This window comes from Lissotriton vulgaris, chromosome 2_1 (genome assembly GCF_964263255.1).
Source record: "Lissotriton vulgaris chromosome 2_1, aLisVul1.2, whole genome shotgun sequence".
NCBI classification, from domain to species: domain Eukaryota; kingdom Metazoa; phylum Chordata; class Amphibia; order Caudata; family Salamandridae; genus Lissotriton; species Lissotriton vulgaris.
The window spans coordinates 414777934-415066291 of NC_141687.1; the positions used below are offsets into that span (position 1 = coordinate 414777934).

Here is a 288358-nt window from a genome sequence, read left to right on the forward strand (position 1 = left end):
TCCTAAAAAGAAGTGGTAAAACACTAAACAGACACTTCCTAAAGAGAAGTGCAGAGGAAGGTCTCCTCAACAGGAGCCCTCTGAAAAGAGGTATAACCTCAGAAATAGGGATAATTTGGGAAAACCTGATAGATATCAAGATACTGATACACGTTCCTCTCGTACCTTTCAGACTTCCTTGCAGAAATCAGAAAGAAGAGGACGGTCAGAACAAAAGGAAAAACGCGTGAAGTTGCAAAGACGATCAGCACGTTCCAAACAATAAGAAAACTCAATTCACCAAGAAGAAGGTAGCAAGTGTAAAGATCAGAGATGCCGAGGATCTTGAGGACACACCTCAAGAACAGGGAGTGGGCCCAGACAATGCTAGACAGCGCAGCAGAAGTCACCATAGCTCACAAGATCCTGAAGGATCATCTGGAGACAGTGGACTTGAATGAATGCATTCAAGTTGAAACTGCCGACACCAGGGTTAGTGTACCACAGAAGTTATATGGAGTAACACTCCGGTTGGAGGGGGACATACCAAGAAAAATAAAAGTGCTCTTTTGGGAGAAGCTTTCTAAGGGTTATGACATTATTTTAGCTGAAAAAGACTGGCCACCTGAATTTGTCAGGAAGTGCCCACATGGCGAAGAAATCATTATTTCAGGCTTCTCTAATCATATTACAATTCATAAAAAATACACATATGCCAGAAATTGGGCTGTGGCCCAGGCTCCAGCATTATATAAAAATCATGTGGGATAGGATGAGGACTCTCCTCACCATAAAATCCAGTTAAAAAATCAACCAAAAATGCAAAGGCAATATCTTGGTAAACAGGAAGCTAAAAAAGAGGTCAGGGAGATCTTAGATCAACTTGAATACCAAGGGGTGATTGAAACATGCACCTCGTCTATGAACAATCCATTGTTTCCTGTCTCCAAACCGGACAATACATATCGTCTAGTTTTGGACTACAGACATCTAAACTCTTGTTGCAAAACTTTTGCAGAACAGAATGCACACAGTGCCGCACTAATGAATAACATTGTACGCAAAAAGTATAAAACCACATTAGATATTTCTAACAGTTTCTTCTGTCAAAACATTGCACCATAAAGCAGGTATTTGACCGCTTTCTCAATCATGGGGACACAGTGACAATTTTGCTGTCTCCCTCAGGGATTCAAGAATAGTCCAGGGTTATTTTCAGCCAGAGTAACAGAATTACTACAAATATATGATGATGAGGCAGTATCTTATGTCGATGACATCTATCTTACAGACGATGACTTGGACAGGCACTTGAAAAGAGTGCACACCATTATACTTGTATTCGCCTCTGAAGGGTACAAATTCAATTTTAAGAAATCACAAATTGCCCACCTCAATGTCCTATTCTTAGGATACAAACTTTCAAGTGAAGGGAAAAGCCTGGCAGCAAACTTTCTAGAGAAATGTGCGCTGCTCCGAACTCCAAAGACGCTGAAAAACTTACAGTCAATTCTAGGTTTCCTGAATTTTGGAAGAACTTACTCAGAAAGGGTTAAACCTTTCTACGAACTAATAAAACCTGATTTCAAAATAAACAAATTGGACTAAAAAACACACAGAAATTTTGCGTTCAGTGCAGACAGACATGTTAGCAAAAACACAGTTACAGACAGGCAACAACGTGTGCAATATTGTAATCTGAATCATCCCAGGGAGATGCGGATTCACGTACCTAACATTTGATGAAGGTGAAAAGGTACCAATAGCTTAGAAATCACACTTGTACACACAAGCTGAAATAAAATTCACTTCAACAAAAAAAATTCTGACAGCGGTTTAAACTGCAGAAGCAAAGGAGAAAGCCCTCGCGCAGGGTAAACGCATAATGATCGTTACACCTGTACCTGCCTTAGAGGCAGTAACAAAAGCAAGCATTCCAAATGCTAAAGCTTTACATCGGAGATGGATACAATAGGTTAACTCTCTTGCTGCAAAAGACGTAGAATACGTTTTTGACCCATACTTGAAAACACAAGAATTTCTACAATACGGACAAGAATGTCCTCTGCCCATTGAGATTCTGCCTCTTGAACATTACGGATGTATAATCTATACAGACGGATCAGCGCAACCCGCAATTGGGGGTAAACAAGCCTATAGTGCTGCGTGCGGGATAGTTAAAGGTCGCTGGCACGAAGGTAAATTTTGACTTATGGTCACTAAAACTCAATCACTAGGAGACTGTACAACTCAGTGAGCTGAACTACAGGCTTTCAAGATGGCGCTTGAAAATACCGATCGCGAGTTCCCCACACTCATAGTGTGCGATTCGTATTACTGAGTCGAGTCTTACAATGAATATTTGTAGAACTGGGTTCAAAATGGTTTCAAAGACGCAAAAGGTGGCATAATTAAGCATAAAATGCTTTTGGAACAAGTAGTTCTATTACAGAAAGAACTACAAAAGATTCACTTGATCCATACACTGAGTCATCAACGTGATGGCGTTCACATTGCAGGGAATTCATTGGCTGATGAAGCCGCAAAGGCAGCTGTGCAAACGGCTTCCGTAGCAGCAATCACTCGGTCAAAAACAAAGATAGACAGCTGTCAGGAGTCTGCATCTCCTTCAGGAACAATTCCTGTTATCACGAACTACATGTCCCAGAAACCCTGTGATCAAGGGAGGAGTATATAAGGGCGGAACCTAGGAGGAAGGCGTTGGATATTTTCGTACCTGACCCGGTGTTGGAGTAGGAGGTTCGTGTTCGTGGAGTTCCTGTTCCTTGTGTTGCCTTGTTCTGGTTCTCGCCGATACCTCCTGCCGCTTTTGTGTGATTCCCCGTTGGCTGAGCCTTATTGCACTGGCTCAGGCGGGGAACATTTCTTTCGTTTCCTTCCACGCCAAACTTCGGCGTGTTTCCCAGTCCTGGTAGGTGTTCTCCGTTGGCTGAGCCTTCTTTCTTCGGCTCGTGCGGAGAACGCCCGGTGTTGTTGTCTGTTTGCTATTACACGTCCCCGTTGGCTGAGCCTTCTTTCTTCGGCTCGTGCGGGGGAAGCGTAGAGTTTCCTGTTTTTGGTGCTCTCCGTTGGCTGAGCCTTCTTTCACCGGCTCTTGCGGAGTAGCACTGTTGACGGTTCTCACGTCTTGTGGAAACCTTCCTTCGGACCCAGACCTGTTGGCTCATCGATCAGGTACTGTACTTATATCTTTAAGGGGTGACGTAACCCCAACCTTTTGTTATGGTTTGGTTCGAATGCATAACTTGGTCCTTGCTATGATATGGTGAAACGTGATCTCGGCCATTCATCTGTTCTGTCATGGTATGTACTATCGAATAGTATTTCATTGGTAAAAAGGGAAAAGGTCTACCCTAGCTAAAGTCACGGCTGATTGTGTATTTCAGGTGGAAAACCTACACGCTTCATACACATATCCAGTACCAGTTAGTATGGGAAGAGAATTATCTTCAGGGCCTCTCTTATTTTTGTTACAGGTATAGGGAACACCTATATTGAGTATTTTCATGTGTCCGTCCTTTAACTTAAAGAGAGGTACGATCATTATTGTTCTTTTGTCGTTCTAGATCTCCCTCCCTGCCGTCCCCTTCCTTTCCTTCCTGTTTCCTTCCCCTCTGCCCTCACTTGATCCTTCCTCGACCCAGGCTATCATAGCTTTCTGGGTCCGGTTAGATCAGGAGGTGGCTTTAATTTCATCATCCCGCTGATCCCGAGGACTTGGAGGATAACAGAATATCCGACCCACGAATTACCGTCCTCTTGATCAGTGGGCTGCGGAAATGGCCACTTTGGATGATGTTTTAGCTGCCCTAGTGTTAGTACAAAACGAATTACATGCTTCCAAACAGGAGAGAGCAGATTTACGCACACGTTTGGATACTATTCAAAGAAATCCTTTCAGGGCAGGGCCATCAGGGACGTCTTCTCCCAGTCCAGTGGTGGTAGAAATGCCGACAATTATCCCGTTGGCTAACCCGGAACGTTTCAAGGGGGATGCTGGCTCCATTCAGGTATTCCTTACGCAAGTTACCTTACACTTTTCATGTAAGCCGAGATCCTTCCCTACTAATCAGGCCAAGGTGTCTTTTCTAGTATCGTATTTGGCAGGGGATGCTGCACAGTGGGCAGTCCCCTTAATTCAAAGAGATGATCCCATCATACATGATTGGGAGGCATTTAGGGATGAATTCATAAAGGTCTTTGACAGACGGGCAGACACTTATACGGCTGATAGAGAGTTGTTGAAACTGAGACAGGGGAATCAAGACCTGTTAACCTATCTGAACTCATTTAGAAGGCTGGTCACTGAAACTGAGTGGCCAGAAGCTAAGCAGGCTTCCTTGTTTCATCAAGGACTGAATGAAGATTTGAAGGATGTCATTGCCCAAATAGATCCTCAACCTGCGACTTGTGAGGATTTAATTAATTTAGTCATGCGTTTGGATCATAGGTTGAGGGCACGCAAGGGAGATCATAAAGACAAAAGCAGAACGATACCTTCTTTTGTTCCATCCAAGCCCGCCGATAACGCTACCTCTTCTGAGGTGGAGCCTATGGAGATAGGGGCAGTAAGAGCATCGTTAACCACGTCAGAAAAAGAGCAGAGAAGAAAGAATGGGCTCTGTCTATACTGTGGCAAGAAAGAGCACTTTGTTCGAGAGTGTCCTGTCAAGCCCAAGGTGTCCAGATTTTGCTTTAATAAAGGGGCATCTGCTGTGATGGAAAAGTCGACGGAAAACTAGAGGGCTCTGAGGTGAACGAAGGGGTTCCTTGGAGTCAGTCAGTCATCCCTTCATTGCTTAAGGATATTGTGGGAGCGCAGCATTTGTTTATAAAGATTTTGTTATTCACACAAACGGAATGGATCACGGTGCATGCCATGGTGGACTCAGGGGCCACAGGGATGTTTATGGATTTAACTGAGGCTAGAAGAATAGGGATTCCGCTCCAAACCAGGGCCTTTCAGGAAGAGGTGTATGCAGTTGATGGGAGAAGGTTAGACATTGGCCCCATCAGTTATCAGACTGGAGAGACAGAAATGGCTTTTGGTGATCATAGAGAGAGGGTCACGTTTAGTATCATTAAGGCACCTCATTATGGCATAATCTTGGGGATTCCATGGTTGAAGCTACATAACCCTGATGTTAACTCCCCATTTTGTAAGAGCCATTGTTATGAAGACGTTGAGAGTCCCTCACTCTCGTTAGCTAGCAGCGTACATGTGGCCACCGCAGCAGAAAAGGACGTGTTGTTGCCAGAAGTATACAAAGAATTTTCGGGGGTTTTCGATGCAGTTCAGGCTGAAGTACTCCCTCCCCATCGGCAGTACGACTGTCAAATTGATCTCGTCCCTGGAGCAGTCGTACCTAGTGGTCGGTGGTATGCCTTGACCGAACCCGAAAACATACATTTGAGGTCTTATCTGGACAAATTGGTTGACTTAGGGTTCATCAGGCCTTCTAAGTCTCCTGCTGCGTCCCCTCTTTTCTTTATACCCAAGGCCAATGGAGAACTGAGGGCTTGTGTCGACTTTCGGGCCTTGAATGCTGTCACCATAAAAAAACGCTACCCCCTTCCTCTCATCCAAGTGCTATTGGAACAGGTGAAGAAGGCCACCATCTATACCAAGCTTGACCTAAAGGGGGCCTCTCACCTTGTAAGAATGAGGAAGGGGGATGAGTGGAAAACAGCCTTTAAGACCAGATATGGGCTGTACAAGTACTTGGTTATGCCCTTTGGGCTCTGCAATGCCCCGGCGGCGTTCCAATACTTCCTGAAAGATGTGCTGCGGGGTATATTGGACAGATACGTCGTCGTCTATATAGATGACATTCTGATATACTCCGATTCTGTGGTTTCCCACGTGCAGCATGTCAAGGAGGTATTGAACAGATTACAAAGACATAGCCTCTTCTGCAAATTGAGCAAATGCGATTTTCATGTTACCACAGTCGAATTTTTGGGTGTAATCCTCAGTCCACAGGGGCAAGAGATGGCAGAAAGAAAGATCCGAGCAGTCAAGGAGGGGCCTGTTTCCCAAAACATAAGGGATATTCAGTGCTTTATTGGCTTCGCCAATTTCTACAGGCGTTTTATCAAACAATTCTCCCAGGTGGTGGCTCCCATTACGCATCTCCTAAGAAAGGCTCAACCTTTTCTATGGACTCAGGAGGCGGGTGAAGCTTTCAAGACGTTGAAAGCCGCATTTGTGTCGGCCCCGGTGCTGGCACACCCAGATCCTGAAAGACCCTTCATCGTAGAGGCGGATTCCTCCGATGTTGCTGTTGGGGCCATTCTATCACAAAGACACGAGTCTACAGGGCAGATGCATCCTGTCTCATACATGTCCAGAAAGCTGAATGGGGCTGAATCTAATTATTGTATCGCCGAAAAAGAACTGTTAGCGATAAAGGTGGCATTTACGGAATGGAGGCATTTCCTGATGGGAGCAAGACATATGGTCACTGTATATACTGACCACAGGAACCTACAGTACATGACGGCTGCTAGACATCTCACGCCTCGGCAACTCAGATGGATGTTGTTCTTTTCGGGGTTCCATTTCACCATCACCTTCCGCCCAGGAGTAGAGAATAGAAAGGCTGATGCCTTAACCCGTCAGTCCTCTCTCAGGGTTCAGGAGAACAGGGTGGAAACGGCCATTATAGATCCGGCGAAGGTGGTATGTGTCATGCAGCCAGACGCGTTCCTGCAGGGAATCCTCAAGGGAATCAATACCTTCTACTGGAGGGATTGGATACGCATGCATCCTGAATGGCAGATCAAGGATGGTTATCCAGTGAACAATGGGCGGTTGCTGATTCCCACGGAACCTCTCCGTAAACAGGTTTACAAAAGGTGCCACGAGTCTCCTAGTGCGGGTCACATGGGGTGGACAAAACAATCGATCAAATCCTTCGGAATTGTTGGTGGCCATCCTTGAGACTAGACGTCAAGGGATGGATTTCCCAGTGTGAGGTGTGTGCAACGAGAAAGGCAGATCATAGACGCCCGGCAGGGCTTCTACAACCGCTGCCCACTCCTTCTGTCCCCTGGGAACGCATTTCTTTGGATTTTGTAGTGGGTCTGCCTAAGGACCAGGGATGCACGGCCGTACTGGTGGTCATAGACTATCTGACCAAGATGGGCCATTTCATTGCATGCCCCCAAGTACCATCAGCCGGTCATCTAGCAGAATTGCTAATGATACATGTGCTACGGTTACATGGCCTACCTGCTGTTATTGTCTCTGATAGGGGTTCCCAATTCACTGCACGTTTCTGGAAATCGTGGTGTTCATCGTTGCACATTGAGACTGCTCTATCAACCAGCTTTCACCCCCAAACTGATGGGCAGACGGAGCGTCTCAATCAAACTTTGAAACAGTTTCTGAGGAGTTATGTGGATCAGGGAAAGGACAACTGGGTGAACTATTTGTGGCTTGCGGAGGTAGCGTATAACAATGCCACTCATAGTGCCACTCGGGTCTCTCCAGTCTATTGCACTTATGGACGCCATCCACGCTTCATTCCTTTTCTCCATCCCATTGGTGTGAATTCAGTGGCTGAGGCGGCCAAGAGGGGTTCTCACATCAAGGACACGCTGGTGAAGGCCCAAGTTCAGCTAGAGGCGTCCAAGGAGGCTTATAAAAGTACGGCGGATAAACACAGAAGACCGGGTCCGCTGTATCAGGTGGGGGATCGAGTGTGGTTGTCAACACGGAATATCAAGTTCCGGAAGTACAGTGTGTTCAATCCGAAGTACATTGGCCCTTTTCCCATCCTACGGCGTATCAATCCTGTGGCTATGAAACTCAATTGCCACATCACTTGAGATTGCATCCGGTGTTTCATGTGTCACTTTTGAAACCCTCCTTATCACCGGTGCGCATGATACCCCTACCTGTTGTTGTCCAGGATGTGCACGGGTATGAGGTGGATGGCATTCTTGATTCACGATGGAGAGGTAGAGGCCTGCGGTATCTGGTTTCCTGGAAAGGGTATGGACCGGAAGAGAACTCATGGGAACCGGCGTCTGGGGTTCATGCACCGTGCCTGGTGGCGGCTTATCATAGGAGATTCCCTTTGCATCCTGGCCCGTGGAGGCGCGCTTCATGAGGGGGGATATACTGTCAGGAGTCGGAATCTCCTTCAGGAACAATTCCTGTTATCACGAACTACATGTCCCAGAAACCCTTTGATCAAGGGAGGAGTATATAAGGGCGGAACCTACGGAGGAAGGCGTTGGATATTTTCGTACCTGACCCGGTGTTGGAGTAGGAGGTTCGTCTTCATGGAGTTCCTGTTCCTTGTGTTGCCTTGTTCTGGTTCTCGCTGATACCTCCTGCCGCTTTTGTGTGATTCCCCATCGGCTGAGCCTTATTGCACCGGCTCGTGCGGGGAACATTTCTTTCGTTTCCTTCCACGCCAAACTTTGGCGTGTTTCCCAGTCCTGGTCGGTGTTCTCCGTTGGCTGAGCCTTCTTTCTTCGGCTCGTGCGGAGAACGCCCGGTGTTGTTGTCTGTTTGCTATTACACGTCCCCGTTGGCTGAGCCTTCTTTCTTCGGCTCGTGCGGGGGACGCGTAGTTTCCTGTTTTTGGTGCTCTCCGTTGGCTGAGCCTTCTTTCACCGGCTCTTGCTGAGTAGCACTGTTGACGGTTCTCACGTCTTGTGGAAACCTTCCTTCGGACCCAGACCTGTTGGCTCATCGATCAGGTACTGTACTTATATCTTTAAGGGGTGACGTAACCCCAACCTTTTGTTATGGTTTGGTTTGAATGCATAACTTGGTCCTTGCTATGATATGGTGAAACGTGATCTCGGCCATTCATCTGTTCTGTCATGGTATGTACTATCGAATAGTATTTCATTGGTAAAAAGGGAAAAGTTCTACCCTCGCTAAAGTCACGGCTGATTGTGTATTTCAGGTGGAGAACCTACACGCTTCATACACATATCCAGGACCAGTTAGTAGGGGAAGAGAATTATCTTCAGGGCCTCTCTTATTTTTGTTACAGGTATAGGGAACAGCTATATTGAGTATTTTCATGTGTCCGTCCTTTAACTTAAAGAGAGGTACGATCATTATTGTTCTTTTGTCGTTCCAGATCTCCCTCCCTGCTGTCCCCTTCCTTTCCTTCCTGTTTCCTTCCCCTCTGCCCTCACTTTATCCTTCCTCGACCCAGGCTATCATAGCTTTCTGGGTCCGGTTAGATCAGGAGGTGGCTTTAATTTCATCATCCCGCTGATCCCGAGGACTTGGAGGATAACAACAGCGAAATAATGCAAGCTGTCACTGCTTCAGTAAAAGACAATGGTAAAACACTCCCAAAAGGCTTTCCAGTAAAGTACTCATATAAAATGGATGCAAATAATGTTCCGTTTGCTAGAATCCCTGGAGTGGGGGATAGGGCAATTCCAAACATGGAACATAGGTTAGGACTAATCTTAGCAGCACATGAAGGGCTTGCCTCCGCACACGCAGGAGTTTCCGCCACAGTATCATTATTAAAACAGAGATATTGGTGGCCGTGCATGAAGATACAAACTAGAAACTATGTTCTAGAATGTGAAATCTGCCAAAAAATGAAGTTTCAACTGTGAAACGACCTGCACATACGCCCCTTCTAATCTCCGATAAACTGTTAGCGTGTGTTTACCTGGACCACTGGGGTCCCTTACAGAGGGATGGCAACTATAAATATATCATGGTCGCAGTTGATTCCTGCTCAAGATTCATTTGGATGTGGCCTCAGCGCTCGGCTGACGCCCGAACTGTTATAAAAGATTTGCTAGTCTTTATCGGTGCATACAGATTCGGCACGCTACAGTCTGACCAGGGTCCTGCGTTTAGCTCCCGAGCTTACAAAGAATATATGGCCAGCTTGGGCGTTTCATTGCGGTACTCAAGTCCATTCCATCCTGAGGGAAATGCGGTAGTGGAAAGAAAAAAACGTGACATAAGCAATCTATAACAGCTTGGGTATTAGGCTCGGGTGACGGGCGGGTCAAACATCTAACAAGTGTCCAACGTAGTCTTTATAATCTGCCAAGAAATTCTCTGGGTGGAATCACTCCATTTGAAATAATTTTTGGTACTAGAATGCTCATCCAGGATCTTGATCGTCACACTTCAGTGGTGGAACATTTGATATCAAAGACCGTTTGGCTGTTTTGCAGGACTTAAATGAAACAAGAAGAAGTCTAAGCAACAAAACACAAAAGCCATCGACCACTGAAGAAACACCACCTGTCCCAGCAAGACCTGTCTGGATTCCAAAGATTGGGGATCTAGTCAGAGAAAAGATCGCGGTGAAGAAGGAATTTGGACCTTCGTACAGAAAACCAGTACCTGTTTTAGCAATCCACGGAACAGGATCAGTGTTACTGCCGCCCCTTGCTGGAAGAAAGCAGAACCGAGTCGTGTCCATTGACCTGGTCAAACCACATCATGTGGCCGATAATAAGTAGTAGGCCCAGTGGACTCCCAAGATGTAGCAGACGACCAAATCTTGCTATAATCCAAGAGGTTCAAACTGAAAGACTTATCACCTTTGATAAACCTACAGTGAGAAAAGAAGGACTATGCAACAAAGCCATGGAACTTGTGACTCTTGAAAACCAAATAACAGTTCGTCAAGAAACACCTGTCTACAATGATATAGCCTCTGTCTATACCTACATGGCAAAGGATGAAGCAGCCCCAGCAATTTCAAAAAATCCGGATGCAATCCCAACAATTGACAGAATTGCCTCTGGCTATGTCATCAACTTTGATACATTTTCTGAGGATCCCAGTGAACCTGAAATAACGCCAGCAAATAAAGCTTTCAAAGAAAAAATAACAGAACTCTTTCATCAACTTGAAAAAATATATCTGGTTTCACCATGGGTTGAATTTTGGATTGAGTTAGGTGTGCTTTTTCTCCTACTTTGGCTCATTCTTGTTTTAAGTTTGGGAAAGATGATAGATGGAAAATACAGTACAATGGACACAGCAAGTAAGAATATCAACTTGCTCCTACAATGACACAAATCATCTCATCGTGAGCGAAGAGACCTGTCATCAGTGAACATCACAGCCGTTCCTATACCTGGTGGTATAGCATGGGACACAACTGATTATGACATTTATGGCCCGGTGGAACTGTTGAATGTTCCACACCAGTTTAAGTTTTCTTTGAGTGACTTTGTTTCACCCTGCACATTTACTGATGATTGGGACTTTGAGACTGTTAATAACACGATGACAAATTTAGAAATGTCAGCTAAATTCACAAACCATGAATACTTAAAAGGTTCATCAGATTACGAACAAATGTATTGTTTTAATCATTATGGATACCATTATTTGCACAAATCCGCAAATCCTAGAAATGTTTTTACTTATACTCAATGGGAACATTGTCCGACACCGCCAAAGGGCAGCTCAAAAACATTTTATGAAAAGTTTCCGTACTTCTCAGGTTTTAATGTCACAAATCCAGAAACGTTTTATTTCAAGAATGTGAATAAGACAGGAATGAAAAACATGTTGACTAATTCTAAACAAATTTATTCTGCTGCCTTTTATGCTAAGCTGTCTACATTAGGTTTTAACTTTTGGAAAGACAGCATTGAGACAAAAACTGTCTAGGGCACAAAAGACTGGCAGGTGCAAGGTTTAGAAGCCTTATTCAGAGCATGCATTATCCCAGAGCAAATAATGTTTTTAAATTACACTGTTCAACAAACATCTTGTCTTGGCTTGGCTAAGATAAAAGATTTAAATAAACCATCCATACCTAAGCCCACACCTGACAGTAATGGCACTGCAGATGAGGAGGTAGACGTAACACATATTTTACAACAGAACAGAACTAATCCTGATTGGAAAAAATGATTAATCTGGCCCACAGACACAAATAACTGTCAAGATAGACAAACAAGACACAAGGGTTCACAGTGAATAGGCCAGATCCAAGATATTCACAGACACAACATCCAGGGATAATAACAACAACAGTGTAGGAAAACTATGCCTTGAGTGGCTACAGAAATCCACACTTCCAGAAATTAAGCAACACTTAACTTTACTTAAAGATGGCGTTGATTTGAGAGACTTCTTAATTGGGCTTCGCAAACCATGTCATAAACGTTTAATATACGCCGGTATATACGCTGCTTACAATGAAGCATGGAAAGTGATGCAAATGGAAACTGCAGAAAGAATACGAGAAATTGATCATATTAATTTAGAGAAAGCTCTCTCTGTAGTTGACAATGGGTTAACGGCTCTGTCCTCCAGAATGTATTCTTTGGCGGCATTGTATCATCTGCCATTGACATAATAGAACAGGACTTGCTAATGTTACAATATGGCCAGTCTCAATTACGTTCTATAATGCTACTAAGCTGGACGTTACAAAATCTCCGTTCATGCTACGTGCCATGGCGTCTAATCAACACCAGGTCTTTGTTTACTGCATTTAACCTCACAAATAAACAAATCTCGTTGGCACAAAGAGGAGCAGACTATACGGTGCTGAGCATAGAAAAACTGGAAAGATTACCATTAACTGTTTCTGAGAAACCTGTCATTAAATGGATAATACATGGCACCATCACGATACCAGTGACGATTTTCCAGTTTCAGTATTGCTTAAGACACATACCAGCAGGTATGTATGAAAGGTTGGGTAAAGAATACATTAAGTCAACCTGGAATTTACCATACACACACAAATGTTGGAGTGGGGGTAAGGAGGTATTTCTTAGTGGGAAAAATTGTAAGAACTCACTAAGCAGTACACTTTTGTGTCAAGGTATTAATTTACACGGAGCCTGCGAGGGTTCTTCAAATAACCTTTCTTGCCACCTGCATGGTTCTCCGGCAGCAGTGATAGATCCAGTTTTTAGGCAGCTATCCAATGCTAGCTACATAATGTTGAGTGATCACAGCTGTTGTGGAATGATGCCAGGTATAGCCTATCTAGTTAGTGTGTCAGCCAGGGTCACTTGTTGTATGCAAGTATTGATTCCTAAAAGCAAGACAGATGGAGAGTCGCTGCTATGGCCTTCACCGAACATCTCTTCTATGCGAATTGATTCTATAAGAAGAATGAAAGCCAATCTTTTACAAAAAACTGTGCCACTGACCTCGTCCAGAGAAATGTATGATCTGCAAGTCGCAAGGACTTCTGCGGAGATACATGCCCTATTATCAACGAACTGTCCAATAAATATCACAGAAATGTTAGGTCGTTTCTTAAACATGTCTGATGCGAATGGTATTGTACATGTATTTAAGACAGTTTTTTCAGGACTGTTAGCACCCTTTGAAGCAGTCCTAGGCATTTTTCCAAACTTCGTGCACTCTGTGTTCGGCGGTCTGCCTCTCATTTTGGGACTCGTAGCAAGGATACTGTTTTTATTTCTTCTGCTCCGACATGGCAAGTCCAGTCACCAGCGATACCCAGACTACCATGGAGAACGCTTTCCTAGCCATGTGGTACCGTGATTGAATTTCACAGATTCTTGGCTTGGCTCGTTTAAGAGATATGAATACCACATGGTTCCTTCCATTCAGACCAATCTGGCAAGATTGCATCTTACCTGTTCTACGATGCCTGCTTTGTGGAGAAGAATGTGTGTTGGACGTTTGTCTTACACTTCCATCAGCACTGCCAACGGATGTTGATGCTTTGCTAGGTCCGGTAATGGCTCATGCATCGTGTGGCCCCCAACGGCTGTCAATCCTGATGACGGCATTCATTGAGATCTCACCGGCACTTCCAGCTAATGGTGCGGTACGTGGAACAACATGCACACAGGTACCATCTACTGTGAACGTTGCTAATGCGAATGACGCTGACGACGATGCTTCTCATCTGTGCACAATTGATCTACTTAATGAAGTAGTTCCACTTTCACCAAATGTGGTAGGCGATTTCTTTGCGAGCTTAGACAATTTTATGTTTTCTCCTAACACCGAGAATAACTTTTGAAATTAGCACACAGCGTTCCATGAACTCTGAATTCGGCCTTCGCTTGTCAAAACAAAACTTCTAATTCTGGAACTCTATTTTATCTACTATTTTGATATGGCTTTTTTCCAAAATTGAACTTTTTTCTGTCACTAAGTAATCTGCATAAAGTAGAACCATTCTTAGAGAACAAGAAATTCTTTTGGAACACTTTCTAGAGACAATATTAGCCCTTGTCCTCCAAAATAATAACAGTATATATATTCTACTATGGAATCGTCTTGACTTTTATTTTCTGTAATCATAGAGTCATTCATAAATGTCATTTTTTATTATTTCATATAGCACTGCCACTGTCGTCGAATATGCTTTGAATGACAACTATCGCTTTTAAAATGTGTAAAGTACAAATACTCATTTATGTGTACAACCATTTTGGAATACATTTTATGTATTTTGGGTGGGATTGTGAACACATTCTTTAGTTATGTTTTAGATGCTTATAAGTTTAGTAATATCGAACATAATACGTGGAGTGGGTGTTGTATAGCATTTTAGGACCCTAGTGTAATTTTCTCGATTCATGCCCTTATATAGGTATAAAGTACTGTATCCTTATATAGGCATAGAGATTATAACCATATTAAGACATAGCTCATGCAGTCCTAATAGGCATGGCTACTTACACTAGTTCAGAAAATCTACAACGATTCCTTGGAAAAACCCGCCTTCAGCAGTCAGGGACTTCCCCCTGCTTGAATATTGATTTGTCCAAGAACTCATGGAGTTTTCAAAGAACTGAGACCCTTTGATGACGTTATTATGTCTAACCCTACGTCAAACCCGGCACCTTCAAGGTATAAATATGCCCACACTTGCCCAAGCAAACACACAGTGGTTTGGAGCAGTTCGACTATCTACTTGCCTGATGCATCTCGCTGCAGCAAGTGCCGAAGGAAGCCGACCCTCCAGCAGACGCACTGAGAGAGACGCTGTCTTTTCTCCTGCTGAGAAATCCAGCTCCAGTGTTTCCAAGCTACCCTTGCGGGTTGTTGGGAAATCGAGTCCTGAGAGAGAGATACTAGATCTCCTTCATTCTTAAACCAAGGTACTGAGCTGATTAGACCCGTAGAGAATTCCTGGATAGATTCTTTGCAAAGAATACTGAAACTAAGCTACACCTCATTTACTTCTTCCCTTGTACTAGCCCTAGATTAGGTACACCGGGGTAGGTGTATTTTAGAAGCACCAGTTTAGTACTTTTTTAGTCTTTATTTATTAATGTATGTATTCTATGTATTTTATGGCTTAGAAACCATATCATGCTTTTACAGTATTATTTTATAATACTCTCCATACTGTATGCATTGTACTTTGCAACCAGTATTACGATTGTAGCAGTTCATTTCTTCTGCATGAGAAAGAAGACAGTTCAATAAATACTTGTATTGAAAACGCCGTCTCTCTATTTCTCTGCACCTCTGGTGAAACGAAGTATGCACGATTGACTGAGTAAAATAACTATCTATTGTTTCCAGGACTCTAGAGATACATTTCTTTTTTTTTTGTCCTCATTTGCCATGACCTCATCCACCAAGAGAAGCCAGCCACCATACATGTCCACCTTGAGGCGCATAAGAGACTTTCATCCCTCATGTCCCAGCTTAGGCACGATTTAATAATAGATTGGCGGTAGACCAAATCTCGAGTATATCAAGGTGGGAGCGGAGAGGGGAGGGTGTAGCCCTTATTGCTCCAGCCAACGGGGTTCAACCTGACGGACTTGGGTATTGTTCAAGTGGGGCCACTTCCCAAAGTCCCTAGAGCATACTCGGCATAATCATAGGACCCGGGGGAAAAAAAAAAAACAGAAATCCTATCTCCAATTGAATAACAATTCCCAAAAGGACAGATTCCTTTTACTACACACTCTGGTTAGATCTAACTTGGAAATGTCATACAACAACATTAGACAGGCTGCGTGCAGTGGAGCGTTAGAGTCCACCCAATGTTTGCATATTTGTCTTCTTGCCCGGATAATGGAATAAAAAAGGAAGTTCTTTGCCTGACCGGTTACACTTTCCTCCAATCCAAAAATTATTAAGGAGAGCGTGATATTCAAAGGTTTATTTAGGATTGACTCTAGGGTAGCCTTTACTTCTTCCCAAAACCGACTAATATCGGGGCAGTCCCTCAACATATGTATATCTGAAGCTGCCTCCAGACCACACTTATTGCATTTCTTTCCCGGGATAAATTTTGATAGCCTGAGGGGCAAAAATAGGCTCGTGCAGGGTAAACAGATGATTACGCCTCAGCCATACTGGCTTCACAATTCTATACAATAGAGAAAAAGATCTCGTCCATAAATCCTCGCACTGAAGGGCCAATTCCTTCCCCCATAACTCATCTGGTAAGGTTAATTCCCCATCCGCCTCCTCCACTATATTCCAATACCTGAATGCCACCTCCTTACCCCCCCCCTCGCCTTTCGACCAGTTGTTGTTCCAAATAGCTATGTTTCCCGAGTTGGGGACCCCTCCTACTTACTGCTCGGGCCCAGCTATCCATCTGTATAAATTTAAACCTGGATAACACCGGCCCAACTCTGTCCCTCAAGACCACCCAGTCCTTTACCCTTCCATCAACCAATAGCTCTCCCAGCCTCTTTTAACGGGATTGCCAGGCTGTCCTGCATGCATAGTGGCTGCCCTGGAGAGTCCCATACCGGGGCAAAGTTAGAGTAATATTGTAACCCGATTTTCTTTTTCATCTGCGACCAATTTATTATGGCAGACTGCAAAGTCTTCAATCTTACTTTCTTGAAGTATTTCATATCTCCAAATTTAAATAGAAATCCGTCCGATATAATATCCAATTCAGTTAGCATAGCCCTGTACATAATCCCCAAGGATGACCTTACTGGAGTTTTAAGCAGCATCCTTGAATAAGTCAACTGAAATGCCCAAGCATAATATGTCAGATCCGGCAATGGCAGCCCTCCCTTCTCCCTCCTCCGTCTTAACTTTTTCTTGCGCTGACTTTTTTCCAATTTTTTACCATTAAACAATAAGGGGATGGTATTAAAAATAAAGGTAAACTTTGGAAGGATGGACATTTTGACTAGGTTTATTCTCCCAAGAATGGATAGTGGAAGAAACGTCCAAGCTTTCAACAGTTTCCTACATTCACTGGCAACCCGGTCCAGATTGGTCTGTGCCAAAATACCTACATCTTGAGTTATTCTTATTCCCAAGTATCTCATAGATTATACCACTTTAAATTGGGAATCTTTGACATTCCAGCTCATAATCTCAGTTTTACTGGCATTAATATTGTATCCAGAAATTCGACCAAACTCCTCTGCCTTCTTTATTACAGTTGGAAAAGCTCTATCCGGATCAGATCCAGAGCTATCCGCTTCTCCCACTCTCCAAATACAAAAGGAGGGATGTCAGCTTCCTCTCTCAACCCTTGAGCAAACACCTCGATGTGCAAGTTAAGTAGGAGAGGGGAAAGCGAGCCCTGTCTGGTGCCTCTGGTAATATCTATCGGGTCTGTCAGGACTCCATTGACCAATAATCTAGCCCTTGGGGCCCTGTACAATGTCTCAATGGCCCTACAGAACACCGCTCCCAACCCAAACCTCCTCATCACCTCCACCAGATAGGGCCAACTGACCCTATCAAACGCTTTGGTGGCATCCAACGTTAGGGTGGCCAATGGGAGCGAGAAGGTGGTCGCGATATCTATCGCTCCAACCAGGTCTCGAGTGTGTTCTGCCAACTGGCGCCCCCTTATGAAGCCCCTTTGGTCCGGGTGAATTATTGAACCGATTACCCCCCCCCCCCATCTGTCTGCCAGAATAGATGTAAAGATCTTGTAGTCATTGTTTAAGAGGGAAATCGGTCTATAGGACCCACATTCTAACTGACTTTTTCCTGGCTTAGGAATAAGGACGATCGTTGCATCGTTCCAGGAGTCTGGTGGGATCTCCCCGCTCTGAAGAATATTATTAAAAAGCGCTGTCAATACTGGAACTATACTGGAACTATATCAGAGCTTAGTACCCGATAAAGTTCTCCAGGTAACCCATCCGGGCCAGCCACTTTCCCCCTCTTCAAGCATCCTATCGCTTTTTCCACCTCTTCCTCTGAGATCAGCCTCTCTAGTCGAGTCCTCTGCGGTATTGACAGGGCAGGTAAGGCGATATTATCTAGCCACCTACACCTGGCCTCCGGATCATTCCTGACCTCTTCCTTATGTATATTTTGAAAAAATTCTTGAAAAGCTGTCCGAATTTCCCGATCCGAAGTTCTAGTGACATTCTCCCCTTCTCGTTTGATTCCTCTAATGTAGTTTTTCACCTGATCTGCCTTCACTTTCCATGCCAATACCTTTCCAGCAGCCTCTCCAAATTCAAAGTTGGAGATTTTACTTGCCTCCCATCTTTTGGTCAGCCGTTCCTGTAAAATAGTTTCAAGCTGATGTTTCAAATTGGTCTGCTTTTCTTCCTTCCCTGCTGATGCCCTCGCGGTGCCCGACTTTTGATCTATTTTGGCCAGCTCCTGTTCAATATTTTTAATGGTCTCCTGATACACTCTCCTTCTGTACGTGGCTCTGTTAGTAATACAGTCCCTCACATAAGCCTTCATAGTATCCCATACTATGTTAATATCTGTAGAGTCCAAATTTGTTTCCAAAAAAACTTTGCCTCTGTTAATAGGTAGTTAGTTTCCTCCTCCTCTAGGAGAATCGTCTGATCAAACGACCAAGAGGAATTTTTTTTATGTTTAGCTACTTGAAGGTCAAAGACAATTGCCGAATGGTCCGAAATATGCGAGCGAAGGTAGACCAACCCCTTTATCATGTCTTTTAATGAATAGCTAAAGAAAGCATAGTTAATCCTTGACTTATATTTATATTTATAATTTTGGAAAGAGACTCCCAATTTGTTTCCTGCCCCTTCCCTCCATACATCCGCCAGACCAAGATGTTTCATTATATCCAGCAAAGCTTGCCTTGTTTTCGAAGTTACTGATGCTCTTGATTTAGAGGACTTATCTAGCAGCGGGTTGAGAACTATATTAAAATCTCCAACCCAGATAACAGGATCCTGAAAAAGTGTAAGATGATTCTGAATAATATTCAAATAGGTTGGATCGTCTTGGTTCGGACCATAGTATCCCACAAGTACGAATGTCATACTTTCCACTACTATTCTCGCAAGGATCCTCCTTATACTCCAGAACTTGAACTTTAGCTGATTTTTTGAAGATTATGAGGGTCCCTCTTATATTTGCGGTTTGATCTGTGCATATAAACTTTTCTACCCATTTCTGTTTTTTTAACATATCCCCTACCTCCTCTTTAAGTAAATGTGTCTCCTGAATGACAATGGCTTGCGCTGATGAGTCTCTCAAATATTGTAAGATCTTATATCTCCTAGTCTTCACTCGCAGGCCATTGACATTCCAGGATAAAAATTTTATGGAGATCATCTAAGTTTTACTTTCCTCCCCTGATTTTAGCCTCTGCCATAGGGATCTCATTACTAAGAGCTGAAATGACCCGCTTACTTGATGGGAAGTACCTCTAAAAAGAACTGCACAAGTAACCTTTGCAAGGTCTGACTCCTGAGGAATTTTAACGTTTTTTCCCTCCCCCCCATGTGCTCCCCATGCTCCCTCCCCACTCCTGGAAACCCCCCTACTTACACTAGCCAGGTGGTTGGCCAGTTTTACGTCTCACCCCCGTCCCTCTACCCCGCCGTGCAACCATGTTTCCTAAATTTCAATAATAATAGATGCCGACTTGATCCCTCATCTTACTCAAACAACCAAAAGCTAAAGAGGAATATTAAAGCTAACTCCCCTGCTGATACACTGCTGTACCAATTTATACAACTGATATAGTGCTGTGTACAAAGAATTTCTTTCTCACGCGTATTTTTTTTCTTTCATTTTTTTAAAAACATTATCCCTCCACCCTTGTTTGCACCATTATGTTTATTTCTTTATTTATATTATTATTATTATTTTTTCCCCCTATTATCCGCTTATTAGATTATAGGTATTGTGATTCTGATTCCCTACCCCTAGAGATACATTTCTTATTCTTGGGAAACAAAGTTGTCATGTTTATGCGGTTATCAGAAACTAATCCCTTCTTGTGTATTCGAGAAAGTTTCTAGTGATCTCTGAGCTAGCTGGCACTCACAATTAAGTCTAATATATTCGATATAGACCTAGTAGACATAAGTCTTACATCAGATCTATAGGATATGTTATTCTAATGCGCAGAGCCTATTGGGAATATAGGAACTACACTACAAAACAAGGTCCTAACTATAAATACCTACTGGAGGCATTCATACTAATAGTCTTCTCAACTCTTGATAAAGGAATCCCAGATTCCTCCTGGCAATATGCACTGTATAATATATACTTCCAATATCAGGAAAAACAGCTATAGCCTCATATTGATACGAACACCAGTCAGTCACTCAATATGAGGCTATAGCCATTTTTCCTGATATTGGAAGTCTATATTATTCTGCATATTGCCAGGATGAATCTGGGTTCCCTTTGTCAAGAGTTGAGAAGTCTATTAGTATGAAGGAACTGAAATTCTGAAGCCCCGAAGAAGCAAATTAATTTAGCAAAACACGTGTTGGCTTGGCTGTTCTGTACCACTACTATGTGAAGAGAATTTTGTGATCAAGCATATGATGTACTTCAAATGTTACTTCTACCAAAGTTGAAGACAACTTGTTTCATGTCTGAACAAGGACGGATAATAATAAAGAATTTTGCATGGACACTTAAGATGCAAAGACTGTGCTTTTCTCAGTGCGTAACCTAACCTAATATATATATATATATCAGTGATCATTTGCGATGTCATCAGTGAAGTCATGAGTGATGTCACTGACCATGTCATGAGTGATGTAATATGTGACGTCATCAGCAGTGCATTGCGGGCGCGCGAGTTATAGTTAGCTGAACTAAGTATAACGGGGAAATTTCTATGGTTTTGTATGAGTGAAATGCCCAACTAACTATAACGTGCCTGAAACCTATGTTTTTTTCAGTTTATTTCAAAGGTTATTTAAATGCTAGTTTCTAACTATGCCTACAGAGGTAGAACATGTAAAGAAAGAAGGAAAAACACACAGAAAGAAGAAAAAGAAATGCAGAAAGAAGCAACGGAAGTCCTCAAAGACGAAGAAAAGTGCATGAAGAAGGAAGGCATGCAGAAAGAACAAACAGAGGAGCAGAAAGAGATCTTGTTGCAAATTCATCCTGTACCCTCAACTTTTTCAGATGGGTACTGGTGGTAACTGACTCTGACTTGCCAGTCCTAGAGCCAGTGCTATGCTAAAAGACACTTAGAATACAGTTAAAACACCTACAAACACTATGTGTTGGGGTACCCCTGTTATTAGCATGACCTCCTCTGTAAGCCCCTAGTATATAATAGTACAGGGGGATTAAAACTACCTTTTAAAACACATCACAGGGCACGTTTGCACACTGGTGAAGGGAGGGGGGCTGAGCTGACGTGTGCAAACACGCCCTGTGGCCGTTTTAATTTGCTGGATAAAGTCCCCTTGAATCCTGGGTTTCCCTTCTGTCCAAATAGCCCACCAGGTATCTCCAGTTTGCGCCACAGAGCTGCGTTTCAGAGAGGTGTAAAAAGTGGCACGGCCTGGACCACCTCTCTGCAACGCAGCGCAGTGGCGGACTGGAAGCACCTGGTGGACTAGTTGACCCCCAGGGTCCTCATGATTGAAGGGGAATTATTTCCCCATCTTAAAACGCGCCACAGGGCATGTTTGCACAGGTCACCTCAGGCCCCATCCCCTCCCTTCATCATTATGTAAACACGACCTGTGGCCATTTTAATTTGGAGATTAAGTCCCCTTGAATCTTGAGGGTTCCTAGGGTCCAACTAGCCCACTAGGTACCTCCAGTAAGCGCCACAGAGCTTTGTTGCAGAGAGGTGTAAAAAGGGGTCGGCCTGGACCACTTCTCTGCAATGCAGTGCAGTGGAGCTTATGGGAAACACCTGGTGGGCTAGTTAGCCCCCAAGGGTCCGCAGGATTGAAGGGGAATTATTTCCCCAACTTAAAACGCACCACAGGGCGTGTTTGCACACGTCACTTCAGGTCCCGTCCCCTTCCTTCCCCACTGTGTAAACACACCCTGTGTCCGTTTTAAGTTGGGAGATTAAGTCCCCTTGAATCCGTAAGGTTTGCTAGGGTCAAAGTATCCCACTAGGTACCTCCAGTAAGCGCCGTTGCAGAGAGGTGTAAAAAGGGGTATGGCCTGGACCACCTTTCTGCAACGCAGCACAATGGCGCTTATTGGAAGCACCAGGTGGGCTAGTTGGCCCCCAGAGGCTCCCAGGATTGAAGGGGAATTATTTTCCCAACTTAAAACATGCCACAGGGCGTGTTTGCACACGTCACCTCAGGCCCTACCCCCTCCCTTCGCCCCTGTCTAAAAACGCCCTGTGTCCGTTTTAAGTTGGGAGATTAAGTCCCCTTGAATCCTGAGGGTCCCTAGGGTCAAACTAGCCCACTAGGTACCTTCAGTAAGCGCCACTGAGTTGCGTTGCAGAGAGGTATAAAAAGAGGTGTGGCCTCTGAACACCTCTCTGCAACGGGAGGTAACTGGTGGGCTAGTTGGTCCCCAGGGACCCTCAGGATTGAAGAGGAAATAATTCCTCAACTTAAAATGCACCACAGGGCGCATTTGCACAATGGTGAAGGAAGAGGGCGGGGCCTGAGGTGACATGTCTGCAAACACACCCTGTGGGGCGTTTTAAGTGGAATACCTCCAGTATGCGCCAGAGAGCTGTGTTGCAGAGAGGTGTTCAGAGGCCACACCCCTTTTTACATCCATGGCGCTTACTGGAGGTACCTGGTAGACTAGTTGGCCCCCAGGGACCCTCAGGATTGAAGAGGAATTAATTCCACATCTTAAAACGTGCCACAGGGCGTGTTTGCACATATATCACCTCAAGCCCCGTCCCCTCCTTTCACCACTGTGCAAACGCACCCTGTGGCGTGTTTTAAGTTGGGGGACTAACTCCCCTTGAATCCTGAGGGTCTCTGGGGTGCAACTAGCCCACCAGCTACCTCCAGTAAGCGCCACAGAACAGAGTTGCAGAGAGGTGTGAAAAGGGCGTGGCCCCAGAACACATCTCTGCAACATAGCCCCCTGGAGCATACTATATGTTCATGGTGGGCTAGTTGGCCCCCAGGGACCCCCAGTATTCAAGGGGAATTCGTTCCTCATCTGCAAACGTGCCAGGGGGCGCGTTTGCATAGTGCTGCAGCGAGGGGGCGGGGCCTCCGTGCGATGCCGTTTTTTTTTCTATTTTTTTAAGAAGGCGTGCTGTGTGGCCCCCCTTCTTTTTCCATTTTTTTGGCCGTGGGAACCCCATCCCCCAGGGCCTGACCCCTTTTTTATTTATTTTTAAAAAATACTTTGGAAGGGGGCCACGTGGTCCCCCTCCAGGCCTTAATCGGCCCCATCCCCCAGGGCATTGCCTTTATTTTTTTATATATATATTGGGCCAGGCCACTTATGGCCCCTTGGGCCCCATCCCCTGGGGCTTGATCTCTTGTTGGGGAACGTGGGGGGGTCCCCAATCCCCCCACGGTCCTAGACGGCTCCCCTCCTCCTGCGGGAGCCGGCATTGCTTTTCCACATGGGGAGCTGCTAAGATGCAGCTCCCCATGCGGAAAAGCAATTTGGTTTACATTTTGAAAGAGAGAGCAGGTTTCCCTGCTCTCTCTTTCAAAATGCAAACCAAGTCAAACTACAGCGTCCCGGGGGTGGGCACCAGGGACACTGCAGGAGCCGGCCCTGGGGGGTGGCGGTCCCAGGGCCATGGCAAGGCTCCAGGAGGGGGGCCGCTCGGCCCCCCTCCCAACATTTCAAAAGCCCCGGTAGGTGGTGGTCCCCGGGGCTTCGGGGTCCGCCACGGACCCCCCAATTATAATATTTAGAGCCACGGGGAGGTGGGGGTCCCTGGGGCGTGTGGGAGGGCACAAGCCCCCACAAACAGGGTTTTTTTTTAAACACAAGCCCCGGGGAAGGCGGTCCCGGGCTGCGGGGAGGTCGTGAGCCCCCGCATACATTGCCCTAAAGCACCGGGGGTGGTGGTCCCTGAGGCTTGGGGGGCCTTTAAGCCCCCCACCCATGTTAAAATGTAAAGCCCCAGGGGTGGTGGTCTCCAGGGCTGCGGGGGCATGAGCCCCGGCATACATTGTCATAAAGCCCCGGGGGTGGCGGTACCCGGGGCTAGGGTGGGCATTTGAGCCACCCTACCCATTTTTTTTCAAATTCCCTGGGGGGTGGCAGTCCCTGGGGCTGGGGGGCTGAGAGCCCCCATAATTCAGAGAAGCCCCAGGGGTTGGTGGTCCCCGGGGCCCCTCTGGGCCCCCATTACATTAAACCCATTGCCCCGGGACTTGGCCCCGCCGGGGGCTAATTAGCAACAAAGCACGGGAGCCCGTACTCCGTTTTTTTTTTCCGCAGCGGGATGTGCAGATCCTACGCGCATCCCGTGATTTAAACATTTTTTTTTAAATGTTTGGGCCCTGGGGGTCCTTTTGGGACCCCCTAAGCAGGCCTAGGGGGTCAGGGTGTTTCTACCCTGCCCCCTTTTTGCGTTTCGCGCACTTTTTTGAGTGATTTCTTGTGCCTCGGTTCTACTGAGGCACAAGATGGCTGCCAACTCTTCCTGGTTTGGAGTGTTGAAAGCCAATTAGCATAAAGCTTGTGCTTGAGAGGATCCGCTGCCCTAGATATATATGTGTTTTTACTTTTGAATTTCTCAGCAACTACTGAACGGATTTACACCATTCAACAAAAAGTCCTCTTTCTGAACCAAGGGCTACATCTTTGCCAAATTTGGTGTTACTCTGTTCAGCAGTTCGGGCTGTAGCCCGGTCTAAAGTTTCCTATGGGAAATTGCATGGGGAAAACACATTTTGGGAACCCCCTTTTTTCTTGGGCCCCGCTTGACGAATTACCAGAAACTTTCAGGATAGGAGCGGACCGGAGCGCCCCACAAGTTTTGACAATTTTGCAAAGATTCCCCAACCGGCGCCAAAGTTATTGGAAATGGAATGTTGCGGATTTCCTATGGAAAATAGGTCCTAACTATAACTACCTACTGGCGACATCCAGTAGGATATATATATATATATATATATATATATATATATTCCGCTCCAGTTTTCCACCGTCAACGAGTCACTATATAAGGCGGGTGCTGCAGCGCGGCGGTGTTCCGCGCAAATATGAAAGCTCCACACCGTGTCCCCTCGTTTCAACCCAAAAGGACACGCAGCACTCACGGGATCAATAGGGCTTAGAACGCCAAACTTTTTATTCAGACAAACGCGTTTCAGGAAAGACTCCCTTCGTCAGTGCCATAAACAATGCATTTCGCGGCACCATTTTTAAATGCGCATGGGTGTATGGTATTAACATTGACAAGGGACTAAACCTCGTATTTTCATATGGGCGCCATCTTGAAACATGCAATTTTCACATTATAACAAGCTTTACCGTAAAAGACAAACAACATTGTTGAATACATGTCTTATGTACATCTTGCCGTGGATCGGCAATTGCAACACTATATTGTGTTGCACAGTGCCCCACTTTGTCAATTTATATTACAGTCGGCTTATTGAAACGACCAAAAGGTTCTTGTAGTGGTATGGCTGAATATGCCTCCAATTTTATAAGTTAAAGCTACCTGATCATAGCCTAGTTAGTAATCTAGCCGTGGATAGGCTGTTGCAACCTTAATGGTTGCCAGTAGGACTGGTCGCTTCAGAATCAACAATGTAATAGTTTTACCAACCCAGTTCTTTCTGCATCTAAGAAAAAATAATAATCCCATATACCGCACCAGCCCCACCAATTTAGCATTTCTTTCCTCAATTACCATTGATTTTAGAAACAAATACATGATTTCATGAAAACTCATTTCTTCCGACAATAACACATAACAGATGTAGCTTCACCTCCATTCTAAACATGAGCTATAAATTATTGACATTTCTCTATAGACCAAGATGTGCAGATAATTATTCTCCAATGTTAAATCCGTTAGGGACCTTGGTCTCCAGATCCACTATATAGCGGGACTCTAACCTCCTAAGTTTTAGTAGTCGGTTACCCCCTCTTATGTGTTCTGGGACATGATCTAAACAAAAATATTGAAGAAGATCTCTGTTACTCTGATGTTTTATGGCAAAATGACGTGCAACAGGATACGAAAAATCCTTGTTCGCAATTGCCCTCATATGCTCCAAGATTCGTAGCTTTACTGGGTTAATAGTACTGCCCACATATCTCATTTTGCAAGGACAGTTCAGACAATATACAGCAAAACTTGTGTGGCAGGACATGAATTTGTTCAGCTTCCTTCCCCCCTTGACTCCTCGTACATCATAAGTTAATATGCGTTTGCTGAAGGCACACGCCTTACAGCGTCCACAGGGAAAGAATCCTTTTGCATCTTTTAATGTACCTTTTCTGTGTGTAACTGGGTCTAGATGACTATGAACCAACCAATCCCTCAGTGATCTAGCCTTTTTAAAGGTGATCATAGGTTCCTTAGGGATGTCCATGCCAATTATATTGTCCGTTTTGAGAATGTGCCAGTGTTTCTTAAGGATCGCTCTCAATTCATTCGAATTGGAGGAAAATTGTGTTATAATGCGGAATCTTCCTCCCTCTTGATCAGTTCTCACCCTTTTCTCAAAAAGTGATTCTCTGGGCAGACGACTTACACGTTTACGTGTTTCCTGAAGGAGGTTTGGTTTATATCCTTTCTCAATGAATCTCAGGATACATGCATCAGCTGCCTTTTCATAATCACTGTCAAGTGTGCAGTTGTGGCGAATCCGTAGGAGTTCCCCGTACGGGATGCTGTTAATCAGTCTCCTAGGATGTCCACTAGAAGAGTGTAAAACGCTGTTTGCTGCAGTTGGTTTCCTGTGAAGGGAAGTGACTATCTTATCCTCTCTGATCTCTACTCTCAAATCTAGGTAATTCACCGTTTCTTTGCTTATTTCGCCACTGAATCTAAGATTTAAGTTATTGACATTAAGTGATGCTATATATTTTTCTGCCTCAGATTTTGACCCATTCCAGACTAAAAACAGATTGTCTATGTATCTGTACCAGACAATGACCTTTTCTGTCCAAGGCTTGTTTTTTATGGCCCAGGCTACCTGCTCCTCCCACCAGCCCACGAAAAGGTTCGCGTAACTGGGGGCGAAGCAGGAACCCATTGCCGTACCAGATACTTGTCGGTAGATGTCCTCCTGAAATAGGAAAATGTTATTTCTTAGACAGAATTCCAGCAACTCCAATAACATTTGACTAGGTAATGCCAGATTCAGTGAACGTTTCTTCAAAAAGTATTCTACTGCCTCAATGCCCTGTGTGTGCTCTATGCACGTATATAAGCTTGTTATGTCTAAGGTTATGAGACAATAGGCAGAGTCCCATTTGATCTGTTCGATCTTTTCCATGAAGTCCGAAGTGTCTCTAATGTAGGATTTGAGGGAAAGTACAAATTCAAACAAATAATGATCCAGACATTTTGACAAATTCTCTGTCAAGCTTCCTATCGAGGAGATGATTGGTCTACCAGGGGGGTTGTCTCGATTTTTATGCACTTTCGGTAAGTGATAAATTGTGGGAAGGATAGGGTCCATTGTTTTTAGAAAGAGATATTCTTCAAAGTCAAGCATCTGTTTATCTTGCCACTTTTTCGACAAGTGGTATAAGTTATCCCGGCTTTCAACATATATCTTCTTTGTGCAAGGCTCGTAGCAGTTGGTATCGCTCAATTGTCGTGTTGACTCCGTTATATATTGATCTCGGGATAGTATAACAATATTACCTCCTTTATCTGAAGGTTTACAGATGATCAATGTGTCTCCAGCCAAAGTTTTGACTGCTTCACGTTGTTCTTTAGTAAGATTGAATGTCCCCTTCTTTTTCGGTTGTACATCTCTTAAAGTCATCAGATCTCTGATGACAGTCTCTGAAAAGGTATCAATGACTGACTGATGTCATTGATACCTTTTCAGAGACTGTCATCAGGGATCTGATGACTTTAAGAGATGTACAACCGAAAAAGAAGGGGACGTTCAATCTTACTAACAATCGGACTTCATCGAAAAGATCGAACAGATCAAATGGGCCTCTGCCTATTGTCTCATAACCTTAGACATATCAAACTTATATACGTGCATAGAGCACACACAGGGTATTGAGGCAGTAGAATACTTTTTGAAGAAACGTTCACTGAATCTGGCATTACATAGTCAAATGTTATTGAAGTTGCTGGAATTCTGTCTAAGAAATAACATTTTCCTATTTCAGGATGACATCTACCGACAAGTATCTGGTACGGCAATGGGCTCCTGCTTCGCCCCCAGTTACGCAAACCTTTTTGTGGGCTGGTGGGAGGAGCAGGTAGCCTGGGCCATAAAAAACAAGCCTTGGACAGAAAACGTCATTGTCTGGTACAGATACATAGACGATCTGTTTTTAGTCTGGAATGGGTCAACATCTGAGGCAGAAAAATATATAGCATCACTTAATGTCAATAACTTAAATCTTAGATTCAGTGGCGAAATAAGCAAAGAAACGGGGAATTACCTAGATTTGAGAGTAGAGATCAGAGAGGATAAGATAGTCACTTCCCTTCAAAGGAAACCAACTGCAGAAACAGCGTTTTACACGCTTCTAGTGGACATCCTAGGAGACTGATTAACAGCATCCCGTACGGGGAACTCCTACGGATTCGCCACAACTACACACTTGACAGTGATTATGAAAAGGCAGCTGATGCATGTATCCTGAGATTCATTGAGAGAGGATATAAACCAAACCTCCTCAAGGAAACACATAAACGTGTAAGTCGTCTGCCCAGAGAATCACTTTTTGAGAAAAGGGTGAGAACTGATCAAGAGGGAGGAAGATTCCGCATTATAACACAATTTTCCTCCAATTTGAATGAATTGAGAGCGATCCTTAAGAAACACTGGCACATTCTCAAAACGGACAATATAATTGGCATGGACATCCCTAAGGAACCTATGATCACCTTTAAAAAGGCTAGATCACTGAGGGATCAGTTGGTTCATAGTCATCTAGACCCAGTTACACACAGAAAAGGTACATTAAAAGATGCAAAAGGATTCTTTCCCTGTGGACGCTGTAAGGCGTGTGCCTTCAGCAAACGCATATTAACTTATGATGTACGAGGAGTCAAGGGGGGAAGGAAGCTGAACAAATTCATGTCCTGCCACACAAGTTTTGCTGTATATTGTCTGAACTGTCCTTGCAAAATGAGATTTGTGGGCAGTACAATTAACCCAGTAAAGCTACAAATCTTGGAGCATATGAGGGCAATTGCGAACAAGGATTTTTCGTATCCTGTTGCACGTCATTTTGCCATAAAACATCAGAGTAACAGAGATCTTCTTTAATATTTTTGTTTAGATCATGTTCCAGAACACATAAGAGGGGGTAACCGACTATTAAAACTTAGGAGGTTAAAGTCCCGCTATATAGTGGATCTGGAGACCAAGGCCCCTAACGGATTTAACATTGGAGAAGAATTATCTGCACATCTTGGTCTATAGAGAAATGTCAATAATTTATAGCTCATGTTTAGAATGGAGGTGATGCTACATCTGTTATGTGTTATTGTCGGAAGAAATGAGTTTTCATGAAATCATGTATTGGTTTCTAAAATCAATGGTAATTGAGGAAAGAAATGCTAAATTGGTGGGGATGGTGCGGTATATGGGATTATTATTTTTTCTTAGATGCAGAAAGAGCTGGGTTGGTAAAACTATTACATTGTTGATTCTGAAGCGACCAGTCCTACTGGCAACCATTAAGGTTGCAATAGCCGATCCACGGCTAGATTACTAACTAGGCTATGATCAGGTAGCTTTAACTTATAAAATTGGAGGCATATTCAGCCATACCACTACAAGAACCTTTTGGTCGTTTCAATAAGCCGACTGTAATATAAATTGACAAAGTGGGGCACTGTGCAACACAATATAGTGTTGCAATTGCCGATCCACGGCAATATGTACATAAGACATGTATTCAACAATGTTGTTTGTCTTTTACGGTAAAGCTTGTTATAATGTGAAAATTGCATGTTTCAAGATGGCGCCCGTATGAAAATACGAGGTTTAGTCCCTTGTCAATGTTAATACCATACACCCATGCGCATTTAAAAATGGTGCAGCGAAATGCATTGTTTATGACACTGACGAAGGGAGTCTTTCCTGAAACGCGTTTGTCTGAATAAAAAGTTTGGTGTTCTAAGCTCATTGATCCCGTGAGTGCTGCGTGTCCTTTTGGGTTCAAACGAGGGGACACAGTGTGGAGCTTTCATATATATATATGTATATATATATATATATATATATATATATATATATATATATATATATATATATATATACATATATATATATATATTTTTTTTTTACTTTTTCTTTTAAGATGCCTTGAAAAGATAGAATGGGATGAAAGCTTCTCTCTTCTTTCTCCAGATGTTACCAGCCTCTACACCTGCATCCCCCCCATTAGGTTTAAATGCCTGTAGACACTGTCTATCAGAGAGATCCATCTCGCATCTGTATCATATTCAGATGTTAATTGAAATTATGCAAATATGCCTCACACAAAACTTCTTCCTCTTCGACAGCAAGATATTTCGGCAAATTCTTGGGACATCCCTGGGGTCCTGCTTTGCTCCTTGCTTTGCAGGTCTCTTCTTGGGGTACTGGGAAGAGGAAGTAGTCTATAGGCCATCTGCGTACAAAGAATTAGGTGGATAAGATACATAGACGACATTTTTGTAGTGTGGAAGCGGACAGAGGTTGAAGCCATGGGATTTGTGGAATCTCTGAATAAGAACGATAACAACTTGCAGTTTACAAGCCACTGGTCTAAGGACAGTCTCGAGTTTCTTGACTTAAAATAAAAAGTAGAGAATAACAAATTAGAGAGTGCATTATTTAGAAAAACAACAGCAGGAAACAGTCTCCTGCATGCACGTAGGTTTCACCCATGTTCACTCATTCAGAGTATTCCTGTGGGGAAATTATTACGAGTTAAACGCAATTGCAGCACTACACAAAGTTTTGAGTCAGAAGAGAAGATTATGACCAAAAGATTTGTGGCCAGGGGTTACTCTTTGAAAATCATCAATAAAGCGAAAATAGCAGTTGCTAAATGAACAAGAGAATCATTACTGCTAGAAAATGGTGATGAAGAGATAGACCAAAAGAACGAAAAAACTTGTTTCATCATAGCATACAGCAACCAAGCATTTAAGATAAAGAAAGGCTTGGGAACATTTTGGCCAATAATGCAAATAGATCCTAAATAGCTAAATGTGTGGAGATTTGAAAAGGGCAAGATCTCTCAAAGACCATCTTTGTAAGGCAGTAGAACCCGCTAAAACTAGGATATCTGGAGAATAAGGGTTCTACACGTGCAGAAATTGCAAAGCTTGCAAAAACAGTCGTAATATGAAGGAAGGCAAATTGTCATCAGTCACCCAGCCGTTCGAGATCAAGGAACATACATCATGCAAGACAGAATTTGCAGTGTATGCATTGTTCTGCCCCTGTAAAAATACTTACATAGGCAGCACAATCCATAAAGCAAAAATTAGGATTTTGGACATCTCCGCGCAATCAAAAATGGAGATAAAACATATCCGATTGCCAAGCATTTTCAAAGTCCTCAAAATCAGAATACTAACTTACTCAGCTTTTGTGTTTTGGACATGATCAAATACAATTAAAGAGGTGGCAATCGGGTGCAATGTCTGCGCAGATTAGAGTCAAAATTAATCATACAGTATAGAACGTTAGTCCCCATAGGACACAACTGCGATGAGGAACTAGCAGTACATCTGGGGTATACTAACTGAACAAGCCACTGTAATGACATTGTGAGTTTCCTTGGGAGTTGTGTTTCTTTAGCAATGGTGGTTTAGAATTGAGGTCAGGAAATCATAATGAGGAATTATCTGTATTTAAGTCTCGAGTTTTCCTAGTACAGAATCCGTTTTCATCGCATAGAACACATGCCTGTTTTTAATTCTGAATTTTAATCACTGTTAGTGTATTTAGGTTTTCACTTTTATATTATTTTATTCTATTTTAGATAGTGTGGAATGCTGCGGCTTCGAAGAAACGTTAGAGAGCAAAAGTATCATCAGCTTCTTATAGAGGCAGAGAAAGAAAATGAATGTTATGCATATAGTGATACAGAATCCCACTTGGGCAATGATTCTATTTATGTTGAAAACCACAAAGATTTTTGTCTTACCGGCATACTCACCTTTAACATGTCATGTACCATAGAATTGAGATATGTAAGTTTTATGCCCACTGAGGCTGAATTGTATTTTTCGGAGTAACAAAATTTTCGCTAACAGAGTTAGAAAGAATTGAATAGGGTGATTAATACGAGAGCAGCGCAAAACACAGACAGCCGAATCTATTGATTACATGAAACAGAATTAAAGTTGAGAAACATCGCCATTGTTATAATAAAATATTAAGCAATTGGTTTTATTATGCCCAGGTGAAAATATTACAATGTGTATTTTTCATCACATTTATTATAGATATCTATTAATTCATTGATGTGCTGTTCTAAATTTCACGCCCACTCGGGCTGAATTGTATTATTCGCAGTGACATAGTTTGACTAATAAAGTTGGAACGTTTTGAACAAAGCGTGAGCAGCGCAAAACCCAGATAGCCGAATCTATTGATTACATGACAAATAATCTTTGTGGAGAAATAGCGGCATTTTCGAAACAATAAGTAATTGATTTTTATTGCGCTTGTGTAAAAATACTAAAAGTGTTTTATGCATCAACTATGTAATTGTGTAACCGCAATACGAAGCACTTTCTTCACATTTGTTTATGTTGTAGCACAACATTGGAAGTCTGTTTTCATTTTGTATGATTTGAAATATCACGTTTATTTAAACCAATCATAATCCACTAATGGTACTCGTGACCAAGGTAAACTTTCCTGAAACGCGTCGAGTGGATTTTTGCCTGTGGATTTTTCAAATTAAAAGACTACTTTTGGATGCAAGCTGTTGTTCGTGTTGTACTGTTTCCAGGAAAAGGCTTTTTGGGATTGTATTTTGAGGTTCGCCACCTTTACACAAACCGCTGTCGTTAAGCGGCCGGGTCATGGCGCTGCTCGGCGTTTGCCGAGCACAATGATTTGTATATATATATATATATATATATATATATATATATATATATATATATATATACCATTGTAAAATAATGTGGGTAAAAATACAGGCTTAAGGCATTTATGGCATATGATGTATTTTCCTGCTTTGTTCGATTGTACAACCATATCCCGGGTATACACAGTCATAGTTGGAGTGCAGTGGGGCCCCTTCAATTCCATATATCCCGGCATCACTGCACCTTCTGCAATAATGATAGCTACGCTTGGGGCAAGCAGTCCTTTGCACTTATTTATTCTAGAAGCTACTCGAATGTTTTGGCTTCTAAATATTTCATGCCTTGTCACTGCTACAGTTGGTCAAGGATTTTAAGGGCTAGGGCTCCTTAACGTCCTATTATTCACAAACGTATCCTTATAAATATCCCTCATAGCACCTGCTGCACACTCTCTCACCACACTGCACTTGTGGTTTAACTATGATTGTTTTCAACTAGACCACTCAAAGGTGAGTTCCCTTTAGTATTCTGGAACTTTGTCATGCAGTAGGTCAGTTGGCCTATCCTCTATTGGTAACTCTTCCATTCACCAAAGTTTGCACAACAAATTATGGCTATTTATTGATCACTGTGTTACTCATTAGTAAATCTGGACCGGCGAGTGAGCGTACGATGCGATAACCCAATTCATCACTGTGAACAACACAGTGATGAATCACGTTGTGCTGCGTCATACGTTCACCTGCAGTCCCAGATTTACTAAAAACTAATAACACAAAGCAATGCAGCAACTTAAGTGGATGTGCTGTGATGTGTGAAAGGGAGAGAGCAGAACAGTGCCATATCTACTAACATGTGGCACTGTTTTCCTATCTACCTGCCACAGCGCCCTGTTGGCTCCCATGTGCCAAATCACACGCAACCTTGCACTGTGGTGCAAGGGTGTGTACGTATTTGTAAGAATAGAAAGGTGACCCTTGCTGTACAAAACTCTTTGACTTTTCCTGCTTTGTATGTGTGCTAAACAATGCCAAACAGATGCAAAGCAGTAAAAAAAATTAAGAGAAAATATGCCATGAAGAGGTGTAGAATTCATGTGCACATTCCTGTCTGATTGATTGTTGCAGATAGGGATTTTCTTCAAAGCCCTTGGGTGGTTGCATGAGAAAGTCCATGCGGCGCTCATGGAACGGCCACTTGATGCAGTGTTAACCCAATGCACCACATTGCGCAACTTTGCATTACTTTGGGAAGATATCTAACTCAAATCCAGATGTCCAGTGGATAGTAAATCCCAACATGACACTTTGCGTTGAGTTACAAAGTAGCACAAGCAAGCAGGCCCTGTTGTTTAACTCGTCATCATGGTAGAGCCCGTTTTCTTTGGAGCAGGTCATAGGACATCCTTGCTACGTCACCGGATATTGAATAATGCTCTAGTTCGTTTGTACACCAGGAGTGACATTACCTGAGCAGGAGGAAAGGGGCTCTCAGTCATCAAAGCACATTGGGGCAGATTTACAATAACTGGCGCATCCCCAGGGATGCACCAGTTATTGTGCGCCGCATTTACAATGCGGCGAACTATGGGGCAAAAACGGCACAGATGCGTGACGCATCTGTGCTGTAAAGGTGGCGCATTGCTGGAGTTGTGTCGCAAGCCCGACGCAGCTCCAGTAAGGCTCGGGGGTGCCCTATCTGTCCAATGCTGCGTCAAGCCTTACGCCTGCTTCAAGCAGGCGCAGGGTTTTGACGCAGCATTGGCCTAAAAGTGACTGAGTGAAATCTGCAAGATTTCACTCAGCCACTTTTGCGAGGCGCACCTGCCCCGGACCGCCCACCCTGCGCCGGAACGCCCACATATGGCGCAGGGCTTTACAACGTGACGCATCTGCATAGATGCGTCACGTTGTAAATGGGTTGCAGGGATGCGCCGTGTTTACCCCGCCGCTGCGTGACGCAAACGTGGTGCAAGTCCAACATAAATCTGCCCCATGGTGCCTTTTGCCCACTCAAGTAGGATCAAGAAATCATCCTCCCTCAAAGAACATGGATTGCATTCGAATTTTTCCAACACCTTCTGGTGACACTCATTATATGCTGCTTTGATAAATAATTGAACACAGACCATTATTTTATAATATTTATTTAAATAGTCATTTAAAAAAAGAATTTCTCCAAATTACATAACAGTTTGATTTGTTTTGACACAGAAGAGTCATAGGAAAGCTATCTCAAACATGGCGTCTGGCTCAGCCAGTGAATGATCAGTCAGCTTGAACGCTGACAATGCTGGCAAAAACAGGGGAAAGAAAACTGCATGTGTTCAAGGGCTCTCAGTAGGTCTTGGACCAGGTTCTGAGTAAGCACATGAGTATAGTTGGCTTCATGTACATACTCTCATGCCATGGAATTAAGGGTAAAAATCACAAATCAGATGTCACTGAAGTCCGATGTACATTTGCATATTTCCCTGTCACACACTGAAGGTACATCCAGTAATTTGCGTCACAGGAACCATCCAGTGAATTATGTCACATTAGGTCTCAAAACCCAGGCAGGCGTCATCAAAAAAAGAGACATTCAAGAATGCAAATTGGTGATGATTGCAGGATCCAGAGCTAGATAAAGAAAACAGTTTTTTGGTTTGCACTGGATGGCCCCTGCAATGATTGCTCATATTTCTTTTCAAGAACAATAAGTTGCAGCTTGCTAAACATAGGACTGAAAAGTACTCAGTTACTGATAGCAGTTCACAAAAGTAAAAAAAATAAAAATACATTCATGTAAAGGGTAACTTTGCTCACACAAGGAAATATATTTTGAGGTTTTTAAATTAATAAGTTTAGGAAATGCGGTTCTAAAGACAGTTGAGACATAAAATGTTATCGAGGCTGCGTTTGCTCATTTTTGGATTACTTTTCGAACCACTGATTGCAGTGTAATAAAAGTCCAATATTCAGACAAATTAATGGGACTAGGATTGTAAAAGCACATTTTGCTGAGGGCTGTGTGACAGTATGAATGTGCGCTTAAAAGATCAAAGGACATTACTTTTCTGTGCCTCAATCAAGAACAGCTAGGACAAAGGTTTCTATGGAGCGATTTGACTTAGATCCACCAATTTCGTTGCCTCCCTGTTAATTTGTAATAAACAAGAAATCCTGTATGTACAAACAGATTATTTGGCAGCACACATTTATACAAGGCTGATAAGATGTTTCCCCAGAGCAGTCAATATGATGCATTCATGTTTCCACGGTAAAAAAAAAGCATGAGGATAAAGGCAAGAGGCAGAATTTCTGGTCTCCGGAACAGGCCAGAAGATTGAGAGAACAGAAGATGGAGTGACTAGGAATGAAGACCAGATCACAATACAATTGAGGCCGGTCAGCTCTGACAGCAGACGTTTCCAGTGGGAGGATGTGTGGCTTAGAAGGATGTGGGCTGGGGATGAGCCTGTGATATCAGACAGATATGGTTGGGTGCATAGGCAGATCAGAAGTAAGAGGGATTCGGGATGGGTTTGTGAATGACAAGGGTGTGTTCATAGAGAGATGCTTGGTTAAAGAGGCAAAAGGTCTATAGATGTGTCTGATACAAGCAAGCATTGGAGATTGTGGTTGTGTTAGTCATCTGAAAGTGGGGTTGCAGCTGGATCTGTGAATCAGCGATAGCTAAGGGTGAATACACGCTAGTTGTGGGGAGGGAGAGAATCTGTGATGGTATCGAGTCTTGTGGTTTATGAAACAGGCGAGGCAAGGATCAATCTGTGGTAGGTAAAACATATGGCAGAGATGGATGAGTTCATTCTAAGTCAGAGCACATGGAGCGGTCTATATTAGGACAACAAGGTTGACATGGATGTCAATTAGAAGACAAGACAGTCAAAGATAGCTCTGAAAAGAGGGGGCTTGGGTTAAATGGATTCTTGGTTTAGAAGACAAGGCATCTGAACAGGTCTGTGGTAGGGTAGAAGCATGGTTTACAACACAGGGTTTCTGGGACGGTCTGTAATGCTTGATAAACATGGTTGGAAGGACACATTATTTAAGTAACTGAGCAGTCACTTGTAGGGTTGCATTAAGAGAGAGGCTTAGAATACATGGCTGACTGAGTCAGAGCACATTGAGTAGTGTTGAGTGAAAGCACTTGAGTTTGTGGATGACAGGGTGACACCAATGACAGATAACTGGAAGAGACCACATATCTCTTACAAAACTTTTGGCAAAAGAAGGCAGTCATGAATTGGGGAAGTAGATTGCTTGGTCAGAAAAGGAAGGCTGGACTGGTCTGCATGACATTATATATATAAAAGATGAGTTGGAAGGTTGGAGATGGGGAGCGAGATGGCACTTTTCTTTCATATTCAAGGCACTTGATAAACTATCTAAATATAAGTGTTGGTGTATGAGTAGCCAGATGAATGAAGAATTGATTGGGCTTTACAGCATTCAACCCAATTCTAGACACCAACAAACGCCTGATCGGGATGCACCATTTGTGGCATATCTGGACCACTTTAATTCATGCACAGTGGTACATGCAATTCTCATGGCAGGAAATGCAGGATTATAAGTAAAGTCATGCTCTACAGAGCATATACCAGGACTGCGTAATACTGCTAGCATGGAGGAGAACTTGGACTGACAGAGTGAGCCACCTCTCTTTTAGGTATACCGGAGACCTCTTTGCAGGATCAAAAGAACATTAAGTATATAATGGGACAGTTAAGTGGTCTCATTTTTAGGGCAACAATTACCAGCACACATGCCTAGATGAAGGAGGGGAGAAGAATGGTAGCTACCAGAATATCATAGTCAGAATATTATCAGAGATATATAAAACATCTTACGTATTGTTTGCAAAAATATCGGTCCAGTTGGAGTTAACAACAGAAAATCTATTCCAAATGGGACAATATCTTTGTAAAAAATATTTAGGACACCATTTTTATGTTAGATTATATTTCTGATTACAATACATATGATACAACCAGTAGATCACCAAACACCCTCCGCTACATCCAGTAGTCTCATAGAGGCATGAAGAGTTGGATACAACTGAGTCTGTGACAGCACGCTCCCACATTAGTGTATTTATACGTCAGAGTATCTCTATTACTGACATTGGTACAATGCTACTCTTATGAGCACACAGGTCAATAGCAATCACTCCATTTCTGCTTTGTAACCCAGCAAACAGCAGTACTCTTTACTCAAGAGTACCCTCTGCCCACAAACATCATGAAGACAGAGAGTGACCAACAAGCTCCTCCTCAAACAGAATTTCATCTAGGGATGCATCACGTGGAAGCTGCACAGTTGCCACAGACTGTCAATATTCACCACCCCTTTAATTGAGTTAGTACTCAAACTGTGTTTGAGCATGAGAAATATTCCTTATCACAGATTGCCACTGGTGAATCCCTGAGCAACAAATTAATCATGTGGATTTGGTAGCAATCGATGTTATGCTACCGTTTGCTTGACTGACGCTGCCTGAATTCCATTGCTATGCCTGGCAACATCTATCATTGTCTCAACATCATCTGGCTGTATAAGAAATACAGCTTCTCTCAACAGTCTTGAAACCCTACCCTACATAGATCCTGGCCACTCAGGATGTTACTCACAGGGTAGTCTCACTGCTACCTTCAAGGCTTTCTGAAGTTATCTCATCATGCCCGGCTGAATCCCCCAACTTTATAGAGCTATTCCATATATCTCCTGTGAATTTCTAGTAATTCTAGAAGAAACACATGGATTCAAACTAATTCAGAAGGGCTATAAGTAATTATAGAAAATGTGGAGAATTGCATCCCTCTTCCCAAAACTCTTTGTAGGAAAGCCATGAAGATCTGAGGAGTAGATTAAGAGCCTGTATCCAAATGAAGGTTTGGTGAGTAGACAAGTGACATGGGATTTGATAGCTCCAAATGACTCTTTTCAGTTTCTTTTTGTTATCCCTGACCTTGTGACATTCATATAAAAAGCTTGATGAGTGAGATTTAAAAAAAAATAATAATGCCAATAACTCCATTCCTTCCCCCATCACAAAAAAAATCCCCAAAAATAATTACAATCAAAGCCAGCTCTGAATCGTAGAAAACGTAAGAAATGTGTGTTTTGTGATGTTCTTTGCAAAGAAAAAGGACATAGAGGAACCTGATAAGGACCCTGGCCTCGTCACCAAGAGCCGGACGGCTTCTGACCCAAAGACCTGGCTGTAGAAAATGGCTGTCATTCACAAATCATGTTAAGGCTCTTCAGCATGCCTCGAGGAGGTGCTTCCATGCACTTTTTGCACATTATAGTTTCCTGGAGGTTTAGTAGCTTTTTTTTGTTTTAGATTTGTTCATTCCACCTGTTGTAAAAAGTGCTGCTGTTTCCGTTGACATTAAAACCGGTTGTAGAGGAAAGACAATACAGCGTCGGTATAATCCCCCCCACCCCAAAAAAGCTCAAGGCAACATCAAGCCCTTCTTAGCGGGCACCAAAGCTGCCAGCTCAGAGCGCTGCGTTCCATCGAGGTGCACCGCTAGCAAAGAGAGGATGTTCTCTTCAGTCTAGAAAATCTTGCTTGGGTGTAGAGGAAGGGGCAAGGGAGCTAGTATGGCTTTCGTGCTGCTTTCAAAGACATAGTCAAAATGTTCTCCTCGCCAGCCCCCCATTAAGATCAGGAAATAAGGAACTATGATCAGTAGGTTCTCCTTCAGTTTCCCAGAATCTTAGGGGTAAGACAAAGAGCTTCCTTCACTTGTGTTCACTTGTTCCATTTGAACAATTCTTTTTGTCCCAGTGCAGTTTTCATAGCCAAAGCATCACCGGCTCGATGACCAGCAAGCATAACTTTTGCGGGCTGCGATCCATTGGTTAGAACTGTGCTAGCATTGGCTGGCCCAAGCTCAACCTTCACGAGTGAAGATGATGGCGGTCAGTTCCAGTACGAAAAAGGAGCCTTTTCATCCGGGCGCTCCCGCTGGCATGGTTTATGTCAAATCTACTGGGGGCATTGCTGGTCACGCCTCAGAGCAGCACTTCTGGGGGTTCATCTTTACCTTGTGTTTGACTCCGTCATAGAGTTCAAAGTTGTAGTTCTCCAGGGTGGTGGAACTGCGCGAGGAAAGGCCACTGTAGGAGCATGTGCAGTACAGAAGCAAGCCAGCACAAATGGCGCCCAAGAGGACGCCGAGCGAGCTCATAGCAATGATGGTGACCAGGATGGGATCTAAGGTGTAGAGCCAGTTCTTCTCCTTGCCCGACATCGGGGTCACCAGGGAGCTGGCAGGAAGATCTGTCGCTCCATAATAGGCTGCGAAGAGACAGGAATGGTTATAAATACAAGTTTTCTTTTCTTTATGTCACATTTTCAATGTTGTAACCTGTTCTATTTTGAATACAAAGATGAGAAATCCTACCTGGCAACAAAGGACAGTATGTGACCCATGCTCATAATTTAGGTGAAATGTACTTATATGTGTCTCTTGCAAAAGTAAGATGTGATCTCGCGTGAGTTTGGGGGACGATAGTGGACCCAAGCAAACCGCGAGTTGTTATGAACCACACCATTTTTAAAATGGGGAGATTTTAAATAGAAAACTGGGTTTACATGGCAGAACAAAATTCTTTATTGATACGTGGGTATGAGCTGGTGGTGTTGAGCATTGTTTTTAGCATTGTGTGCTGCCAGGATGTTTGACAGTTAATGCATCAAGCACGAGCTGTGATGCTTAAAATGTCATTTGAATTAAATGTTTTTAAACTGAGACCAGACATAGTGTGTTTAAGAATAACATTTAGCTTAGAGACTCTGCTATTTATAGCGTGTGCAAAGTGAGACTTTTATGAGTCTATTTATAAATTGGACCTTTTCAAATATTACATTTTACATTCCTTGGCTGATGCTGGTGGTGCCATCGAATGCCATATGTTAATGCACTTCTTCCTTTAAACAAAGAGCCAATGGCATGCTCCCTCTTATCCAGGAAATGTTGGCAGTGTAAAGACAGAAAGTGTGCACCCCATTCAACAACTGTAAACAAGACAGGATATCATGTGGAGGAAAGGAGATTCTCAGCCCTTACTAGATGATGGAAGAAATTGAATTTATCATGGTGGAGGGCTGTCCAACTTGTTCACTGCATATTGCTATTTTTCCCCAATTACCACCCCTGCCCATATTGCCTCACAACTGCTCTCAAAGAGACTTTATGTTACTTTTTGCACCTTGAACCAATGTATGTTGACTAAGGAAGCACTCCAAGGTGTAATGTTGGTACAGATCACATTCAATGAATTAATTCAATTTTGGCCAGGGCAGTATGTTAAAACATTGGGGTCTTAGGCTGCATACTTACCATCCTCGCCTGTGTTTCCTTCTGGGTAATCAAAGCCACCATTCACCAATGGGATATTCACTGAAATGAAAGAGGTTACACTCTTTAAAATAAGACATGACAACACAATGGAATTCATTGCCAATGAGAGCACTGTTAAGTGATTACCAGCTTCCCTACCCCTGCCCAGCAAAATATTTTATGTAAAAATACAGGCACAAAATGGAGCAAAATTTCACTGAAGAACGTCCACTTTTAAACAAAAAAAATTCTGCACAAAAGTGAACCACATGCCTAAATCTGAACCATATGTCCCTTTCCAAATAAAGTTTTCATCTAAAGCTGGACAAACGCAAACCCACTTGTTGCTGATTAGGGGTTTCCAGTGTGACATTCGAAACATGGTTTAAAAGTATTGAAGTTCTGGGAAAGTAAATATCAAAAGATGATGATGATAGTATACCAAGAAAAATATGTTCTTAATTTACCATTACATATAAATTGTTTGATACTTAACAAAGCCGTAACAAGTGATTGAGCGGCCAGCTCAAATCTAAAACTGCAAAACTGGGTTAATTAAGTATTGGAAGGTTCCACCAACCAGCATCACCATATGATAGTGGCTAAAATATGTATTTTATGGAAGAAAAGCACTAATCTGCACCCTTATAAAGAAAAAGCTCTTCCAAAGCAGTCTCTTGCCATAAGATTGAGATTGTGTTTCTAAGTACAGTGCACATTTTTATCTTTGTAATAACTTTGGCCCTGTTCAAGGAATCGACAATTACGTTCCACTGATGTCGCTTTCATCATTTCAACTTTTGGGAGATTGGTCAAGACACTAATCTCATTGTAGGTGATCTAACTAGTGGCTGAGGGCACGAGGGAACTGTGGCAGCACACCTTGGCCGCAAGGCATATAGGGTAACTTTGACGCCATCTTATAATGCACATGATCATAGCACATTTACAGGAAGTGGGCCATTATTCTGAAGTGGAGCAGTGAAGTTTTACCATGAAATTGAGCTATTGAGTCTGTTTTTTGTGAGTGAATAACATTTGCAATCTTAGATGAATCTACACCATCTTTGAAAGTGACTTGTCATTTTTGTTTGGATTACCTTGATATATATATATATATATATATATATATATATATATATTTACATATATACAGACACATACATATATACATGTAATTGAATGTATATAATACTTTGAAATCACGATTTTATGTGTGTGTATATATATATATATATATATATATATATATATATATATATATATATATATATATATATATATATATATAAAAAAATATATATGTGTATATATATATATATATATCTGACCTGCAGCGAACATGTTTATGATGACGTGGGAACCGGCCTTTGGAGCCCAGGAGTACCAAGTAGTGCAGATCTATGTGATTTTGTTTATGGTTTTAATTGACTAATAAACTAAATTAAACAATGGTATTGGACCAGAAATCTTCTACTCCTACCCATGGCTAGAAAGGACTGGCCCCGAGCTGCACCAGTTTGCAGTTCATTGTAATTAATTTAGTAGTGCAGCTTGTTGAGTGAATTCCTAAAAGGGTTCTGTTTTTATTATATTCGGCTGAAGAAGGTTTTCTTTTGTTCACACTTCGCAAGTGTTTAGCAAAAAAATGTGGAAAAGCAAAGCACGAGTGCACTTGGGGTGGGCAGCGAATGTGGGAACAAAACTCAAGGTCACATTCCTTCCACTTCAAAAGGCCGGAACACCCACTGGCTTCCGCGTGCACTTGAGAAGTGAGGAGCAGAGGGCAGCGCGAGCACAGCTCGGCCCCTTCTGCACCGAGAGGCGGATGTTTGGTTTGGATGCTTGGAGGGCCGGGCAGGGTGAGATTGGGCACAGAGCCAACGCGGTCCACAGTGTGAGGTTATGTTCCTTTCACCTCATTCCGCTGCCTGCTCGGAAAACCTTCCTGCAGCCTCTGCCTCTCAAGAGCCGAAGACCTGCTATTGGTTGACGGGAAGGAAGGGTAACCAGGCAGCAGCCAGGTTCACTGCAGCCCCAAACAACCAACCAACCCTCTGGCCGGCGGAACACAGACGAAGGGCCAAAGACAAACAGTTTCCTGCGGCTCCTCTTGTTGTAGCTCTCTCCTACCAGACAGAACAAGCTGTGTGTTTGCGAAAAGACCTATTGTCAGCTTCCAATGGACTTTGAGCCCACCCATAGCTTAGCATTGATTGGCTTTATTGTCACTCTCACATGCTTGCTTTTTATTCGTTAGCTTGTGCGGGCTTTCCTTCCTCTTCTTGTCCCTCCCCTGGAGCCTCATTGTTTGTGTCCTTCCACTACCTTCATCTTTTTGTTTCAGCACTCTGAGGGACCACATGTGTTTTCCAGCTGTCTTCAGCTATGCTCCATGTTGCTTTCTCTCGTGTATGTCATGTACTTTTCTCCCTGCCCTCCGTGTTGCTTTCGTCCCTTCCCTCCGTGTTGTTTCCTCAACCCATGCCCTCCATGTTACTTCCTCTCACCCGCTTCAACAAGAAAGAAAATATACTGTTGGTCTTTAAAAAAAAAATTGCTAATCCAACTTAGATCAGTAAATATTACTCTTTTCTTTTTAACATTCGTGAAAGTAAAGCATGATCTGAGGAGGCTACATGTCATTGATTCTGCATGCGCAGTAGCATCATTCTGGCTTCTGCACAATAGAACAGGGTTTGAAGAGTGGACACTATCCAAGCACATCCACTGTGGTGTGAGAAGTGAGGTGACAGAGCCAAGTTACACTCGTTAACAGGCGTCAGTCCACCCAAACATTCCACTTTAAATATCTGGTCTTTAACATACTGTCTAAGGAGTTGTTTCATTCCAGCCCTTTGCATCATTCCAGTCTTAGGATATATTCATGATGAGGCTGCATGAGCAGAGGTAATCTAAAAGTGCATAGGCAAAGACAATAGGCCTGGATTTAAAGCCAGACATAGAAGAGACAACTTGCAAGAGAAGACAGAGAGGACAGTAGTTGTAATGAAGCTCCTCTTACTGTTCAAGGCAGCACTCAAGTGAAACCGGAAGGATACACCCCAAACAGCCAATAGCATTTGTGGCGAGAAGAATAATTCACTGGGCGGAGCCAAGACTTGAATGACAGTCTAAGGCCAGTGGCTGAAAGCAACTGGGCGAAGAAGGCGCGTGGTTGAAAGGTCAGTACCTGGTATGTTGTGTTATGTTATCGTATGTAATGTTACATACATAACATATCTAAACCCCACTTCATGAATATTGTTAGCAATGGAGCTGTTTCACTGCTACATCATCAAAACGCAGACGTAAGAAGTGTCATTTAAAGAAAATAACCAACCTGATTCTTGTTCTCTACACTGCTCTTAGCGTGAAATGTTGCCACGGCCAACATGTTGGAATAATGGTGGTAAACAGCACAATGCTTTTCGAGGACGCCAGAGGGACAGTGTCTTACATGAGTTGAAGACTGCTATCTGCCCTGCATTGGCTGTGACGTGCCACATGAATCTGTGAAAACCAGATCACTTAGCCTGGCAGAGTTTCACTCAATATTTATATCATTTGAATTGTCTTTTTCTTCTTATAGAAACATTTAATTTATACTCCAGAACAAACAATCATATTTCAGTAAAACGTGATTGAACAGAAAAATGACGAGCTCTTCCTGTCAAACATGGAGTGTTATAGGCCTCACAATCTCACGACAGGGATCTTGAATCCGTTCACTGACTCCCTGGAAATCCTACTGGTGGAACATCATGCCGCCCTCCACCAGTATGCCTACAAAATCAAAATATATCTCCAAGTGTTGCAGGCAGCTGAAATGCAAAGGCGATTCCTGGATATTATTCAGTGCTGAATGTTCACAATGTGCAGGCAACCCGAAGTAAAATGCTACCAAAAGCAAGTTCATCTTCATTGATGAAGGCGAGCATCAGCAGACAAGTGCAGAATGGATGAGCAACTTACGGCTCAAGAGATTCCCACGCACTTCCACCAAAAGTCGCAGGTCCCTGGGCTTCTACATGAACCTGTACCTCCCTTCCAAAGAGCACATTTTTAAAAAGCCTTCTAGGTGGTATGTTACTCAATCAGCCTCGAGTGCAGGACCACATTCTTTATCTCAATTCACCATAAAAGCTTGTGTCCTATCACTCAGCAGCAGAACCAAAACTCTTATGGCCAATAGCTCCACTCTTACCCTCTAAAAAATGTCCTCCATGTCACCAGGCATATGACCTCCGCCCAATGACAGTCTGATCCTGTCTCTCCACACTCAGGGATCTACTTTAATGTAATTGCAGGTGCATGTATGAGACACTCAACATTAATAACCCGACTATAGCGCCGGAAGTCACCGGTGTGGTCTATGGTCACACCAACAGGATCTCAAAGTACTGGCGATCCCGAAGGAAAGGAAAAAAGGAAAAACTTTTCTTCTTTCATATAACCCCCTCCTTCCAAATATAGAAGAAATAGTCCTGCACCTTACACTACCTCCCTCCCTAATGACGCTCAGGAAAGAACCTAAGACCCTTCTTTTCTCAATCTAACTCACTGTGAAACGCTCACACAAGCAAACTGGCCAACTTGGGTCACCAAGTCCTCAGACTCTCCAGCCAACTGAATTCATTAAAGTAAGACTACTCGTCTGTTGATCTGACTCTGGTGGCTTATGAGTTCACTTTTGTCAACGCATACATTTAATGAATTAATAACTCGAATGAAGGTCTTTAGCTTAAGACTACATAACCCTACGTATTATATCGACAATCTAATTATTTCCTACATTAGGAACTCAGCATGTTATTACCTCTTGCAGACCTCACTCTTGCATGACATCAATACAACCTGGAGATTTAAAAGCATGTATTGTTTGCAAATTTACAAGGAGTTTACTATGATTCTTTGGTTGGACACAAGTTATTTCAGACAACAGGTCAAAGAAATCAGCTCTCCGTATTGCCATTTGTTGTTTTTCGTGTGCTGCAGACCCAGAGTGTAGCTTTGATTAGCTGTTTTGTCTTTCCCAAGGGCATACTTGGAAATTATATGTCCCATCTGCAGGGTTTTCCCACAGAGAGACATTTCATGTAATCACATTTGGCAATTTGGCTCTTTAGAAAACTCCCTCAACAATCAAGCAGGTTGCAGCAGATGTGCATGTCCTAACAAGGCTGTGTGGTAAACATGCAGGGGTTCAAAACAAAAAAGATGCTGGCAAAGGGAAGCTGTCAAAACATTTCAATTATCTCTCACAGTGGCTTTGGAGTGAGTGTTGTCCTTGTAAACTAGAAATGTGAAACATGGAGGGCAGGCAAGGTAGCGGATAGCGTTGGCTGCTGGCTTCGTATCATCAGAATATGGCAAGAAGATAACCTCACACATCTGAACTGAGACATTTGTAGTCTGCAAGTCTAGAGGCGCTGAGATAGTGTCCCATTTTTGTTCCTGTTATATGGAGTGCTCAATTTTTGTTCTGTGGTTTTCTATAAGCTATCAGACTTTACTCTTTTGCAATAGCTTTTTAATTACAATCTTTTTGCCCGGATTTTTATTAAAATACAGATTTTTAGTTTTCTCTGCTCTGTTTCCTCCCACACTTATCTGAGTTTAACTTCACAGTGTGCACCCTACATAATTAATTACATTTGTCACTTAATAAATCAAAAGAGCCATTGGTACAAAAATATCATTTTATTACATTCCACTCAGCACATCTTCAAATAAGCGTCAAATTTTCCACAAGATATCTTTGCACGAACAGGCAATTGGGGCAAGGCTCGGGATGCCACCGTGCTAGAAGAGAAGGGATTGGTGACTTAAACAATGGATATTTAACCTGCAGTCTTTGGCCTTTTCTTTGTATCACAAGCTTCCCGGCCAGCCATGATGGTTCTGCCAGGTGAGTTCATCTCATAGAGGATCAGCACATTTGCCATCCTACAACTGTATGTGGTGTCAGTTCTTTTATAGATTTCTGGTCACCATCATTACTTCAGATATGAAACACTTTCCTGAACCTCAGAACAAGTTATGATCATGAAGACGTCACCCATCTTCAAAAGGATACTAAAATCTGGGAGATTTGCTTAAGAGACAGGCAACTTGTAATCTGGTTATATTTCTCAACAACAAATAGAGGCTATAATATCTTTACATCAAAAGCCTACTGCCTTTATTTCATGAACAAAGCAAATCCAGATTAATTAATGTCTTCCCTTGCGCTTTATAAGCTAAATGGCATCTAGTGATGCTGCGGAAATGTGGATCTGTGGCCAAAGCTGGGTTCCATCAAAGGTTCTGTTGTGAATTGAGTCCTATCATCTATTTCTGACATAAAGATCATGTGACATCAGAGTTCCTCCCAAAATCATAGGTTTTAATTCGAGAAGTAAAGAAATTCAAATGTTAATGATGGTGGACAGCTCAGATGGTTAAGGCACCAGTTTTAGGACCAGTGTGATCCCAAATGTGCATGTTCTGATCCCAGCAGAACTCACTCAGCCTGTTCATCCTTCCGAGGTAGATAAAATGAGCCCCACATTAGTTGTTAAAAGTGGAGTGACTTAATAAAAAAGGGTAAAATAAGTGCAGTGTTTGCAGAAACGACTTAAGAATAGTTAGTAATGAGTAAGAGATCTTTTATGGTACTGTGATAAGACTTCTGTTATTCTAGAAAGTTTGATGTCAACAAGCATGCACCCTGATATAACTTGTGCTGAAGTTTTGAAATGCAACCTTAAGAATGTTTTTAAATAATCAGTAAGAGAAAAAGTACTTTGATGTAAAACTAGTCAGGCGTATTTGTTTGACTCAGTGTGACTTAGCAAAGTGCTCTTGAAAAAAGTGACCCGCCCAGCACCCTTTCTCCTCCAAGAATGCCGGAGAATATATGTGACGTTCTCAAATAGACTCCATACAGACTTGACACAGTCTTGGGTATTAGAACAGGTTCTATCTGCCAAAAAAATGTCCCTTCTCTAACATGCAATGCATGTTAGAATTACATAGAACCAACCTTGACCATGCAAAGGGTTTGAGATATACTAGGACAGGGGGTCAAGTTGAAAGATTGATCTATTTTAAAGGTCCACCAACAAGTTGGAAATGCTAAACGGTGACTATTCTACTTCTTTCTAGGTTAACAAATTTCTCACTTTTTTGTCTTTTGTCAGATTTTCAAAACAAAACACCCCATAATATCAATATTGTGCTGATATGTAGCACCACCAGCCCAGCTTTAAGTTATTTTGTTTGCAACTTGAAGCATACATCAAATGTAATGTCCTTGGCAATCAACCATTTCTTATTCATGCTTGGCCACTAACAGCGGGAAAAGGGAAAACACCATCAATGTAGCAACCAATATTTTGTTGGTCATAATGAGGGTTATACTAGTGTTGAAAAGACCCCACCAGGATGAGTTCTTAAACTTCAAACAGCTCATTAGTCAAAACACTTCTAGTCATGATACATTTCTCTGTCCATCTGTAAGAAGGCACTTCTTATGTGCATGCAATAACCAAACAAAATCAAATGGGAGACCACCCCTTAGACTACAGAGGTCTGAGTATGAGAGCGACTGGCTCTTCTTGAGCCACAAAGGAGCAAAGCCTCTTTTTTCGCTGCTCAAGAGCTCTTTCTCACCTGCAGTTTTATCGGATCAGAATAGATGTCATGGACAGCAATGGCCACTGCAGAGATTTTGGGACAAATAGTCTCTCTTCTTTTGAAGATCAAGCATTGGCGTACAATCAGTACATGCGTCCACTAATGGACACAAGCCACAACCAGAGAAAATATTGGGTGACATGCTATGAGGTTTTGCAAAGCGCGATCAATCCACTTTGGGAAAAAATGGATTTTGCCATAGATTGTAGTCCATCTGTAAGAGGATAAGGGGAAGCATTTGTATAGATTATAGCACTGTATAGAAAATTAAGGAAAAATTGGCACATATGCAGACCCTTCCTTGACCAGTTGCAGATGGAATAACATTACAGGCTAAATCCTTTCTGGCATCTCTTTATGACAGCCTTGCAACATACCAAACCGATATGCGAAGGTGTTTTTCCCAGGTTACATAATGTTGGCAAGGACACCCTCTGCAAGTTAGTTCATGATGTTTGATGACAGTTGGGCTATAGAGATGGCATCTCTGTGAGTTTTGATTGAATTATTTGAATATTATATTAGAAAAAAAAATAAACCAATAATCAAAACAGTATTGAGAATCGATCATCATCCCAAAACGGATCAAAGTTTGAGACCTACTTAAAGTGTTTACAGAAAGAGTAATTTTGTAGCCTGCTTGTACTTAACATTTCCGAAAAAGGATTTACTGTTGTAGAGAAATGTCGCTGCACAACGCAGGACTGTGCCCTTGCTGTTCTCCTAGAATATAGTCGAACACTTCATTAACCCTTTAAGTGCTGCCGTCGGCCAACGGTCGTCGCGAGCACTACCTTGTCACTGCTGCGCACGACCGTTGGCCGACGGGGCCGCACCCGTTATTCGAACGTTCAGCACTGGGAGCTGAACGTTCGACGCTGCTAAGGTGTTAAGATAGTTTCCCTCTGTGCGTTTTTACTGTCTCCAGTCTGTAGGGACAATATTCATATTCTGAAGGGAAAGTAAGACTTCTGAATGAAATGCCAAAGAAAAGGGAGCCTTCATCCCCCTTTCCGCCCCACTAAAAAATAATACATCAAGGATAATAATATTAATAGGCACCCTAGAATCAGGTCACTTAACAATAACAAAACACAAAACCATAAAACATGACGTCCTGAAGCTACTGAACTTACTTCCACCTGAGACCTACTTACAGTACGTCTATGAACGAACCGAAGGCTGGATGTGACATGTACAAACTAAACATTCATCAGAAGCTCTTCTGACATAAGGCAACTTTACAACCACTATTTTACAGAGGTTTTTGTTCACCACCTACAGATCTATAATTTGCTTGAAAAAAATGAGGCAGCAGTATATTAAAAAAAAAACTTTGCGGTTTCCTTTTGCCTTCCCTCACTATTGGGCAGGAGGGCCAATGGTTGACTCCGTTCCAGTTGGGGTAATGAAATCAATTTCTTCCTTTCCGCAGACAGATCAGAGTTCTACCACACATAAGCTCTGCCAAAGCTAGATAAGGCAAGAGGAGTAAAATGTCCCCTCCCTTAGCCTGAATATTAAACAATCCAGTATAAGTGTTAGAAAGGAGCATCTAAGACCTTCCTCAGGCAGGCGGGCAGTGGGCAACGGGAATGCTTGCCCTGTGCATCAGAAGCGGAACAAGCAATTTTAAAAAACAAGCTCTCCCAAAAAAAGTTAGAGCTTTTCGCTCATGCATTTTCTCATTCTCTTTCTCATCCACATACACCCACGCACACTCGTAATACGCACACGCACAATGGTACATATTCACACATGTATGTACAGACACACTTCTGAGTTTTCCTTAAATTTGTCAGGAATAAGAAATGTCTTTGAAAAAAAAAAAGAAGAGCAATCCAGCTGAGGGTGACGGAGTGTCTCTTTCCACAATCCAAGATGCAGCATTGGTTGAATCCCAAAAGAAAGAGAAACTGTGGATATAAATGCGTCTTTAAGTTCTCAACGTTTCAATAGGTGAAGGACAGGGGGAAAGTGCAAATCGAGGCAACGCATCTGAAGTCTGGTTTTTGTATAGTCCTTGTGGTGGCTCCGCTTTCAGCATTGCGTGCTGTTGTACCGTTCATCTTGCTCTAGTTTTATTGTTAAGGTAGGCTCCACTGCCACAGGAGCGCCATTGCCGTAGTGTGCGGGTTTGTAGGTGATGGCGTGCTCACTCTTCTTGGCCGCATAGCGGAAGCGGTGGTAGTGAAGCGCCAGAGCCAGGGCGACTGAGACCAGCACAACGACGGCCCCGCCGGCAGCCATGACGTAATACCAGTATGTAGGGATGGGCTGCACTGACACTGTATCCACTGTGGGCTCGCTCCCCGGCAGAAGGGTGCCGCCTGGAGGAGAGACACAGAAGAGTGTTGCTAGGTGGGATGCATGCGGACTAACAATGAGCATAAAACATTCTTTCAAGTGAACAAGTCAGATTTGCTCACATAGACATACAGACACTGATAGCAAGGGTGATTCAGCAGGACTGGCGGTACACCAATTTCCATCCTATTATGACATGTAGACATTACATGGTTTCTAACTTTAAGATTTAGAGTTTTTGTTTGTCCAGTCCCCTTTCTAGCATGACCACATATTACATGCCTACCACTTCAATATTAAGGAGTACTTGAGTCACACTCTATACCGTTAGCCCAATAAGCACAGGCAATACATGGACTTGAGCTCTAATATCCGGTATGCCCACCCCCTCTTCTATCATAATACCCTAATAAAGGCTCAAGATTTAACTTCAAGGACTTCACAGGTCATTCATCAGCTCCATTTAAATTCCAGCCATTAAAACACAACTTGCAAACAGAATTTAACAGGAAGGACCATCCCTTACGTCTTACGTCTCCTGTAATTACCTCTACTACCATGACCTCATCATCATTACCTCCACAGCACCATTGCTTATCTCGCTTTTACCTCTACTGCCAAGTATCTCAACAAGTTTACCTCAACTTATATTACGAGTCTTTCTACAGTTATCATTCATTTTATCACTTACTCCTTGTTAGGAGCTGTAATTCCTCAATATTGCCTGGTCCTAACATTAACACCATCCATTACCAATAATATTTTTCAAGAGCACATTTGGTAATAGTTATTTAAATGTATTAATTTCAAATACAATACATAATGTGTTCTTACTATAACACTATTGATAACCCTACCTCTAAACCTTATCTATGGTAATTTATTTTATAATAATATTTTAATTTTATGCAGTTTTAGTTTAGTTAAATGACATTCTGTTTAAATGATTCTTATTGTTACTTACCTAAATAATATATCTAGTCAATAAAATATATAAATATTTATAACAAATATTTGAAGTAATTATATGTTAATAAATTTAATTGAAAATATTACGGCACCCTTACCTTAACTCTAATTCATTCTCAACACTTTCTGTGATCATAATTAATCTTGTCTTTAGTTATTTAGAGTAAATTAAAGGATCTCAAAGGTACTTTTAGTGATGCAGAACCCTTAACCTAAATCCAATACGAATAGTATTCTTAACTAAACATGGTTTCATTTTTAAAAGAGTTAATTAAATAAAACATAATTATACACACGTTAATTTGTTACTTTAATTAGATATTTCGGATTCCAAAAGAAGAAACCTTTTCCATAATCATGCAGCAAATCAACATATACTCTAACCTCCCTAATAGGAAATTATTATTAAATAAGTATCAATTTAAAGCATGTTAAATATTTTTTTCATATATATTTAGTACTCTAACCCCAACCTAATTCTAACTCCAGAAGCCGTGAATAGAAATTATTTTATTCAATAAGCACGGGCAGAAGAGGCACTGGTGTGGATGTAATGGTCCAAATAGGTAATACTGTTGCAGAGGTAAAGGTATCTCCCCTCTTACATGCTCAAGTCATCTCCTATTGTCTCAGAAAATGCAGAATTGTGTTACTCTCTGGGTATTATAGTCTGCCTAAAACCATTCCTAATATAACAGCAGAATCAGTTTGTCGTCTCCAGTATTAACAGATAGGAGAGTTTCTAAGGCACTCTAACCTTTTCTAGATGCTTTCTCTCCCCACTGAATACATTTTATAGTCTCTGTTATATTAGCTTTTAATACTGAGTTACACTGCAGTAAGTGTTGCCTATCACTGTATCTAAGTTGGTAATTTGAATTCCCTTCTTCCTGCTTTCCTTTAGTCTCTTACCAAGTTGCATATTGTCAATTATATTCTGTCTTTTGGACAGTATTTTAACCTTGCCCTGTACTGATACCTTTGATGAGTTTTAATATTTGATTTATTATTAGCTTTTTCTTTCTGGCCATTAGGAACTAAGTTCAAAAAAAGAATATTCCCTTATACACAATGGCTTGCCATACCAACCAACCAGGAAACCAAGGATTAGGAATGTGGGCACCAAAGAAAAGCATCAGCATATGCCCTCATAGTTTATTTGATGTAATTGGCAGATTGTTCCTCACCTATGGTAACTTCTACACACCTATGAGGATCGTTATTAAAAAAATAAAAACAAACCTTGCTGCCAATAGCAGAATGTATGTATGTTGAGAAATAGACAAGTTCTAAAATCTATGTAAGTCTCATAATTGAGTGATAATTCATGATTTGTTTGGGTGAGACACTGCTGCTTTGGTTTTTAAGGTGGCAGAAGGTACTTGCAATTCTGGAAATGTAACTCTACATATGTATGTATGTATGCATAACGCTCCTCTCCTACTTCAAAGAAAGCCAGCACCCAAGATAAGTATAGTTCATCCATTTAATTGCACCAAAATAGCAGGCAATCCGATAAAGAAACATCAAACGGCGCTGCTTACTACCATATCAATATATTAGCACCTCTGGTTTTCGACGAGATTTGTTTCAGACCTCATTAATCTGCCCTAAGCCCCACTCCATTGGTGAAACTCTACTCGTGCCTGGGGGCTAGCCGGTATTTGTAAAGCAACACAAAAGAAGGTGTTTAAACTGTTTAAACCGGCGGTAGCCATGGCCCCTTTACATGCACCACCAATGCTAGGTGCAAGCCGAGGACACGCACCTTCTTTTGTGTTGCTTTACAAATACCCGCTAGCCCCAAGGCAAGAGTAGAGTTTTAACAATGGAGTGGAGACTGGGGCAGCATAATGACTTCAGACGCTGAGAGTCAACAGACTCTCTTGCTGGGTCCAGCCATGTTGCTAGAAGCCCCTTTTCATTGTCCCGGACTTTGAACGGTTGTCAGGAGCAGGGCACCGGAAGCATTGGCCTGGCGGGGAGGACAGGTACCAGACATTATACTGTGTACCAAACTGCAAGAAGTGGATATGAAAGACTGTATATGTACAGGCTATGCTCGCAGTAAGAAACAATATTGGAAAAGGACTATGTTTGCCACAATAACAGATATAATAATTATGGAGTGATTTTCATTGCACGGCATTAATTATGAAGAAAAAATTAATGCTTTTATGCCCAAGTGACACTAATGATTGTGGGATCAAAAATGCAGGTTTTATTGAACTGCTGGAAATGTCAAAATCCGTTGTTTATTTTCACTGATCAACGAGCATAAAATGTTCGAGTAGAACAGCAACTGGTCAGGCGGTTTGACCAGCCGAAACGTGTTTCTTCTAAAGCCAGAGCTGCTAATATGTTGAAATGGATGTAAGCAGTGCCAATTGCTGTTTCTATTATTGGATTTCCTGCTGTTTTAGTGCAATTAAATGGATGGACAATTACCGTTAGCCCATATAGGGCGAGATGGAATAATGAACTTTTAAAATGTATTGAGACATTAATGCAAGTACAATTGATTATATGAACAGTAGAATCTAATAGTTCTGCTGGATATATGTATCACGCATTGTTGCAAAATGGTGCTTATATTTACGCTTGCTGATACACTGATGCATTTGTCCTTTGTTGATGTTTATTATTTGTAAAGTGATCACGGGGAATTGAGATAAAATAATGGCCGCGTTTGTCGCGCCCTTGTACCACAGAGGAAGGCGAATGCCGAAACGCGTCTGGTGCGTTTGAAAGTCTAATAAAATCCTTGACTTTCCCCCCGCGAGTGCTGTGTCTCTTTTGGAATGAGGAAGTAGACAAGGAGCGTGATATATATATATATGTAACCCAATGGCGGTCGGTAGTTATAGTTAGGACCTAGTTTCCACAGGAAAAGCATTTTTTGTTTTGCTTATAACTTTGATGCCATTTGATCAACCTACAAATCTTCATGAAATTGTCAAAACTAGTTTGCCAGTCTCTTCAGCTGCTTTCTGGAAACCCTTGCATCAATCCGTCAAGCGGGGGCAGAGAAAAAGAGGGGGTCCCAAAACATGTTTACCCCATGCAATTTCCCAGAGGAATTTTACACAGGACTACAACCCAAACTGCTGAACGGAATTGCACCAAATTTGGCATAAAGCCAGGTCTTGGTCCAGGAAGAATGTTTTTTGTCATTTGGTGTTTATCTGTTCTGTAGTTTTGGCGTTATTAAAGAAAAAAGATTTATGTATATCTAGACACACAGATAGACATACCTATCCATGGTGGATACATGGATCCACTCGCCAACAGCAATGCCGTGATTGGCTGACCGCAACTTGAGAGAAAAGTTGCACCTGACATTTAGTGAAATAGGGTGTAAGGGGTCCAGATAGCAGTATCCTGACTCCATGGAGGGGTCTGTGAGGGACCAATACTGGGGAAGGAATTGTAGAAAGATTTGTTTTTGGGGATGCTCGAGGATCTGTGGATCCACAGTTGCTCTTAGAGCAGCCCCCCATGTGAGTCTGCAGAGGATCTGCAGAACCAGACCTCAATTTAATAAAAATACACCCATTCACACACCCACTTACACACCAACACAACCACTCACACACCCACTAAGACATCCATGCAGCCATTCACACACCCACACAGACCCCCAGTTCACCACTCATACAACCATACAGCCACTCACATACGCCCTCAAAGACCCAGAGAACCACTCACACATTCACTCTTAGACCCACACAGGCACTCACACACTCACCCAAACAACCACTAACACACCCACTCTCACACCTGTACGGCAACTCATGCACCCACTCAGAGACCCACAAAACCACTCACACACCTACTAACAAACCCACATAGCCAGTCAATCATGTACCCAGGCACACATCCACACAAACTCTCACACATCCACTCACACGCCAATACAGCCACCACTCACACACCCACTCCGAGACCCACAAAATCAGTCATGAACCCAAACAGCCACTCACTCACCCACTCAGATGTCCAGAAAAACCAGAAAGCCATTCACACAGCCACTTACACTCATACAGCCAAACACACCCACACAGAGAATCACTCACACACCCACTCAGACACACAAAATCACTCCCACACCCTCATGCACAACCATACAGCCACTCACACACCCACTCAAAGACCCCCCCAGACCCACATAGCCCTCAAAACACACTGCTATTTACCCCACAAATTAAATCACTCATGCCATCCACTATTATATTATTGATATTATCACTGCAACATTTGCTGTAAAATTATTGATAAGAAAACTGTGCAAAGCATTGGCGCAAGTTATAGTTACCTTAGGGCAAGGCTTATAGTTGGTTAAGTATAACTGCTGAATTTCTATGGTTTTGTGTGTGTAAAATCTGAACCTAACAATAATGTCCCTGTAACTTTTGTTTTCTAGTAAACTTCTACGGTTTTTATAATTCTATTAATTAACTATAATGTCCCTGTAACTTTTTGTTCCCTGAGAAATATATAGATAGATAGATAGATAGATAGATAGATAGATAGATAGATAGATAGATAGATAGATAGATAGATAGATAGATAGATAGATAGATAGATAGATAGATAGATCTTCTGTGGCGTGAAAAAATACCTAAAATGTTTTAGGTTCATTTCTCAGAAACTACTGAATAGATTACACCAAATAGTGTGCTCTTCTTTTGGAGTGTGTTTTATTGCCATTAGGTCAGAGATTCCATATGAGGAGTGTGTTTTTGTTTCACTAATAAATTTCAGGAATCTGCACAAAACGTCTGACAAATGATGTTCATTCACCTCAGCATTTTCCTGGAACATTTTGTGGTCATCCACCAAGCAAGAAAAAGGGGCTGGTCCCAAAACATTAATCTCATATTAATTTCCAGAGGAAATTTTGGAAATCGATACAGAAAAATGGCTGCATAGAATTACTTTAAATTTGGCAGAAAGAACTTTACTCAGAAAGCGTATTTTCATTATTTGTTGCAAATCCGTTCAGCCATTTTGAAGAAATTCACATTTAAAGAGGTGTTCAGATGTTCAGATTAGGTACTATCTGGACTGTTAGTGTCCAAATACTCTCAAATTGGACACTTTAAAGGGGGTCTAGCCAATCCTGATTGACTGCCACAACTGGAACAATATGTTGTGGCAGTCATTAGAGGATTCAGGGACATGGTTCTGGCATTCTGAAAATGAATTAAAAACATATCAGGGGCTAGGGTCAGCACACCCAGAGCTCAAGGGGCATGTGGGTGTAAAAAAGGGACACCCCACACCCCTGCTTGGCTGATACAACATGGACAACATGTCGTAGCAGCCATTACATGACTCTGGACCCCACTGAAATGTGTTCAAAGCATGTTTAAGAGGTTGACTAAAAGAAGCAGATATAGATGGTTAAAATAGATTTTAGGTACAATATAAATCATTTTCTGGTGGTACCATACTAATTTTAAGATTTCTGTGATTTTACCCTGCGAAAAATCCTCTACTATGATTTGATAAACCATGTTTCAGAGAAATCTGATTTCTTTCATGATTTTCTTGTAAAAATTATGGAAAAAGCTTCAGAAACTAAAAAAAGAGCACATTTTCAATAACTTTACACAATCTTCATCAGCCATGTGAGAATAATGTCTGATATTCTGAGCAAACATTTACTTCCAACTGCAGCAGCACTACCTTTCTCACATCAGTAAAACGTTCTCATGCACAGGCTGCAACTTCAACAGCAGCAGCAGTCTGTCAGCTAATGTCCAAGTGTTCTACTGCAGCTTTCCACAGTGCTCTCATGAAAAACTAGAATGCTTACATTCTGTATATATGACAAAAGCATGGCATACCTGAAGCCATAGTGATTGAATCAAACCTTTAAAACCTAAAGCATTTCCTTCGGAAATGAACAAATGAAGGGATTACTTTTATTATAGAAATTATGGTTAGTGCTCCAGAGATTACAGGAGGGCACATTTTCTATAAGTGCTCAAATATCTCCCTCATCCATTTCAGTAAACACTTCAGACATGCAAACTGAAACATGTACTTTCAACACCAGCATCAATCTGTCAGTTAGCTCCCAAGTGATCAACTACAGCTTAACTACAGAGTTCTAATGGGCAACTAGAGCTCTAACATTTTCTTTTAATTTAAAGCCTGTCCTAAAGAGCAGATTTAAGTAAAATGACCATTGAGATGTTAATGCAGGCATGGAATTAGAGTATTCCAAATGTGAGGGGGGGTGTGGGTTTGTAGTATTTGAGGCATAACATATTTTAAATGGACTAAAACTAGTTAGAGAGACATCTGTATAAGTACAGCATCCACTTTCCACATCTGTTTACTCCTCCTACCTATTTTTCAGCCACTTAGAAAATAATTAGGATTACATCACTTTATCTATATACATACATATCTCGGCGTGGATGGCACTGTGCTAATCCTATGCTTAAAGACTTTTGATAGAAAAGCAGACATTTGAGGTGAGCAGATCTAGAATGTCACTGGTGTTGAGAGTGCTCTATACAGGGGCTGCTTTCCACCTATAATTGAGAACTACTCAGAGTTCTCTGCTTCTTCTTTTTTGCATTATACATACATATATATATATATATAAATACATACATATATATATATACACACACATATATATTTTCTTATGACATTACTCGATCATGCGAATTATTGGAAACTGATTATGTCTTGCAAGGGACTCACGTCTGAGCATACTCTGCCACACTTATGGCGGCCAAAAGCGGTACAAAAGGGGGTGGTGATGGACGGAGCATCTGAATCAATCAAACACTCACACCCAGTCAAAAGTGTGGCAGGGTATGCTCAGACGTGAGTCCCTTGCTCACTTTGCCACTGGATTCAAGCAAGCCGGGCTGAAGACAGCTGGAATGCCAGAAACCGGTCCTCGGAAGCTTGTTTCCGGTCCAGGGAAGACATGGCTTTGCAGTTCGGGCTGGAATGTTCCCATGAGGCACAGGGTCAGACTGATTTGCATATAGCCATGTCTGAACTGGGGTGGCAGAGTGGGCTAAAGAACGGTGATGGATTAAACCCAGATCTTTTGACTGGGTGTAAGTGTTTGATTGATTCAGATGCTCCGTCCATCACCACCCCCTTTTGTACCGAAGAATCTAACTCTGGCAGAAAAATGATACATGAAAAAGCAGCTCGTCTGAGGCTTAATGTCCTATGTCATCTGCAGGCCAAAGTGACCTTGGAAGCAATGAAAGATATATGTTCAAATGAATAACAAAACAAGAGCCCTTTGGGAACCAGACACAAAATTAAATATAGATCAAATGAAGACGGAACCTTGACCTGTCAATGCTGATAAGGGAAAAAGCCAAGGTCTGCCTGTTTGTGCTGGGCGCTCATGTGAACCGACCGTCAAACTTCCCTTACTCAGCACCACCTCTTACCAAGAGTGTGGGAGAGGAGAGGGAATTCACACACCACTGCCTTCCTGACAGGGCAAGGCAACCACTTGATTATACTGTCTCTAGTTAAGTCAAGAAGGAGGAGGAATCTTCAACCCCCTCATTATATGAAAATCCTGTAGAAGCTGCAAATGTCTTCTATTCCGCTTACAGGCCCCTTTTGTGAGCCCCCGCCTCATGAAACACAGAACCACATTAACTGGTATTCCAATCTATGCTTCATTTTAGGTAGAAAATTAAATAGTGTGTATGTTTATGAAAGGTGACCCTCTTTTCAACTAATGCTTCAGTTTCAACATGCTACGTTTGCCATATCTGCAGATAATCATTATAGAAACAACCTAATAAAATACAATATACTGATAAATCAGAACAAGTCAAGGTTCTGCTAACTGAGGATGTTTAAAAAACATAAACCCAATTTTGCTGAAAGACAGAATTACAACTTTGTTAGGGGAATGGAGCTAAAGGGAACCATGATCGAGCAGGCAGGATTTCCTGTGAAAGAAGCCAGAGAGAACAGTCAAGAAAGAGGCTGCCGAAACTGCGCCAAAGTCCACGCTCTGGGCCACGGTTACTATACAGAACAGAAAGATGGTGGACTGGGCAGACTGCTATGGTTTCTTTCACCACACCTGACAAGGGGAGTGCTTTCCCTTTTAACATTAGAGTGTTTCGATACCTGATTTCAGCCTAATCAATCTATTGGGTTATTTGGTACTTTCGCTAGTTCCTCGCTTCTGAATGTCAATACTTATGTACATCTTCTCGTTATACAGGCTTCTCATTCTTTACTTCCCTTCGAAGTGAGGTGTTTGAGCAGTATTCGAGGACAGCCATTGTGTTCCAGAAGTTCCACTCAGACAATGCCTTGTGACCGGGCAGTAGCTAACTCTATACTCTTCATCACACCTGTACACTACTTATGTTACGTGTCACTCTTTGTCACTTGTTGCATTAACCTAGAAGGTACTACAATTTGTGCATTGTCAACATTGTTGTGCCTTTTTTCGGGGTAAATTTGCATCTGAAGTTGACAAAACACCCTTTAAAGGGAAAATAGGCCATGCCTTTAAAAACTAAACTTGTTTTTAAATGCCTTAATTAAATAATTGCATATATACTGTGCTCTGCCTAAGCACAGAGCTTTTCCATGCCGTGTCCATGTTGACGGGACAGGAATCTCTTCATATGCTTTCCTGAAAGACCATGTTTAAAGCTGCTTCGCTGAATAGCTTGTCTGGAGCAAGAAACAAAGCCTTTCAACTTACACATCAGGGATTTGATGGAAAATCCCAATCATATAAGTTACACAGATATAGCGATCCTGATGAAATAGATGCATAAGAAAAGAGACCGTAAGAGCAAACTCTTGGCTGCTCTTCTTTGTGATGTAAGAAGACAGAAACTAGCAGATGCTCAAAAATACACAAATTCTGAGTAATTCACAAAATGTAGTGGCTACAAGCTGAGGAAAGCCAACCCAGTTACACCTAAGTCTGTATTGGTGGATATGCGGTGGAGGAGGAGTGGCTAGGGACGGTGAGAATTTTCCTTCCAGGGATAATAATTACACGTTGGTGCCCTCTGCTCAAGAAGTTTGAAGGTTAACACTCTGTCTGGAGGGAGGTTAACCATGGTTAATTGCCTGCTCCACAATTATGGGCCTGGGATGAAGGCGAGATTTCACAATGAGAGGAAATTCAATTAACAGTGGCTCAAGCCTGACAGCTTGGGAGCAATAAGACTGGTAGCACCTATCCATTTAATATCACCAACATAGGCAAATGGACAGACCCACCCTCTTGGTTGCTTCAAGACCCTGCCACTTCAGCTAGAATGCAAGCAAACATCACGATTAGTGCTATCATTCAAACATTTTGACTGCCTGAGCCAATCTGACTAATGCTATTATTAGAGTTCATATTGGCAAAGGCTTGCGACCATTAACCTCTTGAGTGCTCGTGACGAGGTCAGCTCGTCAAGAGCCACGGCGCTCCGGTGCTCATGACGAGCTGAGCTCGTCATGACCGCGCCCGTTAGATGGAACGCTCGCACGCTGGGCTGATTCCCCTGCTGTGCTGACCGTTCCATTGGAACGGGCGTGGTCATGAGGAGCTCAGCTCGTCATGAGCACTGGAGCGCCGTGGCTCATGACGAGCTGACCTCGTAATGAGCATGGGGGCGCTGTACACACCCCTCTTGCCCCCCAGCAAAGCGGGGGAATCCCGCCAGCGGCAAAGGGGTTAAATAATCGAAATAACAAGTATTGTTATTGCGAAAAAATAAATAGTATTCATGTTTTTACTCTGGGAAGCTGATAAGTGGGGTCGGTTGTGCAAGGCTAGGTTGTACACACATGTTACAAGTACGCATTTCACCCATTCAGCTGTCTTACCGTGTGCACATAAGTCCAAGAAGAGGCCATACTCGTGAATGGGAATTTGCCCTAAACCACCAAAAGGGTAACAATTATGGTAATGTAATAGAATGTGTTCCTGAAGAAAAATGGCAAACAGGCAAAGCTATATTGCTGCCAACAGCATAAAATCAATGATGGCTGATAAATCGGGCAATAAAAGAATATATTCAGACTATGAAGAGAGATAACATACAAAAAACTCAGCGGAATTTGTATGCCACCTGTTTGATTATTGTACAATCATTATATTTTCCGCAAACCTTAGCAGCACATCATGGGTCAGATGATAGAAAGGCCAGTAGGAATCTCACTGGCGGAATTGATATTGAGCGTCAACAGAAAATTACCTCCCACAGCAGAAGGAAAAAAATTAATTGGGCTGTAAAATCCATTTTGCTGCATAACCACCAGAGGTAGATGCATTAGTAAAAGGAGGATTATTTTAACTCAGGCAATCCAAATTCAAATCAAAATTCAACTTGAAAATGTTTGAAGTAACAAACCGAAAAAGACTCACTTCATGAAAATGTTTTTTTTTAAACACAACCTTCTAAGTCCGTCTGCAGCCTGGGTGATTGATGGTCAGTAAACTCTCGTGCAATAATTAAGGAGTTGTTTGTGTTATAAGAGTTCTTATCCCTAACTCAAGAATCTATTGTTGGTGAATTTGTACCCCCATTCCTGTATGTTTATCTGCTAGAAATGAAAGAACATATGTATTCAGCTGATTGTTTTCTGGTATTTTCACAGCGAGTAGTAATTGCCGCTGGTTGTGTGTTCCACCCGCTGAGATCAATATCTTCACTGCCACAGTCTTTACTTTCTGTCCGAACAATAATTTATCAACGTTAATACTTCTATTACACTGAGGAACCTCGTCTCCAAGGAGAATGTACACAAATGAATTTATAAGTGAAAAAGGTAGGTGTATGTACGTGAAGGGGAAAGTAATCAATAATTCGCATTTTGATTTTTTTAACATGTCATACTATATTCATGATCACATAGATCATCCATCCTAAATTAGAAGTTGATTTTTTTGTAATAACAAATCTGACTGATAGACAAAAGGGCTTGAACCTGCAACTTAGGACCAGTTAAACTTAAATGTGTCAAACTGTGCTCCATGAAGATATTATATTACTTACCTTTAACAATGATTTTTTTTTGCAGCATACTATAGATTCAGACATTTCGCATACATCTCACCACCATATAATGGAGTTGGAAGGTGCAACCTAAACCCCTTTGACTTAGAAATGTGTGTATTTGTCACCAGAACCCTCAAGAAAAGGTTACAACTCCTAACACTAAACCGTTTGTGACGCCAATAAGAGATAAAGTGTTTTTCTCTCCCTGCCACCAGACTCACTAAGAAAGCTTTTGATTCCGGGTGCACCCCATAGAAAAAGTATGCATTCTATATTTAATGACCATCACATGAAACAAACTTTATTCCTTCAACATTCAGCCATCAATATTTGACGCATCTTCACTAGAAGCATTTTGCAGTCTGAGGGCAGTAAAAACCTCCAAATTTACAAAAAGGCGATAAACACGATCAAGCACTCCATGCAGTTTTTACTTTCTACCAGAACAATGTGTGGTTGTTTGTAATCCATTATAACTTTTTCTAAAAGCATGGATTCACATTGTATGTGTAATATCTATGCTTGTTAAAATCTCTGAGGGAGTACAGCCTTTGGCCAATAGGGGAGACTCTTGCAAATGGCTTTTGGAAAGACCATGTTCTAAATTGAACAACATAGCTATAACATCAATGCAACACAGACATGTTAAAAGCAAAAACACGTAGGGGTGGACAAGTAGGTAATGAAAGAAAAGGGTCTAACTTACCTGGGAGGTATGGAGAGGTCACCCAGGGGAAACTTGAAAGAGGTTCTAGGAAAAAAAGAAAAAGTACGGTACGGGTTACAATCCGCGAGCTGTGAAAAGTTTGGACATTTCAGATCTGTGATTGTCATACATGGACAGAGACCAAAAACCATGAAACCAAACGTCAACAAATGCCACGCAAATTAGATAGCCTCAGGGGGCAAAAAGGATAGACTAAAAAATGAGTATCTGACAGTGTTTCTCTTCCTCCCAGGCTGCTTTTAGCTGCAGCTCTGCTCCATTTGAACACTTTGCAGTGCTCCCTACCAGCCCATCAGATTACCAAGCGTGTAATGTCCACTGGCAGCTCAGTGTCCTTCCTCCATGAGTCTCTTCATAAAAGCAGGATGTGGGCGATGGGGGTCAGAGTGTCTCATCGAAGCCCTGGCATTTCTCCGCTTTGTTTTTTGCCTTTGTTACCTAATAACCACCTATGCTCTCCAGCCCTAAAATAGATGCAGACTGCCAGCGCGAGGACAGGCTGTGCAGTCACCTCTGATTGGCTGGATCCATCTGTGCTCCTCAGCAGCCTTTCCAGGATTAAAGATCAGTCCAAGGGCTGACCACATAATATTCCTAGAAATCTACCTTCTGCAGTGCTGAGGTGGCGTCGCCCTCTTACAGGCGAAAGCCGAGGTACTCAATTTGGAGATACAATGTTCAGCTGCCAATAACCAGCAATAGAAAAATGTGAACATGGTGAACGGCAAAAATCTATTTGAAAAACATCCCTCGGTTAATCTCCTTTTCTTGTCAGACTGTTTTTGAGCAAAAAGGGAATAGGTTCACACATCAATAAATGTATTATATGGGCTGTTAAACCTACTGCCTGCTTTTCTATATATATGTCTTGTTTCTCGTCTTTTAATAGTGTGAGGCTTCTATTGATAACGATATGCCACTACAGTTATTGATTTCTTTTCTGCATGCAAATTGGCGAAGCAAGGTTATGTTGTCACTGGAGTGCAGTGTAATAAACCTCAAGAACATATCTTTAAGCGGCAGGGGTAAAATTGAGTGGGAAGGTGCCCACACAAAGATACAAAAACATTAAGTAATCAGTATTCCCAATTTTTACCCTTCATAACTTTGGCAAATGTTTTCCTGAGTGTTATGAGTTAATTTTCACCTCAATATGAGATACCTTTTACTCCAATCAAAGAACAGCCAAGATGGAAAATGTCTGCAGAATTTTTCTAGAGAATTTACCTTTTGTGGCATAAATTGTTGCAAAAATCACAACTTTAATGCAAATGGGGCAAAGCATAAAACTGCACCCATCCCTATTTTATGTTGTTGCTGTTTTTAAAAAAATTGCAATATCGCAAGCCTGTAGTTAATACGTACATAAGCATCAACAAAACAGAAATGAGTAGCATGAATACTTTTGTATAGGTCAACAAAAAAGACAACATGAATTCACAGGTGCACACAGCCAGGAGACAGAATCACCTGATTACAAAGTACAGAAATCATATTTGGGGGGAAAAGGCATTGTAACACTGACGCGAGCATCAAACCTACCCATACACTGGTCCAAGGCGATTTTGCTGTCTATGTGGATGTCATCAACTGCAACCTCTCCTGAATGTCCTCTGCCTACAACTCCCTCGATGACAATCTACAGGTGGAAAATGCAAAGTACAAGGTAAGGGACAGCTACCAACAATAAGAAGTATGTGCAACAATTAACGAGTAATGACCTACAATTCAAGGCCTACATTTACAGTATAAGACTGTCTGGATCGCAGTTATAATACAAAAGTAACTATCAGCAGATTTGCGAAGAAGTGGCCCAGCGGGTAAGTTGCTGATTTCGGAATGTTGAGACCTGGGTTATAATCCCAGCTTCTGCACTTGACCAAAAGTTCTATTGCTAGGAACATGTGACTTTACTTCCCAGGGCTTCAAATTGTAAATGTGAGATTAAAAAGTTGAAACTCTGCCCATATTGCGCTAATACAATTCAATGATCCCATCTCATCCTAGTTTCTTGAAAGTTTGTTTCAAATGGACCATTACACACACAGCTGGGTACTACAACCATGAGATTCGCCCCATAAGATAAAAATGTTTTCCATTGAGCACGCTGCTGCTCCAGGGGACATATTTCACAATATAACAAAGACATAAAATAAATAAGAATGGTTGCCATTGGTTTAAATATATAACCTGGCAGGTTGGCCCTTTGTTGGGTGGTGGCAAGGGAGGTCTACAGGTGGTGTTTTTCCTCTTTTACTCCAAGCATAGGATAGGCCACTTTGAATTCCCATCCTCCATGATCCGCACTGCCACCACTCTGCTGGTGGCTTTCAAAATGTATTTCTATTTCATAAGACACTGTGGCTAGTAATCATGCCACTCTCAGTATGTCTAACACCAAAGTGCATCGAAAACAAGGCAAAGACAAAATAAAACTAAAGATGGTGACTGCAAAGATGGCCATAGTCAGGGCATGGGTTGTTTGGCAGTCAATTACTAACTTCTGTGGTCCTTGCCCGAATGTACGCCATCATGAGGATGATTTCACCAAAGCTTAAATATGTAACCTCAGGTTACAGCTAAGGTAAATGTTCATTTTTTTTACCACTGGACATACATTGATTTCTTCCCACTTAATAAATTTAGATTGCAAATCGTTTTGCTGCACTGTGATGTTTTGGAGGCCCTGAATGACGACTTACTGTCCCAAGTGTCCAAAATGCTCCAGCTAGTTCATGATATTGTACTGAAATGCTGAAATATGTGTTTTTGTTTCATTTTTATAGCAGAAACATGGCCTAAAGAACGTAGAGCTCTTTACAACAAATTAAAATTATCATTAAGACTGTGTTTACTAAGACTGCACTCAGGAATTTACAGTGAGGACAGAGGTTTGCCAGAGAAATGTACAATTATGAGATATGCCACTTCACAAGTCTGTTATCTTAGCCATAATCAAAGCATTCCACTTTTCAAAAAATGATTTGGTGAACAAACTATGTGATGCGGTAGCCAACACGTTCTATTTGAACTCTAGTTGCATCCCTGGGGTCTTTCCCGCTGGTTACTGAACGTTGTGTTCTGCAGAGAAGGGGGTCTGCAATCCTTCCAAAGTTCTGTACTTGAACATTCCTCAGAGCCTACTGTGAGGTCATCAGATCAGAAACCTCCCCACTTGTCTATACAGTCCTATTTAAAATGGCTACACTGACGAAGTGTGCATAGTTTCTGAAAAGTTTCATGCTCAAAGTGTTGTAAACCCCTGTTTCTCTGGCGCCAGGCTACAATGTGCAGACCACAGCATGACAAATGATTTCATAATCGCCAGTTATTGTGGGAACAGTCCACACAGCCAGTTTGCGCTGCTCCACACGCTTCCATCCGCAACCGACATGTGTCTTTGGGGAAACAAGGTTGGCCAAGTGGTCACCCTGCCAGGAGCTTCTCAAGTGTGCCCTTGGCAAGGGCTGACTATGCTGTCTACGTCCTTCTCCTCTATGCCCAAACAATCATGGCTCCCCTTCTCCTTCACCTACAGCTAGGTGTGGGGCAGTGAGCTCTAAATCCACTTCATAAAAGTAATTGGCAACAGTTAGTTGTTCCTGTCACATTCGTGTAACCAGTTATGTGTGCCAAATTAGGGATTCAGATAGTTTTTATTGAGCGTAGGGGGAAATGAAAACTTCGAACCTAAGCTATTTTGGCATTTTACGCATCTTAAATCAGCAGTGGCACACGGCCACGCTCAAAATCTGGGATAGTTTACAGCGTGGAGTAGGTCAGCAGAACCATAAAGCACAGCTATAAATTCTGTAAAGGAAACGATCAGTTACAGGAATTATGAAGGGAGGATTAACTCTTTCAGATTTTGACGCTCTCTCTCTCATAACTGTAGTATACAGGAAGCGTCTGTGTTTTTTCCTTTAAATTGAGAAGTATGTGTGCACACTGGAAATGTGTTGCTTCCTTGCAGGAGAACCTAAAGGGGAAGTAAAAACAAGTCTGGTGCATGGCTTGCTTTTGTGGAGGTGTGTTGTCAGTAGATCTGCAACGTCAGTTTAAATAGGTTGTGTGTTTTTTGAGTGGGTGAGACCAGCAGGTCGGACAAAATTGTGTATGTATTTTCCCTGTTATTACAGGTGCTCAACGCCTAGTGAATGGTAGTTAGCTGATGCCTTGATGACCAGTTAATTGCAAATTCAGGCTTTAGTGGATGTCTGTTCAGAGCTCTGTCTTATCTGGTCCTGTTTTGAGTGCATTTGAGTCTGTTATGAGCTGAAAACTGCCACAATAAGGAATCTGACCGACTTACTTACTGGCACAATAACTGTGAAGTGAGGGTATCATTACTGGCACAAATCATATTCAAATCCCTCTCATAGGGTAATATTTTTAGCATGAGAATGTTTCGATGTGGCGTATTTACTCATGCAATCAATTTCAGATGATGCATAAATATTGACAGAATACTTGCCCAATGGGCACATGTCAACTGACACAATAATTCACTAATTGAGCTTTAATTACTGTTCACAAAGCTAGCATTAATTACGGAAAGTACTAAACGCCACTTTTGTTTCTTAGGTATCACTTGATATATTTCTGCTAGGACATATATTTTCAATAAGTTTATTCCCAAGTCCATTAGCTATTAGGGGTGCTCTGCGCATAAAACCTCACCTGATATTCGTGCTCGTAGCTAGGGAGCATGATCCGGCCATCCTTCCATTCATGACCTTGGTCTTCCTTGATGATCCACAGTAACTTGTTTTCGTGGCTGGATTGCCGTAGAACCCGCAGGGATCCCCCGCGGCCTCCTGCTGCCTGGTAGCGGAACACCAAACACTGTGCACTTTTGGGTGAGAGGATCTTGGGGCTGATGAGACGAGCACGTTCCCCTTCCCTTCTCCCAGCATTGGACAAACGTATATATTGGTTACTCTCTGCTGTGGAAGACGTGGAGGAAAGTACATTTAAAACCATAGAGTAATTTGAGGATTGATGGAGATATCAATGCTTAATTCATTTCAAGCTTACATTTGCAATGTATTTATGTGATTAACCTATGGCTACATCTTACAGCATGAGCTCATCTCAGAAAGCATGATACTGATTTTAACCCCTTCTGTGCTCATGACGAGCTCAGCTCGTCATGAGGCACAGTTGCGCTGTGCTGATGACGAGCTGAGCTCATCATGACAAGCGTGGTGCTTACACGCGGGGCTAATTCCCCCGCTGTGCTGAGTGTTCTGAAAAACGGGCGTGGTCATGCAGCGCCACCGTGCAGCGTGACGAGCTGAGCTTGTCACAAGCACTGTGGCGCTGTGCGCGCCCCACCTCCCCCCAGCGCCGCAGGGGAATTAGCCCCGCGGCGAAGGAGTTAAACCATTTCTTGGTGCTGCTTCCGAAGTAAGAAATACAATCTTTAAGAATTTGAGAAACATTCATACAAAATAACGTCAATAAACCCACAAACTTAAGTCTTCCTATCGGGGATCTAATTTGAGGCTACATAAAAGGGATCTTATCACCAGTTCCCTCAGTACAACACCAGACTGCTTCCTAATTGCAAATATTTTACATGAAAATCACATTTGCAGTCTATAAAAAATGCACAGGTTGGATTTGCTTATTTCTTGGAGCATATTTCAAAAGGGCTGGAGGATCAGTGCATGTGTAGCACTACTGGTACATGCACACATATGTAGGAACTAGGAATCCATATTAACTAGATGACAGTGCGCAGTGGCAGAGAGACAGTGATCCGCAGAAGACCACGGGTCTTTGTATAAAGTCACAGTACATATAAATAGGCTAACATATAGAAAATATATGTATTTGAACACCCAATCACCATCTTGGACCTGATGTACACTCAGTCCTCACACTAGACAGGGCCAGGTATGGAGGGTTGGAGGTTGATAGGAAGTTTGGGAATTTACACCAGTTGCACTGAACAGTCCATCCCACAATCTGGTTGTGGGACAAACACAGTAAATAGGGGCTGTTATGAAAAGTTCACCTTAGCAGATATAATGAGGAAAACACCCTGACTGAGAAACACCATATCTCCGAAGAAGATCGCTCAAGAAACTGATACCATAGGGTTTAGATTTAGTCGCAACGGATAATTACCAGAGTCAAAACAAGGGGAAAATGTGCGAGCTTAAGACAAACATCTGGAAACAAAATATCCTCTCTAAAGGCCCTTCTAAAAAAAAGTCTTTTCATCTAAACCGCCTTTCAAGCAGTTGATATCAAGTTACAAAGTGATAATATTTGAAAAAAAAAAGTTTTTAACGAGTGCTCTTACACTGCATAGTTGTCGATACAATTTTTGCAAAATTTATGTTTCAATTTCACTAAATAACTGTGCAAATGTGTGCTTTTATGTTAGAGAGGTGCCCAGCTGTTACATGCAAAGTAACACTGATGAAACACAGAAATCAGGCCTTGCTTCGGCGTTGTAGCTTCCAGCAGCCTTGAACTTCATCATGGGTTGTGCCCCATTTCAAGGTGACACAGATGCTTCCGCTCACCCTGCACTGCTTGCCCGGGAAGACTTTCATCGAGGAGACCACCAGGGAAAGAGGGAGCCCTTTCTTCTCGCCGACGTTCTGTGGGTTTTATAACTATGGCAGGAAAGATCTGAGCTTCTATGGTGTGACCATGAAACCATCAGAGAAGCAAGAGAGCTGAACCCCAACAATGCAGCTATTCTGTGCCCTCACAGAGGTAACAAGAGGCGCATTCTGAACACGAGTGCCTCTGTTTTCAACACCGTACTGTGCTTTGACACACGAGCTCCTCAGCAGTTTCACAGCTTCTTAATTGGAACAATGCAGATAGGCGAAGTCTAGCTTTACTGTTTTCAACAAACTATCTCCGTCTGTCTCTGTATCCCACACTCTCTCACTCTCATTTCATGTTTCTCTATAAATTGAATATCTCTATCTCTGATTCATGTTGGTAGTGTATATGCACAAGCGCACACAGTAATATGCTACTTATTGTCATTCCTCAGTGGGAGGTAGTGACAGGACTCGTGAGAGGCGCAGTCTATAGGGGGTAATAGGTCTTATGACATGGGCTCAGCGCTAGTTTTCGCAGGAAGGTGATGGTGACATGGAATCTGGGAGGCACCAAGTAGCGTGTCTGAACCATGGTAATAACATGGAATTTGACATTTGCGCTGTCATCATAAAAGCTTAAATGTTTGTTTACTGGTACACTTGAATAACATAGCACTGCTCTTTAGGCCTCATTTTTCTTCACTGGCAATTCATGAAATATCAATAAAGAGCGGCACACACAAGCGGTTTATACCCCCACCCCACACCTACACACACACACCAACGCCCATATAAGGGACCTCTTCTGTGCACTTTAAGACTGTATGACTAGCGGCAGGGTTTGCAAATCACTCGCAGGGAGCTTGTACGTGGCAGTCCAGCTCTACCGCCCTCAGGAACACTGAGGCGTCGGAAACCCGCCATATAGTCCGACAGATCAATCCTTCTCTGCGCAGGAAGACTAGAGACTGTCAGAGGGCTCGGAACGGACCCCGCGCTGTTAAACACGCACAGCAAACGGCAGGTCACGTCTTGAAGAAGCCCAGATATTATGAGCAGCTCCGTGCAGTGCTTCTGCAAGGAGTCCCCTGAAGGAAAGGGCAATTATCGGCCCTTAAGGGAGAGGAAACGTGCACGAGCCGTCCGCGTTACACAAACAGGCCTCTGCCTTCTTGCAGCAGCCTCATTACTGTAATTAAGCGTTATTACTCCGCCGGTGACAGGCAGGGAGCGATTATCCGAAGGGGCCGCCGGGAACGGCTTTCTCCCGCTGCCGGGGGCCATGTGGCTGCTGCCAGATAGGAACAATCTTCCGGCACTTAGACGCTGCAGGTAGGAAACACGCACCTGTGAGGGCGCGGTCTTCGGGGAGCATGAGGTGGGTTTGCATCAGTAGACAATGCGCCCGGCCTCGCGGTGTGTGCCCGGCTCCACCCTGGGGTCTGACTGGAGAGGCTTTCTCTCAGGCAGGGTTAGTGGAAAGACTTTCGAAGTCCTTGATAAAGGACAATGACGCCCCCCCTCACTCATACCCCCCACTCCCCCTCCTCCCCCCCCCCGCCCACGTGATGTAGCCAATGGGACACATTTGGCTCTTCCAGGGATAATTTTCCTGGCCCTGCTGGTGTATGGCCCAGCTCTGGAGCCAGCTTTGCTTTCAGGTGTGCCGGGTGGCTGCACGCCATATGCAACGTTTGCTTCCAGTTGTCTTTCATTGAAACCAGGTTTATCCAGGAGCAAAACATGAATCGAAGAGTTCAGAGGGGAAAAATAGAAGGAGGCCTGTTGCTAATTAAAATAAAGTCAATCTGAAAATACGCCTGGATCTTAAGAGATTCAGTGGCTCACAGCATGGGGTCTGCTGGACTCCACCGGTTAATCTACAAACTTTGTAAACTGATTGTGGATCAAGACGTCGGGTGGCAGGAGTATGCAAAGTATGTTCATGAACAAAGGAACCATGTTGCAGAACTGAGGGGTGTATCCATTAGAGGTAATGGGACTAGCGCACCCTGGATGCACTTTGAGGAGAGGATGCATCCCTCTCACCGCTGGCAAACCCTGGCACCTCTAAGGATGGTGCTGGTAGTTACTGGGAATGATTTCTGTAAAAGAGCCTGTGCAGCAAGGCCTGGGACACAACCGATCTCTCTTTGCAGTGTCCCTCATGACACAAGCTACTTTCTCTTTTGCTACTCCCCGCCCCCAGCAGCAGCAGCAATGGCCAGATGTACTTTATTTTTTTTATTTTGAAAGTTTTATATAGCGCGGACAAGATCTTTGCAGATATCAGAGCGCTTTGAAATTGCATGTTTGCTGTGTCCTAATAGCGAAGTTTTAGCGATTTGCTATTAGGAAATCTCAAACTGCAATCTGCAACAGTGTGTTTGACAATGTTAGAGATTTGTGGTAGGTCGCAAATGGACCAGCCTCATCACTATTCATGAGGCAGGTCGCAGTTTGTGACCCATTGTGAATGGCTACAATCACAGGGACCACCATGTCAGTGATTGCCTTTTAAATGAAGGAATGTTTTATTTTTTTTATGTAATGCTGCTGGTTTTCCTTAACCCATTCGCTGCATGCGTCAGCCAACGGCCGTGGCGCGCACCACCTCGGTAGTGCTGCACACTTCCGTTGGCCGACGTGGCCCTACCCACTCATTCAAACCGCCACACCACTGCAGAATTCGCGCTTCGGTTAAGCGGTTAGAGGAAAACAGGATGCATTTAAAAATATATTATAATTAAAAGCTACCTTTTCATTTTTTAGGAGCAGGCAGTGGTCCCATCCTGCTCCTAAAAAATGTTGGAGCCCCATTCACAAAGGGGAAAGGGTCCATTTGCGAATGGCTTGTAACTGCAAATCTTTTACGAGCACATTCCTTGTTCCAAAACAATCCTACATACCAGTGCGACTCGCTATTAGGAAGGGACACTTGCTATTAGGCAGGGACGCCCTCGACACCCACTTTACTAATAGCAACTCACAAACCCTATTTTGGGAGTCGGTAATAGGTTACCAACTCAGAAAATAGGGTTGGTACATGTCAAAGAGCACTTTACCGGTTGCAAACAAAATGCTTCGTACATCTGGCCCTTGGTGACTCTATGGCCAGAGGAAGAGGGGTGTTTGCTTTTGTGAAGGTTGGGCTCGTTGGAGGTTGGATGTCTTCACGTGCTGGCACGTAGGGACGTAATCATTGAAAAGGGGCTAGAAAGAAGAGGGTACAGGAAAGCTCTCAGTGGACATAAGATGTCTGCAGCTGGTGCTCAGACAACCGAGCTACCCTACTGGCTGTCTCCACTAAGCCTTGTGTGTGCGTGATGCAGTGGACAGAGCACAGCTGCACTTACCAGGGATGGATTCGGAGTTACTGATCCAGGGGTTCCTTGACTGGAGGGACCACCTTCCTTCAGCCGTGTGGTCATGTGACCACGTGCACAGGCTCTCCTGGCTGTCGAAGTTGCAGTTGAATCCCGCTGGTAACTGGGAACCTTATGAGAGAACAGGGGAGAAACTTGATCAGAGAATTTATCAGCTGAACCTAAACTCCTTCAACAAATCTCAGAGCCTGCAGCGACGAATAGACCAAGGCCGTCCAGTTTGTACTTTCCACGCGCCAGTGGGTTCCAGGAGAAAGTTATCATTTACAATATACCCATTGACTACCACACACGCTAACTAATCCACCATGAATTGAATCTGGCACTATGAAACCCTTCGGGGTTTGCAAGCGCTCTACAAAACACATCACGCCATTAAAAATAGACATAATCACAAGGTCCCACTCTCCTGAGTCACACCACCCCCTACCCTTCCCCCCCCCCACACACACACACAGCCTCGCCCAGAATTCACAACCCAAAACTAGGGCCTACCACCCAAGCACTAGGCATCCAAGCTCCAGCTCCCTGACATCTAAGAGACCCTGCCCAGCCCCGTCTGCCTTTTAACAGCATTTATCCCCAACTCACCCCTTTTCTCAATAGGCGCGCCCACCTCTGATAAGCATGGTACTCTGTGCAGCCTGGGACGCTATGGGGAATCCGTAGTCGCCCGGTGCCATTCTAATGCCAGAAGGCGCTATACCTCAGCTAATAACTTAATGAAACGTAGCACTACATAAGTTAACACAGCCCAGATGCTGATCGGTGACAGTGCTGGGCGATAGGGCAGGGAGGTGATCTTAATGCAGAAGGAATTAAACCTGACCGTCCCATGAGCCCTCACAGAGCCCAGGTCTGCCCACGCATGTCTTTGAAATGTCTCTAAAGGACAGACAGGCTGCCTACTGGGGGAGCCAACCCTTTCAATGCCTCTTTGATAAGCCCCGTCACCGCATCCTGCAGGGGCTCCTCGAGACCCCCTGACATTTCCGCCACTAATTAGTGCTCTTTTAAAGGCAGCTACACAGACTGTTTGGCTTCTGTGTCTGCCTGCTCACTTCCTCTGCTCTTTCCCACATTGCTTTCAACCCCCAATTAAAAACGGCAAATGAAGCTTTCAACATCGCCACGCAAGCCCTGCCCACAAACATGGCTTCTTCTGATCTTTTTTCAATCACACACGTGCCCACTCCTTATGCACCCTTCCCAGAAGCAGTTCTTTTTTTTGCTCTTTTATTTTGGGTATTTTGAGCAGCAGCAGCAGGACATGCTCTGCAATGAGAGAGAAGAGGGAAATATACGTGTGCTCCTGGGCCCATTCAATCTCTGGCCTCTTTACTGACGCTGCCAAGGAAGCAATATGGATGAATGTATGCCCATCTAAATTTAGTCCTTAGATCCTTTCCTGTGATAGACTAAGGGGCTGGTTAAGGTCAGCTGTATATTGTTGATCAGACAGGACAACATGAAAAGTCTGTTTTTCTTGGTCCGATGACACTTCATCCAGCCTTCCAACAACAGTGTAATCAAAGAGCTGCCAACAAATGCTCACCCTACCTGTAAGTCATTCATGAGCTGGTAAGCACTGAATGCCAGAGACCGACCTGGTGATGGTTGGGTCTAAAAATACATTTTCATTTGCAACGCTGGAAAAAACATGTCTACTGAGCATTGGCAGGCAGTCGAATTATGGAAGTCAACTTTGACCAAATGCTCACCATCAAAGATCAACTCAACCAATTAAAAGAGTTGTGAGTTCCACAAGTACTGAGCAAAGCCCCTAACTTGACACAAATGAAAAGGGAATGGTCGTTAGAACCCCTATGGGATACTGAGTGGACAACTGTAACCGACTAATGGAGGGGCCCCCAAACCAGTGCTTTAAATGGGCCGGTACTGTCCGGTACGGAGTACCAGCACTTTTTTATTTTGAGAGGGATAGTACCGGCACTTCTCGAGCGTGACAGAATACATTTAATTGGAGAGTACCGGCACTTCTCAGAAACAAGCAGGTACTCTGGTATAGAGTACCTGCACTTCTATTTTTCCATTTCAAGCAATGCCACAAACGTTTAAGTCACTTACTGATCAGTGCCTTAAATGGGCCTGTAGTCCGCTACTGAGTACTAGCACTTTTTTATTTGGAGAGAGAAAGTACCTGCACTTCTCAAGAGTGACTTAATACTTTTAGTACTGGCACTTTGCAGAAAAAAGCAGGTACTCTGTTACAGGATACCTGCACATCTATTTTTCCATTTCAAGCACTACCACTACTGTATCAGTAGTGATACGGTACATATCCCTGTCTTCTGATTCCTTCACTGGCTTCCCATCACTGAAAAGGTAGTGCATAAATCATCATTGGAATAAGCCCAACCTACTGGCAAAAGAAGAATTAGTGGTATCAGCCATGTCGAACTGTACGATTCCTTGCCAAAGTCTTGAAGACAACCACTAGGCGCGGCAAAGCACTCTCAGTGGCAGGAGGCATATTTTGGAATCGACTACCACAATGTCCCAGGTAGATCACATGTTTGAGCAGTTTCACAAAGAGATTAAAATCTCTGCTATTCAGAGATGATTGCTGTGACGTGAACCCACCCAACCGCAAAGCGTCTTCAGGCCAGGATGCTTGTTGGGTGCTATATAAACACATTAGATTAGATTTTAGGCTGCATCCTTCAGTTTGGACCATTTTACTTGATTTTGTTTCAGATGTTACCACAAGCACACACATGTAATTGACACTAGCCTAATTAAAGGATTTATCTCATGATTAAAGGAAGCCCTTTGGGTTTGTTTTGATTGCCGCGCAGGAGGACAGAGTCTCTAAAGCTTCATGATAATAGAGCGACAGATGCTGTCGCAACAGTAGGGGCACCAAGAGACATACACAAACCTGCAACATACAAACAAAATGGATTAAACACAACTGCTGAATAAAAAGTACCTTCGTCCCCACAGCTATCGCCACACTCCGTCGTGTATTCTTCGGTCGGATACTGAGTAGTGGTCTCTTCGAACATCAAGGTGGGCTTCAAGGTCTCCGAAGTGGGTTTTACGTCTAAGATAAGAAAAAAAGAAACACTGAAGAAGGAGGCAATGCACTATTTTCGGAAAAGGCTGGGCTGGTAGAAGAGAAAGCCCATGACTGAGCACATGGAGTCCTCCTAAAATGACGTCACATGCCTGATTTTACCAATTAAAAAAACAAAATATGCTGACCTAATAATGCCAAAATAAAACTTGTAAGGAGGTTCTCTATTTGATTATCTGCCAGGTTTGTGACATCGCTACATGTTGCCTTTTGGTCAATCGGGATATCCCTACAACCACAGGGGGAGCTGAGAGGGGGCAATGAAGTACAGGTTGAAGAGCAGAAACAAAGAAACCTGTGCAGAATGTGAAGGCTTACATGTTATTGTATCTTAAAGTTATTTATACAGTGCTCTATTGCTCAGCAGGGTCGCGTGGCTCTATCAAAAGAGCGGGGGAAAGAGCTCTGCCCATGATCCGAAAACTGCTAGAGCAAGGCAAGCTGGGTGGAGATAAGCCAAGGCTTGAGTTGTGTGCAAACTTTCAGGTGGCCTTTTTGGGTAACAGCCTTATCATCGGAGAGACCCACTCTGAGAGAAGTGTCTTTTTATCTGACTCCGAACCAGCTAGAGTGAAAAGGGCAGAGTTTCATCATAGGGTTTGTGGGAAAATGTAGTGAGTGCAGAGCAGTATATATCTCTCAGAAAGGCAGCTCCAGAGAGATTCGGGTAGGAGCTTCTTGGGGACAGGAAGCCAGGGTGCAGGCTGGAGTGTTGCTCGCACTGGCACCAACTTTTCCATCCCAAACAGGAATAAAAGGGACTCAACGTTCCCACTCTTAAAGTCTTGCTCATGCAGGTAAACATCTATAGGCCACTTCGACGGAGACACAGACAAGTTTACTTTTAAGTCTACCAAGAATGTCAAAGCGCCTGATGACACTTTTCAAGAGCCTCACTTTTAGCAGCCTTCGTTCAGCAGGCTGCTTGAGGGTTGTCTGGCCCAGTCTTGCGAACCGTCACAGGCACTTTATTAACTGTGGTTCGGTCGCAAGGAAAAGCTCTTAGGAAAAAACAAACAAATTAAACTTTCAAAAGCAATTCAACTCAGGCACATGATACAGGCTGAGGGAGCAGCACCTGGCTGCCGTATTTGAACTTGCATCACAACATGCATGCTCCTGAACAACATGAGAGACGCCCCACTCTTATCTCCCTCAGACATTATTACAGATGAGTAGGGGGAAATGTGCAAACTTTCTATGTGACGGCTTTTTTCAGGAACATTTTACCTTCGTGGTAAAAGGTAGCTCTGATTCCTAAATAACTTTTAAAAAAATCAATCATCAATTCTAACTTTTCTAAACTCTATAATAACAAGATTTTTTTTTCTCACACGATTTTGGGCCTTCGAGAATTTGCTACTGTTAGATAAATATTCTTGCTACAGCTAAGCATTTTTCTTTTTGAAGGGCAATATTTTCGCCAGTTTCATCTTTCAGATAATTTCCTACAAACTTAAGTTTAAATTAGAACAATTTAATCAACGCAGCAAAGAACACACATTTCAAATCCACCACAACTTCACGAAATTGAGGGTTTTTCTTTTACATAGAATTGCAGCTGTGAAACATAATGCAGCTCTCGAATGAATTAAAACCCCCAAATTCCCTCAACAGAGGCCATTTGGTGCTGCATATCACAATGGAAGTGCACAGATATATTTATGGGACTGATGGTGCTTGAACATTTTTACTGCACGAATTTTTCTTTATTCTTCTTTCATCTTTTATTTTTTAATGAGTTTTCAACGCTGAAGGTAACATTAAACCCTTGATTCTTCGCTCAGCACCTGCCTCCATTTACAACGCACAGCTGCACTGTAACAGCCTTCACCAAGGCACACTGGCAGCGGTTGTTGAGGCTTCCAAGCTTCCAGGCTGAGGAGAGCCGCACACAAGCACCTTCGGAGATAATTAATCAAAACACCAGGTACAATCTTACCACTGTCCTTATGAAGGTCCCTCCTCATCTGTGCTGGCAAAGCAGGTGCTCACTTCAAAATGTACACATTATAAGTTCCTTTTATTAGATGACTTACGGTGTCCCTGGACAACTGTTCATCTAGAGAAGTGCCCACCTCCAAATGTATCACTAACGAGGCGCTTAGCACTAACTATACCATTTAAGGTGTCCATGTCCAACTGTCCCTCCTAAGCCAAGGACCTTCTCAAACTGTCGCTCCTCCATCTGTCCTTAACACAGAGGTTCACACTCTGACTGTTTCTCTTGTGAAGGGGACCTTCCCCAACAGATCCTCGTAAGGAGGGGTCCACCTCACTGCCTCTTGGTGGCGGCCATCTTCAAGTGTCCCTGTTAAGGGGGTGCGGACTAGAGCTGTGATTCCTAAGAGGACCCTCCTTCACCCGACCCCGTTGAAGAGGTGCTAGTCTCCAACCGTTCCTCATAAGGAGGAGCCGTCCCCACCTGTTCCTTACAAGGAGGGACCCCGCTCCGCCTTTTAAGAAGGTACCCGAAAACAATTCTCTGTGTTGAGGAAGTGCCCACGGGCCAAAGTCCCTCTTAATGAGGTGTCCCCCCTCCAGCTGGTCCTCCGAATGAGGTACTCTCCTCCAACCGTCTCTCTTAAGGAGATGTCCATCTCGAACGGTCCCTCATGCTGGGGTGCCCACCTCCAACGGTCCCTCATGCTGGGGTGCCCACCTCCAACGGTCCCTCATGCTGGGGTGCCCACCTCCAACGGTCCCTCATGCTGGGGTGCCCACCTCCAACTGGCCTTATTATAGAGCCTTCTATCTCCAGCTGTCCCTCATGCTGAGGTGCCCACCTCCAGCTGTCCCTCATACTGAGGTGCCCACCTACAACTGTTCCTCTCCTTTCTGAAAAATGGAACTGTACCATGGATGTTGAGCGGTGGTCCTATACTTCAAGGAGAAGGGCTCTCGAACTTCTCGCAGGGACTGCTGTACCTTGTATAGAACATGCTGGCACTTTCACATATGCGGTTGCACTTTCAACGGGACAGTGCCAGCACTTCCCAACAGGACTGCAGTACCTTGAAGAGAACATGCTGGTACTTTCACGGATGCTGCTGCACTGGGACAGTGGCAACACTTCCCAACAGGACTGTTTAAACGACGGCTATGCCATAAAACAAGACCGCTCTGGCACTCAGTTCGTGCACTTTAAAGGTGGATTCCCTATGCTTCGCCTCATCCGGACAGTCCAGAACCAGCACTGCGGGACCAGCACATCTTCCCTCCATGTTGGGGTAAAGATGCATCTCCCTATCCGAGCTGCTTTCATTCACATACAAATTAAAAGGTGCGCCGCGCCCAGCGGGGGCCTTGGACGTCCTCCGTTCATTAAAGCTATAAAAACCAGATGTTCAGACCTTCAAAGGGGCAGGGTGGCCGGGGGTGTGGGATACAGAAGGCGCATGGCTCGGCGAGGGAGGGGTCGTCAAAGGAAAGCCCCGACAAAACTTCAATGACAGAAACAGAAACATTTAATCTCTTTCATATTTTGTAAAACGAAGCGATACACTGCCCTGCCAGTTCTACTCAAGCAGTGAGTCATGCTTGAAAGCAGACCCCGGTGCTCTGTGTCCCTTTCAAGCGCGTCTTATTTTAAAAATCGGACTTCAAAAACCAGACACTCTCTTTGAAAGTGTGGCCCTCTAACTTCAAATTTCAGAGAAGCAGTGCACATGTTATGCTGTTTCGTGTCGGCTATGAAAAGCTCATGCAGTCGTGCACTTCCCATTGCATGCTGGTACTTGTATTTCTGGGCACACAACGGAAAGCGCTAAAGTGCATGTACCAGCATGCACAGCAACCACCATGGCTGGAAGAGCTTCTCGCAACCGATACCGCACAAAATGAGCGAACGGCACAACTCGCAATAGGTTACGGAGCTGATTCGCCACACTACCAGAGATGGCTTGCCCACCTATGACGTAGAAAGGGTGCCATTGGCTATCAGGCAAGCAAAGAACCCCCCTCCCCACCCACGCCCCCCTCCCCGAGTGTTTATTAAATAATGCAACTTCTGCAGACGTTCCAAACATGTACAGAATTTTAAAACCCTCAAAACGTTAGAGAATTTAAAAAAAGTAAAAAAATAAAAAAGTCCTAAGCAAGTCCAACGCGTGGCTAAGTGTGGAGTAGAACAGCAGCAGGTGCAAGCAACATTGGTCTATTTAAAAACATAGATTTCCACCTGCTTTTTCCACAAATAGACTCACAGGAGTCCCCAGGTGCAACTGATGAATGGAATGGGAGGCGACCAATGGGAGGCCAGTTTCAGAGCCACTGCGCGGGTTTCTTACAACATGACAAGGCAAGCCGGCCCAACCAATCTGCTGATCAGGCCAGGATTCAACAGGTGAAACGTCTGGGGCCTGTTCAGACCGATATGTAAACTAGCTCAATGTGCAAAGTCACAAAAGGCGCTAGGGGCACTCCTAGGACAAGCGAGTGCCACTCATTTCCTTAATTTTTTGTATGCAGATCTGTGGCGTCATTGGCTTGCATTTGTTTAATGCACGTTTTCCTTATTTCAGTGTTGTGGTGTTTCTGAGGAGGCCGTTGAGACTACTGGGCTACAGACAGGATCCGAATTAGCTTCTTAAATTTGAAGGGGCTAAAACGGTCTTGGTAGAATCCCAAAGGACGTGTCTGGAGTATGAATGCGTCCCCCAGTCGAGGAGGTAGGACAGTATGAAAGGGTATGGGTACATTGGTTTCTTCACTGGGATAGAAGTCTGACATGACATTAAGTATGGTGCAGGAGAGCCCCCCATGCACCCATTCAAAAGAGCACCGCCTTGGAAGAGCAGTGTCTAGGGTCCAGGGACTCTTCCAGCAGAGATGACATCTACTGGGAAGCCCTTCTCCTAAGAAAGCAGAGAGTCCAAAGGCATGGCAGCATGATGTATCAAACAAGACTGCACCCGATTAAGACCCCACTGCGATGAGGGATCCACCCCAGTCGAAACATATTACGAAAGTCACCGGCGGGAGTCACTTCCTCCTCTTACACGACAGCCAAGGCATCACCCGGCATGTCTGTACAGGGCTTCAGCATCTGGGTGATTTTGGCTTCTGCCAACTTTAAATCCTACCCTCTTGAGACTCCTGACGAAGGATATGAACTGGTCATAAATGAACAAATGAGGGAGTGAGTGAATGAAGGACTGGATGGATTAGTGAATGAATGAAGAATTTATATAGCCCAAATTAAGTACGTTGTCTCTAGCCACTGGCATCATTTCAGGGAGCAAACATACCTGGTCAGGGCCTAGTCACAGTACCTGAGCCATTTCCTCTAGTTTTAAGGTATCTTGGAAGTTTTTCGAACAGTTGAGGGAGGCTAAACATGTGGGTTTTTATTAATCTAAGGGAAAAAAGCAGTTTTTCAGAAAATTAACAATACAGCTGAGGGACGAACGTTAGGAGTGGAGACGCCTGCACCTCCTTCTAACCAAGTATTTTGAGTAAAAAAGACCCAGAAACAAGTACAGAATAAAATCGACTGTTTGAGAAAAGAGAAGGAGCGAAAAGCTGGTGCTGAAACGCACACGCGGGAATTGTCACTACAGGCTGTTCTTGAATTTCTGAAAGACCTTCGGTTTCTTCAGTAGGAGACAGAAGGCATAAATTACACATATCTGTACCCAGCTTAATGGCACCCCTAACGCTATTAGGATTTCAGCTCGTGACTAGTAAGCTATTGCCAGATCTGTGCTGCCGCCAAGGAACCCACTAAGCTAATGAAATACTAACGCCAAGGAAGCGATTTTTTTTGTAAATGTTGCCAATGCACCTTTAATTACATTTTTAACTTTACTCCAAAATTACCTATTAATTTTGCTAACCAAACATGATTCTGGTTGCAAAGTAGGCACCGAGTAGATTAACCTTATTCTCTATGCGTGGACCCACTTCACAAAACACGAGCAAAAAAAGTGTAAAATGTGCTCATTTGCAAAAAAAATAAAAATAAATTGATGAAAAATGGCAGCTCGTGGACGTGTGTAATTTGAAGACATGAGCCGGTCTTTCCTGTCGTTTCCCTTTGAGAGACCTTGCCCCAACCTGTGCAACCCTGTCTGTCAGTCCGGCCCTGCACCACTCCCTAGTGTGAAATCGGGATAGCATGGTGCAAAGCCGCGCAGCTGGCGCGGTCACTCCGGGCGCCGGGCAATCAATGGCGGCGTGACGGATGGCGGAGGCCCGGATAAAGCAGGGATTGATGGGGGCAGGGGCAAGAGAGAGAGTCAACCCCGAGGCACGCCGCTCTTCCATCCACAGGTTCCGGCAACTTTAACTTCCTTTGAGTGCAGCGGATTTTTACTGCCACTCAAAAGTTTTAATAAGGGGATTACAGCAGCTTTGAAATCTTAATTACAAATATAGGGAGAGAGAGAAATTAAGTTGCAAAGACGAGCACAGGGCAGGGGGCAGCTTTTCTGTTAAACTTCCTGTGTACGGAACTAGTGTGGGGGTGTAGGGGTGTTATGGGTGACGTACATGGCAGATGTGGGGTTTCCAGTGGAAATAGAAGCTCTTCATCAGTAGACATCTGGCAGGCAGATCCAGGTTTCACCAGGCTTGCTTTCAAGGAGTGACCCCCCTCCACCCCATGCACCAGAGTCAATGTCAAAGTGAATTTGGAGCAGGGGCGGCTCTGGGCTCATGGCGGCCCTGGGCAGGGAGCGTAGGTAGGGGGCACCGGACGAGGGGGTCTGGGCGGGGCAAGGCGCGGAGGCCAGTGAAGAGGGGGGGGGGGGTGGTCAGGTTGTTTGGAAGTGGAACAGAGCCGGAGGCCACCAAATCCCTGGCCAGGGGCCGCCACGCAAATATGTATCCATCCTCAGAGGATTATTATATTAGGGATATATATTGGCGTGGCTGCTCCTGGGGTTTGGTGGCCCTGTGCAGGTGCACAGCTTGCACATGCCTAAGGCCGCCCCTGTTTGGAAACTTTGGTCTCCTACCTGAAAGAGGTTCAAAAGAAACTCAGGCATTCCTATATCAGGTGTGAGTAGTTCATTCATATCTGGCGTATTCAACACCAACTCGAGCTGCTCCTTGGTATGTGTGAGTGGCTGATCCAGTCACAATTACAATAATTCCTGTTTCTAAAGCACAAACATATCACTCCTTAAGGTTTCGAGGCGCTGGGGCCGTCGGGGAGATTAAGGGAGCTATTGCCCAGAGTCACAAGAAGCTGACCTGAGTAATCGAACCATGAACTCCGCGATCCAGAGTCAGCTGCTCTGGTCGCTGCACCACACCTTTCGGGTGTAGAAAACACAAACTCAAGCTGTTCCACGTTAGCTGTGAGTAGCTTATTCAAACCTGGGCTATTAAATACGTATCTCAAGCTCTCCCATGGTAGGTGGTAGTAACTCATTCAGAGTGGAATGTATTCAACATATATCTCAAGCTATCGCATATTAGGTGTGAATAAACTCTTCCCAGTTCAGTGTATTCAACACATCTCAAGCTGCCCCATGCTAGTTGCAAGTAATATATTCACACCTGGGCTATTACACACATATTAAACACATACAAGGGGAGAGGGCCTAATTATTTATACTCCAATACCCCAGACCCCCTAAAAGGACTATGATCACAAAAACAATGGGTATAAAGAGTTCATCAACATAAGCAAAGGGAAATTCCCAATTTGGAAAAAACTGCCCTCACTCACATACCGAAGTATGTGACATGCTTCATCATAGGGCCTGCTACAAACGCCCTGGTGTAGCCACATCCAGGGCGGAGCATTAGGGAAGGGGAAAAACATAATAAATTTCCACGTTACAAGACGTACAACATAATACGTAAATACGTACAATGAGTAACATACATAAGTGATACCGTGTGTAGAGGAACACCCCGTGGATCAGATGTGCGACACAAATAAGTGCAGTAAGGACGTGTGTTAAAACTGATTAGGGGTGCCAAAAGAAAGAATTACTTTATTAGAACCAATTATGGTACCCTTATCAGGATTAAAAGAAAAGAAAGGATGGGAAAATGTCTTGTTGAGAAAATGAGGTTTCTCAAGACTTCCCTCCTACCACTGCTCGAGTCAACATGTTTCGACCATTGATTTGTGCCCCGAAAGGTCACCCTGGTCTTCTTCAGGACTGTCGCAGTCAAATCCACCGGTTACCCGTGTCTTAATTAGATCCTTGGGTTGCCCGGCTAGATGTCGGTCACTAGGATCCTTACTCTGCTGGGTATGTCTCTAAATCAGTGGAGGAAATGTCCCCATACAAATCATGGGAAAACATTCACGAGTTTATAGAATTCAAAAACTCGAACTGATGGCCGCCCGGGGGTTCTGCCCATGAACACAATCGTTCAGTCCGGCAGCATCCGCAAACACATACTCAGGCGTAGAACCACTGCGTAGTCTTTATACCCATTGTTTTTGTGATCTATTACACACATATCTCAATCTACAGGTGTGAGTAACACATCCAGATTTGGTGTATTCTACACATATCTAAAGCTATCACGTGTCAGGTTTTAGTAAACTTGTCCAGATTCAGTGTATTTGTCACATTTCAAGCTAATCCACATCAAGTTGAGTAAACTCATCAAGATTCTGGATATTCAACACAAATCTCAAGCTATCCTATGTTAGTTGTCGCTAGCTTATTCAGACCTGATTCATTGAACACATACGTCAAGCTATATCATGTTACATGTGTGTAAAATCTTCCAGTTTTGGTGTATTCAACATGCATCTCAATCTGCCCCTTGTTAGGTGTGAGTAACTCATCCAGATTTGGTCTTTGCAACATATATCTAAAGCTATTGCACTCATCCAGATTCAGTGTTTTTAACACATCTTAAGCAAACCCTTATTAGGTGGGAGTAAACTCATCCAGATTCAGTGTTTTTAACACATCTCAAGCCATACCATGGTAGGTGTGAGTAAATCTATCCATATTATGTGTTCAACACATATCCAATGCTATCCGAATTCCACGGACTCGATAATTCTCGCTCCGGTGCCTACTCGACTCACGGGTTCACACTCTGCGACTCTGGGCAATAGCTCGCTTAATCTCCACAACGGCCCCTCGCGGCGGGATGCCTGGCTTTCACCTTGTGGATACCCTGCCGGGGTATCTCACAGGGGAATACCAGGACGGGTTCCCTAAGCAAGCACATAGATGCCTGCGATGTGGGCGATTTGCGCTATATAAATACATGTACATTTACATTTGTGACTAGCTTATTCAGACCTGATTTAACTAACATATATGTCAAGCTGCCCCATGTTACGCTTGAGTAAAGTCTTCCAGATTTGGTGTATTCAACACGCATCTCAAGCTGACCCATGTTAGGTGTGAGTAACTCATCCAGATTTGGTCTATACAACACATATCTCAAGCTATCCCGTGTTAGATGTGAGTAAACTCATCCAGATTCTGTGTATTCAACACACGTTTCAAGCTATCCTATATTAGGAGTGCATACATTATCCACATTCTAAGTATTCAACACATATCTCAAACTAGCCTAGGTTAGGTGTGAGTAAATCATCCACGTTCTAAGTATTCAACACACATATCAAGCTATCCCATGTGAGGAGCTCATTCTGATGACGTATTCAACACATAGCTCAGGCTGTTCAATGTTAAATGTGGGTAGCTCATCTAGTCCTGTTTTATTCTGTCCTGGAGCTATAATGGGGGGCAAAGCAAAACTTCAAGTTTGGGAAAGCAATGAAAAAGGTGAACTAAATGATCTGCTGCTTCTACCTATGGGACAATATGAGATTCATGTCTCTAACAGGACATCATTAACGAGTTTAAGGCATAGCCCGCAGACAATAACATCAGGGATCCCTGGACAAGGAACTGTTTTATGTCATTTCCAGGCATGTCACTGTGCCTGAAGCACCTGCACCAATCTTCCAAAGCATAAAGCAGTTAAGAACAAAGAGAGCACCTCCAGAGTGCACTAGATTCTTAAATGAAAGGCCACAACTGCATCTTACTAGAGACATGAAATCCTCTGTTTGTTTTAAGTACTAATATTACTTTATCAAATACACACCTGCAGTAAATGCCACAGTACTGTGCAGTATCTCCAAATGAAATGTAACTTCTTACCCATCAAATCACAGCCAAGAACTTCCAGTCGCATCCCGACCCCTGCAGGAGACCACTTTTCTGGGTAGATTCGAACATACTGCGCGGGTACGGGGTCAAACATTCGGACCTCTGGGGTGTCATAATGCATGTTTCCTTCAAACAGCTGCAAGAGAGACAACCAACATTCTTGTTATTGTGCTCAACAAATGCACTTTTAGAGGGGAGCCCTAATGTTATTTTGGACCATCAACCCGCATCTACTGAACCTCGGAAAATGCACATCTCAGAATACCCTGGGGTACTAAGTGGAACGTCTGAGCTGCCGTCGCGGAACACTCATTCCCCCCCTGTGTCCTGCAGAAAAACAGTAATGAATCATCGACTGCTGGGAGAAGTGAAATAGTGAGATCTACAGCAGGAGGAGATTCAGAGGAGTAAGTAAGACTGGTAAACATCAGTGCCCTGTGGCATCTGCTACTCCTTTGGATCTTAGACTGCTTGACTTGAGTCAGTCTAGGTCCAAAATGCTTGAAAACCACTGCCTTTAAGATGCCTTCAGACCCTCTGCAAAAGCCCAAATCTCTCTGAACTGCAGGTAATCTCCATAGTCCCTCCAGGAACAACATATGTTCCTAAAAAATGGAATAAATATCCACAAATCTAGCCCAAAAAAGGATAAAAATGCCCCAAATCTCCATCAAATTGGCAAATTGTCCTGGAATATCTACTGGGAACAAAAGACTTGCATTTTAGGGAGAATATACGGTTAGCTGGATTCTGCTGCTTGTCAATTGCCCCACGGGCACTCAGGATCCGAGCTCTCTAAATGATTATGTCTCCCCCTCACTTTGATAAAGTTTTCAGAAACATGCAGAAAGGATGAAGGAATCTCCAGCAGGTCTCACCTTCACTTGCTCTTTCTTCGAGTTCTGCACAAACTCCCAGTCCTTGCCGCTCATGCTGTATGCAACTTTAAATTTCCGCACAAAGGCCCGGTTCTCCATGGTGTCGCCCCCTCGCGCCCCCTGGATGATCACACCTTTCACTGTCTTTGGCACTCCCAGGTCCACCTGCAGCCACTCCTCTCCAGGAGGCGGGTTGGGGATTTGTGGAAACCAGCCAGAGCGGCTACTGACCAAGCGGGCTGCGCCTGGGGACCAGACGTACTCCCTGCTGGATGAAGCTGTAATCTGGGAGTCCGAGAGCAGGCCGGACAGCATCCCCATCATGTTGGAACAAGGGGAATCTGCAGAGAAGAGAGAGAGGTAAGGCTGTAAGTGGCCAGTGGCAACATCAAGGATCAACCTGAAAAGGCAAGTATGCAAACTAAGGGCAGAGTGGGGGTTTCTCTCTAAGTTCACAGTTCCCATGCTAAATGTAGACCGTCAATCAGTTCTGATGCATCGAATAATGTGAATATATAAAATCATTATGTTAGATGAAGTCTAGAAGTAGGTAAACAAAACACTGAACACTGGCCAAGAGGAGACTGGTATTTTCCCTTCAAATTGCACATGTTCAGCTGACACGTGACTCAATTCAGCCCATCGTCACACGCTTTCTGTGGCCTAAATCTGATGCAAAACATTTCAATTCCCCCACAAACCTGTTTGCCTCTGCCCGAGTCTACACTAACGATTTATTAAAAACAAAAACCTCAGCGGCTGTTGCAATCGAGACTTCTCCAAAGTGGCCTCCACAATGACTCAAAGTAATCAATATTGCCAGAAAATCAATAATAGAGCCAATTTGGTGGGGATTGCAATTGCATGCTCAATGGAACATTCATAACAGATGCCGGCTATCTGCACCTGCCAAAGAAAAAATTGTTTAATCTGCCTCTTCTTTAAATGCTGTGATTTTACATTTATTGAGAAGTTTCTTTCTCATCCTGGGTTTCTGCACATATAATTTGGTCATTGATGCAGTGCCTGCCATTACAGAGGAGACATATTAGACCTCTACTGGGGAAGAAAGCAGTATGGTTACAGTTGGACACAATGCACTACATCATTTCTAAACCAGTTAAAGGCTCAAAAAGTCTTAATATTATAGGAAACAAAAAACAAAGCAAAAAAAGTTTACTCTGTGGAGTGGAAAAGAAGCCTTACACTAGACGGAAGCCACATCCCACTAGTCCTCTGATCAAGGGGCTTCTCCAAGAATCAAGAAACAAATAGAAGGTGTTCCTGCGGGGACCATGGTATGGAAAATGCCACAGAGTGACCGTTCCTCTGTGCAAATTCGCAAACCAACACCAGCCTTAATTTTGGGGTGAATAACATTGATAAATGACTGCGATTGAGGGTGATGTTTCTGCAATAATGCGCTGATTCTTTTCTAGCAAGACAGGCAATAAAATGGGAAGTCTGGATGGGTCCAACAGTCATCATTGGCAGTACAGTGTGTCCGGATAGATAAGCTGAATAGAAAAAAAAAATATATATATATATATATATATATATATATATATATATAAGGACTGAGGGTGGAAAATTCTGAGAGGCGTTTGGTAATTGGATTCAACTTGTTTTTTGTGACTGTCGCAATTAACAGAAGTGTGGAGAAGTGTGGCTCAGGGGTTAGAGGCGGCAGACCCGGAAGCTGAGATCGGCCCTGGACCAGGGTTCAATTCCCCGCCTCAGCGGATCTTGGGCTCAAAAAATTCCACGGACTCGATAATTCTCGCTCTGGTGCCTTCTCAACTCACGGGTTCACACTCTGCGACTCTGGGCAATAGCCTGCTTAATCTCCACAACGGCCCCTCGTGGCGGGATGCCTGGCTTTCACCTTGTGGATACCCTGCCGGGGTTATCTCACAGGGGAATACCAGGACGGGTTCCCTAAGCAAGCGCCGGGAAACCCTTTGTGGGTAGCTGTGCGCTATATAAGCTCAAATACATTTACATTTACATCATTGGCCCAGCTTGACCCTTGCCTTAGGGATAGTAACAGTTCAATGGCCTTAAAGGCCACAAAATGACACGCATGACTACACACGCACTTTGAGACTGATGCAAAGAGGAGACAAGGTCTTCTACGGCTGTTTCAAGAGGATGTCGAACACCATTCCAGTAGAACCCCCATCCACATCATCCTTTCTCCACTTCAGAAGAGAGCTCAAGACCCCTCCCTTCAAGCAACACCTCTTTGAGATGCAACTGCCTTTACCAATCTCTGAGCACTGCCTGATTTGCATATTTCATCCCCTTCTCCCCCTGTGACCAGTCATGTGCTGGAACCAACCACTAGATGGCGGAATAATGCACAGCATGTGAATCCAGAAAAGATTCACACAGCAAATCCTCTGTATAACGCCTCCTTCCTTGTTGCTAGGGTTGGCTACAGAAGCCAGCATACATGCATACAAATAGAGATTGCCCTATTTTCAAATAGAATCAAATAATCTATACTGAAAACCAGAGCAACAAAGCATGCTAAGTAGTTGTTCATGGTAAGAGACACTAAAGCCCAGCTTTTAAAAGATGCATAGTTAAATAGATTAAATGCAAAGCTCATGTCTCACAAGGAAGCTCAGCCACAGTTTCCAGTGCGCATGACTATTGGAGCGCTCCCAGGATGTTCCAAGGAGCCTGGAGGTCTTCGTTGCCTCAGACAGATGACCTGAAAAACGCTCTTGGCATCAGAATATGGATCTTTTTGTAAATGGGGTTTCTCGTGTGATGGCTTCGGTATCAAACATTTTGATAATTTTCTTCTAGAATGTTCTATCTATAATGGTCGGGGATACAAATGGCGCTGTTCTCTGCCACTGGCACCCATTACATCTGTGAATAAAATTACTGCTAAGAGGATGAAACTCTTAATATACCCTAGCTTGGAGCAGCAGCATTTGCTAAATTAGCATTACAAAGGAGCCCGAGTAATTTTCTTTTAAAGTAACCTTTTGCGGATCTTTTTAATGGTATGTTAATTGACGACTGTGTTTGTGTCACTGTCATTTTTAAAGTTATTTTTTTGTGGTTTCAGTTATTGTTTTTTAATTGCTCCGAAAGTTCATCTTTCCTCGGGAAGAAAATAGTCATTTACATTGTTTTTATCAATTTTCATGCAGTAAAAGACAAACAAAGTATAACGATGAACAAAAAGTGTGACAAAAATACCAAAAAATTATATTATTTTCCTATGCAAATCAACATTCATCTGGGCCAAGTGCTACATTTTGAGAGTGGATTGAAACAATGTTTGAAAATAATAACATCATTTTAAACTGAACCTAGTATTGAAAATTTTGTGAGTATTTTTTCAATTGTGACAGGTGCTCCCCGTTATAATCAATACTTGAAATACTCAGCTCTCTCATTCTGAGTGAAGATTGCCTCTGAAAAGCCATTTACAGAAGTTTAACTTTGCTATGTCTCCATGTAAAAGATGGGATTGAGGAAAACATTGCTCACAGAGTCCGAAAACCCTTTGAGACAATAGCTACCCAACCCAGAGACCTCAGTTGGTGGTGAGCGGGAAAAGCATATACCATTTTCAGAGGGAAATATTCTGCAGTGACAATATTCCTCATTTGCGAGGTTATTACGGAATATTAATTCTTAGACCATGTTTGTGATCTTGTGCAAATCGTTGTGTTAGTGCACATCAGATTCCATCTGTGAAATGGTTCTGGACAATCTAAAAGCTTGTAAATAGCAGTATTACAAGCTTTGCACATACTGGACATTCAGTGGAGTCACCTTTAACTCGGGCACCACGCTTGCCATGACTCACAAGGAAGGTCAGATACAGTGTCCAATGCGCAGGACTATCCCAGTAACAGATCTTTCCGAAGGTGTACTCAGCACAAACCCCCAGCAACGCCATTCCCAGTGCTGCGAACCACTAGGCATGGCATTTGAGGCTATGCAACCAAAATATTTTATTTTTGGGAAGAGTTTGGATTTCCAGAGGTGAGAGACCATGAAATACTTTGGGGCCTATGGAAGCGGGTTTCAAACTGTATGGCCCAGAAATGTGGTGAGACTCGGGGAGTCAACAGACACCGATGATCAAAAGCTTGGGAAAAAGGGTCTGCTAAACACTGAAAACAGTGCAAACTCTTCAAACCAGAGACACAAAAAAAATTCATAATTTCCCCAGTCTTTTCTGCATCCTGAAAACTGAAGCTGTGCTTTGCCAATTATAACAAGAATCATGTAAAAGCTGCACATGCTGTTAGTGGGAAAAAAAGCAGGACTGGCAGAGGTGTTGCACATGACATATTGCACTTGGCAGCAATTAATCTAGCAGGGCTACTTGAAAAAGGAAGGCAAAGCCTGGTGGTGTATGAACAGGATTTTAGTCACTGGTTATTTGACTTAATCATGATTCAGTACAAACACCAGGAGCGGGTGCAGTTGAAATGACAAGGAGCAAAAGATGGAGTATTTGGTCGAACCTGTGATCTGGCACCCATAGAGCTCGAGCCGCATGGCGATGCCATTGTCCCAGGCTTGGGGACGGATCCGAACAAATCGAGTCAGCACAGGCTGGTGAATTTTGTTCAGCACCACTTCAGAGGAGTCAGTGTTCCCTTGGAAAATCTGCATATTAGGGAAAAAGAATACAAAAAACTGTTTAGTGAAGAGCATGCAATGAGGATAACGAACATCATGACGTAAAAATGTACACTGCAGGGTTCTTGAATACAAAGCAGCCTCTCCAAGCCCCAAAGTGCCACCCTCAACATGCTGACCTCAGTGAAGTGCCATCAAGCCTATGCTTCATGTGACGTGTATTCTCCAGTGGCTCAGGAAACAAGCGCCTACTGCCTTGCAACCCTTCAATCCAAGATGGCGGTCCAAGGGGGTTTACAGGAGCAGATGGCCAATCAATACGTGCCATATGGAGTGCTTCAGCTTCCTTCCGCTGTCCTTGAGTCATAGTTTAGCACAATTTACTTACATTTTTGCTTTTTTTCCCCTGCAGGATTGAGTCAAATTGTCCAACCTGTGCACTGTGAACACTTTCCTGAGCACTGCCTAAGAGAATGAGACCATAATTCCTCGCTGTGCTCAAACAGGATGCATTTCCTGGATTTCACTCACACATTCATCATGTTATTGTTAAATAAGGACTAGGCAGAATTCGCGGTTTGAGATCTTCCTACGTTTCTTGAACGAAAAGGAAAAAAAACAAAGAACATGGCACAAAATCTGCATGAATTACTTAAACAGTCCATCCCTTATCCCTCTGCTGCTCACTATCTCATTTCAAATATGCATGCTTTCAAAAATGTCTACTAAGCCCAGTGCCATCTTCTTTGCTGTTCGCCTTGAAGCCTCATTGACCCGTTTCAATCCTTTTCTGTTTGTACCATGCAAGTCTATAAAATGCTTGTTTCTGCGTCTTAGACGCCTCTCATTGCTCACACAGTGACTGTCCACCATCACTGCTCCAGGCTGCAATCTGTCACACGTGAATAACCTCAAAACCAGAAGTTACGAGATGGACGGGTTAATATAAAATAGGAGATTTCTAGATGGACTGGTGTTTCGCAAACATTGGTGAGGCCTGAGCAGTGAGGGAGTCTGATTAGGGATCAGTTGTTGGATATTCAACAATCTCTTCAGCGCTATGCGAGGATCCATCTGAGGCAATATGGTAGTCGTCTGTGGGCATGCGTGGGTCTGTTGGGGTGCTATGTGAGGGCGTGTGACGGTCAGATGGATGCTATGAAATGGTCTGCTAGAGCAAGGCGAGACTTCACAGGGAGCGCAGTGTAGGACTTTTAGAGCTATATTGAGGATTTGTGGAGCGCTTGTTGTGAGATACATCAGGATTCATATCAAGCAATCGAGCAGTTTACTGGGGATGAGGCCGAGTTAGAGGGAATAATGTGGCTGTCTATTGTTGATGCATGAAAACTGTTTAAGACTATATGAGGGTCTCCTGAGGACTGCGAGGGCGTGTTGACGTTTATGCCAGGCTACATTGGAGCTACGTGGTTTTTTGTGAGTTAAATTAGCTATAACTGACCTCCAGTTTTACTTTCTATTAGATCAACCATTACCTCCCAGTCCAGGCACTCAGCTCACACTCCTTGAGCAGCACTCCCTTGCAAATATGAACTTGAGCACAAATTACCTTCATTCCAGAAGAGGATAAAACTACCGGAGAGAGAGGGATTGTTAGGAAGAGTTAGGCTGAAACCAGTGATGTAGCAAATGCAGAAAGGCCATTATTGAATTAAAAAGCCTCCATCATGAGCCACTTCAGGGTCACATTACCTGCCATAGCCTCCTCACCTCACCCCTTCTCCATTGCAATTTATCCCTGTGAAACAGCCTGCTCCAGGACTTCCCTTGTTCAAAGGAAGCGCGCTATTAATCAGCGAGCCTGCCACTTCGTAATTAATTCAATGCGGAATGCGCAAGAGAGAGATGGGACATGCCTGGGCTGCAGCATGACAGCGCTTTGACGCCTATAAACTGTCATCCATGCATCACTTTATTCTGCACTGTTATTGTTTATGTGGGTGTATGCGTAAGTGCGTGTAGGTTCATCCATATACTTACAGACGTGTGTCTGTATGCACACACACATACAGGCACATCCTCACATTATTAATCTACATTAGTTGCAGCAGCTAGGGAAGCCTGCCAAGGAACAGTCCGAAGTGGAAGGGAGGAGAGCTCCATTAAACCCCTGCCTTGCTTTCTGTCATGACCTTAAGATTTTTGTTGTTCATAGCCAGGTCTTTTTTTTTTTTTTACTCGAGTCTTCTTTTCAGACAAGAATGATGTGCGTTTCATATTGCCTCTGGATAGATTGGGGTAATCTTGGCATATCTTGGTTGGTTTCCTGCAAGATTATGTCACTGCCTTCCGGTAGACTTGGCAGACCTTGGGAATGAGCCTTCGGAGAGGACTGTGACATTCTGAGGCTGCCACATCGCCTGCTGGACTATGGTTCTTGGATTCTAAACGAATGCATGTATTTCCTTACTTGTTTCTTGGTCAATGTCTGCACATTGTGACCACTTGAGAGCACACTTATAACAAGCCTGTTCGTGCTATTTACTAATACATCTAGGAGAAATAGATGGCTTGGTGTTAGGTATTAGTCTAGCTATAAAACAAATTTGACAATTTCCACTGCTGGCAATCGCTGTCCCTGTTCATCCCTCTGGTGGTCTTAAATGAGTGCCCCCGCTCTTTTTTTGTTAAATTGATTCATTTTTAATGTACCTTGGCGCTATATATCTTCAATGTATTTAGATGTGAAGTTACAAATAGCAAATCTATACTTTTTCTAGATCTACTTACCTTTTCAATACGTTGGTCATCGCTATTTTTGATCCAATGTTTTCGTTACACAATATGAACATCTCAGTGTTCTGTCTCGCAATCTTAGGTCCTGAGTGGCACATCCAAACCCATCTTCCTGTACATCCGTTATATACATAAAGAGATTACAGTGCTTAACTTCTATGTAAAGTGCTTGAGCTACCCGTGTGTTTCCTGGCACGGAAAAAATGCCCTAAAATATGTGCAGCTCTTTATTGTGAGTAGGTCCTCGTTATTCTGAGAGGCCTGGCACCATAAGTGATGACATATGTAGCAGGCACTGCTCCAGGTTTGACAGGATCATGTACGTATTTTTCAGTGGCGGCTTCTCGCATTGATTGATGGGGGGCGAGGGTGGAGGGAACACAAAAAAAATGGAATAAAAAAAAAAAACCTTACGGTTGGTCTTATGGCCGCCTCCTTCCTCCTCTCTCATGATCCTCGATACCAGCTGCACACTGCACAGACTCCCACATGCCAATCCAGGCGCTCCTATCATTCTTATCAGCATGAGAAAAGAGCTAAGATTGGCCTACGCAGCCTGGTTTGCTGCTCAGATAGTGCCTGGGAGCCTGTGGCATTTCTACAACCAGGCTGTGCAACACAGCTGGGTTGGAGAAACCTATGTGCGCAGGACTGTTTGGCCGGCCTAAGATGGCCGGAAAAACTGACGTGCACTTAACCCCATTGCCGCGGGGCTAATTCCCCCGCGGCGCGGCGGGGTGGGGGAAGGGGGCCGCGCGCAGCGCCGCGGTGCTGATGACGAGCTCGGCTCGTCATGCAACACGGTGGCCATGTGCTGATGACGAGCTGAGCTCGTCATGGCCACGCCCGCTCAATGGACGCCCAGCACAGCGGGGTAATTATCCCTGCGTGGGCGTTCCGCGGATGCCATGACGAGCTCAGCTCGTCACCAGCACACGGCCACTGTGCTGGATGACGAGCTGAGCTCGTCATTAGCATGCACGGTGCTAAAAGTGCACACCACTCCTCCCCCTGCCAAGCCTGTCACGAGAGGATTGCCTGGCCCCACCCAAGACTCTTGCTGACAGCTGACAATGCAAAGTTAAAATAAAATGATAATAAAATGCCTATATTACCATTTTACCTTTCACCCTTTATCAGTGAGGCGGCGCTCCTCCGCCATTACAGAGGAGCCGACCCTGGATTTGTTCTCCTTTTCGTAATGGAGGCTCCCACAGTCTGTGGGGTGCATAGGGGCCCTCACCAACCTGGGGGCCCAAATTCAGGCCCAGTATAATAAATATGTGTCAAATATGTGAGACCCTCACTACATTTTCTCAGGTGGGGGCGGGGGGTGCATTATTCTGTTTATATCACTGCTTCTGAATCGAGCAGCCAGATTAAGACAGGAGGCGAGCACACGTCAAAGGTGACAGACTTCCGGTGTGACGTCAAGGTTCCTAGGAAAGGTTTTGACGTCCTCCCTTCAGTGAGTTTCTAAGAAAAGGCTTTAAAGTTCTCCCTTCAGTGAGGTTTTAATCTGGAAATTAAACGCTCAGGTCATGTTTACTTACTTTTCCAAGCAGTTCTTTAGGCATAGAAATCAAGAATTCAGAAAGCATTTCAGCAAGTTTGCTGTGATCGGGAAAGTATCCTTAATAGTCATGAAAGACGGTTCTGAGCAACAACAATAAGAAAAGAAACGAACCTCCTGCTGTTTTCGGCTCTGCTGCAAATAAAAGCAGCTGCGACGCGTCAAATGAAGCGCGTAAGGGGAGTGTTACAGGCAGTGACTGGAAGCGAGGAGCCGGGCTGGAGGCAGCAGTGGTCTGTCAGGCGGGTTTATTCAATGCAGCCTACATATTTATACCAGAAATGAAAGATGGCTGTGCATCCGAGAGTAGAGGCTTGAGAGTCTGTTTCTTTCCAACCCGGCCTTTGTACACATAACACATGCTCAGGCCAGGGTAAGGTTTACAGAAAAACCCATGTCCGCAGGCACATAGCGCTCCTGCTACGGCTTTCATGTATCCAGCCAGTGCATTCTGGGAGATGTAGTCTTTCCACTATTTTATTCTACTTACCTCATATCAATTGAATCAAATCAGTATTAAAAGCATAAGCCGGAAGGGTTTTTAAATTAAATCCAGGAAATGCAGTGACATGAAACCGTCTGGGAAGGGTGAACCCTCACCTCCCCCTGGGTTAGTGATCAGCGCCAAGAAACCGTCCGGTGAACGCAGCGCTCTACAAATCCTTTTTACATTACATTACATTACATTACATTACATTACATTACCACAAACCAAACCCGCGCAGTGTCCTTGGCCGGATCCCTCGTTACACCTCACGGACCAGGACCCCGCGCAAAATTCAGTGAAGACATCACGGCCTTCATCACTCCACACGCGCTCCCCTCCAAAGATTACATCCTTCTGGGAGACCTCAACTTTCACCTTGAAAAGAACAACGACCGCAACACCACCACCCTCTTGGACAACCTCGCCAACCTCGGACTTAAACAACTGGTCACTTCCCCCACCCACATCGCAGGTCACACACTCGACCCTATCTTCACCTCCAGCAACCACGTCTCCTTCAGCCACACTACGGATCTCCTCTGGACTGACCACAGCTGCGTTCACTTCACCTACAACAAGCCGAAACCCATCAACCACCCCCAACCAACTTTGCAAAGAAACTGGAACAAAATAACCATCGACAAGATCTCCTCATCGCTCCTTCTAAACATCCCAGCCCTCTCTTCTAACCCAGACCAAGCCGCCACCAACTTCACCCTATGGTTATCCAACAGCGCCGACATCCTAGCACCATTGAAAAAACGTCAAAGCAAACCTGGCAGCAAGAAGGCCTCATGGTTCAACGATGATCTTAAGAAGTCCAAGAAACTCTGCCGCTCCCTTGAAAAGGCCTGGAAAAAAGACCCAACCACTAGCACCAAGGACGCCTTCAAAAACGCCACCCGCACACACCACCAACTAATCCGAAAGGCCAAGAAAACAGCATTCAAGGATCGACTAGACAACAACGCCCACAACAGCAAGGAACTTTTCAACATCGTCAAGGAATTTACCAATCCCTCGGCCAACTCCAACGACATCACCCCCTCTCAAGCCCTCTCCGACTCCCGGGCTTTATTCTTCCACAACAAAATTGCAGACATCCACAACAGCTTCGACAACCAACCCGGAGACCAACCCACCCAACCATATGCTGAACATTCTCCCCCCTTGAACACCCTTTACGACTGGAACCCAATCTCCACTGAGGACACCATCCGCCTGATGAACTCCATCCACTCAGGATCCCCCACAGACCCATGTCCTCACCACATCTTCAACAAAGCAGACTCCGTCATAGCACCGCACCTCCGAGACGTCATCAACTGCTCCTTCAACTCCGCCACCTTCCCGGAAAGCTAGAAACACGCTGAACTCACCGCCCTTCTGAAAAAACCCACAGCGGACCCCACCGAACTCAAAAATTACCGCCCCATCTCGCTCCTTCCTTTCCCGGCCAAAGTCATCGAGAAAGCTGTCAACAACCAGCTCACCGCCTTCCTCGAAGCCAACAAATCCCTCGACTCCTCACAGTCCGGCTTCCGAGCCAAACACAGCACTGAGACCGCCCTCATCGCAGCAACAGACGACATTCGAACTCTACTGGACAATGGAGACACAGTCGCCCTCATCCTCCTCGACCTCTCTGCAGCCTTCGACACAGTCTGCCACAGCACCCTTTTACAACGCCTCAGAAACATCGGAATCCAAGGAAAAGCACTTGAATGGATCACCTCGTTCCTCACCGGAAGAACCCAGAGAGTCCGCCTTCCACCATTCAAGTCCGAGGCCACTGAAGTCATCTGTGGCGTACCACAAGGATCCTCACTCAGTCCCACCCTCTTCAACGTATACATGAGCCCCCTCGCGGCCATCGCCCGCCAACACAACCTCAACATCATCTCTTACGCGGATGACACTCAACTGATCCTTTCTCTCACCAATGACCCCAGCACCGCCAAAACCAACCTACACGAAGGAATGAAAGAAGTTGCCGAATGGATGAAACATAGCCGTCTGAAACTGAACTCAGATAAAACAGAAGTCCTCATCTTAGGTACATCCCCCTCTGCATGGGACAACTCTTGGTGGCCGGAAGCCCTTGGAAAAGCACCCATCCCGACAGACCACGCACGGAACCTAGGCGTTATCCTGGATTCTTCACTTTCAATGAACAGACAAGCCAGCGCCGTCTCCTCATCCTGCTTCAACATTCAAAAAAACATTTCGCTGGATCCCCACCGAAACAAGAAAAACAGTCACCCATGCTCTGGTCACGAGCCGACTGGACTACGGAAACACCCTCTACGCAGGTACTACCGCTAAACTCCAGAAAAAACTCCAACGAATCCAAAACGCCTCAGCCAGAATCATATTAGACATCCCGCGTAACTAACACATCTCTGGTCACCTGAAAAACCTCCACTGGCTACCCGTCAATAAGAGGATCACGTTCCGACTTCTAACCCACGCACACAAATCACTCTACGATATCGGACCAGAATGCCTCAACTCACGACTGTCCTTCTACACCCCCTCCCGCCAACTACGCTCTTCCAGCCAAGCCCTCGCCACTGTACCTCGCATCAACAAGACCACCATGGGAGGTAGATCCTTCTCATACCTGGCAGCTAAAACATGGAACTCACTCCCCACTCACCTTCGCCTTACCCAGAACCACCTAGCATTCAGAAAGCAACTTAAAACGTGGTTATTTGACAAGTAATCCTCCTTCCCTCCCTAAGCGCCTTGAGACCCTCTGGGTATGTAGTGCGCTATATAAATTCTTTGACTTGACTTGACTTCCTGCCCTGTGCAGGCTGCGGCCATGGAAAGGCCGTTCGAGGCTTCAGCCCTGGTCGCCACTGGGTACATGGTACGCCAGAGTACCCCTTGTGGCGTTCTGAGCCCGACACTAAATGGGAGCGTGCACTAAGCACGTGATCTACAGTTACACGCGCTACAGTAAGGAGCTGTTACCGGGGTACGGAGACACCAGGCGGAAGGAGCATGTACAGCACGTGATCACGGATACACACACACAAACAGGAAAAGCCTATCGTCGGGTACAGAGACACCCGGCGGAAGGAGCGTGTACAGCACGTGATCACAGAAACACGCACACAAACAGGAAGGGCCTATCGTCGGGTACAGAGACACCGGGCGGAAGGAGCGTGCACAGCACGTGGTCCACAGCTACACGCACACATACAAGAAGGGCCTATTGTCACTGTACAGAGACACAGGGGGAAGGAGCGTGCACATCACGTGGTCCACAGCTACACGCACACAAACGAGAAGGGCCTATTATAGGGGTGCAGAGACAGCGGGCGGAAGGAGCGTGCATAGCATGTGATCCACAGCTACACGCACGCCAACAAGAAGGGCCTACTGTCGGGGTACAGAGACACCAGGCGGAAGGAGCGTGCAGAGCACGTGTTCTACAGCTGCACGCACACATACAAGAAGGGTCTATCGTCGGGGTACAGAGACACCAAGAGGAAGGAACGTGCAGAGCACGTGGTCCGCACCTACACGCACATAAATGAGAAGGGCCTATTGTCGGAGTACTGAGACACCGGGCGGAAGGAGCGTGCACAGCACTTGGTCCGCAGCTACACGCACACAAACAAGAAAGGGGTGCAGAGACACCGGGCGGAAGGGGCGTGTACAGCACGTGGTCTGCAGCTACACGCACACAAACAAGAAGGGCCTATTATAAAGGGGTGCAGAGACACCGGGCGGAAGGAGCATGAACAGCACGTGATCATGGTGGCTGCTTCTGGGAACAAGCAGCACCCGACGGCAAGGGAGGGTGCGCAGTTTGGGGTGCAGCAGCCTACAAGTCTCTCCCTTTGCCAGTCTCACTCCTCCCTAGTTCCGAAGAAGCGTCTCTCCAGGCCGCAGAGCCCCTGGCGCAGCACTTGGCGCCGCGCCCACCCTGCTCCGGCAGCAGTCGAGTAATTCAGGGAAGGCAGTAAAAGCCTGACACGTACAATGCGTACATACATATATCTATATGCAGGCCTCCTCCGTGGCTCCGGCTCAAGCTGCGGCAGATTTTGACAAATCTATTTGGCACGGATCGCCCGGAACTCTTTCAGAGCCGGAGCGGTGCAGTCAGTCCCTGCCGCACTGTGCTGCGCCTGCAGCCTGTGCCTGGAATACTGAAGCGGCGGGGACCTTTCCAGTGAAGAGCAGGCGGGGAGTGCAGGGTGGGCGGGACTTCCTGGCGCAGCGAGGTGCCGCATGCGTCCCACCCGGCCAGCGGGTGGGAAAGGAGGACACAGGACCTCAAATATAGGCATTCCAGCTACCCTGCCCCTAGAACCCCCCATGCCAGCACGTCACACCCACAGGTTCACCGCTGTTACTCACTGAATATTCAGATCTTACTAAGTGTGATGATTCGTGCTGCGAACATTGTTGGACACGGTTTTCCTCCTGGAATGCAAATGGGTGGAATTCCAAATTAGTCCGCAATCATTGACTTCACAAAGAAGTCCCTGCAACTAGGCAAGGCAAAATGGAGCATGATTACTGAATGCTGCAGTAATGGGCAGGTAGAGTTTCTTCATGTAGTGGTTCTCCATAGCTCACAAACTGAAGAGTTTGGAAAGTGGGAAACATTCAGGAATTCCATGGCATTAACTTTTTCATCACAGGTCTAAATCTAAATTAAGTGCTACAAGATTTATGATGGGAGACAGACCCCATCTCATGGTCCATTCTTGATAATCTACAACTTGTGTGGAGGTTGTTTTATTTTCTATAGTCCACCGAAAAATAGAAATCCCGCTTTCAGGACAACCAGCAAACATGGTATGTATGTTATCAAGTCTTGTTCTTGACATTGACTCAAGTTGAGGTTGTTATAACTAAGAACTCATCAGTATAAATTCATTTTCATGCAAACACCGTTGAAACACTACACAGCAATATTGAACTTTGAAGTTAATTAAAATACAATCTGCTGAGCACATTTGGATGTGACGTATGTTGGCCATAAATGCAGTACAGCCGCAAGAGGAGAAAATGGGGTTCATTGGGGCCAATGTTGAGAAATATTTTTTCTTGGAACACAACTGCTTCCTCTACATCTGTCACACACAACCCTAGACATAGGAACCAATCTCTCCAGGTTAGATATTTTAATGCTGATGACCTTTTAGAGAAATAAACCCTAGAAATAGGGTCACAATAGTGTTTCGCCTTAGTAGTCTATTGTCATCTCTTTCTGGGTTTGGACTTTTATTTCCTGTGCTGACTTCTGTGTCCAGAAATTGTTGTTTGTTAAGGCACAAATTCATTGCAAACATCTTTCCATAAAAAATTAGCCCTGGCAGTTGATGTAGGCACCTCATCTATCTTTATTGAGGCAGTCCAAGGTCCTTTAGGACATCTGGCGTACCAGAAGAATACCCCTCTACCCTACTATTACACAGTCCTCCATTGCTCCCTTCCCACTACTCTATATAACACGCCATTGCCTGCCAGTCAGGTTCACCCTATGTGAGTCCCAATACCTACATACATGCATCCAAGCAAAGGGTTGATTTTAGAAGAATTTGTAAAATATTACTGATTTATGCTGCTTTCTGCCTTGGTGTGTCAAGAAACATTGACAATGTTGGTCAACAGGAGGCTGCATCTTCCCCACTCTTCCTTCCTTGTTAGTGCAGCCGAAACGACGCCAGGCCTGGCCATCCGCGGATGTTTTCTACTAATGTATGCCGAGCGAAGACTTGGGATTCAACAAACATCTCATACTTACCAGACTGGCAGGCCAGTACTGCATAGTTTCCTTTCCAGAATGGAAAACATAATTCTCTCCACCCCAGTTACAAGGACAATTTTCAGAAAACACACCACGCCGGCTCTCTCAGGGAGCTGCAGATGGTCGGAGAGCCTGAGGAGCTCGTACATCACTGCCAGGCCTGATTGCGATTGCAGATCCCATATCCCTGACACGCGGAATCGCAGTTCGTTATGTATTGTTCTCTTTATTCTCCGGGACATTGGGCTCCCCTTGGAGGGAATCCTGCCCTTTCATTTCCAGACCCCGGCAAATCCTGAACCGCAACTCAAGCGGTTTAGAGGCTGTTAAGACAGTCAAGAGTAGAGGGTCTGGGGCTGAAAGCTGCTGAGGAGTCTGATGCGCATGAGGAGCTCAGGCTGGGAAAACCTTGTGCGCCCTTCATTTGCAGTCATAGGACGTACACCGCTGCGGAGATTCTCTCGCTCTCTCTCCCCTAAGTGGGAAGCCGTGCACAGGTGGAAGCGGGAAGTGAAGCTTGCTGATGGAGGCTGAAATCAGCACTAAGCCTTAGTCACCTTGGGGTGATCATCCATACAGTAACTTGGGCTAACAGTATGCTGTCACAACCTGGAGCATCTATAACTATGTGATGTTAGTTTGCATTCCGCTGTGATTGACATCACTATAGCAATTTCAACAATTACAATAGTGGGTTTCTCTTTTGTCAACTGAGTGCACGTTCATGCAGTCACTGAAACAATGTTTTAGTCGCAATTAATTCAATCATTCGCCAAAACACTGTTCTACTAATCATCTTCCCAGCCCATTGACAAGACATTATCCCATAATATTAATCATCAATCGAATCAATCACTAACATGCTTACATAGTCACTGTCTTTCCAACCAATCGCTAATAAGATTTCCTTTTCATATTCACTCCAACCAATTACTAAAAACCTTGACCATACATCACCACCGCTAACAAAGCAAAAACATGTTTGTTCACTGTGAAACAGCCGTTACAACGCAACTATTACAACGCACACCGTTACAACGCACACCATTACAATGCAGGATCCTTTACAACGCATGCCTTTACAACGCATGATATTACATAGCAGATGCTATTACAACGCATGCCTTTACAACGTAAGTATAGGTAAGTATATCATTTTATTTAACCGTTTTTTAATTTAAAAAATATTCAAAATAATTTAAATAAATAAATTAAAGTTATTTTATATATATAGTTTGGGTTTTGTGGTACAGGGGTATTTTTTAGGTTTCAGGGCTGGGTTTGGGTTTTGGGGTACAGGGCATTTTTAGGTTTCAGGATTGGGTTTGGGTTTTGGGGTATAGGGGTATTTTTAGGTTTCAGGGTTGGGTTTGGGTTTTGGGGTACAGGGGTATTTTTAGGTTTCAGGGTTTGGGTTTTGGGGTACAGGGGTATTTTTAAGTTTCAGGGTTGGGTTTGGGTTTTGGGGTATTTTTAGGTTTCAGGGCTGGGTTTGGTTTTTGGGGTACAGGGGTATTTTTAGGTTTCAGGGCTGGGTTTGGTTTTTGGGGTACAGGGGTATTTTTAGGTTTCAGGGTTGGGTTTGGGTTTTGGGGTACAGGGGTATTTTTAGGGTTCAGGGCTGGGTTTGGGTTTTGGGGTACAGGGGTATTTTTAGGGTTCAGGGTTGGGTTTTGGGGTACAGGGGTATTTTTAAGTTTCAGGGCTGGGTTTGGGTTTTGGGGTACAGGGGTATTTTTAGGTTTCAGGGTTGGGTTTGTGTTTTGGGGTACAGGGGTATTTTTAGGTTTCAGGGCTGGGTTTGAGTTTTGGGGTACAGGGGTATTTTTAGGTTTCAGGGCTGGGTTTTGGTTTTGGGGTACAGGGGTATTTTTTGGGTTCAGGGCTGGGTTTGGGTTTTGGGGTACAGGGGTATTTTTAGGTTTTAGGGCTGGGTTTTGGTTTTTGGGGTACATGGGTATTTTTAGTTTTTTTTAAATACCTAATCTATTTTTAAAAATATATATATGTACAAAATAATTATTTGAAAATAATTTAATTTATTAAATTAATTTAATTTTAATTAATTATATTTTTTAAGAAAATAATATACTTACCTATACTTACGTTGCAATTGCATGCGTTGTAATAGCATCTGCTATGTAATGTCATGCGTTGTAAAGGTATGCGTTGTAAAAAATGCGTTGTAACGGTGTGCGTTGTAAAAGTTCGCGTTGTAACTTCATACATCCTTGTTCACTTCACTTTCATTCAGCCAGGAACATGAACACTTTAGTATCCACTGCACTAATGAGTTGCTAAAATGTCATCCTATTTATCAGCACACCAAACAATCATTAAAACACTGTCGTAGTTAAAATTATGACTTAATAACCATATGTCCATGAATCACTGAACTATGTCTTCAATCACCATCAGCACATACAACCACTACTTCCCTGCCCTACTCATAATTCCTCTAACTAGCCGACAAATGCTACAATAAACACCAATAATTTAAACAATCACCAAAATGGTGTGCTACTCAATGTCAATCAAACGAGTGACTGGAGTCCTGTCCCACACACCATCACTCCAACCAACCCACTAAATGCTGAAACTTACTTTGTGATTTTTGCCATGTCGGAACATCATCCAGTCTTCGCCATTGGTGCTGACTTCCAGCTTGTAGGATTTAACGTAATATCCATTGTGTGTTTCTCTCGAGATGGCGCCCTGAGTAGCAATGGCCGTCAACAGAGTCAGGAAACGAAGGTCCACCTAAGAGGAAGAAGGCCAGGGAGCATGTTAAAGGTTGTCAAAGAAACCAAACCAGAAGTTCTACTGACCCAGTGAGCACAAGCGATATTAATCGGGGAAAACTTGAGCAGCCTTACTTATGGTATAATTGTAACCTAATGGATGGGAATTTAGATGCACTTCTAACACGATGACATCTATATTGCGTGTGTTAGTGTCTTAGATTTATTATATGTTAAGATGAAAGATGGCGTCAACACATAAGCTGGCCATTCCGGCTGCTTGGAAGAGGAATGGCAATGCGATCACATAGCTATGAAATACTATAACAAACATATGGATACTGCACGCAGCCGTGCGTGGAGGGCTCAGTTATTGGACACAGTTCAACACTTAGAGAAGGCAACATGAAAAGAGACCATAGCTGGGCTTGGATTCATGTCATGCTTACTTCATCATGACGTCAGCCTGAGAGTCCCACTATGCTCCGCACTTTAGGTACATCACTGAAGAATTGATAGCAGAATCCAGCACTTTTACAAGTGTGATGATTCCTATGTGGCTACTATGTGCTAGACCAACCTCCTGCCTCCGTCCACACCACTTCACGCCCTCACTGAAGAGCAGAATCAGTAGTTGAGTGCTTAATTTACAGTTTTTCAAAAGTGTTCACTCGATTTCCTACAATAATCCCCACTGCTTACAGTGTGCTGAAGTGTGGCAGTCCCCAGTGCTTACAGTGCGTTGAAGTGTGGCAGCCGCCACTGCTTATAGTGCGCTGATTTGCGCGGTCTCCACTGTTTACAGTGCGCTGAAGTGTGACAGTCCCCACTGTTTACAGTGCGCTGAAGTGTGACAGTCCCCACTGCTTACAGTGCACTGAGGTGTGGCAGTTCCCACTGCTTACAGTGCGCTGAGGTGTGGCAGTCCCCACTGCTTACAGTGCGCTGAAGTGTGGCAGCCGCCACTGCTTACAGTGCACTGAAGTGTGGCAGCCGCCACTGCTTACAGTGCGTTGAGGTGTGGCAGCCACCACTGCTTACAGTGCACTGAAGTGTGGCAGCCGCCACTGCTTACAGTGCGCTGAAGTGTGACAGTCCCCACTGTTTACAGTGCGCTGAAGTGTGACAGTCCCCACTGCTTACAGTCCGTTGAGATGTGGCAGTTCCCACTACTTACAGTGCGCTGAAGTGTGACTGTCCCCACTGTTTACAGTGCGCTGAAGTGTGACAGTCCCCACTGTTTACAGTGCGCTGAAGTGTGACAGTCCCCACTACTTACAGTGCGCTGAGGTGTGGCAGTTCCGACTGCTTACAGTGCGCTGAGGTGTGGCAGTCCCCACTGCTTACAGTGCGCTGAAGTGTGGCAGCCGCCACTGCTTACAGTGCACTGAAGTGTGGCAGCCGCCACTGCTTACAGTGCGCTGAAGTGTGACAGTCCCCACTGTTTACAGTGCGCTGAAGTGTGACAGTCCCCACTGCTTACAGTCCGCTGAGGTGTGGCAGTTCCCAATACTTACAGTGCGCTGAAGTGTGACAGTCCCCACTGTTTACAGTGCGCTGAAGTGTGACAGTCCCCACTGCTTACAGTGCGCTGAGGTTTGGCAGTTCCCACTGCTTACAGTGTGCTGAGGTGTGGCAGTCCCCACTGTTTACAGTGCGCTGAAGTGTGACAGTCCCCACTGCTTACAGTGCACTGAAGTGTGGCAGCCGCCACTGCTTACAGTGCGTTGAGGTGTGGCAGCCGCCACTGCTTACAGTGCACTGAAGTGTGGCAGCCGCCACTGCTTACAGTGCGCTGAAGTGTGACAGTCCCCACTGTTTACAGTGCGCTGAAGTGTGACAGTCCCCACTGCTTACAGTGCGCTGAGGTGTGGCAGTTCCCACTGCTTACAGTGCGCTGAGGTGTGGCAGTCCCCACTGCTTACAGTGCGCTGAAGTGTGGCAGCCGCCACTGCTTACAGTGCACTGAAGTGTGGAAGCCGCCACTGCTTACAGTGCGCTGATTTGCGCGGTCTCCACTATTTACAGTGCGATGAAGTGTGGCAGCCGCCACTGCTTACAGTGCGCTGAAGTGCGCGGTCCCCACTGCTTACAGTGCACTGAAGTGCGCAGTCCCCACTGTTTACATTTGATACAAGTAGGATTCTGAAATTTCAGGACAGCACCAATACAAGAATTTGTCTTTTCATGGATGATAACTGGTGCAAGTATGAAAAGGATTAAGGTCGCCTATTGTGGCAATAGTAGTTAACTGTATCAGTGGGTGCGCTCCCGATCCCGGATGCCATTTGAATAAAAATGAGTTCGTACTATAAAAATTGAACCTATCAGAATGTGGATGACTTTCTCCTTATGTACAAGTCAGTAATAGATGGAGAGGTTCTTATTTTTTTTTCCGGGTTTTGAGTGGTGTGCAGCGAGCTCATGCTGACTAGGGTGGTCACCTCTGTGCCAGACTCAAGTCCTGAAATTCTCAACTGCAAATATTTGGCTTCAGGTGCATACGTCTAATTAGTTCTCTAAAAGCAAAACAAGACTACAACACCCAGAATGCATTTGGCCAGCACAAAAAAGTGAAGAATTGGGAAAAGGTGTCTGTCATGACCTGGAGATAGGTGGTCACCCTACTGGTGACAAACCGCAATGATGCATGTATTGTCTAAATGTACAATTTACATAATGGATACTACACAATCCTCTGTCAGCTTTATGCCTCCTGGCACTGAAATCATAAGTGCTGTGCTGGTCTAATTCTCAGCAGTAAACACAAAAAATGATCCATGCGTGCGGATCGGGATTTCCAGTTCTGTGGCAATTGCTGCACATGCAAAATACTGCACTTGGTAATGATCACACGCCTGCAGTTTTCCCTGGACAAATTTCCCCAGGAAAAATCTAGTGAAATTTGTCTTGGAAAAATGGGTGCTGAGAAGTTGTCCTTTCCGGTAGTTGGTGCGGCAAACACAGATCCAGTATGTTATGCCTCATTCAAACATGTAGAACTTGTGCTTGTTTGTAGTAAAAGGGCTGAGTAAAACATTACACCGCCTTCTTTTTTGCATCCACTCCCCCCCCTCCCCCCCCCCCCCCCCCCACCTGCTCTACCCAGAGTGGCGGCTGGCCGTGCCGAGACTATGCCTGCCACCGCAGTCAGAGGGCAGCTGTGCTGTGCAGTGCTGCATGCTGCCTGCTCGCTCTGCCTGCAGAGCATCGGACTCGCTCCCGCAGCCAGGCGGATCATTATGCAGTTCGTCTAATGGCTCCCGTCTCCTCGCCGCATGGAATTCACTTTAAATAAATGACATTACTTGGAACGCAGGCAGGTGGGGAGGACTGCGGCTCACGAGGAACAGCGGCCAAAAGGAACACAAACATGGCTCATTCCTGGCCCAGCACGCACCAGTACACTGGAAACTGTCACACACGAGACAAGCCTGCATGAAAGCAGTCTCCATGTGTCAAGATCGGATGTATTCGTATTCCCTGCACTTGATAATGAGGGTTTCAGGAATGTGCAATTATGTGGTGATTTTGAAAGTTTGTTTTGTAGTTCAAAAGGGGTCACGGTACCCTCTGACAGACGCTTCACAGCTGCTTACTATTATAAGCCGCTTTCCCAACTCGGACCCGAGGCAGACCCGCCATCTTTAAAATACTACGTGAGAGGTGATGGGGCTTGAAGAGGCCAAGTCTGAGCAGGGGGTGGGGCTTTCAGTCCCACACCGCCTGGCCATCTTCGGAAGGGGTGAACTTAGAGCCCTGCACTGCCCGAACCGACCCTCCCTGAAAAACAAACGTTAAAGGCTTCGGGGGCTGCTGCCGACGTTAATGGGAGGTTCTAAAATATCTGATGAACCTCTGAGGGACTGAGCCCCACATCCGAACATGAAACCTGCTCCCTGCATGGGTGTCCAGCTCACTCTCTGCACACAGTGTGATATAGGCTCTTCACCAGGAGACTGTGTGAAAAGAGCTGTTATCGTGTGACACACGGTGGCACGGTGGGGTTTGGCAGGCCTGTAGAGGAGCTCTCCCCTCTGACCTCCTAGGGGATAGCTTTGTCTTAGCACTAGGGGCGGCGCCAAAGAGCAGCTTAATGCAGTCCTGGATAGAGGCCCTGGGACGGATCTACACTTTCTGCCCACCACCTCTCCAGCCTCCTCACCCTACCGGGATCCCGAGTAAGAGTTAAAGGACAAACATCTCCCAGAAGAAAAGGCGATGCAACCTTACTTGCTGCCATGCGCGAGGCAACAATTTGCTGCCTACCTTTTCCCCAGAGGTTGGAAAATAATTATTGTGTATGGGGATAAACTAGTACCGCTCTGCTAAAAGTTCCCTAAAAAGCTGTTATGATTGCACTAGCATTGGCCATTGCCAAACATTCACAGCACCCTGCCAAATGACAGCAACCAATCTTTCCCCGAAGCTAACCCAACTCAACCAGGGCCCACTAGCCACCTATGGGTCCAGTCCAGCATGCACAACGCCCATCTCACCAAGATTCTGTTTCATTCTACCATGTGAGGAAAGCAGTTTGAAGGAGCCTGCCGTGGCATGCAACAGGCCCCTCGGCCCACCAGTGGCCCTCTCCAGGCTCATAGCACCCTACCACAACCAGCCAGAAGCGGAATACAGACTTTCAGACGCCCCGCTGCCTGTCTCACCAGGATTCAAGAGAGCCTGACAGGAGAATCCCCCTTAACCCTCCAGCCAAAACTGTGCCACAGCACAGGTTGCAACACAGAATGCTGCCACCCGAGGCAAAGTGCCATTTTGGCACCCACTTGGAATAACAACCAGACCATATTTGATGCTTCTAGGTTCAATCGTGTGCTACAATGGCGCAGCTCCCGTAGCAATCGACTTGTAGGATCCGAGCACAGAACTGTCACCATCCTCAATGCACTTCAGGTTCACAGTTGTATATCTCAGCATGCACAGCTCTGGCCACTCCACCCGTTAATACCACCAGGTCCCATGTACCGGACCCCGACCATCAGAGGCTTGCCTCCTACATCTGATCAGGGTCGGACTGAGCGCTTCAGGTGGCACCTTTAAAGCATATGTTATTTCTTCTTTGAATCTGCAGCCAAAGGGATCATAAACATCTTAATGAGAACTACTTGCTCATGCTGTAAGTATCTCCAGTCAGGGACGGTGAAAGAGGGACCATCCACAGTCAAAAAAGGGACTGTAGCTCTAAATTTACCATGTATTAAATATAAATCTTTTGACTCACAAAATGCATCTCCTCAACAGGCTAAACATTTCCAAATTGCGGACCTCCACACATACCCTCAACACTCCCATCACACCTACAGCGGGCATTAACACCCCGCTCACCGCTGACAGCACAGTTCCCGCCCATAACACACCTAACTTAGTCCAGCACCAGAACAACACGCATTCCGACAATTCCCCCCCTTTATCCCCCCCCACTCTCAGCCCTCATTACCCTCCAACCAACTTCGCAGAACATACCCCCTCTCCTAACTTAACTCCCCCTCCCCTCAACAGGACCATCTCCAATCCCACTTCCCCTCCTACTCTCAGCCCCCACTACCCTCCTTACACCCCCACCACGGCTACCAGTCTCCCAACCTTCACCTTGTCCCCCCCGCCTACCACCAATGCCCCCACCCATAACATCAACTTCCTCCCTACCTCATCCACACCCCTCCCGTCCAAAACCTCTCGCATCCCTAACCCCATCCCGCACACCAACACAACGCAGACCTGCTCGAACACCAGCCCGCCCTCCCACCTGCACACGAATCCCCTGGCTAGCCAGTCACCCCTGACCACCACTCCCACCCCCACCACCTACCCTACGATGGAATACATCACGGCCACCCTCACTCAGATCAAAGAAGACATTCACTCCATCAAAGAACTACTCTCCACTCGCCCCATACACCGCCCACCCTCCTCCACCCCCCCTCCCAAATTGTCTCCTACTCCGCCGGCGGACCCCCACCCTCATCACGCCACACACCAGGCGTCAATCCCTGCTCATAGGTGCAGCAACTGCCCTCGTCCCCCGCATCGCCCCTGCAACCCCTCACACATCTACACCTCCCAGCCAAACTTGTCCCCCACCCCTCCGAATAACTCTCGCACCCAGCTATCCCCCAATCTCACATCAATCCCAGCTCTTAATCGCAACAACCGCCCTCGCCGCACCCACAACTCTTCCTCTGACCTCGACACGCTCACCCTTCTCCGCTCCTATGACCCAGTCCCCCAAACTCACACAAGCACCCCACACCGCAACATTCCCACGATACACCCAAATCCCCTTAGACCACCCACACTAAACAGCAGATTCTCCATCCCTAATAACCTTAGAAAAGTCCCTCTCTCGCTAGAACCATCTAACACCCTCTACACACCCCGTCTCAAGTGCGCTCTTCTCAACTGCAGATCGGCCACGAAACACTCGGCAGCCATTGCTGAGCTCCTCTTATCGCGGGACCTTGACCTAATCATCCTGACTGAAACATGGCTAACTGAATATTCGACACCCATAATGGACATTCTGGTTCCTCCCAACTACCACATTATCAGGCTCGACAGAACAGGCCAAATAGGTGGCGGAATTGCATGCATATACAGGAACAACCTCTCTGTTCAGAAAGTCAATTCCACATCCCTACCATCACCAACATCCTGGGAATACATCTGCCTCGACATTATTAGTGAGGGCAAACCGATATGCTCTCTTCACAGCATTTACCACCCACCCAGGGACAACCTCACCTTTTCCTAACAAATCATGGATATGATCTCAACCAATTCCGGACGCCAGCTCACCCAAATATACCTTGGTGACTTCAACCTCCATTGGAACGACCGCAACGACGCGGTGGTAAATAGTCTTAAAAATTTCCTCGATGCACTTAACCTCACCCAAATATGCAACAGCCCGACCCACGTGAAAGGCTCTACCATCGACCTGATCATCTCCAAAGAGGACTCTATCCAACTCGAATCCATCCAACCCTGTGACTGGTCAGATCATCATATTATCACATTCTTTATCAACGAAAAAGTCAAAGTCAACCCGGCGCAACTCTCCAAGCCCAAAGTCTGGAAAAGAGACACGAAAAAGCTCAACCCAGGCTCTCTGCCCCCTAACAGTTGCAATCTCCTACTCCCTCCTGCAGGCACCTCGGACGTCCAAACTCTGACGGACCACTATCTCAACACTATGACCTCTATAATTAATGAGGCTGCACCTATGCAGCTAAAAAGAGTCTCTACTAAAATCTCCAAACCATGGTACGACGGGAGTCTCAACAAAGATAGAAGAGACATGCGAATGGCAGAACGGACCTGGAGATCAGCCCCCTCCGCAATGCACCTAAAGGAGTTGAAGAAAAAGAGAAACGCCTACTTCAGGAAAATAAAACGCTCAAAATCCGACTTCTTCAGCCTCCAACTTAACCAAGCAAAAAACCGCCCGAGAAAACTGTTTGAGCTAATCAAATCGCAATCCAAGGAACAACCACAACCACTCAACACTGGTCGTGAGGCACCCTCCTGTGAAGACTTCGCTGCTTTCTTTATCCAAAAAACTGACAAAATAAAAAGCGATCTCCTCATTGACGCAAGCCTCTACTCCAAACCCAAATGCCTAGCACCCGCTGAACCAAAAAACAATGCTACATGGTCAACCTTTGACACATACTCGGAAGAAGAAATTGGCAAATTACTCAGCACCCTGAAACCATCCAATCACCTCACGGACCCCCTCCCTGCCTTCGCAGTAAAAGACTTTACCCCTTTGCTTCTCCCTCTCTGGACTAAAATCATCAACAGCTCTCTCCAACAAGGAAACATACCTGACTCCCTCAAGGTTGGTCAGGTCACACCTCTACTAAAGAAACCAACAGCCGACCCCTCTGACCTCAACAATTACCGTCCCATCACCAATATCCCCACTCTCGCCAAACTGCTGGAAAAATGCGCACAACTACAATTGACTAAACACATTGAGCAATTCGATCTCCTCAACCCTCACCAGTCAGGCTTCCGAGCAGGGCACAGCACAGAAACTGCTATGACTCACATAATTGACGACGCACTTCAAATGCTAGACCAAAACGACACCTGCCTCCTCATCCTTCTTGATCTCTCCTCAGCATTCGACACCGTTAAACATGAGAATCTACTAGAACTACTAAACACAAGAATGGGCTTATCTGGAACTGTCCTCAAATGGTTCACTTCCTTTCTGCACAACAGGTCGCAGAAATTCAAGAGCAACAACCTGATGTCCTCGCCAATACCTGTAACGCTAGGCGTCCCCCAAGGATCCTCTCTATCCCCAACTCTGTTCAACCTAGTCATGGAACCTCTCACCACCTTGCTACAAGCATCCAATGTACACTTTCACATGTACGCCGATGACACCCAACTTTACCTCAAATTACAATCACCCAACGACATCCTGCTCCTGAACTCAACGATCAGATGCACCCAATCCTGGCTTGCAGACAATCACCTCAAACTCAATGCCCTGAAAACAGAGTTCCTTCTGATCTCACCTCCAGCGAAGATAGCCACCACCCAACATTGGCTTAAACTCCTAACCGCACTCAATGTCCAACCCACCATCGTGGACTCAGCAAAATCTTTAGGCATAACACTCGACACCAATCTCAGCATGCAGCAACATATCAGCCAGGCAACAAAGGGAGCGAACTTCCAGATCAATACTCTGAGGAAACTTAAACCCTACCTCCCAGCCAAAGACTTCCAAACTGCGGTACAAGCGCTAGTCATCCCACAAATTGAATACGGCAGCACCGCCCTCTGCGGACTCCCACTAACTACAACCGCACCACTAAAAGCGTCTCTAAATGCTGCAGCGAGACTCATCACTGGGTCAAAAAAGCACTCCCACATTACCCCTGACTTGAAGTCCCTGAATTGGCTGCCTTTTGAAGCCAGAATACATCTGAAAATCGCTTGCATGACACACAAGGCGGTACACCTAAACTCACCCGGCTACCTTGCTCAGAAATTGACAATCTCTGGGGGAATCAGAAACACGAGAGGCACAAACAATCTTCTGCTGAAACCTCGAAGATTCCGGAAAGAAAAAACATACAAGCGCTCCTTCTCAGGAATGGCGCCAAGGATTTGGAACTCACTCCCTCCCGAAACCAGGCTTATCTCCTCCACTACACTCTTTAAAAAAGAAGTAAAAGCTATCCTTATGGCTAAATACACTTGATCTACTATCTCGAACCCTATTAACACCCTGCACTGATCTGTATTACTTGCTTGACCCCTTTACTTATTTGTATGAGTTGTCTTATCACTCACATGATTGGCTTTGCAGCCACCTATTTGTATTATTTGTACTGTATGATCTACTGATTTACCTATTTGACTTTGTTCCCTCATGTACCCTTCTGTACTGTATGATCTATTGATTTACCTATTTGACTTTGTTCCCTCATGTACTCTTCCATGTAAAGCGCTCTGATATCTGCGAAGATCATGTTCGTGCTATATAAAACTTTGAAAATAAATAAATAAAATAAAATTTCCAGTTTCGAGAGAAGTGCTATTTCTTGTTAAACGATACTGCTGGTCTGCTTTCGCAATTACAAAAAAACCCAACTGATTCCAGTCAACATGTCTGGCGTTCTCTGAGGTTTTATCTGAGCTACATTCCTAAATAAATCAGGCTGTCAACATCCGAACATTTTCACTCCGTGTGCGATGGAGAGAATGACGTTACTGACTGCAACGTTGACGTCTCCAGGTTTTCCCTCAGCCCAGACCCAAGAGATATTGCATTTTGTATTTTATTAAGAACACCGTCTAATGTTTGGAGCAGATTTCCTGCTTCCTTTCCAACAGCTTGTGTTCCTGTGCAATTGTGCAGCTTTTTACAAAATTTGCCTGTTTTTAATTTCTTACAGATTTGTGAAGTTTTCCTACATCTTCACTCTTCCCTGGAAGGACCAACCAATTCATTAGGGGGCACTTGCAACTGTATTTGAAAGCATCTTTTCACTATTGAAATCTTTCCCGGACATTTTATAAAGAAAATAAACACAAATGAAACAATATCTAACAGCTGCTTTTCACCAACTTAATTCCGTAGGACTCGTTTTTCATTATCCATCATTGGATTTGTTTTCACTTTTTGTTCAATGATTCAAGTCTGTTCTGTTTTTTGGGCTAAACGGCAAGATTGTTTTTTTCTGAGGTTTTAAACGTTTTTCAGCTGGAGAAACCACCTGTGGTGCCCCAGCACTGCTATTCAATCTAGAATTTCTAGAAGATTGTTTATTTTGAACATGGTTGGGTCCCAGTGTTAATCCTAGTGTCAACAAACTGCAACATGAGCTTGGACCACCTGGACCTTAGAGCTTGGATCATAAGATTCTACGGACAGGACCTGATAAACAGCCATTGGCATGTCTTAAAATCTGCCACCCATCACATCCTTGGTCCAGTCTTCCTGTTCTACAACTGTGCTGGTCTGCTCAGATGATCCATTTACCTCTCCTTGTCCCATTCCTAATCCGTACTACTGAGGTCCTCATTGTGGCTACCCAAATCTTGCGTGCAACACATGACAAGGTGCAAGCGGAGATGTGAGCTAAAGTGGTGACTGCAGGTGGTCCTTCTTAAGAAACTGTCACATTTCAATGAACAGTAACAGATGCAGGATGCCAACGGTGAACTCTAGGTGCCGCACCAACCCCTGATTAATGTGCAAACATAACTCCTGCACCCACCGTTGCAGGGTACAACCCAAGAGAATGGGAAGAAAGTTACTGACGATGATGGAGTTGTGCACTACTAGGATATCCAAGCGGTAATAATGAAGCTCAATCAGTTCCTTCGTTGCAAAAGTCTTTATTGATATAAATGTAAAAACAACAGCCAACGCGTTTCGTTCTTAGAACTTCGTCAGGGCAGTCAGTAAAGTTGAGCAATGATCATCTCGATCTGTCATGCCTTGAACCTCGTGTAGTGAAGTGAAGTGGTCTTTCAGAAAAGTGTGCCACCTTGATAAGGGCCACGATATAGAACTGTTCGTCAGTCGTCACGACGAGGTGCCGGGTATCTCCCTGGAATTATATTAATGAAGACTTTTGCAACGAAGTAACTGATTGAGCTTCATTATTACCGCTGGGATATCCTAGTAGTGCACAACTCCATCATCGTCAGTCACATTTCAAATAACTTTATAAACGCTGTTGGGACATATTGACCCATTAATATATTTCAATACAACTAATAATCAAATAACAAGAGGGCAGGGACAAGTCTCCAAATGTGCAAAGGCTCCTTGATTTTGTGTGGTGTTCTTCTGCTCCAAACTGAACACAATGTTCTGAGTTGGTGTCTAAGGTTAGATTACGGCTCTGCATGTGTAAATGCTTTGATGGGTGTCATCCCCTTTCCCCCTGTGACTGTGCACTGTCACCAAATCTTTAGCAGGTGGCCGATGTACCTGAAGATATTCCTTATTGGAGTCGATGTTGGGCGTCCATCCATTGTCGTCGCTGTTGAGCCGGCTCTGTTGCGCCGTCCACCTCATATCAGTGTAGGTCGAGGAGGCAGTAATCTGCTCATTGGCAATCCTTCCAGACTCCATTCCTAGGGGCACATTGCACTGGAAGGCTGGGAAGTGAATAAACACAGACAAGCAAATCAATGTCAAAATCTATGGTCTGTGCATATTTCCGTAAAGCCCTGCATAGCAAACAGTGTCCGATTCTGACAGCCACCCCAAGCGAATTGTGTCTAGTTCTGAATATTACACATTGAGTATAGTGTCAAGTTTTGGACGCAAGATCTGAAATATGGGGTCGATTTGTATAAGCCATATTTGAAGCAATGAATCAAGTTCCAGAGGCCATATTTGGACTATGATGTTGTGCTCTGGTGGTCACATCTCAAGGTTTGTGTCTTGCTCTGAAGGTTAAATTTAGAGCATTTGCCAATTATGGAAGCCACATCGCCAGAAGAAGAAACACAGGTGTTGACAGTCCTTAGGCGAGACACCAAGGTGGTGGTTGATTTAAACCAAGGGTCCTGTGAGGAGGGGTTATATGAATTTTAACCTGTTCAGAGTTGAGGAAAAGAGATATCACTGATAGGGGAAGAGTATTCTAATTTCGAAATGTAATAAAGGCAATAAGTTCATTAGGTGAGCACTGTTCAATATAATATGGTATTTGTAGAGTGCTTGTTAGCCCCACTGAAAACTGTATTTTTAACTAAATTCAATGATACTGGTTTAATCAACATTAGAAGGACAAAAGGCTAAGTGGACCCACAAAGATTCACAACTGTGATAATGGTGTCAAACACAGATCTCTGGGGTGAATGCATTAATCCACTGAGCCATGAGACACAGCTTCTAGAACAAGAGGTCGTAACATAAGACAGGAGGGAGACATTAGAGAAACACTGTTCACAGAAGTGGTTCCCTTTGCAAGGAACAAACTCTGAGAAGAAATTATGGAGACAAAAAAAACAAAGAAAATATTTAATATAAACAGTGCAGCAGCAGAGATCAGGAAGGGCCAACGTTAATTTCATGGGCCATGTAACTTCGGGGATGCACTGGCACTTGCTTAATTCCTACTTGTAAAGTCCACGGGGTCCTCAGGAAGGAGTATGCAAGTTCCATACGGACGCTGGGCTGTGGTGTATGTGTGACTACAAGCCACCGCCTTCCACCCATGGTGTAAGGTTACCTGATACCTTAAATTTATACAGCTTTCACTAATGCTGAAGGCTCTACTCAAACTGTAAGTCATGTCCGTTTCTCAACACCGCAGGCTAGAGTGTGTCTTAGAGTGTGCTTACCGCCGAGGTGTTTTGGTCCTGACGGAAGCCTCGCAAAAGGCGAATGTTGACCACACCCCTTTTTTTAACACCACAGATGTATCTGGTCAAACTAGCCAGTTTCTGAAACATCCACCGCACTGTTTTTAAGTGGTGCCTAGTTCTCTACAAATAAAGTTTGTTTACGGACGAACTAAGCACTTTTTAAAATCACTTCCACTCACTTTTTCACACTTGCATAACCAAAAATAACCGCTCCGCTGTAGTTAGCCATCTTGGTGCACCAGGGAGGCACTCGGCCTCTCTGGTGGGAACCGAATGATGAAGCATGTCCCCAACTAGGTTGGTGAGTGAGGGTTCTTTTTACAAACAAGAGTGACTTCTTTTGCTGGCTCTTCTTTTCTTTTGGCTGCATTCTTCTGTTTATTTGATATTACCATTAGGGGGATGAAAAGTGACTCCTTATACTTTTCCCTCTCTCTCTGGTTGATTACCTATAATTACTACTTGTACCAACAAGTCACTGGGTTAGTTTTTGCTCTGGGTAAACACACTGGCATTTAACTCCTCCTGGGTCAGCTCTCCCAACAGGTTAGAATCTGGGGAGCTGTATGGGCAGCCCTTGTTCTCCTGAATAAGGGGTGGTCATAGAAACAGAGGATCCTATGTATGGTGACAGACTAGACCCTCCGCACCAGGCGCAGCTCGTAGGCCTAGGCTCATTCAGATCTTGGCACACTAAGGTTTGGTGGTCTCTGTCTTTACAACTTCTTTCTAAGCACTCAATGGTACTAGTTTTATCGGATCCATATGCATGAAAGCAGTAGTACACCCTCAGGATATTTATTTGGTAGATACATTAAACCAATGAGATATCTCCAGCAAAAAGTGGCACAGTCTGTGGGTCTTGGGCTGCATTATGGTTTGGCACTTTGTTGAGAAATGCCTAATCTCTCAAGGGACATGAGGTGCACATTCTTTGCAGCTGTGATTGCTCTTTGTTCTAGACCAAGAGCTACACTTCATGCCAATGTTTATTTCCTTTGTCTAGGAAAATTAGCACAATTCCTTCACATCAAGAGGTAATCCCTCTTCTGACCTCCTTGCAATTAGCATTAAACTAGGACTAGACATTTTTTTGTCCAAAAAAGAATCATGTCTTAGTGATACTAAGCGAATAATGCTGTGATGCTTCAAATGTGGGGGATTGATTTCTTGAATCTTTAAAATACTACTGTTGTATTGAATGTCCACGTGTATGTTTGGTACGCTGAAATGAATAAAAAATTGTTTTACAAAAAAAAAGAATCACGTTGAATTCTCACACGAATTCATATTCAAACAGCCGCTCACCCTGGTTAACGTGAAAACAATGACCTAAAAGATGGTGAACAAAATAGCAATATAAGGAAAAAAGTCAGTGGATATGCAAGAACCCAGTTCTAATTAATTTGGTAAAAAGAAAATTAAATAAAATTTGCACTGCCATAGGATACGGTGGAGACAACAAGAAGCTAGTCTCCTTGTCCGCGTTAAGAAACAGCCACTTACCCTCCGGTGTTTCCTGAGATGTCAGATAGTAACGGGCGGAGAATCCATCTTTTGCCACTGCCATGTCCGTGTGGAAGGAGAGTGAGAGAATGCCAGTCGAAGATCGGATCTCTGATGGTGTCTTGGTGCCACAGTACCGGCCAATCAGAGGTCCCACTGTAAGAAAAATGAGAATAGTGGCCATTGTGAATCCAAGAGAAATGCTTTCCCGTTATTTAATTGACACAGAATGGATGAAAGGTAGTTTTATAAGATGATACATTTTGTAGGAGAGTTGAATGTATTACATTCTTTTCATCCTCTAATTCTAAGCTTTTAAGTGTATAGGGGACCTCTGGACATGTCCATGTACATGCTGGGAGAATACGGTTCTTCTGACTGAGAGTTGTTCAATCCTATAAAGACAACTCTAGATAAACATCGACACTTCATGCACATTTTCTAAGTTATGCATATTTGGTTTTCATTTTTCACAATTTTTTTTGTTTTGTCTAAAATAGGGAGAATTCTTTCTGTGAATCTTTGGATCTGGCTGCAGATGAAAAGATGGAAGCCAGCTAGGGGCGGCAGAAACCTGTCTATGCATAAACATGATCAAAGTGCCATTATCTGTGACAAGTGTTGCAATACATAAACAGGTGGCACATTACAGAAGGTGAAAAGAACATGGGGGGATGCAGAGGTCCACCAGACCACTCTCTGCTCCTTCTTCTTCAGCTGTCACTCGCTCAGTGCCCTCTGTCCGCCATGGACAGCTTCCCCAAGCCAACGGTTGCTGAGTGACAAGTGCAGTCTGTAACCTGTCTTTGCTTTGCAAGTGCAGATGAGATCATAAATGTTGATACATTTCCTTGAGAAGCGCAAGGAAGAAAGAATATCCCTTTGCCGCCACTTTTATTTATGATCATAAAAGAATTGTAATGTTGACACCATGGGTCACAAAGACATTTGTCACTCATAATATCACTTTGATACATTGGACTTTAGTCTTTCTCCCTTGAGAATGCTGCACTTTTTGGAGACCAACCTTTTCAAGGGACAAAAAACGAGTAATCCATAAGGTCCCCTGATTTCCAGCTTTCCAATGTAATCGAACTGTACAAAACATTTTATCTTCTTGTGCCTCATCTCACTAAGTAAGTAGCTTGAAGAGTCCATCTAAACAAGCAAATGCAATGTTTGAGCATAGATACAAGACTGAACATTCACTTACCTGTCGGAACGCCGTCCCAGATGTCCAGCCAGTCGTACTTGCAGTCGCCCTCGCCGCCCTGCAGAGGGTCGTGCTCCAGGTCGAAGGTAAGAAACTGAAGGACGATCTCCTGCTTAGGCTTGGCCAGGATGGTGAAGGTGCATTCTAGGTTGTGCGGGTACTTGTCGGGGAACCCAGGTGACTCGATGGTGCCGTTGGAGCCTGTGAAGTTTCTAGAGCAGTCTTCGGATCCTGAGGGACAAAAAAGAGCTTCACATCAAAATAATAAAAAGAAGCAGTTCTTCGCCATCATAAAACAAGCATTGGAAATGCAATAGGTCTCGCATTAGAAAAGTTGGAGCTATTGGTCTTGTAAATGACAAATATTTTATTTATTTGTTGGTTTTTAAAATAGCTAAATTGATAGCTTTGTCATTTACAACGCCAATAGTTATAACTTTCGCGAATGTGACACCTATAGCATTTGGAATGCAACATGTTTTGTATTTACGTGACATAGTTGGCAGCTCTGGTCGTTAGGCCACATCTCTAGAGAGCAGGAGAGTGCAGCAGGTGTGAGAGGGTGAGTGGGTGTGTGAGGGTGAGTGAGGGTGAGGGTGTGTGAGGGTGAGGGTGTGGGTGTGTGAGGGTGAGTGAGGGTGTTTGAGGGTGTGTGAGGGTGAGTGAGGGTGTGTGAGGTGGTGAGGGTGAGGGTGAGAGGGTGACAGAGTGTGTGTGAGGGTGAGGGGATGAGGGTAAGGGTGTGTGAGGGAGAGGGGGTGATGGTGAGAGGGTGCGAGGGTGAGGGTGGGTGAGGGTGTGTGATGGTGTGTGAGGGTGAGGGGGTGTGAGGCTGAGTGAGGGTGAGAGGGTTGTGAGGGGTGTGAGGGTGAGTGAGGGTGTGTGAGGATGAGGGGGTGAGGATGTGAAGGCGCGTTTGGCAGTGTATGTTTTAACGCTCGGAATATCATAATTAAACGTACGTAGCGTCACCAGAACTCATTTTGTTTAAAAAAAAAAAAAAACAGAATAGGAGAAAAACACTGCTAGAAGCCTAGGTTTGGGGATTTGTAATTTAGGCAGCGTCTGACTGCGAGCCAACCTAAACGGATCCTCCAAACAGGTAGAGTTTTGGGGTAAACAAGCAAGTGTTTTTTGTGGGTACGCACCTGTATGTTATCCATGTACATTTGAATTGGGAAGGGAAGTGCAAAGCCAATAGCCAACAATAATTAAAAAAGAGTGTTGAGATTAAATCTCTGGAGAGCAACATGGTGAACAAGTGAAAAGTAAATGCCAGTGGTGGCCACAGGGTGGCAGTGTTTAAATATAAAGACGGTCTCCGAGAGCGATTTCACGCCCCTATGATCTTGATGAAAGCGAGGTAATGAGGAAGAAATAACGGAGGACGCCAGGGTGAACAGCAAGAGGTAAGTGTTACTTGACTATGTGAGTGGCCACAACACTTTAATCTTTAGAAGAAAACAAAATTGCTGGCAGAAGTATTTCACGGTGCTCTCGCAACACAGGCAGAGTGACAAATCATAGACACGCTCGTGAGAAGATACAATATCTCTGGCGGTGGCACAGAGCGCAGGCTCTAAAGAACAATGCAGGAGAATGGCAGGGCAAATGTGCAGTAAAACGTAGCGCGAGCTCTAAGATGAGCTGTGAAGGGCTCGCGGTGTTAAACAATAATGGAGAGCGTGGCAGACGGCAGGCACGAGCACTAATGAAGCAGTTTGAGGCATACGCGCGAGCGCAACGGACAGCTTGCTGTAAATATAACAAGACGGAGGGAAGGCAGATAAGGGGAGGGGGAGGAGAAATGCGACACGGCGGGCAGGGGAGGGGGCGAGGGGGGAGGAGAAATGCGATGTGCACAAGACGGAGGGAAGGCAGATAAGGGGAGGGGGGAGGAGAAATGCGACACGGCGGGCAGGGGAGGGGGCGAGGGGGGAGGAGAAATGCGACGTGCGGATGAGGGAACTGATGTGCACGCGCTTTTAAGCTCAATGCGCATGCGCATTGAGCTTAAAAGTCACGGGCACTGCAAGGAATCGCCACGATTCCTTGCAAGTTAGTTAAAGAGTGGTTAAGCCCCCATAGTCTCGCAAGCTCGATGCGCATGCGCATCGACAGGCGAGACCTAAAGAGAAAAGAGCAGTGTAGTTCTCCAAGTTTTTTTTTGTTTTATTGATTTTTACATTATGTTCACCTCCTTCTTCACTTAATTTTTGGGGAAAACAGCCGAGAAGGGTAAAGGCAATAATCGGACTCTGGATCAGTCCTAGAAAATATACAATGTACATAGTAAAAGAAAACAACAGCAAATAAAACAGAAAAGCTGATTTACATTGAGTTTTTATGACCTGCTATGTATCAGGTGAGGTTTGCTAATGCTCTGCATGAGCAACATTACCACATCTACCTCACTTGTTCCCATTTGCTCTTGCCCACTCTGTAAATGTAAATGTACAGGAGTTTATATAGCGCAAATCACCGAGCGGTTTCTAAGCACTTGCTTAGGGAACCCGTCCTGGTATTCCGCTGTGAGATAACCCCGGCAGGGTATCCGCAAGGTGAAAGCCAGGCATCCCGCCGCAAGGGGCCGTTGTGAAGATTAAGCAAGCTATTGCCCAGAGTCGCAGAGCGTGAACCCGTGAATCAAGTAGGCACCGGAGCAAGAATTGTCGAGTCCATGGACATTTTTTAGGACTCAAGACCCCGCCGAGCCGGGAATTGAACCCTGGTCCCAGGCTGATCTCTGCTTCCAGGTCTGCCTCCTCTAACCAGTGAGCCACACTTCTCCACTCTCCGTAACATCTAATAATCAAATAATGTTGAAGGGTTCAATCGAAACTCCTTTAATGCTATAGAGAAAACAAATAATTATCTATAATATCATGGTATTGCCTTTGATAGTACCATGTTTTGCTGTTGGTTGCCTCAGGTATGATTTTCAAGACAACAGGAGATTTGTTTCCTACAACCATAATTTGCCCTATTCTTGCTACAGAGCTGTCTTCATTCTCAACTTAAAATGTTGTGTGTTTCATCACCAGAAGCAGAGATACAGAGCTATCCCAACACACAAAGTGCAAACTACCCCAAGAATGGACGATGTGGCTGCAAATCTTATGTCCTCGGGCCAGCTGAGAACATGAGGATGCTTGGTGACCACTTTTTATTCTGTAAAAGATAGTTTAATCCTGACAACTAGGAGCTGGCCTTAACTCACTCGGTGCTGTGCGGCAAATCAATAATTCTATGAGGGCACATTCTCATTACAGAAATGGCGAGCACCAAATGTTAATACACAATTGGTGGCTCTGATGGGTTTCGGCTATTTGACTTATGCAATTCTCAACAACCAGATCACCTGTAGATGAACCCTACTTGAATATCACTAGGGATCAATAAGCTTGCAAAAGTTTTTATCACCCAAATAATGTGTGGCCCGCTTTAATGATGCGTAATAAGCAGTCACTGACGGAGGTTCACTAAAGAATGAAGGAAATGGGTGGAAACTCTAAGTTGAGAAACAGGAGCCGTACATTTGCGAGGAAATACCGTGGGTCCTTCCCCAAGAACTCTAAGATGGTCACTAGGCTGAGGACTAAGCCATCAGATGCGGTTTTAAAGGTAGTAGGGGCTGGTACATATTTATTTAAGAGTTGGAGAAGATAAACGTTGGTCTTGGGTACATGAGAAGCCTAAGGATGTTCTTTTCTAGCAGGGATATGGCTCCTTCTTTACATTGGCTTGACTGTTTGTAAATGGACCAGCCTTGCTCTTCTCCCATGTGCTGAAGGCTCCCTGGGGCTCTTGGGTGACTGCCTTCAGGAGATCTTCCCTGCACCAGCACCTCCAGCAGTGGCTTTTTGGCATCCTTCACAACTCTGACGTGAGAGCGTCCAAATATGTTTAAACAGAAGTGATCACACAGTGGTGTCCATGTTCCGTGATTGCAAAAATACGTGTTTTACAGGCAAGCAGACCAGCCATGATGATAACATTGGAAGCCGTGCTCACAAAATGTAGATTTCCTGTGAGTGGCCGTGAACATCCACAGCGGGGAAAAGGCGTTCACTTAAAATACTGATGTCAACCTCACAAATCTTTAGAGCACCAGATGCCTGAATACAGCTGAAAGAAGTCATTTTAATATAATGCAAAAAAATCGACTCTTCGAGAGACAGAGTTTACCTTTGAGTGCCTGCACTTTCATAGAACAGTATTTTAACTTCTTACAAAGGATGCTATACCGTTAGAGGACTAGTATCAGTCTCAGGTCTACTACACATCTGATGGGATTTAAACAGTATTTTCAGTAGAATTGACCTATTTGCAATCATACACAACCTGCCTTTCCCAGCCAGGGATGCTATATTTTAACAAGGCATTACCAGCACTTCCCAGCATGACAGCCTAAACTTTACTGTGAATGACAGTACCAGCGAAAAAGCAAATCTGCTCGAACTAGAATCACCCACATTATCTGATGATTCCAATTTTGACAAATTCTGAAGCTTTTAATAGCCATAATTATATGAATTGATTTGTGTGCCTTTTAGCCTCACTAAATTGAACTGGTTCATTTAGTCTCACAGTCGGTTTGCAAACACGCAGACATATTGCAGAGCGTCAATTTTCAAGCATGGAACCAAAGCCACAAAGTTTTCATTACACATTGTCCTTCTCCCCTCCCCTCACTCGACCTCAGTAGGCATTTCATGTATTAAATAGTCCAAATACCGGGTTGGATATCAGGACTGGGTACAGGGATATCACGTAACAAGGCATGCGCTTGTGATGTGAGACAACAAAATGTCACCTCATGCACGGAGCCAAAAATACTACCATCGGCGGCTTAGTGGAATTGTGGAGAGTGTGTCCTAAGATTGCTTTCCACCCTCCTCTGTCACTCAACCCAGCCTCTTAGACACAGGGCCTGATGAAGCCCCAGAAATGTCTTTACCACACACCACAGTGACCACACAGCGGCCGGCCGCAGGCCTACACTCGCGTGCTTGGTTGCTCCAGTGGGCTTTAGCGTTCTGTAGGTGTTTGTATCACAACAGCTCTCCCACTCGGAAGCTCCTGACCATTGGATGATGCTAGTGGGGGAAATGGACGCCCACCTCAGCCCTGTTCATTATTCTTTCCTTCCAGGGAGGGGGAAGGAGAGAGCTGGATCTGTTGAAAAGGCTCCAGAGCACACTCCCGCTTCACTGTCCCGGCCTGGCTGATCCAGCAACGCTGGCTATTTTAGTCTTCGAGCAAAGGCTTCCCCACTGTCACCAGACCAGACAATGTTGCCACTTATTTACTGCTGACTCCAACAGTGTTGTGCATTGTGCCCAGGCCTGCTTTCTTCTAAGAGATCCAAGGTGCCTGAGGGGTGGGGGAGGGGCAGCTAGTGTCGGTTCTATTCATGAATGGACTTCTGTTGAAACTGTCCTGGGGAGAGGCCAGACAATTCAAAAACACAATTTGAAGCTTCCAGTTCAGAAGATGGAGGATGGGGGAGGGCAAGGTACCCCCTCTGCTTCCGTCCTCATAGCCCTAGATTTGAAACAAATGGAACAGCTTTTTACACACGAGTCATTTTAGATTCACTGTCCCTTCAAGTTTGTCTTATGTACTTAAAGCACGCCCTCAACGCAGATGGCGCAACTGCGTGACCACAATATTGACTCCCTTCACACGGTCACATGGCGAACAGCCAATATCAAATGATGAAAGGCAAGATAAGCTGGAAACCCATACACAAAATGGGCTTCCAGCTCAGACAAGGGAGTTCTGCTCAGCAGATGTTCATCACTGGTGGTCTTGCAAGTTCACCAGGACCTCAGCATCAGCCACAGAAGCTATAGTATTGTTCTAAGGAAGAGATTGGTTGATCGAAAGAGATGATCATCAGTGCCCAGAAAAAAGCCTCACCACCAGGCTATCCATGACCCTTTACCCTTAAATATCCATTGGAGGCTGTCTGATGGGCTGAAACCCCACCGCCTCCAGAGGTCCCACCTCCTCCAAGGTCATACACCTCTCTCACATGATGAAACATTTTTGAAGGTTGGCAGGTCTGCGAAGGCCAGTTCAGGCCATAGTGTATACTAGTCAAGACATGTAACAGTGTCATTCAACCACTGTATCTCAGTCAGTTGCTCTGCCACCCACATTTGCACTCACATCCCTGTCTAGCTCATCAACCCTCTTAATACCTCATGCCCTCACTCACTTACAGTGTCAGTCGTCCACTTATGTATGCATTTATCCACTTCCTCATTCACTCAGTAAGTTGTTCGCTAAACTTGCCTCTGCCCCACTCTATTGGCTTTTGCTACCCCCATCTCTGTACACAAAGACATGTGTGACTGCTTGTTCCTGTGATAAGTCCTCGTGGTCCCTAACACACCAGTCGTTGGCTCCTGTACAGCTGCTCCGCGTCTTCCTGCTGCGCCAACAAAGCTGCTTATTAAATTCCGCTGACAGCAGCGGCAGAAACAACAGCTCGAGATAATCATACAATTACTAGTATTACCCAATAGATAGAATTGATTAAGCAATATTGGAAGGCAGCTATTAGTACCAATTAGCGACAGAGCAACTGAAAAATCAGCTCTCTCCGTTGGAAGGAGGCAGGGCCGAAGCGCGTTGGCCTCGGCCCAGCTGCACAAAGGTGGATAGAAAGCAAGGGGTGAAAAAAACAGCCAAATACAGGTCTCCGGGCACCAGAGGCTACAACTGGATGTATTTCATTGAGTTTTTCCTTTGAGAAAAAAGCCGGTTGAATTTGTGAATAGAATCACGCGCGCACTAGAAACATGGTGGAAATGTAGAGTTATATTCGATAAAGCAGGTGTTCGCTGGGAAGCTGAGCCCCCAGGGGTGCTTCAGAAACACAACGAAGCCAATAAAGTGATGTTAGAAAGCAGGGATGTCTGGTTGTGAGGCTCCTGAAGCAGGTGGTGCCTTAACCTTCATGTGGTTCTACTTAGAGACAATGTCTCATTTCAAAAGAGGTATTTCATAAATCTGTAGCGCTGGCTGCCAGAAAATGTCATCATCTGATCTGGTGGCTAGCGCAGCAGTGCACAGACACCATCTTATGCAGTGGCGCAATCCCAGCAATGACCATGTGCTTCATCCTTGGACCCCAGCATTACCAGCTTGTAGAACCATTGAGATACTAGTCGACAACCATCAACAACCCATGAATACCCCTTCCTCATTGAGCGCCTGTGCTTCTCTGTGTATCAAACACACTGTTGGCTATTGTTAGTTTTTCCCTGACATTGTCCACCGTATTCTACTGTCCACTAGTGGCATGAGCCAAGAAGGCACCACACAGGCACACAGGGCCCGTGTTTGCAGCTTCATTGCCAAATGGAATATAGAACCGTCCAGTCCAGCCCAAAGCCCAGAAGGCTCGTGGTGCATTGTGCAGGGCTATTGATAATACCGATGATGGGGAGAGCACGGATATGTCACTGCTAGCAGAGTGACAAATAAAACTGTGTACAGGCACATGCCACAAATCCACCAATATCTATAGATTCGGGGTAACCCAATAAACCCTTGTAGGCTTGGGCAAGGTAATTGATTAAGGTAGAGAGAGGCTACAAGGGATTTTATTTGTTGACTGAGTATGTTTGCTTTAACAAAAGTAGAAGATAGGGTCCGTCAATTATTTAGATCCATAAACATCCATAGGATAGTTGGAACATTAAAAAAAAATTGGTTCTTCCTTTATTATTATTGGAGCTGATGACATGTTATGAATTGATGTGCTAATTTTTATATACAGCTATTCATTACTTTTTACTATATGATTGAAGCTTGTATAACCCCGTGATTCAGATCTTTTGATTTATATCAAATATAATAATTTATTCAGATATAACTAGTTTTCTGTGTGCTTCTAACCATTTCTCCTCTTTTGATGACTCATTGAATGTATGACTTGTACAATTTTGTGAAGGTTCAACTATCCTATGGATGTTTATGGGTCTAAATAATTGACGGACCCTATCTTCTACTTTTTTTAAATCAAACATACTCAGTCAAGCACAAATCCACCAAAGCCATCAAAATGCATAATAAATATTATTACTATGGTTATTATTACAGTTGTTATAATTATTACTGTTATTATTATTACTACTTTTGTTATTGTTATTATCATCATTATTGCTGTTGTTGTTGCTATTATTATAACAATATGCATACATTGCGGTATTCGTTGCTACCACCTTTCAACAGAAGTAACTTACGATGTCCATGCCATCTGGTTTGAGTAAAGATTTGATTAGACATTGAAATACGGCGCTCAGCTCTAGCAGCGGAGGTATTGAAGCGCCTTCAGTCCTCCTAGGAGCTGTGAACAAAAGCCAGATACGCAGGAGGCTCTGGGTAGACAGCACAGGAGAGCAGCCTGACAAAGACTGAGATCTGGAGACAACCAAAAGAGCAGGTCAAGCACCTGCCACCAGCCAGCCCTTCCAAGGGTGGCAAGGATTGAATGGGCAAGGAGACTAAAGCTCTCTATCTCCTAGTAGAAAAGCTTTCTCCAAGGAGGGGCCACGTGAGGAATGGTCATTGGCACTATGCTTGTTTCTCCGCTGAAGAGCTGAATAGTAACATCCGTGGAGCATGAATCTCACTTTCTCAAATGCACTATCCATTTGTCTGTCTCTGTCTTTCAAGACCGCCGTTGGCTACATTTGTCTGTTTCTGTGTGGCCTGAATGTATGTTTGTTGTGTTGGTCTGTATGTGGGTCTGTGTGTTTTCTATGTGTTGGCGTTTGTGTGTAGTTCGATGTGAACGGATTTAGAAAAGTTACCTAAAAATTCTGAAGTTGGCGGCTAAGTTGCTGGCCATTGTGGATTTTGGGTTGCCGTCATCATGAGTCATACTGACTCTGGTTGTTGTGATTCTCCCAAATTTAGATTCACAACAACAAAATGCTTTTCAGGACTCATCCACTTGATGGCAGAATACTGACGAGCTTGTGAATCTAGAACAGATTCATGCCGCGTACTGGGCGCATCTGAACTGCATGTCGGTGGTATGAGAATCCACGTCTGTATACTATGTGCATTGGTGAATGCGTGCACGGTGACCTGTATATATTGATCCGTGTAGGCCTGGTGATCATCATACATGACCTTGGAGCTCCCTGTTCATGACTAGCACCATGCATGTTGGTCTATGTACATCAGTGTTTGCATGGCTGGTGCACTCTGTGCCTGGACGTGTGGGTTTGCACCCCGGAAGTGTATGGTGCGTTGGTTCCTGTGTGCATTTGTTCCTGTGGCACGATGCTATTTCGGTGTGTGTGCTTGACTGTTGTGTGTCTGTGCCTCCAGTATACACAAGTCAGACCTTTTCGTTTGGCTCCGCCTGTTTGCGCTCGCCCTACTCCCGCACGCGCATTATTGATGTTTATTTAAACATCTGTCAGAACGGAAATGCCTCGGGCTCGTTTCCCTTTTGGACGCGGACCTGCAGTGATTGTAAATAATTGTTCTCACATTCGCCGGCTCCCAGGCGCAGCCCTCCCCTCCCTCCCGCGCGCTTTATCCTACACACAAATGCTGACATTTTGTAATGGCCGCTCCGTTTCCTCATCACAAACACGCGTCTCACAAATATTTGGACAGCATCAGCCTTTCGAGGGGCATGAAGGAAACAGCTTTTACTTTTCCAGGCAATCGTTTGCCACGGATTCTGGACGGTTGTTCTCAGAGCTGAGGCAGAGGCGCCGGGGTCTTGCACACCCTAAACAACGCTCCTCTCTGACTCACTCATATAGCGCCTGGTAGTGAAACTCAGTGCATCGTGGAAAGGGAGGAACAAGGAGTCAGTCATATCTGTTCTGACTGTTTGAGTGGGCCTTTCTGGTGAAAGGCAGGACTTCCAAGCAGGGCTTAAAGTGGGCCGGGTCCTGCTGGTGCTGAGCACCGACAGATCTAAATAGCAGGTACTGAGACGGGTCCCTATCGAGCTCTCCATTTTTGCTCTTACCCTCAGGATGAAAACAAATCTAAACTCTTCAGCGGTGCCTGTCGTTGATATAACTTCAAAGAGACTCCTTATAGTTCTTTCACAGTCACGTCATTTCATTTACAATATTCTATACAACGAAGCCATGGTTGTTGCTTATTTATCTTATGCAACTAACAATCATTGGCAAAGCCAATAGTCCTGGCTTGTTGTAGGTGTAATGTTACTTGTTGTATTATATATCTAGGTGCAACGACAGAAGCATCAAATTACCAGTCAGGTGGCACACTATGCTAAGCACAGATTTTTAGCACATGTGTTTTAAGCCACGCCCTAAATACATCACCACGTGCCTTTGAGACACCCCCCCACCCAGTTTTTTCATCCCATCTAAAGCCCTGCTTCCTGACATGACAGATATGTGCAGGAATGATGATGTCTACCATAAGTCAGTCTGCTACATCAGACCGAAGGTGAGTTGTCACTGGGCCAACGGAGGCCTGTATTGGGATGATGCAGTACATCGCCAACCTATCTCGAAGCGCTGCCACTTGTGAAAACTCCTGGCCACAAAATCAAATCAACTTGCCTGTGGCTACCTGAACTCCACTATTGAAAATGTGTCACTGACCCCCATGGCCAAAGAGCAAAAGAAAGAAGCCGGAAGGCTTGGGAAGATAAACAGTAGGGACCTACTGCACAAAACAATGATATTGCTATTTTACTGGATTACATTTATTGAACTTAGAAGTGGTGTGCATTTTCCCCTAGCCCACGCTATGCCCTGTTCTTGCTGGAGAGATTTCTATGTTTTGACTAAAAGAATGGTCAAGCGCAATTTCAACAGCACTCCAAAGACAGACAAATGAGATTCAGAATTGTAAAATCCCAAATTCTAAATCTAAATATCGGACTTGAAATAATTAAGGCACCGGTTCTCAGGATGAAACCCTGCTTCCTATGTGCGAGGACTTCTGAACTACCCCATACACAGCTCCATCTTTCACAGTGGTCATAGTGAGGCTGGAAATATGGCAGCCATTGTCTCTCTCCTGAACTTTGACAACTTGGAAGACTTCATAATGAAACATGAGGACAGAGGATGGTTGGGACCAGGAGCTGCTTGCTGGCCCTGCCGACCTCGAAATGTATCTCCTACATACGTATGTGTTTGTGTGGGGAGAAACTCTAGTCAGCGTGAACATGGTTCTGGGGCATCAGAGTGCTTTGTACAAATAGGCAAACGTCCAAGAACTGACTAACAACACAGAATGGGCCTCTTAGAACTAGACATGGTAGCATTTCTGGAGAGCTCTTCTGCAGATCTAAGACAGACTTAACATAGTTAGAGCTACATACCACAAAAGAATAGGATTTTGAGCATTTGTGGAGCATCACAAGCTTTGAAATATGAAGAGGACTGGGGAAACCTAGGATAGCTTTTGGATTCAGATAAGTGTCAATCAAAACTGGATAAGTAAGCCTCTTTGTGAAGAATGATTGGTTTACAACCTGGTGTTTGTGACATGGATTTGTTCAGTCTATAAATACAAACATATGAATACGTCCCTATTTCTGCATTCATCGATTGGAGAATGCGTACAGTTAACTCCCAAAAGCAGTGGTGGATGAATGCGTGGTCAAAGAAATGAGCTCTTCTGGTCAAGTTCTGAAGTCCACTCAAACATTTTGATGCAGGTTTTCTAACCCTACATATGCCACCACTATCGCCTTCTCTAGCCATGTTATGTCCTTAAGTTACTCTGCAGACTGACAATAGTTAGCTAAGCACGAGGCACAGACCTGTCTTGAAGAGTTCGTAGCGTAGGGAGAAGCCGGCTCCCTGACGGGCATAGTCCGAGATGAACCTGATGTAGAGAGAAGGCCCTGAGGAGATGATGGCTGCCGGGGCGATGTTCCCACAGTGCTTCCCGAGGGTCTCCGCCGTCTCGCTGTCTCCATCCCGGATCTCAATGAAGTCGTACCTGCAAGGGAAAGAATGCAAGTCAAATGTCCATAAGAATATATTTCTTGGACATAAAGTTTATCTGGATCAATGTATTTATTTATAAAGTTTTATATAGCGCAAACTTGAACCCGAAGGCAAAGGTAGCAAATCAGAACATTAGTCTAACATGGGGAATCTAATGGGCATTGAGATGTTTACTCCTCTCAAAATCGGAATAGTACAAGTCAACACTCGCCAACTGTGCCAGAGTGTTACAGAGTGGACAGCAACAGATCTGACTCTTAGAAAACGATGTCATCGCAAACTTTTTTCATTGTGGGGTGTTCTTAAAAGTGATCATCATTAATATAAAAAAATAAAGCCCAAAGTACTTTCACACTTTTGACAAGTTTTGGCATCGTTTCACTCTACCACAGAGCTCATTTGAAATGGAGGGTTGTGCTAATGATATGTCATGCTGTTTCTTTGTATAGTACTTTATGCAAGACACTGAGATGCTTCATAGCACTGCGTGGGGAGGGAGAAAAGGAGAAAAAGAGGGCTTGGGGCAGAATAGCAGGAATCCATTATTATGTGGCTCTTGGTAATTCAGATGTTGCTACTTCGAAGCATTGCAAATAACAAGAGTTACTGCGTTTTAACCTTCTTTACTTAATAGTTGCTTTCCCAGTCGATTGGCGTACATCTTTGCCAAATTGCCCTTGCGATGACTTATTAAAGCACTTTACCCAATTTTGTCATTTATATTCCCATCCTCAGGGGCGCTTCCTGAGACCAATCCTCCGCTCATCCATGATCAGATCTCATGGAGAAGTGATGTTTCATTTGCAGCAACGGTGTGAGTTGGATCTCTGTGTAGCATTTTTTAATTTTACTCGTTGTGCAATTAGGATCAGAAACCTCTATGGGGCAGTTTGATGAATGTTCCAGCTGTTATGAACGTTTGTGACCCTGTGAATTGGATTTGATCAAGTTTTCATTATGTTTTGTACTAATTGTATGTAGTTTTATGATTGTATTGTTTTATTCTGTGGTTTTATGACTTGAAATCAGCCAAATAAAGATCTTTGACTGAATGACTGAGTTACTATTAGCCAATTCGATGATGCTCAATTTCTCAACTTTGGAAATGTAATAATAAATAGAGGCAGTCCAGGGCAGTATCTTATTACACACAGGTTTATCTGCCGGGGTAGAGTAAAATCCATGATTTCCAAATTATTTTACTCAGATTTTATTTTTTATGGTTCCTGTTTCTTATTTGCCAATACCACTAACCTCCTCAATTTGTCATTCCTTTATGTTTCACTTATGATATTGTGGTAACCCCAAAAGTTGTTACTCCATATTCCAGACTACAACCAGGAAGGTTGCATAAGACAAAGTAAACACAACTTTTGCATTTGCAATAAAGATTATTGATCAGCCATGGTTATTTATTGGTCAGCAATAACGTCTTAATAAACACCTCCGAATTGTATAATACGAGAAATTAGAGTGAAAATGGCATTGTATATTTCCAAGTATTAAGTATTGGAAATTATCGCTTAGTGCAATCTTTGAGGCAAGGTTTTTATTCTGTGGTCAGCAGAAGTGTTTGGCTACTGTTCTGCTACTTTCTTTGGTGGAACTCCTCGCCTCTAGGTGTCCACAGAGGGCATTTAAGTCAAGTGATTGCTAGATGTCAATAGTACCCATAGATATCAGTGTACCCATAAGTGTGTCCTTGGCCCACTCTCCCAGTACCCAAGCCATAATATGGTGATAGGCCAGGACTCACCCCAGGCCAGACAAAGCTTAGGGGTATCTGGAGTCCTCTTGGTATTCTAGTATGACAAATACCCCACACATAAGGTTTTAAAAATCCTATTAAAGGATAGTCTTATATGCACGTTTAGCACCATTTTAACCCCCCCCCCCATAAAAAGGTGATTGAGCTCAATAAAGAACATATCTCAGCAATGCCTTGCAATGAAGGGAATGAGCTATGAACAAGAGGAAATAGGATACTGGGTTGCACCATATTATATTGTGGTATTTATACAGCTCTTCATACCCCTGATGGGTTTGCCCAGCATTTAAAAAAGATATAGGAATGATTTGTAAATAAAAACATACATTCGACAACTCGATAGAAAGGCATGCTGTCCTTCTTAGCGAGGAGAACACAGATGTAGACATTGGAGGTTCGCAAGAATAGCAAGATTGCTAAGAATCCCATGGCAAGCAGCCATTGGGCGTCCATTTTATAGCAGTGCTCAACATGGCTCCTGCCATTTTCTTCCTTCCGCTCTCAAACGCAGGACACTGTCTGTTGGCGGTGACTCTGAGATGAAGCAGCTATGTGTGAGCAGGTGTCCGGCGGAGAGGTGCAATGAGTAAGAATGGGGCATATGTCTTCCTGCAGTCAGAGATGACTGGAGTGGTTTTCCCTCTGTCCTGAAGCAAGCTATTCTTTAATGGAAGAACCCTACACACTTCCACAACTCTGTAACTGTAGGGATCATTGCATGCTTGTGCCTTGTGATATTTGGAGGTCTTTCCTGTTGTAATCCTTGTAATAGTTTCATTACGTGATTACAAATACATTTCAGCCTTACATTGTTAGCGGTCTGATGTTCTGCTGTGTATGGGACCTCACTGGGCCTTTTTTCTAACTGTTTCAGCCCTGCTGTTCCTCTGGAACTCTGAAGCCTGCTGGAAACCTTCAGTGTCCCTGTAGACCAGGCTGTATCCAATCAGATGACAAGCTTTATTAATCAGAAGTCGCATGCATAGCGTGTTGGGTCCATTTTTGAGCCAGAAGCTTTTAAATGATGAGCCAAGTAATAGCTCAAAAACATGTTTTTTTAACCCAAAAATATTTTGTTTCCCTTTTCTGCATATTTGGCAGCAGGAGAGCCTCCTGTTCATTTTTGCAGAAGTTGTTTTGATTGTGCCGACTTATAACCCATCATTGTAGCTGTTTGTTGGCGATGTTCGGCAGCAAGAGTTTTTTAAAGCTCTTTATGGGTTTGAAAGTCCACTCGGATAAGGAAACGTCAACCCACCCTTACCCTATGGCAGTCAACTGAAAAATACCGTCGGTTCGAGCGCCACAGAAGAAGAGGAAGTGATGTAATTCCGGTTCCTGTATGACCACCTCATCAAGAAACAACCCAGGGGAATTATGGGGCTGGGCTTGAGAGCAGGGCCGGGCATTGGGGTCCTGGTACCCTCACTCTCCAACAGCTGCAGGAATCTCGCTGACCTCATGCCAAAAAGACTTCCAGGAAGAAAGAGTAACGGGCGACAACAAACTCACAAAGGCAGAGGGTGCGCGTTGTTCAAAATGTGCACTGAAAAGTGAAAATCTTAAAGCTGGAAGGCTTCCTGACACTCCCAGGTAAGCATGGGCGGAAAATCCGTTTCGCTCGCGGATTTTGCGGATTTTCGGGAAATTCGCAATCCGCGAGATTCGCGAATCTCCCACAAAATCCGCAAATCCGCGAGCAGCGGATTTTGCTCGCACTGCTCGCACTGTTCGCGTGAGTTCGCGTGAGTTCGCGCCCCGCGAATAAGTGCAAAATTGCAGAAATACGATTTTAGCAAACTGAAAGTAACTACTTACCAGGTTCAAAAGTTCAGGCTCATCATTAGTAGCCATTTCCTGTAGTGCTTGCTGAGGGGCCCCTCCAGAGTTCAGTTGCCAGTTGCAACTATTATGTGACCCTGCTCTGAACCTCAGAATAGTTACACATATGCCACAAAGGTCCTGAATTACAGCTAAGGGAGACAAGCAGGAGCCAGGCTGGCAGTTCAAATCCATTAATCAGCCCCTAATTCATTATTGTCAGTTGGGGCAGGGCAGGTGTTGTAACTAATTTTGCAACAATGAAAGCACTTAGCAAGTGCAAAAGTTCACTAATCAGGAAGCACTAAGGAAGCAGGTGCCAGCTAAAAAAATATTCTGTGACACATTAATCAGCCCCAAATTAATTCAGGTCACTTGAGGCAGGGAAGGTGTGCTTGCGTTGCCACAATAATGTACACTGACTGGACAACCAGAGGGTGCTGTGATGAAACAGAGGGTGGCATGGGTGGGCCAGAGGGTGGCATGAGTAGTCAGAGAGTGGCAGTGGTGACAGAGAGTGGCAGTGATGAAGAAGAGTGTCCCAAACAGGCTGGACACGTAGAAACAACAAGTTCGCGAAACTTGCGACCCGACAGGTAAGTTCGCAATTTGCGACATTGTACAAAACCCTCGCGAACTGGCAGAAACCCGCGCAAACACACACAAAAAAAAATCCGCAAATTCGCGAGAATTCGCGGATTTTGCGGATTGCGAGTTCGCAAATCCGCAAAATTCGCGAACGCGAGATTCGCAAAATTCGCCCATGCTTACTCCCAGGGCTGGTTGTACAGCCAGGCAAAACTAGACAGCTATCCACTGCCTGACCTACACAGGACACTACAGTGTCCCTTGTAGAGGTGGCCCAGGGAACAAATTAACAGGGAGAGCGTAGGGTCTGGCTATGGTCCAAGAGCTACAGCAGGAGCCGAGCAATCATCTTATATGGCATGAAATTTGTGCAAAAACGGTCATGTAAAAAGTGATAAAGATGCCTCATAGTTGGAAACTGTCTATTTTAACATGCACAAATGTTTAATTTACGTCCAATTGTGGTATTACTGCATTGCATGGCGTTTAATAATGATTAGCGATAGTTTCAAAATATCAAGTTAGAAACAGCCATGCCCCTCCGCTATGACAACCATGCCATTAGATAACCAAGAAGCAAATCAGTGGCATGTGTACCCAATATGATATGTTATGTTAGACACATCGTATAGCGAATGGCTGCCCCAACAACGGGGCGTCCCAACGCTAGCGGACGGGAGGCCAAGGAGAGTGGAGCTAGACAGATGAAAACAGCCATCTGTTTTCTAAATTCCCAGTGATCTTGAGTGCTATGGGCGGCAAGTGGAATGGAGTTCCATAGGGCTGGAGCCAAAGCCCTGAAAGAGCGCCCCCCAGCTCTACGCCTGCGCACCCGAGGAGTGCGTGCCAGATGAAAGTCTGCAGAGCGCAGTGCTCGCGCTGGAACATATGATGTGCAAAGCCAGTGCCGTATCTGGGGACCCTGGCCGTGTAAGATCTTATGGGTGGAGCAAAGAGTTTTTGTGGCCTAGGTTGTTATTATAGATGGATCAATATTTATTACGACATATAAAAGAGAGGATTTTAGACAGCACACATCCTCTACTGATTTCAAGGTGCTCTCGAATATAATCACAAAGAGAAAGGGAGCAGTGAAATATGGTAATTGCCCATGCTGACACAATTGGATCAAATTGGGCAGCTAGGATTGATCCCAGCTTTCCAGGCTCCAAGTTGTGAAATTTAGCCACTAGATCTTATCACCTCCCGTCTCCTGCTTCACATCAAAGGTTAATGCCTTGTCTTTAACCCTTTGAAGAGCTACTTAAGTACAATATGATAAATAAATACATATATTATATTCAGTGCTAAGGCAGAGGAGCGTCGCCCCACTGCTTTTCAGCAGTGTAAGGAACATAAAATGACAATACTTCAATGTTATTATCACTTTATATTTTCTTGTTGGGGCAGCTTTGCGGGGCGGGGCTGCTCTGGTGACAGACCAGGGGAGGAGTCGTTTTCACTCCCTTAGTGCGTATCAATGTTTGGACGGCTGCCTGCATTAGAGCCTGGGTGGAGGCCCCCAGTCCTCATTTGAGCGCCAAACCAGGGTACTCAGACCAATCACAGCGTTGCATTGCAGCATTATGAGTGGCTCAGGGGAGCCTGGGTGCTTCCTGTTCTGGCCGAAGGAGGAGAGACACAATGGGGAGAATGCAGAGAAGGTAAGTGAAATTTTATTTCTTATTTACCCCCACACCGCCACCCGATCCGTGCCAGCCACCACTGATTATATTCATGTTGAAACATGAAGACTTTCTTTAAAACACATTACTGGCCTGCATCACTCACAAGGCCATTCACACCCAACCCCCCAACTACCTGAACAACAAACTGGTTAAAGCAGGAAAATCAAGAACTCTAGAAGCACCAACTCACTTCTTCTCATCCCCCCGAAACTGAAAAGAAAAGCGACCCAGTGCAAACCTTCTCTGGTAATGTTCTCAGGATACGGATCACATTCCCTACTGACCTCAGATGCAACCCCTCCTTCCCTGGCTTCAAAAAGGACCTACAACTACTGCTCCCCAACCAATACTTCCCTGACCAAGTCAACCATCCCAGGCATCAATAGACTAATGATCTCCCCCTCACTCTGATACCCCGGGTCTAGCTAGCGCTATATAAAACGTTATAAATAAATAAATAAGTATGGGAAGGCAGGGATCTCTGTTTTACTGTTGAGGTCACCTGTCCCCCTGGCTTAGCAAGCACGCCCATTTTAGATTTCAGGAAAGGCTCAGCACCTTCCCTGAATGGAATTGAAGACATTAACGAAAAAACGTTGTCAAAGAGGCAATGGAGTTCACATGACGCAATTAAAGAGCAGGGCTTAGCTGCCCTTATCATGCTTGCTCTTTGGGCTTTTTGTTTTTCTGTTACTCCCTGGGTTGCGGTAACATGTCAGACGGCCTGACCACTAAGGCTGAGCAGAGAAATGCGAAAGTATTTGGAGAAACAATATTGGGGTAACAGCCCTATTAGAGCACTTTCACATCACTCTTCAGGCACTTTACTACCAGCCCATGTGAAGAACAAACATGATGCAGTGCTGAGAAGCACCTCCTCAGACGCTGGGGTGGTGGAGGGGGACTTGTGAAAGCTGAGGTGAGAGGGTGGATGGCAGACGTCACATGACGTCTATTCTCGTTTTTGGCTCGATATTCCAAGAAGACCTCAAGCTGAGCCAGAGACAGGTACCTAGCTTGAGCTTGGCTCAAGCCTTCAGTAGCTTGCCCACCGCCCATCCCTTGACTCAACAAATAAGGCATCTCCACTTTGCAGAGGACACCTGGCATTCTTATACCAGTCTAGCAGATATTGGCACTGGGAAATAAAGGATGTTACCCCGAATCACACCATGTGATCAACTGGAGAACAAAGGCATGGAGCCCAAGCCCGGTTGGTCCTACCATTAAGCCACATCCCCCATCGGGCTCGAATTCTGTCTTAGCAGTTATTAGGCGGGCTGTTCAGTGAGGAAACATGGGGCATTCCCAAGATGGTGGTGCTGCTGAACTCTCAGATGAATAGGCAGAGCCAGTAACACATCTGGTGGTGGGTCTGCAGCGGGGTACAAGCAGATCACTAAAGTTCACCCTTTCACTTTCCCTGACACAGCATCCCCCCCAACCACAGGCACGCCCCACTGAGTGGCGTGTCAGGCCTACAGAGAGCGTGGGTAAATCTGTGCTAGGAGGGAGATGTTTTCATGGAACAGCTTGGTTTATTTTTGTTCTGCTAGGATAGTTCATCCTTCCTGGCCTTGCAGAGCAGGGCGAAGGGAATTCTGAGAAAAGCAAAGAACGCTTGACGAATGTATATCGAAAAAAAAGAAGAATTTATGTGGCTTTGAGTGGACCAATGGACTTGGTGTGCTCTGTTATTGGAATAAGAGTGAAATGCAAAGCATGCAAGGGCCAGAGGCGCATTTAGACGAAGCACTTTGGGATTAAATATACAGCTTGCACTCAAATAAACAGACACGTCTCTTAAACCACTCGCCGCCTTCTGCGGCGCATCTCTGTGGAAAGTGATGGACTGCGGATTACGAGATGGAAATATACTTGGTCACAGATTTCAGCGAGGAGGCAAAAAAATCCAAAAGGCCGCCATCTTTTAGATTTGCGTGCCCTAGGGCAGAAATATAACTTTAAGTTACTGCAGGTACCTACCTGTATGCTTTGGGTGTATACTTCTGAGAAGGCCTTTCCACGAGGTTAGTTTATTTTTCTGTATTTGACTCACATTTTAAATTTGTGTTACCGTGTGCAACCGACCGTTTGCGTTATGTATCATCTCTTCTAAGCGGTTTCGGATAAAAGTGCAGGCCATTTGCTAATATGGCCCAGTTGTAACACAATCTGTTTCTAGAACATTGGCAAAGACGTTTTACTGTTTTTTGTCCTGTCAGCGCCACCATACAAGTCAACGAGAAGCACCTTTATAAACAAATAGGAGGAGAGCCATCTTTCTACCATGCAAGTCATGGGAGAGGCCCCTTTCTGACATGCAAGTGTACACAAGCGACTTGAACCATCCACTTAATGGAGAGAAGTGCAACCTGAATCATACAGTTCTTTGGAGATGCACCTTTCTAATATACAAGTCAACACACAAGGCACCTTGAATCAAACAATTCTATGAACAGACATCTAGCAACCGCACAAATTTATGAAGACCCAACTTCGAATCAGTTTTTCGTCACCTTCTACAAGTCGACTCTGGACGGTAAAGGGAAATGCAACAGTGTTGTCTAGTAGTCAGTCAGGGTACAGCATGGGCTGAAGAATGAAGAAGGACTGTGCATGCACCTCTGGCAATGAAGAGTGAGGTTAAGAAACAAACCGGGCACCACACCTCAACCATTAGCAACACAGCTGCAGGCGGCCGCCCGTCAGATCCAACATGGCCACTACGCTTTAGAACCTTCGTTTTGAAAGCTAACACTTCTGGGAAAGTATTGTCAGGCAGACATGTCAGTAAATAGCTCACTGCTAACCATGAAAAGTAGCAATTGTGCAAACCTCAGCAACAGCCTGTAATTCCTCTTCGAGCCCGATAGCAGGCTTACGTAGTCTTTAACGACCACGTCTGGTGTCGGGAACAGCAGAGTGGACCTCCCTGAAATACGCAGAGGAAGACCTACACTTTGGGGCTTTTCTGCAGGTGGAAATTTCAGAGCTATTTGCAGAGATTTAGCATTCTGTCTGTGCCTAAATACTGTTCTGTAACGAAACGAAGCATCTGTATTATCAACATGCTTTACTTAACTTTCTGGGCAGCCTAAGAGACACTGCATGAACAACACACCGTGAAAACCACCTGAACATTTGGAGCTAGATCGTGGCCCTATGACAGATCCCTAAATATTAAGAGTGTATGAACATGTTTGACATGTTTGTTTATTTGTATTAGTTGTCTTATTACTCACATGTTTGGCTTTGCAGCCACCTATTTGTACTGTTAGATCTATTGATTTATCTGTATGACTATGCTCCCTCATGTACCCCTTCTATGTAAAGCGCTCTGATATCTGCAAAGATCTTGTCCACTCTATATAAAACTTTCAAAATAAAATAAATAAATGTACAGCGCATGTCCTTCACCATGACTAATTTAATCACAGCACAAGGAAGTTATTATTCTTAAAGGGGGAAACCTCCCTCAGCAGTACAGAATGGCGTGAACCACTTGGCATGACTGATGTTTGAGGTGGACAACATCTGAATGAAAGAAGAAACATGTTCGCCAGGCAGTAAAAACAATCTAACTTTACAGGGAGCAGAGTGGATGGTGGGACCCAGAGGCTGGACCGGCCAGAAATGGAGGCTGTGTTGCAAAAAGGAGATCGTATTGCACATCCCTGATCGTCTCCACCTGAGGTACTGTCTCGAACCATTTGGGTCCCATTCCCAAATGGATAGAGTAATCGGGGACCGTGCCAGTAAGAGCTCCCTGGACCACTCAGGGTCTGATGAGAAGAGTAAGGTTGGGCCCCATTCATAGAGATGGTCTCTCAAGCAAATTACGAGAATCCCAAAGAGCGTATCCAGGGTGCCTGAGCCTTTTTGAGACAGATTGGCAAAGTTACAATCTGGAGATGTCTGCAACAGTTTCCAGAGGCACTTGAAACTTAAGCAAATGTTTGTTAAATCCACTGGCACAGGAGAATTTCAGTTACCCCAGTCATCTCCAGATGTGATCCAGTTCCAAGCTCAGGGAATACGGGTGAGGATGGCTGATGTAAATATAAGGTGCCCACTGGTATCTCATACTTTATGCCTTCGCCTGTTTGTGAATGGCTCCTTTTACTTCTGTCATCATTGTCTGGAAGACAGGAAGGACAGGAGGGCTAGAATATAGGCCTTGTCTACAGAAAGCACACAATCACTCCACTGAAGTTGTGGTTTTAAGAGCGAGGTTCAAAGTCCATCTAAGTCATGATGGTGAGGAGAAAGAAGTGCCCTGCGACAGAGGCTGAATCCATCAACAAATGTTTTAAAAGGCTCATGCCTAGGAGAGTAATATTAGTATGAAAGAAAAAACAAATCTAGAGGATAAGTAGCGTCTGTAGTGTTTCAGCAGGTAGAGCATGGGTAGAAAAGATGCCGCTGGCGGTCCTTATAAACCAATAGTTTCTCTGTAGTATCTACTTGTGTCCATTTTAAATCAGTTTCAAAACAGGTGTTGGTAAAATGAAAACGGTAATTCAGTGTGTAACACTGATATACAAACAAGCACATGTCAAGCCAATAAATCTATTAGCACTGTGAATCCTAACTAAAAACTTTTTTAAAACCATGCTGCAATGAAAAAATGGAAGGCAATTGCTTTCTGAATACAGTTCATATATGATTTAAAAAATTTAAAGCATGAAGATTTAGAGTACTTTTGAGATGTAAAATAGTTCTTAATACATTGCATTGCAAGCATTCCTTATGAGGTAGAATGATACACCAAAGAGCCAATAGCAGAAGGTGAGAGGTAAATATTAATCTGGGTGAAGCAGAAGCCTCCTCTATGTCAGTACTTAATTTGGAGGAAAAAAAATGTGTTGGGCTTTCATCAAGAGGTAACTGCAGCTTTCACCACCCATTACCCCTGCCAGCGCTGCCAATGATTGCACGAACACAACTACTGCCATCGCATTCCTACAAGTGTGACCATTGAGTCTATTCCAAGTCCCCACAACTATAAGAATTGCTTGGGTGACAGGTAGCAGTAATTTTGTATGCATATTGAATCAATAAACAACTGTTGTGCTAATTTCTGAGTTAGACAAGCAGCGCCACCATGTGACAGGCTCTCAGAAGTGCCAGTGTTGGCAATCAAGTGCTGGTGCTAAGCACTGGAAACCACTGTCTCAAATTAAGCACTGCTCTATGAACATTTTAAAGAAGTGAATTCAATAGAACCAAGCCTCCACCCCCTTGCAGGCTGGGATACAAACACTGGGCGTAGACCTATGTCTCTACCTGAAAACAGGATGGTAAACTTTGACTGCTTATGCCAACCACTGTGGATTCTAAATTACGCCCCTGCTTTTTTTGCCTACACGTAGAGCTTGGACCCTACTAAAATATCTATGTGATGTACTGCATAGTTCTAAATTCACTCGACCTCTTAAAGATGGAAGGCAGAATTTACCCCATCTGGAATTCTAAACTGGTATACTATAGCGCCTACTGAACAATTGCTAATAAAAACGTCACTGTTACCAATGACAGTGTGGTGCTCGGGAGGATGTAGGCCTGAGCTGCCAAGTTACAGGATTTGAAGCTGCAGCCTGCAGGTGGCACGGACGTCTCTGCCAATTAGTGCTTAAATCGAGGAGATATCTCATAAGACCAACCTATACTGCATGCGTCAGAAATCCCAGCAGCTCCTCCCTCCCCAGTCGCGCTCATGGACTGACTTTTACAGGGCCCCGGGACTCCAGCCCCCTGCCTGCCGACAGAAACCTATAAGTTAAATAGCAAAGTCCAGTTAGCCCTAGCAGAGAGATGTAGAAAGTGCAGCAGCTGCCGAGAGCTGCAGGTCACCCCCAGTCTGTCTAGTCCGAGGAGCTGTGAAAGTCTCTTTTCACACTCCTGGGTCTGAAGGTTCTCACATTCCTGGCGTGAAGTGATCAGCTAACACATACCATTAACACCAGTGGAGGCAGCGGCTGCTCATTAGCTCACGTCAGGCCCAGCCATCCTCCTGGGAGGGACCATTGTCTCCACTGGGAGGGGGGTTGGGAGCCAGTAATGGCAGGCCCAACCTTTACGAGAGCTTTTAATTACCTGCTGGCTGCTCACTCACTCTCTCCCATGTGTGGCCTGCGGTATCACGGATGCTAGCCGGTTATAACTTCAGGAGCACGAGTCCCAGGGTGCAAAGGGAAAACAGGATTGCATAAGATACTAGCACATGCATTCAGAAACGTAGCGGGGACTTCAAGTGTAGCCAAAATAAACAGCACACTTTCCCCATCGCCAATAACATACATTCTAGAATGCCCCTTCGCTTGATGACGTTTGTTTGGCTTCTGAGATATATTGTGACATCATTCACGGGCTGGCCCCTTTAAGATTTCTCCAGGAGTGAATGAATTATTCGATAATGTGGCCTCTTACAGGCGATGTTTGCTTCTCAGTCAACACATCTGGATTTTTTTCAATTGATACTGTTTCTTTGTTTCTTGTTGTCTGCTCGCAATTTAGTAGTTATGTTTCTAGGTCACTAGATGTATTGTTTGATTTTCCCCTAATCCATTGAAAGAAAGAGTATATCCTGCTTGTCCTCGCGCAGCAGGAAATCGGTATTCACTTGCGAGATGCGCGCCGGTTTAAAACTTTGCCACTGGATTCAAGCAAGCGGGCTGAAGACGGCTGGAATGCCAGAAACCGGTCCTCGGAAGCTTGTTTCCGGTCCAGGGAAGACATGGCTTGGCAGTTCGGGCTGGACTGTTCCCATGAGGCACAGGGTCAGACTGATTTGCATATGGCCATGTCTGAACTGGAATGGCAGAGTGGGCTAAAGAACGGTGATGGATTAAACCCAGATCTTTTGACTGGGTGTGAGTGTTTGATTGATTCAGATGCTCCGTCCATCACCACCCCCTTTTGTACCTCTTTTGGCCACCATAAGTGTGGCAGGATATGCTAAGACGTGAGTCCCTTGCTCACTTTGCCGCTGGATTTAAGCAAGCCGGGCTGAAGACGGCTGGAATGCCAGAAACCGGCCCTCGGAAGCTTGTTTCCGGTCCAGGGAAGACATGGCTTGGCAGTTCGGGCTGCACTGTTCCCATGAGGCACAGGGTCAGACTGATTTGCATATAGCCATGTCTGAACTTGGGGTGGCAGAGTGGGCTAAAGAACGGTGATGGATTAAACCAAGATCTTTTGATTGGGTGTGAGTGATTGATTGATTCAGATGCTCCGTTCATCACCACCCCCTTTTGTACCAGTATAAACCCCTGGCACGTGCACTCGATTCCCGGCTTCCCCAGCTAGCCACATACAGTGATCCTGGGTAAATGATGGGATATCCTTGAGCCTCGTTCCCCTCAACTGCAGAAACACACAGACTTGCCATCAAAACTGTTCACAAAAGAAAGGCTGTGCTGTTATTTTTTATACAGTGCTGTGCATTTAACTGTGTGTGATAACACGTGTTGGCCAATATAAACCTCCCGAAGTGTCTGTCTGAGCATACATTACAACGGTAACTTTGTCACAAACACGGCCTTTTTTTCAGCACAAAGAAATAACAGACCGAAGCCGTGTGTCTTCACGTAGACTCGATTTAAAGGTGCACGCATCTTTATTATGAGCGAGCATGTGTTTGTTTATAGTGGACTTCTAAACTACCCCCAACTGGAGTGTTTGAACTTTGCCGTCGCAATTTCTGCTGAAAATGGGATTTCCTGTGGGTTTCCGGCCAAGCACAGGGCCCACTCCGGGGGCTGCAATAACCAGTGTGGTAAAGTTGGCCATGCCGGGTGAGGTGCCAGACCGAGGCTGCTGGCCGCGAGCTCCCCGCTTTGATCTGCAGCCCAGGGCCCAGACTGCAGGCTGTAAAGTCGGAGCACTTATTTACAAGGTCATTTCATGGCATTGGTCATTATTGCGACAGCGAGGTGGAGAGTGAACAGTAAATTGGGCCGCACTGTGTCCTGGGGGAGGTGGGGCTGAGGAGATCACAGAAGGCGGTGACACAACCAACCCATCACGACCAATAATAGGGCACTTTAAAGCAAGACGCAGCTTGATTACTTCTGGACATGTTTTGAAATGGTACGGTCCGCCCGTTTTTGCCCTAGTTTGAAACATGCCCTATGACGTCATGTAATGTTTTGTTAAACCAATCAGTAATGGGCATTTCTCATCAAAATGTTATGGCTGGTGCTGTTAAATAAAGGTGCTGTTAAATAAATACACCCCTTTCTACGTTGTAAATATAAAAGCACTGGTCATTCTGTAGTAAATTAGATTTCCAAATAGTGCAGTACACTACATTTTACGAGGATGAGTGGGTGCACACATTAGGTACAGTGTCAGACTTGAGCTTTTGATTTTAATAGAATTATATATATAAATGATTTACAAGAATAATATATATTTTTTTAGATCAAAATCTATCTTTGCTTTCAGCCAATTTTTTTTTAATATTGTGAAGGGCTCGTTAGCACTCCAATCAAGAAAGTTTTAAAAAAAACATGACATAACAAGTACTGACAAAGCCAAAAGGCTTGCAAACAGCAAGACATGTTGGCTTTGCCAATCCTTGGTTTTGAGATGGAATAGCAGACTCGGTTTGGAGATGGTTTGCTACATCTACTTTTGCAACAGGACAGAATTCTTATTATTATATGTTAGAGTAGATTATCCATCGCGAGAGGATAGGAGGCTTCTCTTCGAGAGGGTGTAGCAGACTAGCTTTTCAGATCATGTGATACAGTGGGTGTTAACTTTGTGTCGGTCCACGACGCCTATTCAAATACTCCACAACGCTCTGTAAAATGTAATAATATTTGTAGATTTAAAAAGAATATTGACAGGAAAAAGATACATGTAAAATTGATTTAAAACATTCTGTAAATGAGAAGGAATTTGAAATTGGAAACTAAAAGTTAATTTGGTATCATTACCTTGATTTGTGGGAGCAGATTATGTACAGTGACCAGTATGTTCAGTGTACATGATTGTATGGACAATTGATGGCTTCAACTAAAACACTAATATGCACAAACAAAAACCATACAGCAGGAGCGAAAAAGACAAAGCAATAGGCTAGAGCCTATCATATCGCGTTATCTTTTTTAAATAAATCCCATTTTTGAAATGCTCCAACCTTCCAATTAAAATTAAAATTTCGATTTTTGCATATCTTTTGCTTATGTATTAAACAAAGTATGTAAAAATGTAGGTATCTGTTTAATGTATACTTGTTTTTGTAGTGTTGTGTATTGTTTTGAGGTTTAAATCACATAAATTGGAAAGGTGACCACTGGTGTAGTACATCAGTGGTTAAAAAAAAAGCATAAGTTCTTACAGAATGATTTAGTAAAACCCATTGTGGGATGACTTTGTACACTAGCAAGAGATGGGATGGGAACTTTTTTTTATCTGTTTGTGTACATCAAATTCTAAAACACTGTAGTACATTAGCTTTGAGGTAGCTTAATTAAAATGATTTTCAACGCGGAGTAATAGACTAGATTTCAAAATAGGATAGCACCTTAGATTTCGAGATTGGATGGTACAATATCTTTTGAAATTATTTCTCTCAGTTGTTCTGGTGATGATGGTACCTTGGACTACCACTAGAGGTGGTATGATGGCTTTCTATTGGACTGTGTCACAGACTAGCTCTGTGAATGGTTCAGTGATGTCACTATGGAGGTGGTGAAGTATTTGAGACTCCGAGATTGTATAGAACAGCACTTTTGAGATGCTTAGTTCAGTAGCTCTAGTGGTGGTACCTTGCAGTGGAACTGGAGATGGAATAATAACTTTTTATTAAACTTTATACCAGACTAGCATTGGGGATGGTACCGCACATTATAGAGCACATCAGCTTTTAAGGTCAGGCCAATGCAGGTTCCTTCCTCAGTTTCTAAGAAAAGGCCCTGTTTGGCAGTCTTTCTTCACTGACACCCTCTGCTTTCCTTCTTCTCCCTCTTCCATGTGTCTACATTTGCTGCACTGAGATATGGTGATTAACTGAGGAAATGTCCCATATGTCTCACACTCTAATACTCTCATTCGGCCGCAGTGACACCAAAGGCGGAAAATACATCCTCTCTTTGACGAATCAATTACTCCTTTTGACACTCTATTACTCGTCTTGACATTGCATGGTTTCAGACGAAGGCGGAATGAGGGAGGAAGGCTGCACAGCTGATTCGATGCAAGGCCTGGTGGCGTCCATTCCCTGAGCACTACATTGGAACCTGCAGGCTATTGACGTATAGATTGACAGGTATGACAGCTGCACGCGATTCCCGCTCAAACAAGGAATATGAGCGCAATCCTGAAGCATGACCAGAAATCGTTCTCCTCCTCCACCCTCGGGTTCTGCTTCTTCTGCCCATTTCCTCTCTCTCTCTCTCTCTCTCTCTCTCTCTCTCTCTCTCCCTCTCTCTCTCTCTAGTGCCCGCCTCATTAGCATTACCTCATAGTATCTGCAGGTAATACTTCCTGCATCCAATGAAGCCATTTCCTGCCCCTGAATTTTGAAAAGCTCTTTGGAGTCTTGTTTTTGCCCTCATGTACTCCCGCTTCTCGTTATGCTAAAGCTTACGCTCTTTCCATGTCTTTCCTATACTCTCTTGTTTTCATGTTCCTTCGCTGTTTCCTGTTTCCATCCCATTTCTATCTACTTCCCTTTTTAATGGGGAAAATGCAAGTCCCTAAATCCAAAAGGCGGGTGGCTGAAATGCCAGATCTGGATTGGGTAGAGTTTATTCTTATGGCATGGAGTTGGCAGCTACAACCACATTGATGGTCTGCGAGGAATGTATAACATTACCAAGTCACAACGTGGTATTTTACATTGCGTTCATTACAACGCAAGTCGTTACAGCGACTTGTGTTTGAGGACGCTGGACTTAGGAATAGTGTAATTTACTATTCCAACTCCAGCCTACGTAACAGTAGGGAAGGTGTTGGAATAGTAAATCATACTATTCCTTAGCTTAGAGCGCCATCCAGCGCAAGTGTAATGCCCGCAATGTAAACATACCGCAGTGTAACAACCGTGTTGTAAAGGTCGTTGTCCGTCTGTGAGTGTGGGGGCAACATACTGAAGCATGTGTCACATAAGTGGCAGCAATGCGCTGTGCAATGCTCATAATATACCATACCATAACATAACATAATGTGCAATTTAGTTGCCTAATGCGCCTTCTCTACATCACTGCATTTCTTTAAGGGGCACACATCTGAGGTCGACAGCAGCAGCACTTCGGTGATGTAGTGCTAGGTAAAAACTCATACTTGTAGGAGATGTTCTACATATTTAACTATGTGTGCGTTTGTACAGCTTTCACATGCTGTTTTTTGTTGCCACCTGTTGCCATAATGTATTGATGGCACGTTAAATGGGGGTGATAGGGTTCATACAACCTTCGACTTTTGCTCTTTTTAAGAAGGATGAAATGTTGGAAAATGTTGCATATGAAACTAAGGTTCTTTGCCACAGAAGGGAATTGACCTGTCTAATTGAAGGGTTCTGCATCTTATTTCAGCAGTGCCACCCACACAGCTCCTTGATGGTGGCCTCGGAGCTCTATTTATACTCACAGAGAAAGGCAGGGTTTGAAGCCAGCCCTTGTGGTTTCCCCTGGCTCTGCCTTCTGCTGACACGCAGACACCACATGGTCCCCAGCCTTTCTCTTGAAATTCTGCTCAATGCACTGCATTTCTATGACACTACTGTTGGGGGTCGTGCTTACAGACTATAGGCAGAACCACTTGAGGTTGTGATTGTGGATGTGGTCATTCTTGCATAATTATGAGTTTGCTGGACTTGCCACAAAATACATTATCTGCTGCGCCAGTAGCAAATTTTAGCCAAAATGTTTTTGGCTCAAATAGATCACAATGTATTAAATAATTAATGTCCCTATCAAAGTCACTTTTCTGAAAGCCGCAGTAACTCAATTTAGAGGAAGCACACATATGTGGCATCTCTTTCTAAGGTCCAATGTCTTGGATCGTAAAGTGCTTCATAATGAGACAGATTCATTTAAATGATGAGAAATACTATACTGTTCTGCTGAGATGTTTTTAATGCAAATAGGTGCTGGATACTTTGCCATTCTTTCCCAACTGATATAATCAACTGTGTGATATAAATGAGTCTTCTACTGCCGCATAATTCTAGTGCCTCTGGATATAGCCTAATAACACGCAGAAGGCACTTCCAGCACTTCTCAACAGTGGTACTGTAGAGACAATGGGACAGTAATAGCACTTCTGAACTGCAATAGTGAGAATGCCAGTGTACCATGGCACAGACTAGCACTGGCAGAATACCAGCACTTCTCAACAGTGGGTCAACCTCTTGGCCTACTGACTAAATGTTTCTTGTGTTTGGTTGGGGCTCCCCTTCAAATCGCCGTTTTATCTTTAGTTTCTATCAACATTGGAAAGTACAAAAATGCAATGCATGTGGTCACCACCCGCGGCAGCGTCACTGGAGTGCGTGCGTGCGTGATGTCGTCAGCATGCGTGACGTGGTGATGCTGCCCAGTACTCAGAACACGGGCTGCCAGGCAGACAAACTTCTAGATCGAGTTTTACCGCTTGTGTGTTGGCGTCTTTAATGATACGATGCCAACGGTGCCAAAAGGACATGAAAGTGGTAAACACGTTTATTAAACAAGCATTGCATGAAGAAAGTGGGATGAATAGTGCGCACATTGAGCTGGCGTAATGGTGTGTCAAAGATAGCTATTTGGGTTTATGGCGCTATAACAGAGGTCTCTGCGTCACTGCTGGTCATTGGGTCACACCCTAGTCGGGCTGACTCAGACTTCCATCCTTGGAGGAAGATAAAAAAAGAGTACCAGTGGGCCGGGTAATAGCCCTCGGCTGTTTACACCGCTATAGACGGACTGTGGCTGCAAGTGCTGCACAGAAGGACACTTTATTGCTTTGTGTAATGCGTCAGCAAGCTCTGTTTTTTTTATCCAGGCACCAGAGCGCTGTCTACTACGTGTAACTGAAAACCCAAAACTACGATTCCCAGAGTGCAGAGTTTTGTCGACTAAAAAGATAAAATATGCTGAAGGATCACACAGAACATAAAGCATACTGACAGTAATTTACGCACACCGCAAGCTAAACCAAACTCCCCTTTTAAGTTGTGTATATGTTTTATTACTCAGGTCGAAGGTACACATTATATGGACATGAGAGGGGTGAACTGGGCCAGTACCTGTGACCTGCGCACCACACACATGCACTCTTTAAGCTCAATTAAATTATAAGTGTATTATTAAACCAATAATTTCCTTATGTAACGTCATGTTGTCTTTGGCACTAGCTGTCACATTTCAGTAGCTTGCGCGCTGACATACTGTGGGTTTTGGGTGTGGGCTTGATATGAAAGTCCGCCGTTAGAGGGCGCCAGAGTTACACCTTCTGAAGCTAACCAGAGCCACGTGCCGAGAGTCACATCCAGCAACTCATGGGACTGGAGGGCGCAAATGCTAGAGCCTCGTCTCTTCCCTGTGCACACAAACGTGACAAAAGTGAGCAAACTGCAGCGCCTCGCTAATTATAGAGATGTCTTGAAGGTCGGCGCCTTACATGGCGCTCCTTCCAACCCGCTGAAATGAAAATAGTCAAAGCCTTTATTCCAGTCAACAATGCCCGCCTCTGGCTGCCACGCGACTAACACGATCCAGTGACTGCCGGAGCCACGGGATAAACAAGTAATAATACAGTTCCCACAGGTGCTACAAGAAACACGCTTTTACTAAGAAGCACGGTGGGGGCTTTTCAGTGAAGGAAACAATTAGAGGCGCCCGGAAGCAAAGCTTTAATGTCTCACCCTCCTACCTACCCTCTCTCTTTTCTTACGCCTCTCCATACCCCTCTGCATCTCTCGCCCCTGTCTCAGTTCATATTTTTCACCCTCTTCCAATCTCGAAATCCCCATCTTTTGCTCTCATTTCCCTTCTTTTCCTTAAGCTCTCTCTCCTTCCTTTCCAACATTTCTCTCTCTAACTCCCTCTACGTCTGTCTCGTTCACTCTGTCTTTATGCATATTGTGTGTGGATGCATGTGTGTGTGTGTGTATATATATATATATATATATATATATATATATACATACACGTACACAGGCCCGGACTGGCCGTTTCGGGCATCGGGCAATCCCCCGGTGCGCCGCAATTGTGGGGGCCGGTTTTGGGCCCCTGGGGGCCGTTTTTGTTACAGGGCCACAAAATCGGCCGAAAACCGGCCCTGGCAAAGAGTGTGGTCACACCCCCACCCACCCGAGGGTGGGGAGGGGCCGGCCGAGCACTTTGCCAGGGCAGATTTTGGTTCCAAGTCCGGCCCTGATGGCTCACCAGCTGCTGCTGTAAGAGGACGAGGGGAGGCGCGGGACACTGGGCCATGGACGAGTGCAGCAATCTGAGGATACACGGCTTGCATGTCATGGCACCACATTCAGTTTGTGTTGCACGCACTGTCACTGGGCGCTTGTGAAGGCGCTGTGTCCCTTCACTGTAAAATGCAAACTACAGCATCAATACAGACATTGATGTGGCACCCTACTCCACAGGTCCGCGATGTTTACATCCATCTTTTTCAGAGAATCGCATATGGGTACGTTTCACAATTTAGAAAAGTATTTAACCCACCCACATTTCTTAGAAAAAGATGCTGCTTTGCACTTTGCCAGGGCCGGTTTTGGTTCCCAGTCCGGCCCTGCACGTACACATCCACACACTTCTATACAGAACCGGCTTTAGCACAGGTGGCTCCCAGTGTGACAATCATTTTCGACACCCCGCACCCCCAATGACCATCTCCGCGGATTCTCTCACTACTAGCAGGCAAACGCGCCCCTCATCTCTCCAATCATAAGTTATTGCCAAACACAAAACCTCCACCGGTTAGCGCCCACTGCAGCCTCACCAGTTGCGCTGCCCTAAAAGCTGGTATATATATATATATATATATATATATATATATATATATATATATATATATATATATATATGTATGTGTGTGTGTGTACACACACACATTGTGGTGCTATTAACTATTGAAGTTTACATTTTTATATATGGCAGTGAAAAACAATTGGCTCAATAACAAACATTATTTAGAGCCCATGTAGAAATAAAGGTACACGCATACATTTACTACTACAGTTAAATGCGTGTAGTGAGATATTTCACAATATCCAAGCCTTGTCACTATTGGTATAGTCCTTTCTTTCTTAGAGAGCTTCTTAAATGGAATCTAGGCAGCATTAAGCAGTGTGTTGTGAAGTCACTTTAGCCATACTTTGGTAGTAACACTGCATTTTGACCTCTGCACTGTTTATATATAAAAGAACCAGAATTGGGGTTGCTCGTCGTAGCTCTCGAGAGAGTAGCCAGTGCTCGCCCAACTTCCCAGAATGTCTGCTCGCTGATTGTGTTTCCTTCCTGTCCTTCAGTGGCAGACTTGGGACAGCAAAGGACACCTGTCCCTCCCCAAGAGCTATTTTAGGTGTGGGCCTCGCAGCAGTGTCTAATAGTAACAGAGGGATGAAAAAGGGCATCGAGTGTCGGCAGACATGGGCAGTGTAAATCCAATTTCCTTTGTTGTGATTTTTCAAAATTAAGTACTTCCTTCTCAACGAGGCCCGAGTCGCCTGCCTGGACATCAATGACCAAAAGCCGTCTCTTTCACAATTGTGCCGGAGAAGAACAGTGCGAGTAAATGAAGCAGCACAGACGGGATGTCTTCAAAGTTTAGCTGCGGGGGCATTCCCAGACCATGTCAGCTGGGCTAGACTTTCAAGGGCATGGTGCGCCCTAGGGCCAGTCGCCAACAAAACGAGCACAAAGGGAGATGCTTAGCTTGAGTTCTGGTGGCGGTCTACTGAGACTCTAAAGCATAGCACGGACTGATGCTTAGCTCTTGCCTTTCATTCAAGTCTGGAAAAAACAGACATTTTGTTTTTCATTAACACTTATTTAGTGAATGGGTTCACAACTGCTGAACCAGCAGACCTGAGGATTGGAACTGCTTCCCCGCTCAGGACTATACTGATATTTAATGGTGAACAGTTTATTACTTTTGATATCTGTTGCTTTATGGGAAGTCTTCATAACGATAGAAAGGAGTCTTCACAACGTAGGATGCTAAAGCGCACCCGTCACTGTGGAAACAAGAAAATACCCTTCATGTTTCCCAAACCCTACCTGGACCCCCCTTGGTGTTACATGGGAGGCTTCACTTTGGGGTGTGCGCCATACTCTTTCACCTGCCATGAACTGTTTGACAATTGGGGATCACCTGTGCTCTTTGACAGTATAGGTGATCGCACCATCAAAGAAGCAGAACTCCGGTCTTCTTGGTTCAACACAAACTGAAGTTAAAACTCCCAGGAGCTGTCGTCCATGTTTGATTGCAATGGCTCTTGTCAGAAAGCTAATTTACCAGAAAGCATTTCTTGAAATAAGTACCACAGAATGTGTCATGTTTTGAATGGTTAAAAAAAGTAAGTGGTGAAAAAAGACAAATTTGGCATATGATTGATCTGACTTGATTTCCCGCATTTTTTTATGAGCAAAAGGAGTAAGTGGGAACATGTGGTGAACAATATGGAAACCAGGAGGAAGCAGAAGGAATAGAGGGGAGAGCTGAAAAGGACTGGATGTACCGGGAACGGAAGGCGATGTTCTGCTGGCAGAAGGGGAGGCATTTGGTATTCACGAGGAGGCCCAAAGCAGTGGAGTTTTTCAGACTCAGCCTCCCACAAGACCTGTGCTTGAACTTGCTTCGCATTTAAACTCCTCGTTGTTTACATAAGCAGCTCACCTCAGAACTTCAAGGCCTCTTGAATGGTTCAAGAAGGCCTCTGCGCGAGAGGGTCCTGATCTTGGTTGAGGAAAGTTCTGGTGCTCAACTTTCTAGCACCGTAAGCATAAAGGAGTTCTATTTCTTAGAATTGAATGTACACTAGAGTGTATTTGATCGGAGCTTCTATTGTCTAAAATAGGCGTCAGCCACCATCGGAGGTAAAGGCAACCCGCGTGTCTAGGCTTTTTTTTATTACTGTTTCGTGAAATTGCGAATTAGGTATTACTCTTTGCCTAAGTAGCTAAGATAGATTAGTGGTTTAATTTCCCCCCTAATGTGATCTGAGTGCAATTTGCAGTTCCAGGATCAAAAACCTGTAAGGCGATTAAGCCGTTCATAATTCTTGATTTGGTAAAGGAGTGTTGAATATAAAAACACTTTTTTGTACAACACAACCTAGCTTTAAACAGATGACGGTAAACATTAGAAGTTTCATCCACATTCGCAACCTCCTCTATTTCCACAGCCTCCACTGCCACCAGGCCTCCACCATACCAGTGGCTTAATATTAGCCCCTGCAGCCTCTGTGTGGGGGGCCCTGAGCTCCAGGCTCCCCCCTCAGAACAGTACACTGGGTCTGGAACCAAAGTGGTAGGTGGTGGGCTTCCATGTACTCTGCTGGGGTGCCCCCTCAACAGTGGCGTCGCGAGAGCCACTGCCACCTGAAGCGGACGCTAAGTTTGCCGCAGGTAAGAGTGGGCGGTGACGGCCGAGAGACAACTTGTTCTCGGGAGACATGTGGATGGTGGTAGTCGACAGACTTGACTTGCTTACCTCCACCGCACCCAAAACAGTGCCCCCCCAGCTACGGCTCTACCCCTCAAGTTTTGTTACGCCACTGCATCTTACCCTCTCAAACATCCAGCTCCTCTCTCTCACCTCAACCAGCCGCTGTTATCAGGCTGATAAGGTCCTGCCTGCATCTGCCATTTCCAACAACATGGCTGACCCTTTCCCTGCAATTTTCCAACTTCCTAGACTGCTATGATTCTGATGTATACAATTTCCTTAGCCCTCTGTCCAAAGACCACACATCAACGGGTTAAAATGATCGAACCCGCGATCTCTTGGATCATTCAAAGAGGTCTTGATGTGTGCACTGCTCTAAAAGCAAAACAGGAGATTTTAAACATAACCTGCCTTTTGTCTGAGAGTGTAAAGATATCTCAGTGCCTTCAATCTCTGTTCCATAAGTGTCAGACTGGACGCCAACTGGAAGAATATTTGGGCCAAAAGGCAAGTCCTTTTTTGTAAGCCAAGATAAAGGGTGTGGCTATGATTAATGATGATGATATTAAAGTTAGACCACAGATTTTTTTGTGTGGTGGGGGGGATTAGGGGGATTCTTGAGTTGTTTTCACAAACATCCTGATATGCCCATTGTGGCCTTAGGGAGTGGACACAAGCTTTTCAACAGTTCCCCTCATGAAGTCCAAGCGCTGCCCTTTTCTTCCTTCAGGACAGGGGTTTTTAAGCAATGAATGTGAACAGAAGGGGTTAAGAAGACCACCCCAGTATGAAAGGCCACAGTGAGAGGATTCAAAGCTGATTTTCAAAAGCGAAGATGTTATGTGGTTAATTTTATGCTATGCCGTCTCACTGTTTGCACATCCCTGAACTACATTGTATTACGGTGTGCGTAGTCATCTTCTCTTGTGCCAGAAGGGTCACTGAATTTTGCTGTACGGAGGACCAAACTATGCGGCAAGGCTGAGTAAAGTATGTGCCAAAAAAAGGTTCATTATGTACTGTCATGTGGGGGGGACACTTTGTGATAGTATTACTTTTTTATTTAGACAGTTTTACACGTTAACACTGTCTGGGCAAAGGTTTTACATCATTAGTACCATTTTCATACCCAACTTTTTGCTTGCACTACAGGCAAGCGTTGGAGACTTAAAGAAGCCACCCCATGTATGATGTCACAATAGGTTTCCAAACACAGACAGGGGTCCTCAAACATAAGAACATTGTAGAAGGCCTACTGCTTGTGTTTGCAAGTGATGTGCGACTGGGGAGAGAACACTGCTTTGTCTCTTCACTGAACTGCCCCTTTATATCATACAAGTACAAGCGTGTGTAGGGCGCTTCAGTACTGTTCGAGGGAGCTGCAATTCTTCCTTCCGCAGACTGCAGTACTAGAAGTACAGCTGAGGCCTTTAATGTGAAGCTACTGATCATTCCTAAAAAAAGAAGCCCGGATTAGTGGGCAGAAACCCTGCATTTGTGTGTGTTCTCCATTTCAAAGGACTTCATTCATTCTTCTTGCTTTAAAGCTTCAACCTAAGGAAGGTAAACATGATTGAGGTAACACCGCAGACCTTGCGCAGAACTTCTGAACTGAATGTCGTAGGCGGCAGCCTCTGGGTCAGACTGACTTCATCAAATGAGGCAACGTTCCAAGGGCTTTGGGTGTCAGGTGTGTGTGTGCGGCAGCTGGCACCTTCATGTGCCCAGAAGTCTTAAGACTTGCATTAAAGGTGAGATGGGGGCATTTAGGGAGACGCCTTGCATTAGGCACTTTCAGGCTTTTAAGCCAGTAAATTCATCCGCTCAATGAGGCAGCACTCGGAGCTTTTACTGGGCAACCGCACTTTACTCTCAGCTCTCTGCGGCAACATTTCAGTTTTCCCTTCATAACTTTTAGCTACAGCGAGTCCAAGGCGAGCACAGAACATTGTGGGAATCTGAAAGTGGGTTCAATTTAACGCAATTGTCAGCTTTTCAGAAATGTTCAGCAGTCACAGACACATTTCAGCCTGTCTGTTGTGACTGACATGTTTAAATTAAGAGAGAGATAAAAAGGACCCTTTCTGCGTCACAACGCCCCATTCCCCCCTTTCTCTCACTGCTGATGATCTCACCGTTTGTGCAGCAGACAGAGGACTTAGCAGAATACTTTACTGAGACAAAAAAACATACATTCCTCCCCAGTCACCATCCTATTGATTAAAGGGGCTCTACCATCCTAAAAGAAGCTGTGTCTTGAAATTACCACTTTGTCATTAAACAACAGTTCCCTTGTGTTTTTATTTCTCGCTGAACATCTACTTGTGCTCATTTCCGCACGCTCCAATGATATCCTTAACCTCGGCACCGGTCGCCCTTCTTTTCCTGTGTGCAGTGCCGCACTTCCGCTCTGGGTACCTGACTTCCGCTTCTTTTGTGAGGTGCAACTTGGGGTATGGGGGACTCTTTAGGATTGATAACGCCATTACAAGAAAGAGTCCTTGAGGGGTGAGCCCCCCAGCCCACGATCCTTGTCCGTCATATCCAGGGGTGTCCCTATTCTCCCTGTGGAGAGCTCACCATCTCTCCCCTCAGTGCTGGCCTCAGGAGTATGTAAGCGGGCCTACCTTAACCCCTGCTGCAAATCAATGTTCTGTGGCCTCTTCTCAGTAATAGGGCCTTCTCGTGCAAGCTCCCAGAATCCGAACTCTCCTGCCCGAAGCACTAGAACTAAATTCAGACCTGTAATCTGTACCATTCGCCTCTTCAAGGTCGACCTAAAGGCCTAGGCTCCCCCCTTTACTTTACAGCCTCGCCGCTACACCCTCAGCTCCTTTGTCTATTTACTACTGTGTACCACCGGTGCATGCCACATGGCTGGTTCTGCTCTATGCAAACATCACTAACGAATTGAACAAATACTTAGAAGTGAACCCATAAATAAATATATATTTTGACTTGAATTGACTTTCAACCTCCATAATCACAAGAATCTCGAGATTTCCGGGCACAGAGGGTGTAGGAGGGCGCAGGCAGCCTCTACCCAATGCACTGAGGGAGCAGGGGGGGCAACTGAAGAGCTTACAGGGCCATGGAGTGTATGATGTCACTGTAGGTTGCACAACCCACCCAGACATCATCAAACGAAGGCCGATCCTGGAAGCATTACTGCTGTGACTGTTTTGATGTAAGTTTGGGTAAAAGTGGATAATTAGTTCTCTTGGCTCTGGCTGGCCGCTTTAAACATACACAACCTTGATTTTCATCTGTCAATTTCCCTATTCCTATGTCTTTAAAAAGACCCTTTGTGCTTTTTGGATTGTCATTACTGTTTACTATATAGGCGACAGTGTGCACTGACCACTTAATGCACTTCAGGCGTAAAAAGAAAAAGCAACCTTTTAAATCATCCTGCCTTTTCAGATAGTACATGGTTTTCTTTCTTGTTTTGTTTTGTTCGCTGCATCGCCAGACAATCTGCAGTCAATTATCTTTTCCATTCAGGAGAGAAAACAGCAACGTCTGAGTTTTGGGGGCTGATTTTATCTGGAAACTATTAAGCAGGCAAGAATGAGCGGGGCGCTCTGCAGTCACACGGGCAAAGTGCTGAGAGTGAAAACTCATTCAGGCTGGGGAAACAGGGGCTGTGCTAAGTATAGGTTGCTAAGGCGAGCCCATTCTATTTTCTGTGGTTAAAGTGCCTGTGGCATACATCAGTTGATGAGAGTAATGCCCCAGTCAGAATGTGGGATCCAGGCACTGGAATATGTACTCACAGCTTGCGTTGTCAAACCTTGAACTGCTTTCTGAGCTTAAAGTGTATGTTGCTAAAACTCTCACTGCCCTCTGTGGCCAAAGTGCATTTTGAGCACGCTTATGCCACCTTCGATAGATTATGCACATGTTTTCAAAGCAAGTACCACCCTGTCTGATATAAGAGCATAATGTCAAAGCTTACATTTATTTTTGTTGATAAAGTGTTTGTTTACCACCCTTTTTGATATAACAGCATACTGTCAAAGATTAGGCTCCTTTTTGTTGATAAAGTGCATGTTTACCACCCAGTGTAATATAAGCACATATTGTCAGAGCTTAAGCGTCTTTTTGTAGGTAAAGTACATACTGCCCAAACTCTTGGTGCCCTCTATTGATAAAGTTCATTATGTCAATGCTTGCGCTGCTTTGTGGGAACAGGGTACATGTTTTATTGTAGCGCACTGAAACTGGCATATTCAAAGCGCATTCTGTCACGTGTAGCGCATTCTGTCACGTGTGTAGTTTTTTCCAAGTATCTTGTGATGTTACCAAAGTTTGCACTATTTTCTGTAGATAAGTGCAGTTTGTCAACACTCAAAGTGCCTTTAGTGGATTAAAGTGCATATTGTCAATAAATAAAACAAAAGGCACGCAGTCAAAGTGGGAAAGTCGCTCACAGAACAGATAGCACTTCTGTTTTCTCCGCGGACTCCATGGACACATAAGTATTAGTATAATGCATTCTTCATCCCTCTAGCACAGTTTGTCAGCACATTGGCTGCTATCCGCAAACAGTGCCAGTGTTTGCAATATGACATAGGTGTAGACAAAATGCGCCTCGGCAACATGTCAGATTTCTGTAGCCTGGCGTGTACGTCAATGTAACTTGGAGGCAACACAATTTCCATTATACATTACCATGGGAAATCTTGGGCAAAACAGGGAAGTGTGAACATTGGGTGAAGATCTACTGGGGGTGCAGTTGCTTAAACAACTATTGCTTTCCTTCTGGTGATTTGTGCCTTGCAAAGGGAAACACGCTGCATGGAAATTATCTTTATCCCGCCCAAAAGGTGCAGCCCATTGCAAAGTACATGGTAAATGCAGCTAAACTAGGGTTGCAATGGAAACCGCCACAGACAAACCGGCACCACCAAACCAGCACCTTTAAGTAAAAACTAAGCAAAGCAAAACACTTGAGCACCACTTGAAATGTGTGTGGATGGCCCTTTATATTTGTTACAAATAACACTAAACACATTGGGTGCCAAAGTGAAGATATGTCGTAATCAGCGTTTATAGGGCGACCACCAAACTTCTTAATCTGGAAGCGTGTTCAACAGCAAAAAAACAACTGCAATCACAGGCAGTGTCCAACACTGCAGACACAAGTCCTGGCACATTTATAAAGCATATGCCGCAAACTGAGTAGGGTTTTGGCGGCGTGGTAGAATGAGAGGTTATCTCATTAACGCTATTCTAAGATACTCACATTATAAACATTGGGAGGTGGAAGGCTGTGTCGATCCATATGGATTTGCATTGCGCCTTGCATGTTACACACAGATCGCAGCAGCAGGCACAAAGAGGTAGCTACCAAGCTATCTAACCACCTCGTTGATAGGGAAAAATCAACAACAGTAATGAACTCTAGCGTTAACACCGTGGCCTGCCTCGCTTGCTCTCGGTTTCACCATCCGCAGCCTAATGCTCTATGAGTCAACTACTCAAATTGGGTGCAAATGATCAATACATAATCAATATCCCCCTAGTGCCAGAATTTAGAAAGTGCGCTCTCAAGCACATGGTGGCCACTTGAGACCTTGCTGGCCGGTGACGCGAGCCTTCTGTTTACTCTTAACTATAATGGCGTAATGAGGTAGGCTTTGGAGAGCAAGTCCTCAGTGTCAGGTTTCCGCGCTATTGATCGGCGCTTTACGAGATTATTGCAGTATGACATTATTCGCAGACAGAGGGAATGCTGGATGTAGTAGTGGAGGGGTAGAGGCGAGAGACAGAGGATCTTACTTGCAGTCGTGCTTTTCGATTTCAAAGTGAGGGTTGAAGTTGAGGACAATCTTCTGATTGGGTTCGGGCGCCATGATGATCCACTCGCAGGTCTGGTGGGAGGGGTAGTCGTGAGGATACCCCGGAGAGGTGATGTACCCAGCATCTTTGGCATTCAAGCGCTCTCCGCACGATGCAGCTGAAAATGAAGAAAAAAGGCTTTAGAAGACAAATCTAGTTTTCTTGAATACATTGGTTTGACAATTGCGAATCATTTGCTCACATTAAAAAAATCTTTACAATCTTGGTGGGGTTTATCAATGTGAATATCAGACTTATTTTCTAGTGAGATCCAATAGACAATCTTTACACTTAAGTGTGTTATAGTGCAAATTAGACACTATAAATATATAGAGTATATATAGTGTCTCATTTGCACTATAACACACTTAAGTGTAAAGATTGTCTAATTTTCACTATAAAAAAATGAATTGTAAAGACTATATTGGATCTCACTGGGAAATAAGTCTGATCTTTACAATGATAAACACCTTTAAGATGTGTGAGTATATATATATATATATATATATATATATATATATATATATATATATATATATATATATATATGCACATATACACACACTCACACACACACACACAAACACAAAAGACAAACAGCAAGAGAGCCTGTGTGGTTATGCTTTGTTTTTCCACTGCACCAAGATTTTTTTTCAATGAATGTTAAATGTAAATGTGTTGGTCTTGTAAAGCGCACTGCTACCCGGAGGCATCCTTGCACTATAGACCGCTGGGGAACCCGTCCTGACTTTCCCTGTGAGATGTTCCCTCCTGGGTATCTCCAAGGTGAAACCAGGCATCCCCAGCATTTGTGGGGGACCGTTGTGGAGATGAGGCAAGCTAATGCCCAGACTTACCAAGTGTGATCCCTGGTTAGAGTAGGCACCGAGGCGAGAATTATCGAGTACGCTGACCCTGGTTCACGACCCTGCCGCGTCGGGAATTGAACCCTGGTTCCAGGCCGTCCTCTGCTTCCGGGTCTGCCGCCTCTAACCAGTGAGCCACACCACTCCACTAATGTTGCAGTTACGATTGAAAATGTAAGCCAGACCTCTTGGCTTTTCCACTGCTTGTTTAGGTCTGTTGTGCAGTCTAGACTTTTCTGCTCTAATCGTTTCTAAATGACCAAATAATTGGAAGACTAAAGGCGGAGTCGTATAGTCCAACGGAAGGCCCAGGCTAATTCCTAATGGCACGCTGGCCTCTGGCCCATCCCACACTGAGCCCGAGCCCATGGGGCCCACAGGATTCTTAGCTTTTATGTGGGATTCCTAGGTAAAAACATACACATGTGGGAGGGCGTCTGCCTGTGAGAGAAGACACTCCAGTCTACAGAGTTACTGAAAAACGTCTCTAAAACTCAGTGCCTTGACAGGGCCGGGGTGGAGTCAGGCCGACTGGAAAACAAAATCAGCCTTGGCACAAGCATTGGAATCAGCCTCAGGCGGCCGGATGCAAGAACGAGAACTGGGCCTTTGGGGTGTTGGTGGGTCATAGCAAACCACAGTGCTCTGAAAGAGGTGTGGCACAGCGGCCAGGTTGCCTGACTCCGGACCATGGGGTTCCCGTTCGATCCCCGGCGCCAGGTTAGCCGCGCACCATGTGACTCTGGGCAATAGCTCGCTTAAACTTCCAGACGGTTCCCAGTGTGTGTGTGTGTGTGTGTGTGTGTGTGTATATATATATATATATATATATATATATATATATATATATATATATATATATATATATATATATATATATATATATATATATATATATATCCCCCTAGCCATCAGCCAGCTGGGAAAAATGCCAACGTGGCAGGGTGACCAGGCTATTAGGGTAATTGTGTCATTTTGCCAAAAGAACACCCCACCTCTGCCTGTGTTTTCAAAAGCTCCTTGGCTCCCCTGCTCTCCCTTCTTCCGCATCCCTCCACAAATATTTCAACGTCTTCTCACAGCTCTCTATTCCCGCCTGTCATGGCTGACAATGGCGGTTTTGTGGTGGGCCCTCAAGTGGTCTGCTAACCACTACCGCCTGGGCAGCAGACTGCTCCGGGCACTGGTTTATAACAGGCCCCAGAGGGGGATCTCCGTTCAATAAACATTTCTGGCCATAAATGCTCCAGATATGATTTATTGCGATGTTACAAGAGGAAGCATTGTACAGAACCTCCAGGCAGGCACTTACTGTTTCTTGCTTTATGCTCACACTTCGCTCTTTGCCATTCCTCCTTTCCCCCTCTGCATCCCACCCAGCCTTTCCACTCTCTCAAAACCTGTTATAGATCTGATGCTGGCACTCACTGTGTCAATGCCAGCTTGGGCAGGGATGGCTCAGAAATTCGAGTTTACATAGCGCCGAATGGCCCTGAGTCACGTGTGGCGCTTTTTGCCTGCCTTGTCTTTTCGCAAACATCACTTTGCATTCTGGGACATCAGAATGCAAGAAAATAAGAAGTCTTAGCATGCAAAGCACAGGCGGCTCATATGCCAGGACTGAGGAGGCGTCACACATGGCTCTCCTGATCTGGTAAAACTGCCCCCAGACGTCCCCATACTATGTGGCTAACTGATAACTGAGTGGCTAACACCACTGCAAGAGAGATACTTTAGAATGAGTCATTACAGAAAAATGTGTTGCTTCCACTGTGACTTCTGCATGTGTTTCCTACACTTCATCGTTTCCAACAAGCATAGGATGTTACCGAATTACCACATTTCTGATATTCTGATCCGCTAATAACTCCTGTTGTTGGCCAAATTTGATGTACAGTGCAAGAGCAAAGCTAGGGATGGAGACTGAGTAAATTGTGCAGCATCACAGCTGGTCGAGAAATGAACACTGTAGAAAGATGGTTGTGTTGGGCGATGACTGTGCAGCGGCGGCTCCTACGCAATGGCAGAGGAGCGTCGCCCCACTGGCTCAGAGCCAGCAGCTGAAAAATAAAACAATAGTATGATATCATTTTATTTTTCAGCTGCTGGCTCTGAGCCACCGTGTGCAGGGAGGGGCGGGGCCGGGCGATGGGAGGGGGGAGGAAGAGTGCTCTGCGCACTTGTAAGTGTGCATGTCAGTTTGGACGGCCAAACTGGCATGCGCACTTTGCTTTCTCCAACCTATCTGTATTGTACAGCCGGGTTGGAGAAACAGCACAAACTCCCTGTGCCTGAGCGAGCATCTTTTCAGCCTGGTTAGGCCTACCCCCACGATGCTTTCATGCTTAAGAGCAGTGCGGGGATTGGATGCAGAGTCTGTGATGCTGCCCCAGGGACTGCTGGGAGCAGCAGAGAAGCAGCGAGAGGCGAGCGTCATCATGAGGTAAGTTTTTAGTTGTTATTTATTAATCCCTAGCACGCTCCCCGCGCTCCCTCCACCGCCTCTCCCTCCACTTTTAAATATTATCGGTCGCTACTTTGTCTGTGTGTATACAATTCCCAAAAGCAGGCTGCATGTGTATACTGTCTCATTGTATCCATCAAATCAGACTATTGAACCATACCAAATGGCCGCACGAGACATAATGTGAAAGAAATTGAGCCCACAAGGACTCTGATTCACATAAATGCACCAGGCAGCTGAAGTGAATGCACCCCGAGACACCCTGATTTTGCGTCTGTGTTGCACACTTGGCTCCTGGAAGGTCTGCTATTTACTGCTTGAGGGACTGAGGAAATGGAAACAAAATACATTAAACGGGATTTTTTAGGCTTGCACTTCCTCCCAGACCCCTAAAGCCGGGCTAGTGAGGACAATACCGGGGGCACAAATGGCAAGCAGGGGATAGAAGCTGCTCACAGTTGGTTCTCCTGTACAACGTCCCTGTGAACCCCTGTTGTCGCTGTCCACGACATTGAGCCTCACCCCTGTATTATTTTCTGCCTCTGCATTAGCCACAACTAAGCACATTGGCGGGAATCCCATGAGCCTCCCCTCACGAGGCATGTTCATGAAGCGGTCCCAGAGGCACGTACAATACCGAGTGAGTTAGTTGTGCACAAATAATGTAATACAACATGTCTCCTGGCCATGCGAGCACCGAATGCTGAGCAGCGGGCAACATCTTGCAGCGAGTTCTTTAATTCTCCACGCTGCAGCGAGGTCGCCTGGCGGCCATGTTTGAAATTCCTAAAGAAGAATGATTATTTCAGCAGTTTATAGGGTGAGAATGTCTGCTGGTGCACGCAGTGCAGAAAACCTACGTAAACATGAAATGTATGGGAACACACAATGCATGTAAATGAGTACAGACTAACATGTCTGCACACATCCATGCATATACACAGACACATGTACTGAAACATGGGAAGATACTTTAAAATATGATACTACATACACACTTGCATATACAGTAGAAACACAAATACCGGAAGCGTGTGCAAACGCTCTCGTCAGTCTGCACATAGACCTACAAACCCATACTTATGGCAGGAATGGTCAACAAAAATGCTGATAACATACTTTCATAAGAAGTACCCGAAAACACGCAAACAAAGACAGTTAGACAAAAATAAGTACATTGCACAAACATCTATATATACCTAGAGGGACATATATGAACAAATATATACAGGCATGATCTGTCACATAATGCACACATGTATATTGTCATGTATGGAAAAACTATTATATATATAGATACAAACAGATAAATAAAATACCCACAAGATACAGAAACAGCTATTCACAACAGCTGTTCACCAACCCACATAAGATTGTGACAGCACATACCGGTGCATATGGCTGCATGGCACACCTACATACACTATACGTTCTAAATTTAGGTCGATCAAAGGGTCTACAGAGAAGTTTTCAAACACATTCAGAAAGTTCCTCCTCTGATACATCATAGAGGAAGCATCGTCTTCAGAAACATGGATGCGAACAGAGCCATTATCTGAGGATTTCAAAATGTAAATATCTCTCCTGGGACTGCATCTATAGGATGACTAGCAGCAAAGGATGCGCATGTACACATCGAAATATAGTGATCTACGAAGAATGACAACGCAGCCTTGTTCAGACTTGGACATTGGCTTCTGGGGACTTGGTCTACGAGGAGATGTGTTAAATCCACCGCTCCCTCATCCTTGGGGTTTTTAAAAGGGGGTTAGCATTACAATCTTTAGACTCGGTGGGCGGCAAGAGCTGCTCCTGAGAGCTCTCCACCCCGAAAGGTTGACTCGCTGGTATTGCTTCGGGAGTCCCAGGTCAAAATGCAGCACTTTACATATGCTCTCCTGTGATTCATGGAAGAGTGGGTTGAATCACACCTCTAATCAAAGCACAGCATGTTTGTGTGCTCACCATGAAAGGTAGGCCATAGTGTGTTTGTAAGTATTTAAATGTAATAGCATCTCAGCAGGAAAAGCTGCACCTACTAAACCAATGGTACTCAGGAGAGGTGGTGAAGAAATGTTAGGATGCTGCTTGTGTCTGAAGACATGTTACAACACGTTACTGTGACACATACGCTGATAATGTACATTGTGCAATTATATTCAATCAGAGGCACAGGGACAGCTGTCGGCTTTCATGGCTTTGCAGTTAAGAATAAGACGTGTACATAGAAGTGGGCACCCCTAAGACATAAAACGGTATGAGTTTAATTCATTTTGCTACATAGTTTCTCAAAAGGAAGTGCTGTAGTCACAGGCTAAAAAGTGGCAATTTGTATTAATTCATTAATTTAAGATCTAAAGAAACAATATGTGCAATAACATCTCTCCATCCATGCAGGATACACCGGTAGTGTAGCTCTAGGAAAGTTCTCCAAAGGGGGTGGTTCTGCTCAAGAGACAGAGACAACACAGCACTCTTCTTTTAACTCTTTTATTGAAGATCTAGAAGAACCATAGATATCTACACCATCGCATTGTTAGTAAAGGTTGACCCATCAGAGTTGATTCAAACTTGAGCGCAGACTTTGGGACATCCCATAACTTCAAGAAGGATCACAATTTGGGTTTCTCCCTCTTGTAGATTAATTGTTGGGTTGAACTCCAATAATAAACAGCAATAACTCATCGAGTCAAGATAAAGGGCGAGATGACTCTTCTACAACTCCTCTCGCTATGCAAAGGCTGACTGAGTAACGCTGTTATAGCCTCATACATATATCATGGGGCTTGTAAGATGCCCATAAGTGTGCCTCTGTTACCACATCAGAGGGCTCCATTGCTTTTCCAGGTGTACGTTTATTTAAATTAAGATATAGATCACCCACACCTTCCTGTAACAATGTGAGACACAGTAGACTTGTTTGTAGGCTTTGAGACACATTAAACTTGTCCAGCATTGTTTCACAAGGCCCGCACCAGGACAGAATTTCAATATTACAGCTAATTTTGTAAATGGTTTCAAATTAGATTCAGGATATGTAAATTTACCTGAACATTTTTAATCTAATTTTGTCCTGAAAATCCTAGATGGTCAGCAGGCACTCAAATGACCATTAAACACCCCAGACACAGATTTGGGGATGCCGAGGACATGGAAAGAAAGAGATTTGGATAGCTCAGGCTCCCTCCTGGGATTTTTATAGAGAGAGTCGAGTCCCATCGACAAAGCGCGACAACGCAATTCCAGTCGATCATCGATTGAAGATAGAAAGACATATCAGCGTCTCCGCTTCCGCCTGAGAGCGTGACCTGGCAGCGCCTTTTCAGGGGTGCACAATATCAGGGTCTACTGAGGTCCATTGTCCCCTTTTCTCCTTCGAGTGATGGATGATTTGAACAACCCCAACCCTCCTCTTCAGAACAAGCGATCAATACCTCTGGGCCTCTCCAGCACGCACCAAAGCCCCCCCCCCCCCCCCCCCGACCCCCGTTTCAAACTCGGACAAAAGAGACTCTCTTCCCTTCTTGTTAGAAAAAAACAGTCCTGTGTTCTGCACATAGAGCTGAACAATGGCAGCAGGAAGTTCTTCACAGCGGGGCGTCATTCTCATCTGCTCCAGGGAGTCATCACTTCCTCATCCTCTTTCTTGTTGCAATAAATTACTATTTTTGGCCTGTGCACAGAAACGAATGACCAGGCAGGGAAATAACGACCAGGCACATAAACCCACGCGTGTGTGAGGGAAATCCATCCGCACCTCCAGATTAATCCGGGACACATTTCCTCACATTTTTCCAAAGACACGGGCGAATGAAAAAAATAACAATTTCAGAGTTGTAAAAGCACAAAACATCTGGATGTCTTCCCCGGAGAGAGCAGCTTCGTAGACAAATATGTAACAAGCCACGTTCTCGCTACAAATGTCTCTCTAAAGCACGGAGCAGGCCGAGGCATCATTTTCAGCGCTCATTAAAACCCACAACTCCGGGGTTCACACCTCAGTGACCCAACACATGACCACATCCCCGAGAAGCCAGTATACGTCCCGTGGAAGGGAAATATCGAACTTTTGGGTATGTTCTGCTTGGAGCGTTTAAGGTAAGGAAGGATTTCGGGGGTTGGGGAGGGCGTGCTAAAACAAAACAGCCCTTCCACTCTTCTGGGTCGTTTAGGCCCCACGCCCCATCACCTCCACCTTCCCATTTCATCTTCTCCAGTCCAGGGAGGAGACCCGGGAGAATCTGGCACGCCAGCGACACCTAATGACCGATCTAAGCATTGCCGGTTCAGGGCTTCAGAGGAGAACTGCATTTTGAATAAAACAAGGAGAAAAACATGCTTTGACAAATCCAGTTGGCCTGACTAAACAATTTAAACAGGCTTCCTGAGTGGAAAAAAAGCTTAGCAAAAATTGATTGCTTTTCCGTATGTGATGTATTTAAAAAAAGCCTACTTAAGTGAAACAAAACAATTGTTTTTCTGTACACGATGTTCATATTCGAGAAATAATTTAATGTGCTGATTCAGCGTACATTTGAGATGTAAAATAATATTTCAAGCACTGCTATGCAATCATTTTATAGAAGTTAGAGTGATACACCAAACAGCTAACAGTATGGGACACATAAATACTTCAACGGGAGGAACCAAAGCCCACTCGATATATATTTAAAAGCATGTATAACAATAAATGTTGCATAGAGCAGCACTGTGAACCCAAACCTAAAAAGGGCTAGGGTTCCCAGAACATAAACCACCTGCAAGACCAGGTTCTGCATTGTCAGAAAGAGCAGGATTGGATAACCAGTCACAGAAAGGCTGTGGCCAAAAGGGATAGTTGGGTTTGTTCTGCAAACACAATATATGCCTTCGCTGGGCATCTCAAAAGGCACAAGATTTTGTGGAATTTTGCCAATATCCTTCTAGTGGAAATGTATGGAATTTATTTTCACGCCACACAATTTCATGCGTACAAACACTATTTTTGCCCCATCTTGTTTTCCATGAAACACCCAGAATATCAGTCAAAAATATTACCATTTAATGTATTTTTTCATGTTTCTGATAACTCCAACTAATACAGATAGATGTAAAGCCCTGATATTTATGTATTGCTTTAAACTGCAATTAATCTAAATCTAAACACTCGTATATTTTCTCAAATATGGAAACTAAGTCACAGAAAAACAGAGCACAGTGCAGTTAAATGGGTAAGCCAAGATTCATTAAACACAGATCTTCTGGAGGGAAAATAAGCAACTTAGCACTAGATCACCCACCATTCCTCACTGGTGTTATGTATGCACAGCTTGTTGTTTGGTTATGAATAGTGCTTCGCTGGCATTTAGGCAATGCAATAAAAATTCCAGAGAAAGTCCATAACTCCAATGTTGTAGGTGGAAAGCATGACAGGAGGTCATTATCAGTGTGATAACGCCCCCAGTCAACATCACTACCTAAACAAATGCAAACAGGACTATTTGTGCCCGGTCCCACAATGTGTCCTCTCCGACGACTATGCACTGAAAAGGAAACATTCATATGAAACATATACATACTCAGAGCATCCCTTAGGTCCTTCATGATGGGCATTGTAAATATTCCAGTGTGCGTTACAGAAGACATCTTTTCCCCATTCTGTGTGCTCACCGTGTCATTGGCGCTGTTTGTTTTTCGACTTGTTATGAACGAAGGGGGATGCATTTGCTGAAATGCCAGGCTGGTTTCTCCTGGCACCAAACTGTAAACAGACCTGTTATGAGTTTATAATGTCATGTTTATTTAGATATTTCATACCTGGCCTGCTTCCGCAGTAAGATTGCGTTGCGGGTCGCTGGAGATTGGGCTTAAGGCCCATTGAAGCAACTTAGATGAAAATATTGTTTTCCTGTTCGTGACGCTGACAATTCCCCACATTTTTGGCCTGCTACACAATCACATTCCCACAGGTGAAGAAGTGAGAGCTGTCAAATGACATGACCAGGAGGTGCAGCACAGAGGCACCTGGGATCTGCCTCTGAATAGGGCCTATGGAATGAAAGCGAAGCCTGTGCTGCGACTTCTATAATGCAAACCCAGCTGCGAAGCAAGACAATGACCCTTATTGAGGATGTTGGTAGACAATACAAGATCATGCAAGACCAATTGGAGCTTTATTTCTTGAAATTAGATGACATTTCAAGTTTACATTTTTTTGTCAAAGGGGGTGGGGGTGCACTGATTCCCTCGAAATCGCACACTTTTTCAGACAATTCCTGATGCTAGAACTTGGCCCAGGAACCACAGGTCCAAAATAGACAGCTCGGCCTCTAGACCTCATCTTCCCTTTGTAGTGTCCTGTATGGATGTTCCTCACTGTAATCCTTTCTCATTTGACCGGGCTTCATGGAAAGAGAGACAAAGACCCACAATATGGCATAGCCACAGCGACTAGGAGCGCTAATATGCACCCAGAAAATTGGAAACACTGACATGCACCGGTGACAGGAAGCACAGACCACCCACATTGGGACAAAGAGTAACACCAGCACACAAACACTTGGAAATTAACACAAAAACTGACGAGTCACTAAATGTGGGTGAATGAGACACTTACTGTGAGAGGGGACCAGCCCACTCCCTCTCAACCCCAAAAGAAGTTCGAATTCCTGTCGAAGCTAAACCAACTAGCTTGCTATCGCCTCCAATACCATTCAACTAGTCACATTGTCTGGACTTTAACCAGGCACGAGTCCACTAACAACCCAGGTCTACACATCCTTGACTACCTACAGAGTTATGAGGCATTAACAATGGTAGAGGACATCATACAAAAACAAAATAACATACGATTTCTAAGTGGTGCCACATCCTAATGTGGGCAGTGTTCAGGAAGCACATGGTGAGGAATGTTTGTAATCGTAAATTAGGTTTTACATGTAGCATTTACTGCTGTGATTCTTAGCAGGTAAGGGAACTGCGGTCCAAGAAGGCGCAGTGAACTGCCCTGGATCGCGCAATTAAGTCAAGTGGGTAAACGGGATGTAGCTCAGGCCTCCTATTTCCACAGGACACGTTCCCCGTTGGTTTGGAGGAGACTGAGAGAGCCAAGGAGGTCAAACTACTCTAGAGACTGCAAATCCAAAATAGAAATCAGACATTTAGTCCTGAGTTGGACCCTGACAATGCTGGTCGTCCAGGGGCACTGTCAATAGAGAGGTCTCTTTCTGTACTATAGAGGCCAAGCTAACCCAGCCTGGTCTGAGGCATCCCATCTCCCATACGTGGAAGCACCAGATCTTGTGCTTGGTTTATAAGCTCATCTTCCCCGTGCATCATCTAATCAAAAGCACATGACAGAAGTTAACGTTCCTTGTTGGCCTGCTTCACAAGAGTCTGCTGATGCAGCACTACCAATCTGATGAAATGTTGCTAAAGTGGACTTTTATGCAAAGGAAAATCTCTCATCCCGATTAAATGTTGCCAGTCTTCTTCATTTGATCCTCCCGCTGGTGGTTATACCAAGATTGTGTGGAGTAGAGGGTGTATCCACATAATGACAATTTGGTCTAGAATCGATGCTGGGTTTGGGTGTCCCCGGTCTTTCAGCTCTACACTTACTAATCTAAAGCAAAAGTCTGGGGGTCCTTCTGCTCTTCATAGGAAGTTGCTACTGGATGTCCAAACATCTTGGATAACATAGTCTCACCTCAATTTTCTTGTCTCAGACTCCTTTTTATACATAGGATAATATTTTCTGTTCTGAAATAATTTAAGCCAAAGCTTCGTATGGTTGTGACCCACCCCTGTGCCAAGGGGGCAGAAGCCACACACAAAGACCCCCAAACCAGTTAGGTTGAGTTGTAAAGGGGTCAACTCATTATACACAAATCATAACCTGCATTAAAAGGATGAACACTCTATTGGCAACTTCTCATTTGACCCACGCAGGAGGAAAAGATAGTTATTGACCAAAGAAAGAACATGTTAATTAACCATACTCCTTGTGGAGTGGAAATCCCATATAAACACCTGTTTTACGATGATGCTGGAAACTTTCCAAATGGATACCGCGGCCAAGGTCTGTAACATTATGTATTTATGTGGAGTTATTTGTATGGTACGAACTAGCAGGGAAGCAACAGCACACTGAACAACGGGCAAGGACCCTGGGATAAAACTCAGATAATTTTTACGGTACATGGTAGAAGTTATTGAATTTATTGGGCTTTATGGTCCTGAATTGCAGTAGAGTCAGGGCATGTTGAATATCGTCAGGATGCTTTTTTGGAACCTAGGGTGAAGATGGAGAAGACTGGTCTTCTGTTTTCTTCCTTCTTACATCTCTTTGTCTCAATGTACCTCATGGACCACAAGAGTTGACCACAGAGGAGTCAATGACATGATTTCCTGGCCCTGAAAAAATGATTTGCTGCCTGGCCCTCCCATGATGTAAAGGACCATAACAAATGACTGCCCACATTCATGAACTGTAACTAGTCTTTTCTACCATGGGCACAAGGTTATGTGATATAACAACCCTCCCCCTTCCTGCAACCCCAATATTCCTACTTCAGGGTGCTGAAAAATATGGAGGAATAATGAGATTTGTTTGCAGTTTTATAAATCACGCACTGGGCAGGAGAGCATGAGACCGCTTGACATGAGCACCCGATTACATTATACTTGTCAGACTCACTTTTTGGTGTGTGTTTTAAGTAAAGGCAAGATTAAGTGATTTGCCCAGAATCACAGGATGTTGAACCGACACCAGGACTCGCACCTGACTGCCTTTAGGCCACATCTCCTCCTCTAATAGAAGTGAAAGATCATAAAACCAAGAACATTAAAACAAAGCATAACAAGACAATAGAGAGAACTGGAAAAGGAAAGCAATTGGAGTAAAAGATAAGAGAGCACTAACAAGACAAAAAATAATTAACAAAAGAAGAGAAGGACAAAGAAAAAAATAAAAGATCATGATAAAAAAAAACTTTGAATAAATCACATAAATTGGATATCCATAGAAAGAAATCGAAAGGAATGATGGCAAGAAGAAAAAAAAGAAAGAAAACTAGAAGAAAAAAAGTTGAAAAAATACAAAGGAAGCTAGAAGCAAAGCAAAAAAAGAAAGGCAAAGAAAGAAAAAAAACGCAAAACCTAGTCCAGAGCTGACCCCCGTTTCAATGATATGCTACTGTTACTCCAAGACGAGATATTCTGAGGAGACAAGCTGGAGGCGCTGCCTCCAAACATGCTCTTGTTTTAACCTCGCTCAGAAATGTGGAGAGGGGCCCAGCCTCCCCCGGCAGCTGAGCACAGAGGCTCCCAGCAGCATCTGGGAGCCATCAGAGGCCGGAGCGGCCAGGCGCAGGCTCCCCGCTCCCAGGGCCTGCACACAACGCACGCAGCCCGAGAACACAAATACCTCTTTCTGGGTCAGAAGTGTCTGCTCGAGCACTTAGGACCGAGTCCATAAAAGAGGCAGTGTTTGCAGAGCGCAGGGGGAGAGAGACAGAGCACCATGTGTGACCCATCATACAAGGCGAGATGGCTTTATTCGAGAACTCAATCTATTGGGTTCTCGGGCCAATGAGATTAAAAACAGAGAAGATTGCTTCTGGTCAGAGAAGTGGGATGTTGAAGGCAGGCATCCCACCACGAACCAAAAGAAATGGTTTTAGCCATTTTGAAACCGGAGTAATTCAGGAAGTTCCCTGGTGTGCATTCCATAGCTTCAGAGCTTGAGCTGAGAGTCCCTCTCCACCCTTGATTTTAAATTTGAATTGTGGAAAGAGAGTGAGGAGCAGATGGCTAGATCTTGGGGCGCACTGGACTGCCTGATATCCCTGAGATAGGAAGGTGCCAGCCCAGGCAGACCCCTAGGAGCGAGGCACACTGATTTAAATGTCACCGTCTTTGTCCCAGGCAGCCAGAGCAGGTGATGGATCATCTTTGGGATCCAATCAATTTATTGATCCCCAGAACCAACCGAGCTGTAGCATTTTGCATATGCTGTAGGCACAAGGGTTGACAGTAGGCCTGTGACGTGCTGGCCATTGCATAGTCCAGATGCAAGGAAAAGCATGACTGGATCAGTCCACAGAGAAGATTTGGGCATCAAACTAAGCGCTATATGTTATTGGATCACGTATTCTGTTCCCACTGTGTGTGTGTGTGGCCCAAAGTACCTGTCAGTTTGTGGCAATCGTCCTTGTTATGCATGATTGAGAGCGATTATGTTTTCCATGTCATCTGTGTGGATGTTACAGGTGAAGGTCGGCCATTTGGATTTAGAATAATGGGGTGCTGTGGGCATATGTGCGCAACCTGCAAATTTGATAAACTGACCAATGGACCACTTGGCCCACTACAGGTCAGACTGATCTGCCGTCAAGATTTCTTTCGAGACGTCCAATGCTGATGTTCTGTAGGGGGTTTGAGGCCTCTAAACAGGCCACTGGAGGAGCTCACCTCAACTGGGGGTGGTGCCCATAGGCCAAAGCACTCATGGTACCCTAGCCCTCCCATATTCTTGCAATTCTTTTACCATTTATGGTGGCGTGGTAGTGATCACACAGGCATCCGGTGGCCTACAACTGATCTCGTCTCTTGCGAGAGGGTCTTCCTGGCCCCCAGCCGGAGGAGCAGGAAGTCGATTGCACAATCCGTTTATCAAGGCTAGGCTGGCATCAAGTGAGCTAAGGGGGCATAAAGGGAGGCCTTCATGGCCTTTCCTCCTTGTGATTCCAGCCTGGACAGGAGGACATAGTGGGGAGTTCTGTCTTGTCATTGACTAGGTGAGTTGGAAGGGGCGGTTCCAAATGACGTGCCTCCGCAGAGCATGCTGCTATACTACTGTAAAATGGCAGTTACTGCGTTATCGGTTGGGGAAGCTGGTTAGATAGAGCGACCGGGCATTGCTGGGACCAGTGGTAGGAAGGAAGTGGATAGCTGATTTCATGAAGAGACCCAGATCTTCCGTGGCTGGTAACAGGTGAAAGAGCCCGGTTACATAAAGTGGCCCATTACTGGCAGGCTCGTACGCATAGCACCAGGCTTCACTGCGCCTTGCATTGACACGCCCCAAGCAAGAAACTTAAAACGCAATAAACAACGAATAAAAATCGAAAGAAAAAGGGGAGGGGAAAACTAAAACATAAACAATCGAATTAGAACCACGATATTGTTACATTTGTATAGATACTTTTTTTTAATAATTCAACATGCATATTCAATATATGGGGGCTCATCGTGGCCCACCTTTATTTACATTTTTTAAGAAATGTTAGGTATTTTTCATTTTTCAGGTACATTATTTCAGGGAGATTGAAATCAAACTCATAATTGGAAAGAGTCAACCGTATCCAGATAGACCTGTGACAAATTCGTGGGGATAGCTTCTATTGGTGCCGCAGGTTCAGTGGCACCGGGGCCCAGAGGACTGAGGGGTCCAGCCAAAATAATTGTTGTTGTACTTTTGTCCTTACTGACTTGACTTGTTGTTGTACAATTCAAAAAGCAGCTACAGGACCCATGTGCTTCTTTGCACAGCAGTCCATGAAACACTGGCTTGGCTACCAGGGGATGAATTATTAATGTGATCAGCACAAAACGTCGAAATGCACCAGATTTCCCGGGGTCATGGCGCTCGCCAGGAAATGGCTTTCGCATAAGATGTGGAGTTTCCAGAAAGTATGTTTTCTGCTTCATGCAGCCTTTGTTGTTGCAAAAACTGAGTCACTGGCGCAGTGATGAGGACGCTGCACACATCTTACAAGCCTCAGCTCCGCCCTCCTCACTTCCTGTAAAGCCCCATGACAGGCAGAGCTCAAAATCTAGCTATAAATCAATGCTTTCGGCTCCAGGTCTGTTAAACCAACTGTTTAGAAACAGATAAGAGATGGGAGCACTGGGAATGTCAAGGAATCCGCCCTGAGATAAACAAATCATCCACCTTACAACACCGCGTGCGCTCTGTCTGCTGGGGCGAGAGGGGGAAGGAAGGGAGGGGGGGGGGGGGGGCTGAAAGTGCACCGAGCCCACGCGCCACACCCCGACTCTACCACAGACTGGACCGAACAGACAGATAGACAGATCAATCGACCGTTCCGTGAAATCATTAAGCAAACATACATTGTCATGGCCTGGCAAACCTCCTCAGAGACCCCCCAGGACACCGACCCGCCCATACCATGCGATATGGCTCTAACCAACTGCACGTTCTCTTCGCCCGTGTTATGATGTACCTCAGCCTCACTTCCACAAATACTCCCTCAAAACATCTCCCCTCCTTTACTACGGCCAGACGTGTTTCCTCAGACCCCCACCCTACGCCCCCCCTTGCTCTCCCGTACTACGGTCAGCCTCCTCAGACCCGCAGCGGGGCGCGCCATCACCCTCCGGTGTGGTGGTGTGCCTCAGCCCGCCTCCCTGCTCTGAGGAGGTCAGGCAGGCTCACCTGACCCTCACTTGACGCCCCGGCCCCACCCCCCTCCGCGCCCTGCCTGCCATGCTATCCCCTTTACCCGTCACCCCCCACGTCACGGTCAGGTTGGCACAGCTGCCTCATCCGCGTCCCGTCCCCTCTCCACCGCGGCTAGGCCGTGTTCCTTCGACCCACACCCGCTATGCCATGGCCAGGCCTCGACCTTTACCGCATCCCCGCCGTCCCTGCTGGGCCATGGTCAGACTAGCTACCTCAGACCCCCCCCCCCCCCCCCCCTGTCACGGTGGAATCCTCAGACCCTCACCCAACGGCGCCCCCCCCCTCTCCAACGCCACGGCCAGGCTGCCCTCCCCAGACCCTCGGCTCACCCCCTCCCCACCCATCATACCCCGACCACACTGCGGAGGACTTCACGCTGCATTCCGAGACAGCCGCCCCGCTACAAGTTAACGATCACACCCAAAGACTGTCTTTCATGTGCACCCAAGTGATGGGCGCTGTCACAAGACTGCCTTCCGTACCGCCCCTCCGGGCAGAGGGCGAGAAGGAATGCTGCAATCATTCGTCAGGGTTGGAAATGGACCGCTGGAAGTCTCCGCCAAGCCACGGCGGGCAGGACCGCGAGAGAGAGCCCGGGGCGTCCCAGGCCAGCGGTGCCAGCCGTGCACGCGCTCAGCGCGCGGGCACTGCCCCAGTGCCGCTGCACACTGCCGCCGCCACTGCCCTGGCATGGAGCAGCTGTTGCACCGGTACTGCACGGCGGCTCCGCTGGGAAGGGCTGGAACTGCCCAATGCATGTTGGAGTGTGGTGCTACTGTCCTATTACGTGTTGTAACTCTGTTCAGAAGGGGTGGCACTGGTAACAGCCATTCGGCGATCCAGCACCTGGAAGAGTTGCTATTGTGTAGTAAAGCGCTAAGAAGTGTCCACTTAATGTACGAGCATGAGGCAGCGCGCCGCTAGTACTGACCCCCTACTGCACAGCAGGTTTACTGGCAGCAGCAGCTGGTACTGTCCCTCAAATGAACTGCAGTGGTTTTGCGAAATATCGGCACTGCCCCATCGATGGACAGCAGCGGTGCTGAGAACCGATGCACTGTCCCGTAATTTACTGCGACAATTCTGTGAAGCACCGAAAAGTCCCATGAATGGACTGTAGTGAAACAGAGAAATGACGGTACGTCTGTCCCATGCAACATATAGCGGCCCTGGGCTGTACCTATATTGTCCCAAACGTAAGGCTGGGCCTCGGTCTGCAGTCGCACCGACCCCCTCACAGTGCCCGAATCTGATTAAAAACAAGAGTTGAGTAAACCTGCCAGTTCCGGCCACGAGTAACCCCAGCTCAGGCGAGAGCTGAACGGAGGCGCTGGCTGCCCTGACGTCGCCATGTCGCCCTGTCCCATTACACGGCTGAAGCCCCGCGGTGGTGCGGCTCACGTTGTGGCTGAGCGCAAAGCCGTGCCCTCTAACCCGGTTATGCGTAATCTTATCATACAAACAAGGCCTGCGACGGATGCAATAATGGCATTACTGAATATTTATACCCCGCGCTCTCCAGGCGCGCTGTTAATATAATTCCTCGGCTATTAATGAGAGGGCTGGAATTTCATCTTCTGGCCACTCTGGCAATCACTGGGAAAAAAGAGCTACTTTTAAAAAGCCGCCACTCTGCCCAGGCAATTTGAAATAAATGTAATTATTGGAGGAAAGCAGTTTAATGTGCTCATACTTTTTCCATTTCTTCCCACTCTGCCGCCCCTGCATCTGCAACCGCTGGTGTAATTGTGACACTGATAGGGCCTGCAGCAAGCTGCGCCCTGTCCCTTTTCTGATGGATTTGAGATGTGGCTGTGCAGGGTTTCCTCTGTATGGACCACCGAAGCTTCCTGTTACTGGGCATCTTCCAGCTTTAACATCCTTAAAGCAGTCACGTGACACGCATAAAACAAAGGATTCCCAAATAAGGCAACCACGTCACTGATTGTTCAACGCCTTTGAAAGAAGTCCATTCCTGGACGAAAAAGACATTTTATAGTGGCACTACCTTTAGTCTATTGTCCGTAGCCTGTATAAGAATCACTGAAGGTGAAAGAAAAAACGCGTATTTTCCACGCTGGAATTTTGCAGTTTTGCGCACTCACTAATCTTGATCTTGCGGTCGAGACTATTGATTAAGGGCTGGAGGGGGTGTGCAGTGCAAACATGACCATCAAGGAAATGTCTCGTTTCACTCACATTGCTCCAACGGCTTTTTCATATTTATTTCTATTACTTCTCAGAGCTTTGAAGTAGTGACATATCACCAAAGGAACGGCGGCTTTATAACTAGTGGTAATGGAAAACTGCCTTCCCCCGCCTCCTCGCGGTCTGCCGGCACCCTGTCATTTCTTAGAATGTGTCATTATTGCTTTATTTTCCGGTTGTTCCCGTTAGACCTTTCCTGCCTTTCGAAGCTCATCACTGTGCATTAGATAACTTTCTGTAACGCACGGATCAATAAGGACGGATGGCCTGTGATGTCACCGGTGAGGTCAGCAAGGGTAGTGTGCGCTCATCTGCATGCACGCACCGCAGGCCCAGTGAACGACTCCGTAAAGTGGCAGATGACCCTTGGACGCGTGCGCAGCTCTGCCCTTGCGAAGCCTGGGTCTTGCAAGAGAAAGAGAGGCCCTGATTGGCTGCACTGACAAACCTTTCGAGGGAACTTACAGCACTTCCATTCTGACGTAGGCAGGCGTGATTACTTCAACCAATGAAGCATGACACTTGGGCGGCATCTATTTACGTATTTATTTTATTCCACAGGCATTCGAGCAGTTTACAAGAACCAAGTTCTGGTTCACAAACATCATAAAACAAGCTACTAGCATCAGGCAAATAAATGAACAAACAGTTATCACCAGCAAGGACTTACAGAATAAGTACTTAGCTAAATTTCATAGTGTATCACCAGTCATAGTAATTCCTCTTCATGGCTTCTCCATCAAACCTTCGGTGTTCGACTCCTTGGTCCGGGCCTTCAGTATTTGTTGGTATCCTCTGGACTTCAGTGGTTGATTCCATGTCCAGGCCTGTCCATGATTGATACCAGAGGCCAGGACTTTGTTGTCTGGCACCAGGATACAGATCTTCAGTGGTGATGCTACGGTCCCGACCCTCAGCGTGTGTTGCTATGGTAACAGCCCTCAGCGTCTAATGCCATGGCCGACGCCTTCAGCGTTTGACACTATGGATGGTCCAGGTCCGCAGCATCGACGCTGTGGTCTCCGTCGACCCTCAGTGTTTGATAGTCAAGTCAAGTCAAGTCAAAAAAATTTATATAGCGCACTACATACCCAGAGGGTCTCAAGGCGCTTAGGGAGGGGAGGAGGATTACTTGTCAAATATCCACGTTTTAAGTTGCTTTCTGAATGCTAGGTGGTTCTGGGTAAGGCGAAGGTATGTGGGGAGTGAGTACATTGGCTCAGGTCTTCAGCTCTTAAAACCACAGTCCAGGCCCTTAATGTTCAATTCTTATGGTCCTGACCCTCTGTGTTGGATGCGATGGCATGAAACAGGCCTTTAGGGTTTGACTCTTTGGTCCAGGAAATCAGTGTTAGATGCTATGGTCTTGACCCTCGTTACTTGACGCCATATATATATAGGCCTTTCGGCAGCGCTTAATTTATATTAAAAAATGAGTTCCAGAGCTCTTGCCTGGAGGCCAATGCAGCCTGATGACACATTGCCCCTGCTAAGCTGCCAATGAAATTAACAACACAACCACTAACCATCTCACTCCTACAAGCGTGATGATTCAGACTATTTCAGGCCCTCCAAAGCTACAAAAATGGCTTGGGCGGCAGGGAGTAGTCTATTAAATGTATATTGAATTAATGATGAATTGCTATTGTGGTCATCTCGGAATTAGCCAGACAGCTCCAATTTGTAGCAGACTGTCACAAGCACTAGTATTGACACTTTAGTGCCGGTGCCGAGCACCGGAAACCATAGGCTCAAATTAAGCATAGCCTTCAGGGCATGGATTTATGGTTTTGCCTTGACATATGGTTTCCGCATGACATTTTACCTCCCTCAACTGGAGTCTTCATGGCAAACTTCCTTCACCCGTGGGCATGTCAATGAAATCTGTTCTCACTTCCCTCTTCCTGGTGTCCAGTCCTCCCAACAGTCACTACGCCCATCACACCTCTCCATCATGGCCGACACAATGGGATGCATGTATGAACGGGCCACGTGGGCCAACATCCAGGGACTTGATTTGTTTACTCGGCTCTTCTTCAGTCATGTCTGCACAGTACCGCTGCCGCTCTTCCTCCACTTGGGAGGTCTGGGAATGGACAGCACATGTCTCTTTCCTCCTCCCTCCCAGCAAAGTCTCCGTGTCGCCTTGTACTGGAAGTGAGAAGCCCCGTTGGGGTCGGAGTGCCCCAGGCCTGTCACTTTCTCCCTCTTTTCCTTGCTTCAACCTCTCCAACATGTCAGCAGGCTGCACTCTCTCCCGCCCTCGACATCTTCTAGGCTAGCATGTGTGCATGGTGAATAGTTCAGTACAGCCTCGCCCAGTATGTGGGAGAAAATAAAAAACAACCATAAAAAAAAGTATTTACAATAGGTCTTGATTTCAAACTATTAAATGTGAGTCTTAAACACGCATCTAATTCTGCTTCATCCAGGGCGTCTTTCTTGGAGTTTTACTTTGTCCGTGAGTTTAGAATATTACGTTTTTAGCCCAGGGCAGGTAGAAAAAAATTACATCGGGCCTTCTGTTTCCGAAGCGTGCACGAGGATGCTTCTCTCACCTCTTATCTCAACCCACTCGATCTGCAAGAATGAGACGAGGACACGAAGCAAAAGCCCAGGGGCCTCTAGAAAAGAGGGTGGGCTGCAGAATACAAAGAGGCAGTAAGCGCTATATAAATCCAATTACATAACACTATGCCCGACCACTCTGTGCCACATTGCTGAGTCTACAGCGACCCCTGTGGCTGAGGGCCAGACTGCAGCCCTATCTTGGATTGTCAAATAACGCAATGTGCTACCCCTCCACTAGATGGTACAGTTCTGGTTTCAAAAATATTTGCCAATCTGTCAATGATTGCCTGATAGGCTCCAGCAGACATGGACTCAGGGCATGCATCCCCTGCACCGTAAGCATGGCGCTTGCCATAGAAGCCCTGGTATTACCACTTGGTGCTTCCAAATGACACAATGTTAATAATTTTCCAAACCCCTTCCGAATATGCATTTGTCGGCGAAGGCTTATTGAGCACTTGATGAAAAACTGGACATACAGACGTTTCTGCAGGAAATAGTAGGAAGAGTCATTGAAGGCAGTTTTTTGATCCACAAAAATTAATATTTTGTAAGCCTTTTTTGGAATAAGTTTAGCAATGGTTGCAGTTGCTTGTTAGGTCTGGGTTTGGGTTTTGACACTGCAGTTGTGAAGCTGAGCTACTGCTTAATATACTGGTTTTGCTGATGCTTGTTTTCTACATGTCTATGGCCAGTTTGCAGAGACTTCACAACTGGAAGAAAGCTACAACAGCCCCCTCCGCTTAACGAATACAAAACCCAAGTCGGGTTCACATTAATAACTAAAGAATTGTAAGGAACATTTTGTTATATTCTACCCTTAAAATAATGAAAACGAGGATTCACATTCCAAGGACTACCCAGAACTAAATTCCAGGAAATGTATCCTCTCAATAGCTTTTCCAGCCAACATTTTTCCTCTTCTCCTTCAAAGTTCTCGCTTTCTTTCTTTTTTATAGAGGAGGTGGAACATTGAAAACATTTGGTGGAGTCATATCCACCGCAGAGCGCTTATTCATCATTCCTATTGGGTGCGGCAAGAGGCCGTTGGAGAACTGGCGAGAAATGATGCATGGTTCCTATTAGGTGTCCAAGGACAGCAGCATGGTTGAGCATTATTCCTCACATCTGACTGACTGCCTCAGTCCCAACCCCACCAGCCATTCACAGGCACCAGCCTTCCAAGAAATGTCACCTCTCGTGACTGACGCTGTCTCAGCCCCAACTGTACTAACATTTCAGCACAAGTGGAGAAGTGTGGCTCAGGGGTTAGAGGCGGCAGACTTGGAAGCTGAGATTGGCCCTGGACCAGGGTTCAATTCCCCGCCTCGACGGGGCTTGGGCTCAATAATTCCACGGACTCGATAATTCTCGCTCCGGTGCCTACTCGACTCACGGGTTCACACTCTGCGACTCTGGGCAATAGCTTGCTTAATCTCCACAACGGCCCCTCGCGGCGGGATGCCTGGCTTTCACCTTGTGGATACCCTGCCGGGGTTATCTCACAGGGGAATACCAGAACGGGTTCCCTAAGCAAGCGCTTAGATACCTGCGATGTGGGTGATTTGCGCTATATAAATACATGTACATTTACATTTACCAGCAAGTGAAGAAATCTCATGCTTACACAATGACCGCTACCCTATAACTATGGGCCTTATCCTTTCTTGTGACTTACTCTGCATCAGCCCGTCAGCATGTTAGAATCACCAGCGGCCCAGAACTCTCCCAATTCACTTATTGCGCTTGCCTAGATTAAAAGGCGTTAGCCGGACAAAATATCTGCTACCAACCTATCATCAAGGCGAGTGGATGTGCAGTAAAGAACAGTACAGCTATGCCTCCCCATAGAAGCTTGCCTTGACCGTGATGCTGTGACAAGCAACTACAGAGCAGAAGAGAAGGCCGGACGGGAAGCCAGGGGCAGGGTCTTCAATTTAAGAAAAGGCCAAGCAGGAGAGGCTGGCAGTACTTTGAATAAAAAGATTTGCCTGGGTATATATATATGTGTGTGTGTGTGCTACTATATATATATGTAGTCGTATATATATTACAATATATTCACTTTGAAAAATGTATATATATATATATATTGTGTGCATATATCTATATAAAATACATACACTATGATATATATGTGTGTATGTATGTATGTATGTATGTATATATATATATATATATATATATATATATATATATATATATATATATATATATATATATATATATATATATATATATATATATATATACATATTAGCCACATATTGAATTGTATTTTCTAAATAACATTTAAAACAACCCAACTCGATGTTATTCACTTATTGGATCTCAGACAGAATGATTAAACGATGAGTCAGACTCTTCAGTACCCGATCCCCTAGGCAAACATACAAAGACAGATGTGCACACACGCATACACAAGCACTCATGCATATGCTTGTGAGCCTACACATGCGTGTAAAAAGACCAGCAGTAAATGTTCAGGGCACTAACCCACCTTAGTAACTGGTACAATACCGCAGTTGGCGAAAGGGAGCTAAACCAGAGTATCCGCGTGGGACAGGCGCTACTGATCTCTATGTGAAGCACTAGGCAGACGCAGACACGTTTCCCGTATTTTCCCAGGCCAGAATTCATTCCCTTTTCTGCACAGCTGTTCCTCTTCCTTAAGCCCCACAGCTGGTTGTGATGTCTTTTGCAGAAAGCCATAGAGTCCCCGAAGGCCAAGATTCTGGCACTTTCTCTTGGCTGCTTTGCACCAGTTCAGGAAACATTACACAATCTTGACAATGCAGTGTCATTAAAAAAAGAATAAGGCCTGCTGCACACATTAAAAAAAATACCAAAATGGCTGTCACTGAGTGATTGTTTGGAAGGGTGCCATGAAGGACTCCCATCGGTGCCGTGCGCTATTAACAATAATGCTCCACAAACTGGAAAGGTCAGAAAGCAAAACTGCATGAACAGCATCCGACAGAGGTAAGAGAACCCACAGATATCCTTTTCTATTTATTTTAAATCTTACTACTGGAAACCGAGGCCCATCCTCCATGATGTGCGCGCCTCCTTCTCATTACAATCTGTATTTTAACTGCAGCCCATCATTCTTTTTTTTTTGGCAGTCTCATACTCCAATTCCATTAACAGCCTGCCCGGTTCTTTATTTTCCCTGGACCAGGTTGCATTTTTTTCTTGCCGCAGTTTATTTTTACACCCCAGCTGGTCTGCTATAAGGTCACAGTTTTTTGGCTCTAGTCCCAGTTACTGGAAATTAATTTGTCCCTCTTCTCCCATCTTATAATTGCGGCTGATGTCCCACAGGATAAGATGGCCGCCTTATCTTGACTTGACAGCTTCCTCAACCTGGGCAGGAATGCCTCATTTTCTACAATGAGACGGGTGGGGTCCAGGACCCCCTCCACTTCCCCCCATGCAACAGAATCCTGTCTGGAGGAGCTGTGACAGAGGCGTGTGTGAGCTCACGAGCCTTACAAGGCACACAGCCTCTGGATAGGAGGGAGAGACACTTACAGCAAAGAATTGTCGCAGCAGGCAGAAGACCTTAAAGGATGGGCCAGTCAGGATGTAGGGACCTAAACGCTGACAGCTTGAAGATTGCAGATTTACATAGGGACTTTGATAAGCAAATCCCTCCAAAACAAAAGGCGCTATCAATCATTGGAGCGAGTTACGGGTCAAAGGGGTAGATTTAACTTTAAAAGAAACACATCGCAGCAATTTCCAGTGCTTAATTTGTGCTGGGGGGTTCCGGTGCTCAGCACCAGCATTTAATAGTCCACACTTGCTCTTATGATAATCCACCACATGGGGGCGCTGTTTGTCTGATTATGAAATTAGCACAATAACAGTTATTTAATAATTTGGTATACATTAAAAACTTACAAATACTGTCACCCAAGCCATTCTTACAACTTTTGGTGGCATGGAATAGTCTGAACTGTCATCCTTTTAGGGGTGGGTGGTTAGTAGTTCTGCTGCTATGATCATTGGCAGTGCTGGCAGGGGCAATGGGTGATGCAACTTGCACGGGCCTCCTGACGAGGACCCTAGTAGTTCTTTTCTAACAAATCAAGCACTGGCAGTTGCCAAAGTATTGTGCAGTCGTGCATGATAGTGCAAAGGTGTCTGTGTGACATCTTCCATAGGATTTGTACTAGAAGTGTAGCCTTGTGCATTAAAATACCATGCCTAGACAAGCTTTGAAACTTTTCCCACTTTGAATGTGTTTTTTGATAGCTGGTAGAGGTGGGCGTGCCACTGAAACCTTGAGCAAGGCTCGAGTCTGAAGCCTGGCTCTGGCTCAGCTTGAGATCCTGTCAGAACTGCGAGCCCAAAACAGGCCGAGCTTACATATGGCTTCTGCCTGTCTCACTCTCTTCCTCTCTTTACCCAGGATGTGGCATTAGGTTCTTCTGGGCTGCCAACTGTGGAAGTGGGGAATCAGAGTCGAGTCTCACAGTCGGCTAACATACTGTGATTCTGGACAAATCACTTAATCTCCCTATTCCTATAAACAATGCATGTGACCCTGTCTAATGTAACTGGAGTTCAAGTAAAGCGCTCTAATACCTTGGGGTCACATTTGCACTATAACTTAAGAGCTGCAGAAAAATGCACTCAAAGGTAAAAACGAAGTCTTAACACAAGGAAAGACAAATAGATACCCTTTGCACAAAGTGAAACCAGAAAACCTGGATAAATTGAGGTCTCCCCACTTAAATTGAGTAATTTTAGGCAGATATTTTATTTGAACAAACCTCTTTTTTTCATTATTATGGTGTATGAAAGCACTTTCAAATATTTGAGTTCATAAACCAGCTGAAGCAAACTATCACTTTTAATAAATAAGTCTTAGTTCAGTGCTATAATTTGACCTAGTCCCCCAGTACACTCCTACTGGCCCCTTCTTCGCCTTGGGGTAGGACTGTAAGGAGCACAGGAGGGAAGCTGGTGGCGGCTATGATCAGACGGAGGAGCATCTACAGATCATGGAAAAGCCCATGATGGAGAGATGGGAGGCCCACTACAAGCACAGCCTGACGGTAGCAGCGGCTAGCCGAGGCGGCTGCATGCTGCAGGTCGGCTTGGATATGGCCGCTGCAGCCATGAAAGTGGAGAAGCTTCCATTCGAGGAGCACTGGATCATAGAGTGCAACAACAGGGTCTTTAAGCAGCTAGAGGACTGGGCCTAGAAATAGCCACACATGATCGTTCCCTTGAAGAGGTTGCAAGAGGACCTTATCACTATGGTGCCTGATGGACACTAGGTTGGCATTGTATATGCCACAGACCCCCTTGTCTGCAGACTCACCAGTTCAGCTTCATAAAGGGGCATGTGTAATATCTTTACTTGTTTTTACTTATGCTTATTTATTACTGTTTAGGACAGCTCTCATACTTGCTGTTTCTATACTGTGTGGATAGGACATTTTATGTATAGGAAAACTTGAAGAATGAATTCATCATCTTTCAACCTTCTACTGGTGTGATCTAACTTCATTTCACTGGCGACGATCTGGCCTGAACCCCTTTCATCGTTTGGAAATTCATCATTATTGAAAAACGTCCTAACACGACTGCCATCATCACGTGTGGTAAAGCATTACTACCTCCCAACTCCAACTCAAGGTACTGTAAATTTTAATTTATTTAAAAGCGGGAGTTGGCCTTTTATTAAGTCGGTTTGGCCTTGTCAGGACTTTGAAAAGGAAAAGGAGTTACTCTTCCTGACCTCGCCACTTCAGTACCCAACTTGCGCGTTACAAGATCTGCTTTGTTTTAAACTTCCTGACCTCGACAAGCCAGTACCCGACATGCGTATTACAAGCTCTGCTTTGTTGTTCGTGATGAATTATCCATCAGTTCTGAAGTCTTATGGAGGTGTACGGAACTTGTGCCTCCCGCCTCTGTCAGATCAAGAATCATTCAACAAGCCCATTAAGGACATCTAGGTATCTCAAAGACTAAAGGAAGAATTTGCATGCACTTCTGGTGGCTAGGTATTGATCTTCAAGTTGAACGGGTTGTTAGAGATTGAGCAGTGAGTAATACATGTGATAAAACATTAATCACGAGAGTTCTACCAATGGTAATACGCAAAGAACCTACCAGGTGCTGGGAAGAGATTGCTCTTGACCTTATAGGACCTATTTCTGGTTCTTTCAGTGAATACTATGTTTTGTTTTTAATTGACATGTCCTCTAGATGGACAGAAATAAAAGTTGTAAGAAGCACTGAGACCAAAGATGTTATCAACTTTCTAGAAGAAATCTTTGCCAGGGAGGGTCTTCCAGACTCTCTTCTGACTGACAATGGAGTCCAGTCGGTCTCAAGAGAAATGGAGGAGTATTTAACAAGAAATGGTATTAAACATAAGCAATGCTCTCTCTATCATCCCGAAACAAACGGAATGGTAGAGAGGTTTAATCGAGTGCTCCAGGAATCTATACAATTGGCCAAAGTTCAGAGAAAAGACTGGAAGCTAGAAATTACTGAACGCGTGGGAATCTATCACCTCACTCCTCATTCTACAACCAATAAAGTTCAGTTTGAACTGTTTAGAGGACGTTGTCCTAATACCCACCTTTTTCAGTCATGGATGAGAGACAAACATCTTTCCACCAATCCTGAAAAAGTTTCGGGTGTTGCTGAATCTGATAATCACTATAACTCACAAAAATTGAAAATTTTGAAAATAAAGAATTATTTTGACAATAGACATGCTGTTTCACACACTCGTGTACAGGTGGGTGACAGAGTGAAAGTTCGCTTACCACAGAAATCTGGTGGATTGTCGAAATTTTCTTCCCCTTTTGTTGTTAAAAATGCTTTCGAAATGCTGTTAAGTTAAGGGATGGTCACATGTGGAATTTCAGTAGAATTGCTCCTTTACGTAACAAAATCTCTGTTATACCTAATGTAAATAATGAAACATGTATCAAAAATCCTATGTTGCGGAGGAGTTGTCGTATTAAGAAAATTCCAATCCTCTTCGCGATTTTGTTTTGAAGTAATTGTGTAAAGGGGAAAGGAGTGTAATGGCTTTACTTGTTTTTACATATGCTTTTTTATAACTGTTTAGGACAGCTCTCATACTTTTTGTTCTAGAATGTTATTCTGAGAGGCTCTCCGAGAATGTTCTCTTGTCAGTTGTTGTTTCTATGCAGTGTGAATAGGACGTTTTATGTATAGGAAAACTTGCAGAATAAATCTTTCAACCTTCTACTGGTGTGATCTAACTTCATTACAGCATGCTCGTTGACTGTTAAAGCCTGGCGGAATCCTCACCTACTGCAGCCTGACATAGTGTGGGGAGCTGCTAAAAACAAACTATACCGAACTATACCGACTATACCGACATCGAAGAGATGTTTCAGGAGGCACAGGTCCCACAGCTGCCGGAAGCAGGCTTCAAGGCAGACGATATCAGCACCACATTGATGGATCTTGTAACTCCCAAGGAGTGTGAGCAGCACGACCATTCACAAAATGATCACCACCACATTATCAAGCTCTAAGGCCTACCCCTCCCAGGCCTGGGAGAAGATGACTCTACATTAGGCCAACCTTCCTGATCTTGAAAACACTTCTGAAATGCTACCCCCTACCTCAAAGCTTCCACATGTTCAAAGAATAAACTTTTCTGACTTTTGCAAAGACTATTATATTTTACAGATGTTTGTTGTATAACTTACATCGCAAATATTTTCAGGGCTTGGCTCGTGCCCGGGTTCTAAGATCTTTGGTTCGGCTCTCCTTGTTAATTTGTTGGCCGGCTCACCTCTAAATGAGGGGCTAGGCATTAATTGCCTCCTGTGAGTGATGAACCCACCCCCGCACTGAACAATGGCAACAAGTTGAATATTACTGTACCATCATATCCTCTTTGAATTTACTTTTCATTTCTCTAAGTCTGGTGTTTTACATTTTAAGATAAGAGTTTGCCAATATAAGAAACGAGCATGTTTTTATCAGCTGGCTTCCTTCCCACCCTTCCAGCATTCTTTAAAATGTTCGGGGCCACTTACATTTTTTCTCTATGGTTCATGGGAGCAACTGCAGGAAGAATACAGAGACAAAACAGGAAGTCAGCTAGCCATGTGAATGCTGGGAAAGGTAGGATGGAAACACTGGCACTGCCAGATTAGGAAACCTAAGCAGTGAGGCTGCGGCGTGCTTTTAAAGAGTCCTAAAGTGAAACATCGAATTCAACCAGATGAAATCTTCTGCAAGCATGAAAAGGGAAAAAACTGTGCAATTTAGGAGTGTAAGAGTGTAATGCTAGCTAGCACTCTATCTTTATGGCGATGTGGCACAGTGGGTAAGCGGCAGATTTAGGAACTAGGAAGCCTGACTTCCAAGACCAGCATCTCCACTTGCCCAAATTCTATTTTCCTGGGCCAACCCTTTCCCATGTACTTAAACAAGGGCCCAAGAGATCACAGTCGTTCCTAGAAGGGTTAGGCAGTCCTTTAAAAGCATCCAAGCCCACAAAAAGGGTAGGTATTGGACCTTTAAGAAAAATAGAAGACCCATCGAGCCTGAAAGTAAATTGATATGCAAAGCACTGAGCAAATGTGGGCCTTTTGTAAGCAATTACAGTATGGGCAGCGGCGGTTCCTTTGCTAAGGCGGAGGAGTGTCGCCCCACTGCTCTCAGAGCAGTGCAACCAGTAAAAATAAAATAATAATAACACGTTCTTATTATATTGTTATTTTTCTGCATGGAGCCAGGTTGGGGCGGGCTGGGCTATCTCACAGGATGGGGAGTGGTATGGCACTACTAAGTGCACATGGCAGTTTGGCCAGGCATCTTGGGCTGGCCAAACTATCATGCGCACTTACCATTTCTCCACCTGATTGTGCTGTACAGACAGGTGGAGAACTGTCTCAAGGCTCCCATGCAATTCCTGAGCAGCCATACAGGCCGCTCAGACCAATCACAGCACTGCTGTCATGCTTGTGACAGCAGCGTCATGATTGGCTTAGGGGAGCCGGGGTGCTTCCTGCTTCTGGGAATAAGGAGGACGAGAAGAGAACGGAGGAGAGGCAGCCGCCGTAACCAGGTATGTGATTATTTTTTCAACCCCGGCATCCCACCTGCCCCGCCACCACTGTTCCTTAGCAGCCGCCACCGAGTATTGCTGTCTAAATCCCTGACTCCTCCCAGGGTGCTTGTGTCTGCTTCATCATGTAGTAGACAATACCACCCTTTCCTCTTAACAAATGTAGTGGAGCTCATTACACCGACCAAGTAAGGATGGAAAGCTGAGTTGGCCCTGTCGTGATAGGAACTCTTGCTCTGTAGATCATTAGGTAACAGTGAGTAAATAAGTCTACTCAGACTTTGGAGTCAGTCCTAATTTGGCGGCTTCATCCACACTCCTAAGGCCTTTCTATTCTAAAGTGTACAAAGGGTCGTACTATTTTTACAGGAGAAGCGGGCCCTGGGGCCAGTGAAACAACGAACAACATTATTAGGGAAAGGATCACTCTTTCTTGTGCATGAGAAAATCACATTTACTGAAAACAAAGGAAATCAGTCAGTGGTTAGCCTGGTAATATTTAAAATAAAAAAGACCACACCTGTATAGCGCAATGTCCCATTTGTCGAGCCTCTAAGCAGTGATAACCTGAAAACATGGACTAAACCCCCAAGACCGACATGGGACGCTAATGCGCTCTATCAATAGACAAGCATCTAGATGTTAAGTAGTCCCAAGTTATGCGAGACACCTTCAGCCAGCACTGGGGTGCATTTATAGAAGACACCCTTTAAGGCGAGGTAAGGATGCTCCATAGGACGCCACCTAGTGGTGAGACCAGTTTGCTGGGCGTTGGTATTGTCTGAAGCGCTGCAGGGTGCACAACACAATCTATTTCAGCTAGAGTGCTGGCAATCCTCGCCAGAGACGCATGAGTTTCACGTTATCGTTAGAAGAACGGACCTGAACAATCCCAGCAAGAAAATTGCTGTTGGATAAAAGGCCAGGCCTGGCTGAAGGTGTCACTGCTGACGTGCGTCACACAGCAGCAGCAGCTATGCAATAAAATCAAAAGTGCTGACAAGATTCATGGCCCAGCGGCACTTCGTCAATACAGGCCTCACTTTGTATTAATGGACACTCGTTTCCTGGAAGCTTAGGGGCGGGTTTCCTCATGGGACCCCCGGGTTCACATGCGACCCCACCGAACGTCTCTGGGAGGGAAGGCGGGGGGCCGAGGGCAGGGGGACCCCATGCAGTGGGCGAGTGAGTCCACTGGTGTCTTACAGAGACAATGGCGTCATTGGTGGAGGACAGCGGTACAGGGGTCGCCCAGACAGGCGGGGGGCTTGACGGGTCAGTGGGATAGAGTCATCCATTCAGGAGTGCCTGCCGCAGAGCATCAGACGAGGCAGTCCGCGGGGCCATGAAATCTGGAGATCCGATTATCGAGCCCACCCACGTGTGTCTGGAGAGGGAGTGGTGCAGACTGCAGAGAGGGGGCGAGAGGTCACAAGATGGGCGCGTCACGGGGGCGAGGAGGACACGTATGCACTCACGAACCCTGTGCGTCGAGCGTGCGTCACGTGTTCGAATCCCGGCAGACCTGACTCCGCATTTCATCCTCTCGCCGTGTCAGCAGGTATTGATCGGCATCGATTATTACAAAGGACAAGAGAAGTTTGAGTGCTTCGTAAATAGTCAACATCTACAATGTGTCAATGTGCTCCTGTTACATATTCGAAATGAGGTGGAAGAACTATCATAATGATGATGTCACGGGCAAGGTCAGTGGCAGCACTTGGGGGCAGGGTTACCTTAGAACTTTCACTTTGAACTTTGCTATATTTATTAGGGTACAGGATACGTCCATTCAGGAAGGGCGTGTGAAAGGATGGTAGGGCCTTACACTGAGACACAATCCCAGAGCTGCACACTGCCCAACTGACTCCAGGGACGAGTGTACAATCACTGCTCGGTAAAACTGGTGTCTAGAGGCCTCCTCGCCTCTGCTCAAGCCTTGTCTACCCCGCAATGTACAAGAGCAGCCGCTCTAACGTGGTACAATGTTACCCAGACACAAAGCCCATACAATCCTTGGACTCTCTGCTGATGCCCTTTCTGCTGTGCAAAGCAGACACGCTACCCTGAGCGTTGTTGTGTGATGGACAACTGCAGAGAGCAAACGCTGTCCCATGTCAAGCACGAGCACTTAATCCAGTGCTTCTTTCACAATGAAATTCTATTTTCTATGCTTTTCACTTTATAAAAGCAGGACTACAATTACAAGAATGCAAAACAAGCAACACTGCACTGAATGAGGAACTTTCATTCCACCTGCGACAAAATGAGATCGCTGAAAGTTTGAGCAGAGACCTGCATTTTGGCAACCTCACCATTTTCCTATGCGCCTGCCTGCCTGTACTCATATGTTATTGTTCCCCGCTCCTTAAGGAATCATCCCAGTTCTGCACAAAAATACATTTACATGCAATTAAGAATTGGAAACCGATTAGTAATTCAGCAATCACTGGTACGAAACCGGTTACTTATCTACTCCATCCATGTGGAACAGATTCTTTATTAAAGAGAAATTAACAAACATGTTTGTAGCGTGTCACTGACTCTTTGTACCCTAGACACCCTACAAACCCACCCCCGTTGTGTTTGTCTTTAGAGATGGGGGAGGGGATGCAAACACAGGAAGTAACATCATATTAGATTTTCTGTTTCTAATTAACTGACAAAGCAAACAAATTAACGGACAGGAAATAGACTGAAAACCGCAGCCAAGGGAGCTTCCACTGTATGGCGAGAGCAGGGCCCGAGCAGGCAACGATAGTGTTATCAGATGTTCTAAGGCACGACTCAGCACATAATCCAGTCCTGTGCCTTGGTTTTACAACCTGATGCATTCTGGGAATTGCAGATGTGGTCCACTTCGATGTGAAGCCCTGGGGGGTTTAGCTTTTTAGTTCATGAGGAAGAGATCTGTTTTTAGGTTTTCCACAAAGCATCGGGGGACGCTCATTCTGATGTTCATGGTGATGATGTTGCAACTACATGGAGCGGGTTGGCCAATAGAGTCTGGATCTCTGTGGAGAAAGGGCATGAACGAGCTGCAAACCACGAGTCAACAAATGGAAAGGAGGGATCTATGCGCCTACAGTGGAGAAACGGGAGGAGTGACCTACAAGCTTGGTGTGGCAAAGCGGCTGGAATGATCTACATAACAGATGACTGCAGTGTGATGGAGAAGTTAGCTGCTCTAGTTGACGTTGGCGACCCAGTCTGTGATGCACTTGAAAATAAGGCATAACATTTTGCAAATGATTCTGGCCTCATCTGCCAAAGCCATTTGGGTTTGTGCGTGTTGGGCCAGAATGTCGGCAAGAGGAATATCATCTGGATAAACATTGTGTCCTAAATATTATTCACAAAAATATTGTCCCCCTGGGTGTAGATGTTCTCATAATAACTCATATTTGCCCATATTTTGTAAACGATATTTAGGACACAATATTTATGTCAGCTGATATTCTGAAAATGATACTCTGGTCTTACACCATGCTTCTCCACTCTGCTAGCTAGTTTGGCTGCTATGTTCTGGATTTTTAGGATCATATCAATTTGCTGCTTTGTCAGTCTGTAGTAGCACATGTTCACTGCTTGGTGGTCATGACAGTGCCTACCACAAAGACCAATCAAATTTGCCAGATTACTCAATGCCACCAGCATTCCATGATTAACCCGGTATTTGTAAAGAGCAAACTAATCACCCCTAAGGGTCTCAAGGTGCTGGGGGCCGTCGGGAAGGTTAAGCGAGCTATTGCCCAGAGTCACATGGTGCTGGGCTAATCTACCACCGGCGCTGGGAATCGGACTGTGAGCCCCGTGTTCCGGAGTCAGCCACCCTGGCTGCTGCGCCACACCTCTTTCACTTCCATCATTGTCGTCAGGTGTGATAGTCCAATTAGTTTAACTGAAGCAAAGACTCCAGTCTATTATTTCAACCTTTGCAAGCATCCCACCCTTTACCTCTGTTTTTTCCTGACTTCTATGTCTTCCTAATAAATGAAAAATATAACTAGAAATTTGGAGTCCTGTCGACGTGGACCGATGTGGCATCCCAAACAGTGGCGTGGAGGTCCATTTTGGAGTACGAAGGGATTGTTTTTCTGAGCAGTGAATAGTCAGTCTTGACTACAGTTAAGAAACTGTGTTCCTGGGCAGACCTTTGGGTTGCTTGTTGAAGGGGAAGGCTGCCTGGGGGTAACACAGGGGCAGGTGAAGGCACTTGGAAGTGTGAATGGGTCGAAAGAGAGAGAGATTAGACTTGAAGACATTTAGCCCTTTCTTCACTAAGGTTTTATGTTTCTCTCTGGAAGCATTTGTTAACCTGTCCTGGAGACTCTGTAAATCCATGAAGAACGGCGTATGCATCTCGTAAGGACACTCTTAATCCAGCCAGGAGCTTTCTAGGACTTGAAATCCACCTTGGCTTCAGTTGAATCAACTAGTCCAAGATGTGTAACAGGAAAACCTATGCCTGGATACAGGGTATCCAGAGCAATCAGGCGACCGGTTTCAGGTACATCTTTGCCTCGTTGACCTGTAAGTGGAAAGTGAGTTTATGGTGCTGGAGTGTGGCCATGAGGTGAAGCGTGTGCATGTTGACGAGTTTGGGAAAGAGCTTTGAGGACTCTACAAATGAAACCTCTCGAGTTGAGGAGCGAGGCCTGTGGCGGAGGGATACACACTGTGCTGTGGTGTGTAAAAGCGAGGCGTTGGCGGACGTATACACACTTGGCTGTAGGGTGTACGAGCGAGGCGTTGGCGGAGGGATATACACTGTGCTGTGGCATGTACAAGCGTGGCGTTGGCGGAGGATACACACTGTTCTGTGGTGTGTGCAAGCGTGGCGTTGGCGTAGGGATACACACTGTGCTGTGGAATGTACAAGCATTGCGTTGGCGTAGGGATACACACTGTCACTGTTCTATGGCGCCCAGTGGGCTCAGTGGCTGTGTGATTTACTTCATACATGGCGTTGGCGGGGATACACACTGTGCCGTGGAGTGTTCAAGCATTGCGTTGGCGGAGGGATACACACTGTGCTATGGAGCTCAGAGGCCTTGTGATTTATTTCATACATGGTGTGGCGGTTGGAGTGAGTTTTCAAAGCTAAGCAGACGAGCTGACAGCCCTGCTCTCTGGGCTCATCCCCTTATTCGCTTGCGCATTGCTGTGTGAAATTTATCTCCAGGATGTGGGCACGATAGCCCATCAACTGAATGATAGTTTTTTTTTTTCAGCATGGAGCTGCTGCTAATGGCAAACTGAACCAGGGTGCCAAAATCGCCGCTGCATATTTGTTAACAGCAAGTGCAATCAAAGACTGGGCCCGGCTCCGGGCTGAAACTTAATCACATTTCTCCATTAACTGATCTTGGCATTAGAAGAGAAATCAATCACTTGCAGCGAAGCAGCGCTCTGCACAGCGCGCGCCTTCTGCGATCGGAGGGGGAGGGGCGGCGGAGGAATCATTCCAAGGCACATGGAGGCCTCCGCGCGAGCGCCCTGGCTCCTCCCGGGGATGGTATGATCCGCTTCCCCCATGCAGTCTCCAGATGGTTCTCTGGGAACCAGGAAGGAAACTACGGCTAATTGCTGCAAAGTCATTTTAAGGCAGACTCCAGCGAGGGGACGGTCTGCAGGCAGAGCTGATCAGAGCCCTGATTCCATCCAGAAACAGGCCCAGGGATGGTGCGAGGGCTGCAGTGTGGGGGCGTGGTCCTGCCTGTTGCTTGAATGAGCATTGAGGAGACTTCAGAAGTCCCTTCACCAGGGGCCCGGTGCTGCGCCAGACTGTGCTGCGGGATGGGGACAGCCATGCCTCTGCTGTGACCCGTCTCGTGTTTGATGCACGCGCTGCATCTGTCCCTCCCCGACTACTCAACCACAGAGGTGGCGAGCAAACAAAAGAAGAGGGAGAGCCTAGCTAGAGCCGAGCCAAGGAGCCCGAGCCGAGCCTTGACAGAAATCACCAGCTTGTAAACAAAGCAACAGATGTCATATACAAAATATGATAAAAGGCGCTCCGAAATTCAACGTGTGCGTCCTTGAGATTATCTCACTGCATTGAGAAACATTTGATTTTAGAAGTGATAGTTATTACACATAAACTTAGAAATATTAATGGCCCCCCTAACAGCAATGTCACACATGAACAAAGAGGCATGTTAGTTGCCGTGTGTATCTGTAGCCTAGTTCTTACTCTGCATGAAGCAACATTGTAGTCTAGTACATAAAACGCAAGAAGTATTTGTCCAGTGCACACCCTGAGCTCATATGAAGGTGACTCATCTGTGATAGTGAAGAAAAAGGAGGCTCGGTGAAATCAAACATGCGCGCAGGATCACACCATTTGGTCAAGGTGGGAAACCAGGATTGAACACGGGTTTTATGGTTTCACATTGTGCAATTCAACCACTAGATGGGTGTCTCTTTCTCTCCCCGGCCCTCTCTACAGCTTTGTTTATAATTCTCTGTGCATGGGATCAGGGCGTGGGTGGCAGGCTGGAAGCCATATGAAAGCTTGGCTGGTTTTGGGCTTTAGGGCCCAAGAGGACCTCGAGCTGACCCAGAGCCTGGCATCTGCCTAGAGCCCGGCTCCAGCAGGCAGGGGCACGCCCACCTTTACACAATCAATATGAACTGTTTGCTGTAGACCTCTTGGGTCTGGGAGGGGCTGCGACAGATAGGCCAGCCTACAAAGTGTGCGGGGTCAAGTTAGTGAAGGCAAGAGGGAGGCAACAGGTGCTGTCCTGTGGGGACGGCGGCGGGGCGGTCAGATTGGAAACAAGGGACTTATTGGTGGTAGGGCTGGGAACAAAGTAGCGAGTGTATCCAAGGTGCACGATGGGAGACATCACACTGATTGACAATCCATATGCTCTCATTGCAACATTTACTGAATCAGTACCCCAAAGGGGAGGTGCAGGACTAGTATATGCTATAAACAAGTTAACACTCAGAACTTGACACATGAGCTGGCTCTTTTTACTTAAAAGTGTGTGTGTATATATATATAATACACACACACACACACACATGGAAACTGTGTAATTTGGTACAATATTGCCAATGTGGGTTCTGGCGGCATCATAAACCTTGAGGTCAAAGGTTGAGTTGTTTCTAAATGTCCAGAATCCCGCCATGGAACTAAGGACCAAAAAAATCACACATTATACATTTTTTATAATACATGGTTATTTTCTGGGTAGTTGGAAAAAGCAGCTGACAATAGGCACTGGTTGGAATTATTACATTTAGGATTATTTTCAATGTACATGAGTAAATTGTTTACTAAACAATTTACAATAGTGAGGTCTACTGGATGTATACAATTCTGTGGATGCAGACTAATGGCATACTTATGGATTTACCGCATTTGCCACATATTTTGCATTATAGTTTGCAGATTTCACACAAATTGTATTTCTAACTAAAATGGTTGAAAATAATAGTGGCGGAGATTGTGGCACTTAGTTTGACTTTCATTGTCACATAATTTAGATATTCTTGCGCGTTGATTGATTGTCCATGCCGCATGATCATAGTTGCCCTGACTCAAGTAAAGCTCTGCAGAGGGTCGTTATTGGGTGAAATCCATATTTTAAATGGAATCAAGAAATATTTTCCAAATTTCACATTCTCCGGGAAATAAATACATAAATAAATGGATGGATGGATGGATAGTGCAGTCTTCTGGCAGTAGACTCAGAAAGGAACTGGCTCAAGAAGGGCCTGTGGGTAACCCAAGAGGCCCTCCGGCTCTGCCCACCTCCATATTCCATATATCCGCAGTGCTCCCGTTTTCCAGGCCCGTGTGTGAGTAGCACATCTAGTGCAAAGTTTATTTGCGTCCTGGGTCTTATCCTTCTCTTTCTTCCTTTGTAAAACCAGGACCAGAATTCAGAAAAAGACTTGACCTGGGTGAGCTCATCAGGGGCAGACCTGGGAGAGCCGAGAGCCCTGTCTTTGTGGGTACCTCTCGGTGACCGCCAAGCACAACGAGTTTGCCATTTTGTTAAGAACTATTGAACAGAGAAGTTGTTAAATCCAAACGTATGGGACATACATGCAAGGGATCGGTGTACGTGTGTATGTTTTAGTGCCTAGAATAGGCGGGAAGCCCAGCCCTACTGCATTCAAGGTCCCAAGGGCGAGAATCTAAATTACTTGGAAATTGATCGTGTGTTTTATTGTTCTCGGTTAGCAATGGCTGTGGGGTCTACAGTTCGAAACTACACCAACATACTTTTTACTGCTCGCCTGAGAAGAGTTTGACTCCCACACACTCAGACAACTAACAAGGGCTGAAAAAGAACAGGTGGGGAGTTTGGGGAGGGAGGGGTGCCCAGTGGCTCAGGGTGATTTTATGGGGGTGGGGGCGTTCCCACCTTCAGTATCTCGTTATCCGTGAACCATCTGCCCCCATTGATTTCTGGAGCGCGGCTGCGGGCCTCGGTGCAGTGCACCTAGCGGCCTGTAGAGGGCACATGGGGCACAAGGGTTTCCCACAGAGGCTGGGGCTCCGGTGAGCCACCTCGGGCCTCGGGCCGTACTGAGGCATGGAACGAGAGATTGCCCCTGCTTGCAATGCTAGGGCTGGCAAGAGGGTGCAGCCGGGTGAGAGGAGGCCCCTGCCCCGGACATCCAAGCTGGTCCTATGCAGCTGTAATGAGAGCCCATGTAGTGTTGGCTTTATTATAATAGTATATACTGATAATTAATATTATTATGATAAACAGAAAAGAAGAGAGATATACTAGCCTATTAGGGCAACATTCTGACGTCACACACCCAGGCCTTGTGAATAAACATGCCTGTGCATGCTCTCTTGTTAAATTGGCGCCCCTATAGTGTCAACATCTTACTTACACCGCCCTCTCGGCGCTTAGGACAACATACAGAGCCCGAGGTTTACTCCAAACCCCCAGTGGGATGAGAGGGGGTCTCTGCGGGCATCAGGGGAGGGGAAGCACCGAGAAAGAAGGAGTCTAGCTGGGGGTTCTCTTCTTCTAGCGACGGATACCCTTCCAAGGGTCCATGCTGAAACAAAGCTCAGTGGGCAGTGTGCCTACAACAGAGATCGATCTGTGATCAAGAAGTGAAACATTTCAAACTTTGGCGGGATGGACTTAGTTATTGGAGGCAATCAAATTAGCACCGATTTCAATGCTGTAATAAACGCATATTTAAAATCTCCGTCATTCAATTGCTTCTCGCGTGTGTTTCTGTATGGAGGGCTTGTTGAATCGGTGCCCCCACCCCCTGTCTCCCCTCTCCACCACTATTTCGGGTAGATCTTCAAAGATGGAAAACACATTTCGACAACCAACAGTTCGGGATATTAGTCGCCGGCGGGTCTAAATACGTGTCTATTCAGGGACACGGCCGCTGAAACGGGGACATTTGCCTCAAAGCTGACTCTGTCCTCCGAAGATTGCACCCACCTCGTGGCCCATCCCCGCCCCCACATTACAGACGCCCCTCTACCGTCCCTACCACTGTCAAGGCTACGGAAAAATGTGGAACAAAAACGCAACTCCTGCCAATTCGGCGTTCCCGCTTCCCCTCTCTGGGGAAGCAATGCCTCGTGGTCTCGAACACGAATATTTGCACTGGTATCAAGCGCACAAGAAGTTGTACTGCCGCGTGCCCGTATTCCCAACCACCTCTCTGACTATACTGACTGAAAACACGAGGAGAGCGCGCATGCTCTAGAGCGCCCAGCCACCTCTTTGTGACAGCGCCAAGAGGCAGTCTGTTTGGCACTGTGTTCTACCATGGAGCGCCCACCTGCCTGTGTTTCGTGGCACGAGATCTAAATGGGTGACACTGCACAGAGCACCGAGCCATGCTCAAGCGTTTCCAGTGTGGCCTCATTTATTAATTTCTTGGAGTAAATACTATTTTTTCTGCATCGTAACATATCTTTATGCCTAACATTCCCATTTAGGATAGCGACACGCTCACGTTACCCATCACATACATGGTCAACGTTTCTGTATAATTTACTACCGCTACCAAAAATGTTACCTATAGCGCTTCGAGACCACAGAAGTGGCAGAATACGCGCTATATGGCCATTCCTAACCACGTACAGTGCAAATACATTGGCAAACACCGTTATGCCTCTTTCAGACTGTAAACATCCCTCTTGTGCGTCCAAGATGTTGACATGTGTACTTGCACAGGACCGGAATGCGTCCGGGAGCCTCCACAGTCCCCATGTAAGGATGGCGGCCCCATCATGGACCACCACTCCCTCTACCAAGAGGGGGGACGTTGTGACCGAGAGCACCAGAAAGCAGCCCCGGGCAGTAAGTGCCTTGGCGCCGGGGTTGCTTGTTCATCAGCAGCCTGCGGCAGCGACACGTGCGACCGCTAGGGGCGCTAGCCCAGCGCTACATGCCTGTTGAGCCGGCTGCAGGGCAAGGGGGAGCATGAATAATATACCCACTGCGGCTCCCAGTGACAGCCCGGCCTGCGCTTCAAAGCACAGCCCGCCGGCTCCCACTCCCCACTTCAGGGAACAGGGCTATTCCCTTGGGGATTCCTCCGACTGCGACGTGCTCACATGCTGCGGAGTGGCAAGGGTGCCACGGACAATATGCAGGGAAGGGAGATGTACCCACCACTGGAGTGTGTAATAAAATACAACCGTATTTGGGTCTCCCTCAAAGACTCGTGCACGGCGTGCACTGATGAACAATAAAACAACGTCAATTGTGAGATAAACACTGTTTTGCCACATGCCTAAAGACCCTCACAGCGCCTCGCTGCGTTTTTTGTTGTTTTTTTGTAACAGTCGTGAGCGTTGCTCTTGCCAGACGCGTTCCATCACTGCAATGTCCACTACTCCAGTGGAATACATCGAGGCGCTACAAGAAAGGGGGGTAGCATAGCCCCCTGAGACGCGGCCACTGTATATCATGAGACATGACAAATTATGGGGGCCCTTATCACATTCTGCGAGTGGGGGGTGTAGGAGGGGGCGGCTGTCCAATGTTTATTCTACCCAGCGGCCTGGGCAGGCTCGCTAACAACAGCTGGATGCTTCACGGTGATTCCACTCAAAGCCTTGTGTGTTACATTCATTCATTCCCCAATCTGAATCGACCACTGATGCGCTAACTCCCAGGCCACGTTAGCACCGCGCTGGGACCGTCTGCCCAGTAGACTGCCTCCAGCCCTGTGTTTGGTGTATATGGTCACTTCCCATGTTGGGCCCGGGCCCTTTAAAAGTCCGGTATGACGTGCCCCCGGCCCCGCGGTCAGGCCGCTGTGCGCCTGCACGCCATGGCACGCACGCACCAATGAAGAAATCTGCAGTGCTGGTTAATTTATGAAAGCAGCGACACAGAATTGTTCTGAGCGAAACATGGCGTGACTCGTAAGGGGCGTATGTTGTATTGTACATCCACATTATGGGGAAGAAACAAGCATTTGGCGTGTATGCCTGCGCGTCGACTTGAATAACAAAGAGTTCGTGGCTGTGCACAGCGGTGTGCATACATAGTGAATGTTAGAGCCCTCCCAGGCCTCTTAGCTAAGATCACACCGTGAGTGTGCAGTCATCGGAGTGAGCGGGATCGGACCGTAGCCCCAGGCTTTCGGACAGGTGGCATGCAGCTTCTAGGCGCAGGAAGGACGGGGGCCCTGGGAGGCGTCTCCCGTAAATAACCGAGGCCTCGCAGGTGACCCGCACTGCAAGGCGAGGGACAGACACCCCCCCCCCCCCCCCCCCACCAGGGACTAGATTCGATCACTCCGGCACGCGCATAACCTACCTGCCCCTCATTTATAATCGTTCTGCTCGATGCTCTTCAAGGGTAGCTGAGCCTCTCCCTCTGCCAGGCCCAGGATGTACCACTTTTGAGAAGTGCTGGGGTGATAATATCAAGCTGCCACTTAGAAGAATCGAAAGAAGGGCACCACTCCTCTGGCCCCCCTATCCACGGGGACCCCAGTTCGGAACACCCACGTGGTACCCACCGCGGAGAGGACCCACGGGGGCAACCCAGCCGGGGGGCTCTTGGTCCACCCACAAACCGGGGCACCCATGGGGCAGTCTCACCCCAGAGCACCCACAGCTCAGAGCACCCACAGCTCGGAGCACCCACTGGGCACCCATTGCTCAGAACACCCACAGCCCTTGACACGGACGGCTCACCCGCAGATGACACCCAAGGTGCACCCGCAGCCCGGAACACCCTGTGGCATCCTCTGCGGGGTGTACTCCTAGCTTGGGGCGGCACCGACTGGTTATCCGTAGACAAGAGCACCCTGTGAGCACCCTCGGAAGCGGCCTTGGGAGTGCACATTGGAAACGCCGGCTCTGGCCTGCCGCCAGGGGTGCATCTTGCCTCTGAGGAGGGATAAGCTGCTGCGTGGGTACAGGGTCCCCCCAAAGTCCTTTAGATGCCCCGCGCGTTGCTTCTCCTCGGCGGCTTCCATGGGCCCGTCTGTCCCCATTATCTCAGCTCCGCCCGCCCGCCCGCCCTCCTGCGCCCTGGCTCCGGCAGCGCCTGAACGGTTCCACCCGGAAAAGTTCCCCGGACCACTTCACAGGAAGCCGTGCCTCTCTGCGGCCGCCCTGTGTTTGTTTTATCTTTTAGAATGTATATGTGCAGCCTCACTCTCCCGAGGGGTGCAGCTCTCAGGCACAGAAACACACTGAACAAAAAGAAACAGACAGGCGGAAACAAACACAAACAGGAAAAGAATAGATGTATATAGAAGCATGCACTCAAAGCAAAAACACTCACACGCAAAACCCACACAGAAACAAGCATACCAACAAAACGCAGAGAAACAGGCAAGCACAAACGGACACACAAAGAAACACAGAAATATAAACAGAAACACGCACACAGAACACACAACACACATGCTCGTAAAGTATCAGATCCACATAAGTGGCTAGGCAAACATGCTTATGCAATGTTCCTAAACATTAAACATAGAAACAGACACAAAACGAAGCCAAGAATACACATATAAACAGACCCCCAAGCGCTTATATATTGCATATGAGACATAAAGAGATGCATACACACAAACTTGCACATGGGAATAGACCCACATAAAAGCACACGCCAATATAGACACGCTCAAACAAAATAAATGAAAAGCTGAAAACCGACACCAACACGCGAATAGGCAGAAACAAACGCACTCACATAAACAGGCACTACTAGCACACAGAAAGAGACCTGCCCAGCAATAAACAAACACACGCATACAAAGAAACTCACACATCTTCAAACACACACTTTCTCTTCTGATAATACCCCCAATCGCCCCCCTTCCAGGCTGCAGATTAGAGAATAAACCTTCCAAAACTGCCATGTAATAGACCCCCCACCCGCACAACACCCGCAAACAATCACCTGAAACACCTCGTCTCACTAGATACACTTTTTGATCACAAATAGATTTCCTGGGAAAAGGGGATTAATTGCAATTCTCAGCCCTATTCCAATCAGGAGACGTGCGTGATTGATGCTTTTCACACGGGTGGGGGTGGGGGTGTTGTGGAGCCTTCTGCTTCATAACACGAGCAGAGGCGGAGTGGAGAAAGGAACAGAGAAAAAAAATCAAGGGAGAGAAAAATGTAATGCGATGGCTTTGTAGTATTTTTAAACCTTTGATTTAGTCCAGATGCGACTGGGGAGCGCAGCCCAGAGCCCGCCTCTGCCTCCAAAGACAAAATGCAGTTTGTGATTAGAGCAAAGCGGGTGCTGCGTACTGAACTGAGCGCTTCTCTTTGGGTTCTCCCTCCGTGGGGAGCGAGGGTGCTGACCCACTCAGCCCCGCACCGGCCCCGCACTGAGCATCAACAGATCGCGCGGCACAGAGTCCCCGCAGCGCCGGGACACAAGTTTCAGGCTCTTACCTCCTTGCACCGCCTCCCAGGGTCCACACACCAAGAGGCAGACGAGTCCACAAACCAGCGGCAGCGCATCCATAGTGCTCGGGCGAGTGGAGGGAGCGAGTGTCTCTTTTACGCTGAAGTCTCCCCCCTGGAGCCGTCACTCATTCAAGTCCTTCGCCCAACAATGCACGGCAATAAAATGTCTCCAGCAGCTGCGTCTTCCCCCTTTCCTCGCGGCGTGTGTTTTATTTCCCTTCCACATTCAAGAGATCCGTGGTAGTAAAAAAAAAGGGCATAAAAAACGCCGCCTGTGCCTCCTGAAGCCACGGGGCTGTCCGCCGGCCCAGCGAGCCCTTCCCAGTGTCACTTCGAGCACTGAAATGCCATGGTTCACATCTGCAGCAGGGAGCACCCCGGGACCGGGTGGGATGTGGCACCCCCTGCCGGCGGCCAGAGAGGGGTAACACGCGGGGTGGGTGTGTGCACGCGGCTGCCCTGGAGTGTCTCTGGATGCCCGGGTCTCCTCTCCCCTGGAGTTGCCTGTGCGGGGCGGATGGTCAGTTTCAGCAGCGCTGTGTCAGTATCTGGTGCTCGGCTCTTGATCGGGGCTGTGCTTGCAAGGAGGCTGGTCTGTGCCTTCCGCAGCGGGTCCCTGGATCTGGTCAGTCTCTGGTGCTTGGCTGCTGCTCGGAGCAAGAGCGGTGCTCCCGGTGGTAGCAGGGCGGGCTGCACGGATTCTGCTGCCGGGATTCCCTGCGGGTGTCTCTGCGCCCGTGCCTGCCTCTGTCAGGGCGCTGTTGCTGCTGCTGTCTTTGCCTGCTCTGATCTGCGCTGCCTCCCCAGCCACTCTCCAGCTTTTTCTAGGCAGTTGCAGCATGTGGCTGTCACACACAGCGCTGGGGAGGCAGGGCTATCATGACACGCCCCGCCCCCCGAGGGGGCCTGATAAAACCAACCAGGGAGCTAGAGCGAGGGAGGAACCGGGCGGCCAGGAGGGGAAAGAAAGGAAACGGGATCAAAAACAACCCAGGCAGGCAAGATCAAGGCTGGGAGACTCCGCAGCCCCCAGCTCTGCCGCCGCCAGCCCCCGGCAATACACAGCGCTCCCGGCTGAGGCAACAGGTCCGGGCAAACAAGGGGGGTGTTCGTGCTACGTATAGCCAGCCAGGGGGTGCCGTTTGACAGCCCCCACCATTAAGAAATGTCAGAGAACATACACATCGCCGGCTGCACCCCGCTCCCGAGCCCGACTTGCATACCGCACCGAGGCGGGAGACTGAGCGCTTCTCTCAGTCACTGAGTGCAAACCCGCGCTCGACGGCGAGCATCACCCGGAGTTTCAAAGGAGCGCGTGAGCTGCGCTGCTGGCTAATTCACAGAGGAAACGACGTTTCTTTAAAGCATATTTAACGCCCATTAAAATAGCAGCACCATTAATTATTAAAAAACCTGACGTGGTGAGCGTTCTTAGCGCTACCTTCCGAGATATAAGTGTTGACGTGCAGAGAGCGCGTGTGTAGAGCGCTGGGCTCTCCAGCGCCGAGGGGCACTGCGTGCTTAGAAGACCCTTCCTGTCTCCAGCTGCTATGTGTGCGTGCTGAGGGCACTGGACCCACCAGCGCTGATACTCTGAGTGATAATCAGACCCTTCCTTAAGTGATGCCTGGAGATGAACTGAGTGTGTTCTGAGAACAAGTGAGCAACCAGAATATGTAAATACCTCACTTTGAACTATATCTCTAATGACACCAAGAAAGAGAATCAAGTGAACATGAACGCCGTAGAAGGGCTCCCTTGTCTCTTCCATCCAAGCCCCTATCCATTCATCCATTCACCATTCCATCCACCCGCTGATCTCAGCAATTTCACCATGACATTCATTCATTCTTTAATTCATCATTCAATCTTTAACCATTCCATCCATACATTGGCCATTATACATGTACAATTGTTCACACATACACTATCTATGCATTGCATCCATCCACTCATACATCCATTTCACTTAACCATCAATCAATTGATCCTTATGTCCATCCATTCACTCAGATTTCCATTAATTGCCACCTTTCACCCACCCACCTATCCATCCATCCATCCTGTCAGGTTTTCATTTACTCAGTCATCCTTTCAACCACCCACCCATCCAACCATCTGCTCATATTTCCGTCTATCTGTCTATCCGTCTATCTATCCATCCATCCATCCAACTTTCCATGTATTCTGCCATCCTTTCACCCACCCATCCTCTCATATTTCCATTTACTTTGCCATCCTTTCACCCGCACGTCCATTCATCTCTTCATCTATTGACCCTTCCTCTCAAATTTCGGTCTACTCTGCCATTCTCAGTCTCACCCACCCCTTCATCCTTCCTCTCAGGTTTCCATTTACTGCCATCCCTTTGTCCACCCATCTACCCACTCTCATCCACCTATCCATCAATCCTTCACCCACCAATCCTCCCATCCTCTCATCCGCCCATATTTTTACCCACTCACCCAAACATTCTTTCACCCATTCAATCATAAAACTTTTCAACCCATCCCTGATTTCACTCACGCATCCTTTCACCCGCTCATCCTCACCCGTCCTTTCATCCATTCACACGCTCATCTTTTCACCGACTCTTGTATCCCCTCCTCCCTCCTTCTTTCCCAATTCTATCAATCTATTTTTCTTTCCTCTTTTTTGCTTTAATTATGAGCTGGTATCTGCCAAGTTGCAGATAAAAGTGGTCCTTAAAGATCCCCATTCCTTGTCTGTAGCTGCTGGGGGTAGGGGGTGTGGGGTGGGGTGGGGTGGGGGAGGGGGGTAGGCGGAGTTGGATCACGACCCCCCTGGTTGAGAGCGCAGGGTGTGGGGACACCATGTGACAATAACCGTCCTCAGATCACCCTTTGAGATGCACTGTTTGTGTTGGAGCACGGTACTTCCCAGGGCTGAGATAGTGGATTGACCCTTCCATTTTACCCACAAGGCGCTGTGTCTGCGCTGAGACCCCTGTAAACGCTGCACTTCCCAGCGGAGGCGTTGAGCGCCGCGACTTTATATTTACAAGTCGAGATGCTGTGTGTGTGTGAGAGAGAAAAGTGTGCTTTAAGAGATTGTATTAATGCCTACAAAAAACGAGTGTGTCCTTGTGCAAGGTTACTGGTGTTCATGTAAAGCGCTTCAATACCTTCGGGCCGAGTTCGCGCTATATAAAACTCAGAAAAAAAGTGTTGAGCATGTGCTTTGAGCATCACACGAATCGGATGCCTGCTAAGAAGTGTTCAGATGTGGGCAGAATCGAAAGTCTATTATCGTCAGAAACTTCGCCCTGAACTACACATCTTCAAGGTATAAAAATAACCCCTAACGCCTCTAATAATAAAAATACATCATGGCCATTTAAAAAAAAAAACTTTTTATGTATTTTTCTTTTTTTATACTATTCCCGGTCCAGGGAGAGGTGAGGTGTTACAGGAACACGTTATTACGAAGGCAATGAAATATTTTTAAAGATGCCAAAAAACACATCGGGGTGGCAGAGCCTCGTTCTCGCTGTTTTAAGCACTTGCGTGCCAGTGCGTTCGAGGGGTTGTGGTGGGTGAGAACTGCCCCCGTTCTGGGCGGATGCGAGGCTGTACTACCGCCTTTCGCCACTGCGTGGAGCACCGAAGTCCCTGTGAGGAAGGCGCAGCGCACGCTGCTGCAGGGTGGGCAATGCGTGCGTGCGTCTCTACGTGCGCGTACATGTTCACTCATGACCCCTGTATCACTCTCATCCGACAGATGCACAAGTCCAACTGAATAGTGTGAATATTGCAAATTTCCACTATAAGGCAGAGTAAGCAGGGGAAAGACGAGGCCTGTGAGTAAAGAGCAAGAAGGGATTGGAGTCTGGCTGTGACCTCGCAGTCAATATTTTCGTGTGGTGCTTTTACAACTCCTCTGCACACACAGGCTACTAGAACCAGGATTTATGTTCAAATACTAGATCTTGTAAAATTAAAAAATGCCCTTCCAGGGCTGGACTGTGCATTGCCCCCCCTCTGACATTTCCACAGCTAACGGGGCGGCTTTCAGAGCGGCATGGGCTACCATCACCCAACCCTAGCCCCAGGACTACTTCTAGTCTAGCCCCCTGCAGGGTGGGGCTGGTGTGGACATTTTTCCCCTGGGTCGATTTTGGTTTAAAGTCTAGCTCCACCCTCTCCACACACGCACCTACGCCACACCTGCCAAAACCAGCATTGCCCACTCCTACAGTCACTGCCATCACCAAAGTCCCACTCCCAAAACACTGTGGTGGGCATGTTAGCCACTGGAAAGTGCTTTGATGCCCAAAAGGACACCACCTGCAATAGGGTAGTTTCACAGGGGAGCACACTAGGTGGAATAACTGAGCCGGAGAATGAGAAGACATCCCAGGATGGGCCTCACTGCATTAACATTTGCAGAAAGAAAAGCACGCCAGCCAGGGGTGGGGGGAGGGGAGTAAAATAAATAGGCATCTTTGTGACAGAAATCAAGTGGGTATGGGCAGGTGATAGAGAGGGTTGGATTGGGATGCAAAATAGGCCCGGGCACCCTAAAAAAAAAGTGGCCTACATTTGCGGATTGCACCTTTTCTCAAACCACTGCTTCAGTGTTATCATAAAAAGGAGGGGGGTTCTATAAAAGAGGCTTGTTTTCTTAACTTCACTTTTTTTTTAAATGTAACTGCTGCCAGGACTCTTTGTGCATGGATTAGTTCACAGTGGTGCACCACACCTGAATATAGGGGAGAAGCCACTTCTGCTCATCCCCCGCTCAATCTGCATACATTAATGCGCCGGGCCAGCGAGAGACTGGGAATGACACCTACGCCCGTTGGTAAAAGGGAGGTAATAGAGGCCCATCTACCTCCAGAAAGGCAGCTGAGGTCCTCACTGGGCCTCTGGCGACAGTTGAACAGCATAGAAACCGCCTAAATCGGCCACCATGCTGCCCAGAAAAGCGGCCCACAGCTGCAACTCCAATACCGACCCATTGCCTGAGTGACACCTTCAACCCTGATGATAGAAGCGGGTCCTAGTGCCTGAAACGGCACGCCGTGTGTTGTAATGGTGCCTACAGCCTAGAGGTTGTCGAACCAATGAATTAACAGGGAGAGCCCAGTTCGAACCAAGCCAAGGGTCTGTCTTGGTGCTAAGAACCTGTGCACAAGCTGAGCCATGAAAATATTTGGTTTGTACGTAATGCAACAAACATCATATAAACACATGATAAAGGCTCTCCACAATTCAAAAAAGTTTCTTTCTGTAACATGCATAAGCATTTCACCTTGGTACATCAGATTATACCACTGCACTGAGATGCATTCATTGAAAGTGAACGTTTTTAAGCATGAGCTTAGACAACTTCATCCAATTGTATGTGAACAATAAAACACCTGAAGAAGAGCTTCATAAGGGACTCACTGGTCATCCTAAAAGACTGTGGGTGAGATTTACAAACATTTTGGCGGGGTTTGCTACACAAAATTGACGCTAAACAGCACACATTTTTTATTTACTTTCCAGCGCAAAACTTGTTTTGTGTTGGAAATTAACCTTAAAGCAGCGCAAAGCAACGTGTAGCACTGTTTTGCATTACGTAGCGCTGAGGGAGCATTACATAGGTGAAACATGGGCGTTCCTATGGAAACATCCATGCCTTTTGACACAAAACCATATTTACAAAGATTTGTGGACATGGTTTTGCACCAAAAGTTAACGCCCCATCAAAGAACACGCTAACAGGAGAAATGCTTTCATTTCGCCTTCCTTTCCAGACTTTGCATGTGTGCTGCACTGTGCAGCATGCATACAAAGCGGGAAAAGCTTTCCATTGTGTCTAGGCACTGTATTTTGTACAGGAAGGGAACCCTTCCTGTACAAAACCTATGCTAGACTCATGCACACATCCTAGCGCTATGGAGCTAAGGTGTGTGCATGGTGCACAGCAACTGTAATCCGCACCGGCTCAAGGGAAAGGGCAAGAGAGGGCCATATCATTGAAAATATGACGCTCTCTTTCTCCGTCCCTGTCGTGCAACACAGCGCAGCCTCGAGGGGGTGCTGCTCTGCGTTACATGAAGTTTTTGTAAATCTCCCCCTGTATGTTCTTTACATACAGTTTATTTAACAGACTAGAAGATCTGTATGCCTACAGAGCAAAGTAGTGGAGTAAGCAGGGCCGCTGGAATAATGATCAATTATGCTGGGATTTTCGCATAAATTAAGATTTTCCGTATTTGCCACAAAAAAGTCATCTGCCACATAATTTGCTGATTGTTAAGCAAGAAAATTTAGTTTCTTGTTCAAATGATTAAAAAATTACTAAAAACGCTGCAACATATGTGGATGCGCAATGAAAGGCCTTTTTTAAAGGTCAATTTAGGATGACTTTCTAAATATTTTTATGTGAATTTATCCATATGTAAAACGTGCCAATCATTTAAAACAATCTGTCTTATTTTTGGTGCATTAAGTGCCAAAAATAAGACAGTTTTTTAAAAAGCAGACAATACTCTGGTCTCGACCGGAGTGCCTCTAGGATCCACTCTTTCACACATGTTATTCAACTTGTTCATGGAACCTCTTGCCATAATTCTGAAGCACTCAAATTATCCCTACCACATGTATATGGATGATATACAACTATACTTGAAAAATCCTCGCCAAACAATTCCAAACTCTCAATTGCACCCTGATGAAAACACAGAAATGGTTTAACCCACAATCACTTGATGCTCAACACACTCAAAACAGAAATCCTCCCGATTGCCCCCTACAGTCACTCTGCCTCCATAGAATGGCTCAAAGAACTTACAGCTCTCAACTGCATCCCCCAGGTTATTGACTCTACTAGATCACTAGGTATAACGCTGGAAAAAAATGGAATGTGCAAGATCGTATCAGTGCAACCACCAGGGGAGCCAATTTCCAAATGAACACACTAAGGAAACTCAAACCGTTTTTGTCCACCGATGATTTTCAGTTGGCAGTTGAATCACTTGCCATCTCCCAATAAGACCTTGGTGGCTTACCCAAGGGTAGACTTGGGCCGCTAAGGGCCACATTGAACTCAGCTGCTAGGCTCTTCATGGGATCCAGAAGATTCAATCACATTACACCTGACCTAAACATTTAAAATAGTCCAGTTTGAAGCAAGGATCCAGTTGAAGATAGCCTGCATAACACACAGGACCCAGCACTAGAACACTCCTGTTTACCTGGCCAATAAACTCAAACGGTCTGTTGGTAGTCAATCATGCTATTGTAACCACAGTACTTCATAAAAAAAACGTACAACTGCTCCATCTCCTGTCTAGATCCAAGAATAAGGAACGCACTGCCTCCTGAAATCAAGTCAATCTCCTCGACTACCTCCTTCAAAAAAAGAGGTAAAATGCTTCTGTTGAATAGATGGGTAGCCCTGGACCCATGCAGCTTGACTATGTACCGGTTGGCACCTCCGGTTCCTTAATACTGGTCGATTTAGTGTATCTGTTCTGATCCGTGCCCATTCCTTACTGCTTTTCTCCCAGTATGTATAACTTATCTGCTGTTTTTACAGCACTCCGATACCCGGAACGGTCATGCTCAGGCTATATAAAACTTTTCAAATAAAATAAAATGAATAGTATTTTTAACTCTTTGACTGATTTTGGTGTCACTGCTCCAGCAGTTGGGAGACCGTTCCACGCGTTTATCCCACTGTGTAAGCCAGAAGCTAAGGACTGGATAGGCTGACATAAATTCATCAACCGAGTTAAGGTAAATTAAACAATGTGAAACAAAAGCACACTGTGTGTTTCTTTGACTACATATATACATGATGAAGACATAACAGAAAATGGATCTGAACATAAGTCTAGGCAGTAGTCCGTCACAGTCTTGGAAAACAAGTCTCCGGAGCCTCTGGTGGACAGGAGAAGACAAAACTTCAGGGAGGGGAGCAAATAACATCTCAGAGGTCATGTCTGGGCCTCACAAGAGCAAATCAGGGGAGCAAATCCAGATAGCCAGCGCCTCAGAGCACTTGTGCGCGTTAGACCTTAACACCAGTGCTCATGATTCTTTGAAGAAGCTCTCAGGACTTGGGATCATGGAATATATCAATCAATCAAGGTATTTATAAAGCGCGCTACATACCCGTGAGGGTCTCAAGGCGCTGGGGGGGCGGCTGGGGCTGCTACTGATCGAAGAGCCAGGTCTTGAGTTGTCTTCTGAAGGCCTGTACGTCTTGGGTCTGCCATAAGTTGGTGGGGAGGGTGTTCCAGGTCTTGGCGGCGAGGTGGGAGAAGGATCTTCCGCCGGCAGTTGTTCTTCGGATACGTGGGACTGTGGCTAGGCCGATGCTGGCTAAGCGGAGGTTGCCGGTGGGTGTGTAGAAGCAGAGTTGTCTGTTGAGGTATGCGGGTCCGGTGTTATGGAGAGCTTTGTGTGGGTGGATGAGGAGTTTGCTATACTCTTGTTGACGAGGAGCCAATGTAGATCTCTCAGGTGGGGTGTGACATGGCTGCCACGGGGGATGTCGAGGATCAGTCGTGCCAAGGCGTTCTGGATGTGTTGCAGCCGTCTCAGGAGCTTGGTTGTTGTTCCTGCATAGAGGGCATTTTCGTAGTCCAGCCTGCTGGTGATGAGGGCCTGGTTGACAGTTCTTCTCGTTTGGGTGGGGATCCACTTGAAGATCCTGCGGAACATTCGGAGGGTGTTGAAGCAGGATTAGGAGACATCGTTGACCTGCTTGGTCATGGAGAGGGTGGAGTCGAGGATGACCCCCAGGTTGCGTGCGTGGTCGGTGAGTTTCCGGGCTGTTCCCAGCGATGTTGACCACCAGGAGTTGTTCCAGGCTGAGGGGGTGAAGCCGAGGATGCGGACCTCCGTCTTGTCAGAATTCAGTGTCAGCCTGCTGTCCTTCATCCATTCGGCGAACAGCCTTCATTCCTCTGCGGAGGTTGGCTTTGGCGGTGAGAGGGTCTTTGGTGAGGGAGATGATCAATTGGGTGTCGTCAGTGTAGGAGATGATGTTGAGGCTGTGCTGTCGGGCGACGTGGGCGAGTGGTGCCATATAGATATTGAACAACGTCGAGCTGAGTGAGGAGCCTTGTGGTACGCCGCAGATGATCTCGGTGGCCTTGGAATGGAAGGGTGGGAGGGGGACGCTCTGGGTACTCTCAGAGAGGAAGGATGTGGTCCAGTCCAGTACCTTCTCTTGGATTTCCTGTTCGTAGAGTATGGTGGCAGACCGCGTCGAAAGTGGCTGACAGGTCCAGGAGGATGAGGGACTGCTGTTTCTCCATTGTCCAGCAGGATCCTGATGTCGTCGGTGGCGGCGATGAGAGCGGATTCGGTGCTGTGGTTGCTGTGGAAGCCGGACTGGGATGGGTCCAGGATGTTGTTATCCTTGAGGTAGCGGGTCAGTTGCTTGTTGACGATTTTCTCTGTGACTTTCTCCGGGAACGGGAGCAGGGAGATAGGACGGAAATTCTTGAGGTCCTTGGGGTCCACCTTGGGTTTCTTGAGTAAGGCGTCAATCTCGGCGTGCTTCCAGCTTTCCGGGAAGGTTGCTGTCTCGAAGGAGATGTTGATCGCTCTCCGGAGATGAGGGGCGATGACTGAGCTGACTTTGTTGAAGACGTGTTGTGGGCATGGATCAGACGGGAATCCAGAGTGGACGGAGTTCATGATCTTGACGGTGTCATCGTCGCTGACGTTGGACCAGGAGATCAGACGGCTTGTACGGGTGGTGGTCGTGGAGGTGGGGGACTCGGTGGTAGGTGGGGGAGTCGAGGCGTTGAAGCTGTCATGGATATCGGTGATCTTGCGGTGGAAGAAGGAAGCCAACGAGTCGCGCAGGTCCTGCGATGGGAGAATGTCGTTGGTGTTGGAGCTGGGGTTGGAGAGTTCCTTCACGATGCTGAAGAGCTCTTTGCTGCTGTGTGCGTTGTTATCCAGGCGGTCCTTGAAAGCGGTCCTCTTGGCGTTTCTGATGAGTTGATGGTGTCTTCGTGTGGCGTTCTTGTGGGCTATGTAGCTGTCTGGTGACTGTTCGCGGAGCCAGTTCTTCTCCAGTTTCCGGCATGTGCGCTTGGAGGCCTGGAGGTCTTTGGTGAACCAGGTAGCTTTCTTGCTGCTGCGGCTGTTGGAGGGGGTCTTGAGTGAAGCGAGGGAGTTGGTGCAGTCGTCGATCCACTGTCTGAGGTTGTGGGCGGCGGTGTCGCGGCGGGGTCGGCGGGCTGGCTCTGGGCGAGGGTGGTGGTCAGCTGGTCTTTGGTGGCTTTGCCCCAGCAACGGCATGGCATCTGTTGGGTGTGGTGGTGCGATGTGGGTTTCCTGAAGGTGCAATGGACGCATCGATGGTCGGTCCAATGGGATTCGGTGGTGTGGTCGAAGGAGACGTGGGGACTTGCGGAGAAGATGGGGTCAAGCGTGTGACTGGCGGCGTGGGTGGCTGTCGTCAAGAGCTGTCTAATCTGAGGTTGGCGAGTTTGTCGATCAGGGTGGTGGAGTTGGCATCGTTGTTAGTCTCGAGGTGGAAGTTCAGGTCCCCGAGGAGGATGTAGTCCATGGAGGCGAGGGCGTGGGTGCTGACGAAGTCGGTGATGGAGTCGCTGAACTGTGGTCAGGGTCCGGGGGGTCTGTAGAGAAGGGTTCCTCTGAGGGTGGTGTTGGGGTCAGTGTTGATCTGGAAGTGCATGTGTTCGGCGATGTTGAGGGTGTCGTCAGTGTTGGTTGAGACTCTGAAGGTGTTCTTGTGGACGATGGTGATTCCACCTCCCACTCCGTTGGTGCGGTCTCTGCGGGAGATCTTGTAGCCTTCCTGGATGGGTATGGCGATGTCTGGAGCTGAGGTGGTGTTCAGCCAGGTCTCCGTCAGGAAGGCGACGTCGGGGTGGTTGAGTCGAGGAGGTCCCAGAGTTCAATGGCATGTTTGCGAGAGGAGCGAGTGTTGAGGAGGATGCATCGGAGGTGGTTGGGTTCTTTGGTTGACGGGTTGTCGGGCTGGATGCTGGTGAAGCTGCGGTTCCGGTAGGTGAAGGGGCCTTTGGTGTGCTTCGGGGTGGCCCGGTAGCAGGTGTGTTCTCATCTGGGGTTGAGTGCGTGGAGGGTGCTGGCGTCGTAGTGCAGTCGGGTGTCGTGGCGTCTCCTGGGTCCAGGGGTTCTGGGGCTGGGCGCGATCCAGGCGCAGATGGCTGCAGATGGGCTTGCCTTAGGAGCGCCTTTGGCCGCGCAGCGGCCGCCATAAGAAGAAGAGGTGGGAGGGAGGAGCAGCTGGGTGGAGGGAGTTGTCCAATGGGAGCGGGGGGCGAGGCCGCAGGAGACGCAGCGGCAGGAATCGGGACCGGCAAAGGGGAGAACAAGCACGGGCAAAGGCAACAGGCAATAAGACACAAAGCGGGCAACAAAGCAACAAAGCAAGGCACTAAGCAATTACAAAAAATACAGTACAAGCAACAGTGATGGAAACAGTAGCGCGGGCAGAACACAAACCTATGGGCCAACCACAGGCTACCAGGGATGAGGCGCAGGTGGCAGCCTGCGGGTGGAGGCAGGCCTCAAGCACCCTCAGCAGAGCAGCTGGTCACAGGAACACAGGCGCAGTGAAATATTTCTGATTTCCGTTCTGAGGTTACAGTGGGATTTTTCCTCCTGTCTCAGCCCAGCGACACTGGTACAACCTTCCAGAGGAAGCAAATCACATTCAGTCAGTAAGCAGGAGATACAATCAAATGTGCAAGCAGGACACAGAAGGAATCTGTGGTGGGGCATCAGTCCTGCTGCTTTTGATGGAGCTTTGAAGTGAGTGTGTGTTCTGTGCCAGTGGAAGATTGGAGTGACAATAAAGGGGAACAACAGATGTTGACCAACGAGGTTGTGTATCCTTATTTAAGTCACGAATGAGCATTGTGTCTACTCTGGTGACCACATGGCCACAAGGGCTTAGACTGAATCCAGATCAGCCATTGAATACCTTAAATAGGAGTGCAATGTCTGCATGGCCATTATATTTGGTGTGTTACTTACGTTCTGTTTTCCTCTTTTAATTCTTTAAAATGCGGGAATAGCAAAACGTACTCCTAGCAATGGAATATAGTTCTGGATTTTGAAGCCAGTAGACCTAGTCTTTGCTTCCTCTCTTGATCAATGTGTGTATTTCTGCTGAACACATAGGAGATGTCCCCATTCTAGGCTGGGGTGCCAATAGACTGTCGCTCCAGTACAGTCTTCTGGTGTTAACCAGTATGTGTGATCTTGGGCAGATCACATTATCTAATCTTCTTGTGATTCCATTCTCTTATTCACAAATAACTTCCAAAGAGGCTTAGCACCATATTAGCACACATCACAACGGCGCATTTAAAGAAATCCCAAATCCACTTTTGTATCTATTTTCCTCCCCTTCATCCCTTCTGTTCCTCAAGTTCTGTTCTTATGCACGATCCAATGGCCTATTTGTAACCTAACAAGCTCACCCACCGTCATTCCTACTATATGATGTGAAAGGCTCTGAAACGTGCAGTAGGGCCCTCTCAGACCTTCTTTCTTCCGAGGATGATAAAAACAGTATCACTCAGATGAATAATAACGCCACCGATGGTCACAATGCAAACAGGAAACCAGTCATGTTCGGAACATTCGGGTGATTCCTGCCTTAGCTGGAACTGCTTTCTAACACATTCACTTTCTTTTAGCGACTGCTAGTTACAATTTGCTCTTATAAGAAATAGTGGAAATCCCCGTCTTTTTTTCAAAAACACATACAACATAGATTATTCCACTGCAAAACATTTAATAAATAGTCAGCAGGAGTTTCCCCCTGGGTTCATGTTAAGCGCCACAGACGGTGTCAACATAGTTTCCATCTTCAATTAAAAGGACTAATCTATCCTGGCCAGTTTGTTCTGTTCGCACAATTTCTCAGTATCTCCCGATCTCCAAACTTCACAACAATCTTAAAAGCCTTCATGCGAATAAAAAAAAAATGTACCAACGCAAATGAAACAGCATAGCTTTCCCGGAAAGAGCCTGAAGTGTAGTTTTGTTTCTCTCTTGACAAACGCTGTACTGCAATCTCCTCATTTCAAAGTAATAAAAAGAGGCTTGAGAAACGATTCATACCCAGAAATCATTGCAGCACTGTGGGCGCTGGAATGACAGACTAGGACGCGCAAGAGGTGATGGGATGGATGGAATGGATCTAACTGCTAATCCGAGTTTGGGAGTGGCGATGAGAGCGACCAGTGCTAAAGGTGGGCGAGCTGGCCTTTGACCCCAGAAGAATCTCCGCCGTGGTGGCGGGCACACGCCCAGTCGCCCACAGTCGTCATTAGTTTACACACAGCAGCTCCCTAATTTCACTCCTCCGTAGTTTAGTTAGGTGTCAATCAAAGACTCTGTGTGCTTTGGGGTGCCCCCGCGTCCTTTAAAGGGGTCCCATCTGTTTGCACAGTGGGCATGGAGCGAATAGGTCGGCTTGAACCCCCTCCAGTGTCCGAACAAACTTACAGGGCCTGCGTGGGCTTGTGTTTGGAAACAGTTTTGATGTTATTATCGAAGGGACCATCAGGGGGCAGCTGTGACCACCAGACATGAGAGAGGATTCAGAAAGCGAGGAAGAAAATCCGCGAAAAGAGCTCGAGAAATACAGCGCGCATCATGGAGCAGGGAGAGCGAAACTAAAGTACACACCCGACTTCACAGGGGAGGAGACGGCGGGAGCGACGCGAAAACAGGACATTTCAAAGGAGACCGCGGAGCAACGGCACATGAGGGGAACGGCGACGGCAGTCAATTATTATTAATTTTTTAAATATGTAAATACATGAAAGGTCAATGGTTAAAGAAGATTTTGAAAACGTAGGGAGTTCAAAGGAAGAGTGTTTTTCGTGTGAGGTAAAGTAACAAGCGGTTTGCACTCGGGGAACGGTTTGTGACCGTTGATTTACTTTTTTATACAAAGCTCGAAATTCTAAGGCTGGATTCGTTGTTATCAGTGATGACTAATGTTATGACGGGCGCAAAGTACAGTTTATATTAAAAATCAATGTGCCATAATACGAGAATACACGGGTTAAGGGGCACCTACAAGACACACCATAATGCCATGAACTAAGCTGAACTCACCCTGAATTATGTGTTGTGTCATGTGTGCTGTGTTTGTGATCGTTCACGAGGAGCTAATGTTTTATATAGAGATACGATTTTACCTTAAAAACACGTTAACCAATGTCACTCAGTACTTTAAGACCGTCACAGACTGCAACCATTGTCATTTTAAAGTGCAATTCAAAATATTTGGAAGTCATTTAATTAAAACGATTAGACGGAGTAGGAAGAGTTAATGTAACACATATACATGGTAGTCAACGTGTACGATGTTATTCGCACAGTTGAACAGTGTTGTACTAATGGAATATTTTTCATGCTCTAAAAGGGATTTGTTTATTTCTTATTTATTTTGTTTTTATTTAAATATACATTTTGCACACCCATCAGCTACTTGGAGCCCTTTGCTGTGGCCCATGATATTGAGCGGCTCTCCCTGGAGGTCGCTGCCCCTTGCTGGGGGTGTAGTGGAGACCGAGGCTGAGTAAATCCAGCTGCGGCAGGCACTGGCGTTACTGGGCCAACATGCAGTCTGAGTTGTGCAGAACGACCGCACCTCATGTTTCTCCAAGGATACACCTTGTCTAGCAAGAGCAGGCAGAATCAATCTGGGAAAAGCAGGCGTGTGTAAGGGAACATGCATTGATGCGTGCAGCGAGAGCAATCCTCGCAGTTCTGCATCGTTCCGGGACATGAAACGTGTAATGATCCAGCAATGTCACCCCCAGTAATCCCCACACCATGTGGTGTTAGCAATCGAAACTGACAATACTGTCCCAAGAGTTCCAGTGACTCGCAACGAGGACTTGAGCCACCAGGGAGGCTGCTCTGTTCCAGACAACAAATTAGTTGGGTATTTTCAACAGTTTTCAGAACTCAGTAATGAATGGAAGTTTTGTTGTTGACCCAGGACTGAGGTTTCTGCATTGGGTTTCTTCAATAACTAAGTTATCCATGCATGTCTAAGTTGTGGGATCCTGGCTTTTCTGTAAGTGATGCATTAATGAACTTCATGATAAGGGACACACGGGCAGGATTATAGAGATTGAGGCAATGTAGGTTTCTGAGGAATGGACGGAAAGCAGAAAATACCCCAAGTATGTCCAATGAGTGGGCCACAGCTTTTGTGGAAAGTACTGTAATTTTGGCACGCCGTACAAACCATGACAGTGAAATCTGCTTTTAGTAGAGTTTATTTGGTTTATGTCAGGAAGCAGGTGAGTGCTACGCAAACAATTGGTGGACGGAATGCAGAACAAATCAAAACATTCACCCCCGTCAAGAGATCTGGGTTAAATCCATCATTCTTTTGCTCACCATGCCACCCCAGTTTAGACCTGGCCATATGCAAATCAGTCTTGACCCTGTGCCTCATGGGAACTGTCCAGCCCGAACTGCCAAACAGGTGAGAGCAGGGCAGTGCAGCTTCCTCCAAACTCTCCCTGCCACAAATGTCTCAGACTGGAACCTAGCCAGTGGAATACAGAATACGTTCTATGCCCAATTCCACAACATGTTGATTCTTACCAATACAACAAGTACTCACGACAAGTTATTTTCCCTGCATCTGTAAGACTGGCTTGCTCTAGCAGTAAGCTTCACCTTCACCTAACCATCTTTTCTTATGCCATTAATTCTTCTGAGGCTGTTGTCCCCCCCCATCGCGTTTCTCACACTTTCTTCACCTAACTGGAGTTCACATTGGCTCACCACTGAGCTACTCAGGATGAATGGTTAGCTCTTTCTTTACTCCGTACATCGGTGCCAGACCGGCTGGCTTACACAAACAGAATCTCTCATTTGCAAAATGCATGCAATTTAATTTTATGAACTCCCACCCGTCATGAACCTTTCTCAAATAGATGCCCAGTGCTCTTTATTTTGTTCCCTCCTGATGATGACTATCTAATAGCAAAGGTGTTAAAATAATGTTGAGCTTAGAGATAATTGCGGCTATGGCCTTGCACCATAGGTAAGATGGTGAGTTAATCCGCGGCTCCGGCCTGCAAAGGTGCAGCCAGCAGAAATTTTGACTTGAGGGGGCACCTAAAACTCACCAGAATTTTGACTTGCTCACTGAAAGAAGCTGCAGCACTTGGCCGACAACTGGTTGGCAGACCTAGATACCCGGTAGGATGAGTGCCTGCAAAACGTCTGTCCGTGGGGTCGTGGCAGACAAGATGGCAGCCGTCCAAGGTATCCACACCTGAGAGACCTACAGCCTCGCATGCAGGGCATCAAAGATGGAGGCAGAATGAGGACAGCATGGTGGCCAGGTGGTTGAGGGGGACTTTATAATCAAAGAGAATAGTTAATTATTGTCTAGAAAAGACTAATTGAGCGTTTTTGTAGTGAAGTTATTGTCCAACGTTGATGTGGTCCCTTGCCCTTCTTTGCTTATGCACACAAATATTGTACATTGTTTTTCACTTCTCACCAAGTGATCTCGTTTGGCCAATTAACGCTTTTTCTGTATGTTATATTGAATTAAACTGGCTATTTAAGTATCTCCTCCTGCTTAATGTACCCTCTGACCCGATCTGACAACCTGCAAAGTTTACTCTTCAGAGGCTCTTCAGTTACTGTTCAGGCTGCCTACAACATTGACGCCGATTGGAGTTGACCCCGAATGGAGTGGGACGAGATGGACCCACCATTCCAACATCTCTCTATACTGGGGGCCTGATTCACCAACGCAAACGTACACTTTTAATATTTTTTATGGTAGTCACGGACTGCAAGTTTCCTTTTACTAATAGTAATTTTACGACAGCAGGGACGCCACACAAAGATAGAAGAGGCCTATTTTTTTTTTAAGTACAGCGTCTCTGCAGTCGTAAAATTACTATTAGTGAAATTAAACTTGCAGTTCGTGAATGCAAAAAAAGGTAACATTTAAGAAAAGTAAAAGTTTACCTTTGTGAATCAGGCCCTTCATCTCTTATTCTGAGCAGGTCAGGTTTTACCACATCTACTTGGCCATCTTTCTCATCACAGGTGCAAAGCCTGTGGAAGGGGCTCTCATCTGTGAGATTTAAGTGAACTTTTTGGGAATTCCAGGGGAGCCGGGGGTTACTGGGCTACGCATGTATTAATGAAGCTGCTTTCCACTGGTGTCCTGGACTGAACCTTACTGTTGGATCACAACTGCGCTCTTTAGCTCTAGACTCTCAGGGTAGTGGTGCTGTAGCTTTAGAATAAAACAGGGTGGTTGTGTGGGGTTAGAAAACGTCCCATACCTGTTAGTACAGGAAAAGTCAGCCGGTGACTCGTCTTTAAAAACCAGTAAGGATTTAACTAAAATCGCATGCGATACTATAAACAGAGCCACTGGAATTATGCGATTAAGCGGCAATGGCATGTTCCACAAATTTATAGATTTGCATCATTAGCTACTTTATCCATTATCTGCTAAATAATTGTAGATTTTAACATAAAAATTGTTTTGAACTGAAACCGATCAAAAGTTATTAAACAAGTGACATATATTGCCATGTGGTGCAAGGCCCTTCACAAATGTTTGCTGGTCACCTTTCTGTTGCTTATTGCATTATTAGGGTCGTAAATGGGTACTAATATGGTGAAACCTATGCACATACAGTGTTAAAAAGTGTAAGAATAAAAGAATGAAGTGATACTGTCCCAACGTTTTCTGCATTATGACATACAATTTACCTTTTCTGGCTGTATAATTTAATGAGACCTGCCACATAATTTGGTCTGCTGCATAATTCCAGTGGACACAATGAAGTGGTTCTGTCAGAATTGCTTATAATAATCAATGCAATTCATTCCCCCTGAATACTTTCATGAATTATTTATAAAGACAGAAGATTTACAAAATTCAATTGTTTTATACAGTTGATATATACGGTTGTATGATGGAACCACGCATGCATTTACCACGAATGCCGGTTGCATGCAAGCTGAACAATGAAAATCCCAACCCCGAATATGCCTTTACCATGCATGCTTTTACAACGAAGCATACATTGTTAAAGCATGGATGGTAAACACATATCTGATGTTAAGACTTTACAGGTAAGTTTTAACCCCCCATCCTGACTTCCTAAACTACCTCACCACCCCCGAACCCTGGTAACTTTTTCTCCCCGCCCTCCCCATAACCCTTAAAACTACCCCCTAAACCCTAAAAACTTCACTGCTTCCCTAATTCCTAATAAGTATCACCATCCCTGGCCCCATCCCTGAGCCGTAAAACTGTCCTCCAAGCCCTGCAAACTATCCCGAATCCCTTCCTCAGCCTGGAAAACAACCCCATTTAAGATTAGCCCGACCCACCCGCCCAGCCCGTAAAACAGTCCTGACGCACCCCCAGCCCACAAACCAACCCCTGACGCCCAGACCACAAAAGTCCCCCGACCTCCCAGCCCCACTTTAAATAACCCTGACCCATCCCCGAGCCCCACTTAAATGACCCAACCTACAAAACTCCCCCTAACCCCCAGCCCCACTTTAAATAACCCTGACCCACCCCCCAGCCCCACTTTAATCAACCCCGACCCACCCTCAGCCCACAAAACAACTCACCCCCCCAACCCCACTTACCTCTCCGTGATCTGTTCCTGCCTCCGTCCTTCTGCAAGCCCTACCGTGCATATGCCTTAACTGCACACATGCGTGGTTAAGGCATATGCGCAGTAGGGGTTGCGTAGTTCAGCCTTCGTTGTTAAGGTTGTTCGTTGTTCAGCCTTTGTGGTAAAGGCTGTTTCCCATTTATACATTTAAAATTTAAAACGTTCATTATGCTGAGCAGTATTATTTCATACAGAGCATAATGTGTTTCTAGTGCACAAAAGTACTCCTGCCGTGAATAAAGTACACAAATGTGAAAAACGCAAACCTAAATTGTGAGGGGTTTTCTAGTCCTGATCACCAATGTATCAGATATAGTCTCTATATAAACTGGTTTTCAGATCTCCCATCTTTAATCAACCTGAATGGTAATGTTCAAGCCAGATGTGTAATTCATGGATGTTTTGGTTTGTTAAATGTTGATGCATATTAATAGATATCGATATGGGTCTTCATCAGTACCACAGGAAAAGAGGCACCCTGTGCAATCAGTTAAAACAGAGTCAGACCATGTGTGGTTTATCTAGGACAACATATCTTAATGGCTTAGATCATGTTTGGGGGGGCTCACCTCACGAACAGGAGAATATGATGCTTGAGACTTCTAGAATGGCACAAGTGCGTGAATTAGAATCAGTGCCCATTGGGTGGGTGTCTCAGTACTGAGTTGTAAATAGTCTGTGGCAGACTCACCGTCAAAACGGGTAAAAAGTGGAGCTCGTCTTTTTCCTTCTTTAACACAAACTCTTTACATTCATGGTTCCCAGAAGATAGTACTGGTACCCAGAACATAGTCCACCACAAAATGGTTTAGGTTATCATGGGTACCTTCCCGACTTTCTCTGACCAAAATCAGAGGACCGCTGACAGAATTCCCAAATAGAAGCTTAAATGGAGTTAATCCTATACCCTTCTGTGGAATTTCCATGCAGGAGAACACAATACAGGACTGGACAAGATCCTATTTTCATCTCATAGCGCCCGAGCTAGGTTGCACTTCTAACACCTCCTTTGAATCTAGCACCTTCTCTGACAACTGGAAATGTGCAGAAGTCAAGCCCCTTCTCAAGGAACCCTTTGCAGACCTGATGGACTGGAAGAACTACTACCCATTTCTCTCCTTCCCTTCGCAGCCAAAGTCACAGAGAAGACCGTCAAAGCACAGCTGACAATCTTCTTCGAAGAGAACTCCATCCTCGACCTCATCCAATCTGGATTCCGCAGCAACCACAGCACCGATACCGCCCTCTTCGCCGCCACAGACGACATCCACACGCTCCTCGGCCTGGGCCACACTGTGACCCTGATCCTGCTTGACCTCTCTGCTGCCTTCAACACCGTCTCCCACCACACTCTTGCAGCCAGACTCCATGACACTGGAATACAGGGAACTGCCCTTGACTGGCTCCGCTCCTTTGTTGCTGGCAGAACCCAAAGCATCAGACTCCCACCCTTCCTCTCTGGACTCACAGAGATCAACTGCAGAGTACCACAAAGATCATCGCTCATTCCCACGCTCTTCAACATCTACATGGCCCATCCTCACCACCATCATCAGACAGCATGGACTCAGCATGTATCCTATGCCAACGACACCCAGCTCATCCTCTCCCTCACGAAGGACCCCAAAACCACCAGACTCAGCTTCCAAGAAGGAATGAAAGATGATGCAGCTTGGAGGAGCAGCAGCTGTCTGAAGCTCAACTCGGAGAAGATGGAAGTCCTCATCCTTGGACCTACCCCCTCAGCTTGGGACAATTCCTGGTGCCCCTCTGCCCTCCCCCCACCCCCATGGACCCCGCCTGGAAACTAGGCATCATACCTCCTCCCTCACCATGACCCGACAGATCAACGCCGTCGCCTCCACCTGCTTCAACACCCTCTGCATCCTCCGCAAGACCTTCATGTGGATCCCCCCAAATCCAGAATGACTGCCATCCATGCGTTCATAACAAGCAGACCAGACTACAGAAGCACCCTCTACTCTAGAATCAACAAATCCCTGCTATGCAAACTTCAGACCATCCAGAACACCGCGGCCAGACTCATCTTCGGCATCCTACACCTACAAAACCTCCACTATCTCCCCACCCAGAAGAGAGTAACCTTCAAGCTAATCACCCACGCCTACATATCCCTCCGCAGCACCAGACCTAAATACCTCAACGAACGAGTCTCCTTCCACGTACCCAAAAGGGACCTCTTCTCCACCGACCTCGCCCTAGAAGAAACCCATGCATCCGCAGAACCAAATCAGGCAGAAGAGCCTTCTCCTACATCGCGGCCACAGCCTGGAACAAGCTCCCAGCCAACAACAGACACTCCCCTACACTACACACTTTCAGGAAGAGTCTCAAGCCCTGGCTCTTTGGCTGAGCCAGAGCTGCATCCCCCTACCCCCCCCAGCACCTAGAGACCCTCACAGGTGAGTAGCACACCAAAAATCTCCTGATTGATTGATTGAGGTTCTCTGGTAATGTGCCCCTCATACATTTTGGGGTCTTGCTGAAGTGTTCCGTTAACCCATTGACTTGTAGATGGTACACAGGGGAATTTTGGTATATAATATCATCTTGGTCCGACATTCCCCTCAAGTATGGTTCCTTCCTCTGTCAGAGACCACCTTTTTGGGGATTTTGACCCTGGAGACGATCTTAAGGAGGGCCCTTACCACTATCTTTACAGTGATGTCTCTCACTGTTAATGCCTCTGGATTCCTGGTGGGATGATGGTGGAATGATCTACCACACCACAACCAAACTATGTGTTGCTCAAAGCAGTGGAGGGGGGACTCCACCAATAGATCTATGCCTACCCTCTCAGGCTGCACACCAACCATTAGTAGATGTACCAACGCTGACTTGGTCTAGTCTCCAGGCTTTCCACTCACTTGAAAGAGCCAGAACCAGCACCAGTCACAGAGATGGTGTTGGACTGAAAAAATGCATTTAATAGACTCCTAGCATTGTGCGTGTTAAGTTAGCATTTGCAGCAGCCATTTTGTACCAGGATCGAACATAAGGTTTTGGTTCATACTGCCTGCCTCAGCAGAAAACAGCCTCGATTGTTTCTCTTTAGCATTCAAGGTTGAGCTTCGCTGCACTAATAAATAGATCTTTCTGCATGCCTTTCCCAGTAGGTAGGCCTGCTACCACTCTCAGAGAGACAGGCACAGGCAGAGTAACCTTGAAAGCAAGATAGCATGTACCCAGACTCAGGATTGTAGCACATCTTTCTGTACCTTCTTTGTTCATCAGCTACCAGACTGGAAAATTCCAGTCCGGGCGGCCCTTTAGGGGTGCTGGAAATGAATATCTTGTATTACCATGTGGACGGGGGTCAGTACCTCTGCCGCAATCTAAGGAGGGTGGTCAGACTGGACTCCACTTGAGTGTATGACTAATAAATAACTTGTATTCTCTACTGTCTGACTGACTCTTCATTTGTATGGAAGGCTGGGAGGTGGTCGCGAGTGACTCAGATGGCCCTAATCGGGTCACTTCCTTCAATGGCAGTGGAGTTACAAGGCTTATGCCTCGTTAAATCTTGTGGGTTCAGTTCTTTCCTCAGGACCCACCACCCAAACAGCAACATGGCTACTTCTGTTGATTACTTAGATACAGGTGTTGGATCTTCTGTTGATGCAGTTCTTTGCCAGTATTTTGGTTTGCCTTTTAGGTAGACCACAAATTGTGGTACAGCTTACTGTAAGACCTTGAAACTTTGATGTACTCAGTTGATGTCAGGAAACCTCAGACAGGCTAGGATTCCCGACTATGCTTTGACCCCCAGGGTACACCAATTCTTCTTGCCTTGATAGCTTTTCAGGGGCTTCAGAACCTTACCCTCAGGGAGCAGTGCACATCCCTTCCAGTGCACAGAAGAGGTCTTTGTCATGACCCACCACAGCCCATTCACCACTTCTCTTCTTCCCTGTAGTATCTCCCTTGTGCAAAAACAATGCCAATGTCCCTACTGAGAAAGCGGTCACCTCCTTCAATTAAAACACAGCCCACGAATCACCTAGTGGCAATCTTGAAGTTCCTTGGTTTTTGGTCCCGAACCTGGCAAGAGGATTCACAATAGGAGTGGGCAGTGGATAACCAACCCTGGATCACAGAGAATGTTTTGTTACCACTGGTGTGCAAACGTTGGATACCTAGTTGAGCAACTTGGTTCAATGGCTTAAAGTCCTTGCCTCATCTTTATGCTAAAGTGTCAGTCACGAGATGTGTATTCCTTGCAAAAGTGCAGATGTGTAAAACCCACTATCACCACCACACTTGCCCATAGTCTATGAGCGAACTCAATCATTCCCAGGACAAACATCTTGACCACATCTGCCTTAATACACTGCCTCAACTGGTCTGACATCCTGCAAATTTGACTCTTCACCGACAAACTGTTCTCACTGTCTACATTATGGAGCAGACTGAAGTTAATGCTGGATTGAGTGAGAAGAGATGGACCCGACATCCCAACACCGCTCCAAACTTCATCTCCTGTTCATATGTCAGGTTACGTTTCATCCCATCTGAAGCCTTTGCTTCGCCAGTTCTGCCCTTCTGTTAATTGACTTGTCGAGTATTTTATCACTATGTATGAACAGGAAGGTGGGAAAGAGCTGGAAGTATCCAGATAGGGAAAACTCAAAACAAGTGCACAGAGGCAAAGGAGGCCGCCACACGTAGGTACCTTTTCGCCTGTGGGTGTTTCTCTTCTAGGGACCAATAGACCAGGAAAGGATATGGGGAAAAGCCCTAGTTTAAAAAGTGCTATCTGTATCCTCTATATCCTCTCCTTAATGCTCCCCAGTCTAACCCTCTATAAAGGATCCCTGGAAAAGTTTGGAGGATACTTGCAATTCACATGTGCTTTCTAGGCTCTCCCTTCAACCCTCCATCTGATGTCCTGCTTAATAGTAACAGTAAGAGGATTCCATTGTGGCTATGGTCAGGTGTGTCAATAATACACCATACACACATCCTCTACATATGCTAAATAGTACGCAGATGCAGCATTCATGTCATGGATAGGCACAGGGCTAGCAGACCTCTTAAAAAATATGGGAGAGGTTATTGGGTAAAGTCCTGACAGGGACTGATGGAAAGCCTTTTCTTGCCACTATCTATATCTATACTAATATAATAAAGAGAGAGCCCAAACCTTTGAGGCAGGTAATTTCAGGAACCATATCACCAATCATAACACCCAATACAGCGTTGGAAAGGGCAGTTGCAGCATAAGGACATAGGCTATGCAGACGCCCACCATATACATTTAAAAGATAAAAGAACCGTGCCAGCAAAGTAGTACCTTGGGGGCGTGTTTGCGTTGTGCTGTGGGCGTGTGCGGGGGCGTGACAAACACTGGGGGCATGTGGTACGTTCTGCCCTTCATGCCATGTCTCATATTGTGTGCTAATCCGACCCTGCTCCCTTTAAATACCCCTGCACCCCATAATCATAACCCACCCTTACTCCTTAAAATACGCCAACACCCTTAAACATTAACCCACCTTAACCCTATAAATATACCCTGTACCTCAAAACCCAAACCAACCCTGGAACCCTAAAAATACCCCTGTACCCCAAAACCCAAACCTAGCCCTGAACCCTAAAAATATCACTGTACCCCCAAACCTATCCCTGAACCCTAATATAACCCTGTACCCCCAAACCTAGCCCTGAACCCTAAAAATACAACTGTACCCCAAAACCCACAACAACCACTGAACCCTAAAATACCCCTATACCCCAAAACCCAAACCTAGCCATGAACCCTAAAAATACCCCTGTATCCTAAAACCCATACCTATCCCTAAACCCTAAAAATACCCATCTCCAGCAACATTCTCATATTTTTTCACCACCCATTTGAAAAATGCACAGGTCTCTCTCATTGATGGCCAGCACCGACATACACTTTTAGACACACCTCCTGCCACAAGTTCTAGAATTGCGAACTTTAGAGCTGGGGAGCTACGTTCGAATCTCGACATCAGCTCAACATCCTGTGATTCCAGGCAAATCGCTTTGTCTCCCCGTGCCTACCACAAATGAATGTGTTCTTCTGTAATGTAAATTGTGCTCATGCCATGTTGTCGAGTTCGCGCTATATAATATTGCATGGAAAAATAAAGTAGGGAAACTCGAGTTCACACACTACTGAACGCGCACTCTTAAGTGCATCAGCAGTGCACTGTGAATCGGAGCGTTTCACAGCCCTGTCACAGATAAGAAATGCTATCAAAACGAAATCCTACAAAACAATATACTACTGGCCGGCAGCAATTCATACACGGACGACACCGGGACGGGCTGCTAGTAATAGATACAGCTGCAACCAGTGCTTAATTTGTAACAAAATAAGTAACAGGGCCCTCGCCAGGAGGCCACTGCAGCTTGCTCCACCCATTGCCACTGACAACATTGCCAATGACAGAACTTACACAACTACTAACCATCAGACTCCTAGAAGTGTGACTATTCAGGCCCGCAAAGCTCTAAGGATGGCTTGGCGGCTGGTATTTGTCATTGTTAATGTATACTGTATTAATAAACAAATGTTGTTGGACTCATCTCTAAATTAAACAGACAGTAACACCATGTGGCAGACTGTCATAAGTGTCGGTGTTGACAATTAAGTGCCGGTGCCGAGCACCAGAAACCACCGGCTCAAATTAAGCACTGGCTTCCACTACTGCCCATCTTCAACAGTGCCTGGTGAGCTGCCAGGGCAGCAGAGAGAGCAGGGGAAACTTGTAATGGTCAGGAAGGTTTTTCCAGGACTTTAGTAGTTCTGGGGATATGGTTTCCTGTAATGTACAGAGAGAAACAATAAACTGAGAGAAATCAGACGCAACCCCAGCCAGAGGTCTTCTAAAACTGTGTCTGAACTGGAAGGAAGTGAGAATTAATAGGTAGAGGATGCTTGAGAACTCACTTCTGATGGTCAGATAGATGCTGTTCAGATAGCTGGTGGTCAGAGATAGTGATTATTACTAACATAAGGTGGGCCATGCAGATGTTGTTTACTATTCACACCGGATACGTCAGGTAGATGGTAATTATTCATAAGTCCTTGGAAGAAGAAGAGAACTCAGAAAACTGAAATTATAAACAGTGTTTTTTGATGCCGAAAGAAGAAGGAATGTTCTGGTAGGGCATAATTTATTGTTCAGTCAAGCCAAGTGGTTTACAAGAGACAGACAAGCAAAATTATATATATATCCTGCAAACGCATCGGAGGAGCAAAAAGCGCTGCTAACGCAAATACAGAAAGTCTTGGATGACTTAAAACAAGAAAAAGACCAAACAGAAGTTGACAAAGTTACAAAAAAGGTGGAAGAGAGGATGAAAATTTCGAGAAAGATGTGGGGGCAAGAAAGCAACAGAAGTTTGTCAGAGATGAAAGGAATTATGCAATGGGCCGCATATTAACCTTTGCAAGGAAATATGACAAGGCAAGAACGGATCTTAGAAAAAGTGGATAGTAATGCCTCTATCAGCCTTGAACAACAGTCTTTTTCCCGGGAGCACCTTGTAATCCAAAAAGCAAAAGAACAATTGAACAGGGAGAGACCCAAAGGAAAAAAGACAAGGAAACGCAGAAGAAGTCACAAAAGAAACACCAGGTGGCGACAACATGAGGTCCACTGGCATGGGAGCAAGAGGCCAGCAGAAAGCAAAGAACCAATAATGGGAGAAGCCACACAAAAAGTAACGGTAATGAATCTCAGTGATAAAACTCTCTCTGAGGTTGAAAAGGGTATTTTGGAATTGGGTCTGCCATTTTGTCCTGATAACAGGCTTGACTATGCTCAAGTCATGGTGGATTTATATAAGTTTGAACGTAAACTCAAATTATGTAAAATGCATACATGTAAGAAAAATGACAAAACTATGCACACCAACCAATCCCATGAAAACAGTGTAGGCATTGCGATCGGGGATGTCCCTGTATTACAGACCATTGCAAACCTGGCACAACAAACACCATCAGAATTCACCCACACGACTCTTGATCCATTTGATCCCTCTCACACATCTGAAATCACGACACTTTTAGGCACGGGTACTGGCACAGGCACTGATGCGACTCCACTCACTAGCTTTAGAGCTAGATCGAAATTTGTCCCCACACTTCCAAGAGATAACATTGACATATTCAGTGGCCAAGACTTGCTGACACTATTGGAAAAAGACACAGGCAGGAGCAATCTTAACAAAGAGCAGTGGGAGGCATTAAACACGTTACAGAAAGACCAGAACATCGTCATAAAACCCTCAGACAAGGGGGGCAAAGTGGTCATTATGATGGGCAAAATGTACCTGAAAGAGGCACATTGCCAATTACAAGATACAACATGTTATGGCAGGGTAGATAAAAAGTACCTAACCACATTGAAAACCTTATATCATGACAAACTAAACCAATGGCATGAACAAGAGCTGTTATCTTGGGATGAAAGACAATTTCTTAAGAATGACAAACCAACAACACCGACTCTGTATCTTCTAACGAAGGTACATAAAAACTAAAGGGATCCGCCAGGGTGACCCATAGTCTCATCTAAAAACAGTTTGTTCGAAAATACCAGCACATATATGGATCACTTTCTATTCCCGTTTGTCAAAGATCTGAAATCATACTTGCGCGACACCACTGACTTTTTACAAAAAATTAAAAACACAAAAATGAACAATGTGGATTGGTTGGTATACTTAGATGTGGAAGCACTCTACACGAGTATCCGACATGAAGATGGGCTCAAAGCCTGTCGTTTTTCCTTAAAAACCGTCAAGCTGTACTTACAGCACACCAACATGATACTCGATATGATATCCATGTGCCTTAAGGAGAATGTATTTATGTTTGAGAATATGTATTATAAACAACTGCAGGGGACTTCCATGGGCACTTGCTTCGCCCCCAGCTACGCCAATCTCATGGTAGGCTGGTGGGAGAAGCAGATGCTCTGGAATGACCAAACTGAAAAGTGGGCTCATAATGTATCAAAGTGGCAAAGATACATTGATAATATCTTTTTTGTATGGAAGGGAACTGAGAAAGACCTCAACGATTTTGTTGACTGTTTGAACTGTAATAATGTTAACCTCAGGTCCACAAGACAGTATAGCCAAACCTCGGTCGAATTCCTTGACCTTAAACTCACAGTGGAGAGAGGGAAAATAAATACCAACCTATTCAGAAAGAGCACAGCTGGAAATTCCATCCTCCATGCTGCCAGCTCCCATCCCCTAAGCTTCAGATGGGGTATACCTTACAGAGAATTCCTCAGAGCCAAACGCAACTGTAGCTCTGAGGAAACATACACACAGGCCAAGCAAATGACAGCAAGGTTCATGGACAGAGGATACTCCAAGAAAGCTTTAAACCAAGCTGAAACCAGAGTTGAGTCCCAAAGCAGAGAGGAAATCCTGAGACCTAATACGAAAATTCACAGTAAGGAAAAAGATAAGCCTGCCCCTAGATTCATTACCAAGTTTTGCGGTCAATCCAATCAGATTCGTAAGATCCTGAAAAATAGATGGGATCTCCTTAGACAGGATCCCATACTAAGAAATGAGATAGGATTGAGACCCTCCATAACATATGAAAGAAATACATCACTAAGGGACATTTAGGTCCAAAGCCACTTCCGCCCCAAAGAACACAATTGTCTCAAACAGAATAAGGGTTTCGCAAATGCGGAAATTGCAAAGCGTGTAGACACAGCACCAATGTCACGGAGACTACCCTAGAAAGAACCAAGACCAAATGGAAGATACCACAAATAATAACATGCAACACTGAATATGTAGTTTATACCATTGTCTGCCCCTCTGGCCTTTGGTATATTGGTTCTACCACCTTTGCAGTAAAGAAACGCATCTTGGAACATTGGCGGGCTATTACCAATGGTGATCTTAGTTATAGTACAGCAAGGCACTTTGCTAAAGAACACGGAAGCGATTGGACCAAGGCCAAATTCTTTGGCCTGGACACAGTCAACCCCAATCCTAGTGGAGGCAATCGAATTGCCTCCCTCCACAAGCGTGAATCGGGCTTTATCCTCTTAGCTGGTACCAAGTTTCCCAATGGCCTGAACCAGGGCAAAGAATTGTACAGTCACTTGTAAATATTTGAATCTATAGCAGAGTCTATATACTTACTTGTCATATTGTTTGCAGAGCAGATACCCTCACAAACCCCGATCTCCCACCACTCTTCCCACCCTTCACCACCCACATCCTCACTGTTATTTCAAACGTCACTGCTGGTAACCTGAGTTCCATATTTTACTTTGTCAGATATAAACCATTGAGTGTTATATCACATTACCGATGTTTGCGCTTTTGCCATATTATTATGTTTATATTTCATTGCCCTAACTGATGTGTTTCTTGTTGTAGGACTGGTGGCACAGAACACACTGAAAATCACGTCTGAGTTACAAATATGAGCACCTGAGTCCTGGATGGCCACCTGTAAAGACTCTAGTCACCCATAGAATATTATGGTACTATACCTTCACTATTGATTATAGTTCTAATAGAAACACAGGCACTTATTAAAACATGTAGTTTGGCACATCCTGAGCACTAGACCCAATAGCAACATCAATGTAAATCCAATGCGCATGATTTCCAAAACTGTTATGCACAACACTGACCAGGTCAATCTGACACCGACACCGACGAAGAGGCAAGGAGAGACCAAGGAGCTGCGGGCAATGCGGAAACACACAAACTCCCTTTTCGCGACGAGTTTCAAATAATAAGGGAGTTGCGTCATCAAGGAGGCAGGGGAAAACCCCCAGACCTACAAAGAAACGCCCCACGCGGAGGGAGGGCGAGTGGAGGAGGAAAAAGCAACTACTCCCCACCGACAACGGCAGCACCAAGTACAACAAGAAACGACAATAGGGGATGAAAGTCAAGAAAACAATTTGACTAACATGAACCTGAGTCAACATGTTCTAACGGAAGATGAGGAACACATTTTGAAACTGGGACTCTCCTTTTGTCCCTCAAAACAACTGGAATACACGCAAACCAAGATAGACTTATACAAGTTCTCTAGAAAACTAAAACTTCACAAATTTTACAAGCTTCGCCCCAAGAAAATGATGAAAGCATCAGAGAAACAAGGAATACAATCAATCAGAGTGAAAGATTTTTTTTTTTTTTTTTGTGAAAACCTTTATTGAGGCAGTTGTCAGGTACACAGCTGTAAACGCCTACATCCTGCGGGCGCAGGCCGGCAGCAATCTCAGAGTCCAGCATGTAGTGTAAATGAAGAGGATAACTTCTGACACAGCAAGCCGCCTACAACCCCTCAGGGCCGGCCGCGTTTAAAACTAGAAGGAGCAGTGTGTGGCAGCATTCAAGAAGAACGGAGATGTGAACAGATAAGAAACAGTGAATGCCTGAGGTTTTCTTTTTCATTGGTTTTTCTCCCCCCCTCCCCCAAACAACAACAGTCAACAACAGCGCAATTGTGTGGTTCTACGATCTGGTGTGGCCGATGTAGCCAGTCTTAACCTTCGTCTCCCGCCGCCCCCCACCCCGCCAGGAATTGTTGGAAAGAGGCAAAGAGGCGGACATCCAGCTCCCCACGGCCCGTCTGTACAGTACTAATGGTCCCCCTAACGCGCCATCCAAGGTCCAAGGAGGGGGTTGTACGATATTAGGGGGGTGTTGGAGGGGGGGAGGGGAACGGGAGGCAGACAGTACCAAAGGCGAGAGGGTCAACAAGTGGAGTAAGGTCATGAAGTTCTCATCAGGCCAACATTAAGAAAGTGGGGGAGTGGGTGGCGGAGCTTGCAACCTTAACCACCCTAGGAACCCAGAGTGTGGTGTGGCGGTGAAAGATTAGGTGTGAGGCCCAAGTTGGGGCAGCCCAGAAGCCTCCCCACTGCCTGGAGTGTCAGAGTCCCTGGTCGTGAGAGCCTGGAGACGCAGAAGGTACGCAGTCAGTGGGCCCCATATGTCTTTAGGCCTTGACTTGAGGGGTAGTAGTTCGGCGTAATCATGCTGTTGGTCTTGCCAGGTAGTCATAGTCGCGAGCCATTCCCAGCGGCACGCCACATGACGTTTCGCTATGAGGAAGCTCAGAGCAAAGAATTTACGATGGGCTTGCAAAGGGAGGTCAGTCTGCCCCAGCAATGCTATCCTAGGGCAGGGAGACACAGATACTCCGATCATGTCCGAAATGGCCGCGAATACCTCCTCCCAGTAGGCAGTCACCCTGTGACATGACCATGCGAGATGGAAAAAATCTGCATCCTCCGCCCCACAACGGGCGCATCTGTCATCCTCTCGGAGCCGGTAGCGATGTAGTTTAGCCGGGGTATAGTAGAGTCTGAGTAAAAATTTGTAGTGAATGAGGCGGAGGCGAGCATTGCCTGTTGCGGCTACAGCATGGGCGCAGCTCTCCGTCCATTGGTCATCCGTCATTCGGGTCTGCAGATCAGCGTCCCAATCCCGTCTAGCTCGTAATGCAGGTGGGGAACCGGCTGCCTGAGTGTGTTTATATAACGACGAGACAACATGCTTTGGAGAGTCGGTGTGGAGGAGGGTATGAAGGGGCTGTACCGTCTCTGGTTCGTCTGGGAAGTTTGGGGTGACCGCCTTCACATTCTGACGTAAGCGTACATACAGGAAGGTATCCATTACGGACGGGGAGACATCCCCAAAGAACTGTGCTGACGTTCTAAAGATACCCTGAAGGTACAGGTCCCCCCATGTGTGCAGCGCCAAGCGCGTGAGCATCTTGCGTCCTATTTCCTCGCAGGCGACACGAAGTCTAGGGTCATGAGAAAGTGGCATCAGAGGCGAGTATAGAAAGGGCGTGCCTGATGCTGCAGCCAGGCGTCTCCAGGCAAGGACAGTGCAGTCCACCGTACTGGGGTCACGTTCCGAGATTTTGGTCTCAGTATACAGATAGCCCGACGGTGGAGTCGGCCTCATATAGCCGTCTTCGACTGCCAAATGGGCCATAAATGGAGGGGGGTGAAGCCAGTATGCAGCAAAGTGAGCTTGTGCACAGTCGTAATATCTACGAAAATTCGGTACATCGAAGCCCCCCTGGTTGTAAGGAAGCATTAATGTGCGCATGCTAATTCGAGGCTGCTTACCACCCCAGATCAGCCTGGACATTTGGGAAGTGAGGGAGCGAAAGAAGTGGGGGCCGGGATTATATGGGATGTTGGTGAACAAGTATAATAATTTGGGCAGCACGACCATTTTGATCAACGAGATACGGCCAGCCATTGATAGCGGAAGGTGAATCCACCTGGTGACCTTATCAGTCAACACGTCCAGGGCCGTACCATAGTTGGCTCTGATAGTAGTGTCGCGACGCCTCGTCACGTTTATACCCAAATATTTGATTTCGTCCGCCTCCCAGACTATGGGGTAATCGAGGGGGAACTGTGTTGTTATGTCAGTTAGTGGAAATAGAGCTGACTTCGACCAATTAATTTGAATGCCCGAGAAGCCACCGAATTTAGTGATTTCACGGAGAAGGGGGTTAAGGTTTTCCTTGGGTTTATGGACATAGAGGGTCAGGTCATCAGCATAGAGGGCAATGAGCAATTGCCTATCCGGGTATATAAGGGAACGGTGATTGTGGTGCTGTCGCAGCTTGGCCGCTAAGGGTTCTATAGCGAGCGCAAACAAAACCGGGGATAGTGGACACCCCTGTCTAGTGCCACGGTGGATTTCGAAGGGATCAGACCGTGATCCGTTCAGCAGCACCGAGGCCATCGGCTGGCGGTAAAGTAGTCGTATCCAATCAAGGAAGCTAAAAGGGAACCCCATTCGCTCCAACAGGGCCAATAGATAGTCCCATTCCAAGGAGTCAAACGCCTTGGTGGCGTCTAAGAACACGACTGCAGCCTCACACTTTGGGGTGATGTCTTGGATGACAGCCTGGAGGGTGCGCAGGTTGTGGGAGGTGGCGCGGTTGGGGACAAAACCTGCCTGGTCAGGTAAAACCAGTCGCTCCATCAACAAATTAAGACGGGATGCAAGCACTTTTGCTAGGATTTTCACGTCCGAATTCAGGAGGGATAGGGGTCTATACGAGTCACAGGACTCGGGCGGCTTGCCCGGCTTTAGCAAGGACGCTATAAGAGCTTCCCGCATAGTAGTCGGCAGGATACCCTCCTCCAGCGCTGCATAGTAAACCTGTTGTAGGATTGGAGCAAGGATATGTATGAAGGCCTTATAAAAATCAATCGGCAACCCGTCCGAGCCTGGCGATTTTCCGGACTTCATAGACATGATCGCATCCGTGATCTCTTCCAGTTCGAGTATGTGATGAAGGAATTTTTGTTGGGATGGACCCAGCCACGCTAGTGCAGTGTCGTCCAGATAAGTGTTCAGGGGGGTGGGGTTGGACCGCTGGGAAGTGTAGAGTTTGGAGTAGTGGTGCGAAAGGACACAAAGTTGTTCCGGGAGCGATCGCTGGGGCACATTGTCTTCATCCAGCAGAGTCGTTATATAGTTTTGGTATCTGGGGGGATTGACCGCGAAGGCAAGCGCCTTACCAGGTCTGTCACCTTCACCAAAGATGCGCGCCACAGACGGCTTGCCCAGGAATTTGCATTCCTTGTCAGCCAGATCTGCGTATTCATTCAGTTTCTCACGTTGTGTCGCTCTAGTTGTGTAATTGATTGGGTCACCTTCCACCTCCCTCTCTAGTTGCTTCAGCTCACGTTCAAGTTTCCGCAACTCGTCTCTAAGAGACCTAAGGACCCCTCCACCTTTGGCAATACACCATCCCCTGACTGTGACTTTAAAAGCTTCCCAAACCGTGGTGATGCTTGAAACTGAGTTAATGTTACGGTCAAAGAAGTCCTGAATATCTTGCTCAAGCTCTGCCTTGAAGGCGGAGTCGGTGAGATGCGCCGGATTAAAACGCCAATTCAGATAGGGAGACGCATCTTGCGGGATAGGCATTGAAACATAAACCGGGGCGTGATCAGAGAGGGTGCGAGCAAGGTGGGATGCTGAAACTAACCAGGAGGAGAGCCCTGCAGAGCAGAAAATGTAGTCTAGGCGCGCCCAGGTGGAGTGTACTGCAGAGTAATGTGTGCCTTGCAGCTGTGTTGGGTGTAGGTGCCTCCAGACGTCAAGCAGGCGGCATTCCTCAACTATATTCAACAGAGCGCGCTGGGAATGCGTGTAATGTAGGGACTGAGGATGGGATCTGTCTACATTAGGGTGAAGCGCCGTATTAAAGTCCCCACCCAGGATTATGTGTGGAATCCCCATAGATTGGGTCTTACCCCAAAGCATGAGGAGGGAGGACGGGTCATCCACATTGGGTCCGTAATAACAGGCGAAGAGAACCTTATGTGAGTATAGCCTACCCCATGCCATGCAGAATCTGCCCGTTGAGTCAACCTCAGCACCCTCCAGAACAAAACGCACACCACGTTTCACCAAAATTGTCACCCCTCTAGCATAATTGGAGTATGAGGAAAACACTCTGTTAGAGGCCCATCGGGCCGCGAATAGAGGAGACGTTCCTGACATCAAGTGTGTTTCCTGCAGCAGTGCGACAGAGACATCATGCCTTACCAGATATCCCAATACCAATCTCTTCTTCCGTGGGTCATTAAGCCCCCGGATATTCCATGACATCAATTTAACTTGCTGAATGAGTTGTGTCCCCTCTATCTCACCCATGACAAGAGACATAAATAGGCGTGCCTATATCGCGGGGGCTCAGTTCCTGTGCAAAATGCCACGCCATGTAAACAGATAGTAAGCATCAACCCCACCCAGATCAACCCAACCAGAATGCGCATCAAGTAACAGTGAGTACGACTGCAAGAAATCAAATCCCCGACCCACCCACACCGGCCACCCCAACCCGCCGGGCATAGAACCCCTCCCACCCCGCCCAACAACCCAAAGAAACAAAGCAGAAGTAATGTCACAAATCCCTCCATTCTACGAGCAGATGGGAGGTATTGGGGCTCGCCCATCGGGGGTCAGTTCTAGGGGCACCCAACCTGCCATCCACCTCCCTACTTGCACCCACTTGGAGCCAGGTATGTACCCGGTCTCTCTACGTGGGACGGAGGTGGGCGATCGAGCCCAAAAAGTATATAGACCAGGTTGAGCAACAGTGCCACATTGTACCTCACCAGACTGTTGGAGTCCTGCTCGCCAACTCTCATCTTCGGTGTAGTAGCCGTTGTGATTGTGTTCTATTCTTGCTGGCTCATAGGTGAGGGGGATCTGGAGCGATGACTGACAGCACCGTCTCTGGTTTTGTCTTTTTTGTGTTGTTTGAGGAAATCCTCCACCTGTTGAGGATTTTGGAAGAAGTGCTGTTTGCCTCGGAAGGAAACCTTTAATTTCGCCGGATATAGCATGGCGTACGTCATCTCTTGATCTTGAAGCTTCTTTTTCACTCCCGAGAATTTCCTCCTGGCCTCTTGTACCGCCGGGGTGAAGTCAGGGAAAAAGGAGAGTGTAGTATTGCAGTATCCCACGGTACCGACCTCTCTTGCTCTCCTCAGCACCGCGTCTCGGTCCCTGTAGTTTAGGAATCTCGCAATGATGGGACGCGGCTGGGCACCGGGTGGTGGGCGTGCGGCTAAGGATCTATGGGCACGCTCTACTATTAGGTGCGAGGAGAATGACTCTTTACCAAAAAGTTTGATGACCAAATTTTCGATAAACACCTCCATTTTCCCTGTGTTGGTGGACTCCGCAAGGCCCAGAATGCGAATGTTGTTGCGTCGGGACCTCGCTTCTAAATCCTCGTTCTTTTCCGCAATGATTTTTAAGAGCCTGTCCATTTGGGTCACTTGTCTGCTATTAGTAGTGGCGCCATCCTCCAATTCAGAGATCCTATCCTCCGCTTCCTTGATTCTGGTGTCGTGATGTTCCAACTTAGTGACCACACTGTCCATGCGAGTGTTTATCGTGTCGATCTTGGAATCGATGCTTGTCAAGCTCTGTTGCATGTTTATCAGCAAGGTTTTCCAGTCTTCGTCAGGAGGTCCTCGGGCGGTAGGGCTACTCTCCGGATCCTGTGAGCCTCTGGGGTTTTTCTTAGCTTCAAACGGTATTTTAGATTGTTTGGCATCGTTTCGGCCCATGTCGCGTCTTGGCGTACGCGAAGCCGATGTGGCAGCAGCAGCCAGGGTGCAGAGAAGTGGCTCCTCGTCCCGCTGCCCGGGAGTAGACAGGGCAGAGTGGGACTGCGGACAGTGGTCCCCCAGTGAGTGGCGCTCGGGGTACAGCTCCGATCAGTAGTGTCGTCTTTGGCGCAATTTAGTTCTTCGTCCCAGGATACGTTAATGTGAACAGTGGGTCTATCTGTTCGCCCCCCCCTGGCCTCAGTGTGAGCAGGAGATGGCTGCGGGACAGAGTACTCCGTGTAGCAGCACTGTGGATTATGGGCGCAGTGAGGTTCCTCCCATTCCATGCAGCAGAAGGTGAGTACAAGGGGAAGTAGCGCCACAAGTGGGGGGAGCCAATACAATTGAGGGTGCTGTTATGCTGCAGACTGATGGAGCATCTGCCCATTCTGCACCTAGTATGCCCCTATGTGCTTTCGAGTGGTTCGAGTGTAGAGTAGTATCAGTCCCCGGGTTTCTCCTGGCACCTCGCGTTAGTTAGCAGCACCGAGAGCTGATGGGGCTCTGAAGGCACTCTCGAGGAGGAAGCACGCTAGTTCACGAGGTTGGGGGGACAGCACGACATGTCAAGTGGGCAACTCCCCTACGTCAAGCGGGTGATCCCTCAGCTGTTCGCCTCGTCCCACAGTCGAGTAAAGCAGGTGCCGGTGAGAGCGCCAGGCCAGAGCGGTTCCAATCCCCAGGCAGCGGGAAGGTCGCAGCGGGAGATCGGACGAGTCCTGTCGTCGTATATGGCAGTGCGGAGTGTTGGTGAACGCTGTGGCACTTTCCTCGTCCCCGGCCTCACAAGCACTATTTCTGGGCTACCAGGCCTCGGGGAAGGTCGTGGGTCACATCCGGCAGTTTGTGGGCAGCGGGGAGGCCGCGGATGGGGAGCGGGCGTGTGCGGTAGCTGTCCGCTGCTGTGAAGAATGCAACGCAGCGCTTGGCGATCGTTATGCCCCGGGCTTCGCATGCACCGTCCCAGCCTATAATTACGGGTGCAGAGGAGCACCGGTCGTTACACTTCGCAGTTGTCTGGTCAGGCGGGCTGGCCGACAGTCCCCGCCCGCGGATTCGAAGCTCGCACTCTTTGTCCCTCGCCCTTATTTTGTATTCCTCCTTTCTCACTTATTTACTCCCGTCTCCGATAAATAGGGCTCACCTTCAGTATTTTAAAGTCCGCACACAGCAAAGACCCTGGCACATGTACGTTGGAGGTGCCGCTATTGTCCATCGATATCCGGTGTCACAGTTTCGATGAGGCCGCAAAGCCACGGCGTTTCCCAGCAGGCTGACCCTCGGATTGGCAGGTCTCTGACCGGCGCCCCAGTCCGGCTCCAGGCAAGCTGATGGATATCTCCGCCTACGGCTGGGCGATTTTGACGTTTTTGGGACCGCTGTGATCCGTGAAGTGTTGCAATCACAATGGCGAGGTGCCTGGGCAGTTTTTCCCGGTCAGGATGGTCAGAAGGATAGTTCAAAGGCTCGATCTGGCGAGAGCCTCACTACGGTGCGGCCATCTTGGTTTGGCGCCACCTAGCGCCCCCCAATCAGAGTGAAAGATTTACCGACTCTGGAAGTGATGCAGGAATTAAGATTAGAGGGGGCGAGTCAACCGGAAAATCTATCCCAATTGGATATAATACAGAGAGGTGGAGAAACAAATTTCAAACCAGCATCGACATTCGTACCTCAGACGCCTAATGATAATATAGATCTCTTCATGGAATCAGTCTCTAAGGAATTAAGGAAATTGGAGCAAAGAAGGCACACGAACAAACAAATGAACCTAACACCCGGACACTGGCAGGCTATAAAAAACTTACAAGAGGATAAGAAACTGGTCCTGAAGCCTTCGGATAAAGGCGGGAACATAGTCCTACAAACTTATGAGGATTACAATGCGGAGGCTATGAGGCAACTGCAAGATGTAAAGTGCTACCAAAAGGTGGGAAGAAAAGAATATCAAAATAGTATCATGGAATGTCATGAAATGCTAAAAAAATTGTATGGTAAAGGGAGAAACAGAGGAATATCTTTATCTGCGAAGTCTGAACCCCACCATACCATGTTTCTACCACCTACCAAAGGTGCACAAGGACAGACTGAAACCACCGGGACGACCAATTGTAAGTGCACAGGGTAGCCTGTTGGAACATTTATCAGTGTACATTGATTATTTTCTAATTGATCATGTGAAAAATTTGCGAAGTTATATAAAAGACACCAAAGATTTGCTGGGCAAGTTAGAACAGCTCACACTAAGAGAGGGAGATCTACTCATAGTGATGGACATTACCAGCCTTTACACGAGCATAGGCCACGAGGATGGCATGCATGCGGTAAATAACATTTTGGCAACCAGGGAAGCAAGTTTCGCAGATCATAATGTAATGCTCTTGGAATTTCTAAATTTCAGCCTTAAAAATAACATTTTTCTATATGAGGACCAGCATTACCGACAGTTAGTCGGAGTAGCCATGGGCACAAGTTATTCTCCAAGCTTCGCTAATATATTTGTGGGGTGGTGGGAAGAAAATGTGGCATGGAATGCAATATATGCAGAATGGACCCAACATATATTAGTCTGGTACCGTTATATAGATGGCTTGTTGATTGTATGGCGGGGACCTAAGAGTAAGGCTGATGAGTACATTGATAAATTGAATACCAACAAACATAATTTACATTTCACGGCGGAATTGAGTGACAACAAAGTAAACTTCCTTGATCTTGAGATTAGAATAGAACAGGGGAGAATACATACACAGCTATTCAGAAAACCCACGGCAGGGAATTCAATACTACATTCCAGCAGCAGCCACCCACCGAAGTTAATCTATAGCATTCCCTACGGAGAATTACTCCGTATAAAAAGAAATTGTACATCGGAGGATGATTATATCAGAAATGCGAGAGCAAGCGTAGAAATATTTAAGGTCCGTGGCTACGGTTCCAAGTGTCTAGATGAAGCCCAAAAGAAAGTTAATAACATGTCACGAACAGAGATGTTAAGAGAGAAAGAAAAAGATACCGAAAAGGAAGGGAAGTTCAGATTTATTACCACCTTTTCCGAAGGGGCTGGTGGGCTAAGGCAAACACTGAGAAAAAACTTTTAACTACAGATCCAGTCATTGGGATGGATATTCCCAACCAGCCAATGATAACATATAGAAGGGCTAGAGCACTACGGAACACTCTGAGTAAAAGCTATTTAGCTCGCCCAGTAGACCGACCTTTTGGGGAACATAAACCAGGATTCTACCCATGTGGCCGGTGCAAGGCATATAAGCATAGCAAAAAAGTCCTATCTTATGAAGTCAGGGGACAAATGAGGAAAATCAAGGTATTCCTGACCTGCTCGACCCCCTTTACAGTATACTGTCTTATGTGTCCATGCGGACTACGATATATTGGCAGCACTGTAAACCCCATGAAAATGCGTATCTTAGAGCATCTCAGGGCAATCACAAATTGTGATCCCTCCTACCCTGTAGCCAGGCACTTTAAGCAACACCATAAGAGCAACAGTGACCTAATATCCTACTTTGGGTTGGATCATGTACAAGCGAGCCCTAGAGGAGGTGATAGATTACAAAAACTAAGAAGGCTGGAATCCAGACACATAATAGATGTCGGAACAAAGGTACCAGGGGGCCTGAATAGCCACGAAGAGATGACAGTACATCTGTGGTAGGGGGCTCCCTGCTTCAAGATGAGAGAAAGTTGTGAAAGAACAGATCTTAAGAGTAAGTTATGAAATTGACAAATAGACCTTGTGTTTTAATGAATTTTATAATTTGGTTTGTTATAGGTATTATGATTTTGCACAGTCGGTTTGTATGAAGTATAAGATGTCTAAGGGAGGTGATCAGGACAGGGAAGCCCATTCAGGGCGAAATGTCAGGCAATAGTTGCCTCTTAACGTGATAATGTATGATGACTTGAAATGATTATAAGTTATAGCCCATCCAGGGCAAAATAATTGCACAACAATTTGTCTTTAACCAGATATGTACGTAGATGAACGATAATGGCCCATTCAGGGCGCGATATACATTGTTAAAAAACCATTACAAGATGGAAACTATGTAATAGTCCTTTGTTTACCTCTAAGACATGCACGTGATGGGTATTTAAAAACAAAAAAATGGCGCGCCAGTGTACCATCGACAAAGGCAGTAGCCGAAACGCGTCTGGTTCTCTGAGGGTTGCAATAAAGAATCTGAACCCTCCTCCCGCGAGTGCTGTGTCTTCTTCAAAGGTGAGGGAGAGGAAAGCTTTGATAAAAGCGGGGTGACGCCCCCCACATACAAGCACCCATGTTCGAGTGCGCGACTTGGCGGCACAAGGAAGCAGGAATATATATATATATATATATTATATATATATATATATATATATATATATATATATATATATATATATATATATATCTCCTACTGGCGGTTTCCAGTAGGTAGTTACAGTTAGGAACTATTTTCCATAGGACATCCGCAACATTCTATTTGAAATAACCTTAGCGCTGGCTGATGGATCTTCGCGAAATTTTCGAAACTAATGGCTAGCTCCGTTCCGCTCCTTCCCTGAAAGTTTCAGGGTGATTCGTGAAGCGGGGGGTGAGAAAAAAGGGGGGATCCCAAAATGTGTTTTCCCCATACAATTTCCCATAGGACCTTTAGCCACAGCTACAGCCCTAACTGCTGAACGGAATTACGCCAAATTTGGCAGAGATGTAGGCCTCAGTTCAGACTAGTGCCTTTTGCTTAAATGGTGTCAATCTGTTCAGTAGTTCTTGAGAAAATGACAGTGAAAAGCATATATATATCTATGGGCGCTGTGGATCGGCAGACTATTAGCGCACCGTGAGTGTATCATAAGCGCACCCTTCCGATCACGCGCTGAATTCTAATTGGCTGTCAAGTGGTTGTCAACACATTCAAAAGTAGGAACTGTTGGCAGCCATTTTGTGCCTCGGTAGAAGCGAGGGTGAGGAAGTCAGTGGAACAAGTGTGCAAAACGTAGAAAGGGGGCAGGGTAGAAATACTTTGACCCTCTAGACCTGCTTAGGGGGGTCCCAGAAGGACCCCCAGGGCCCTCACATTTTTTGTTGTTGTTGAAAAAACGGCAAGTGGCATAGGGTGCGAGGACACTGCCGTAAAAAAATAAAAAAATAAAATGGAGCTTTTTTTATAATTAGCCCCCTGGGCTATTAAAAAAATGGTTGTGGGGGCTCCAAGGTCCCCAAATCCCCGGGGACCACTACTCCCGGGGCTTTATGTATTGTGGGAGGGGGCTGCTTGGCCCCCTTCCTGGAGCACTCGAGGGCCCGTCATCCCCTGGGGCTAAAAAAAAAATGGTTGTGGGCGGCTCCAGGGTCCCCAAAGCCCCGGGGACCCCAACTCCCCGGGGCTTTATGTATTGTATGAGGGCCGTCTCATGCAGTGTCCCGGGTGCCAATCCCGCCCTCCCATAGCAAGGAAATCTGTTCTCTCTTTCAAAATCTAAACCATATTGCTTGTCCACATGGGGAGCTGCAGGTTAGTAGCTCCCCATGTGGAAAAGCAATGCCGCTCCCAAACGTGTAGAAGTTGTGCACGAAAGGCGCTGGAGTCGTGCACCCTACAGGTTATGATTTGTGCATTGAGCGCGTGCACACCAGGGGGCCGCACTGAGCCCCGCGCTGGGTGTGCGACTTCTAATTTTACTGTAAATAAATAGCCCCTATCAGTAATTTCTAATATCCCAGGGACCCCAGCCCCAGGGTCTTATAAAAAATGTTGGGGACCGTGGGGGGAGCCAAAATGCCCTCACGGTCCCGCCTGCTCCCCGCATCCTACAGGAGCCGGCATTGCTTTTCCACATGGGGAGATACTAACATACATGTGGAAAAGCAATCTAGTTTGGATTTTGAAAAAGAGAACAGATTTCCCTGCTATCTCTTTCAAAATCCAAACCAAATTTGCTATGGGAGGGTGGGAGCCACGAGACTCCCGCCCTCTCATAGGAAACAGCAGTGTCCGGGGGTAGGCACCATTTATTTTATAGCCCTGGAGATTAGCTCTCACTCTTGCATAGCAAACAACAATGTTATAAAATCTTCCGGTAAGATAAAGGATTTTGAAGTCCATTTTCACCATTTTTGTTGTAGTTTGCTGCGGTTAAAGCGACAACAATTTTAATGCTGTGTTTGTAAATATGCCCCTAAGTTTTGTAATGTTGACAATCCCGTCTCCCATTTAAATAGGCACGGAGTATTTATTGAAGTGCATTGTGAATCGTGAAGCAACACTGTCTAATTGTGATCGATAAAGAATTGAAAGAGTTGTGTACTTCTTTTGCTCGTAATGTGTATAGGGGCAGATTTACAAGTTCATTGCGTTACTGTTGCATAATTTTTAAGATGGGAAAAGTGACGCAAAAGTGGCTCAAGGGGCTTGTAAATCTGCTACACAGTGTTCTGTCTTACTTTGCTTTCCTTTCTGTTATGTAGAGGATCCTGGGTAAATATAACGGTTTCTGCACAGCCAGTACCTTTCAACCCTACCCCCAGACTGCTTACTGCCTGTTACCATAGTAATAGTTCATGGAACACTTAAGTGAGCACAGAGGTTAAATGTTCACCACACTATGTTGCTAATCGAAACAGTTACTGTGCTGGAGTTTTAAAACTTTTCCACAGGAACCGTTGGTCGTAGAAGAAATCAGTGGAAAATATAATAAAAACAATAGCGGGGTTTCGCTGGGGCCCCCACAGTCCCGGGGCTTCACTCATGTTGGGTGGGTGGTGCAGTAGGCTCTATAAATTATATCGTGAAAACAACAATGCGGCATAATGCGTCTTTTCTTTAATACAATGTGGAATAATGTTTATTTATTAGGCAGTGTTCACTTTTGTTATGGATAGTCACTTTGTTACAGGAAATTTATTAATATGTAGGACGGCGTGTTCTCTATGTGTGCGTGGAACAAATTTAACGTTTAATTGGCTAAGGTGTTCTAACAACAAGCTATATGTTCATTGGGTGCGAACTATTGAAAGTAGAAGTGTCTTCTGCAATTCACTTCTGCTCCGGAGAGTAGCAAGGACATCTAATTGGCTTACATGTTGTAAGGAGGACTTTCCTGAGCCTTATGTTGGTTGGTTGCGAACTATTGAAAGTAGAAGTGTTGCCAGCCATTCACTTCCGCTCTTAGGAGTAGAAGGGACATCTGATTTGCTGACGTACTCCAAGGAGGACTTTCCCAAGCTTAATGTTGATTGGCTGTAAACTGTTGAAAGTAGAAGTGTTGTCAGCGATTCCTTCCCTCTTCGCAGAGTATTAGGGACATTTCATTGGGTAAGGTGTTCCAAGCGGGACCTTACGAAGCTTAATGTTCATTGGCTATGAAGCATTATAAGTAGAAGTTTTGGCAGTCATTCCTTCCTCCTCTCCGGAACAACATGGACATTTTCTTGGCTAAAGTGTTTTGAGCACCAGTTTGCTCCTTATTGGGTGGGAACGGTTCACTGTTGTCAGTGATTTTGTGATGCGCTTCCAAAGGAATATGGGAAAAGAAAGTAGTAGAGGGGAGGTTAGGAACAGTATTAATTCTGTATAGTGGTCACAAGGTGGTGGAGAGGGATTATGAAGGGAAACATTTTTTTATATGTTTTAAGGGCCATTTATATAATTGCCCTGTGGTGTACAAATCACGGCGGAAAAATGACAGCGCCTTGCGGTGTTTTTTTTTATCAAGTTTGAGAGTGGGATACTTCCCAGGAGCACTATTTCCTTATAATGTGGGGTTTACTTTTCTGATGGGGAGGTGTGGTTGCGCAGCAACAATTCAGTCTAGGTTTGGAACAGTTTTTATTTAGCAAATACAAATAAACTTTCTTCAGAAACTGATGCTGTATATATGAAAGGGGTGACAATTAAAAATGGAATTTCATAAAATATCAGTTAAGCGTGGCCATACCCTCCTTTTTTCTGCTATAGTTTGTTAAAGTGTTGCCCCATATTCTTGATAATGTAAGACGGCATCAGTTACTTTTAGATAAAGTAGAATAGAAGTGCTACAACAAACACTTCCGCACTAGATTATCTGAGGTCAGGAGAACAAGTAAAAAACAGTTAAATGCAAGTGACTTCATATTACAAAAAAATGTATGTATTATTATTTCTCAAATTTGTATTCTGTAGAATTCAGGAACGTTCTGTCGTAGTGCTTAGAGGTCGCACACTGTTCCGCTAACAAATCACATACTCACTTAAGAATATATAGGATAGTAATATTATAATATACAGAACTGGTCCTATTTATTCTTTAGGGAGAAGGTGAATAGGAGCCACAAATGAGAAGAATAGAAATTAGAAAATAACATTCAGAAATGTAGGGTTTATCAAATATTTAAAGTAACAAGTATGTATGAAAGCTATATTTTTTATTCTGCAATTTCGTAAAATATGCTGCCTGAAAAAAATATCTGATCAAGTACGTTCTAATGTTTCGTAAGCTGTATTACAGATGACGCTGAAAAATCTCCTATTCCTCTTCCGTTACAATAGGACAATCTATTACAATATACCAATTGATACCATTGTTACAGTAAAAAGAAAAGGAAAATAAAGTTATCTATTTAACAGAACATCCATAACGAAATACTTTCGAGCAGTAATTATTTTAGGCCCATAATGGTTGGGGGGGGCAGCACAAACTACAGACCAGCTTATTGGTGTGTAAAAGACCGCTTTATTGGAAACAGGTGCACCTTACAAATACAATAACCTGGCCTGTGCCAAAAAAAAAATGAAAGCTCACTAAATATATACTTCCTAACATACCCCACTCCCACCCCTAAAATTGGATTCCCCCTGCAACAATTATAAACCAAATTGCAATTTCCAAATTTCCTAACTATATAACTTCTTATATCTACCCAACAGTAAAACCAGGGCTCATAAACTCCCCCTTGCACATTTAGGAAAAACGCCACTCGAAAGTCGTCCGGATGGTTTTCGACCCCCCCCTTAGGCTTTCTGTCTCTTAGGATATCGGCATACCCCTATGGCCTTATCCAGTGCCTCCTTCAATTGCACAATGTACAACTCCAACCCATACCAAGATAGGTGTACTCCGTCCTCCCGAAAAAAATATACTGCCCCGTAGCGAAGTTCTGGATGTTTCATCCTACCCAAGCCTTACTTTTCGCAATAACACCTCATCTCCCTGTTGATCTTCCTGCGCGCCCTATCTATAGCCACCGGCCTTTCCGCTCCTCTCCATATCCGTCTTGTTACCAATTCTGACCGCATAACATGGCAGCCTGATCACTGGCGCCGCACTTCCAACAAATCCCTCTTCATCTGCTTGACTAAAGCCAGTCCCTTAAACTACACTAGATCATTCTCACCTATGTGTATGAGAAGCACATCCGGACACACTCCCCTCCTGACTACCTTATTTAACACTGGCAACAGCTCATGCCACCGCATACCCCCTTGCCCCTGCCATTGACAAACAAACAACCCTGGATCCAATCCCAGATTCAGACTCCGGTCCTTTTCCCACGATACACGTTCCACCCTTTTCACGAAGGAATGACCCACAATGAGGATAGACAGGACAGCCTCCTCCGCCCCCGCCCCTGCACCTGCAAAGACACATATGTGAGCCACAGGAAAAGACACTCCCCTCAGCCTGATATACGTCTTATAGCAGTCCGACTTCCACCGCCCTAAGGGCATGACTTGCTCCCTCCACCAACCCTGTCTTGCTGCATCCGTTGCCACCTCAATGAGGAACAAGTGTGTTCCAAAAACCATCAGGTCCTCACCCATAGTGTGTAGGACCTGCCGCAGGACCACCAACCACTGACCCACTGTCACCCTGTTATAGTCGTCCCAACAGAAAACTTCTCCCGACACCACTTGCAGCGCAGACGCCAACACCCTACCCCAACACGCCGGGCATACCGCACCTGACTCCACCGGACCCATCACAACTTACTTCCCACACCCCGTTGGTCGGTCTTAGAACATCGTAACCTCACTGCCACTTCCCAGATCCTCAGTTCCACGTCCCCCCACAAGATCCCAGCCCCCCACCCCTGATCCCTACCAGCTCAGAGACTCGAAACGCCCCAAAATACATCCTCGACATGAGCGTAGAAAACAGCACGGTCTTCTCCCGATTGTGGCAAATTGACGGCAAATGCTGAATCAAAGTGCCGAGCATACCAGCAGTGATGGCCCGTCGCCGACACACTCTGGCACCCTTCTCCCGTGCCCAACCTTCCAACAAACGTGCAACCAGTTCCCCTTTGGACGGTGCATAGCCCCACCACAACTTCCTCATGAAGGCGACTGCAGCCAATTTGCCGGCAATCGTCATCTTCGACATCCCCTTGTCCATCATTCGCAGCATAAACTACACTACCTGCTCGCACCGCAGCCAGCGAACGTCCTGCCGCACCGCCTCACCTTCCCGAAATTCTCACCACGCTTGTTCGTATGCTCTCCAGGTAGAGACCGCCACCGATGCTCTTACTAGCTGTATGACCCGGTGTCTCCCACGTACCACAGCCCCAGCTGTACCAGCGTCTTGTGGTCGTCCGCCTCCGTGGCTAGCCCATGGAACCTCTGCCACTGTGAACGAGACAAAGCATCCGCAATGTCATTGTCCACCTCGGGAACATGCCGAGCTTGAAACAAAATATCATGCTCCAAACACCTCATAATAAACACCCTCATCAACTTGAGCACCTGCGGATCTCTGGTGGACTGTCTGTTAATGACCTGCACCACCGCCATGTTGTCTACTTTAAAGATCACCCACTTGTGTGGCAACTCTGGCACCCACACCGTCACTGCCACCACGAGTGGGAAGAGTTCCAAGAAAGCAATACTCCGTCCCCGCCTTGCCAATGTGGCGGCCATTCCTCCGCCCTGCCAGTACAAACCGAAACCGCCCAACCCGCCGCATCTGACGAGATGGTTACATCCCATTCCCAGTCCTCTGGGGGCGCCATGGGCACACCATTTAAGCGCTCCAGAAAAGCCCCCACATGTGCAGGTCCTCTTTCGTCCCTGCTGACAATCGGAGTTGATGATGCGGTAACGTGAGACCGGACAGCGCCAGACCCAGCCGCCTTTAAAATATACGGCCAGCCCGAACGACGCGACACGTGAAATTCAGATGCCCCAATCAAACCTAGACCTCCCGAACCGTCACCTTCTGTTTCCTCAACATGCTGTCCACCAATGCCATCATTTGTACCTTCTTATCCTCCGGCAGGCGTGCTTCCATGGCCACGGAGTCGAGCTCTATGCCCAGAAATGAAAGCACTGTACTGGGACCCTGCGTCTTCTCTGTTGCCAGGGGCACACCCAGGTAACCATGAGTTCTGTAAAACCGTCCAGCTGCTGCTGGCAGTCCGCCGAACCAGGCCGTCCCACCAAGAAGAAGTCATCCAGGTAGTGCGTCACCGTCTCATTACCAGTGTGGCAGGAAAAGGCCCACTGCAAGAAGGTACTGAAGTGCTAAAACAAGGTGCACGAGATCGAACACCCCATGGGCAACACCTCATCCACAAATATGTCCCCATCAAACTGGATCCCCAACAACTGGTGATCCTCCGGATGGACAGGCAGCAGCCTCAATGCCGACTTAATGTTGCATTTTGCCGTGAGGGTTCCCCCCCACCGCCGCCACCAACCACTGTGCCACATCCACGGACGAGTAGGACACCGATGACAGCTCCGTCAATATGTAATCGTTCACCAACATCCTTCCAACCACGACAGGTGCTGTATCAGGCGAAATAATCAAATCCTGGATGGGCGCCTCCGAAAAAGGGACCTGCCATTTGCCCCTCCCGCACCTTCTTGAACAACTTGTCCCCCACCACTGCCTTGTGTGCATTGACCGATATCAAATTCTCTGCCCACCGAGAAATCTGCAGACCCTCATACCCCAAATGGAAACCCTCCTGGAACCCCCGACGCAACACACCCGCGTCTTCGGTCCGTGGATAAGACGCTAGGAGGGTCTCCAACCGCTCCAGCCTAACCGGAGTACCAGCCTTTTCCCATTGTCTCTGACCCCCCTTTTCCTCCCCTGCCCCCAGGCTGTGTTCCTGCCATCGCGGGCTGCTGAGCCTGCGAACCGCCCCCCACCCTCCAGCAGTTTACACACCGGGTGGTGCTTCCCGCACGGAGCATTCATGTTGAAATCGACAATACTGTCTGCCACACGCGCCCTTGTTGTAATCTTAACACGCTCCGACCGCGGCGTTTGTGGCAGCCCCTCCTTGTCCCACCCCTCCACGGGTGGGGCGAGCGTGAAAGGGATGAGGCGCCATCGGCAAGCCGACGACCGTTTAGATGGTCTTGCCAAACTTCGCTCCTCCAATCGTCTGGTGGTACAAGTCTGCGTCCGGTTCCCCCGCTACTCGCGCCGGGAACTCCTCGTCATCGTGCGACCACGCGTAGCCCCCATACGTGACCTGCGCCCTTTGGATCACGTCCATCTATTTTAAAAGCGTGACCACCTGCTCTGGGCACTTCTCACAGTACATGCTTGCAAATATCAGAAACCCAGCTGACCAGTTTTCTATGGTGTTATGTTGTGTTATGTTATATTATACTGCATTTCTAAAGCGCACAGCTACTCAGAGTATCCCAGCGCTGAGGCACCTTCGGATGATTCGCCAGTTCCCGCTCCTCTTCCTTTGCCAGTTCCTGCTCCTCCTCCTTCGACCCTTCCTTCGCCGTCAGCTCCGGATAAAAGAGCTTCAAGATGTCTACATAATCCCCTTACCAAATCTTCTCCTTGGTGGCCAAGGACAAGTGCACCCCCAGGGGCTTAGTGATGCCCATATAAGACAGCTTACGCACCGGTATGTCGTGGCTCTCCTTCCCACCATCCCCCCCCTTTCCATCGCCATCAGGCTTAGCGTCCCCTGCCCCATCAACGCTCGTTGTGTCAGGGCCCACCCCGTGTCCTTCACGTACGTCCCTTTACTAAGCTGCACCCCTTCTTCTCCGCACTTTGCATCAGTGCCCATGGACACCGTACCCCGGTGGGCCCCACCCGACCCATTCCCTGCTCCGGCACAATCCTTACCTGGCGTCAATGTCAGCGTCCACACCGGATCCCGTCACCTAACCAGTAGAGTAGGGGGGGGGCGCCACTTTGTTCGATCCGCTTCTCCCTTAGGCCTGCAAAACACTAGAGACAACATTACTCCTTCTCCCCCGTCCCGTCCCGCCCCACCCCCGCCCCACCTGAATCTCTCCTTCTTCTGTACCATCCTCATCATAATCCAGCTGAGGCACTTCCATATCCATGTCCCCGTCCCCGCTGAATGGCCCCCCTGCCACGCCAACGCCACACCATCCCCACCCCCGACCCCCAACGCGCCCCCTCCTCCTCCCCTTCACTCCACACCAGCGACTCCAGCTCCCGCCGCACCGACCACCCTCCCCATGCCCCCGATGCCCCACCCCACCACTCTGCCCCATACACCCCTCTGATGCCCCGATCCCCCCCACGGATCCCATGCCACCCCTACCCTCTCCCTCGCCCTTGACCCTTTGCCCCGCAGAGTGAGCCCTCCTGTGTTCCACGTGCTGCCCGCCCATGTGCTCCCCAAGCCCCCTCTCCATCAGGCCTTCCCCCGAACCCCTTGCTCCCTAAACTGCCCTTGCTGCTACCTGCCCTCCCTCCAGCAGACCACGATCTGCCCACCCCCCCTGCATGCCCCTTTCCTCCTGCATACCCCTCACACCTTCACCGGCTCCCTCCCCCTCCTCCCCCTCAGTGTCCGAGCTGTCTATCAATAGGGGGGAAGCCCCCTGTCGCTCCCTTGTGTGAGGACATCCCCCCACTTGCTCCCTCTCCTGTGTCTGCCAACCTTGTTTCCATCCCCCCCACGCCGAGCGCCGCCCACCCCTCCAGCACCGACTCTCCCGCTGGTACTATCCCCAAAGAGGCCCACCCAGCCCCCTCCACAAACTGAAGTTGAGGCCTCGGGCTGTGCCCCGCTTCCCCAACCAACTCCGCACCTGGTGAGCCGCCTCATGTGGCCGTGCCGCACACTGCCCTCCTTCCTCTGACCCCGCCCCCTCCCCACGCCCCTAGCCGCTGCCGCACACGAGGAGGCTCTACCCTCTTCACAGCTGCCGCGGCGTCGCTTGCCATGCGCCGCAGTGGCTTTATCCTCACCTCGGGCCGCAGGATGTCGTTGCGGACCGCTTCTGCAAGGAGGTGGAGGGCCTCCACAACTCTCGGGTCTTCCAAGGCTGCCATCCCTGCAACACGTGAGTCAGGTACTCCGCGCTGCACCACTGTAAGCACGCCCACTTCAAAGGACAATTCACGATGCAGGTGATAAGCGCCAACAGTCACTCAACGTGCTAGGCCCGTATGCCACAGCACCAGACGAAAGGAAGGAAAACTAAATACCCAGGTCACCAAAGTTAGTGAATCCCACAGCGATCGCAGCCCACAGTGCCAGGCCAAACCTGTAAGGCCAAAGCCACAGTATATAAGCCACAACAAAAACAGAGAACCCCAGATCACCTACAACCGGCTGCTGGGTCACTACCACCAAAATGGTGGGTAGTTTCCCAAAATGTCCAGTTAAATAAGCCCCTAGCCCAAAACTACCCCCATACCAGCCCACCCAGCCCAAAAGGAGCCCGACAAGCCCAACCAGCCCAACTGAGGTGCTGGCTGCCCTCCCCTGCCCCGGGCCAAAACCCTCCAGGAGGGGCAAGCCTCCTGCTAGTCGGCCGCCCCTTCCAAAGCCCTATTCTGAACTTTTTTTCTCCGGGATGTCAAAAAGTTTGATCTTCGTGGCAACGGATCATAAACTCCTCTGAGATCATGACTGAGAAAATTATAATATATATTCACAGTATATGGTCAAAAGGGGGGAAAAGACTAAAAACCAGAAGCTGGTGATGTTGCTTATATATCTTTACTCTTTGTGATGACGGGTTATGAACTCCACTGAGATCAGCATAACTATTAATATTATAATACACATATTAACAGTTTATGATCCCTAGGGGAAAACACACTAACAACTGGAAGGTGGTGACGTTGATTGTAAATGTTTAGGGTTTGCGCCGACGGGTCACCAACACCTCTGAAGCGAAGTACAGTGCCAATATTATAATATAGAAAGTCACAATATATAAGCTGAAATGCGCCAGAAAGGAGCAATGTTTGTTGTAATCTATCTGTTTCTGCAAACAAGCTGCTGACATTACAGAGAAAAAGGGAAAAACATGCAATAACACTTTTTTCTAGATATAAATGTTTAAATATTGACAAATAGCCACAAATTATACCTATCTACTATGACATAATGAAACAACTTACAACTCCGGAATTTGTTTGGTGACGCAAAACAAGAATCCAATGCTAGAAAAGGGAATCTGCATCACAGATTGGCGACGCAGAAATAACTTGCGAAAACGAAACTAATCGCATAATAGGTGTGGTTTATATAGTTTTGGTTGTTTAATAGTCTATGGAAGTAAGATTCGGCTCTGCCTATGTAGATGTCATGTTTTACAGTTTACACGTGCTCACGTTTTAACTATTTTACTTGTGCACTTGTTGGGAAACGTTACAAACTGTGAAGCTGTAAAGGTTTCGATTTCCATAGTAACACGTATAAGGTCCTTATTATCTACATACGTTGGAGAGTTTATAAGTGTTACCTGGTAAACTGTGTCCTTTGCATTCTCATGATTAAAAATATCTAAATAGAAGATAGAAGATATAAAAAAATATCCTTTACAATAGAAGAAAAAAAAAGTATTAATATTTGTTATCACTATGCTTTTTAATTTAAAAAAATGCCAGCATTTGTAAAGCGTAAAGCTACCCACGGAAAGGTGTGCCGGCACTTGGAGTGTTGGGAAGATTAAGCAAGGTGTTACCTACAGTAAGATAGTGGTGGGCTAAGATGCTGATGGACTTTGGAATCGAACTGTGAACACTGTTCTTCAAAGTCAGGTATTATAGGTGCTGCGTCATACTTTTACCACACTTATATGTTAATTACTGCTAATTAAGTTGAAAATATTCTTAACTTATAAGTAGGGCTCCTTGATTTATGTTTCTACTGATTTTTACAGATAAATACAGGCAGAAAAGTATTTATTTTCCTCTCTGTATTTATTTTAAAGTGTGGATAAATACTGAAATTGGGTTATTTTTTGAGCGTTTGTAAATGCTGTCAATGATGAGTAGTAGGCCAATAGGTCTGTCGTTCTAAAAGTAAAAGGGTAAAAACAATAAAAGACTTTTAGTAAAGAGGCTTAAAGAGCAATATATATCCTCATATAAGAAAACTTGCACATTTTAATATGAAGGTTGTGTATAGTTTATCATCTAAGAGTGTTTACATGAGTGAAAACGGTAGGTCTTTCAGCCATGAGTGCATATTTATCAGTAAAATAAATGTGGAAATATACTAATTTCAGATTAATTTTTTTACAAAACCCGAAATATATATGGGTAAATACACATACAATTTATAAAAAAAAAATATGGATATATACAGATGGAAATGTCCAAAAAATACATACCATAAAACCAGGAGGTATAATTATAAGTTATAAAACACTACTGTTAAGTTTGTTTTTACTATACAAAGTATACACGTGTTTTTACATTTTACTTAACAAACACTTTAGGTTATAGGGATATTGTAGTTAGTAATTAGCATTTACTGAAAAACACATAGGTTTCAGGTAGGTTATAGTTAGGAATAATCATTTAAAAAACCTTAGAAATTCACTGAAAAAACCATAGGTTTCAGGCAGGTTTATAGTTAGGAATTAGCATTTAAAAAACCTTAGCAATTCACTGAAAAACAATAGGTTTTAGGGGGGTTATAGTTAGCTGGACATTTCACTCGTACAAAACCATTGAAATTCCTCTGTTATAGTTAGTTGTACTAACTGTAACTCTCGCGCCCGCAACTGGTGATGATGTCACATATTACATCATTTATGACATGGTCAGTGACATCACGGATGACATCACTGATGACATCTCAAAAGACATCGCTGATGACATCTTCCACGTGACAATGTGATACACCTCATCACTAGTATAACTTTCATCACTCACTGTAAAATACAGAGTACCATATTTGAATCCACTGACAGAGCAATACAAGTATCTAAAAACCCACTCAGTGATTCCTAGATCTACACACACATCTAATCAATTACCTATAGATTCACTTATACATGTTGCAAATGATCAATAGAACACTATCAAATATAATTATTCACCTATATTGACAGTACACACCAACACACATGCTATTCAGTTATGCATTCATCCTACTCACTTTTGAAAACAATGTATCATATTTACATTTACTCCGCTATACGCTTATCCAAATAGCACTTCATTTATACATATAGATAGTAACTCATACTTAGTGTGTTATGAAATCACTATTACAGGTATACAGTTATCTATACAGTCACTCATGCAATCAATGAGTCTTATGTATACTTATTTATATGCAACAACTGTCACATACACTGCCTTTTATTTTTCTACTTTGTTGGACATGTACCTTTTAGAAATATATTGCTCATCACCACACCCACAAAGATATCCACTCACCCAAACAACTATTATAACATGTAGTCTTAATGTCATATACCCACTGAATTAACTATTCACATATCTTTGGGCAGTCACAGATCCCCCACCGAACCACACACACATTCACTCTCCCTTACAAATAGTCAGTTAACTAATCAATAACTAATATAGACTTTCACGTAGCTAGTAACCCACTGGTGCAGCAGTTTACACAACAACTGACGAAGTAATACAGATATTCACACAGTTTAGTCACTATCCAATATATTTAGTTATTAGTCAAGTAAACAGTCAATCACACTGCTACTAAATCCTTCATCAAGATAAGTATATATCCACTGATTCTTAAATGGAAATTGCTAAATATATATATTACATATTTAAATAACAAACCAAACCACATTCACTGAATGTTGTCATCAGTGATGTCACTGACCATGTCATGAATTATGTAATGTGTGACATCATCACCAGTGGATTGCGGGCGCGAGAGTTACAGTTAGTACAACTAACTATAACGGAGGAATTTCAATGGTTTTGTACGAGTGAAATGTCCAGCTAACTATAACACCCCTAAAACCTATGGTTTTTTCAGTGAATATATATATATATATATATATATATATATATCTATATATATATATATATATATATATATATATATATATATATATATATATATATATATATATATATATATATATCCACTTGACAGTCGTTCTTCTACCTTTCTCACAAGAACGATATCCAGGCCACGGTTCGGTTCAAAAGTGTTTTAATTCACAAACGCACTCGACGCGTTTCGGGAAACAAGTTCCCTTGTTCACAAGTGTTGGTGCAAAGTGACAGTACATTCAAATGTAAATGTGGGAAAGGTAGAAGAACGACTGTCGAGTGGATATGGGGGAGTGGCAATCCCGCCCCGTCCCGGCCCGCCGCTGCTAGCGGCCATCAGAGCTTTTTCGCCGAAGCAAGGTGGATATATATATATATATATATATATATAATCCCAGAATGGTTCCGCTCTCCTCTTGTTTTTAGGCGCTGCTGGCAAGTGCGTCGCTTCTCGCGGTAGAACCAAACCGCAATGTATTTAAACTGCGTTTGTCCCCAGGGCCTCCCGGGTCCAAAACAAAAGAAGCCGCCACTGCAGTCAATGCGTTTTTTCAGAAATCCAAAGTTTTATTATTCGAACCTCTGCAGCATGTTATCACAGCGAAAACCAACGCGTTTCGTGAGCTCCCAACTCACTTGATCACGGTTGTTACAAACACTGTTTGCTGAGAATATTTTAAAAGGGAGTCCCTCCCCCCCATCGGTCACATGATTTCTGCCATGTGTTTCTATGACACTATGGCCTTCTGGGATTTGTAGTTTTAACATTGCAAAATGTAATTTCATGTTTTTTTCACAGAAAAGACTTTTTTACACCCATTCCCGCTGATTGACAGTTTTTGAGTCACAAGTCCTTTTTATGTTAATTGCATTTAGCATTACTTATGTACCAGAAAAACACACAATCATTGTTTTTACTATCTACAATCAAAAGGATTGAGATTTGTATCAACTTTAACAGTGAAAATAAAATCAAATGAAAATAAAAGCCCTCCAGTGGGCTGACTCAGTCGTGTGAATGCCTCACTTATCCTTTGCATATAACTTTTTGCAATTTCAGTGTTTCTAGTACTTAAAGTTTTTTCAAATTCATTTCAATATACTTTTTCAAAATTTCAACAAACAAACCATAGGGTTATTTTTTGTATATCCCGGTCTGTTTCATTAGACCTTTTTGAAGCCCTCTGGTGGGCTGACATTGACTAGGGTGTTCAAATATGTCATCATTATCCCAGAGTTTGATTATCTTGTGTTTTGTGCCATGGGTTTCTGGAAGGAAAAGTTTATATGGAGTACAATCAGAGAGGCTTTCATTATTTTAAATGTGTACATAAAGTTCTTCGGACTGGTTCAGACCAAAAGGGGTCATTGTTCGAAAGTTCAAGATATGGCGTGATTCCTTTTGGCGCAACAATTTTTCTCGATGTCCCCCCCGTTCTGTTGGGGGCAATGTTTCCAATCCTAGGAATTTCAAAAGTCGGCAATTGCCATTATGATTTGCCTCCATGTGTTTGGCCACAGCGTTTCCTCTATCTTTATTTGTTGTGGCCCTCGTATGTTCCAAGATACGCTTTTTAAGTTCACAGATAGTGCTTCCTATATAGCGTAGCTTGCACGGACATTCAATTAGATAGACTGTATACTGGCTTTTGCAAGTAATTAGTTCTTTAATCTTCCAAATTTTTCCATTGGCCATTTCGATTTGTTTAGTTGGTTTTGCTATCTCGCAGACTTTGCAATTGTAACATTTGTTGAATCCAACTGTTTTAAGCCAGGGTGTTTTTTTACGGTTCATAAAGTGGCTATGGATCAATTGGTCCTTCAGATTTTTTGTTCTGCGGTATGTAACCACTGGGTGATCGCCCATTTTTTTGCCAATTGTCGGATCCAATTTTAGTAATTTCCAGTTTTTTCTTAGAATTTGGACCACTTCTTTTGCTTCTTTGCTATAGTCCAGTATTAGTCTTATTGGTTCTTCCATTTCTTTTTCTTTTGTTTGGGGTTTTAAACACTCTGCCCTTGATTTTTCATTGGCTCTTTCCCAACATTTTCTCGTCAAGTTTTTTCCGTATTTTCTCTTATGGAATCTCTCCATTGTTCTTACACTGTGTTTCTCCCATTCTGTGTTTTTGCTACATATTCGTTTCACACGGAGGAACAATGATTGTGTGTTTTTCTGGTACATAAGTAATGCTAAATGCAATTAACATAAAAAGGACTTGTGACTCAAAAACTGTCAATCAGCGGGAATGGGTGTAAAAAAGTCTTTTCTGTGAAAAAAACATGAAATTACATTTTGCAATGTTAAAACTACAAATCCCAGAAGGCCATAGTGTCATAGAAACACATGGCAGAAATCATGTGACCGATGGGGGGGAGGGACTCCCTTTTAAAATATTCTCAGCAAACAGTGTTTGTAACAACCGTGATCAAGTGAGTTGGGAGCTCACGAAACGCGTTGGTTTTCGCTGTGATAACATGCTGCAGAGGTTCGAATAATAAAACTTTGGATTTCTGAAAAAACGCATTGACTGCAGTGGCGGCTTCTTTTGTTTTGGACCCGGGAGGCCCTGGGGACAAACGCAGTTTAATATATATATATATATATATATATATATATATATATATATATATATATATATATATATATATATATATATATATATATATATATATATATATATATATATATATATATATATCTTACCAGCATGCACTGCAAGGGGAAAGGAACACCACCATAAGAGAAAAATTAAGTAAATCGGAACAAAGCAAATGGTGGGAGGCGAAGTCATTACAGAGGTACCTGAGGTACCTAGATGTTGAAAGAATACCGCGAGGATTGGGGATCTTGACTGCTCCAAGCTATGAAAACCCAGACAGAGAAATGATGAGGGAGTGGGTGGAAACAAACTTAGATTCTTCCAAAAGGCTTGTAATAATTCTAGTCAAGTACTCTGAAAAGGACCGTCTTAAATTGCAAGAACAAATAAAAATATTAAATCAAGAATTGGCAACAATGAGCAATACTGATGAAATTAATGAATTGAAAGAGGAAATGAATAAAAGATTAAAGAAGGAGGAGGACAAGATACGGGAGAGGAAGGCCTACAAATTCCACCGTGATAGCACGGACTACGAAACAGGGCGTATCTTTACATTTGCTAAAAAATATGATGCACTCAAAGTTTCAAAATATGGCAACCCAACAACAAATCAAGCAGTGGCTAATAGAGCAGGACCAAGTACATCATCTAACTCGGAATGGAGTTCTGCTATAGAAAGGGAAACAGAACTAGGAGACCCAAGAGCTCAAAATAAACAAGTACCTGCAAAGATTGATTTGGTTGAGGAGGTAGATTTTTTGGTATGGGAAAGGCGCAACACGCTGAGACCAAGGACTCAACAAAGCAGACAACCAAAACAAGATCTACCAAACGTCGGGAGAGGCGAAAAGCAAAATCAAGAAGATACAATGAAACCAAAATCACGCCCACCCAGAAGGAATTGGAGACGACAATAAACTGCTCCAACCAAGGTAGTCAAACAGTGATAAATCTGACAGACATTGATTTGAATAAAACTGCTATCATTAGGATTATCATACTGTCCTGTCAGTTCCTTTGATTACCCAAGTACCAGGTTGGATGTCTTCAAAAGTATAAGGAAATTGAAACTCAGGAAATACCATCTATTAAACAAAAATAAGGAGAACGAAATGACAGGACCTGGACAACCGTTGAGCTCCTCCCTATTTAACCCCACCGACACGGAACAAACTCTATTAGAGGATTTATGAGAGTTAGCAAATGAAAAAAACACACAAGAATCCACTACAGGCCCTGTTGTCATTCTGACTAGACCCACCACACCTTTCAAACCAGCATCTAAATGTAATCCGATTACATTCAGAGATTCAATAGACATTTTTCCAGACCAGCTGGTCAAAGGATTCAAAAACCTCAACTATAAAGTACAAAGAGCGCAAAAACACAAGATCAACAAGGCGGAATTACAATACCATCAACTGATCAAAAAACTAAAAACTAACCCTGATGTCATTATTCGCAACGCTGATAAAGGAGGAAACCTAGTGCTGTGGGGCAAGAAAGACTATACACAAGAGGCCTTGGCACAATTAGCAGATACAGCTTGCTATCGCAGAAGTGACCCAATAGAATTAAAAGCAACATACGGAAAATACAATATGAAATTGGCAACGTGGAGAAATGGGGGACTAATAACAACGGAGCAGTTTAAATTTCTCAAGAATGATAAACCAGTGACCCCCATTCTCTATTTCATTCCAAAAATACACAAAACTGCTAAAAAAACACCGGGCAGGCCAATTATATCGGCGCAAAATAGTCTGCTTGAAAAGACCTCACAGTATGTGGACTTATTTCCTCCAAGAAGCAGTACAAAAGCTGCCATAAGGGACACAAGTGATTTCCTTCACAAAATTGAGCATATAGATTGGAGAGAGGACTACCTGCTTATAACGCTAGATGTAACTGCATTATATACATCAATAAATCATCAAGATGGTATGAGAGCCCTTCAGTATTATCTAGGAAAAAAGACACCTGATTATGTGGTACACAACAAAATGTTGCTCAATATGGTTGAATATTGTCTGATTGATATTATCTTTCTTTTTCAAAACACCATGTATAAACAGCAGCATGGAGTTGCGATGGGTGCCAGCGTCTCCCCCAGTTATGCTTGCTTGCATATGGGCTGGTGGGAGGAGCTGGTACTCATGAAGCAGCACACAGCAACTGTTAAGACTAACATCAAAAGCTGGTTACGCTTTATCGAAGATTTGTTTTTGATTTAGCAGGGCAATGTTGAGGAAGCTAAACATTTCATCACGGAGTTAAACGCAAATGACCTTAATTTGCACTTCACATCAAATATCAGTTCCACCTCCATTAACTTTCTGGACGTAGAGATTTACATTCAGTCAGGTAAAATGGAAAGCAAGCTGCATAGAAAACCAACGGCTGGCAATTCAATATTGCACGCCAGAAGCTTTCACCCTCAATCTCTCATACAAAGCATCCCCTGTGGGGTGATGCTACGTCTGAGAAGGATTTGTAGCCAGGAGGATGAACTTCAGAAGGCACAACAGGCCTGTGCCAGCAGATTTAAAGCCAGAGGGTATTCTAACAAATGCACTGACCAGGCCATCAAAAAGAGTAGAGAACAGGCAAGGGAAGATCTGATAAGAGGAGTTAACAATACTAAAAAAGTGGAACTGCCTCCAAAAACATCCACTTAAGATATATATGTATATGTACGATTAGGTATGAGATGGTAGACGACAGGGTATTTAAACCTGGACTCAAAAACAAGTTTTCTTTTACCATTGAATACAAACAGATGTATTTTAAAAATCTTTGAGTATTTATACCATTATTTATATGATGAAATTGAGCTACAATATGTTATGTACTAAAACTAACAGTGATAGTATTTTGTTTAAGTTTATGCTGAATTTTGCACATTATAAGCACCTGTCACTTTAAGAGCCAACAACACTGAAAAGGTAAAAACACCAAAAAAAGAAAAAAACTTTTGAAAATGTGAAAAAAATGTTGAGTATAAAAACAGGATGTAATCCATAACGCACATCATTTGATCAAGGCACTTGTAGTGCCGAAACGCATAATGCTGCTAGCACTGATGGTGGACTCAAGAAAATAAAGCAAGGACTTTGCTGGATATATATATATATATATATATATATATATATATATATATATATATATATATATATATATATATATATATATATATATATATATATATCCCATACCAGAAAAGAATCGCTGCACACTCCTTGGTATTTCACGCAGTTACTTTATTTTCAAACGTGAAACAACAACTCCTACGCGTTTCGAACCGTAGTTCCTGTTCACGGTAGTATTAGCGGTTTGTCCCTCTTACATTTCTATATTTATACCTATACACACCAATATCATTATCTGGGGCATGATGGAACTTGTAGTTTTTTCGGGTTGAGGTAGCCTAATGCATATTATTTTGCATTACACAGTACGGGTTTTGCATAACAACGAGGAATCGTTCATGTTACTGCATTAAAAGCGTTCCCATATTTTGCAGGGCCAATCACGCTTTTATGACGCTCGTGAAAGACACATGCGTGTTTAATTAAAACTCCATGTACCAGAGGATTGATTGTAATGCGTAACTTAAGACATAAGGTCAGTTTACAATTAAGGGCTGAGTGCCCTACGTCCCCGCTGTATGCAAGGGCCCATATTCTGTGTATTATTATAGTCATTGGCTATACATTCCCATTATCAACAATTTGGATCAGTCTCTGGAAACGGCTAATTGCAAGTACATTTCTTATTGTTTTAGAAAGACAGTTATCTTATATAGCAGATATTCAGGCATTTGCAAGATTGTCAATTTATGCATTATTATAAATGAACATATAATTCTTCATCGCCATTGAGGCCAGCCGGCTTCTTGGATCTGAACCTCATAATGAGTTTCGATTGCAATCGTCTCAATTTTTGTATACGGTTTCCCCCTCTTTCACTCGTGAAAAAGCGGCGAAGGCTGCGAAACGCGTTGGGTGTTGTTGCCGATTAAAAGCACTTAAACAAAGCTGAACGGGGCCTCGACTCTCTGTCATGTGAAAGACGAATGACGGTACTTTCTTGGATCTAAAGGGGCAAGGCGAAACCCCGTCGAGGCCCGCCATTAACTAAGAGGCGCTGGCGTGAATTTCGTCAGTCTTTTGGAATATATATATATATATATATATATATATATATATATATATATATATATATATATATATATATATATATATATATATATATATACCCGCTGACCTGTGCACCTCCCAAGATGGCGGTCTCACTCCGACCGTCCTGGGAGAGATGCCACCTATCCCCCACGTCAAGCCCCCTCACGGTGCTTCAAAGCCTTCCCCGCAGCAAAAAAAAAAAAAGAATAATATATAAATATATATATATATATATATATATATATATATATATATATATATATATATATATATATATATATATATATATTCACTGAAAAAACCATAGGTTATAGACCATATATAGTTAGGAATTAGCATTTACAAAACCTTGAAAATTCACTAAAAAAAACATAGGTTATAGACCATATATAGTTAGGGATTAGCATTTACAAAACCTTATTTTACTCGCACAAAACCATTGAAATTCGCATATATAGTTAGTTTCACTAACTATATATCGCGCACCCGCAATCCACTGCTAATGATGTCACATATTACATCATTCATGAGATGGTCAGACCAATACTCAAAATGGAGGACTCCCGTAACGCTGCCGGTTCGCGTACCGGGAAGCGCACCAGTAAGCGCTCGATAAAAAAAGATGGGAAAGTAATTTACAGAAAAACCACTACAGACACTTTCATCAAATATAGAATAGCCCCTACTACATAGCAGTCCTTACCATTTCCCCAAATTTGATGGTATTTCATTGAGAAAATTATGCTGTAAGCCTGATTAAATATCCTGAGGTAAATTACCTAACCAAAACACTTATGAAGTGTTAGAATTGACAACCAATCAAAATGCTACTTTCAATATCTTCTATTATTTCATGACATTTGATTGGTTATGTGCCTGAATATATATAAAGAAAGAGAGAGAAACACAGCCATTTTGACTACTACTTCTTGAAGTACATATCAAGTGCATTTCAACTGAGAACTTAAACTTCTATTTGAAAGGTAAGTTGTTATTTTAAAAACTGAATAATGTTCTGTACTTTAAGTTAATTAGGAAAACATTTCCTGATAGTTATATACTATCCCTCTGTAATACTTATAGAATAAAATAGACTTCTCTGTTTTAGTTATGGATGGAGTTAGGCTTGCTTGTATAATTAAGAATTGACTTAGACTTTTTCAGATACATTTTTTGATATTTCTACTTCCAGTCTGATACCATACACTGCCCAAAGAAAAAATCACTGTTTAAAAAACCAAACTACCTGTCTGTACTTAAACCCAACACTGCCCTATCTGTACTGATATATTTTTTTTAAATTCATTTTACAGCACAGAAATGGAAGGAGAACAAAAAAATAACGTGGAAATTGTTGCAGAATGCAACCAAGATACAGATAATGAATCAGAATTCTTTGATGAATCAATGGACATAGAACTTCTGCAATGTGTTGAAGCTGTGGATTTCTTAATTGAAAATGAGACAAAATCTGACCAAGAATTATTAGAAGTTCTTTTTAATTTTGAAAACAATTCAGAAAAATAAATTTATATTTAATAATTCAAAAATTGTTTGAGACATTATTCCTTTTTATATGTATTTTTAAACTAGTAGCAAATTGATTATAATGTTAAATTAGACTTTAAATATACTGTGCAACTTTAAGTTTGCTCATAGTTACTTCCTTTCTTCCACTATATCATCTCCAATGTGTATTTAACATCTCTTTATCATCTCCTGCCTCCATGGTGTTTCTGCTTTCCTGACAGACTACTCTATGAATTCCATATACCACAATAACTTCTGAAACAACCTGCAAGATATCTACAAAGGAAACAATGTATTTTTATTTTTAGACTCTGCATTTGTACCTACTTGTTGGTACTTAAATAAAATAAATTAAAAAAAAAAAAATAACAATCAATAAACATACAATATTTGAACATTCTTTCATCCTATTTTCCCAATATTACGCTTCCCGGACCGCTTCCCGGTGCGCGTACCGAGCGCTCCCCCCGCAAAAAAAACGATAATAATTTTTTTTTTTTTGCCCCGCGGGGCCCTTTTAAAGCCCCCTCATCAAACCTAGGGGGTCAGGGAGGATGTACTCTGCCCCTTTATGCTAATTTGCCCCTTTGTTTTTGCCACATCTTGTGTCTCGATCCTACCGAGACACAAGATGGCGGCCGCTCCGGACTGTTTCGAATGTTGACAGACACCCGACAACCAATCAGCTTCGCTTCGCGAGGTTCCGTTACGCGTCTGGTACGCGAACCGGGGCGCTAACCGGAGCGCTGTCACAGATATATCTGTTTTTAAAAACGTTAATTTCTCAAAATCCACTGGAGCACATATATTGAGACATAGCAAAGGCACGTCGGGCAAACCATATCTACAATTTTGCCAAGTTTTGTGCAATTCCATTCAACCGTTCGAGCTAAAAGTGAGTCCAACCGCCCTATGGAAAACTCAATGTTAAAAACACGTTTTGGGACCCCCCTTTTTTCTCGGCCCCCACTTCACGAAACCCCCCCCCCCAAACATTCAGGGGACGCTCAGAAACAAAATGTGCCATTTTCCTGAAAATTTCAGCCAATTCCGTCCACAAACGCCAAAGTTATTCCACATAGAATTTTCAGAAATCCCATAGGAAAAAAATCCTAACTATATATACCTACTGGCGACCGCCAGTAGGTAATATATATATATATATATATATATATATATATATATATGCATATATATATATATATATATATATATATAGAACGCCAAGTTCCGGTTAGTGCTCAGTCTCGCTCACGGGCGGGTCGGCGTAGGGCTACCGGTCACCCAATCCATTCACAGGTACATTTCTCCATTTGGAAAAAACGTCGCCAACACACGAAAAGTTGCTGTGCACGGTAAATTTAATGGCAGGAAAACCATTAAATTTACCGTGCACAGCAACTTTTCGTGTGTTGGCGACGTTTTTTCCAAATGGAGAAATGTACCTGTGAATATATATATATATATATATATATATATATATATATATATATATATATATATATATATATATATATATATATATATATATATATATATATATATATATATATATATATATATATATATATATATATATATATATATATATATCCAGTAATCCATCCACCTCCAAGGAGAAAATTGGCACGTACACATGATTGGCATGTATGAGGCTAGTTTATTATATTTAGGTCTCCCTCGACCCCGCAGTAAAAGAGAGATGCGTTTCGCCGGACCAGCAGGCTTTATCAATCTACTTTGGCGCCATAAAATAAGCAGTATATATAGCCCTTCCCTTTGGTACAGGCACTGATCAACATAGAGAACAGACTACATAGGGTAATTCATGACTGAAAAAAACATTAAATACGTTTTTCAAAGAAGAAGTGCATAGTGCAACAAATCAAAATGAAGCGGCATAATACACAGCACACCCTATTATTAATAAAAGTAAATGCCATCCATATGTTCTCAGCCTGGAGAGTGAGCATATAACAATAGCCTTCCTAAAGCAAATAGGAAGATGATCGTAATGTGACACCAAAGCTCTCACAGTTATGCAGCCCAACAGTTAATCATAAATAATTATTAAACGAGCTTTAAAAGACATGCTCCTATATGCATACAAAGAGGTCGGAAATCCACATATTGCCACATTAAAAAGAAGCACATTTCCCAAACTATATACAAGCGGCAAACAAGGCAGGAAATCAAAAAATGGTTACAGATTGCAAATACCATCTGGAACTCGTTAAGGAGATAGCAGTCTTATGATAACCTCTTAGGGGCTCAGCTAGCATCAAATGAATGCATTTATGATATGAATGTCGACCTCCGGGCAGTCTCTACTGGCTGCTTGCACCACAAGATCCAGAATCCCCTTCGACGGTTTAGTTAATCAAAAATCCGTGCATGAATTACTGAAATAGTTCCAGGTGAAATAAACTTGTAAACAGTTCCATGCTTGAAATGATAATTCCATTGTAATGTCACCAGCCACCTTTATGACTGAACGGAAATGTGGGCAAAAGTTATCCAGTGCAAAGAGCACGCTACTCTGCTGAAATCTTGGACACACATGGGGGGCCGGAGGAGACTGAAATACATATATTTATCTACGCCACACCGACCTCACCGCTATGCTGTTTGCATCCACGGTGCATAGTCACCAGAGTGCCACGGTATACCAGGTAAGGCTTTTCTTGAAGCGAAGCGCAGATCTGCGAGCTGGCAGTTTATATATATATGTATAATTTTTTTTAAGTTTTATATGGTGCAAACTTGACCCAAATCGGGGGACTTTACATAGCACCAGTTGTATTACATGAGGACACACTCCTTTTTGTTAGGAACGGGGAGATAAAGGGGCAGATTTATGAGGCCCTTGCGCCACGTTTACACCGCTGTTGCGTCACGCAAGGCGGTGTAAACGTGGCGCATCCCTACGAGGCATTTACAACGTGACGCATCTATGGAGATGCATCACGGTGTAAGGCCCTGCGCCACATGAAACCTGCATCAGGTTTCATGTAGGCGTCCCGATGCAGGGGGGGGCGTTCCGTCGCAGGAACGCCCCTGGAAAGTGACTCAGTGAAATCTACAAGATTTCACTGAGTCACTTTCTACGTCAATTCCTTACGCCTGCTTGAAGCAGGCGTAAGGGTGATGCACCATGCAATGTAGGGGTGGCCCCTGTGCATTGCAGGAATCATGTCGCACTTGTGACATGACTCCAGCAATACGCCGCCCGTACGCCGAAAGATGCGCCACGCATCTTTCCTGTCTTGCACCATGGTGCACCGCATTGTAAATGCGGCGCACCGTGGGTGGCGGAGCTGTGGCACACATTAACTGGCGCATCCCTGGGGATGCGCCAGTTAACATAAATCTGCCCCTAGGTGATTTGCCCAGAATCATAGGATGTTCAGCTTCATTGCTGAGACTCTAACCCAGTTCTCCAAATTCGAAGTCGACCACCCCAGCCTTTAGGGCGGCCAACTCCTCTCCCCTATATACATATATACACACACACACACTCGCACTCACTCACACACACACACACATGTATATAGATATAAAATTCAGTCAGACTATGACCACACAAACTGTGTTTTAGTTTTTGGATACATTGGCTTATAAATTATTACAGGTGAGCTATGTGATCTGGTTACACATGCGATTATTCCCGGAGATACCAATTCAATAAAAGATATGAGACTATAACTAACCTCCATTGCACTTAACTTCTTTGAGATATATAATGTTGGATGCCAATGGAAAGTAATCAACACAGCCCTGACTCAGTGCGTGCAAGCTTTGTCCCAAGGAAGCTTTCCTGCAGGCATGGCGATATAAACATGGGATGGGATCAACAAAACAAGTGCTTAATTTGAGCCAGTGATTGCAGGTTGGGCCCACAAGCACTCATTTTGGGAAATCAGCACTTATGTTTCAAGAGAGAGAAAAATACTCGGGAAAGAGATGAGATAAAGGGGCAGAGAGTGCCTGGGTGTGGAAAACATGAGGGATGAGGTGGAATAAGACAAAGCAGCCTTGGAATTCGACCCTCTCAACCTTCGATAGTGCAGGCTGTGGCCTTCTGACAAAAACTTTGAGCCCTTCACATATTGTTTTCGAAATTAAACACTAAACATATTCTTTGTCATCTTAAATGAATTTCTTTTCCCTCTCCTGCTCAATTTATCACACCTTGTCTGTTAACTAAGTCAGTGGAGTCATTGTAAAGTAATTAGCAACGAATAATTTTGATAAAAATAGCAAAACCTATGCAAATTTCCTTTACACTTTTAGGACTTGCATTGTCAAACAATCCTCTCACGATGTCTTCAGATATGCTAGCATTACTCAAAAAGACTGCTGTGGTTAATAGCTCTCTTTTTAGATTCCCCCTATCTATTAAATACAATTTCCAAACATTTACAATACATCTATTTTTCCTATGCAAAGTCCTCTTTAAAGAACTTTAGGCCAGATATACAAAAGTATTTTGCAATCATAAAGCCTGCAGTTCACAAATTCACAGGGCGTGTACCATACAAACCGTCGTACTATTAACAAAAGCCAAGAAAAATCTTTCCTACGAAAAAAAGGAGGTTTTGTGACCCTGTCTGAATCACAATATAAAGAAATGGGCATCCTTCTCCTATCTACACTGCTGAGAGGGATATATTAGTGGTTGGGAAATGCAACTTCAGCTGCAAACGATCGAGCTGATACAGTTATCTCAAAAAGTGGTAAAGCTCTCCCTGTGGGGTAAGGGGTGACACAAAGTACATGAGAAAATGTATATTCTAATCCATGGGTACTCGTAAACATTTTCCCAGGGACCAATACGTTCGCATTGATGCCAGCTAGGCTGCGGAATGGGCTGGTGGTAAGGTGCATGTAGGGGAAGCATAGCCTATACATCTAGTGGCTGAATTGCACAATGTTAAACCAGAAAACCTGGGCTTAATCCCGGCCTCCCTACTTATCCAAATTGTGTGATCCTAGGAAATTGTTTTATTTCACTTTCCTTCCTTTTTTTCATTATCACATCTAAGAAGACATCGAAATACATGACTACAGGACTTGCGCTATACAAAACTTTATCCTGTGTTTGATTTAATAAGTTATAATGTTGTTCATGTATAATTGGAACCCAGACCACCCAAAGAGTGCTCATTACAATTGACTTGACTCTTGGGGCCCGATGTAGGTGCCCTAATACCGGTCGGAAACGGCCGAATTCGGCCGTTTCCGACCGGTATTACGGTTTCCAGATGTAGGGCATGCATTTACAGAATCGGTATTTTACTGATTCTGTATTTACCGAATCGGTAAAATTACCGAATCGGTAAATACAGACTCGGTAAAATACCGAATCTGTAAATGCAGATGTAGCTGGCACATGTCAGATTGCCACAGGGCTTTAAGAATCGGTATTTTACCACCCAATCCTATTGGGTGGTAAAATACCGTATACAGGTGTGCATGCACATGTGTGCATGCACACCAGTGCCATGTGACACACAGACATGCCCTTAGGGCATGTCTGTGTGCCACATGGCACACATGCCTGAATTCAGGGTGCTAGAGGGAGTCAAAGTGACACCCCCTGCACCCTTGCAAAAATCGGTATTTACCGAATCGGTAAATACCGATTCTGTAATGACCATTGATTCCTATGGGCTGCAATGCCCATAGGAATCAATGGGCTTTACCGATTCGGTATTTACAGAATCGGTAAATACCGAATCTTAACGATTCGGTATTTACCAAATCTGAAATACCTACATTTCCCCCCTTGTAATTTACCACTTCTTAAATACCGAATCGGTATAATTCGGTATTTTAGAAGTGGTAATTTAGAATTACCTACATCGGGCCCTTAGTTCACTATTGCCGGGAGCTAGATGTTGCTTGCTTGTATTGCACTTTTCGTTTATGTTGCTTAGCTGAAAATGTCATTTTGTTTTTAACTTTTTAAATCGCGTGCCGCATTTACATTACTGCAAGTACCTACGGTTGCTGTGTCCTTGGTTCCTGCGGGGAGAGCTTTGAAGGACCATGAGGGGGCTTGACGGGGGGATAGGTGGCATCTCTCCCAGGACGGTCGGAGTGAGACCGCCATCTTGGGAGGTGCACAGGTCAGCGGGGCAGCTGCTTTTTTTCGCTGATGCTTGAAATGACGGCACAGCTGCGACCGCGCAGACCCCAGGCTCCTGAGGCGTGAGCCAGATATTGCTTGCTTGTGTTGTTCTTTTCGTTTATGTTGCTTAGTTGAAAATTGCATTTTGCTTTTAACTTTTTTAATCACGTGCTGCATTTACCTTACTGCAAGTACCTACGACTGCTGTGTCCTTGGTTGCTGCGGGGAGGGCTTTTAAGGGCTGTGAGGTGGCTTGACGGGGGGATAGATGGCATCTCTCCCAGGATGGTCGGAGTGAGACCGCCATCTTGGGAGTTGCACAGGTCAGCAGGGCAGCTGTTTTTTTCGCTGACGGCATAGCTGCGTCCGCGCAGCGGGCACGCACCTGGCGTGCTGAAGGCACGCCAAAGGAGAGCCCATCTGCACCCGTCTGCGCTGGGCCGTCGCCAGTCACCAGGACCCCTGCCCATTTTACTGCCACCCCCATCACGTATTTGAGGGATGAGTTGCTGTGTCTGGAAGTAAAGTGTTCATCCCCAGCTTGGGTCCCGCAGGATGGCGCTTTTAAGTGTAAGTGCTGTGCTTTCCATTTCCCATCCAAGGAGCTGATTCCCTGTCCCTCAGGCTGTACTGACCTTAAGTTGTTTAGTCTTAGTTGCAGGTCACTTGTGAAACACCATGCCGAAGTCTTTGACCTCCTAATAGAGGAGGCTCCGATGCTCTATTCCTGACAGAGACCTGGCTCACGCTGGACTCGGTGGCAGTGCCATAGCTGGCTCTTCCTCCAGGCTATGGGTTGTATAGCGTATGCAGAGGGGTCGGCAGAGGGGGCGGCAATGCAATCATTGATAAGGATGTTTATAACTGCTACCTTAGCAAGGAGAATATTGTAGGTTGCGAAAGTGCATTGTTCAAAATCACACTGAATTTTAATCTTACTTTGACCGGCTTTCTCATCTACCGCCCTCCGGGCCCTTCTACTCCTTTCAGGGAAGATTTGTTGAATAAAGTCGCGCAATATGCATGAAGGGCTGCAAATTTTACTATTCTAGGGGACTTTAACCTCCATCTGGAGAACTGTGGGAAGGCTGAGATCTCCAGCTTCCTGGCTGATCTTGAGGCCTATCAGTTGGCCCAGCAGGTCCGGGTTGGTACGCATGTGGCCAGCCACTTGCTTGACCCCATATTCTCCAACTTAAGTTCCCTCATGATCTTGCCGCCTGTCCCGCAGGCTTGGACTGACCATTTCTTGGTCTCATTCGCGCTGCGGTTGCTGGTGAAAGTTGACCCGAGTCGTCCTGCTCCAGTCTTAAAACGCCCTTGGCATAAGTTAGACATGGGCTGTCTTTCAGCCTGGTTGTTTAGCTATAGGCCCCAGCTGCCACCGGATGTGGAGGCGGCAAACTCTTGCTTCAATGAATGGGTACTCTAGGCTTAGATAGTTGTATCCCGGCTAAACTGGAGGGGAAGACTCGTAGGCAATCCAACCCCTGGTTTAACGACTCTCTAATTACAGCCAAAAAGGGCTGCAAGCAGTTTGAACGTGCTTGGAAACGCTCAAATGATGGGGTAGCAAAAAGCGAATATCGAGCAGCCATTAAACAGTACCATAAGCTCATTCGGCGAGCTCGAGCGGAGTATGACACCGTGCTGCACTCAACGCTGCTGTCTCGGCTATCTGATATGGGAGTTAAGGGACATGCCCTTGCGTGGATGGAATCCTTCTTAGTTAACGGGAACTTTCAGATGCACTGCCCCCCCTTTAAATCATCTCTCAGGAAGGCGTGCCATGGGGTTCCTCAGGGCTCGAGCTTGAGCCCTACTTTGTTTAATATCTATATGGAACCCCTGGCTCGCATAGTCGAAATTTATGGGGTGGGCATTGTCAGCTACGCTGATGACACCCAATTGATGTTCCAGCTTACGCCCGACCACAGAGAGGATGCCACCAATTTCTCCAACTGTCTTTCTTCCGTAGCAGCTTGGATGAACAAAAACTGTCTTCGCCTTAATGGCGACAAAACCGAGCTGCTGGTGGTGGGAAAATCATCTTCCGCATGGTCTCACATGTGGTGGCCTGCGGAATTAGGCAGTTTGCCCTCTCCTGTGGTTTCGGTGTGTAACCTGGGCATAATACTTGACTCTAGCCTCTCATGCATGTCTCATGTCAGCAAAGTCACAGCTAGGTGCTTCAGCGTACTGAAGGTTCTCCGGAAGATATTAGTTCTCCGTCCCATGGATTCCAGGAAGACCATTGTCCATGCCCTAGTAACCCCCCATCTGGACTATGGGAACGCCCTGCTACTAGGTTTGAGCAAAAAAGGACTTTGTCAACTCCAGTGTGCTCAGAATGCCGCTGCGCGCCTTGTGCTCAAACTTCCTCGCAGAGCCTCAGGGAAATCTGCCTTGTCCAAACTCCACTGGCTTCCCATCAAGGAACAAATTAAATTTAAGTCCTTATGCTTTGTTCACCGCATTGCCCATGGCACTGGGCCAGGATACCTACAAAATCTTCTTACAATACATCGCCCCACCAGGAATCTGAGATCTTCTGGAACGATGTTATTTAAAATACCTAAAATTACCAGAGCCAGGATAGCCGGCTGTTCGTTCAGATACCTGGCTGCCAAGTGTTGGAACGAGCTTCCACTTGAGCTCTGCATGGAACCCTCTGAAATCAGGTTTCGGGGAAAACTTAAAACTTTTCTTTTCCCACGTACATAATCCCTACTTCCTTGCCCTTGTCTGGCCTACCCGTGTTCCTTTCCTCTGAGCTTCTTTGCAGTATTCAGCGTGGGGACACTCTGTTTTTTGAGTAACCAGGCGCTTTATAAATTGCTTTATTATTATTATTATTAGTATGTGGCCGATAAAATCTTGGCTAGTACCAATCTGAAGGCCATGAAGAGTAGTGGTACTATGGGCATCTCATCGATCTTGTCTAATCAGCGGTGCAATGAGTTGGCTCAGTATTTCGTGAACAAAGTCGAAAAGATCTATCTTGGACTATCTACTCCGATTTCGTCCCCTGAGCCGGCGGCCTTGGGGGCTAAGTGCTCGATCGTGGAAAATACCTTGTCATTCTTTCCTCCACTGTCGCAGATGGAGATTGAGGACCTCTGTTTGAAGATCAAATCGGGCTCGAGGGCTGACCCTTTGACACCTGCTCACTTCTGTCAGTTCCATACTTTCCTCTCCCCGTTGAACATTGACTTGTTCAATCTTTCCTTGGCATCAGCCTCCGTACCAAGGGCGTTGAAACACGCTAAGATCATCATGTTGCTCAAAAAACCTTTTATGGACCCTGCGGAGTCAAGCAATTATTGCCCTATTTCCCAACTGCCTTTCCTGGCGAAGCTGGATGAATCGCATATGAATTCCATTCTCTCTAAGTTTATTGAGCAGAATGCTATTCTTGATTCATCTCAGTATGGTTTCCGAGCCCTCCGTAGAACTGAGTCTGCCCTGTTGGTAGTTACGGCGGCCATCTGGGCGAATCTGGATGACGGTGATTCAGCAGCCTTGGTCCTTTTGGACCTAAGTGCAGCTGTTTGCAGCTGAACGCCAGTAAGTCCAAGATCTTACTGTTCGGGAAGGATCAGGGGTTGTGGTATGAGCAATGCTGCCCAGATCGCCTCAAACCTGCCCCCCTGCCCAAGGAGACTGTGAAAAGCTTAGGCGTGTGGTTTGACAGTGGCCTGATGTTTGACGCCCAATCGAAGGTAGTGGCCGGGGCGTGTTTTGGGCTTCTGCGAGGCCTGAAGCCGCTGTTGGGCTTCTTTCCTCCAAAAGTACGCTAAACCATTATCCAAGCTACAATTCTACCCAGACTGGATTATGGCAACTACCTCTACTTGGGGGCCAACAAGGCCAGTGTCAAGCATCTACAGAGACTACAGAATGCAGCTGCCCACTTCATTGGATTCCGTTGAGAAGCGTATTCAATTTAAGTCGCTTTGTGTGGCGCATAGGATCCTGATGCTTCAGGCACCCTAGGGGTTGCCTAGTATGGTAGAGTTCTATGCGCCACGGCGTCCACTGAGATCTGCCGACTTAGTGCTGGTCTGTACTCCGCATGTCTTGAAAGCCAGAGCGGGTGGCCGTTCCTTTCGCAGTTTGGCTGTGCAACTTTGGAATTCGCTCCCTGTTTCCATCAGATCCATCCATAATCATCTTGCTTTTTCTGAAAGCCATAAAGACCTGGCTCTTCCTACTGTAACCTGTCTTTCTTTGGTTCTTGTCCTTGGAGTCTGTTGTTGAGCTGGTACGACCCGACAAATAAATAAATATTGTCATTGTTGTCTAGGTTAGGGGAAGATAGAAAGTGTTCCTAAAATTAAGCGGTGCAGGACATCCTAGTTACATCCTTTCTTTAACGTCAGTTACCATTAAAATAAAAATGATTCTCTCTTTACTTAACATCTCTTTGATGTTAGTGAAGAGTCGAGTAAACCGCCCAATGGTGTTGCTGTTGAGGAGGGGGCCTCATGTAACAGTCAGGAGGGCCACATGTGGCTCCTGGCCTGTACTTTGAGTATCACTGTTCTAACCTATAGAATTGGCAGAGATCAGGAACACACATTATTAATCAAAAGAGACCTCTAAGGAGACCGTGTAGGAACCAGGGAGACATCCACTCACATACATCAAACACATGCAATAAAGTCTGAAACCAAGACCGAGAAAAATTAAACCAGACTCTGGAATTAATAGCAATACTAAATACTAAACATGTCACAAAATGAGTTTTCCCACAACTCACTACCATCCGGATGCACAGTAAGCCTCAAATCAAGAGGAACTGACCATTTTGGAGCAAGCCCACATCTCTGGAAGAGCAGTCTGCTATTGCACTTTGATCTGGGATAAGAAGATGCACAAAACATACAATAGGAAATACCCTCACTAACTATACATTGTTTGGCTTATTTTATAGGGAGGAAACATGAAGACTTTATTGAATATGTTGATTAATTACTATTTATAAATCACACTGTTCTACTTTCATGAAAACATGCCAGATTTTCAGGTATAACAATTATTGACGTGTCAGACACTGCTTAATTTGTAAAATATTAAGTGCCAGGGCTCTGACCAGGAGGCCACTGCAGCTTGCACCACACAACGCCCTTGTCATTGCTGCCAAAACAACTACTAACCATCTCTCTCACATGTAAATTCGACAGTTCAGAATATTCCAGGCCCTTAAACATAAAGGAGTGGCTGGGGAGGCAGGTATTAGCACTATTTTAATGTATATCGTATTCCTAAACAACCGTTGTTCTGCTCATCTCTAAATTAAATGAGAAGCGCCACCATGTGGTAGACTGTCAACACCATACTTAGAATAGTTAGGTGCTGGTGCCGAGCACCGGAAACCAATTAAGTGCCGGTGCTGAGCTCCGGAAAGCACGGCTCAAATTAAGCACTAGTGACAGACATCGGAAAAAGAACACTAATGTTGGTCATATACACATACAAACAATATGGAACATATATACAATACATTTTAGAACCATTCTCGTGGCTGAAACCATGTGTTCCTAACTTATAAAATAAAGATGATTATTTATCTTTAGACAATGACTTGAATTGATAAATAGTCTATTAAATGCAGTTCTGTCTGAGGGTATTTAACTATTGCCCAATCATTGTATGGTGTCCATTATTTCTGTCCTCAATGAAAACTACAAAAATTACAAAATTCAGGCAGTTAGATAAGCCAGAGATAAGGCAACGCGTTTTGATCTCTGAGTGTGGGACAAAAGTTCAATGAGATGATCATCGGGGCCCAATGTGCATTCAAAGAATGTGAAGATTTTTCAAAAGTGGAATTTCAGGTCTGCAAATGTGCCTGAATGGAGACCCTACTGCTAATATACACAGTTACTTGCTTAAAGCAATAGGTGCTACTGATATGAATGTATGATGTTACTACGCAATCATTTTGATTGCGGTATGTTACAATGCAGGTTTGACAAAGCAAGAAGTTTCAACGACTTGCGCTGGAGGGCACTGGACTTAGGGATAGTTCTATTTACTATTCCAATACCAGTCTACGTATAGTAGGGAAGGTGTTGGAATAGTAAACCATACTATTCCTTAGCTTACAGCGCCTTCCAGCGCATGTTGTTTAAAAGAATTTAGTTGTAAAGCCCGCATTGTAAACCTACCACGGTAAAACGCCTGCAGTGCAAAGGTAGTCTCCCACACAGAACATTAATCCTCAGGCAGAATCTAGGAGTAAATCACCACCATTCTCTTGAGACACTGCACAAATCACAAGGAGGTCGCAGTCAAACTAGTACCAAATGGCAATTGTCAATATGTATGGTCAACAAATAACAGTGGGGCTTATTCATAAGGCCCTTGTGCCACCAGAACGTCATTTTTTGTGACGTTCCAGGCAACATTTTTTGGCATAATGCTGCCTCCTAAATATCATTTCCTATAACACAGTTATCTGTAACTCATATTAAAATTGCACCTCTTTCAGATTTATACATTTGTCAAGTAAGTTCATATCAAGTCCATCTGATAAATTAAATTCTTTCTTTATTGGTTTTTGTTCTTTTTCAATGAACCACAGTTAACTGTGTGAATGGGTCGTGCAATGGGTGTTGCTGGGGCTGTTCCTTAACTTTTTGACACTGCCCCAGATTTATGAGAAATAGTAACCCTGAGGCAGCCCCAAAAACGTACGTCTACCCAGGTGAGGCGTAAGAGAGGCAAAACGAGGAGAAATATCTTTATTTCTCCTTGTTTTTCCTTTTTCTATGTGTCCTGCATTCTGCATCACACATAGAAAGAGGAAAGCACCACTAGTGATTGCTTTTGTGCAGGAAGGGTTCCTTTCCTGCACAAAAATAATCAACCTTGCAACGCAGGAACTTTGCGCAAAGGTGCCTGCGCTGGCACACGTCAGCCTATTGTGCACCAGCACCGGGAAAAGTACAGGACAGAGAGGGCACATTCATGCCCTTTTCTTTTGCTGTGGGGCAGCGCAGCGCAGCATGAAGGCCTGCAGATGCCCTATGGTAAAAACTCATATAAGAGGTCCAGTGTATGCCGAGGACAAGCAACTGAGCAAGGAAAAGAAAAGGTATATCAAAAAGAAACCGATCAAATGGGGAAATTACCACAACGACAGGGGACACAACTGTACTTCAGTCATAGTCCAAAATCTTGTTGGCAGGCAATCATAATCATAGTGAGGAAACTGTCATTCTTGGATAAAAAATCAGCAAAACTCCAAATCCCAGTAAGGTGAAGAAAAGTCACCAGCATGTCGAAACTGCTGGTGATCAACTAGCAATAAGTATTGTTCACCATCGTTTAGCATGTCCTGATCAAATACCACACACCAATCAGCATTGAAAACGAAGAAGTAAATGTCTGAAATGTTTATTCAAGAAGTTATTTTTAAATTAAATTCAAGATTGGCTCATCAGTAACAAAATGGCAAGCTGTTGAGGAAATCTATTACTGCTCATGAACAGAAGCAAAAAGCATAAACATCGTTTTGCTCTCGAATGAAATGCACTTTAATGACAAAAACGCTTGTTTGGCAACAATTGTTTTAGTTAAAACGCAGAGGAATACATTCTAACCTTAAATTATATATTGGTGTGTTTCAAAATTTCACATTGTAGTTGGAAGGTAATCTTGTTCATCGTTATTTTAGATTGTATTTGTATTTTTTTTGTTAAACTGTCACCCAGAATAATGCATTATATTATTACATTTTCACCGAGAACCCAGCATAATACATTTGAAGGAACAAACAGGCCAGCTGTAAAAACAATCCCGTACAGAAACATCATTTTCAGTGTGCTACTTCTACAGAAGTGAATTAAAGAGAACGCAGCTGATTTCATCCAAATGTAAACCACTTGGGACTAAACAAAAAGCACCTTTTTGTTTAAAAATAATGTCCTCCTTTTCTGTGTACATTGGTACCTCCTCTCTTCCCCCTTTTATACCTCTCAGCTTCTGTAAAATAATGGAACTGGGGCTCAGCTACAATCACCGGCCTTAGTCCCATATCTCCATCCACGCCTCATATGGCCATACCTCCCCCCCAGTCAAGTCAAGTCAAGTCAAGTCAAATAATTTATATAGCGCACTACATACCCAGAGGGTCTCAAGGCGCTTGAGGAAGGGTGGGGAATTATTTGTCGAAAATCCAGGTTTTAAGCTGCTTTCTGAAGGCTGGGTGGTTTTGAGTGAGGCGGAGGTGAATGGGAAGGGAGTTCCATGTTTTAGCCGCTAGGTATGAGAAGGATCTTCCCCCCATGGTGGATTTGTTGATGCGTGGAACCGCAGCGAGGGCTTGGTTGGAGGAACGTAGCTGGCGGGAGGGGGAGTAGAAGGATAATCGCGTGTTGAGGCATTCTGGTCCAAGTTTGTAGAGTGCTTTGTGTGCATGAGTGAGGAGGCGGAATGTCATCCTCTTATTGACAGGGAGCCAGTGGAGGTCTTTTAGGTGACCGGAAATGTGGTCTTTACGCGGGATGTCTAGTATGAGTCTGGCTGATGCGTTTTGAATGCGTTGGAGTTTTCTCTGAAGTTTAGCGGTGGTACCAGCGTATAGGGTGTTTCCGTAGTCCAGGCGGCTAGTAACTAGCGCGTGGGTGACCGTTTTTCTAGTTTCGGTGGGGATCCAGCGAAATGTTTTTTTGAGCATGCGGAGGATGTTGAAGCAAGATGAAGAAACTGCGTTGACTTGTCTGGTCATCGAGAGAGAGGAGTCCAGGATGACGCCCAGGTTCCGTGCGTGGTCCGTTGGAATGGGTGCTTTTCCTAGGGCAGCTGGCCACCAAGAATCGTCCCAGGCGGAAGGGGAGGTGCCTAAGATGAGGACTTCTGTTTTGTCTGAGTTTAGATTAAGACGGCTGTGCTTCATCCACTCGGCTACTTCTTTCATTCCTTCATGTAGGTTGGTTTTAGCGGTGTTTGGGTCTTTGGTGAGGATCAGCTGAGTGTCATCAGCGTAGGAGATGATGTTGAGGTTGTGTTGGCGTGCGATGGCCGCGAGGGGGCTCATGTATACGTTGAAGAGGGTGGGGCTGAGTGATGATCCTTGCGGGACGCCGCAGATAACTTTGGTGGCCTCTGACTTAAAAGGCGGGAGGCGGACTCTCTGAGTTCTTCCTGCGAGGAACGAGATGATCCATTCCAATGCTTTTCCTTGAATTCCGATGTTTCTGAGGCGTTGTATCAGGGTGCTATGACAGACTGTGTCGAAGGCTGCAGAGAGGTCAAGGAGGATGAGGGCGACTGTGTCTCCGTTGTCCAGAAGTGTTCGAATGTCGTCTGTTGCTGCGATGAGGGCGGGCTCAGTGCTGTGTTTGGCTCGGAAGCCGGACTGTGATGAGTCGAGGGATTTGTTGGCTTCGAGGAAGGTGGCGAGCTGGTTGTTGACTGCTTTCTCGATTACTTTGGCCGGGAATGGTAGGAGCGAAATGGGGCGGTAGTTTTTGAGTTCGGTGGGGTCAGCTGTGGGTTTTTTCAGGAGGGCGCTGAGTTCGGCGTGTTTCCAGCTTTCCGGGAAGGTGGCGGATTTGAAGGAGCAATTGATGACGTCTTGGAGATAGGGTGCTATGATGGAGTCTGCTTTGTTGAAGATGTGATGAGGACATGGGTCTGTGGGGGATCCTGAGTGGATGGAGTTCATCAGGCGGATGGTGTCCTCAGTGGAGATTGGGTTCCAGTCATTAAGGATGTTCAAGGGGGGTGAAGGTCCGGTAGAAGGTTGGGTGGGTTGGTCTCCGGGTTGGTTGTCGAAGCTGTTGTGGATGTCTGCGATTTTGTCGTGGAAGAACGAAGCTAGGGAGTCACAAAGGGTTTGAGAGGGAGTGATGTCGTTGGAGTTGGCAGTGGGGTTGGTAAACTCTTTAACGATGTTGAATAGTTCCTTGCTGTTGTGGGTGTTGTTGTCTAGTCGGTCTTTGAATGCAGCTTTCTTGGCAGTTTGGATCAGTTGGTGGTGTATGCTGGTGGCATTTTTGAAGGCGTCTCTGGTGCTGGTGTTTGGGTCTTTTTTCCAGGCTTTCTCAAGGGAGCGACAGAGTTTCTTGGATTTCTTAAGATCATCGTTGAACCAGGGGGCGTTTTTGCTGCCTAGTTTGATTTGACGTTTTTTCAAAGGTGGTAGGTTGTCGGCGCTGTTGGTTAGCCATTGAGTGAGGTTAATGGCTGCTTGGTTGGCGTTCGATGAGTGGGCAGGGGGGTTTTGAAGAAGAGATGAGGAGATCTGGTCGATGGTGATTTTGTTCCAATTTCTTTGCAGAGTAGGTTGAGGATGGTTGTGGGTTGTGGTCTTTTTGTAGACAAAGTGAACGCAGCTGTGGTCCGTCCAATGGAGAACTGAAGTGTGACTGAAGGAGATGTGTTTGCTGGAGGTGAAGATAGGGTCGAGTGTCTGTCCTGCATTGTGGGTTGGGGTGTTAACTAGTTGTTTGAGTCCGAGGTTGGCGAGATTGTCCAGAAGGGTGATGGTGTTGCTGTCGTTGCTCTTTTCCAGGTGAAAATTGAGGTCTCCCAGTAGAATGTAGTCCTCGGAGGGGAGGGCGTGTGGGGTGATGAAGTCAGTGATGTCTTCACTGAATTGTGCACGGGGTCCCGGTGGCCTGTAGAGGAGTGTGCCTCTGAGTGTGGTCTTGGGGTTGGTGTGGATCCGGAAGTGAAGGTGTTCGGCGCTAGCGAGGTTGTCGTCAGAGCTGGTTGAGATGCGGATGGAGTTCCTATGGACGAGGGCGATGCCTCCTCCTGTTTGAATGGTGCGGTCCTTACGGATGATCTTGTAGCCGTCCGGGATGGCTATGGTGATGTCTGGAGCTGAAGAGGCATTCATCCAGGTTTCTGTTAGGAAGGCGATGTTTGGAGAAATGGTGTCTAGTAGATTCCATAGGTCGATGGCGTGTCTGTGGACCGAGCGGGTGTTGAGCAGGATGCATCTTAGGTGGTTAGTGTTGGATCTCTGTTTGGTGTTTGTGGATGTGGAGTTGGTCTTGGTGCCGTCATACTTGCAGGAGTTGCATGTGAAGGGTCCATGGGTGTGTCCAGGTGCGGCTTGGGCGCAGTTGGGGAGTCGGCCAGGGTTTAGTGCTAGGAGGGTGGAGGCATTGTATGTAATGCGGGAGGGGAGGGTGGTGCGGGGACCAGGGGGTCTGGCGCTTGGCTCGGTCCAGGCGTGGACGGGCGTAGACGGGCTTACCTTTGGCGCACCTTCGGCGCGGCCGCAGCGCGTGGACGTTGCGCATTGGTTCATCTGCTTTAAATGGAGAGAGGAGGGGGGCGGAGCGTGGGAGGGTCAGCTGGGAGGCGGGATCTAGGTGCAGGGAGGGTCTGGGACGGGCCAAGGGGTCACAACAAAATGGCTGAAAGGTAAACAAATAAGGTAAACAAGGTAAACTAATTCCCCCAGCACAGCGGGGGAATTAGCCCCGCAGGGAAGGGGTTAATGTGGGCTGGCCCTATCTGTTTTACATAAGGGGGCGTGCAAGTGTCTACAGCCTCGTATGTAATACCAAAGTGCCCAGATGGAGCAGCGAGCCAACACAAACACCTGTACCACCATGGGGCGCATTAAGTAATTGGTCCTCTGTAATTACACAGGTCAATTGTACCATTAAAGTTCTGAAAAATAATTTTTCAAAAATGGGATATTAGTTATCACAACTTAGAAGTACAACATGCCAACAGCCAGACATTTCAATGACAACCAAGGGTCATAGACCTATTCTGCAAGGCCTGATAAAGCACAGGTATAATTGCGTTTGAATTGCTGTAATCAAAAGACATAATTAAAAAAAAGGGTGACAATAAAAAATGGAATGAAAAGGCGTAGATACAATATTGGCTAACCAGCCCTGGCACTGAAATGCACATTTAGACAGGTCTGCAAATGTGATCAGGTAAATGTTGAGAGCAAATGGTTGAAGTGGAGCAACCCACTGTCCTACGTTGTATATTGTGGTAGGTGGAAGCAAAATATGAATGCTAGTTGACCAGATCAATGGACGATCAGGTCTGACCCAAAGTCCTACTCTATATATGTAGTAATGTATTTATTAATTATTTATGATTTATTTTATGACTGAGGTTGGTGAGACAACTAAAGCTGTGCATAGCTCAAACAAGAACATAGATGACGGACCTCAAGCCCCTTATCACCTTGAACTGCTCCACTCATCATTTCTACCAAAGGTCCAGTGCAGTGATGACACATTCATCCATTTTTAAAATGAAAGCAACTAGATCACCCTTTTTCATAATCTGCTTATATCTTTAGTGTTCTCTCCAGTTAGTGCCAGCTTTAGCACAGGCACCAGGCTTAGGTGCAACAACATTTTGAACTATCTTACTTGGAGTAAAGGCACCTGCTGAAGTGTTCTTTGTGTGGCCAGCAGTTTTCTGGTCACAATGAAAATGCCACGATATGGCTGGTGATCAATGCACTTACAGAAGAGATCTGAGTTTCATCTAGTCAGGCTTCAATCATGCTATCGCAGCACTGGGGGTTAATGTGTCTGCTGCAAAGCACAATGTGGAACATGCAGATCACAGATTTGAATTTTATGTAGTTAGTCCAGTGTCACAGAGATCCTTTTGTTATTTGCAGTTCATGAATAACAAAGTTTTACTGTAGCACAGTGAGCTATGAATTGGCATCAAAGAGCTGCATGCAAATGGCAAGGCATAGGTTTAGGACCATATTGTGTTTTGTTTTTTTACTCTGTCTTTCCTTATTCTAAGGGTGCTGAAAAGTGTTCCTGGTAGAAATAAATTATAAATGATGACAATCCCAACCACTGAGTTACATTTTAAATCCTGACTTTGTGTTTCTGCAGACCAAGTCCTCTTAACATACAACATATGTGAATCAATCAATCATAAACTTTATTTGGTCATTGCGACCATAAAAGTGCAAGTGCATACAGTGCAGTGATCCAGCATTATATTCAAATAAAGAAAAGGAAT

The 288358-nt window shown here is 45.2% G+C and overlaps 1 protein-coding gene and 1 pseudogene across 3 annotated transcripts; one reads left to right on the forward strand and one right to left on the reverse strand.

Annotated features, from left to right (window-relative positions):
- Nucleotides 1–35414: 35414 nt before the first annotated feature.
- Nucleotides 35415–207668, reverse strand: NRP2 (neuropilin 2). 3 transcript variants are annotated; one of them, XM_086955302.1, is made up of 17 exons: nt 206826–207668; nt 163215–163392; nt 133751–133932; nt 121954–122184; nt 120741–120896; nt 117847–118016; nt 106222–106377; nt 92907–93051; nt 88405–88745; nt 87518–87662; nt 77268–77381; nt 74285–74425; nt 69037–69302; nt 65899–65995; nt 64336–64380; nt 41644–41703; nt 35415–40598 (listed from the first exon to the last, which is right to left on the reverse strand). In XM_086955302.1, the coding sequence occupies exons 1-17, from the start codon at nt 206896–206898 to the stop codon at nt 40306–40308; spliced, it is 2793 nt and encodes a 930-aa protein (XP_086811428.1). In that variant the 5' UTR covers nt 206899–207668; the 3' UTR covers nt 35415–40305. The 3 variants fall into 3 exon arrangements, with proteins under 3 accessions (XP_086811428.1, XP_086811430.1, XP_086811431.1); XM_086955304.1 differs by having other exon boundaries at nt 39634–40598; nt 69037–69299; XM_086955305.1 differs by lacking the exons at nt 35415–40598; nt 41644–41703 and adding an exon at nt 47332–51653.
- On the forward strand, nt 166474–191433 carry LOC147730490 (guanidinoacetate N-methyltransferase A-like; annotated as a pseudogene).
- Nucleotides 207669–288358: the final 80690 nt, after the last annotated feature.

Bases quoted from the DNA above. Each gene is read 5' to 3' on its own strand.
- NRP2 (XM_086955302.1), bottom strand. From the start codon at position 206,898: ATGGATGCGCTGCCGCTGGTTTGTGGACTCGTCTGCCTCTTGGTGTGT. The intron at 74,426-77,267 runs GTACTTTTTATT...TTCTCTCATAAG, and splicing joins CGATAGCTGTGGGGACGAAG to GTTCCCAGTTACCAGCGGGA. The intron at 41,704-64,335 runs GTAAGTTAGACC...CTTTCATTTCAG, and splicing joins GACCTCTCCATACCTCCCAG to TGAATATCCCATTGGTGAAT.